The sequence below is a fragment of the Actinia tenebrosa genome, unplaced genomic scaffold, assembly GCF_029948245.1.
Source record: "Actinia tenebrosa isolate PJP-AT-01 unplaced genomic scaffold, QUT_ActTen_1.0 PGA_scaffold2__45_contigs__length_23673736, whole genome shotgun sequence".
NCBI lineage: Eukaryota > Metazoa > Cnidaria > Anthozoa > Actiniaria > Actiniidae > Actinia > Actinia tenebrosa.
Window position 1 is genome coordinate 9,924,238 of NW_028292579.1, and position 286,654 is coordinate 10,210,891.

The 286,654-nt window shown below is 39.0% G+C and overlaps 21 protein-coding genes, 3 long non-coding RNA genes and 2 other non-coding genes across 27 annotated transcripts; 16 read left to right on the forward strand and 10 right to left on the reverse strand.

Annotated features, from left to right (window-relative positions):
- Nucleotides 1-5,953: 5,953 nt before the first annotated feature.
- LOC116306165 (phosphorylase b kinase regulatory subunit beta) lies at nt 5,954-37,934 on the reverse strand. The gene is made up of 32 exons (XM_089034305.1): nt 37,798-37,934; nt 36,318-36,468; nt 35,559-35,658; nt 34,941-35,051; nt 34,680-34,739; nt 33,790-33,926; nt 32,862-32,925; nt 31,472-31,672; nt 29,797-29,889; nt 29,097-29,154; nt 27,907-28,134; nt 22,484-22,590; nt 21,470-21,522; nt 21,096-21,189; nt 20,568-20,651; nt 20,094-20,198; nt 19,565-19,647; nt 18,702-18,792; nt 18,198-18,259; nt 17,249-17,458; nt 16,857-17,067; nt 15,568-15,636; nt 15,204-15,263; nt 14,578-14,651; nt 13,578-13,629; nt 12,852-12,946; nt 12,425-12,492; nt 11,744-11,805; nt 10,704-10,811; nt 10,167-10,241; nt 7,245-7,307; nt 5,954-6,737 (listed from the first exon to the last, which is right to left on the reverse strand). The coding sequence occupies exons 1-32, from the start codon at nt 37,871-37,873 to the stop codon at nt 6,615-6,617; spliced, it is 3,228 nt and encodes a 1,075-aa protein (XP_088890431.1). The 5' UTR covers nt 37,874-37,934; the 3' UTR covers nt 5,954-6,614.
- Nucleotides 37,935-40,173: 2,239 nt separating this feature from the next.
- LOC116306166 (uncharacterized) lies at nt 40,174-84,582 on the reverse strand. Its single transcript, XM_089034390.1, has 3 exons — nt 84,319-84,582; nt 41,967-42,296; nt 40,174-41,174 (listed from the first exon to the last, which is right to left on the reverse strand). Exons 2-3 carry the CDS (start codon nt 42,285-42,287, stop codon nt 40,722-40,724), a joined length of 774 nt encoding a protein of 257 aa, XP_088890516.1. The 5' UTR covers nt 42,288-42,296; nt 84,319-84,582; the 3' UTR covers nt 40,174-40,721.
- Nucleotides 45,152-45,222, forward strand: Trnaw-cca (transfer RNA tryptophan (anticodon CCA)). Its single transcript has one exon. It is a non-coding gene; the product is annotated as a tRNA-Trp (tRNA).
- Nucleotides 84,583-86,821: 2,239 nt separating the features above from the next.
- On the reverse strand, nt 86,822-99,191 carry LOC116289863 (BBSome complex member BBS4). Its single transcript, XM_031696800.2, has 16 exons — nt 99,126-99,191; nt 98,795-99,050; nt 97,852-97,931; nt 97,034-97,097; nt 96,602-96,713; nt 95,048-95,120; nt 94,637-94,655; nt 93,782-93,816; nt 93,284-93,411; nt 92,941-92,995; nt 92,169-92,237; nt 91,413-91,565; nt 90,286-90,377; nt 89,611-89,760; nt 88,782-88,923; nt 86,822-88,066 (listed from the first exon to the last, which is right to left on the reverse strand). The coding sequence occupies exons 2-16, from the start codon at nt 99,012-99,014 to the stop codon at nt 87,881-87,883; spliced, it is 1,578 nt and encodes a 525-aa protein (XP_031552660.1). The 5' UTR covers nt 99,015-99,050; nt 99,126-99,191; the 3' UTR covers nt 86,822-87,880.
- Nucleotides 91,561-93,775, forward strand: LOC116289864 (uncharacterized). Its single transcript, XR_004196384.2, has 3 exons — nt 91,561-91,644; nt 92,619-92,800; nt 93,337-93,775. It is a non-coding gene; the product is annotated as an uncharacterized LOC116289864 (long non-coding RNA).
- Nucleotides 99,192-100,800: 1,609 nt separating the features above from the next.
- On the forward strand, nt 100,801-104,466 carry LOC116289858 (tauropine dehydrogenase-like). Its single transcript, XM_031696789.2, has 2 exons — nt 100,801-100,903; nt 103,028-104,466. Exon 2 carries the CDS (start codon nt 103,030-103,032, stop codon nt 104,239-104,241), a length of 1,212 nt encoding a protein of 403 aa, XP_031552649.1. The 5' UTR covers nt 100,801-100,903; nt 103,028-103,029; the 3' UTR covers nt 104,242-104,466.
- Nucleotides 104,467-104,928: 462 nt separating this feature from the next.
- LOC116289859 (tauropine dehydrogenase) lies at nt 104,929-115,333 on the forward strand. The gene is made up of 2 exons (XM_031696790.2): nt 104,929-105,027; nt 113,811-115,333. The coding sequence occupies exon 2, from the start codon at nt 113,818-113,820 to the stop codon at nt 115,021-115,023; it is 1,206 nt and encodes a 401-aa protein (XP_031552650.1). The 5' UTR covers nt 104,929-105,027; nt 113,811-113,817; the 3' UTR covers nt 115,024-115,333.
- Nucleotides 115,334-115,774: 441 nt separating this feature from the next.
- Nucleotides 115,775-118,274, forward strand: LOC116289849 (thiol S-methyltransferase TMT1B-like). Its single transcript, XM_089034300.1, has 3 exons — nt 115,775-116,406; nt 116,957-116,990; nt 117,660-118,274. Exons 1-3 carry the CDS (start codon nt 115,861-115,863, stop codon nt 117,899-117,901), a joined length of 822 nt encoding a protein of 273 aa, XP_088890426.1. The 5' UTR covers nt 115,775-115,860; the 3' UTR covers nt 117,902-118,274.
- Nucleotides 117,786-128,408, reverse strand: LOC116289851 (uncharacterized). Its single transcript, XM_089034299.1, has 12 exons — nt 128,276-128,408; nt 126,569-126,751; nt 125,808-125,895; nt 125,559-125,722; nt 124,451-124,691; nt 123,527-123,669; nt 121,549-122,586; nt 120,735-120,812; nt 120,452-120,586; nt 120,061-120,153; nt 119,572-119,647; nt 117,786-119,284 (listed from the first exon to the last, which is right to left on the reverse strand). Exons 2-12 carry the CDS (start codon nt 126,725-126,727, stop codon nt 119,169-119,171), a joined length of 2,331 nt encoding a protein of 776 aa, XP_088890425.1. The 5' UTR covers nt 126,728-126,751; nt 128,276-128,408; the 3' UTR covers nt 117,786-119,168.
- Nucleotides 128,270-132,190, forward strand: LOC116289871 (uncharacterized). Its single transcript, XM_031696809.2, has 3 exons — nt 128,270-128,409; nt 131,215-131,303; nt 131,759-132,190. The coding sequence occupies exons 1-3, from the start codon at nt 128,380-128,382 to the stop codon at nt 132,039-132,041; spliced, it is 402 nt and encodes a 133-aa protein (XP_031552669.1). The 5' UTR covers nt 128,270-128,379; the 3' UTR covers nt 132,042-132,190.
- Nucleotides 132,191-133,387: 1,197 nt separating this feature from the next.
- LOC116289868 (uncharacterized) lies at nt 133,388-138,544 on the forward strand. Of its 2 annotated transcripts, none has more exons than XM_031696804.1 (6): nt 133,388-133,459; nt 134,269-134,538; nt 136,288-136,440; nt 136,871-137,064; nt 137,262-137,445; nt 137,895-138,544. In XM_031696804.1, exons 2-6 carry the CDS (start codon nt 134,299-134,301, stop codon nt 138,165-138,167), a joined length of 1,044 nt encoding a protein of 347 aa, XP_031552664.1. In that variant the 5' UTR covers nt 133,388-133,459; nt 134,269-134,298; the 3' UTR covers nt 138,168-138,544. The 2 variants fall into 2 exon arrangements, with proteins under 2 accessions (XP_031552664.1, XP_031552665.1); XM_031696805.2 differs by having other exon boundaries at nt 133,390-133,459; nt 134,272-134,538.
- A 2,055-nt stretch (nt 138,545-140,599) lies between these two features.
- On the forward strand, nt 140,600-142,579 carry LOC148909219 (uncharacterized). Its single transcript, XM_089034573.1, has 3 exons — nt 140,600-141,153; nt 141,347-141,607; nt 141,896-142,579. Exons 1-3 carry the CDS (start codon nt 140,693-140,695, stop codon nt 142,068-142,070), a joined length of 897 nt encoding a protein of 298 aa, XP_088890699.1. The 5' UTR covers nt 140,600-140,692; the 3' UTR covers nt 142,071-142,579.
- On the reverse strand, nt 142,089-146,808 carry LOC148909220 (uncharacterized). The gene is made up of 12 exons (XM_089034572.1): nt 146,297-146,808; nt 146,011-146,226; nt 145,689-145,872; nt 145,334-145,547; nt 144,841-145,198; nt 144,493-144,690; nt 144,160-144,346; nt 143,373-143,621; nt 143,040-143,211; nt 142,624-142,769; nt 142,358-142,552; nt 142,089-142,287 (listed from the first exon to the last, which is right to left on the reverse strand). The coding sequence occupies exons 1-12, from the start codon at nt 146,657-146,659 to the stop codon at nt 142,160-142,162; spliced, it is 2,610 nt and encodes an 869-aa protein (XP_088890698.1). The 5' UTR covers nt 146,660-146,808; the 3' UTR covers nt 142,089-142,159.
- A 104-nt stretch (nt 146,809-146,912) lies between these two features.
- Nucleotides 146,913-150,370, reverse strand: LOC148909221 (thiol S-methyltransferase TMT1B-like). Its single transcript, XM_089034574.1, has 3 exons — nt 149,794-150,370; nt 148,153-148,186; nt 146,913-147,841 (listed from the first exon to the last, which is right to left on the reverse strand). The coding sequence occupies exons 1-3, from the start codon at nt 150,331-150,333 to the stop codon at nt 147,588-147,590; spliced, it is 828 nt and encodes a 275-aa protein (XP_088890700.1). The 5' UTR covers nt 150,334-150,370; the 3' UTR covers nt 146,913-147,587.
- A 1,107-nt stretch (nt 150,371-151,477) lies between these two features.
- LOC116289869 (uncharacterized) lies at nt 151,478-158,296 on the reverse strand. The gene is made up of 4 exons (XM_089033840.1): nt 157,667-158,296; nt 152,925-153,043; nt 152,388-152,421; nt 151,478-151,779 (listed from the first exon to the last, which is right to left on the reverse strand). Exons 1-4 carry the CDS (start codon nt 158,250-158,252, stop codon nt 151,541-151,543), a joined length of 978 nt encoding a protein of 325 aa, XP_088889966.1. The 5' UTR covers nt 158,253-158,296; the 3' UTR covers nt 151,478-151,540.
- Nucleotides 158,297-159,238: 942 nt separating this feature from the next.
- Nucleotides 159,239-162,361, forward strand: LOC116289850 (coactosin-like protein). Its single transcript, XM_031696781.2, has 4 exons — nt 159,239-159,315; nt 159,950-160,035; nt 161,275-161,432; nt 162,254-162,361. The coding sequence occupies exons 1-4, from the start codon at nt 159,239-159,241 to the stop codon at nt 162,359-162,361; spliced, it is 429 nt and encodes a 142-aa protein (XP_031552641.2).
- Nucleotides 162,362-163,431: 1,070 nt separating this feature from the next.
- Nucleotides 163,432-166,635, forward strand: LOC116289870 (coactosin-like protein). The gene is made up of 4 exons (XM_031696808.2): nt 163,432-163,610; nt 164,980-165,065; nt 165,495-165,652; nt 166,410-166,635. The coding sequence occupies exons 1-4, from the start codon at nt 163,537-163,539 to the stop codon at nt 166,518-166,520; spliced, it is 429 nt and encodes a 142-aa protein (XP_031552668.1). The 5' UTR covers nt 163,432-163,536; the 3' UTR covers nt 166,521-166,635.
- A 694-nt stretch (nt 166,636-167,329) lies between these two features.
- On the reverse strand, nt 167,330-189,399 carry LOC116289873 (uncharacterized). The gene is made up of 17 exons (XM_089033560.1): nt 189,151-189,399; nt 188,654-188,859; nt 188,182-188,243; nt 187,738-187,852; nt 187,007-187,041; nt 186,405-186,489; nt 186,263-186,327; nt 185,765-185,854; nt 184,617-184,710; nt 173,385-174,031; nt 172,831-172,890; nt 172,684-172,753; nt 171,792-171,950; nt 171,300-171,385; nt 170,018-170,087; nt 169,394-169,541; nt 167,330-168,918 (listed from the first exon to the last, which is right to left on the reverse strand). Exons 1-17 carry the CDS (start codon nt 189,152-189,154, stop codon nt 168,731-168,733), a joined length of 2,184 nt encoding a protein of 727 aa, XP_088889686.1. The 5' UTR covers nt 189,155-189,399; the 3' UTR covers nt 167,330-168,730.
- Nucleotides 189,400-193,679: 4,280 nt separating this feature from the next.
- On the forward strand, nt 193,680-196,177 carry LOC148909222 (uncharacterized). Its single transcript, XR_016120351.1, has 2 exons — nt 193,680-193,777; nt 194,964-196,177. It is a non-coding gene; the product is annotated as an uncharacterized LOC148909222 (long non-coding RNA).
- A 1,878-nt stretch (nt 196,178-198,055) lies between these two features.
- On the forward strand, nt 198,056-202,119 carry LOC116289856 (prefoldin subunit 4). Its single transcript, XM_031696788.2, has 4 exons — nt 198,056-198,088; nt 198,193-198,309; nt 198,417-198,487; nt 199,880-202,119. The coding sequence occupies exons 1-4, from the start codon at nt 198,068-198,070 to the stop codon at nt 200,079-200,081; spliced, it is 411 nt and encodes a 136-aa protein (XP_031552648.1). The 5' UTR covers nt 198,056-198,067; the 3' UTR covers nt 200,082-202,119.
- A 1,110-nt stretch (nt 202,120-203,229) lies between these two features.
- Nucleotides 203,230-211,447, forward strand: LOC116289854 (sodium-coupled neutral amino acid transporter 7). The gene is made up of 8 exons (XM_031696786.2): nt 203,230-203,767; nt 205,241-205,439; nt 206,551-206,677; nt 207,625-207,717; nt 208,148-208,208; nt 209,179-209,441; nt 210,073-210,272; nt 210,861-211,447. The coding sequence occupies exons 1-8, from the start codon at nt 203,483-203,485 to the stop codon at nt 211,022-211,024; spliced, it is 1,392 nt and encodes a 463-aa protein (XP_031552646.1). The 5' UTR covers nt 203,230-203,482; the 3' UTR covers nt 211,025-211,447.
- A 1,245-nt stretch (nt 211,448-212,692) lies between these two features.
- Nucleotides 212,693-218,010, reverse strand: LOC116289855 (ubiquinone biosynthesis protein COQ9, mitochondrial). Its single transcript, XM_031696787.2, has 9 exons — nt 217,797-218,010; nt 217,447-217,501; nt 216,593-216,892; nt 216,094-216,178; nt 215,638-215,742; nt 215,049-215,100; nt 214,495-214,598; nt 213,975-214,028; nt 212,693-213,285 (listed from the first exon to the last, which is right to left on the reverse strand). The coding sequence occupies exons 1-9, from the start codon at nt 217,861-217,863 to the stop codon at nt 213,247-213,249; spliced, it is 861 nt and encodes a 286-aa protein (XP_031552647.2). The 5' UTR covers nt 217,864-218,010; the 3' UTR covers nt 212,693-213,246.
- A 107-nt stretch (nt 218,011-218,117) lies between these two features.
- On the forward strand, nt 218,118-229,021 carry LOC116289853 (ATP-dependent RNA helicase DHX33). The gene is made up of 5 exons (XM_031696785.2): nt 218,118-219,002; nt 225,261-225,349; nt 225,757-225,939; nt 226,605-226,936; nt 227,891-229,021. The coding sequence occupies exons 1-5, from the start codon at nt 218,179-218,181 to the stop codon at nt 228,560-228,562; spliced, it is 2,100 nt and encodes a 699-aa protein (XP_031552645.2). The 5' UTR covers nt 218,118-218,178; the 3' UTR covers nt 228,563-229,021.
- On the reverse strand, nt 222,446-223,660 carry LOC116289857 (uncharacterized). The gene is made up of 2 exons (XR_004196383.2): nt 222,903-223,660; nt 222,446-222,783 (listed from the first exon to the last, which is right to left on the reverse strand). It is a non-coding gene; the product is annotated as an uncharacterized LOC116289857 (long non-coding RNA).
- On the forward strand, nt 222,818-222,871 carry LOC148909223 (U6 spliceosomal RNA). Its single transcript, XR_016120612.1, has one exon. It is a non-coding gene; the product is annotated as a U6 spliceosomal RNA (small nuclear RNA).
- A 48,887-nt stretch (nt 229,022-277,908) lies between the features above and the next one.
- On the forward strand, nt 277,909-286,181 carry LOC116289861 (uncharacterized). Its single transcript, XM_031696795.2, has 3 exons — nt 277,909-278,055; nt 279,124-279,183; nt 284,551-286,181. Exon 3 carries the CDS (start codon nt 284,591-284,593, stop codon nt 285,371-285,373), a length of 783 nt encoding a protein of 260 aa, XP_031552655.2. The 5' UTR covers nt 277,909-278,055; nt 279,124-279,183; nt 284,551-284,590; the 3' UTR covers nt 285,374-286,181.
- Nucleotides 286,182-286,654: the final 473 nt, after the last annotated feature.

Genomic DNA, 286,654 nt, shown 5'->3' on the forward strand with positions numbered 1-286,654 from the left:
TTAGTTGTCAACCAAGGAAAACTTTTCAACCAGACTGGATTAAATCTTCTAGTTCTGCTGCCTTCTTTTGACTTAGGAAATTGAAAATCGCTATTCGGTTTCCATACGTTAGTGATAACTTCATGTTTCCTTTGATCCGATAAACCATTAAGATCATCAAATAAGACTCCAAAATCATATGGAGAACATATCCTCCTTTCGAAAGGTTGGTTCTCCACGAGTAATATAAGCCATGCTTTATAATTCTGCGCATGCCTGTAAATATGACAATTCTTAGGAAGTTTTCTAATTACTCTTTGCCAAAGTAGTCTGCCTTCTAAAAATGTGCTGCGACATCTAAACTCTATATTAGCTAACACAAGGATATTAAATATTTTCATAACCATCTGTTCTAGATATTACAGGTAGTTGGGTAGGAAGTCTAATATCTGACCAAACGAAGGGGAAAATATACTAAGCAATTACATAAAAAGTAATGTATCATCTATTGTGGAGACGTATAATCACAGGGAGCCCAAGCTCGGCTTTTGTGGCAGTGTATTAATACAGTAAATATATGTGATAATAATAAAATTAATGGCGCTTTTTTCAAATAGTTTTGGGAAATCAATTCATACTTTTTATACTTTCCCTGATGATGTATCAGAGACCTTAAAGCTTGGGACAAATTAATTTTTTAACGTCATTATCCCAAAGTTCCCAGAGATGTGGAAGACCAAGTAGAGAACGAATGATGTGATACGAATAAATAACAGCAAGAAGAATGTCTGAAGTGGATGTTCCTTTTCACGGTGAATCTGGCAGCGAGGAAGATGATCAAAATATTGCCAAACACAGCAAAGCCACCCACTAAAAAAAGGCCATTATCTTTGCAGTTCGTACAAGATCTGAATCGTGTACACTGAAGCACGACAAACTGTTTTGCGTTAGGTTGTCCGAACCGTTCATGGTTTGAGGTGAACTGATAACGACTCTGTCCCTTCCACCTTCAATTTCCTACTAACTAACTCCTTACTCAACTCAAATATATTTGGCCTGCACAATAATTAACTCAAAACCAATTTACCCAGGAAAAAGTTTCCGACGGCGAGCTGTAGTCTTTAAAATCGTTATTAAAGTAAAGAAATTTAAAATTGATAAAGTTTTATCGTTCAATTTTTAATAGTCGACGATCGACTGCTCTTGTTTAAGATTTTGTCTTTGCTTTAGAAATTTCGGTCTCTTGATTTTCAATTTATTTTCGGGGGTTTCAGTACATCTTGAAAAAAATTCCTGGGATAAATTTGCCGACGCTTTATGTTATATCACCTATACGCCATTTCGATCTTTAAATTGCTTGCTGGCCCCCAGCCCCTTGGCTTGGATCTTTCTACGGAAATATTTCAAGATCTGTATGGAAGAGTTCGATGAATGTACGGAAAAGCTTCATGTTTTATAGAGGAACTCTATTTGTAGGGAAAAGCTCCATATTTGTACGGAAGAGCTCAACAATTGTAGGGAAAAGCTCAATATTTGTATGGAACAGATGTCCCTTGTGGGCCACCGTACATTTGTTACCTCGTTAGAACTAGTATGAATTTGTCTAGTAAGCTTACATGTTTTCAAAGATTTCAATGCTTTCAAGCTATAAGATTCGCGGACCGACCCGTTCCGAATAAGCTCTACATTTTTTAGTGCGGGCCTACCACGAATGGTGAGTGAGTTTGTATGTAGGATGATCGTATAAGAAATAGCACTTTCCAAACATTTCTTCGCGCAACATCTTTTATTATGATCCCACGAACCGAAGCAGAAGGAACGAAGGAAACAGGAGACTAGATTAGCATGCGGTTATGATTCTCATCCCCAGTTCCCAGGGACACAGCTAGGAACGTCTGGGACCATGACCAAATACTACGACAAAGAACGGTCTGCATTTTCAGACTCGGGCTACTCGGAAGCACGAGTAATGAATTATTTTGTGGAAGGCTTGGTTTCCGACAATTTTCGAAAACTTGTGAAGATGATAGTATTCGAATTTCATTATCTTTAAAATATGCTACGCAAACATTTCTTTCTTTTTGTTTTTAATCAGCGTGATTATTATTTTTTTGTATAATTAGAATTCTTAGAAAGTTTTCTAATTACTCTTTGCTAAACTGAGTAGTCTGCCTTCTAAAAATGTGCCGCGACATCTAAGCTCAATATTAGCTAAAACAAGGATATTAAATATTTTCATAACCATCTGTCCTAGATATTACAGGTGGTTGGGTAGGAGGTCTAATATCTGACCAAACGAAGGGGAAAATATACTAAGCAATTACATAAAAAGTAATGTATCATCTATTGTGGGGACGTATAATCACATGGAGTCCAAGCTCGGCTTTTGTGACAGTGTATTAATACAGTGAATATATAAGGTTAATAATAAAATTTATTATATGACCCGTATCTGCCCGGGCGCGAGCTCTTAGAAAGACCTTCGGAAAAATGGCTTGAGCAGGGCCGTACGGCTTTGACCGGGCAGGGCCGTACGAATCCGTACGGCCCTCCTCGAATCCGCGCGCTTTCTTTTTTAAATTATTTTTCTTTTCGTGAGGGTCATATGATAAAATGCTTATTGACTGAGTTAGGTCGGTTCGTACGGGAAAATATTTGGCTCTTGGTCATAGAATATAGAATGGCACTTTTTTCAAATAGTTTTGGGAAATCAATTTATACTTTTTATACTTTCCCTGATGATGTGTCAGAGATCGTAAAGCTTGGAACAAATTAAATTCTTAACGTTGTTATCTCAAAGTTCCCAGAGATATGGAAGAGCAAATAGATAAAAAATGCTGTCATACGAATATATAATAGCAATGAGAATATCTGAAACGGCCATGTTGATGATCAAATGATGGATGTTCCTTTCCACGGTGAATCTGGCAGCGAGGAAGATGATCAAAATATTGCCAAATGTTGCGGCGACATCGAAAGTCCATGTTATATTATACATGCTAAGGCAAGAACATTAAAAGATACTGTATGTGGCTATCGCCCGCTTTAAGTTTGGAAGATTTCTGGGGTAATTCAATGAATTGTTTTTCCATCTGCCCGTCTTTCTTTTGTGTCCTGTTCTTAGTTAGAGCCATGTTTAGTGCAATCTGAGCCTTTTTAACAATAATAGCGAGGAAGAAGTAAGAAATGTCATATTATTTGATTGATATTGATATGAAAGAATATCATAAAGAGCTCATTTCACGATTCGTATTTTTTATTTAATGCGAATAATATATAGTACAAGAATAAGTTATTTTCTAAAATAATAGTTCAGTGCTATTCATTGCTATTTTTTTATTTATCATTAGTGATACGTAGTTTATTTTACTTTACACTGTTTGTACATGGGAATGATATATAGTACAAGAATTGTTTTCCATCATAATAGACTACTAAGTTCAGTGCTGTTCATTACTACTGCAATAGTCTTTTAGCTGCTTGTCTGAATTCAGTTAGGAAAACAATATAAATACAAGGACTGAAGCAAGCGTTGACTAGAAAAAGAAAAGAAAGCATAAAATATAACATTTCCCAATCAAAAGTGCAACTGGAATATGGCTGAAATACTGAAAACACTTTGGTAGTTTCGAAAGCGTCAAGGAAATTATAGACAAAACCTGGAAAATAACAACAGGTGTAAAGAAGAAGCGAACACAACACCATTTTCACTACCTTAGCTGTTCGTTTTTCTCTAGTTCTATTCTGATCGTCAGTAAAATTGCCTTGCGCGAAGGTTCGACGTGATTTCCAAAGTCTGAATGAAGTCATGATATTAAATATCACAACTAAACACATCATAAGAACAACAAAGAGTTGGCCAAAACAAGAGAGAAACAAAAAAGTTCTTGAATAGTTTGGATAGCATGCACGGGTGTTGCTGTCCTGGTGAATTTGGTAATACCAAGGAACGTAGGCCGTAAGTCCCATAGGAAGCAGCCAAGAACAAGAGACTAGTGCCAGACGTTTTTTCATCGTGTATGGACGAACTCTGTGTACAGTTACCTTGGTTGATCTGAACCGTTCCACACTTATTATCAGTAGACTAGTCAAAGTCACAAACTTGGAAGCATGGCCGAAGGAGTAGTAAGCCGCCCTACATATGGTGTTGGCAAAAACGTTATTATCCCAAAGTTCCCAGAGATATGGAAGACGAAGTCGAGAACGAATGTTGTAATACGAATGCGTAATAGCAACGAGAATATCTGAAACGGCCATGTTGATGATCAAATGATGGATGTTCCTTTTCACGGTGAATCTGGCAGCGAGGAAGATGATCAAAATATTGCCAAACACAGCAAATCCACCCACTAACAAGATGGCCATTATCTTTACAGTTCGTACAAGATGTGAATCGGGTACACTGAAGCACGACAAACTGCTTTGCGTTAGGTTGTCCGAACCGTTCATGGTTTGAGCTGAACTGATAACGAGCCTGTCCCTTCCACCTTCGATCTCCTACTGACGAAATGACTCCTTACTGAACTCAAATATATTTGGCCTTCAAAATAATTAACTCGAAAACAATTTACCCAGGAAAAAGTTTCCGACTGTGAACGTCGACAGACTTTAAAATCGTTATCATAGCAAAGAAATTTAACATTAATAACTCGTGCAATTTTTACCAATACTCGACGACTGATCTTGTTTAAGCTTGCTGTCTTTGCTTTAGAAACTTAGGATTCTTGATAATGTTCATGTTATTTTAATTTCATTTTCGGGATCTAAGTACACGTTAATAATTCCCACTAAAGGAGGTCTTATTTGATTCAAAGCAAGACGATCGAACTTAATGCTTTTTTGAAGAAACTGTAAATTACAATTTAAAAAGTTTGAAAATACTTTTGGTCGCTCCAAAATCAAAACTCTATAATCGCTGAAAAATCTTACAAATTCTATTAACTAACCATCACCGTTTAAACTTCAACAGGGCGAAACCTTAGCAAGATACTCTATATTCTCCTTTCAATTTTCTAAAAGAACAGATGAAAAGTTTGAAAAGTAATCACTGTGCGGACACACTAACCAGGACCACTTGAATAACTGACCAATCAGATAACAGTAAACTAGACAGAGATTGAACTGATAACAGTGTTAGCCAATCAGATTATCACGTTGTCATGCTCTTCTAAATTATATCCATGCGCTATCTGAATGGCTGGTTAAAGGTATCGAACTTAATGTCGCAATATGATTGGTTAATAAGGCTAGTTTATCTAGTGTTGCCGAACATTAAATCAGTCTAAACACTAAGGCCGATGTTCTTGACGAGACTAAGAAGTTTCCAGCCATTCTTGGATCTCGGAATGACCTATCTCCTGTCGCTTTTCGCCTATTGCTCATCGTCTTTGGCAATGACAATGTATTTTTGAAATAGGTGTATCTAAAACAAAATGAACAGGAAAGTGCAATCGTCGAGCACGAGACTATCAAGGAGTCTACACAGGATCGGTCTATGATGTCCAGTGAAATGAGCAAATCCTGAATGAAAATGTTCTTACTTTTCACCACTCACTCTCGTGTAAAAAATGTCAGAATAAAAAAAATCGTCGAAAATAACCGAGTAATTCCCCCTCCCCCCCCCCCCCAATAATTCTATTGATTTCCTTGTTCTGATTTGTGTAGTACTCGGTTCCCATCATGCTTTGTGCTAGGGTTTCGTGCTCGTACACATTACCTATTACCATATCTGCCCTTGTGTTAGATAACTCTCTGGGTTAATTGTGTCACCCTCCTTAAATTAAGTTTATTGTATTGTATTGTATCTGCTTATCCTTTCTGGTTCATGTTTTAACCTTTATTTAAGAAACCTTCTTTCATCAATATCAATCTTTTTTTTTTTTTTTCGTATTTCGCGGCAATTTACAAATGATTTTATTAATAACTTATAAACAAACAGACAAAGAAACATAAACAAAAACAAATCATTTGTGGCTTCGGTTATACTTTTAGATATTTTGTATATAGAATATCTTTTCTATCATTTATAAACCTATTTTTCAATTGACCTCGGTATAGCTAACGTCTGCGCATGCTCGAACATTAAAACTAGGACACGCGACGCCTGTTTTCCCGCCAAAATTACAATGACACTTTGCCACAAAAAAAAAAACAAAACAAAAAAACAAAAAAAACAAAAAAAACAACAACAAAAAAACCAACAAAAACAAAAACAAAAACAAAAACAAACCAAATGGCAAAACCATGGGTTAAGGTTACAAGAATCAGTTGAATTACATTCATAATAACAGTAAAAGTACTTGGATATCGAGCATCTGTCTGCAGTAGACTTCTTTGTCAACTAAAGATCATTAGCTACGAAAAATATCATTTTGTTTATCATATTACGGATAATTCTTTTTATCTATAAATCTTATCGCTCCAATCTTAAATAGCAAAAGGACAAATGCTATTTTCTGAGCTAAAGACGATCTGTTTTGAGCATTCTTCCTTCTTGTTTCTGACTTAACTAAAAATAGTACTTGGCATTTATAAAGTTTTAGTACGCTGCTAGACTTAGAAGCATGTTTATAAGGGCCCTTATCAGGTAGGCAGTAGTCCCCTTTATTATTACCATACCTCATAAGGTCCCTGATTTAGCTAATAGTACAAGCAGACACATCCATGCCCTCTGCCAGAAGCCTGTTCACTATGGCCCTTGTCAGGTAGGTAGTAGTCCCTCCTTTCCCGTCGGGTGGTGTATTGTAGAAATTTTCGATCTGTTAGAAAATGAAAAAAATACAAATAAAGGATGAACAAAGATAATAATATTAATATAATAAAATAATTGAAATATAGTTTGAATTTTGGTAGAGTACAAACACTAAAAGTGTGCAACACTTTGCACTATTTAGTAGTAAATAGTGCTAATTAAACAATAGAAAACAATAGGATTAGCATAATTTAGCAGTATTTAGTGGTATTTATGTTACACACTTATAGTGTTTTTACTCTACTCTAAGCTTAAAAAAGCTTTCAATTTTTTATCAATGCTTCCTGTTTTTTGATTGTTAGGATGAACAGAAGGGTGTGAAGTCTACATTTATTCACATATTAACCCAAGGTCTCACTATAGATCTTTAAGACCACGTGCCATTCTCTTGAGAATAAGATTCTTTGTGTAAATTGCATCCATATTCATGTATCTTTTTATGACCAACCATTAAAACATTACGCCCAAGGTAAAGATGTCTATAACGTCTAAAAACAAAATCATGTCTACGTACCAGACCACGTTTCCCAAGTTTCTCTTGGTCGATGGTGTAGAGTCTGATAGCATCATGTAATACCTGGTACAACAAGAAAACAGATGGTTCGTAGGTGGATGCATACGCAAAGAAGGAGAGGAAAGGGAGAGAAGAGGAAAGGGAGAGAAGAGGAAAGGGAGAGTAGAGGAGAGGAGACGAGAGGAGAGGAAAGGAGAGAGGAGAGGAGAGGAGAGGAGAGGAGAGAGGAGAGGAGAGGAGAGGAGAGGAGAGGAGAGGAGAGGAGAGGAGAGGAGAGGAGAGGAGAGGAGAGGAGAGGAGAGGAGAGGAGAGGAGAGGAGAGGAGAGGAGAGGAGAGGAGAGGAGAGGAGAGGAGGGGAGAGGAGGGGAGAGGAGAGAGAGAGATGTCTTTTATTTAATCTCGGGAAATTTCATCAATGTACAAATTGGTTTTCATGAAAACCGAGTTCATAGGTAATATATATAAAAATTAATAATAACGTTAAGAATATATAGACAGAATTATGAAATAAATTCTCATCTACCCCCCAAAAATATTATAGTAATTAAAGTGTTAAGGACCAACAGACGAAAGATTCCTCTTAAAAGATTTTAAATTATTGGACAGTCTGACACTTTGGGGTAACGAGTTCCACACTTTTGCACCGTCATAAGAGAGAGCTCTTTTTAAAAACTCAGTGCTGGGTTTCGGTAACTTTAAGCACTTCTCTCTACCACGAAGATCGTAGGTATTTTCTTGAAAATAAAAGAGTTCCCTTACAGATTTTGGTGCAAGTGCATTTAAAGTCTTAAACATCATTATTGCTTTATGCTCCTTTCTTCTTCTTTGTAAGCTTTTCCAGCCTAAAGAAGTTAAAATATCACTAGATCTGACATCGTAGCTGCTTTTTGTTATTATTCTTGCAGCTCTATTTTGCATTTTTTGCAATCTTTCAGCAGACGTTACTGGTAAATTATCCCATACCACGTCACAATAGTCAAACCAAGGTAAAACGAGAGCCTCATATATGGTAATAGCTGTCTCCAAGGGGATGTAATCGCGGACTCGTCTTATGCCACTCAATCCAGAAGATATTTTTTTACAAATGTAATCAATATGAGCAGCCCAAGACACCCGTTCGTCAATCACAACACCCAGAGTTTTTGCTGTAGAGACTCTAGTAATTGGTTTGCTATTTAAATATATGTGTGGTTCGGAGGTAATTTTTTTCAATTTATCGTCAGAAGCAATAAACATGTGCTCTGTTTTAGCTGAATTTAAGCTAAGTTTGTTAGCTTTCAACCAGTTATGAATATTGGAAATATCAGCGTTCACTTCGTCAAATAGAGTCTTTTGTGATGTGCCACAAGTGGTGAGACTTGTGTCATCAGCATACATTCTAGCATTTGAAAATTTGACACTATTTGGCAGATCGTTTATGTAAATAATAAATAATAATGGCCCAAGGATTGAGCCTTGAGGGATGCCGCAATCGAGTGTTCTAGAGCTAGATAAGGTATGGTTTATGTAGCATCTCTGACTACGATCTGTGAGGTAAGATTTGAACCACTTTATCGACTCTTCTGCAATCCCATAATAGTATAGTTTTTGGAGAAGTATAGAGTGATTTACTGTGTCAAAAGCTTTTTTAAAATCTAGGAAAGTGACACAGTTCAATTTACCTTCATCCATATTGGTAAGTCACTCCGTTGTGGCTTCTAGGAGTGCAGTAGTAGTCGAATGAAGCGGTCTAAATCCCGACTGCTTTTGAGAAAGTAAATTATTTGAGTTTAGATACTCATATAACTGGTTAAAAACTATTCTCTCGAAAATCTTAGCAATAGTAGGTAAGACCGAAATGGGACGGTAATTATTCAAATCATCTTTGTCATTAGCTTTATGAATTGGCGTAACTTTCGCAAGTTTCAAGCCGTTAGGAAAAATCCCTTTATCAACTGATTGATTGAATAGCTTCACTAGTGATTGACTTATTACTGGTGAAGCAATCTTGATGAAATGAGATGGTATACCGTCAAGACCTGTCGCTTTTTTAACGTCAATAGAATTAATGATTTTCGTAAGTTCATCAACTGATGTGTGTCGTAAGGTGAATGTTGAGCCAATTCTAATTAAATAATCATTATAAGCAGTCGGTCCATCGGGAATTAAACAAGCTAATTTAGTCCCAATTTCAGAAAAATGACAATTGAATACCTCAGCTATTTTCTTCGAGTCACTCATCGATGTATCACCTGTTTTGATAGATGTTACATAAGAGCCAGATTTAGTCCTTCGTGAGAGGACTTCATTAATAGCTTTCCAGACCTCCTTTGAGTTTTTTGAATTTTGTGCAAAATGATTTTCATAATATGACTTCTTGGCTCTTTTTATCTCGTTGTTGACTGCGATTTCTAATAGACTTATAATCACTCCAGTCGTCCCTCGAATTCGTTTGAGTAGCTTTTTGTTTCATTTTATCTCTATCGTACATAGCTTTCCTCAAATCAGTTGTCATCCAGGGAGACTTCTTGTTTCTTATTCGTTTTGTTTTGATCGGAGCGTGCGAGTCAAGAACAGAGAGAAATAACTCTTTCCATCTGTCCCACATGTCATCCGGGCTTTCCTTATTATCCAAACAATCCCAAGGGAGTGTTGCTAAATCCCTAAGAAACTTGTCGGAGTCAAAGTTTTTAGCCGATCTAAATGAGATCTTACAGTGATTGTTGTTTGTCGGAGAGGAGAGGAAAGGAAAGAGGAGAGGAGAGGAGAGGAGAGGAGAGGAGAGGAGAGGAGAGGATAGGGGAACAGGGGGGAACAGAGCAGGGCAGAGAAGAGCAGCAAAGAAGAGAGAAGAGGACAGGCTTAATAGAACAAATCATAGTACCAACTGTGACCAAATGAAAAAAATCAAATAAAAAAAAAAATGTGTATGAAATACTCACGTTGTCCAAATCAACACAATCTTCGAAGCTGACCTCAGGGTTACGTTCAAGTATGGTGGCCAATACCATCAACAGCTGAAAACATAATCAAACATTGATTGAAATCATAGGCGAACTTTTTCGAGTCCCAAATTACCGCTGTGTTCCATGATTACGGACTCATTACTCAAGCTTAGCCTCGTATCAGAGTCTAAATATTCAGTGAAAACTCGGTGAATATTCTGCCGCTTAAATGAGGCTTAACTCAAAAACAAAACAAAAAAACGACAAAAAAAAACAAACAACAACAACAACAACAAAAAACAAAACAAAAAACAAACAAACAAACAAAAAACAGCAGTGATTGACTAATTCGAAAAGGGTCTATTTGGCGACCAGTTGTCATAGTCACGAAGGTCTTTTTTATTGCTGCAAATATAACGCTGACTACTAGGGCTGAGACCAACCTGTATTTCAAAATTCCCAAAGGGGTATAAGACCAGTAGGAAAGACAAGATAAGACAGCGACATTTAGCTGTGCGTGTGTGGCCTACTTACTTCTACTACTAACTGTCTGTACTCAGGGTTCGATATATCGTTCAGTAACTCCTCCACTTTGAGCTGGAAGTTGATCTCATTTCGAGTCATGTCAGAGATGGTAGGTAACTGGTGAGCGAAAACAAAAGTAATTCGGGATTAAGGGGGATTACTAGCAGTTCATCGTACATCAAACTACCGTGGAAGCCTACTATTGAACGTTCAATTTGAGCCCACGGTATGCGTGCGCACAAACTCTGCTCCAGACCGCTGAAAAACCATCAAATATGGTCTATGAGGCGTGACTACCGAATGATTGAAACAAGGGAGCATGGCAGAAATAAATTAGTTGATTGGTCTTCCTGTGGTCTGTAATTTAATTGACTGGTTTTCCTGTGGTATTGACGCGTATGCGGTTTTCTTAAAAGTCGCGGGGGCTCATAAGTAAATAAATATAGCGGTTGATACAAATACAAATAAATTTTATGAACGCCGCCATCTTTAATATTTATTTGAGTCCACACTATTTTCCGCGGAAAACCGTATTCGTCAGCAAACGTCAATACCACAGGAAGATCAATCCACTAATTTATTTCTGCCGTGCTCCCTTCATTGAAGGCAGCAAAATTGCAATGCGAATAAGCCTGAAGCGAGATGACGTTCTATCCCCGTCTCCAGACCATAATCCTTTTCACACTGCTTTTGTTCTTTAATTATGACTATTGTTCCTGTATTCTCTAAGGAATCAAAAATTTTAATATGAAAGAATTTAAAAAACTATTATGGTATAAAGTCGGGGGTAAAACGTCACCTCGCTTCAGGCTTATAGCCCACTTCTGAGATATGCTTTGCTTGTCACGCATAAAAGTTTCAGTAGTGGGTACGTGCTAAATTAAATTTATTCTTTTCTCATGTCACGAATCACTATGCATTATATATCACGTATGTGAAGCCTCGTAATGAAACCCTTTGTGCGTGACAAGCGAAGCATGTCTCGGAAGTGTGTTATTTGAACTGGCGCCAGCGCCGGCGTAGTTATGAACATGGTGTTAAATTCATACCTGAGGCAGCAAGTGGTTACTGACTTTGATTCCACCAGACGCACTGCACAGAATATTCCACACTATAATTAAACCAAGGCAAAGTAAAGATGTCTCTGACCCAGGATAACATGTGAATAGAGTTTGTGAGGACTCTCCTTTGATTTGAGGGTTGTCCTACAGTTTTACTACCTCTGTAAAACCTAACACTTCTGTGAGCCGTGCCCTGACATAGAACAGCCGAGAGGTTGTTTCAGGGTTCCATTTGTGATTTAGCCGTGCCCTGACTTAGATCAGCCCAGAGGTTGTTTCAGGGTTCCATCTGTGAGTTACCCGTGCCCTGACTTAGATCAGCCCAGAGGTTGTTTCAGGGTTCCATCTGTGAGTTAGCCGTGCCCTGACTTAGATCCGCCCAGAGGTTGGTTCAGGGTTCTATCTGTGAGTTAGCTGTGCCCTGACTTAGATCAGCCCAGAGGTTGTTTCAGGGTTCCATCTGTGAGTTAGCCATGCCCTGACTTAGATCAGCCCAGAGGTTGTTTCAGGGTTCTATCTGTGAGTTAGCCGTGCCCTGACATAGATCAGCCCAAAGCTTGTTTTAGGGTTCTATCTGTGAGTTAGCCATGCCTTGACTTAGATCAGCACAGAGGTCGTTTCAGGGTATCGATAAAATGAAAGAGAATAATTAGGAAGATCTTCACTCACCTTTGTCATAAAAGAGTGGAGGCGTTCGATGCACTGCACCATCCAACTGTCGTTTTTGCATGGGTGTCCTGTACCACATTGATATCATTTAAATAATAGTAAAAAATTCGATAGGATTACAAACAATGTAAAAAATGTTGTGACGTGTTGTATTAAAGATATGGGTTTGAGTGTTATAGAATGATGTAGTGTGTTGTTACTAGGGAGTAACGAGCAGGGGAAACAGTCAGATCATCCATCCATCCATCCATCCATCCGTCCGTCCATCCATCCATCCGTCCGTCCATCCATCCGTCCGTCCGTCCGTCCGTCCGTCCGTCCGTCCGTCCGTCCGTCCGTCCGTCCGTCCACATTCATTCACTTAGTAATTAATATTCATTCATTCATTAGTTCATTCTTTTATTTATTTGTTCATTTCCATTATTACCTTGGAGTCAAATCCTGGCCATGTAGTTTACCACGTGACCTGAGTACAATCTTGAGCAGTTTCTTGACAGCATAGGGTGGCTGAGCATAGACAGACTGCAATGAAACATGAAACACATAAGTCTGTAAAGTTTTCTCATTTCAGACCTTGTGTTATATTCTCTCGAGAATAAGATTCTTTGTTTGAGTTGTATCCATTTTATGTGTCTTCTCATGCACTGCCGTAAAACAAAGATATGATACACTAGGGAATGACACGCGGTCTGACATGGGAAAACATGCATTACACCGCTAAAGGGATCTATTCACTTTCGAAATTTCTCAAGCAGGTTGATCGTCAGTACCCAGCTCAACAGCAACCTTACACATTCTCTGGAAGATGCAACCCGACTCGAAACATTCTTAAAATGTTCGATCCCTTCCCATATTTCTACTACAAGGAGTTAGCAAGGACGAAAGACTCACTCCGAGGGTATCTCCATTCATTCATCTAAATTGGGATCCCTGTGCTGCGACCTGACTCGAAACGTAAACATTCCTAGAATGTTCGATCCCTTCCCATATATCTACTACAAGGAGATAGCAAGGACGAAGGACTCACTAAATGGGTGTCGCCATCTATTTTAATTGGGATCCCTGTGGTACGACCTTACTCGAAGCACTATAAGAATGTCCCGATCCTTCCCATATATCTACTACAAGGTGATAGCAAGGACGAAGGACTCACTCCAAGGGTGTATCCATAAGTCAAGAGATGCTTCATTGCTTGAATCATCCACCTAACAAAACGACAAAAAAGTGAAAATTACATGTCATCTCGCGTTCGAAATTTCAACACCATAACCTTATATGAATTATACTACAGTCTTCGTCAATCAAGGTGAGTGTAGGGTAGTGCACTCGCCTCTCACTTCTGGGTTCTCAGGTTTGATTCCTGGACATGGCATCACATGTGAGTAGAGTTCGTTAGGTTTCTCCCTTGATTTGAGGGTTTGTCTCAAGATTCTCCGATTTTCCTTCCTCTGCAAAACCTAACATGATAGTTTCCATTTCGATCTTTGGATTAGATCCTGATATGTGCACTGACTTTAGGGTGCCATCTGTGAGTTAGCCATGCCCTGACTTAGATCAGCCCAGAGGCTGTTTCGGGGTGCCATCTGTGAGTTAGCCATGCCCTGACTTAGATCAGCCCAGAGGTTGTTTCAGGGTGCCATCTGTGAGTTAGCCATGCCCTGACTTAGATCAGCCCAGAGGTTGTTTCAGGGTTCAATCTGTAAGTTAGTCATGCCCTGACTTAGATCAGCCCAGAGGTTGTTTCAGGGTGCCATCTGTGAGTTAGCCATGCCCTGACTTAGATCAGCCCAGAGGTTGTTTCAGGGTGCCATCTGTGAGTTAGCCATGCCCTGACTTAGATCAGCCCAGAGGTTGTTTCAGGGTGCCATCTGTGAGTTAGCCTTGCCCTGACTCTGATCAGCACAGAGGTTGTTTCAGGGTGCCATCTGTGAGTTAGCCTTGCCCTGACTCTGATCAGCACAGAGGTTGTTTCAGGGTTCCATCTGTAAGTTCGCTGATCAGCCCAGATACTGTTTCAGGATATCAACGTATGTTTCCGATAAGCCATCTAGTAGCTTTAGTAATTTCAGCCCAACGGTCCTAGGATTCGTCCTGTAAACTTTAATAAGGCAAACTGATGATTTAGTTGAACGGAAGATGAAGGAACCACTCACCCAATACGGATCTTGAGTATTCCTTCGAATGCTTCGGGAATCGTGGCGATGTAAGAAGCCATGTACAGTACCATCTAACAACAGAAACACCAAGACTTGAAGATAGATTAAAAATGATAGTCGCACAGCTTAAGCACGACCAAAACAAGTAACTAGAATATGGGATTTCTGGGTTTTGGTCTTCAGTCCATGATATTTCAAGCGGTTCGGGTAAGTATATTCTTGATGGATGAAAGCCAAAAACTTAGACATCTAAATGTAATAGACCAGTTTCGAATTCCAAATTACCGCTGTGTTCCTTGATTGCAGACTCATTAGCACAGGGTTAGCTTCGTATCAGTTTTTAAATATTCACAAATACCAACAGAAAAGTAAAGAATGCACAACTTCAACAATACAAACATTTTGAAACTCGACGGAACACGTGAATATTCTGCACAAACTCGAGGCTAACCCTGTGCAAATGAGTCTGTAATCAAGAAACACAGCGGTAATTTGGAATTCGAAACGGGTCTATTGATCGCTTAATTTTGAAAATAGGTGTTGTAAGTTTATGATCATCTAGTTATCTTCTAAAGAAATGAGCGACTCCTGCAAAAACAAAGTATCAGTCATACAATAGTTACCTCTTGTTGTAGAACAGCTTCTCTAACATCATGAGGGTAACAAAAGGTGTACAGGATATTCTACGCACAGACATAGATACACATGTGTTAGAAAGAGATCATGAGGGTAACAAAAGGTGTTCAGGATATTCTACACACAGACAGATAAATATGAGGTTAACCCCTCGATCGCCAGCACTGTCACTGTGGTGTGACTTTAATTAATTATTTGCACCATGCTTTGCAATAGGGTGACAGGGTGATACTACTAAGTCACGCAATGTCACCATGTTATTTTGTGTGTCACAAAACTGTTAGAGCAAATGGTAACTGGTTTTACTGGAATATGTCTTGAATGTCAAGAACGATTGCGTGACTCTCATACCTGAATAGTTGCTGGGGTCAGTGGTTCGTAAATAACCTTCTCCTCGTGACCGTAAATGCCAATAGTCACCTGAAAGTAACACAACGATTTTTGTCACGCAGTTAAACAAGATGGATAGAATATTTAGTAGTTTAGAGCTTCCTCATAAGCGAAAGTCAATCTTATTTTGGACGTCATTCGCTTTGAAAGAAAAGAATGGGGAACTGGGCACTAATCTTACGCTGGGAAACTAAGCAAAGCATTTGGGTACACTCCTGCACCAATGAAAAGCTCGAAAACACAATTCGACCAATCACACACGAAAAAAATCATGGCTTGCGCACGGATTTCAAATTAGTTATGCGCGGGCGATATATTTGTTCAATACATTAACCCCAAGAGCGAAGACGCTCATCTAGGGGATCTACGTACAACTTTTACTCAATAAATAATACAAGAAGTGAAAACGGGGGGAAAAAAAAAAAGTACAACATTAAAAAGAAGGAAAAAAAAAGGGCAATAAAATGCAATTCTTCTAAAATAGTCTCTGTTTGTATGAGATTTGATTCCAGTCACCGTTCTTGTCTCCCACAGTAAACCATGCTTCCAAGAATAACCTCTGATCGTTGTTTCGTTCTTTATCAACGATTTTATGACTACTGAAATCAAGCATGTGTTCGGTCTCATTAGCATCAGGTGTTGTGCTACTCTGATTGTGAAGAATCATAAACGTTCTCAAAGTTCTTCTTAGCTCTTTGCCAATACCCTGCGAGCAGAGATTCCCTTTTCTATCCCACTAGGGCGAGAGGAAAAAGGAACTTTTTCCTTTTTCCTCTCGTCCTAGCGGGATGGAAAACGCAATCTCTGCTCACAGGGTACTTTGCCAATCGCCTTTAAATTCATTCAAAAAGTCATCTTCCTCAGAAGCTACTCTCACGCTTTGGTTTTGTTTCTATGTTTAGCTAGTCAGTGTTGAGTAAATATATTTTTAATGAATTCATTTTTAGAGTGGTTTTCATTAACCCGTGAAACAAAGTGTACTAATTAGAGTGTAATTAGAGTGTAATTAGAGTGTCACAAAAAGACAATAGAAAACAAAAGAATTATCGTGAGGTAGTGCTTAATAAGCTAAAGCGTATTTCACGGGTAAAAACCACTCTAGTTGATGGTTGCAAGCATTCCCAAAAGAGTCAAAAGACAAAAACATGTCGGCCATTGTGGTGCCATTAACAATGGATGCTAATGAGAAATCCTTTGTTAAAGGGCACCAACATGCAATCGAAGAACACTTTCTTATAGCACTTTCTTACCACTTTACCGCAGACCAGTAGTGTAGTGATTCCAGGCGCAAGACTGTCCACCAGTTTCCTTAGCAGCCCAGCTCCTCTTCGCACCACTGACCAGTTCTTTTCGTAGCCAGCCTGTCGGTAGACCGCATCGATTCGCTCGTATAAAGTACCTTCCGGGGTCCGAAAATCTTTGCCTTCTCGTTTGAAAAGCTCTTCAAGGATAAGCATCTGCCTGTTTGAATTGAAATGGTGGTGTTAATTACGAAATTCCTGTTCCGTTAGTGCCTGATAAAAGAGCCTAATCGATGGTGATAATTTGGAACTCGAAACTGGTCTTTTGGGTCTCTCCCGTGACTCAAGGTCCGACTCCTGAAGCTTAAGGTTCCTGTTAACATGTTATAAGGAGACCCTACCTATCTAGGCTGCAATGTTCCCGGAGATCAGCCATTAAGGTCTCACGTGATTTAGTCACCAGGTCCCTACCATCTTCTTCTTCTACCATGTTTTCCTCAGAACGTTCTTCTGATATGGTCATTGATCGACTCAGTCGACTGAACCGGGACTTTTTTCTTGAATCTTCTTCTATACCCGGAGATTCCTGTTCTATTTCACCGGACAATGGACTGAACAAGAACACGAGGTGATACGATTAGTCTTCATTAGCAACGTAGCGATATAAGGAAGCGCACAAGTCTGGTTTTATTTCACTGCTCGATGGACTGAAGAAAAACACAGGAAAAGGCGAGGAAAAGGAGGAGGGAGAAGAGGACAGGAAGATAGGAGGAGGAGGAGGAGAGGTACGGAGGAGGAGGAGGAGAGGTATGGAGGAGAATGCAGAAGAGGAGGCAAAAGAGAAGGAAAGGAAGAGAGGAAGATGTATGAAAAGGAGGTGGAGTAGGAAGGGGAGGAGAGGTAAGGAGGAGAATGCAGGAAGAGGAGGCAAAAGAGAAGGAAAGGAAGAGAGGAAGAGGTAGGAAAAGGAGGTGGAGGAAGAGGGGGAGGAGAGGTACGGAGGAGAATGCAGGAAGAGGAGGCAAAAGAGAAGGAAAGGAAGAGAGGAAGAGGTAGGAAAAGGAGGTGGAGGAGGAAGGGGAGGAGAGGTACGGAGGAGAATGCAGGAAGAGGAGGCAAAAGAGAAGGAAAGGAAGAGAGGAAGAGGCAGGAAAAGGAGGTGGAGGAGGAAGGGGAGGAGAGGTACGGAGGAGAATGCAGAAGAGGAGGCAAACGAGAAGGAAAGGAAGAGAGGAGGAGGTAGGAAAAGGAAGAGCCGGGGATTGGCTCACCAAAATCAAATGCAAAAGGCAAACCAAAAACCATCCCTCTCTTCTGTATTTTTACAGATGTACTTGTAATAACACTCACTTCAACTCATCGTCTCCTTGCACGAAGTCCAAGTGTTCCACGCATCCGGTGGAGATAAGTGTCTGATCAAAATACATAACATGAACCAGTTGTAACTGCCAAAAAGTTCACAGGGGATAACTAGCATTTTTTCAAAAGTAAAGTACCATAGACGAACTCAACACTTCCTTTCTCTGTGATTATATAAAAACCTCTCAATGCTGCTGTTTGCGACATCTGTGGTGTATAGACCCCTCGTATATGACGTCAAAGCCATTTGGAGTACAAAACAAAAGAATTTCAATCTCAAGAGAATTGGAAACCTATCGTTTTGTCATCCAAATTGAGCTGCATTCCGACGTGCTGCATTGGATCTATACACAACAACAGGACCATCCTTGCCAGTAAAATGTAGGCATTAAGGAGCTCGTCTTTAAAGTGGATGGATAAGCACACAGGGAACCCAAGGGGAGAAGTTAAAATTGAAGTTAGAGGGGAATTCCGCTGACTATCTAGATCTCTTACCTGCAGTTTGCCAAGCCGTACTTTAGCATCACCACATTCACCGCTCTTGAAAGATGCCAGAAGATTCAACATTTCGTGGAAATGTTTACCTCTGAAGAGATAAACCACGAGATAAACAAAGATTCAAATTAATGGAATAAATAGAGTGAAATACGGCGTGACTGTTTGGCGTGAAGCCGAAATGATATTTCGTTATTTCGCTGTATTCGGTACTTCTGTGGTAAACATTACTACCATTTTCGTTGAAATGCGAACCGTGAAGTTCAATGTCTCGTTCGCTGACTAGCATTTTAGCGACCGTCAATAAAAGAGCAGCAATAAAAAAAGGAATTTCTTGAGGAAGATATTAGACTGCATTAAAGAATTTAATCCTCTTATCCTCTGAAAATTTTAATTCAGCGCGATATCTCAATCAAGATATTGGTTTTCTTATTGCTGTTCTTTGATTGACGGTCGTTGAAATACTAGTCGTCGAACGAGACATCGAACATCGCGGGTCGCACTTCAACTATTATGCAAGGTATATATTTACGTCGTATAAACAATATATAACAATTCTCGCGTGCTATGATCAGAGGCTAACTGCTCCAATCTTTAGCCAAGGCGAGTTCTACTAGAGATCCTTAGCACGACGTTTCTTGCTAGCCCCGCAAACATCGAACTTCAGTACGACGTCAGGCGTTTTCCGTCAAACTTTCGTCATTTAGCAAGGCGTCATAACGAAGTTGTTGCTGGAAGAGCCGCCATATTGAAATTCATTGATGCTAAGTGTTTCTCGGTGTTTACGGGCGTGTTTCTGGGCCTGATCCCTAGCAGTAAGCAGTAAACCTGATGCTAAAGGTCTCTGATGTGTTTGTTTGTACCTCAAGTTATTTTCTCGGAGTAAAAAACATACGGTAGGCCGCCCTCTCATGCTCCAGTTGCTACGCACGAATGAGATCACAGTCTAAAAACAGTTGACACTAAATCAGACACATTAAAGCTACCGATATGTTATCTTTTTTGCGCTACCAATTCAACTTTAGAGTGGCCTGAGCCGAGTTCGTGCTCCTGGTACACTAACGTAGCGCTACAAACAGCAAACTACAGCGTACATCCGTCACACCTTACTTTTCGACCGCTAATCAGTGATTGGTGGAATGGGCAAAGAGAGGAAAGGGGGAAGGTGGAAAGAGAAGGGGGGGGGGGGGGGGGGGCGAAAAGGGGGAAAGAGAAAGGTGGAAATGGGGGAAGGGGAAAGAGAACCGGCTGGTAGAAAAAGCGGGACTGCCTAGCAGTTGCGCGCTTTCCTAAATGTGCCCTTCAGGGAAACTTTCCCGATTTTAGTTTGAAATGCCATCATCCACGCAGAGAAAACTAGTTTGACTAAGAAGGCTAGTGGTAAAGTCTTACCTTGATCTGGTCAATAACGAGGAACATGTCCCAAGACATGTAGAAATCTAACTCGTCTAGTAGTTTAGGGTACGTTACTACTGTCTTGCCAAGGATCCGGTAAATCTTCACCATGAAAACATTGTGCACGTTAGTAAAATATGAATGAATGAATGAAGGAATTAAACAGGGTTATCATTTTAGGTTTTTGTCATGCTTATTCTCATGAATACAAAACACTTGGTTTAACCCGCATAACGGTTTATTCTCAAGCATTTGAATTCGAGGATAACGGAAGACATAGAGAAAAATTGTCTGTTTATCAGCGTGCAGAGATAGTAGCACGGCTAAAGATAGACAGACAGACACGTGAACGGACAGACAGACACGTGAACAGACAGATAGACAAGTGAAAAGACAGACAGACAGACACGTGAACAGACAGACAGACACGTGAACAGACAGACAGACACGTGAACAGACAGACAGACATACTTTACTGGTTCCCAGTGCTCCTATCGGTCTTGACGGTCTTCCCAGCAAACCAAGCTTACGGTTAACACCCAGTCTCTCGTATCCCTGAATGAAATAACGAAGTCAACCCAGGAAGAAGGGTTCGAAAACAAAGATGTGCATAATCAATCGCGAGGGAAATCTCGTGCAATGACAACAGCTATAAAGACTCCGACATGTGATGAAACTTTGCTCGTTACATTACTAGCGAGGGATGTCAAACGTAGCAACTTTTCTTGTAAAAAAACTACTTATAAATGTAAACGTAACTCAATTCCTGACAGTATTACAGGAAGAAGTCTTATCCATTTCATCGGCAGATAACGTCATTCAGGTCATGTTCACACTATGATCCTTATTGCGCTGAAAAGTAGACTATTGGTCGACATACGATGTCTCAACACACCGTTCCATTTTTGTGGTTGCACACGGCGCTGCGCGCAATAAGTTGCACCGAGTTTCCGGTCCTTAAATAATAATAATAATACATCAAAGCATTGCATGCAATACCAGAATGAGCTGAGACGGAGGCCAGATCTGAATAGGGTCTATCTGCTGTGGAGTTTGTGTCTCGATGCCAAATGTAGCAAGAATAGACTGCAAACTAGAGTGAAGAAAAGAATGGAGTTTAGTGAGTAATCAATAGCGAGATGAGTGGGTTGAGTGTGTTTTTTTTTGATCGACCGAGTGAGAGTATTCTTCAGAGAATTGAGAATCGTATGCATAGAATAAGTGTACTAATTAGAGTGTAATAGTCGGATAAATACGACATCTACATAAAATGCTTGTTTATGATTGGTCGATTGGCCGTGATTTTTTTCTTAATCCGTGCAATTAATTAATTTTCTGAAGTTGCTTATCAACGTAAACTTATTGATACTTACTTTCTACTCTCTGAGATGAGCGCTACTTGAACAACGAGATCCGTTTCTGCGACCTGGTGGAGAAAAAGGTAAAACAGAAAAAGTTAAAACATAAAAATTACAAAGACAACAACAACAACAAGGACAAAATCAACAAAAGTGTCATGCCACAAAAGGATTAAATCAAAGCTGTTATTACAGTTGAGCCGGTAATGAGATATTCTTTTGTTCAAAGAATCATACAAGTGAGGCTATCGGGTTGATACAATGCTTGTCGTATCATTAGCATCTCATTTGCATGCATCCATAATATCTGCTATAGAGGCTTTGCACCATCAGGTGATGGCAGCCATGACAGGAGGCACATCACGTGATGGTGCAAAGCCTCTATTGCAGCTAGTAGTATAGTTTCCATATGCAGTGCACCTCAGCCAAAATGAAATAAATGTTGGAGCATAAGAAAGCAGATGAAGCACATAGAAGCGAGAATTTGGTTTTCCCCATCGCCAGTCAACAACATGAAAGTTACCCATTGATTAGGTTTGATTGACGGCAGCAAAAATTTCAGCGTGTGGCTCTTAGGCATGAGTTCGCATGCTTATGAAAATTGCAGGGAAGCACGCAAGAGAAGTGTTACTGGAAAAGCAAGACACGTAGAGGAGTGCTTCTCAACACTTCTCGAGCGTTCTGCCTATTCCCAAGTGCATTATAACTGCATACAACACAGCAATCACGTTTCTTATCTTTTTTATGAAATACAAAATAGAATAGTTTTAATTTTGAATACGAAATAGAAATGGCTGTGTGCTCTCATAAACATTCGCCCTAACCAATCAGAACGCGATATTTATAACAGTTAGTTTTATAATGAAGTTTATATAGGCGACCAATTTGAATAACTGTTGTTCTAGACTGACTAGCCTCTCTTACACGTGAAAACGCTTTTGTGTTTCCACGTGAACGTGAGGCTAGTCAGTCCAGAACAATAGTTATTCAAACTGGTCGCCATATTTGGATTTGGCATATTGTACTCGCCGTAAAAGAGGAGTATCTGTCGCTGAAGTAACCGTATCTTCTTTTGTTGGACTGGAATAAATGTCTTCCTATGGGATCGATCTCATTCACGTCCAGTAGATTCTCAGCTAAAAATAGACATTATAATGTATTACCGCACTGACAGATTAAGTGATTTTCCCCCGCCAAAACCCTCTCCAAATCATCTTGAATATGAGACTAACGATAAAATACATTCAGTGCTGATCTCTGGGCTGATCTAGGTCAGGGCATGGCTAGCTCACAGATTGAACCCTGAAACAACCTCTGGGCTGATCTATGTCAGGGCATGGCTAACTCACAGATTGAACCCTGAAACAACCTCTGGGCTGATCAAAGTCAGGGCAAGGCTAACTCACAGATTGAACCTTGAAACAACCTCTGGGCTGATCAAAGTCAGGGCAAGGCTAACTCACAGATTGAACCTTGAAACAATCTCTGGGCTGATCAAAGTCAGGGCATGGCTAAATCACAGATTGAACCCTGAAACAACCTCTGGGCTGATCTAAGTCCGTGCACGGCTAACTCACAGAGAGCTAGAGAGCTAGGCTTTTTCGGACAGGAAAACAAGAGAAAAAGGAGAAAAGCACTGTGATGGTACGGTTCAACGTCAAACGCGAAACAATAGACCTGTTCTCTGAATATTGCCGGGTTTCACAACCAGTCCCTTCTGTTAACTATGTATTCGTACATTATTACTTCCCCGATATTCACTTCTTCTTCGCGAATAATTGTTTTAGTACTTTTAACAAAAGTGAATTTAATAAATAACAGAGGAAAAGGTTTGTTTTTATCGGCGAAAACGGCCCGTCGCCATTTTACAAAACTGCCTTCACTGCTAGGTGAATATAACAACATAAAACCTAAATTGTGACCAATGAGCGCGCCGGATTTGTTATATTCACTTGTGTAAAAATACTAAAATTGCCTAGCATTTTTTTCTTTCTTTCGTTTAGTTAGAAATTAGACTTCCTACCCAACCTGTAATATCTAGGACAGATGGTTATGAAAATATTTAATATCCTTGCGTTGGATCCCTTCTTAAATTTCCCAGAAATCTTCGAAACATGAAAGCGAGAGATTCGTTGTGAGCCACATACTTTTCCCGTAATACACTAAAACAGAACCAAGCTCTTCTGTCATCCATTCCCAACAATAGATATATCACAAGACAATTCTCTATATAATTGCTTAGTATTTTTGGTTTAGTCAGAGATTAGACCTCCTACCCAACCTGTAATATCTAGGACAGATGGTCGTCGAAGTATCTTTTAATATCCTTGCGTTCGATAATATAACAAATGTTTTTGGTGTCAGACTACTTTAATGAAGCGTTACTGAGAATGATTAGAAATTATTTACAGCGCTTCTCATTCACACGAGCAAACTCGTGAAAACAATTTTCGAGACATCATAGACTTTTGGTGGACGCCATGCAATCAAAGTGTTTACCAGCATTGTCGGAAAATACATTTACTGCAGTTTTCATAAACAAGCGAACTCTGTGTCTCTCAGTTGCACGCTGAAATATGGTTTTTCGCTGCCGTCAGTCAAAAATATGAAAGGTACCGACTGATTAGGTTTGATTGACGGCAGCAAAAAAACATATGTCAGCGTGCAGCTCGCAGACACAGAGTTCGCATGTCTATGAAAATCGCAGTAACGCTGCGCGGATTCAAAACAAAGGAAGAAAACAGTGTGACGAGCTTGTTTTTAAGATAATGAAATTTGAATATTACCATCTTGACAAGTTTTCGAAAGCAAATTGGCGGAAACCGAGCTTCTCACAAAATAAATACATAACTCGAAAACGTAAAAAAAAATATATATAAAAAAGATAGATATGAAGGTGTATATTGAAGTGGATACGCAGATACGCGGTGAAGAACACCACCCCTCCCCCTATAGATATGAAAGTGGATATTGCAGTGGATACGCGGATTTTTTCAAGATGTGAGATACCCGAAAATAAAATAAAGACGAAATGAACAGTGAGTTATTACAGTTTCTAAAGCAAACACAACAAACTTAATCAAGAGCAATCGTCGACTGCTAGCAAACATTGCCACAGAAAGAACTTTATTTATAGAATGGAAAATATTATCTATCGTGGAAATGGTAATGATGCTTTTTCATTTGCTTCAAGAATGACCCTGCAGTCGTGAGACAAATCAATAAGTACCACTGAATGTCCGATTACTATAATAACAGATTTCACATGCTTTTAACATTCGCAGCCGGAAGTTTTTCCTGGGTAAATTGGTTTTGAGTTAATTATTTTGAAGGCCAAATATATTCGAGTTCAGTAAGGAGTCATTTTGTCATTAGGAGATTGAAGGTGGAAGGGACAGGCTCGTTATCAGTTCAGCTCAAACCATGAACGGTTCGGACAACCTAACGCAAAGCAGTTTGTCGTGCTTCAGTGTACCCGATTCACATCTTGTACTAACCGTAAAGATAATGACCATCTTGTTAGTGGGTGGATTTGCTGTGTTTGGCAATATTTTGATCATCTTCCTCGCTGCCAGATTCACCTTGAAAAGGAACATCCATCATTTGATCATCAACATGGCCGCTTCAGATATTCTCGTTATCTTGTATTCGTATCACATCCACATTCGTTCTCTACTTCGTCTTCCCGATCACTGTGATCTTTGGGATAATGACGTTTTTGCCAACACCATATGTAGGGCGGCTTACTACTCCTTCGGCCATGCTTCCAAGTTTGTGACTTTGACTAGTCTACTGATAATAAGTGTGGAACGGTTCAGATCAACCAAGGTAACTGTACACAGAGTTCGTCCATACACGATGAAAAAACGTCTGGCACTAGTCTCTTGTTCTTGGCTGCTTCCCATGGGACTGTCTGCCCACATTGCTTGGTATTTCCAAATTGAACAGCAGAGCAAGACAGACTCAATAATATATTACGTTTTGTTTTGTTTTGTACAAGTTTGTGTTCTTCTTATGATGTGTTTAGTTGTGATATTTAATATCATGACTTCATTCAGACTTTGCAAATCACGTCGAACCTTCCGCGCAAGGCAATTTTACTGACGAACAGAATAGAACTAGAGAAAAACGAACAGCTAAGGCAGTGAAAATGGTGTTGTGTTCGCTTCTACTTTACACCTGTTGTTATCTTCCAAGTTTTCTCTATACCTTTTTTATAGCTTTCCACAATGCAGAAGTGTTTTCAGTATTACAGCCATATTCCAGTTGCACTATTGATTGGAACACGTTACGCTTTATTCTTGAATTTTTTTTTCTAGTCAACTCTTGCTTCAGTCCTTGTATTTACATTGTTTTCCTAACTGAATTCAGACAAGCAGCTAAAAGACTATTGCACTAGTAATAAATAGCACTGAACTTAGTAGTCTATTATGATAGAAAATAATTCTTGTACTATATACCATTCCCATGTACAAACAATGTAAAGTAAAATAAACTACGTATCACTAATGATAAATAAAAAAATAGCAATGAATAGCACTGAACTATTATGTTAGAAAATAACTTATTCTTGTACTATATATTATTCGCATGTACAAATAATGTAAAGTAAATAAACTACGTATCACTAATGATAAATACAAAATAGTAATGAATAGCACTGAACTTAGTAGTCTATTATGATGGAAAATAATTCTTGTATTATATATCATAACAAGAAAAAAATTCGAAATCGAAAAATTTTTTTTGGAATATTTATTTATATCATCTAGAGATGCCAAAACCGTAAAAAAATTCTAGACCTGATATACACTTTAAGAATTGAAGATCGCGCTCTTGCTAAGAACGGGGCACAAAGGAAAGACTGGTAGATTAAAAAAAGAAAATGTATTGTCTAAAAATATTCGAAAACCTACCCAACCTGTAATATCAGGAACAACCGGTTATAAAAATATTTTAATATATTCGCGTTAGACCCATGGTTGGGTCGTGACAAGAACTTTTGATGTTCTATTTTATTTCTCAAATAAAACATAAAACTGTTTTTAAAAAATCTCTCGTAATCGACTATTCTGGTAATAGACCACCTTCCTCAAGCGACCACTTTCTCAAATTTCTAATTTGTTCCTCATATAAAACTGTTTTTAGTCTTTCGTAAGCGACCACCTCTCTTAAGCGACCACCTTCTCAAATTTCTATTTTGTTTCTCATATAAAACTGTTTTTAGTCTTTCGTAAGCGACCACCTCTCTTAAGCGACCACCTTCTCAAATTTCTATTTTGTTTCTCATATAAAACTGTTTTTAGTCTTTCGTAAGCGACCACCTCTCTTAAGCGACCACCTTCTCAAATTTCTATTTTGTTTCTCATATAAAACTGTTTTTAGTCTTTCGTAAGCGACCACCTCTCTTAAGCGACCACGTTCTCAAATTCCTATTTTGTTTCTCATATAAAACTGTTTTTAGTCTTTCGTAAGCGACCACCTCTCTTAAGCGACCACCTTCTCAAATTCCTATTTTGTTTCTCATATAAAACTGTTTTTAGTCTTTCGTAAGCGACCACCTCTCTTAAGCGACCACTTCCCTTGAGCGACCATCTCAAATCCCTATTTTATTTCAGGGGAGGATTGAACCCTATCCGATCGCAAATTCACCGCTAGTTTAAAGTTTCAAAATGGCGTCCAAGCGTTCGCTTGTTTTGTTGATAAGAAAATAAGATAATTTTTACACATTCAAGAGCTTAATTACTATTTTTTCCAATAATAAAACATATGTAAAAGTTACTAAGTTTCTGAGAAATTTGGGACGTGTCAGCTGATTCGAAAATTACGAAATTTAAGTGTAGCGAAAATTTCATGTAATAAAGTAGCTCTTAGCCAATCTGAGAGGAAGAGGAAAATACTGGGTCGAGTTCGCATTACAGTGCATTTTGGGGCTGTTTTAAGTGACAAAATAGCCGCCATCTTGGAAATACGTTTCCTAAAACAGCCCCACAATGCACTGCAGTGCCAACTCGACCCAGTTTTTCTCTTCAACTCAGAGACTCTTTCTCAGAGAATATTCTTTTGTTTTGATATGCTTTGTTATCTGAAGTTAAGGTTGAATTAGAATGAAGTTATTCATTACGTCTATTTTCAAAATTACGCGACCTGTGTAGTTGGCACTTGAAAGGTATTTCTTGTGTTTTGGCTGCCGTCAATCAAACTTCGAGCGATTTGTTTTCATTCAAAAAAGCCCAAAATGATCTTAAAGTTTCAACCGTTTGAATATTACAGAAAGAAAGACAAGTTTACTTCGTTTCAGAATTTACAAAGCCAGGATTTCGCAAGAGCAAGCCGTTTTTTGTTTTGTTTTTGTTTTTGACGGCAGCCAAAACAAAGAAAACGAGACGAGTCGTGAGCAGCGCCGGTCGAGTAATTTTGAAAATAGGTGTAAATACTATTAAACGTCTTACCTAATAGTTCCATGATAATCAACAGAGACTGTCCCCACAAAAACAAATGATCGGAGTCGGAGGGAAGCCGGACTTGTGAGTGCGGTTTCCGTCGCTCAGCGTCGACGTATATCTTGGGAACAAAGTAGTATTTCGGAATGATATCGCCTGATTCGGTGCTTATCAATAGTCCATCTTGAAGCTTCCTCACGTAATACATGGCTGTTTCTTTGTCTTGTCTAAAGAGAGCTAAGCAAGGAAAGGGTACTGGTAAGATGGCGATTGATTTCCTAGACTAATTAATTGTTATGGGGGACAAAACCATGAGTTTTTGGCATAAGAAAAAATGATCTATATTTCTGTCCATAAGAACAATTCCTCTTGGAAATCAATGCAAGAGGTCTATTGTTAATAACTTTATTACAAAAGGTGTTTCAGTTGATTGCCGCTAATCAAGAGTGGTGTAGCGGTAGTGCACTCGCCTCTCAATTTTGGATCTCGGGTTAAAAACCAACCACGCCCTATTTCCAATGTTTGATGTCGGGTTTGAATTTCGATGGGAAACCTGTCCCGGGTTTTGAATTCAGCATTGATACTAACAGGGGAGAGCGGGAATGAATTCAAAACCTGGGACAGGTTTTCCATCGAAATTCAAACCCGACATCAAACAATAGAAATAGGGCGTGGTTGGTTTTTAAACCAGTTAAAACGCACGTGCTGGGGTTTGCATTGACCCTCGGTCTTGAATTTCAATGCAAACCCTCGCCCTAGTGTTTTAACCTTTATTTCGATTCCTGGACTTGGCATCACATGTTAGATCCTAGTTCTTTTCTCCTTTTTCTCCGGTTTTCCTCTCTCCGAAAAACCTAACTCTTTATTTTCCAACTGAACCTGTTAGTCAGCCATGCCCTGACTTTAAACACTCCGAGGTTGTTTCAGGGTCGTGTAATGGTATATAGTTCAATTGCCTTTCTGACTTAGATCAGCCCATAGGTTGTTTCAGGGCTGTATCTGTGAGTTAACCATGCCCTGACTTTGATCAGCCCAGAGGTTGTTTCAGGGTTCAATCTGTGAGTTAGCCTTGCCCTGACGTAGATCAGCCCAGAGGTTGTTTCACGATTCAATCTGTGAGTTAGCTGTGCCCTCATAAACGAGAACTCAGCCGCTGTTTCATCGTTATTTTTATTCTTGCCCCCAAGAATACAACTCACCATCCATCGCGAGATATACAAAGAAGATCGGCCATTCACATTCAATGCCATCGAATAACTGGGGAAAAAAGGGAAAATAGACTGTTAGAACAAAATCACAGAGCATACTAACTTCGTATGAGTGACGAAACTAACAACGAAGGCGTAGCCGAACAGAGGAGTTTTCGTATGACTGTGAAAAATTTGGTTTCGTATTTGTGATGATGAACGTGGTGTTTTCTAGAACTTTGATTGGCGCATTTTCTTCCGTGCAATTTGGTTGGTCTGTCAGTGCCGTGACATTGGCGTGACCGTGTCCACGCCAAGTTTATATCGTGTTTCGAGCAATTGATTGGATGAAAAGTAAATTCTCATGCAATGTGATTGGTCTAGCGTATCCCTTGCTTTGTCACGTCTGTGTTCGTACCGTGAACTTTTCCCGGTCATACGAAAACTGCTCTAACAGTACCGTAGCACAGACATCGTGCTATAACTGCATCCCATTCGAGTATTTTTATTGGATAAGCTGTAATCTTGGATTTGATTGGCTTGATTAATGCTTCTATTTCACACAGCTCGATAATGCACAGCCATTCCAACTCGATCCAGTTTTATTCTCAACCTCGGAATGGGTAGCGAAAGGTAATTATTCGGGAAGCGTTACAAATAAAGGGTGAGATGGTTTGGCGAATGGCACGTGATATTAGCATCACTGACGTACTTCTAATTCACGCTTCTCGTAATATCTTCTGTTCCTGTTTTCCAGTACGCATCGATATCCATCCCTCATGTAACGCTTCAAGCCATATTTACCCTGCAAAAAAAAGATGATTTTGGTAAGAGACACGTTAATGCCGAAAACAGAGACAACAGACCCCTTGATATTATTGGTAAGAGACACGTGAATGCCGAGAACAGAGACAACAGACCCCTTGATATTATTGGTAAGAGACACGTGAATGCCGAGAACAGAGACAACAGACCCCTTGATATTATTGGTAAGAGACACGTGAATGCCGAGAACAGAGACAACAGACCCCTTGATATTATTGGTAAGAGACACGTGAATGCCGAGAACAGAGACAACAGACCCCTTGATATTATTGGTAAGAGACACGTGAATGCCGAGAACGGAGACGACAGACCGCTTGCATGTGACGTCAAAGGAGCTCAATTTGGAGGACAAAACAAAAGTGAATTCCAATCTTCTGAGAATTGAAAACCTATTGTTTTGCCCTCCAAATTGAGCTGCATTTCTACGTACTACTAGGGGTATAGCCTCTATGATCAATATTCAATAATTAGGCCCGCAGCATAAACGGTTTACATATATATGTATGTATGTATGTATACCCATGTTTGGTAGCAGACCCAAGGAAGGTAGAGGAGCCTACAGTAAATACGGAGAACGTAGGCATTACTCCATATATAAGGTTGGTGAAGGTTTAGTGGCATGTTGCAGTTGTTTACCAAACTTGAAAAATATTATATTCATATGTAAATAGTGTCAGCAAAGAAGAAAATAAGCAAGAAAATAAAGTTGCAGAAAAAGTTTGGGAAACTGAATTCCATATCGTTGTGAACTGTCACTAATTGGATTCAAATCGCGCATAGTGTATTTTGGGCCTGGTAGTCAAGAAATGACATGTAACATTTGATCAACCGTTTTTTGAAATAGTTGTGTAAGCATGGTACAAGTTGTGTTGTAATGATAATAGGTAATAACTGATGATGACTGATGATGATGCTGTCTGATGACGATGATGAATTATGATGATGACTGATAATGATGATGGCTGATGATGATGACTGATAATGATGATGATGATGACTGAAGATGATGATGACTGACGATGATGATGATTGATAAAGATGATGATGACTGAAGATGATGATGACTGATGATGATGACTGATAATGATGACTGACGGTAATGATGATGATGACGCTGTCTGATGACTGATAATGATGATGACTGAGAATGATGCTGTCTGATAACTGATGATGATGACTGATAATGATGATGACTGATGATGATGCTGTCTGATGACCGATGCCGGATGATGATGACCGATGATGATGACTGATGATGACCGATGATGACGATGACTGGTGGTGATGATGACTGATGATGATGATGCTGTCTGATGACCGATGATGACGATGACTGGTGATGATGATGATGACTGATGATGATGTCTGAATATGATGATGACTGATGATGATGATTGATGATCATAAGGTGGAGGATAATGATATGACGATGATAATATGACGATAGTAATAATGATGATGATGACTGATGACGATGATGATGATCATAAGGATGGTTACAAAATTTAATGATGATAATAATGATATAGCAACCATGATCTAGATACTAGTATCTATATTACCTCCAGTTTTTCCTTGACTTGGGCCTGAGCCTTGAGCCGTAGTTCACTATCATCAACAGCAAAGCAAGGGAAACCAGTGATCATAAGCATGGAGGCATCTGTTACCCTAGATGACGAGGCTACAGGCAGCAGGGAGTGAAGAATAGTACTGTTCCTGTTATGTGCATCAGGGTCTACATAGATCACAGACGATGATGTACCCTATATTGGCAAAATTAAAAAATAGGGCAGTTTTTAACTCGTGGATACAAGAAGCATAGAAACGAGCTATTGTTAAGAATGGGAAACTTGTGGTCTTCAAATATTTGGTACAGTGTCGTAACGAGAGATGGAGGGAGCGACCCCGTCTTGGCGAGAACGTTTTTTTAAAGTTCGCTAAAACCATCGAAAGGATCATTTAGTCATTTATCTAGACAGAGAAAGATTCATTGGATTTATCATTTAATCATTGCATATAAGCATGGGCTGCTAAAGTGCCCCGCCTCACCGCTGTAGTCCTGGGTTCGAGTCCCAATCTTTTCTAATTTTCCCAATAGAGATTCTGCACCACCACGTGACTGCAGCCATGTTAGATGGCAGGAACAATCGTTTTACATAAGAATTCAATTCCCGAGAGCAAAGGGATTTTATTGTTCTGCCATCTAACCACAGGCAGCCCAAGCAATATTATCGGTCGGGCACGTGATGATGCAAATCCTCTATTCAGACCACGTGCCATTCCCTCGAGAATAAAATTATTCGTTTGAGTTGTATCCATATTAACGACTCTTGAAACTCCAGTGTATGCGGGCTTAGCCTTGAATCCAGGTGTTGCTTGTTTTGTTATTCTAATTTTTTTTTTACCGACCTCAGAAATGAAGCCAACATATGCTGCAGTTTTAAGAGTCGTCAATTTCATGTTGTCTCATGCACAACTGTTAAACAAAGAAATGATACTCAAGGGAATGACAAACATTACGCTCAAGGTAGAGGAGCAAATTACATATTTTATTAAAAAAAAAAACAATTAACAAAAAATTAAGAATAAAAGAACAATTTTGGATGCAGAGATAAAGCTTTGTTACTGTTGTAGAGAAATTCAATTATAAAATAACTGTTTTAAATCTCGCGTTCTGATCGCTTGGGAACGTGTGCTTTATGAGAGCACACGGCACACGCGTGCACTTTCAGTTGCGTCATTCCTGGAATTTGTATTTTATAAAAATTGGGATAGAGTGCATGAAACGCAACCGTGAAAAAGTTAACTAACATAACTGAACAAATTAGTACAACGTTTTGCAGGTCTACGGTTAACACTCGAGAAGTGTCGAGAAGCACTGCGCTATGCGTCGTGCTTTACAACTGCACACAGCAAGCGCGCGCGTTTTCTATTTCTTCAATATCGACTTACTGAGCTACCATAGAGATTAAAGCCATTGAGGGTCTCTAAAGCTGCTTTAGCCATCCCTATGGACCTGGAAAACAGAATAGAAGATATCTTAAAACTATACAATATATGCTCAGTCCTAAATAATGTTTCAGTGAGAATAGAGGCTTAGCACCATCACATGATGGAAACCATGACAGGAAGCAGGTAAGACTTGCACTAACAGGTCACGTGACTCTACCTCCCTTAAGACAAGCAGCTGTGTTAAAATGAACATCCGGAATGAAAAGAGCACCTCGATATTAGTAGAGTGGCGGAGTTTTAGCTTATGACAAGCGAGAAGGGGAAATGGCATTAAATATAAAATCAAATACTTTATAAGGATTTGTATGGGAAAATACGCTGAATGGCAAGAGGTTGCCAGCCAACGCTTTTCCCATACAAATCCTGATAAAGTGTTTGATTTTATATTTAATGGCATTTCTCCTATAGTCAATATTAGGAGCTGAAACTTCTCCCTCTTACTAATGTTGAGCTGCTCTTTTCATTTCTAAAGTTCGTTTTCACACAACTGCTCGTTTTTGAGGTAGGGTCACGTGACCTGTTAGTGCAAGTCGCCTATTGATTGGTCTAATCTGATTTACATGAGAAAGAATTCAGTTTCTTATGGCTGCCATCACGTGATGGTGCAAAGCCTCCATAGTAATAACATGTGAGAAGATGCATGCATGCGTACTAGTAAGAAGGTCATTTTGTGGAGTAAAAGATATTGGTATTCAACAAGAAATGGGCCTAAGTGGAAAAAGTACCCATTTCGGCAACATGCAAGAAATGATTTTTAAAATGTACCTTACCAACATGACCTTAGTGCAAACCTTACAATAAATGGCCCTATTGCAACAATGTACCACACACAAATGGCCCCAGGTCCAACAAATATTTGCATACTCACATCGCATTCAGTTCCTTGTGTCCTACATTTTCTTTACTCCCTCTTTCCCATGTTCCATAGTCTGGTGTTCTGTAGGCACGTTCAATGTAATACACAAGGTTTTGGATGAAGTTTACTTCATCACTGGTATAAATGATCTGTAAGAAGAAGGTCACAATGTATTACAGTGCGTTTCGCCAGGACAAACTTTTCCCTTGGTTTCACCTAACTTTTGACGAGATACCGATCCCGCATTCATTATTCTACCTCCCTAGTTACTGTTGCTATGTCTGACAAGCTAAAATTTGTTTTTGACATAAAGCATGGAACAGTAATTATTGCTGAAAATTGGAAAAATGTCTGTAGTAGAATCAATGCATTCTAAAGGTAACGCCTTACTCAATATTTTCAATATTGATTCTACATCAAGTGAATAGTTGAATGATAAAATAGTTTTACATGATTTGAGTGATGCATCTTGAAGATATCAAGGTATATACTTCATTGTAGTCATTATTAAATATACAAAACATTTCTGGGGCAGTAAAATATCCTGTATGAAACATCAATGTCTTGCTCAGGGTTTATAGAAAGGTTATTGCAAAATTGCTTTCTACCTAATAATACTCGGTGTTTCAATTTACAAATGAGAACAAATAAACTGAGATGCCTATAATGACGTCATGCCATTAACATATTTGAAGTACAAACCTTGATATCTTCAAGATGCATAACTCAAATCATGTTTCGAAATGACATTTTTGTATGAAAATGACATGTATTGAAATGACATGTATTGAAACAACATGTATTAAAAGCGATATGTATTGAAACAACCAGTTACCTTGCCCACTATTCATAAAGCATGGCTATTTTTAATACTTGCAATGAATGAACATTTTCTATTTTACCTGTAACCCAGATGCGATCATTTGTGCTAATGTTAATAAATATAGAGACACCACATCAATCTAAGGGAATAAAGAATTGAATATTTGAAATACAATTTGAGATACAGAACAGTTTTCTGTTTTAGATACTCTGGACTGATTTAACATGAGGGATACTGAGATGCTATGCTATCTTGCGTCCTCTCATCAACCCAAGTGTTTAGGTCAGAGTATCTACTGACAGTCAAATGGAAAACTGGGTTGTATTTCTTAGATATGTACCTGTAGGTGTGGGTATTCCACGTCAGCCTGGTATAAAGCATCTCCAGTGTTAATATCAAAGATAACATGCAGTGAGTTTTCACTTCTTTGATTCCGTTTGAAGAGCTCCAACTGTCAATTCAAAACACAAGATGTCCGAAATACCATGAGTTATCAGCTGAAATATTATGTGCATCTTCATATATATAGCCCCCCAACACCCTCCCCCCCCCCCACTATTAAGCCATGTAAAATATGTATTCATGTTTATATTATAAGTAATTGACTGCCAGCCAACACACATGAACACTGACAACTATTAATCCTTTTTTGTTGTTTGTTTTAATGGCATGATTATTAATAGTAAGACCATTTTACCGATACGGGGGCCAACTTGAATTCAATTGTTTCGATTTAAAGACATTATGGGATGCCGAGTGGGCAAATATTGGAAAATTTATAGACTACACAGCTGTCAGGATGTCTTTTATATACTGTAATCTTACGATTTTCAATAAGAAGCATATTTAAAAAGCGATTGAAGTTTGAACAATACTTTAGACAACAAGACTTCAATTTATTATTTGACTTCATAGTTATCAGCTGTAACAATATCAATCATTTGCGGTACTTGCTTACTTTGCTTGACTGTCTCATATAACAGAAGAGTATCCCTCGCATACATTTGACAGCACTCTGCTGTAGTTCATAGTTCCTTCCCTGGCTATCATCCATGTGCCTAAACATGTGTATATGAGAGAAACCGTGTTAGTATTAAGTCTAGTTATGGCAACAGGCTTACTTTGATTAACAACAATTAAGTTAACTTTTAAAATGTTTTTCATGTATCTCAAAGGTTTGCAAATTAACAAAAACATAGATCTTATTGAACCCTGAAACAATCTCTGGGCTGATCTAAGTTAGGGCAAGGCTAACTCACAGATTAAGCCCTGAAACAACCTCTGGGCTGATCTATGTACACAGGGCATGGCCAACTTACAAATGGAACCCTGAAACAGCCTCTGGGCTGACCTATGTTACGGCATGGCTATAATGAACAGATAGAACCTTGGAACAGCCTCTAAGCTGATCTAAGTCAGGGCATGACTAACTCAGAAATTTAACTCTTAAAACACAGGGAGCCTTTTTAGAATACAAAGAGTAAAAAAATCAATAAAAAATGCACTAGGACTGCACTCGTCTTTGTTTTCCTATTTAATTCCCCTTTTACAACTAGTATTCTTATAAAATACATTTCAGGTCCAGGAATACAACCTTAGACTGCAGAGGTGATAGATGAGTACACTACCACTACAACACCCTCGATTCTCAAGGGTGTTAATATATTATATGTACAATGAAACATTTCTTTAATTATTTTTTAATTATTTATTTTACCTAAATGCCAGTGCAAGTGCCCATATTGCCTTAGCACAGTATATGTTTTCCCTGACATGACTTTCCCTTGCTTTCTGCTTGTCATCTGTCTTGGGGTACAGTGGAAACAAACCAATGCTGCCGCTTTGATACTGAAGAATTTGATTTTTGACTGAAAGTTAAATTGAGATGTAATTGTTTGATTGGAAGGTTCAGGAAAATATAATTGCTGCACCAATAAAATAGAATATTAAACACATCAAGCTTTAATCAATTTTATTGAACCCTTAAATAACCTCCGGGATGATCTAAGTCAGGGTAGAGCAAACTTGCAGATTGAACCAGGCTGAAACAACCTCTGGACTGATTTAAGTCAGGAAACAGTTAACTCACAGATCAAATGCTGAAACAGTCTAAGGGGTGATCTAAGTAAAGGCATGGCTAACTCATAGATCGAACCCTAAAGCAACCTCAAGGATGATCTACAGTACATGTAAGTAAGGGCACAGCTAACTCACAGATCAAACCCTAAAACAACCTCTGGGCTGATATATGTACACAGGGCATGGCCAACTCACAAATGGAACCCTGAAACAGCCTCTGGGTTGATCTAAGTCAGGGCATGGGTAACTCACAGATGGAACCCTGAAACAGTCTCTGGGCTGATTAAAGTCAGGATGACTAACTCAAAGCTTAGACCCTGAGACAACCCTCTTGGCTGATCTAGGTCAGGGTAGAGCAAATTAAACTCCCAGATTGAACCGGGCTGAAACAACCTCTGAACTGATCTAAGTCAAGGCATTATAGCTATCTAACAGATCCAATTTAAAATTAATTGGTCATATTGGTTTTGAGGAGGTAAGAGAAAAAAATAACTAACATGGAGAAAGACTCCCAAATCATGAAAGATACCTATATTCAAGACCCCAGAGGTGAGAGGCAATACTCCATTTTACAGTTCTGTTCAGCGATCACAAATAATAGTTTCAAGCCTAGGTTGGAGTTGCCGCGCATGACATATAAAGTATAGTTTTGCTATGCGCGGAAACTCCAGCCCCGACTTGGAACTATTATTCTTAGTTACTGAACAGAACTGTAAAATGGAGTATTGCACTACCCCTACAGACATGACTGTCACTTGGGTACTTTCTACTCCCAGGGGGGGGGGGGGGGGTGGAACTTTCTTGAAAAGTGGGTAGGTGTGCTCGACGGACCTGTTAGGGTCGACAATGAGACCTCGCATACCTTTTATGTTCTCCGGCTATTAACTCCCGGCTGACTTTTAGGGTCAGATTTGTTCGTTTTGAAAGATATCAAGCGTAATACAAGAATAATATGGTTGGAAACGTAGTCATTTTAGATGTGGTCGTACCTTTTAGGGACTGAAATCAGCATCTCAGTTAATTTATGTCAGATTTTAGAGCTAAAATTCCAGCACCGAGACAGAGCTAGGAATTCGGAAAAAAAAATGCAAGATTTAAAGCTTTATTGTGGTAGATACCTCTGTAGTAGAATCTTTCAAGCAGTAGGTGTTTCTCCTGGTCTTCTACCCTCGTAGAACCGCCAACCCATTCCATTTTTTTCTTTAGTTTTATTTTTGAAATTCTACGACATTTTCACCTCATTTTCCGCCATCTTGTTTACCTTGATCTCCCGCGGTGTATTGTGGGTAGCCAAGATTTTTGCAGACGTGACGTATTTCCGCCGGAAGCTAGCCTCTCAGACTTCGACAGGCTCAAGAAGACTAAGACCCAAGAAATATTCGTTGCAATTTATTCAATTTCACCTTATATCTCTCTACTAATTCCCATAGATTCCCTTAAGCTTATACCACAGGTATGTGGGGGAAAAAATCCTAAAAACGGGCTAAATTCAAAAAATAAACACACAGAACGAAAGAAGTGCCATTTCTCAATGAAAAGGTAAAATGTCGAGGGTTTATTTCACGTTTCAATTATTTTATTGAAATTTTTGAAGAATTCCCATACGTTTCCTCATAACATGACACCACAGAAACCATGCTTGGGCTACCTGTGCTTTTACCGGAGGGCGAAGTTTCAGCTCGAAATGTTGATCACAGAAGAAACATGACATTAAGGTAGCTCCATATAGTTAAAAGGCTTTTGAGGTACATGTTACATATTGCTGTATTAAAAAAAAAAACAAAGTATGTTTTGACCCTTTTTTGCGCATTGTACTAATATTAGTAAATCAAGGTTTCAGTTTTTACAAAAAATATCACATGACGGGTCGCCATAGCAACGTAACGTTAGTCTTAATTGAGGCTTTTTTGTAATAAAAAAAATTAAAGCTCGAGTTTTTCGCGGTGAATTTTTTTTCTAAATTTGTTAAGTGAAATCATACTACTTATTTCATCATTTGACAGCGCGACTTAAGTATCCCAACGACAGAACCTTAGATTTAACGCAATTTCTGTCTTTTCACAATTAAAAACATTCTGTCGTTAGAACTCGCTAAATATTTTGCAAGCTAATTGCTTTTGATATCGAAAAAACACTGTAAAAATTTGAAGACATTTTACCGCCAAATTTCCGAGATTTTTAATTTCAAAAATCGCGCACAAAAATTAGTCAATTACGTCATCAAAATAAAATTTCTACAAGATCCGTATTTGCGCATGTGCGAAACTGAGCGAGCGAGGTAAACATTTGTGCCAGCCAATACAAACCCACCGACCATCCATGATATTGCTGAATTTCTCGCGGAATTACCACTCGCAGGCTCATCGATAATGCACGAAATATTAAAATTGAACTTGTTTTGAGCTTCACTTGAGTCGTTAAAAGGCACTGATGTAATTGTTTGGACATTTTTTTGGATTATTTGCAGTGTTCTTTTATTCCAGCATGTTTTGAAAAGTAATTTTACGACGTTTTTTGAAACTGCTTGGCGCACCGCCATCTTTATTTTGTTTTTCGTGGCTTTAAAAGCTCGCGCGCGCCATCATAAAACTCGTTCCCATTTCCCTTGCGGTAAAAATTAACTATATGGAGCTACCTTAAATATAAAATCAGATATTTTACAAGGATTTGTATGGGTTAAAGTGTTGGCTGGTAAGCTTTTGCCATCCAGCGCATTAATTTTACCATACAAATCCTTAAAAAACATTCAATTTTATACATATAATACCATTTCTCTTGCTAAGCGTCCACGTGTTCTATAAACTTTATAAACTTTATTGATGAATAAAAGAATACAAAAAAGAAAAACTATATAACCTGCATATAGCTAAAGCTAGTCTAGGCAGGTTAAATTCACAGAATATACACGTAGATTTACAAAGATGTCTTTATATGTTAATAATACTAAATAATCAGAGTACAAAGAGCTGAATAGAAAATGAAAAGTAGTTCACTGAGTAGAAAATGAAAAATAGCTCATTACAGATAGACTTACTTAAAAAGTTTGAAGATCTCAGTATCATAGCGATTAATATTAAGATCGTTTAATAAAACGGTTTTGATTTCCTTTTGGAAGTTTTTTTTTTTTTTGGATAAACTCCTAATGAAAGGTGTTCTGCCAACCCTCGCGGCCATGCGTGGCATTGGTTGGCGTATGAGTGGCATGGATGGCGTATGGGTGACATGGGTGGCGTATTGGTTTACTGCTTGCCTCTAGCTCACCACTGTGGTCCGGGTTCGAGCCCCGCTCAGACTCAGGATCATCAGGATCGTATCATGTGAGTTGATTTTGTTTGTTGTTCTCTCTCTTTCCACGAGGGTTTTCTCCGGGGTCTCCGGTTTCCTCCCTCCATAAAAAGCAACATGTGAGTTGAGTGTTGTATGTTGTAAATATAGGATGTATGGTAGTGCTTGTAGAGAGAGCATCACACGGAAAAGCCCCGCATGGGGAGTGGTTGTTGTAAAATATGAGTTTTATTTTGCATGGTGCCACTTAATTAACAAAAGATTTCTCATCAGCATCCATTGTAAACCGGCCTTCATATTATAGCCATATTGATATTTCTTTAGTTCATAATTGTGAGTGTATGTGAATGCCAAAAAAAAAAAAAAAAACTTTCCAGCCTTCTTAAAACGAAAACGTGCACAGAAAGAAAAAAGAGTACTGAGATTTCAGTGGCTTTGAAATAATAACGTAGAAAAGACGTCACTGCAAAACTGAGGCGTCATAGAGCTTGCGCAGTAAAAACCAGCGAACAAATAAAAACATGTTCGCCATTTAGAAATAAAGGCCACTATTACTAAGATGTCCACCATTGGAATAAAAATATATAACTCATTAGTTATAGTACCAAGGTACTTTATCAAGCGATTATTAGCAACGTAATTTTCATTTAGTTAATTGGTAGCCTGCAAATCCAGACTCTTACAATTTCAAGAGGAAAAATGTCACCTCAGTTTTGCAAATTTTCTCGATTCTGAAATGTGCTGATGGTTGGCAGGGCTATTTTTTTGTTACAGTCAAGGCTATATATTTATCAATGACCGTGATATTCTCATCCTCTTTTACTCCTGAAAATCTCTCATCTTCCAGTTCTTGAATGCTTTCTTCAATCTCATCGTCAGAAAATCGGTGCAGGAACGACCAGAAACGTCCACGAATCATAGAGTACCACCTACTCTTGGCGATCTGGAATGTAGACACCTCATTGCTCACCTCTGTAAATGCGTCATCGCGGTTTTTGAGGTATGGAATGATGTAGTCAAACATCTCTGGTAACTGCCTGTTGTATTGTAGATGAAACTTCGAAAACGGCAAATCTAATCCAGAACACGGTGGCTTTAGTACTAGGAGAACTCCATTCGGTGGCAGGCAAGTGATGATCTGGTCAAGACTTTTTAATTTGTCAGAAAAATGATGAATGGACATAACACTTAGGATCTTGTTGAATGGTATCTGTACGTAGATAATTAAGACAACAGAAGTGAATTATGTGTTATTGATTGGCTTTTGGAAACACTAGCATTGGCAGTATTAGCACTATTGGCATTGTCACTATTGGCATTGGCACTATTGGCATTGGCACTATTGGCATTGGCACTATTGGCATTGGCACTATTGGCATTGGCACTATTGGCATTGGCACTATTGGCATTAGCACTATTGGCATTAGTACTATTGGCATTAGCACTATTGGCATTGGCATTAGCACTATTGGCATTGGCACTATTGGCATTGGCATTGGCACTATTGGCATTAGCACTATTGGCATTAGCACTATTGGTATTGGCATTGGCACTATTGGCATTGGCATTGGCACTATTGGCATTGGCAATATTTGCATTGGCACTATTGGCATTGGCACTATTGGCATTGGCACTATTGGCATTGGCACTATTGGCATTGGCACTATTGGCATTGGCATTGGCACTATTGGCATTGGCACTATTGGCATTGGCACTATTGGCACTGGCATTGGCACTATTGGCATTGGCACTATTGGCATTGGCACTATTGGCATTGGCACTATTGGCATTGGCACTATTGGCATTGGCATTAAAGATTTTTACTTTTTACTCTATTTTCTAGATTGTATGTAAGCCTGGTCACTTACGACGAACGCTCAGTTTGCGCGATAACCTAAAGTGGAAATTGATTGCGAAAGATCTTTTTGTCAAAGATGTTTTTTCCGATAAAAACTGGCTTGATGAAACTTAATTCACATCTTTATTAAAATATCAGTATTACCATTTTCGACTCCCCCTTCATCACTTCAGCTTCATAATGACCATAGAACTGTTCTACCGTCTCTTGTTTAGAGATCACTCCATTAACTGTGCTTGCGATATCAGCCAATGCTTTGCAAGGTTCAAGGATCGTAACAGGATTCTTCAATCTGGCTTGCTTTCGTAATACTTGAGCTTGTCCGCCAGTTGCACCACCAATGTCGAGTAGCAGATCATTTTGCTTTAGTTTCAGCCTGTTGATTATAATCGACGCGTTTCCCTTGTGGAACGGCTCGTATAAATAATCGAACTGGTTGGAAATCTGAGTGTAATGTTCATCCATGTCTAAACACTGCCAATCAATCAAGAAAAGAAAGCATTTATTGACTGATAACATTTATAGTATTTATTGGTTCAACAAAGTAAACTTGAGAGGCCCCAGAGAGCCATTTTGGCTTTTTCAAAGTAGTGCTATTTTAGCCCAGGCTAGGGCCAAAATAGAACAATGCCATTTTGGCCCCACAGAAGACATTTTGATATGGGTCTATCAGTACTGTTTTGGAACTCTCAACTAGGTCAAATCAGGGGGAAAATCCATATAAGGGGCTAAAACCGTCCCAAAATCAGAGCTAAAAAAATGGCCCCTACCGGTAGTGCCAAAATAGCCATACTTAAGGAGGCCACTATAGGGGCAAAATTTTGGCCTCATTTTTGGGGCCAAAACCGCCCTATCCGATTTACTGTGAACTGAAGAGTAGATATGAAATGACAGTTCTACATCACTCAAGTGAGGTTCCATTGAGGTTCCATTGAGGTAAAATTTATTTCCGACCTCGCTGGGAATCGATGCTCTACCGGCTAAGCTAGAGGTCAGACTGAGAGCAGATATTCTCACTTTATATCTATTCTTAGTTTGCTGGATTGTATTTTAGTTCTCGCGGCACCTGCTTGGATATTGTCCTTTTTATTGTTGAACAAAACAACAACATCTTTTCCAAACAATCGATGCTCTTCTAACAAAATCCCTATTTTCCCCTAGAATGATCATTTATAAAATAGAGGACCTCTGAAGCCTAATCTTTGGCGCATAAATACATTTATGTTACAAAATTTCTCTCAGGGGCTGCTATAGCGCAGGCCGTAAATCGCGAAAATTCATCTAAAGATAATAAGTTCAAATCCTAATGTTAGGCAATTATCCAAGCTCAAGACTTAGGTAAATATTACATAGTTTAGAATAAGATAAATTAGATTAAGGCTAGCGCATACCGTCCTACGCTTCAAGAAGTCCCTTTTGCGAAATAACATAACTTTAATGTTTTTAGTTTTAGATCTCCGTCCTTGGATAAAGAAAACGCAAAGATTGGTTTATGAACTTTTTATTATCATAACTAAACAAATCTTATGTACAATGATGTTCAATACCAACACCTGCGGCTTCGAAAAAAGAAATGGTTTCTGTATTGATTAAGAAAACAACTCACCCAATTTTTAGAATACATTAACGATCCCACCAAACCAGTTTCCCGCCATTTTAATCTAGCTAACCATTCTCTTTCTGACTTCATTGTTTTCGGTCTTTCTTTGCTTAACGGCAACAATGATTGTCGCAAGACCAAAGAAATGCGGCTTATTCACCTATTGGGCACTCTTAGTCCCAACGGGATTAATGAACGCTTTATTTTCAACTAACCTTTTCTTTTGTCTTTTGACTGTTTGTTTTTGTTTCCTTGCCTACCTTGCTCTCATTGGTTTCTTTTGTCTTATTCTATCATATATACACTCCTTTCTACCACTTCTTTCTCTTTTACTCCGACGAAGGACTAGCGTCCGAAACGTCAGTAAGTTTTTTCATCTTTTCACGGTGTATAATTTACCTTTTCATCATTACAATTTTTAGAATCTTGATAACATAGACTCTTGCACTGTTGGCGGTTAAATAAAGTTATCAGCATTCACGTCTGTTCGTTTTTCTTAGGTGCAGTTTTGAAAGATAACTAAACTAACAAAAGCAGTTTCAAACAAAATGGTTTTGCATGTAGTTCAATTTTAATCTTTGTAAACAATAGAAGACTCAACAAACACAGTGTTTTGATTGATTTTCATAGTTCAGTCACTACAGCTAAACTCCGAACTAAACATTTTGCCAGTCGGGTATCGACTTGGCTATCGCTCTCAATTGTTTTTCTACTTTATGAAAAAGTTTTTACAATCATAGGAGGCCATCAGAGTCTGCGTCAGAAAAAAAATGAATCATTCGTCTTGCACTTCAGGATTTTGAGTCATAACAAGAGGTTTTAGCGTATTTGATTTTGAATAAAGTGTATGCATTAAATTACAGTCTTCGCAACGATAAAACATTTGTTTTGTATTTTTGGCACTGATAACAAAAGGGTGTATGCAAACGTCACACACGACTAATTCGTTTTGAGGACTGTGATACGCTTCGTGCCAACAACAATTCGAGTATTGTGCCACTGATATCTTGAAAAACGATTTGGGTTCTTGACAAGCAGGACACTCTCTTTCTTCTTCTTCTTCTTCGTCCTCACTCTCCGATTCCGAGTCCTCGCTGTCATGTTCCTCTTGGGATTTCTTCAGCATCATTGTCACTTTCAGTTTCACTATTGCTAACATCCGTATCATAGTTATCTTCTGGTTGCCTAGCAATCAGATCTGCCAATAGTATTTTGTTGCGAATAAGATTCTTGTCCAAATCAAGCTCTGCCAATCCACTGGTAAAAGTCTTGAGCCCTCTTGGGGTGTTAACTTCTGGGTTGTGAGGTAACAAAGCATACTCGATTAATTCTTTCATGTTGGCTAGTGGAATTCTACGTTCATGATGAGTCGGTTTTAATATGAGAAAAAAATAGAAAATCGTAAAATCGTACTTAATAGTTAAATAATGAAAGGAGTTGTAAGTTAACTGTATTTTTCTACTTTATATTTGAGAGTTTGATGAATAAATTTTTAAAAATTGAAATACGTGTTTAACGTTGTCAACTTCGTAGGACTCCGTAGGGTGAAACAAAAGCATAAAGTAAAAAGAGTCTAATCCTTTAACAATAGGCATTGTGAGAGAAAGACTATATTTTATGAATAATTAGAACATTGTATTAGGATTAATCTTTGACGTAAAATATAGGATGTGGTGCAATCCAGCAAACTAAAAAATAGATATAGCTGCTTAAAATTTCAATCATAGAAGACCTTATGGTGTAATGTTATCACATCTGACTCCAGATCAGAAGTTATGGGTTCGATTCCCATTGAGGTCCTCTATTTTATAATTGATCATTCTAAGGAAAAATACTTAGCCCAACAGTATTCAAAATAAGGATTTTGTTAGAAGAGCATCGATTGTTTGGAAAAGATGTTGTTGTTTTGTTCAACAATAAAAAGGACAATATCCAAATAGGTGCCGCGAGAACTAAAATACATGCAATCCAGCAAACTAAAAGCAGACATGACTAGAAACACGGGGTAGTAGGAATAGCCATGACGTCACCTCTGTAAAGACCCTGATGGGGGGGAGGGGGGGGGTACCTCACTGGAACCTCACTGGAACCTCACTGGAACCTCACTGGAATCTCACTTACTGAGTGATGTAGAACTGTCATTTCATATCTACTCTGAAGATTCAAAGTCATTGCCAAAAGTACTTGAGAAACCAACAAACCACAAGCACAAGGAAAAACATGCGAATAAAATGTAGAGCCAACTATAGCTTCCGCAAGCACCCCACAAGTTAAAGATCCCCATTCCCAAGGACCCCAACAACAACCAAGGCGTTATGATGGAACCCGATAATACTCCAAACATTGTGATTAGATCGCGGGTAGGGTTGTGAAGAAACCGATCCACTTAAATTGCACTCGATTAAACTATTGACTTGCCTTTTCTTGCCTGGATTGAAGACCTTTGATAGAGAAGTATAATGTAACTTTTTTTTTTCAAATAAGGTGTTGGATTTTTAAAAATGGCGGCTCAATTTACTTGATGACATCATATTCTCAATACTTGAGCATCCTAAGATTATAAGCCTATCTCAGAACATTCATTTAGTACCAATGACATTTGTTGTAGTTTGAACATTCGAGTGTTTCTTTTACACTTAAACCTGCTCATGCGTTCCTATCAAGGTTCAAAGATTTAGTGTTTTCATTATTCAGTCGAAGTTTGGCAGTTTCCATCTTGCTCTGAAGCAAAACTATACGAATCATTTTCGCAACGTTACAGTAGACGCAACTGAGGTCTGTTTTGATTATTTTGAATTCATTAATCTAATTTTAGGTTACTGACTAGCTGGCACAAGTTTTTGTGATAAAAAAATACTACCCAATGAAATCATAGTTAATTGGGGTAACAATGGAACCTTTACTAGCTATGGTGAAATATATAGGTCTGGATTTTCTTCAACAAAATGAAATAAAATCTTGGGGCAACTAGAACTATACGAATCATTTTCGCAATAGTTCCCTAAAACGACAAACATCAAACATCCGGAGCCAGAGCCTCTCGTTTCTCGGTACTGACCAAGAGGAACGTAGGCTCTGCAGGGTACGAGAATGTATCGCGCCTCACCGCTCCAAGATTGGTCCTCCCTTCTCGACGCAATCAGTGTTTTTTGTGCGTGTGTTTACTACATATTTCTTTTCTGAAAGAAGATGTTGCGCGACATTTGTTCGCAGATACAGTGCTTTTTCGATATTTTTGAAAAACATTATGCTGAGGATTTGATTTTGAGAAGTTCTAGAACAGTAGTGGTCAACATGTCAAAGATTGAATTATTGAAAAAATCATGAATGAGCATTGAAGATATGACGATATATATATATATATACACACACTTGATTGCAGAAAGGTTGTAGTATGCATTTATACAAATACCTAATTTATTCAGTATATTTAATGATATGCAAAACAGAAAACTCGCTTTATTTATTATTTGTTTCATTCAATGAACGTCAAAATATTCTATTCTTGTGTTTTATATCCTATAGATTATAAATCAATTGGTTTTATCAATTGAGGGTTAAAAAAGTAAAATTGCAATATGCATCTCATTAGGTATTTGTATAAATGTATAAATGTATACTACAACGTTTCTGCAACGTTTCTGCTCGTAGATCGTGTTTTATCAGGTATAAAAGCACTCGACTACGCCTCGTGCTTTTATACCTGATAAAACACTCCTACTCGTTTTTTAAACACTACATAAAGAAAATCAGAAAATTATACAGAAATGAATAAAGATTTCAAAATAAATGTTTGAATGTCTTGCATTCGCAAATTGAATTCTCTGCGCAAAACTTTCAAGGAATTTTATTTATTTGCATCGTAAATCTCATTCCTGTCACGGAGTCCGATTTCATTTGTTGAAACTCGCTCGTATCGCGCGGTCAACTGATTTTAGCACATGTAGATAGTAGCCCGGCAAACGGCAGGTCTAAAATGCAGACCAGTAGTATAGGGGATGGGGGTTCCAGCGCAACGACCACCGGAGGATTACCCGTCTAAAGTGAATTCCTCGATTCGTACCGCGATTACCCGCATCCCGTGTTTATGTAGTTAAATATGTTAGTCTATATATGGAGTGCGAAGATTGTAAGAGAACTTTTAAGAAAGAAGTGGACTTGAAGAAGCATTTGAAGATGAAGACGAAATGTATGAGCAGCTATGATTGTGGATGTGGTAAGAAGTTTGAGACTAAGGTTAAATTGTTTTGGAATTGTCAGGATTGTGAGTATGACTACGACGATCTGAAAAGGATCTGGAATTAGGTATAAGATATTTCCTATTATATAGATGGAATCCCAAAGCAATTTCGAAACGGTGTCAATACCCGGTAACGGTGAGATTGACGTTAGACAGTTTTGGCGTCAGTCAGAAAGGAAGGTCAAGAGAACGCTTCGAAAAGGTATAGAAGAATTAGGAGCCCTGAAAGCGAGTATAATGGTAGAAGTAAGTTTGTCAAAAGATGAGGTAACGACGACAGCAATGCTGCGATCAAAGTCACTGGTTATATTAGAGTCCACGAATCTGGATAGGTCACTCAGCGAAGCCTTAGAAGCAATAATGGAGTCGCTGTCTAACTACACGAAAGAAGGATCAGGTTGGACAGTGGAGGAGGTAGAAGGTATGGAGGTTAGCATGGCAAGGTACGTGCCAATACGAGGAGGAAGTTACGTGCCCCTACCAACGTGGGTAGAAAGGAAGAAAGCCATAGTCAACGTAAAAAATGATGACAACAGATGCTTTATGTGGGCAATACGATCCGCACTGTATCCAGTAGATAAGGATCCATGTAGACCAAGCAAGTACCCAACAGATGATTTGGAGTGGGATGGCGTAGAGTTCCCAATGCAGTTGATAGACATACCGATATTCGAGCAGGAAAATGACCTAGCCATTAACGTTTACGGAGTCAGAGACCAAACGATAGTGCCACTAGTGCTGTCAAAGAGTAAAGGAGAACGAATACACCTCTTCTACCACGGCGGACATTATTCGTGGGTTAAACATGTTAGCAGACTATTTTACAGACACACCAAACACAAAGGCAAGAAATACTTCTGCGATTGCTGCTTATTATCGTTTACCAGCGTTAAAGCTCTAAAGGATCACGACGAAATATGTCGCGGAGTCGAAGAAGTGGCGCAACGGATCCAGATGCCCACAGATAAGAACCTATCGTACTCAGACCATCAAAAGCAGATGCAGGTGCCTTACGTGATATATGCAGACTTTGAAGCGTTGGATAACTAAGGAAGAGCAGAAAAGTGGTGCCACGAATAAGGTGGGATTACACGAGATCTGCTCCTTTGGTTACATAGTAGTCACATCAGATGGTAAGGCCAACCCTCCTGTGATTTACCGAGGTAAGAACGCAGCTAATGAGTTTCTAGAAGCATTGCGAGAAGAGGAGGAAGAGATAAGAGAACAATTAAGACGCCCAAAGAAGATGGTATTTACCAAAGAGAACCAGGAGGCTTTTACCAAGGCAAAGAAATGCCACATTTGCCAACATACGCTTCTCCAGTTTGGAAGACGGGCCAAGAAAGCGTGGGACGAAGATGGAAAGTATCTAGGAGAAGCTCATTTCAAATGTGGCAGGTATGCAAGGAAGGGGGGAAAGCCCAACAAGCCTTCCACCCACTGCATTCATTGTCATAAAGCATTCGTTGAGGATTTCTATGTGGATAAGGTTAGAGATCACTGCCACATCACGGGTAAATACAGAGGTGCGGCTCATTGGAAATGCAATATAAACTTCAAAGTAGATCCAGAAATGGAAATACCCGTATTCTTTCACAATTTAAGGGGTTACGACAGTCACTTACTCTTACAAGGAACAGACGGCTCCGAAGTAAAGTGCATACCCAACAACAAAGAAAGGTACATGTCCGTAACTGTGGGCAAGCTGAAGTTCTTAGACTCGCAGCAGTTCATGGCGGACTCCTTAGCAAACTTGGTTAAATACAACACGGAGTTCCCCATTTCCAGCCAATACGGCGCGGAAAGGAAAGGAGTGTACCCATACGAATACATGGACTCCTGGGATCGATTCAAAGAACCCCTACCACCCAAAGAGAGATTCTACAGCACCCTAAACGAGTCCGGTATAAAGGACGAGGAGTACCAGCATGCGTTAGATGTGTGGGAAAAGTACTCCTGTGAGAATATGGGAGAATACCACGACATCTACCTACGTTCAGACGTAGTGCTGCTCGCAGATGTTTTCCAAAGCTTTCGAAAGATGGCAATGGAATACTACGGGTTGGATCCAGCGAACTTCTACACGGCTCCTGGGCTTAGTTGGAGTGCGCTGCTAAAGAAGACGAACGCGCAACTGGATCTCCTAACGGAATACGACATGTACCGCTTTATGGAAGACGGTATCCGCGGTGTTTGCGGACCCAGCAGACGATACGCAAAAGCAAACAATCCCACGGTGGAGTACGACCCGGAGAAGCCAACCACATACATCTTCTACTTAGACGCAAACAACCTCTACGGTTGGGCAATGTCGCAGTCCTTACCTGTACGCGACTTCGAATGGGACAACATAAAGCCCATAGAGGTTTACCTAAACGTAGGTAAAGAAGACGACAAAGGTTACGTGCTGGAGGTTGATTTGGAATACCCAGAGCACTTGCACGACGCGCACGATGAGTTCCCATTAGCACCAGAAGCAATAGAAATACCATTTAAGCAGCTGAGTCCGCTGCAGAGGGAAATGTGCCCTGGCTACAAACCGTACAGGAAGCTAACGATGAACCTAATGGACAAGAAGAAGTACGTGGTGCATTACCGCAACCTGCAATGTGCGCCACGGCTTACGCGTGAAGAAGATCCACCGCGTTTTGAAGTTCACGCAGGAACCATGGATGCGCTCCTACATTGACTTTAACACACAAAAGCGTACGCAGGCAAAGAATGACTTCGAAAAGAACCTGTTTAAACTAATGAACAATAGCGTATTTGGTAAGACAATGGAGAACATCCGCAAGCGCGTAAGCATAAAGATAGCCAGCACCAGAGAGGAAGCAGAAGCATACGTGTCACAGCCTGGATTCGTTAGATACGTAGAAATGTTAAACTTCTACGTGATTCACATGAAGAAAGCGAATCTATTCCTGAATAAACCCGTATACACGGGGTTTACAGTGTTAGACCTATCAAAGCTGCTCATGTATGAGTTTTACTACGACAAGCTAAAACCGAAATACGGTGATAAGTGCCGCCTCTTATACACCGACACCGATTCCTTGATACTAGAGGTGCAGACGGAAGACATTTACGAAGACTGTGTTCCCGACATCGATGAATACGACACCAGCGATTACCCACGCGACCACTTTCTTTACTCCCCTAAAAACAAGAAAGTAATCGGGAAAATGAAGGATGAGATGAAAGGAAAACCCATCGTGGAATACGTTGGCCTGAAACCCAAGATGTACAGCGTGCTAAAGCTGGACGGTGTAGAAAAGAAAGCTAAAGGCGTAAAAAAATACATGGTTAAGAAGGACATAACCCACGATTCCTACTTAAAGGTCCTGCGTACGCGTAAGGAACAGCGACATAAAATGAACAGCCTGCGCAGCTACGGACATCAAATACACAACGTTACGCAGGAGAAGGTGTCACTGTCAGCATTTGATGGTAAGAGATGGATGTGTGATGATGGTATTCATACGATAGCATTCGGACATCACACGATAAGCAGTTCTTCTTTGACGAACCCACGAGTGGGACCATCATGAAGATAATACAAGATGGGCTGGCCCTTCTTAGCTATCGCACTTCGGATCTGGTAAGTTTCCAAAGACCAATTAGGATCCGTAGCTCTTTTGGATCCTCCTTCTAATTCACCCGGCTCATAGAGATATCGAACCGTGACATCGCCTAATCTCTTTTCCTGGGGGAAGACCGCCCTCGAACTTCTGACGTAGGACTTGTGTTCCACGTGTTTCTTTTTTATGCATCCTTGGGTCTTATTCCCGTAGCCCTGGCCGCCTCGTTGTTCAAAGCCGCGACGACCTGGGGGAGCCTCTGAGTCCATTCCCTGTTGCGTTTGGAGGGATCTTCCAGCTCTTTCCAATACTGGTACCCAAAGAGACGCTCGGCCAGGGTCTTATTAAATCTTTCGATGATGCTCTGACCCCTGTGGTACTCAGCTTCGGCTCTCCTAATCTTGGTGCTGTGGTCTTTCAGGGTCTTGGTAACCACGCCCATGAACTCTGTCCCCGCATCCACTTGCAGCAGCTTAGGCCATTTCAAAACGCGCTTATAAATCCTACCTAGGGCTTCTGCGACTTCCCCAGAATCCTTGCTGGTTATGGGTTCGGCGTCCTTATATCTGCTTGCGATATCAACTACGGTCAAAGCGTATCTATAGGTCTTTCTTCTTACCTTGTCGTGCGGTAAGAAAAGCAAATCTGCCTGATGAACCTCGTTGGGGGCATTTACGGTGAAGCTGGGCCTGGGAATGTACTTGGGCACGGGAAGATAAACCTGCCAGAGGGTTTGTTTTTTCAACCAGTTCTTAGCCGTTTCTTCTGATACCCTGGCCGCGGTCGCGAGTTTCTTGATAGCCGACGCTCCTCTCCAATAGCCTTCGGGTCCATAGTAAATCCTCTTGAGTTTGTCCTCAGTTCGACCCATTATATGAATAGAATCGCGCTTCGCTTGATTCAAGTGAAGGATAGGACAAGATTGATCTTGCGTCCGTTGAAATCCACCGTCTTTCCGTCCACTTTAATGGTGATGTTTATGCTTTCTACCAAATTAGACAAGTCATAGCTCAAAGAAATGGGAGTGTATTCTACTGGGTCAAATGGATTACCTTTGGGCAGAAACTTGGACATAAGAGAAGACTTTTTTCCATTGTTGTAACTATGGACCAAGTCGCAATAGACTTCGTAAGAGGATGCGACTTTCCATTTCACAGGTATGGCCGTGTCGGTAATTGTTTTGCCCGGGGCACATAATAAAGATCCCAATGGGTCAAACTTTCCAAAAGTTACTGAATAGTTTGGCATATTATGTTTGAGGGTCATTTCGTGCGGTAATCCCGTGGTGAGAGTATAACCGCGCTTGGCGAGCTCCTTAGCAAGGGTGATTGGCGTGTAATGTCCATCGGGCAGCATTACGCCTTGATAATTGCCGGGCGCCTTAAGTACGGTGACCAAGGCATTGACTAAATTATACCAAGAATTATACAACGAGCAACTAACCAGCCGAACCTTATGAGCTTTGATGGGGGGATTCAAGTAAGTGGTAAAGTCATTCTTGTCGCTTTCCAAAAAGACGATCATTATATTCTAGGCGCCAAAGGCGCCACTAGAGGCTAAGCGTAGCTTAGACTAAGTACGCCAAAGCTACGCCTCCTGCCAGCCCTGCGACTCCTACAAAGACCAATTCATTGTCTTTTTGTTTCTTAGAAGGCTGATAGTAATTCTTAAACTGAGGCTTTCTCATTCTAAAGTCGGGGTGCGCTTGCGCATAAAGTTTAAAGGCGTAGTCTGTGTTTTCGAAGTTCTTATCCGCCTGCATCTTGTCTTGGTAGTTCTTGTCCAACCAATCCCTGTAAGCTTGTCTTTTTTCATTCCAAGCTGCCACGTCCCTTTGATACTTTTCCAGCGCTAAGTCGTGTCTCTTCCTTTCGGCTTCGAGACTACTTCCGCCAGTTACCGCTTTTTCTATGTACTTACCTGCGTAACTGGCGCCGGTGAATGCTAAAGCAGCAATTAATGCACCTCCTATCGCAGCCATCTATACATTAGGGATGTACTTTTCCTTTCGTAGGTAATCCTTTACCATGACAGCCCCGCCTACGGCAGCGGTCATCTTAGCAAAGTTAGCGAAGCTCTTGCTTGGGTCTTCAGTAAAGTCTTCTTTGAGCACTTTCTTACCTACCCAACCAATACCCGCAACAATGGAAGTAATAATAGCTGCTTCTTCAACAGTTTTCAATAACGCGGTCGACATTATATTACAGAGTGAGAAGGTTATTCCGCTATTCCATTACGGGTATTTTGCTTCTCTTAGGGGGCTCCTGCGTCACATGCACGGCCTCTAATTCTACCTTTGGCTTTGCTGCCTTCCATTGTAAGTAAAGGCTACCTGCTGCTATGATGACTCCCAACGCGCCGATGACGTACCCAGGATTAATAAAGGATTCGCCTTCGTCCTCCGCCTTTTCCTCTTTCTTTGCTTTGTTCTTCTTATTCATCTCCGCGAGCTTCTTTCCGGCAGCGACTCTGCCTGGAGATTTAGCCTTGGTAATCTTTTGCTCGGGTTCCTCCACCTTTGATTCAGCTTCACTCATTTATATCTAAGGACTTGAAGGACTTGATAAGTAACTTAATAGGACTTGACTAAGTACTTAAGGACGACTTGACTAAGTACTTGAGGCGACCTGGGTAATTCCTGAGGACGACTTGACTAAGTACCTGAGGCGACTTGATCAGGTACCTCAGCAAGTGCTGCCTGGAAGACCTTTTCGACTTCTCTGTCCTTCTTGAAGTCCTTTCAAGACGTCGTAAGTTCCTTCAAGTTGACATGCTGAGCTACGTGAAGTGCCGCAGAGGCGACTGCCATTAACTTACCACACTTCAACGACAACAACCCGCAGGTTATCTTAAGTTCTTGGGATATGACATAGTCATCTCTTATGTCCTTCTGTAGTTGCTCCACGTCGTCTATGGGCAGCGCAAGTCCAAGCAATTTAGTCGCAAGTCGGATGGCGGAATCTGCTACGGCGTCCGTGGTCTTACTTGCAAGGGCGGCGTCGTACCTCTTATGGAACTTCTTAACCTCCTCTTCCGACAACTTATTAACCTGCTCATGGGTAAGTTCCTTGCCTATCATTTCTTTGCACTTCCCAGAAGACACCAGGATGTTAAGTTGTTCCTTAAGGTTACTTTCATCTAACTGTGTGGGGACTTCTATCAACTGCTCAATCTCCATATATGTTAACATCATACGGAAACCTCAAAGAGAAGATCATCTTGGAATGTTGTTGCGTTTTTAAATGCCGCATGTATTCGTGTAACTGTTCCTTGGATATCTCGCTGCCGTAGTCGCTTAAGATGGTTTCCAGATCAGACTTGCTCGGAGTATAAAATACGACAAGTGAACCTATGTTTCCTCTGAAGGGCTTAGAGACGCTGGTAAACTGCTGCGAGAGCAACCAAACGCTAATATTGTCGTGTCTGCCGCTAAAGGCGAGTTTAACGAGCTCGGAAGTGCGTCTTTTTACGTCGTCCCCACAGGCAATGTCATCCAGTATGAGGAGGGTTTGCGTATCTTTAGGGAATTGTTTGTGCCAGAACTTAAGATGTCCAGATAACTCGTTAGGGTCTAAGATATCTACAAAGAAGTCGTCATCTTTCGCGCCTACGCCCGTCCAGGTGCGGTTATTCACGTAGGTGGGGCAGAGCAGCACTATGTAGTCGAAACGGTATCTAAAGGGTCCTAATAGCTGCTCCACGACGAATTGGGTCTTTCCGCAGCCGGTGGGTCCTACTATCAGAGTGTTACAAGGCATGTGATCTGGGTTCATTTATATCCCTTCTTTCGAAGGGAACTTGTTCCCTGATATATATGGAGCCCGTGGAAGCAGTAGAAAAGATGGTTAACATCGCCAAAAGGAAGTCAGACCTGGAGAGGACGGTCGAAATGCAAAGGGAGGAGATAGACCGGCTGAATGAACGCGTAAAGGAGCTTTATGAGGAAATGTGTGGTCTAAAGCGCGCAGAACGGTTTGGCGCGCTGATAACGATGGCAACGTGGGCAAAGGAGTCAGTCGTGGACTTCATGCGCTACCCAATCTAATGTTAAGAGCTCCTAGAAACCCCCTCAGAATGTTAAATGGAGGTTAAGATATCGTTAAGCTGGGTCCAAGACTCCCGTAAGAAATGCCTCAGAATGTTAAGATATGGTTAAGACTTTGTTAAGGAAGGTCGGAAACTATTTCAAAAGATGCCCCAGAATGTTAAATGGAGGTTAAAGTATTGTTAAGTATATATGGACTGCTTGAAATGTAAGAAGGTATTTAGTACCAAAGACTGCAATACCATGTTTGGCATGGAGTTTGCACAAAGGAGCCAATCAGTAAGGCCTGCAATGACTGTAACAGGGAGTTCAGTACCTTACAGAAACTACAGCAGCATGTTAAGAAGGGTGTTTGCCGTAGGACAACAGAATGTAGTTACTGTGCTAAGGTTCTTAGTAGCCGCCAACGTTTACAAACGCATAAGAAAAGACACGAAAGGACATACCGATACCTTTCAGAGAAGTACGATCTGGAAGGAGTGGATTGTTACCAATGCGGCGATCTGATGAATTGTGAACATAGAGATGATTACCTAAGGAATCGAATAGACTACTTTAGGAAGATAAGCAGGACATTGCCCCGCTTTGACGCGTTAGAAGGTGTCCCATGGACTAACAGGGAACATTGGAGGCAGCAGTGTGCGACCTGTGGATGCGTAAGAGAGGAGGAACACATATTCAACTGTCTCTTAACAATTTAACATTCTGAGGGGGTTTCTGAGATAGTTTCCGACCTTCCTTAACAAGAATTTAACCACACCTTAACATTCTGAGGGGGTTTCTGACAAGGATATATGATAGCCTACGCAGCAGCATTTCTTGGAGGATTCCTAATCGCCCTTTCAATATATGGACTGTATTACATGTGAACCCCCTGCAGACTGCATCGTTAAAAAAGAGTCGCCGAGCACTGCCGACGACCCTACTTTAAATGCGCCTAACTACATAGAGGCGAAGGAAGGACGCACTTTGCGACGTCAAACGCCCAGCGACCATCCTTCTTCCCATACGACCTCAGATGCGTAAACTCCTGCCCCTCTATCACGTATCGGACGCGATCCGGCGCCCACAGGCTGTACGTAACACCCTCATGCGCCAACAACAACCGTAGCCTTTCAATATCTTCAAAGGCTACATAATTTTTTATTTCATACGTAACGCCCTCCTTTAAAGTGTATATGACACGAAAACATTCCATCATTTAAAATGTATAGTTTGTTAGTAATAATAAATATATCGTAACAAAATTTGTTTCAAAAGCTTATTTCTTGAGATATTTGCGAAAGTTAATCCCAATTTGTGACGTCATTTTGTTGACACGTACTCTAGATTCAGTAGTAATGTACTAAATATAAATTGTAATTCATATGAATTAACAACAAAAGACATATTTTAGTCAGCTTCATTTGATAGCTTACGTAGTACTCTTCCAATGTTGGGAAACTGAAAAGTGTACTACTTGAAATTAAGATTCTATATTCAAACATATTTCATGTATTTGCAACAAAATCTGGAGACTTGTAAACAAAATGACGTCATAACTCGTGCTAAAATTTTTTGAATTTCTAGAGAAATGGGTTTTTGGAACAAATTTAACCGTGATATTCTTATTAATGCCAATAAACTACACATTCTTAACATTAAAATGTTTTCGTGTCATATACACTTTAAGTCTCTCCAGTGTATCTGCCTTACAGCCTCAAACTCCATATATTCTATGAAACATTTTAAGATGCGTCTTTAAAATGTCCGCGTTCTTAAAGCGCTTACAGCACCACCTACATGGTAAACGCATTCCTTGTGCATACTCCGTGATGGCTCTGCAGATGTCGTCGTAATCGTTGCTGATCATTACTTTATAACCATTTCTTTCGTATTCGTGCAACAGGCGACGTTGGTCCTCAGATAATACCCCATTGCCTTTAGGGGTCTTCAGCTCTACGCAGAAACCACGGTATCGCACGTGTGCATTAAGAATTAACAAGTCGGGTTGACCGCGTTGATATCCTTTCTGCCAGCACTTTATACGTTTGCCGTCCGAATCCTGCAGTTCACCTAGACCAGGGGTCACGAGCATTTGGGGGTAAAACCTGCGGATGTAGTCCACTACCTTTTTATGCAGGTCGAATTCATTTTCGATCTTAAATACCAACTTGTTAGGACTGTTAAAACGCCGCTCTATTTCATACTTGCCTGTCTTCCTTAATGCTGGCAAGACCTCCTCGAATACCCAATCTTGGAACTCTACGGCCTTGGGTAGTTTGGAGCTAAATATCAGCTGATACAGACCAGGCTCAGAAATGAACACGGAATGTGGTTGCGTAGTAGAGGGAGCGGTGATTTGGAGCCCCTTGCAGATCGACCCATCTTTTCTGGTATTTCTCAGATACGTGTGCTCTAATTGCATCTCTGGGGCGCTCATAGCCCAACGCCAAAGCCACTTCTTTCGCCTTAAAGTACAAAGTTTCGCCTTGCACTATGCATTGCAGTTTGGTGTCGTTATTTTCAAATACGCGTAACATGGTATATTAGACAAATATTTTAATAAGCAACGCTCTTTAGCTGATTCATTTCTACGCTTAGCTGCGCGTCAGACACCACGAAGACGTAGCAGTTTATCTTAGTCGAATCGCTGGCATGTTTGGTGCGTTTAATTTCCAATGTTATCCCATCCTGCGTATTCACTAGCCGCAGACCCTGACCGTGCATGGATTCATCGTTGGTAGTGCGCATGTCAATCCATAACGCATACTTATCCGTGAAGAACTCCTTTGGGGCAATTTGGTCACCAAACTTGCGCGCGACTTCCCGGTACATATCCGCGGGCTTTATCCCTTGGGAGTAGACCTTGTTAGGCACTCCGTTAATACTAACACCTACGTTGGTAATGTTAGGATTAAAGAATACCTCAGAGTCACGCAATCCTGCGGTGTATGTCTTTGCGAACAGCAACATTAACCCTGTAAGGCTGCGCCTGGGAAGGTTAATGCTTTGGTTGATAACCTCTTCGACGTTGTTCGTAAAGCTGAACGTCTTGTACATTACTACGTGATCGTAAAGAAAAGCCTTCCCTGCACTGTATTCCATGCCAGCGCTACGAGCCAGCTCTTCGCTGTATACCGTTTCGTACTGCAGCTCCAAGTTAGTAACGGAGTATGGGTGGACGGCTGCTGAACTTACGTTTTTTCCCTGCAGGATGTTCGTAGTATCTGCTAGGGTCACTTCGAACTGCAGTTCACTTAGCTGCCTTGGGTAGTATGCACCGTGGTTCGTGATAACTTCGAAGTCCAACGGGATAACATATTTAGTACCGTAGGCCGCCTTTATTTCGTCTTCTCCTGAGGCGCCAGAGGCTGCGCTCCTTACTTTACGTATGGCTGCGCTTGCTATTCCTTGTTCTATCCTTTGCGCGCGGTCGAAGGCCGTCAACCATAAGTCTTTGTACGTGGTGTACAGATCGTACCTGTTCAAGTCCAAAAGGGATTCCCCGGCGAACTTGATTCTCATCTTAGAAACGAGGTTTCTGCCTGCGTTATTGACGACATGACGCGCGTCTGCGGTATCTGGCTGCACCGTTAGGTCAAACCTTAAAGCCAAGGTGCCGGGTACCAATACTAGGTTATCCGTTAGGCGGGGTACGCCTACATACAAGGTTTCTCCTGGCTTTGCGCTAGAAGGTGTGAATGTAACCCGGTGAAAGGTGCGTTCCGCTTTCAGTCCGCCAACCTGCTTAGGTAGTACGTTGGGGTTTAACTTTGAGCTTATCATATATAATGGCGGCAGAAGGAACGACTTATGGTCCTCAAGAAGGAACGGATTTTGACCCCACCACCGAAGAAGGCCAAGTCGACATTAACGATGAAGAATATGATACGTTAATCCCAAATGACGACGTGTCCCGCGAGTATATTTGGGATAGGCTTCGAAATAGGTTCGGAAGTAGGGCCCGCGAGGCCTGGCGTTCCTTAAAGGACAAGTGGCAATCGAGGAACCCAGGAAGACCTATTCCAGAGTATTTGGAATTGCAAAACTTGGATTCCACGGACCTAAGAACCGAAATGCTAAGGGGGCTTTTAGACGACGTAAGGGAGAAATTTCCAAATGTGGACTTGGCCCGCCTTAATTTCCAAACCGGAGATAAGGGGCAAATTCAAATCCAGTACCAAGGAAGGGATAAGTGGTATAATCTCTACCAAAGGAGAGACTCCGACAGGCTCACCAGTAATCTCCCAAAAGAAATCAAAGACGCATTAGGAAGGCCTAATTTGGTGGAAAGACTAAGAGAAAACGATGAAAACACCAGCGAAGCCTTTGAAAAGTTCAAGACCCTAATGCAGCGGCAACAAAAAGGCATCGAAGCGATAAGGGAAGTCGAAGGACTAAAGGAGACAATGGAGGAAAGGGAAGCAGATTACATGAGACAAAACCGACTACTCCTCGATGCTCAAAAAAGAGAACTTGACGACAAAAACCAAAGAATGATAGAAATGAGAGAACAAACAGACAAAGCCCTGCGCGATAGGAACCAAGCCCAAAAAGCCTTCGAGCTCACCCTGCAAGACCTCAATGTGAATAAGGAAGAAGCTAAGGACTTGCGTACCATCATAACCGGCTCTTTGGAGGAACGCCGGCAGTTGGTTGCCGAAATTAACACCAAGGAAGAGCAAATCCGGCAAATGAGCCAGGCTATTGAAGACCTGGAGGGGCAAATAGAGCGGCAGCAAGAAGTAGTTGCGGACCAAACTCGTACCGAAGAGGAAAGGGAGGCTGCCCAAAAGGAAGTAGAAACCCTTCAGGAGAGAGTTGCGGAATTACGGGCGCAAAAGGAAAACCTGGAAAAGGAGTTGGGGCTTACCACCAAGGAAAAGGTAAAAAGAGCTCTGGTGAAGTATGGTATTCCGCTGGCGTTTGCGGTCGCTATTTCAAGCGTAGTAGGCGTGATCTTGTCCGCGCTTAAGGCTACAGGCGCGGGCGTAAAGAAATTAGGCAATGGGCTGACGGACTTGGGAAAAAAGATGGCAGCCGGTCTTCCTGGGCTGCTGGGTTCGGTTGTTTCCTTGGCACTTAGGGCCGGCGGCGAACTGTTGAAGTTCGTGGGCAACAACATTTGGATCTTGGTTGTCGCTATTGGAGTGGTACTCCTGAAGAAGATGAAGGGTTAATCTTATCCTTGTGTATTACTGGGGGCTTATCGTCGTCGGGTACCCGAGGTGTTCTCGACTGGGGATAAGTAAAGATAGTATTCGCGCCGCCTTGATAATGCGGAACTAGCGGCAGCACGCTCATGGTGCTAATGGGCTTATGATTCCAAGTAGCATCCGTCGAAGGGTTAACAGTCGGGGCGGCATTTATTCGTATGCGGCCGTTACCATCGCTGGGGCGAACTTGAAGCTTTGCATATTGACAATTAGCTATCATATGGAAAGTTACCGGCGTTATGTCTTCCGCTTGCGGAGGAACGGGCTCCGACGAAAAATGAGCTGGATGCCTGGTATTACTTTTTACCCTGTATGGCGGTAATGGGTGGTTATTCTCATCAACGATCCTAAAACCGGCATTGCATGAGTACCCCGCCGAAATACAAATAGTGCACATGATCAATCCCAGGCCTCCAACCTCCACCCACAATCCGGCGTCTTGCCACTTGTCGCCCACGTACTCCTTTTCCTCCAGGTAATGGAGAAACCAATCTTCCTTCGCGTGTGGATTCATATATTTCAGCAAATAAATTTGCTTCTAAAGGCTAAGCACCGTAAGAGTGCTAATGGTAGCGTGATTATAAGGTCGATCTCTTTGGTCATGTATGCTATTTATCGTTACTACGCCCGTGTCGTCTACTCTCATTTGCAGCTTTACCTTCCCGTGGCAATCAGCAACCATGTGGAAAGTCCAAACCGAGATGTTTTCGGCGCTGCCGGGGTTGGGCTCTACGGAGAAATGCGTAGGCTCCCTGTTGTTTGTCTTATTTCTCATAGGCTGCAGTATGCCATTGTCATCCAGGAACCTGAAGCCCACGTTGGCGTGACTGCTCGTGCCAATGCAAATACTACAAAGGATTAACTTCTTCCCTGAGTAGTTCAAGTCTACAGACATCCCCGTGACATCAACCCAAGATGCCTGGGTGTATTTTTTCTCGCCTGTGTAAGTCGTATAAACACAATCTACTCCAGCTACGTAGGGGTTATTCATCGCCATATATAATAGCTCAGACCAATGCTTGCGGTAGCCAAGCCGGCTTTTAGTAAGTTATGGTCATATTCCTCGGGTATCGTAGGCAGGACCTTCTTCTTGATTACGTTCTTTGGTTTCCCTGCAGGATTCTCTACGTGCTCCTTCTTTGGCTTCTCCACGAAATGGGGAATGTTCCTAAGAGTGTCAGAGTTCACGTCATTCACCCCAAACTTCATATCCTTAGTAGCTCGTTGAAGTTTGTTGTTGTAACCCAAGATGGAATCGGCGTTGATGACCAAATTACTTGGCATTAGCCAACAACCGGGCGACAAGGCGTAATCTAGCCGCACTTTAGATTGCTGCACCGCAAGTTGATATCTTTGAACTGACTTAGAAATCTCATTCTCGATAACAGCGCTTTCGAAGAGGACAAGGAATACTTGTTGCGTTTCCTGTGACGCACCACTGGCATCTACGATGGGGCTGCGAGTGCTAACCTGGGCCCCTAGAATGCAGTAAACAAAGGCTTCAATGCTGCGGTTAATCCTTGCTAGGTTTTTCAGTCCAATGCCCTTTGCGGCAAAGAAAGGCGCCCAAGGATATTTCTCTTTGCTCTGAATGAAGTAGATTAGATTACCCTTTGTTCCGCTGCCTCCTAAGTCCGAGAATTCGTAAGAGCTAGGATATCCCATGCCTGGAGTTTCTATGCTGGCACCGACGTAGGAGGCATACGTATATGTTTCTCCTAAACCATGGGCGGCGCCCTCCTTATTGCGGAAGTCGGGGTCGTGGAGATGGAACTCGTTCTTTAGACGCTCCCATGCTACTTTATCATATTTGTTATCCATTGCGTCGAATATCTCATCACCGGGCAGCGGCGCACCCAACTCCTTTAAAAGACGTCGCATGGTAAAGGCAAGCGTGAAATCGTAGGAAAGGAATATGGAACATATCCGCGGCTATACCACATCCTTTAGTAGCAGCCCAGACAGCAAAGTTTAACTGCTGCGGCCAATACCGCATGTTGGGGCCTGATAACCATTCTCTGGATTCTTTCCCTGAGGTATGTTTCATGGCAGTTTCTCTAAAGATGTCTCTGACTTTTGTTTCGAAAGTCGTAGGACCCACGGGAATCTCCAAAGAGGTAACCATCTTAGCAAAGTCTTCCGCATCTTTGTTGTCGTAAAATGGGTAATTCTGGGTGGTCACTAATAGATTCTTTGGGAAGTTTGGCTCCTTTTCTACCGTCTTAGGATGCTCGGCGGTCGCCTTTGGCTTCAAATCCTCATTGCTGTACATTCTTTCGCCGTTGAAGTAAATCCCATCGGGTCTCCTCTCGAACTTACTAGGGTCTGCATGCGGAAACATCTTCCTAAAGGCCCTCCAGTTGGCATAATCCCTGTTGCCATGATGTGGCTGCTCCTCAATATCATTCCCAAAAGCGTCGTACATTAGTATATATAATGGATGTTATACCATCAGCATCTCCACTTTATCCTGAACTTCCTAAGGAACCTAACGAATTAAACGCTGAAAACTTTCGTCTTAATAAGTCAAACTTAAAGTGCTACTACGACGAAAATCGCTCAACTTGGATTCAGCTGAAACTTCCTAAGAATACTCTTTAAAGGTCCAATAATCACTGTATGAAGTGTTTTCTCGATATTCAGGACGAAAGTATGATATTTTTACGATTATTTTTTGGAGTCTGTGACGTCATACACTCAACATCAAACATTGCTACATATATTTCTTTGTATATAAATCCTTAATTTATTTTATTCCTATGAAGCCCAAAGGGTGGCTAATGTGCTTATTTCACATTACTTGTGAATATAATTTATATTTTGGGGTGTTTGGGTATTTCTTTCTCCCTTTACTACTGATATTTTGATCATAAACTACAAAGAAATGTATGCAGCGATGTTCGATGTTGAGTGTATGACGTCACAGACTCCAAAAAATAATCGTAAAAATATCATACTTTCGTCCTGAATATCGAGAAAACACTTCATACAGTGATTATTGGACCTTTAAAGAGTATTCTTAGGAAGTTTCAGCTGAATCCAAGTTTGAGCGATTTTCGTCGTAGTAGCACTTTAATCCTGGCTTACTTGGAAGGGCAAACAAAACACTACGAAAAAGTCCGAAAAAAGTACGTCAGAGCCCGGAGTACGCTACATAAGATTTCGATAACTTCAGGATCCATATCCGTTGTGTTAACGGGCTCCGGCGTTGCTACTTCGCTTACTGTGCCGGGAATAATCGTTGGAGTTCCTTTGGCCGGCGTTGGGGCAGCCTGTGGTATTATTTCAGCCGTTGCTACGGGCATTATGAAACAGTTGTCAAGCAAAATATCCAAGCATGACACGACAATAGCTCTGTCAAGGGCTAAAGTAAATACAATTACCGATCTTGTCTCAAAGGCTTTGCGTGACAGAAAGGTAGACGACGTAGAATTCTCGCTTATTCTGGCCCAAGAAGACAAATACGAGAAATTAAAGTCGGACATAAGGAATAAAAAAACAGTCGTAAAAGATCTTTCCGAGGAATCTCGCAAAAAGATCTACCAGGAGGCAAAAGAAGAGCTTCAAAGAAAGCTTGCTCAGTAAACATCTGCTCTGAAAAAGGCGTGACAGGATTCTATTTACATATCGAACGTCAGTCTAGAAAATATGCAAATTAGAGTGTAAGACATAAATATAATAATTTTCACATACATAAGCGTCCAGATGTGTCTGGCGTTCGCTTGTGATCGTGGACTTTGGAGCTGGGGAGGCCTAAAGTCCCGAGTTCAAGCCTCGCTGTAGACGCATTTGGACCGGTTGCTGTGAGTGAAAAAAAAAAACCTCCCCCACTCACAGCAACCGTGGGGGGAGGAGGGGTGGAAAAGAAAAGATAGAAAGTGCGATTCAACCCCGCGATGGGGGGTTTCGCGAGGAAAAGTTGGAAAAGTCAGGGGGTGTCTCGGGACGCTGTCCGGAGTTCACCCTCTGGTGGGTCGTAAGAAATATATATGGGTATGTACTAGAGGGCCTCTGGCGCGGGATGAAATAAGCCCCGTAAGCCCAAAATGCAAAAAACCCCACTGGGGATAGCTTGGTGTTCTGCGCGATGCATTCCCCAGTGGGGTTTCTGGCAAAATAAACGCCAGTTTTGCATTTTTATTTTCTCGGAATCCATCCTAATAGGGGGTGGTTGGGGTCTATTTTATAAAATATTTCGTAAATTACGTCAGGGTAATAAGGAATATCCTTATCCAGCCGACAAAACATCCACTCGGCTCTGCTCATATCAGAAACCTCGGGAATAGACTTACCGGTAATTTCAGACAAAAGATAGGGAATAGCTTTGTAATATTTCCCTAGTTTTAATTTTTTCAGCGTTTTCCGTAGACTTTGTGGGGTTGGCTCTTCTAAGTGGTCTATGATTTTCTTCCTTACTTCGTTGTTTAAATATACCGGTCGATAACCTTGGATATGACTCATCCAGTCTCTAAAGTATTTTATTCTCTTATAAGGTGTTTTCTTACGACCTCCATTGGCGTAATATTGCTCTTTGGTAGCATTTGGTACGGCATTACGAATATTCTTACCACACTCGTAACACTGTGCTGACGTGTCGTCTTCTATTTGCATTTTCTTACCACAACAAATATACTTATTTGGCTTAGTAGGTACAAACTTGGGTTTCAAGCACTTTACACAGAAATCATAAGCAAACTCTTTACATTCTTCGCACTCCATATATAGACTAACATATTTAACTACATAAACACGGGATGCGGGTAATCGCGGTACGAATCGAGGAATTCACTTTAGACGGGTAATCCTCCGGTGGTCGTTGCGCTGGAACCCCCATCCCCTATACTACTAGACCAGAAACTGCAGACCGAAAACTGCAGACCTGCAGGTCTGTAGTTTTCGGTCTGCAGATTCCGGTCTGCAGATTCCGGTCTGCAGATTCCGGTCTTCAGTTTCCGGTGTGCAGTTTCTGGTCTGCAGTTTCGGGTCTGCAGTTTCGGGTCTGCAGTTTCTGGTCTGCGTTTTAGACCTGGCGGCCCGGCAAATATTTAGGCTTCAATGCTTATATTAACGGTGTATTCAAAATTATAATTTTGACTCGCGTTTGCCGTTACAGAAATCGATCAATTTAATTTTTTATGAAACTTTAGATTCCTGGTAAATAGATTGTCATAATTCTGACTGCCAAGTTTGGAGAATCTATCGATTGTATATTTTGCAATCAATAGATTTTGCTCATTTTCGGCCTGTAATTTGCCGCCTAATAACTACTTGCAATCAGTAGTTTCAAACCCCGAGTCACGTAGCTCAAGCGTGAGTAGTATAGGGAATGGGGGTTCCAGCGCAATCTCAACACGGGCAAGACCCGTGTCAAAAATCCACCTACGGAACAATCCCACTCCAAGTGTGGTTGGGGGCAACAGCGCAAATATGTTAGTCTATATATGGAGTGCGAAGAATGTAAGAGAACTTTTAAGAAAGAAGCGGATTTGAAAAAGCATTTGAAAATGAAGACGAAGTGTATGAGCAGTTATGATTGTGGATGTGGTAAGAAGTTTGAGACTAAGGTTAAATTGTTTTGGCATTGTCAGGACTGTGAGTACGACTACGACGACCTAAAAAGTGCTTGGTATTAGGTATAAAATATTTCCTATTATATAGATGGAATCCCAAAGCAACTTCAGCACGGTGTCAATACCCGGTAACGGTGAGATTGACGTTAGACAGTTTTGGCGTCAGTCAGAAAGGAAGGTTAAAAGGACTCTCCGAAAAGGTATAGAAGAATTAGGAGCCCTGAAAGCGAGCATAATGGTAGAAGTAAGTTTGTCAAAAGACGAGGTAATGACGACAGCAATGTTGCGATCAAAGTCGTTAGTGATATTAGAATCCACGAATCTGGATAGGTCACTCAGTGAAGCCTTAGAAGCAATAATGGAGTCGCTGTCTAACTACACGAAAGAAGGATCGGGTTGGACAGTAGAGGAGGTTGAAGGAATAGAGATAAGTATGGCCAGGTACGTACCCATACGAGGGGGGAGTTACGTACCGCTACCAACGTGGGTAGAAAGGAAGAAGGCTATTGTAAACGTGAAGAATGAAGACAATCGATGCTTTATGTGGGCAATCAGGTCTGCACTGTATCCAGCAGAGAAGGATCCCTGTAGGACAAGTAAGTATCCCACAGACGATTTAGAGTGGGATGGTGTGGAATTTCCCATGCAGTTGATAGACATCCCCATATTTGAGGAAATAAACGATCTAGCAATTAACGTTTACGGAGTCAGAGAGCAGACGATAGTACCGTTAGTTCTGTCAAAAAGTAAAGGAGAGCGCGTACATTTATTCTACCACGGCGGACACTACTCATGGGTTAAACACATTAGCAGACTATTCTACAGACATACTAAGCACAAAGGCAAAAAGTACTTCTGCGACTGCTGCTTGCTGTCATTTACATCCTTAAATGCCCTAAAGAAACACGATGAGATCTGCCGCGGAGTCGAAGAAGTGGCGCAACGGATCCAGATGCCCACCAACAAAGAGCTTTCATACGCAGACCATCAAAAGCAGATGCAAGTGCCTTACGTGATATATGCAGACTTTGAAGCGTTGATAACTAAGGAAGAGCAGAAAAGTGGTGCCACGAATAAGGTGGGATTACACGAGATCTGCTCCTTTGGTTACATAGTAGTCAGATCAGATGGTAAGGCCGACCCTCCTGTAATTTACCGAGGCAAGAACGCAGCTAATAAGTTCCTAGAAGCATTGCGAGAAGAGGAGGGAGAGATTAGAGAACAATTAAGATGTCCAAAGAAGATGGAATTTACCAAAGAGAACCAGGAGGCTTTTAACAAGGCAAAAAAATGCCACATTTGCCAACATACGCTTCTTCAGTTTGGAAGACGAGCCAAGAAAGCGTGGGATGAAGATGGAAAGTATCTAGGAGAAGCTCATTTTAAATGCGGGAAGTATGCTAAGAAAGGTGAGAAGCCGGGAAAGCCCTCCACGCACTGCATTCACTGCCACAAAGCATTTGTTGAGGATTTCTATGTGGATAAGGTTAGGGATCACTGCCACATCACGGGTAAATACAGAGGTGCGGCTCATTGGAAATGTAATATAAACTTCAAAGTAGACCCAGAAATGGAAATACCCGTATTCTTTCACAACCTCCGCGGCTACGACTCCCATTTGCTACTACAAGGAACAGACGGCTCCGACGTCAAATGCATACCCAACAACAAAGAGCGCTACATGTCCGTAACTGTGGGTAAGCTAAAGTTCTTAGATTCGCAGCAGTTTATGGCGGACTCCTTAGCAAACCTCGTAAAGTATAACACCAACTTTCCCATTTCCAGTCAATACGGCGCGGAAAGGAAAGGAGTCTACCCATACGAATACATGGACTCCTGGGATCGATTCAAAGAACCCCTACCACCCAAAGAGAGATTCTACAGCACCCTAAACGAGTCCGGCATAAAGGATGAGGAGTACCAGCATGCGTTAGACGTGTGGGAAAAGTACTCCTGTGAGAACATGGGGGACTACCACGACATCTACCTAAGGTCTGACGTAGTGCTGCTTGCAGATGTTTTCCAAAGCTTCAGAAAGATGGCTATGGAATATTACGGATTGGATCCCGCTAATTTCTACACGGCTCCTGGGCTCAGCTGGAGTGCTTTGTTAAAGAAGACAAATGCGCAGTTGGATCTCCTAACGGAGTACGACATGTATCGGTTTATGGAAGACGGTATTCGTGGCGGCGTATGCGGGCCCAGCCGACGTTACGCCCGCGCAAACAACCCCTTAGTAGAGCACGACCCAGAGAAACCAACCACATACATTTACTACCTGGATGCGAATAACCTTTATGGTTGGGCAATGTCACAGTACCTACCTGTGAGAGACTTCGAATGGGATCCAGTGAAGCCGATAGACTTCTACATGCAGGTAGGAAAGGAGGAAGACAAGGGTTACGTCTTAGAAGTGGATCTGGAGTACCCAGAGCGCCTGCACGACGAACACAATGAGTTCCCCTTAGCACCAGAAGCGATAGAGATACCATTTAAGCAGCTAAGTCCACTGCAAAAGCAAATGTGCCCTGGTTACAAACCGTACAGGAAACTAACTATGAACCTGATGGATAAGAAGAAGTATGTGGTACATTACCGCAACCTGCAGTTCTACGTGCGACACGGAATGCGCGTAGAGAAGATCCACAGAGTCCTAAAATTCACGCAGGAACCCTGGATGCGCCCCTACATTGACTTTAACACGCAAAAGCGTACCGCAGCGAAAAATGACTTCGAGAAAAACCTCTTCAAACTGATGAACAACAGCGTGTTCGGAAAGACAATGGAGAACATCCGCAAGCGCGTAAGCGTAAAAATAGTCAGCACCAAAGAGGAAGCAGAAGCATACGTGTCACAGCCAGGCTTCGTTAGATACGTAGAAATGCTGAACTTCTACGTGATTCACATGAAAAGGGCAAACCTCTTACTAAACAAGCCCGTTTACACAGGCTTTACGGTGCTGGATCTATCGAAGCTGCTTATGTACGAGTTCTACTACGATAAGCTTAAGCCAAAGTACGGAGACCGCTGTCGCCTCCTGTACACAGACACCGACTCCCTAATTCTAGAAGTGCAAACGGAAGACGTTTACAAAGACTGCCTCCCCGACATAGACGAGTACGACACCAGCGGTTACCCGAAGGAGCACTTCCTTTACTCTGCGAAGAATAAGAAGGTAATTGGGAAGATGAAAGACGAAATGTTAGGAAAACCCATCGTGGAATACGTGGGTCTGAAACCAAAGATGTACAGCGTGCTAAAGTTAGACGGCGTAGAAAAGAAAGCTAAAGGCGTAAAAAAGTATGTGGTTAAGAAGGACATTACGCACGAGTCCTACCTCAACGTATTACGAACACGCAAGGAACAGCGGCATAAGATGAACAGCCTGCGCAGCTATGGTCATCAGATACATAACGTCACGCAGGAGAAGGTGTCACTGTCTGCATTTGACGGTAAGCGATGGATGTGTGATGACGGAGTGCATACGATAGCATTCGGACATCACACGATAAGCAGTTCTTCTTTGACGAACCCACGCGTGGGACCATCATGAAGATAATACAAGATGGGCTGACCCTTCTTAGCTATCGCACTTCGGATCTGGTAAGTTTCCAAAGACCAATTAGGATCCGTAGCTCTTTTGGATCCTCCTTCTAATTCACCCGGCTCATAGAGATATCGAACCGTGACATTACCTAATCTTTTTTCCTGGGGGAAGACTGCCCTCGAACTTCTGACGAAGGACTTGTGTTCCACGTGTTTCTTTTTTATGGCATCCTTGGGTTTCATTCCCGTAGCCCTGGCCGCCTCGTTGTTCAAAGCCGCGACGACCTGGGGGAGCCTCTGAGTCCATTCTCTGTTGCGTTTGGATGGATCTTCCAGCTCTTTCCAATACTGGTATCCAAAGAGACGCTCGGCCAGGGTCTTATTGAATCTTTCGACAATGCTTTGACCCCTGTGGTACTCTGCTTCGGCTCTCCTAATCTTAGTGTCGTGGTCTTTCAGGGTCTTAGTAACCACGCCCATGAACTCCGTCCCCGCATCCACTTGCAGCAGCTTAGGCCATTTCAAGACGCGCTTATAAATCCTACCTAGGGCTTCTGCGACTTCCCCAGAATCCTTGCTGGTTATGGGTTCAGCGTCTTTGTATCTGCTTGCGATATCGACTACGGTCAAAGCGTACCTATAGGTCTTTTTTCTCACCTTATCGTGCGGTAAGAAAAGCAAATCCGCCTGATGAACTTCATTGGGGGTATTTACGGTAAAGCTGGGCCTGGGAATGTACTTGGGCACGGGAAGATAAACCTGCCAGAGGGTTTGTTTTCTTAGCCAGTTCTTAGCCGTTTCATCTGATACCCTGGCCGCGGTCGCGAGTTTCTTGATAGCTGACGCTCCTTTCCAATAGCCTTCAGGCCCATAGTAAATCCTTTTGAGTTTGTCCTCTACGCGGCCCATTATATGAATTCCAAAACAAGATTGATCTTTCGCCCGTTGAAATCCACCGTCTTTCCGTCCACTTTAATGGTGATGTTTATGCTTTCTACCAAATTAGACAAGTCATAGCTTAAAGAAATGGGAGTGTATTCTTCTGAGTCAAATGGATTACCTTTGGGCAGAAACTTGGACATAAGAGAAGACTTTTCTCCATTGCTGTAACTATTGACCAAGTCGCAATAGACTTCGTAAGAGGATGCGACTTTCCATTTTACGTCAAGTTGACCATTGATCGTGGTACTAGTAAGGCCCAGGAGTTCTACCAATGGACTGCCCTTTAAATTAGCGCTCCCATTATTTTTCTTAAATGTCATTTCATGGGGTAATCCTGTGGTAAGAGTATATCCGTGCTTTGCTAGCTCCTTAGTCAGTGTTATAGGGGTGTAATGGGAATCTGGTATTTTTGGTTTGGCGCCGGAAGTTCCGATGACAAAGCCATTAATTAAATTATACCAAGAATTGTACAAAGAGCAACTAACCAACCGAACCCTTTCCGCGCGGATGGGAGGATTCAAGTACGTAGTAAAGTTATTTTCATCGCTTTCCAAAAAGACGATCATTATATTAGATACGCCAAAGCTACGCCCCCCACCAGCCCTGCAACTCCTACGAAGACCAATTCATTGCCTTCTTGTTTCTTAGAAAGCTGGTAGTAATTTTTGAACTGAGGCTTTTTTGACTTCACCGATGTTGCGGGATGCGTTTGCGCATAAAGTTTGAAGGCGTAGTCTGTATTTTCGAAGTTCTTGTCTGCCTGCATTTTGTCTTGGTAGTTCTTGTCCAACCAATCCCTGTAAGCTTGTCTTTTTTCATTCCAAGCTGCGACGTCCCGCTGATATTTCTCCAGCGCTAAGTCGTGTCTCTTTTTTTCGGCGACCGAATCTCCAGTGCGATCGCCTCTAACTAGTCTATCCAAATACTGACCACCATAGTTAGCTCCAGTGAATGCTAGAGCCGCGATAATTCCACCTGCTACGACAGCCATCTATATTTCAGCAAACACAGTTTGCTTCTAGATTAGGTCGTAGGCAGGTACTTTTCCTTTCGTAGGTAATCCTTTAGCATGATAGCCCCGCCAACGGCAGCGGTCATCTTAGCAAAATTAGCGAAGCTCTTGCTTGGGTCTTCAGTAAAGTCTTCTTTGAGCACTTTCTTACCTACCCAACCAATACCCGCAACGATGGAAGTAATGATAGCTGCTTCTTCAACAGTTTTCAACAACGCGGTTGACATTATATTACAAAGCGAGAAGGTTATTACTCCATTTCAGGGACCTTACTCTTTTTCGTCTCTACAGGTGTGTGATATGTTGCGGCCTCCCACTTTACTTTTGGCTTCGTAGCCCGCCATTGTAAGTAGAGGCTGCCTGCTGCTATAGCGACTCCTAACGCGCCAATGACGTAGCCGGGATTCCAAAAGGATTCCTCTTCCTCCACCTTTTCTTCTTTTTTGGCTTTATTCTTTCTGTTCATCTCCGCTAGCTTCTTTCCAGCGGCAACTCTACCTGCAGATTTAGGTTTGGTAATCTTCTGCTCCTCCTGAGGTTGTTCTTCGGTGCCACTCATCTTATATCTAAGGACTTGAAGGACTTGACAAGTAACTTGATGACGACTTGACAACGACTTAAGCATGACTTGACAATGACTTAAGGACGACTTGACAACGACTTGACTAAGTACTTGAGGTGACTTGACAACGACTTGACTAAGTACTTGAGGCGACTTGACAACGACTTGACTAGGTACTTGGGGCGACTTGATCAGGTACCTCAGCAAGTGCTGCCTGGAAGACCTTTTCGACTTCTCTGTCCTTTTTGAAGTCCTTCCAAGACACCAGTACCTCCTTCAAGTCGACGTGCTGAGCTACGTGAAGTGCCGCAGAGGCGACTGCCATTAACTTACCGCACTTCAAAGACAACAACCCGCAGGTTATCTTAAGTTCTTGGGATATGACATAGTCCTCGCTTATGTCCTTCCGCAGTTGCTCCACGTCGTCTATGGGCAGCGCAAGTCCAAGCAATTTAGTCGCAAGTCGGATAGCGGAGTCTGCGACGGCGTCCGTGGTCTTACTTGCAAGGGCAGCCTCGTACCTCTTATGGAACTTCTTGACTTCCTCTTCCGACAACTTATTAACCTGCTCATGGGTAAGTTCCTTGCCTATCATTTCTTTACACTTCCCAGAAGACACAAGGATGTTGAGTTGTTCCTTGAGGTTACTTTCGTCTAACTGTGTGGGGACTTCATCTAAGAGCTGCTCAATCTCCATATACATTAACGTCATAAGGAAACCTCAAAGAAAAGATCATCTTGGAATGTTGATGCGTCTTTAAATGCCGCATGTATTCATGCAACTGTTCCTTGGATATCTCGCCTCCGTAGTCGCTTAAGATGGTTTCCAGGTCAGACTTACTTGGAGTATAAAATACGACCAGGGAGCCTATGTTTTCCCTGAAGGGTTTAGAGACACTGGTAAGCTGCTGGGAAAGCAACCAAACGCTGATATTGTCATGTCTGCCGCTGAAGGCGAGCTTCACTAATTCGGAGGTGCGCTTTTTTACGTCGTCCCCACAGGCAATGTCATCCAGTATGAGTAAAGTCTGCGTATCTTTAGGGAATTGCTTATGCCAGAACTTCAAATGGCCGGATAACTCGTTAGGGTCTAAGATATCTACGAAGAAGTCGTCATCTTTCACTCCTATGCCCGTCCAGGTGCGGTTGTTCACGTAGGTGGGACAAAGCAGCACTATGTAGTCAAAGCGGTATCTAAAGGGTCCTAATAGCTGCTCCACGACGAATTGAGTCTTTCCGCAGCCGGTGGGTCCTACTATCAAAGCGTTACAGGGCATATGATCTGGTTCCATTATATATATGAAGCCTTTGGAGGACATGACGAGAGAGGAACTAATTGCAGAACTACGCATGATGCATGGTCAGAATGAGGTACCTACGCCTTTAGAGGGCCTTACGAATGAAAGGTTGCTGCAGCAGGCATACATAACGTTTGGCAGAGTAGAAATCCTTTAAATATATGGAACCAGTGGAAGCAGTAAGGAGGATTACCGCCGACGCAAAGGATAAAAGAGACACCATAGAAATGCAAAGGGAGGAGATCGATCGGCTGAAAGAGCGCGTGCAGGAATTGTACGATGAAATGTGCGGTCTGAAGCGCACGGAGAGGCTTGCTGCGCTATGGACTATGGCGGGCTGGGCTAAGGAGTCCGTTAAGGACTTTATTCGATATCCCCCATGAATATATGGATTACGTTTGTATGGAGTGTGGACAAGCATTCGAAACCCAAAGTGAGTTAAACAATCACTTAGATTGGCTGTAAGACCTTCGATATATGGACTGTATTACATGTGAAATACCTACTGACTGCATTTTCCCCCCTAAGGAGCCTACTGCATCGTCCGACATAGTCACAACGTCATGTAAAGAATACGCCTGCCGCCATTGTAACAAGGTATTCGTTGAAGAATCCTTCGTTGGACATTGGTGTTACGCGGACCCCAAGGCTAAGAGGACCTTCGCCGATTCTACGAAGACTAAAAACATCCCTTAGAGGCTTGCAACGGGCTTCGAAATAGGGGTTTCAAATGTTGACAAAAATGTCAAAATATAAATGAGATATATGGACTGTCAAAGTTGTCTTAAGAGATTTAGCAGCAAGCGAAGGATGCAGCAACACGTAAACAGGCGTACTTGTATTACCTGTAAGAATTGTGGTAGGTCGTTTCCGCAGGGATTACATGAACATTTAAAGAGAGGCGTATGTATTAACGACCGCCAATGTAGTTTCTGCGATAAGATATTCAGTAGCATACAACGCCTTCAGACGCATAAAAGGAGGCACGAGATATCTTATAGACTCCTTTCGAGGGAATATAGATTGGGAGACATTGAATGTTGGAATTGCAGTGGTCCCTTAGACGAATGCGAACATAAAGAAGAATACCTAAAGAAATGCATAGATAGACATAAAGCATTGTTAAGGTTATTCCCTTCCTTCGAAAGAACTGAAGGAGTTCCATGGACCAACAGAGAATATTGGACTGACGTTTGTTACGGCTGTAAGTGTGTCAGGGAGTCTGAAGGACATATTTCATACTGTATTTGACATTTATGTCAACATTTCAGACCCCCTATTTGGGAGAGCCTTGCAATATTCAACTCATATACCATGTTACCTTACATCGCAGCATTCACAGGTGGAGCCCTGATATACACCTTTGCTACTCGAATGATTGAAAAAAAGAAGGCGGACACAGCAACTGAGTACTTATCCGCCCATGAAGAGGATTAATCACACAGTGGATTCTCCTCCGCGCGACGTTCGATGTCAAACTTCCATCGACCGTTAACCTTGCCATAGCTGCGTAGGTGTGTGTATTCTTCACCTTGCAGTACGTATCTAACGCAGTCGGGTGCCCAAAGGCTGTATTCCTGACCATCGCGTTCCAAGACTAACCTTAAACGGTCGATGTCTTCGAACACGACGTAATTTTTTATTCGGTATGCAACGCCTTGCAGCAATTCGCGCCAGTGTGTTTGTTCAAGAATCATTATACCTATGGAATATTTTAAGGTGCGTGCTTAAGGTGTTGGAGCCTTTGAAAGCCTTTACGCACCAAGGACAAGGGACACGTACGTCAGCCATGTACTCAGCTATCTCCCTGGTCAGCATATCGTAATCGTTGCTTACGATGGTCAGGTAACCATTCTCTTCGAATCTCTCCAGCATTACCTTTTGTTTCTCGGATAAGACACCGTTACCTTTGGGCGTTTTCAGTTCGATACACAGCCCATTGTATTTTTTATGACTGTTGAGAATCAGCAGATCGGGTTGCCCTGCCTGGTAACCCCTCTGCCAGCATTTAATACGCTTATTTGAGGTGTCTTGCAGTTCTCCTAAGCCGGGGACTATGATTGCATGTGGGTAGAACCTACGGACGTTGTATACGACCCGATTATGTAAGTCGGACTCAGTTTCTATCTTGAACTTCATCTTATTTGGACTATCGAAGCGCCTATCCAGTTCGTACTTACCTGTCTTCCTTAGCGTGGGCAGGACGTCACCCATTACCCATTTCCTGAACTTCTTTGCCTCCACCTTTTCAGAACCAAATACCAGCTCATACAGACCTTCCTCTGTTAGGTACACGGCATTTGGCTGTGCGTTAAGGGTGTCACTCAGACTTACACCCTTTATAGACCCCAGTTTTACCTTGTTTTCCTCTGATACGTGGTCGGAGGTTGCTTTTCGGGAATTTACATAACCCAACGTTAGCGCCACCTCCTTTGCTTTGAAATACAATTGATCGCCTTGCACTAGGCATTGCAGTTTGACGTTGTCGTTTTCAAATACGCGGAGCATCATATACGTAAGGAATATTTTAAACTAACGGCGCATCAAAAGGATTCCTAGGCCAAGGGCTATTAGCGCGTTTGCGATTGTTTGCCAACCTGCCATCGTACCTATTTCATCCAGTAGTTTCTGGTAGTCTTCTCTTGTGGTTGCGAGTTCCTCCAGTATTTCTTCTTTTGTCTTTTGTAATCCATCTGAGACGATAGCGAACTGTACCTCTATAGAATGCTTTCGTGGATCGGTCATATATCTAGTAGGCAACGCTCTTTAGCTGATTCATTTCTACGCTCAGTTGCGCGTCTGACACGACGAAGATATACGCGTTGATCTTAGTAGTGTCGCTGGCATGTTTGGTGCGCTTGATCTCCAACGTAATACCGTCCTGGGTATTTACCAGCCGCAATCCCTGACCATGTAGGTCTTCGTCGTTGGTGGTGCGCATGTCAATCCACAGCGCGTACTTATCCTTAAAGAATTCCTTTGGACTAATTTGATCGCCAAACTTACGCACGACTTCCAGGTACATGTCCTCGGGCTTTATCCCTTGTGAGTAAACCTTATTAGGTACTCCGTTAATGCTAATGCCTACGTTAGTGATGTTAGGATTAAAGAACGCCTCAGAGTCACGCAATCCTGCCGTGTATGTCTTTGCGAACAGCAACATTATCCCTGTAAGGCTGCGTCTGGGTAGGTTAATGCTTTGGTTGATGACCTCTTCGACGTTGTTCGTGAAGCTAAAGGTCTTGTACATCACGACGTGATCGTAAAGGAAAGCCTTCCCGGAGCTGTATTCCATGCCAGCGCTACGTGCTAAGTCTTCGCTGTATACCGTTTCATACTGCAGCTCCAAGTTCTTGATGAAATAAGGATCCACAGCTGCTGAACTTACGTCCTTTCCCTGCAGGATGTTCGTAGTGTCTGCTAGGGTCACTTCGAACTGCAGTTCGCTTAGCTGCCTTGGGTAGTATACACCGTGGTTCGTAATAACTTCAAAGTCCAAAGGAACGACATATTTAGTACCATAAGCCGTCTTTATTTCGTCTTCTCCCGAGGCGCTGTCGGTTGCGCTTCTTACCTTGCGTATGGCTTCACTGGCGATTCCCTGCCCTATCCTTTTCTCGCGGTCAAATGCAGTCAACCATAAGTCTTTGTACGTGGTATACAAATCATACCTGTTTAAGTCCAGCAAGGATTCCCCAGCAAACTTTACACGCATCTTGGAAACAAGGTTTCTACCCACGTTATTGACGACGTAACGCGCGTCTGCGGTATCTGGTTGCACCGCTAGGTTAAACCTTAGCGCCAGGGTGCCAGGAACCAATACTAGGTTATCTGTTAGTCGAGGCACGCCTACGTACAAGGTTTCCCCTGGCTTAGCGCTAGAAGGTGTGAATGTAACCCGGTGAAAGGTGCGTTCTGCTTTCAGTCCGCCAACCTGCTTAGGTAATATGTTGGGGCTTAACTTTGAGCTTATCATATATAATGGAAGTAGAAGGAACGGATTTCGATCCCACTACTGAAGAAGGTCAAGTCGATATCAACGATGATGAATACGACGCATGGACTAAAGGCGCGGATACCGAACCTCACATCTACGACATGGCCTTAATAAGTAGGTATGGTGATAGATGGAGAAGCTTCAAGGCCACCTTGAATCGCATGTGGCAATCGAGAAACCACGGCAGCCCCATCCCTGAGTACTTAGAGCTTCAAAACATAGGTGAGCAGGGGGCAACTGCGCGGGAGACTGTAGAGTGGGCAACTCGAGAGCTAGAGCAGCGCTACAGCAACTTCGATGCTGATGATGTAAAGCTCACGGAAAGGGGAAACAAAGTCCGCATAAGCGTTCAAGACATGAGATATCCCGACAAAAACCGCTGGACAACCCCACAAAACCTCTTCGATGAGGAGGGTAACGTTAGGGGTGACGTCTCGAGATTAAAAGGCTTTCAACTAGCTACCCGAAGCGCGTTAGAAAGGTTGGCAGCCTTGAACGACAGGGTTGCGTTAGAAAAACGCGCTGAGGGGTTGCAAGAAACGTTGGATGAAAGGGAGGAAGAATATATGAAGCAAAACCGACTACTTACTGATGCTCAAAAAAGACAACTTGACAGCAAGGACCAAACGATAGTGGAAATAATAGAACAAAGAAACGAGGCTCGACGCGAAAGAGACCAAGTCCAAAGAGCCTTCGATCTTGTCCTGCAAGACCTGGACATAAGCAATGAGGAAGGAAAAAACTTGCGTACCACCATATCCGGCTCTCTAGAGGAACAGCGGCAGTTAATTACACGAATAAAGACTATGGAAGAGCAAGTCAGACAAATGGACCAGGCTATTGAAGACCTGGAGGGACAAATAGAGCGGCAGCAAGAAGTAATCGAGAACCAAACTCGTACCGAGGAAGAAAGGGAAGCAGCTCAAAAGGAAGCAGAAGATCTAGAGGTGCGCCTTGCGGAATTACGGGCGCAAAAGGAAAACCTGGAAAAGAAGCTGGGGCTTACTACCAAGGAAAAAATAAAAAGGTTTCTGATGAAGTATGGCCTTCCGCTGGCATTCGCCGTCGCTATTTCGAGCGTAGTAGGAGTTATCCTATCCGCTCTTAAGGCTACAGGCGCGGGCGTAAAGAAATTAGGCAATGGACTAACGGACTTGGGAAAAAAGATGGCAGCCGGTCTTCCTGGGCTGCTGGGTTCAGTTGTTTCCTTGGCACTTAGGACCGGCGGCGAACTGTTGAAGTTTGTAGGGAATAACATCTGGATCTTGGTCGTCGCTATTGGGGTGGTCCTCCTGAAGAAGATGAAGGCTTGATCTTATCCTTCTCATCGGGCGGTGCCCTGCTTTGAGGATAATGAAAGACGGTATTAGCACCGCCCTGGTAATTTGGAACCAACGGCAACACACTCATGGTAGAAATGGGCTTATGACTCCAGGCTGCATTAGCAGGCCTGCGACCTATGCGATTTATCCCAAACTTGCCGTCATCAGAAGTGACTTGCAACTTAGCATATTTACAATTGGCTAGCATATGAAAAGTCACTGGCGTTAGGTCTTCAGAGGACCCTGTGTGTGGCTCCATCGAAAAATGGGTAACTTTCCTGGTGTTCGTTGAAGTTCGATAAGGAAGTAGGGGCTTATTATTTTCATCGATAAGCCTAAACCCCACATTCGCATGCGTATTTGCATTAATGCTAATAGTGCAAATGACCAATGCAGTGCCCCCAACCTCAACCCACAGTCCAACGTCATGCCAAGCGCCGTTGTCATATCCCTCTTCATCTAAGCGGTGGGTATAACGCGTTTCCCTCACGTATGGATTCATATATTACAGGGAACAAGTTCCCTTCTAGAGGCTCATTACCGTCAAAGTGCTGATGGTCATGTGGTTATAGACAGTATTCCTTTGATTTTCTATGCTATTTATGCAAACACTCCCGGTGTCATCTACTCTTATCTGCAGCTTTACCTTCCCGTGGCAATCAGCAACCATGTGGAAAGTCCAAACGGAAAGATTCTCAGAGCTATTCGTTGGCGGCTCTACTGAGAAATGCGTAGGCTCCCTGTTGTTTGTCTTCGCGCGCATGGGCTGTAATACTCCATTGTCGTCACAGAAACGAAATCCTACATTCGCACTGCTAACGGCCCCCAAAGAAATGCTGCATAATATCAACTTCTTTCCGGAGTAGTTCAAATACACGGACATGCCCGTGACATCAACCCAAGATGCTTGGGTGTATTTTTTCTCGCCTGTGTAAGTCGTATAGACACAATCTACTCCAGCTACGTAGGGGTTGTTCATCGCCATATATAATAGCTCAGACCAACACTTGCAGCTGCTAAGCCGGCCTTTAGTAAGTTATGGTCATATTCCTCAGGTATAACCTTCTTCGATTGCCTTTTAGGTTGGGGTTTTCCTACATGCACCTTCTTCGATGCTTTTTCTACCTCTTTTTTAGGTTTCTCTACGAAATGAGGAATACCCCTGGTCCTGTCGGAGTTAACGTCGTTCGCCCCAAACTTCATGTCTTTAGTCGCTCGCTGCAGCTTGTTGTTGTAACCCACGACGGAATCGGTGTTAATAACCAAATTACTTGGCATTAACCAACAGCCAGGCGACAAAGCGTAATCCAGTCGCGCTCTAGATTCCTGCAGCGCTAATTGATACCTTTGAACTGACTTGGATATGGTATTTTCTATTATTGCAGTCTCAAAATGCCTTAGGAATTCTTGCTGCGTTTCCTGTGAAATACCTTGAGATCCAACGATGGGACTGCGGGTCTTTACCTGCGATCCCAGGATGCAGTAAACGAAGGCTTCGATGCTGCGGTTAATCCTTGCTAGGTTTTTCAGTCCAATGCCCTTTGCGGCAAAGAAAGGCGCCCAAGAATATTTCTCTTTGCTTTCTATGAAGTAGATCAGATTCCCTTTCGTTCCGCTGCCTCCTAAGTCCGAGAATTCGTAAGAGCTAGGATACCCCATACCCGGCCTTTCTATGCTGGCCCCAACATACGAAGCATAGGTGTAAGTCTCTCCTAAACCATGGGCTGCACCCTCTTTGTTACGAAAATCAGGGTTGGCAAGCTTAAACTCATTCCTTAATCGCTCCCATGCGACTTTGTCGTATTTGTTATTCATTGCATTAAAAGCAATATCCTTGGGAAGCGACGTTCCTAGCTCAAACAATAGCCTACGAATAGTAAAAGCAACATGAAATCGCAGGAAAGGAATATGAAACATATCTGCGGCTATACCACATCCTTTAGTAGCAGCCCAGACAGCAAAGTTTAACTGCTGCGGCCAATACCGCATGTTGGGAGCTGATAACCATTCTCTGGATTCTTTCCCTGAGTTATGCTTTATTTTCGTCTCTCTAAAGATGTCTCTGACCTTTGTCTTGAAAGTCGTAGGACCCACGGGGATTTCTAAGGAGGTAACCATTTTAGCAAAGTCATCCGCTCCACCTTTGTCGTCGTAAAGCGAATATTTCTCCGTCGTCGGCATCAAATACTTTGGAAAATTAGGTGGGGGTGGGGTCTCATGAATAGGAGGCTTTGGTTCCAAATCCTCATTGCTGTACATTCTGGAGCCGTTATAGTAGATCCCATCGGATCTCCTTTCGAACTTACTAGGGTCTGCACGTGGAAACATCTTCCTAAATGCTCTCCAGTTGGCATAATCCCTGTCGTCGTGATGTGGCTGGTCCTGTATATCATTCCCAAAAGCGTCGTACATTAGTATATAATGGATGTTATACCATCAGCACCTCAATTGTACCCAGATGCCCCCAATTATCACGCTACCACTAAGGATACAGGTCCTAACGAACTAAACGCTGAAAACTTTCGTCTGAATAAAGCCAATCTAATCCTCGCTTACTTAGAGGGTCAAACGAAGCACTACGAGGAGGTTAGGAAAAAGTATGCTAGAGCCCGAAGTATACTACATAAAGTCGCAGTAACTTCCGGCTCCATGTCCGTGGCGTTAACGGGCACTGGCGTTGCTACTTCGCTTACCGGACCTGGAATAGTTGTTGGCGTTCCTTTGGCTAGCGTCGGCGCCGTCTGCGGTATCGTTTCCGCTGTTACAACAGGCATTATAAAGCAATTGTCCGGTAAGATATCCAAGCACGACACTCATATAGCCCTGGCAAGAGCAAAGGCTAACACCATCGCCGACTTGGTGTCTCAGGCTCTGCGGGACCGCCGCATAGACGACACGGAGTTTTCTTTGATCCTCGCGGAGGAAAAGAAATACGGGGAGCTAAAGTCGGGTAATAAAAAAACCATCGTGAAAGATCTTTCCGAGGAATCTCGCAAAAAAATCTACCAGGAGGCAAAAGAGGAGCTCCAAAGAAAACTCGCTCATTGAACATCAATTTCGAAAAGAATGTAGGGGGGTTTCACCTACATATCGAACGACAGTCTTGAAATTACACTATCTTCTTGGAATCCATCCTAACAATGGGTGGTTAGGGTCAATTTCATGAAATATTTCATAGATTACGTTGGGGTAATAAGGAATATCCTTATCCAGTCGACAGAATAACCACTCGGCTCTGCTCATATCAGAAACCTCGGGAATAGACTTACCGGTAATTTCAGACAAAAGGTAGGGAATAGCTTTGTAATATTTCCCTAGCTTTAATTTTTTTAGCGTTTTCCGTAGACTTTGTGGGGTTGGCTCTTTTAAGTGGTTTATGATTTTCTGCCTTACTTCATCGTCTAAATATACCGGTCGATAACCTTGGATATGACTCATCCAGTCCCTGAAGTATCTTATTCTTTTATATGGAGTCTTCTTACGACCTCCATTGGCGTAATATTGCTCTTTGGTAGCATTTGGTACGGCATTACGAATATTCTTACCACATTCGTAACACTGTGCTGACGTGTCGTCTTCTATTTGCATTTTCTTGTCACAACAAATATACTTATTTGGTTTAGTAGGTACAAACTTGGGTTTCAAGCACTTTACACAGAAATCATAAACAAACTCTTTACATTCTTCGCACTCCATATATAGACTAACATATTTGCGCTGTTGCCCCCAACCACACTTGGAGTGGGGATTGTCCGTAGGTGGATTTTTGACACGGGTCTTGCCCGTGTTGAGATTGCGCTGGAACCCCCATTCCCTATACTACTAGCGTGCGTACGTCAAGGCTGGAAGATTCCCTTCGATTTTGAAGTTTGATTCTTTTCAGAGATGAAAAGAAAACCAAAGAGCTATAGTAAAAGGAAAACGTCGGACACATGTTTTGTGATAAAAGAATACTATTCAGTGAAATATTCAAAATTAGATCTAACCCTATTTGGTTTTTGTGCGACGTCATACTGTCATAAGAGACAGTTATCGTAGATTGATAAGTTATACACCGTAGTGAAAATAGGAACTGACGTTTCGGACGTTAGTCCTTCGTCGGAGTCAAAGACATTGACTCCGACGAAGGACTAACGTCCGAAACGTCAGTTCCTATTTTCACTACGGTGTATAACTTATCAATCTACGATAACTGTTTCATTAGAAACACCGACGCAGTCCACGCTAGTGTTTACTAGCCATCTTCTGTCATAAGAGAGTCGACTATGATAATAGGGAAACCGGCATTTGAGTCATCTCCTCCCTTCTGCACGCAATCAGTATTTTTTGTGTGTGTATGTTTACTGCAGATATTATTTCTGAAAGAAGATGCTGGTGATATTTTTTTCACAGGTACAGTGCTTTCTCGATATTTTTGGGAATGTATATTGAGAAATTCAACTGTGAATAAATTTATTACCCATAGTGATTGTTTTGGTTTGTCCTCATTAGCATTTTTTTGAATTGCGGTATTATTTACAAAGAAATGTATGGTTACATTTCTTTGTAAATCATACCACTTTCAAAAAAATTTTACTCCCAAAATATTGAACATATTACTCTCAAATTTTCAGTATTTACTAAATAAGACATTCTTTTTCGATTTCTGGAGTCGGTTTTTAATGCTAATGAGGAAAACTGGTCAATGATCGAACTTAACTGAATATGCATGAACTTAGACCACTGATCCCATAAGTCGGGTCGCTCAACCAGAATTGACAGGAGAGCGAAGACACCGAATTATGGAATCAATCGAGTGTGAACTGAGACATGACAAAATAGGTAAAAAAATTTTTTAAAAACCCACAGAAAATTAACAGAAATAAATAAAAGTTTCAAAGTAAACGTTTGAATATCTTGCACTCGCTAATTGGATTTTATTTATTTGCATTCAAGTATACGCGGACTGATTTCTGATTTTAGGAATTATCTCAACCATTTAGGTTTCAAATGCTTATTAACGATGCATTCAAAATCATAATTTTGAGTCGCGTTTGCCGTTGATCCTGTTCGCTTGGAAATCGATCAATTTCATTGTGAAATTATGCTTGTCATAAATTCTGGCTGCCAAGTTTGGAGAATCTATCGATTGCATATTATTTTGCAATCGATATAGATTTTGCTCATTGTCGGCCTGTATTTTGTGGCCCATGAGTCATAGATAGATAGATAGATACTTTTATTTAAACAGGGTTATCCTATCAGTAAAATACAATAAATTTACTGTTATCAACAGGAGCCCTAAAGTCACGTAGCTCAAAGGTGCGTACATCAAGGCTAAACGATTGGTTTCGATTTTGAAATTTGATTATTTTCACAGACGAAAAGAAAACCAAAGCTAGTAAAAGAAAAACGAAAAGAAATAAGATCTTGGTTCAACTAAAACCGCTACGAATTTTCCCCCAACGCCAAATAAACGCAAGGGAGGTTTGTATTGTTATAAAACGTTGACGAGACGTTCAAGATGAGCTAGGAGCAGGCAAGGATCTCAACTGAATACCTCGATCCATATATCATAGACATCATTCATTTTACGTGAAATCTTACCTTCGAGGTCTTTTTCACAGCAAACAGTTACCAAAGTGAAGCTAGCGTCGGATTAGCAGCGTCGGATTGATATTCATTGAGATTCAGACTCATTTCCGGGGGAGGTCAAACAGGTCATTCTACTAAAATCCTCTCTTTCCCCTAACGGTGGCAAAATCTTAAACGAATTCCGATACTGTAAACTTTCTTCGACGAATTTACTGATTTGCTCAAGGGAGCACGTTAAAATTTTGATTGTGTTGGTTTATCTTTGATTTTATCGCACGTATTCTAAGATATAGCAGGCGTTCCTTGTAGTTCTTGTTTACGTGCGCGCGCTACACTTCATGGCAGGCGTTCCTTGCTTTACACTAGTTTTCACTAGTTTTCCACCTTGTTCCTTGCTTTAGTCGGGTTAGCGAATTTACTTCGAAAACCGACGAATATCTTGCGAGGAGCGGAGCTTACACGATCGTAAGCCATTTGGATCGGCCGAAACCAAAACACTACGAGGAACGCTTGTCAAGAGATGTATTGCGCGCGCTGGATAGATCAACCAAGAACAATGACTTTCCTTACACAAACAAAATTTTAATGTGCTCCCTTGATTTGCTCTCAGCCTCGGATAGGACGCGGATTACAAATCACGTTCAAAACATTCAACTGACAACAACAGACTGACGATTTAGTTTTTATCAAACGTTCAATTTATTCACTTCTAACCTCCATAGCGACTATAAAGCCATCCATGAACTGTAATTCGCAATTAAGGAGGCTAGAAAGTGTTTTGTGCCTTCACATTATGAGCTAAAAAACATTTTTATGGCTATGATATGACAGCAAGTAAACCTGGAAAGCCAAAGACTACAAACCAAAGATCACAATGAACATGAAAAAATGACGTAAGCAGGGCTGTCAACTCTCCCGGATAAACCGGGAGTCTCCAGATTTTGGACCGTATCTCCCGGTCTCCAGATTAGAGTCTCAAATCTCCCGGATAATCGCCGAAGCTGACCATTTCTTGTGAGACTCGACTTTCACAACCATAAAATTCCTATTATTTTGTGTTGTTTGTGTTATTTTAAATCGCTAACAAAATCAAAACGTTCCTCATAAACTGTTATTGCAAGCAGCCCATTGTAATATAAGCGATAATCTGATTGGTCAGAAATAAACCAATCACATCAAATGTTACAAAGTGAAAGACGTCTTTAATTTCGCGCGCTTTTTGACGCGCTGTGACGTCATGTCTATTCCCTATCAATTCTCCAGATTTGAATATCTTGGGGGTTGACAGCCCTGCGTAAGACATTGCTATGACAACATCAGAACCCTTGGTATGCCATCAAAAATGTTTATTTAAAGAATCATACTAACTCAGGAACCAAATGGTGAAATTTTTTTGCTGCTCATAGTTGGTTCGGGTTGTTGATTCAACACTTTGTTTGACTCTCCGGAATACTTGGTTATTACCTTCATGGTTGGAGGGGTTATTGCATTTATGGTGGGCTTTGATTACTACATTTATGGTTAAATTTTATTACATTTATGGTGTGTCTATTTTTACATTTATGGTTGACTGTCATTACATTTATGGTTGTTATTACATTTATGGTTGATTTTTATGACATCAATGGTGGGTATTACATTTATGGGTGTTATTACATTTAAGGGTAATGTCGCAATACCAAAGAAATGCGGCTTATTCACCTATTGGGCACTCTTTAGTCCCAACGGGATTAATGTATGAGTCAATTCCAAAGGTTCCCACCCCCCCCCCCCCCCGGGCATTTGACTTTTTGGGAAAAAAATAGTCAAATTCCCCACCATGCTAGTCTCCCCCACAGCCGCTTTCAGTGTCGTCACGCAACGCTTTCTCCTCTACTCAGGGGAGAAAGCGTTGCGTGACGACACTGAAAGCGGCTGTGGGGGAGACTACACCATAGGGGCCAACAAAATGATCAAATGCCCCACCGTTCAGGCTCCACTAAGTGGTCAAATGCCCACCCCTCCAATCCGGTGAATCTCTAATTTTGCCTAAAATGAAAAGTACAAAACTAATTTGCGTAAACATATTTATTGTTTTGGACTCCAAAAACTTATCTTCATCTTGTCGTTCTTTACTTCATCCACATTGGAAAGTTTTGTTTCTTTTCTTATTAATTCCAAGCTTTTCTTTCCCTGTTTTTCAAAGAAGCGACAAGTATAAGATTGTATTTTGAAACCAAATTTTTGTACAGTGGCGATTCAATTTAAATGGATCGTAATCAATTCGAAGTTCAACCTTTCTTTTGAAAAGCTTTTCTTACTTCTCTTGTGCCATCCCAGATTTTAAACAAAGGTATTTGGATGTTTTTAAAATTCACAGGCGAACCAGAGTCCTCTATAAGCACGATCCAAGCGTAAAATTTTGCAATACGCTAATTTATGCAAATTAGATAAGGGCCGCTGCATTTGAGTCGAAAGTCAATAATATATTCAGCGTCAAATAGTCCCTTTGCAGTTAACGGTCACGTGTCTGTACTGATGAGCAAATGTTTTTATTTTATTTTAAATTAAGAATTCTTTTTAGCTACTTGTAAAGAACTGAATGAAACGATATGTAACCAGTGTGTTACGAGATGCAGTTTTATTATATGATCTCGCGAAACAGGTTGTACGGAAATTGACTATGGTCAAATGCCCGGGGGGGGGGGGGGGTGGGAACCTTTGGAATTGACTCATACACTGCCTACCTTGTTCTCATCTTTTCACGGTGTATAATTTACCCTTTTATCATTACTGTTTCATTAGAAACACCGACGCAGCTCACACTAGATTTTAGCTAGAGTGATTTTCATATGATCGTGAAAGAATAGGCAAACTAATAGTTAGTAGTAGACTCTAAACCAATGATTTTTTTTTGTTCTTTATCAACTATTACAAACTAAATGGTCTATTTTCTTTCACGGTCATGTGAAAATCATTCTAGTTATCTCTTCTTTGTATCAAATACACACGAGTACATACATACAGTATTTTATGAGAAGGCGCGTTACGTATTTTGCAAGAGAGTACGCCGGAAGTAAGAAAATCATTATGCCCAAACACCCTATCGACGAATCATGAAGCCGATCAGTCTTACCGAAAGGAAATTTTTTGGCGCATGCGCAGTTTTCCGAAAGTGAAATATAATGAATGAAAATTATGCTTTCAAACCTGCTTTCAAACAGAGTTCTGTGTTTACTTTCGATCAAAATAAGAATTAGAAATGGGGAACATTTTATTTTTATTTTTGGCAAGTCTTTTAACGTATGCGCTCTTACCCGGAGTCCAAGAAATCCTGGTCTCAAAAAATGGATTATGCCAGAGCCCTCGTTCTTCGCCGCAGGCAAGAAGAAACGCAGGCTCTGGTTATGAGATTTGGTTTTTCACTTCAAACCTGCTCTAGATGAATAAAATGTGAGTAAGATCAATAAACCACAAATCAGTGGCTCCTAGTCGAGTTAGACTTCCAACCTCGACTTGTAGCCATCTTGGTAACTCAAGCGAATTCGGAAAAGATATATTTTACAAGAAAGTTCTAGCTATTTGTACAATATATTCAAACAAAGGAACCGTCCTCTGGAAGCGTAGCAGCACTACTGCTAGCTGACGTGGCAGGGGAAGAATTATTTTTGTCATTCTGTGCCTTGGATGATGGTATGCGAGTGGTTTTGGCTTCAGCATCCCACACCAGTTTCTCGCCGACTTGTAAAGCAGGACCAAGACGATTGCCTGTCTCCAGGATCTGTTGACAAGGGGTACTATGTTAAACTGAGGATCATTTGATTTTGATTTATGAATAGTGCAATATTTGCAGCTCAGTAATCACGTGCTGATTAATTCACTGAGAGCAAATGAATGAACATCTTGATTCCCATGGGTGAAATATACTGGTGAGCAAACAAACTTTCTACAACCTGTTTCGAGAGATCGTAATAAAACTGCATTTCGTAACAAATTGGTTACACATTGTTTCATTCAGTTCTTTACAAGTAGCTAAAAAGAATCACTAATTTAAAATAAAATAAAATAATTTTGCTCACCAGTACAGGGTTTTTCTCTAGGTTCTCCGGTTTTCCTCCCTCCCCAAAACCAACTTCTAAATCCCAATTGGATCATTGGGCTTTCACCTATATGGAGCCTAGCTCTGTTGTGATTCATTGTCCCACGCTGTGATACAACAGCCAAAGCTTAATAGATTAAGATTTAACAACAAAGCTACCGAAAAGGATTCTGGAAGTGTAGGTATAAAACGTCATCATGCTTGAGGCCATCCTCGGGAACCCAGGGGTAAAATCCTAAACTTTTTAAATTTGGTAGCGAGAAACGAGAGACAGAACTTTATCCCTGGGTTTCCTAGGATGGCTTGAGGCCTACTCTAAAACTAGAATCATGCCAGGTATTTTAGAATGCATAGGAAAGTGTCGTCGTGTTTTAGGATATTCCTGCGTAATACTTACCTCTCTTTCAATATCGCCCCCTTTAGTTTTCCTGAAGACTTCCATTTTTTTCTCGTAAGCAGCAAAGTGTCTTGACGCCTGTTTTCGGTCTTCCATGTTGTACAAGAAGATAGCATAGTTCAGACTTATTGCTGGATCATCACTGAAATAAAAAATAGAAACACAAAAAAATTCAGAGGTCCCGGTAAATAAAATTAGGATTCGGAATAATTTTTTTATTTTTTATTTTGCTGTCGGAGAAAAACCAGAGAGCTCGGAGAAAACTTTCAATTTTATCGAACCCTGAAACAACCTCTGGGCTGATCAAAGTCAGGGCATGGCTAACTCACAGATCAAACCCTAATACAACCTCCAGGCTGATATTGGTCAGGGCATGGCTAAATCACAGATTGAACCCTAATACAACCTCTGGGCTGATCTAAGTCAGGGCATGGATAACTCACAGATCGAACTAGAATTTAATCAAATAACAAGTAAACACTTAAGATGGTCGAGGGATCATAGTGGTAACAGGCAGCGCACTAAGAACGTGCAATAGTCAGTATGGAGAATTAAAGAAACTTCACAAGTACCAAGGTTCGCTTCACGCGCACTACCACTACATTCTAAATCTACAACATAAAACACTCAAATCGCACGATTTGATCCAGAAGAAAACCTTTTAGCAGGGAAGATAACCACACATCAAACGAACTCAACTCACATATGATCCAGTCTGAGCCGGCACTCGAACTCGGGCCACAGTGTTGAGAGGCGAGCGTTAAACCACTACGCCACCCATAATACCGATATTGATAAAAATAAACATAAATGATTGCTTAAGACTTACATGTCTAGCATAATGGCTTGTTCGTAGGCTTGTTTAGCATTGTCATGGTCATCGAGATGTGTCAATGCGATAGCCAGGAGCTGGAAGAGTTGTCCATGTTTAGGTTTTAGCGTAATAGCTGCACTCAGGAAATGAAATGCGGAAGCATATCTAGACAGTCATTAAGGAGACATGCGTAAAGTAATAAGAAGGTTTGATGGACAACATGTTTATAACAGACGTTTATTAGAAAAGATTCAAGTGTCTTGGGTCCTGCCACGGGACGATAGTCTAAGCACACTCGTTTCAAGGAGCAAGTGTGGCTTGGTTGGTAAGTGTGCTGCCTGCTAAGCAAGAGGTCCATAGTTTGATCCTCAGTGACCTCAAACACTTGTTTTAAGGAGCAAATGTGGCTAGGCTGGTTAGTGTGCTGTCTGCTAAGCAAGAGGTTCACAGCTTGATCTTCACTAACCTCACACACTTGTTTTAAGGTGCAAGTGTGGCTTGGCTGGTTAGTGTGCTGTCTGCTAAGCAAGAGGTCCATAGTTTGATCCTCAGTTACCTCACACACTTGTTTAAAGGAGCAAGTGTGGCTTGGTTGGTTAGTGTGCTACCAGCTAAGAAAGAGGTGCATAATTTGCTCCTCGGGAATCATAGGAGTGAAGCTGTGAAACTACAGTGTCAGTGTAAGGATACTGTTGCATTGTCAGGTGTATTAAACCCAAATTGTAGATAATGATCCATTCAAATGGTGCCATATAAGCAGCTCTTTTAAGGCAACTGATGGCCTAGAAAAAATGAAAGTAACAGTATAAACCAAAGAGAAATAGACATCTTATTTCGATCTTGTTGTTACAATAAACATGAAAATGAATAAAGTGATAAATAAAGGAAGCAAAATAGACAAACAAAGGGAATTAGGGAGGTAAGGACATGGATGGAAGGAATGAACCAAAGTAAGGGAGTGAGATAGATAGAGCAGGCATATTTAAATTGACAAGTGCGCGGCATTTCGGCCTTCAGAGCTAGAGGTCCAAGGTTCTCTCCTCAGGATCTCTACGTTTGTTTCAACTTCTCTCTGTTCTGTATAGCTTTAGCTTTAACCATAATATGGAGCACTGATAGACTGAGGGGGCAATGGGCGCACCTTCTAGCGCTTTATACATGACCCTCTGGCTCGGGAGAATTGAGTAACCATTCCCCGTGTTATCGAAGTATAATGGACTAATTCGAGGATACGGCGGCCATCTTGGATCGCAAGGCATTGTGGGGCGTGCAGGGGGCAAATAAAGGTTTGTTACAGTAATGATGTCGATTGATATTAACAGCTCACCGCAAGAGAATACAACAAAAGATGAATTAAGACATCACATCGATCGTCTTTACCCATAAAAGAAAGTCAAACACACGAAACTCTATACATTTTCAATCATCTTTGTTTTGTTTTACCCTTGCTGCCTGTCAAGATGGCCGCCGTATCGTTGAAGCAGTACAATACCTTTTCTTGTAGAGTAGAAAGGAATAGAGGGAGAGAGGGAAGGAAGAGAAGGAAACGAACAGAAAGTACGAATAGAATAAGGAAACAAATCGGAGAGAAATATTTGGAAGGAGGGAGGAAGGGAGGAAGAAAGGGGGGAAAGGACGAAGAAGGGAGGGAAGGGAGGAAGAAAGGAGGGAAGGGAGGAAGAAAGAAGGAAGGGAGGAAGAAAGGAGGGAAGGGAGGAAGAAAGGAGGGAAGGGAGGAAGAAAGGAGGGAAGGGAGGAAGAAAGGAGGGAAGGGAGGAGCCAAGGGTAGATCTATAGGACATAGCATAGTTACATACCGCAACATATTTTTTCTTGCCAAAGAAACACATTCCAATATTGTTCCACATGTGAGGTGATTCAGGTATCTTGGATGCAGCAATACGATATTTAGTGAGAGCAACATCAAAATCACCATGGGTTTGTATCATAGATCCTGCACCAAGTATTGCCTAAAAGAAAAAGAAAACATTTACCTTGTAACCTTTCCTTCCCAGGATTTGTAAGGATGCCCCCATGCAGAGAGACACTGTAAGTATTAGATTTGCCTGACAATACGAGTATGATGTCCAGCGCTTAAATACTTTGTTTTCAGGCCTCAAGTCCAGTACACAACCAGTAGGCAACCAAGTCTTCTTTAATGCAATAACCCACCGTTCAGAAATGTGCTTCACTTGTCATGCACAAATGTTTCAGTACGAGGCTATGGGCAAAATTAATTTAATTCTTTTCTCCTTTCACGAATCACCGAGCATTATGTACGAAGCCTCACACTGAAACCTTTGTGCATGACAAGCGAAGCTTATCTCTAGAGTAGGCTGTTGTCAATGAAAATCCTATTAGTACATCATACTGGTACAGTCATAGAGTGAGTCAAGTCATAAGGTACAGCCTCAAAGTGGCCAACCTCTATTTAACTGCCAGTTGGCTGAGAGTGGTACCCTGCGAGCAGAGTCTCCTCAACTCCTCTACGGGCGTATAGGAGTTAAAAGGAGACTCTGCTCGCAGGGTATGAGAGTGGTTGCTTAAGCTTGATTACAGAATGAGTAACTCACTTTGACATGACTTGGATCGTATGTCATTGCATTCCCTAGATATTCAAAAGCTCTTTGAGTCATTCCAATCTGTCAACATACAAACAATCCACAATCATCAAATGGAGCTTTTGAAGTAATTTTCATTCAATTCTGGTAGCTCCATAAATTTCTTTATTCAAGTGTCTAATCGTTCTAGTGCTTTCGCACTCATTGGGGACACTTTTCAATCACACACACTAACACTACGTTCAATGTTATACGCACATAATGCTCAACTCACGTGTGATGAGAGGGAGTAGAGAACAACACATGAAACAAATTCAGTGCAATTCACATGTGGCAACCACAGGGCTTGAACCACCAACCCAACCCCTTGGACTCACAGCAGTGAAAGCCACCATGCTACCCTTTAACATCTGAATGCATCTGAATGTACCTAGACTGGTAAACAGCCTCCTTTTTTTCTAGTATAAAGAACCCCGAGGGGTTGTTTGGATTGACATGGGATAAGGCTCATCTCCGATGGCTAAATTGACCACGACATAACAGCAATCAATGTACAGCCGAACAGTGTCCAAGGAAAAGTCAGGTTCTGCTTACAGCTAAGGGTCACCTTCTTTATGAGTGCTCCATTTTAAAGACATTTTTAGGTAAGTAAAATAGGACCTGAAGCATGTCCCGGGTTTATAGGGACAACTTCTTCCCATATAAATGCTCGGAATAGTTAAATCGCGTAGGAGGGTGTCCCTGCTACCAGGGACAAGTTTTCCCCATGGAAACAGCCCCTTACCTGGAGGTAAAGTAACCCAAGAGTGGTCATCAAGTCTGGGTTTTCTGGAGAAAATCTATTAATAAACATTAGATAATGAGATAAATAAATAGCATTAAAAGAGAGCATTAAAAAAGGAAAATGAAAAAAGAAAGGGTACTATAGACCCCTTACATGTGACATCAAAATAGCTTGTTCTGGGGGACAAAACAAAAGAATTCCAATCTCATGAGAATAGAAACCTATTGATTTGTCCCCCAGACTGAGCTGCATTCCAAAGTTCTGCAAGGGGTCTATAGAGCTTTTTCACTAATGTGACACGAGGCAACCATAGCCAACCATATTGGTGTACCAAACAACTTACTCAATGGCTTTCTTGTAAGTGTCAATAGCTGATTCAATGTCTCCCTCCATCAGGTAGATCTTGCCCAGCTGAAGGAAAGAGGCATCATGCCGATGGTATTGAATGGCATGCTTCAGACAATCCTTTGCCTAATACAGCAAAAAAGATGGTAAAAATCCACAGGGAACCCAATTAAGATGAATGTGAAAGATTTAAAAAATATTGTATTCAAATTTGTATTATATACAAAAATTGTTCACTCAGTGCAGTTATGAAAAAGGGGGATTGTTACAACACATGTGAAGCGTTGGGCTTATGTCAAAAGCTGAACTTCAAGGTGTCAACAAAGGTGCTGGCAGTCTTCTCAGCCGTGTAAGCCCATCGATATTTGTCTAATTTGTAGCAATTCTATTGTTTAGATTCTCACTTTTGATTGGCTAATTTGTAGAATATTTGTTGGGGTGGCCTTGGTTGGAGTAGGTTTACTGTAAATAAAAAGGAATATCCTTTCTTGCTTACCTTCTCAAAATCTTTTAAATAGAGATAACAAACCCCTAACAAATAAACAGTAAGCAATTAGAAATATATTAACTAAATCATGTTTTTGCAATTCAAACCATATGTTTTACTAAATCATTTCTTTATGCAGTGGTACTTGCATTAAGTAGACACCTTTATGAGAGGTGTCGTCTAAATACACGGTAGAGCTTGTGTTACTGTAAATTATACGGGGGGGGGGGGGGGGGGGCTGGTGAATGTGTAATCCCAGAAATGAATATTATCCATACCCCCCTCACAGACGAATTTTTTTTGGGACCCCCCCTCCCTACCCCCTGGAAATTCCAATTTTCTTCCATACAACTCTGTGATTTTTGTTCTTTCTCTGACCCCCCTACCCTTCACAAATTCAAAGTTCCTCTGTGGGGTGGGTATGAATAATTTTTGGAACTACACAATATTGGAACCCTTGCAACTGTACATTAAAAAGGGATCAGCTTTTTTTCAATAGAGGTATCACTGTCAGGTATATAATTTCCTTGCATTGACACATTTACAGTAACATAGATGAAACTGAAACAATATATTCATTTGCTCAATCTTGAGGAAAGAAGGCAATATGGTGTGAAATAAAAAAATATTACCCAACTTATAATTTGCACAAAACGTTCCATGAAACTTCTATTTTGAGATTTCAGAACAAAAAAAAAAATGCAATTTAAAATGTCAAGCAAAATAAGTTACACCCAAAGAAAAGAGATCTATTGAGGTGTCACTATTACAGTAGATACCTATCATAAGGCTTGCAAACTCGGACATTCAATCTATAATATTTAGTGTGTGTTAGACACTTTTTTATAACACTACTGACAGTACCTTGATTGTGGTAAATTTCCTGTTAAAAATAGACAAAAAAAAACATTAAAAAAACAATTTTTTTGTGAAAAAAAAAACTTTCAAAAAAATGTTGGTATTACAATAGGCTTTGTATTGCTGATTGCCACTCATTTGTCACTCATTCAAGACATGGCAGCCATCATTGGTTGATGAAACAAACCATTGTTAAATTCAAGTACATGTAAGATGGCTGAGCTATGAAAACCAGCAATAGACCAGTTTCAAGTTCCAAATTTTTCCCCAAAAAAATCTTCATTTTTGTACAGGATAATTAGAAGCAGTTTGGGGTCAAAAAGCAAATGTGTTCAACGAATTCTCTGATAGCATTATAAGATGCTTTATTACATTTTGATCAAATCTGTGGTCATGTGAGGTAGCTTATGTACTAACCCAATCCTTGGAGCTCAGTTTTGCTGCTTCATTATACACTTCCAAGGCAGCTTTGTGTCTTGCAAGAAGAAATCTACAATTGAAAAAAAAAATTAAGATTTTAAATGATAATTATAATTATAACAAAACAATGTCAGAGCTTTCTTTAATGATTAGAACCTTTGTGATTAGAATGGCCAAAATAACGAGTGCACTTGTAAGGTAATACACATTTTTGAATTTGTACAATATATTACGGCTGAGTTTCTGGATTACAAAGACATTTACTCAGGACTAGCCTCATTTCAGCATCAAAATATTCACAAATGCCAACGGTGAAGTAAAGAATGCACAACTTCAACAAAGCATTTAACACTTTGAAGTTCTATGGACCTTCACTTGATCAAGTGAATATTCTGCACAAAGTCAAGGCTAATCCTGAGCAACGGAGAGCTCCAAACTGAAGGAATATTTATATCCTGGTTCATCTTTGTAAGACATCTGTATATAGAGGCTTTATAGAAGATTTACATGGTGGATACAAATATACTTGGCATAGATAGGACAAACAAGCTTTAATTTCCAACATCCATAGACCACCTATGCATGCAATGATGTCCCGATAAAGTGGCTATGTCTCCTTGATGACATGCTGGGACAGACAAGACCCAGAGGTATTTGGGCCACTTTGAGATAAATATTTTATTATGAAACACTCAGGAGCACATTAGAAGCATCTTGGAATAAATAAGGCACCCTGAAGTAGCTTTGACAACCCAAGGCAGCTGGGGTACTTAGGAAGAGATGACACACCCAGGGACAGAGTGGCAACTTGTGAGAGATGGGATACCCTGAGGTATCTTTGACAACCCAGTGAAGCTGAGACACCCAGGGACAGATGGGACACCTTGAAATACCTCTGACAACCCAGTGCATCTAAGACACCCAGGGACAGATGGGACACCTTGAGATACCTCTGACAACCCAGTGCATCTAAGACACCCAGGGACAGATGGGACACCTTGAGATACCTCTGACAATTAACCCAGTGCATCTAAGACACCCAAGGATAGATGGGACACCTTGAGATACCTCTGACAATTAACCCAGTGCATCTAAGACACCCAAGGATGGATGGGACACCTTGAGATACCTCTGACAACCCAGTGCATCTAAGACACCCAGGGACAGATGGGACACCTTGAGATACCTCTGACAATTAACCCAGTGCATCTAAGACACCCAGGGACAGATGGGACACCTTGAGATACCTCTGACAATTAACCCAGTGCATCTAAGACACCCAGGGACAGATGGGACACCTTGAGATACCTCTGACAATTAACCCAGTGCATCTAAGACACCCAGGGACAGATGGAACACCCTGAGATACCTCTGACAATTAACCCAGTGCAGCTGAGACACCCAGGGACAGATAGGACATCCTTGGGTAGCTTAGACAAACTTGAAAAGATGGGTCACCCTGAGATACAAGTACATGGATGACCATTTTGAAGAATGGGTCACCCTGGAACAGCTGCTTGAATAAGGTTTTATAATAATAAGTGTACTTACAGAGATCTTGCCACTTGCTTAAGGTTATCAGCATTAAAGGGGTTAATTTTTACTGTTTGTTGGAACAAATCCAGTGATTCCTGGATTTTACCCTCTTGACGAAGAATCAAGGCTAAAAAATTAATATATATTTGAGCATTAAGATATCTAGACCAATGTTATTTATTAAATGCACTGTTGCACTTAAGAATGTCATTTATAATATACTGTAATTTTGCTGATAATAATTTTTCAAAATACATAATATAGGCAAAAGTAAAAGTTTATTACTACTCTTCCCAGTAGACCAAGGCAGTTGTGATTTTTTAATTGCCTTCGTAGCATCTGTTATGTTATCCAGAAATACATTTCAAATCGACCACGTGACACCAATGTAACTAAGATTAAGACACTTGAAAGATTAAGAATTTAAACTAATTAATATTATATTACCTTGAGCATACAAAGCATATTCACACATGTATTGTGTCTCAAAAAGCTGTTCCTTGATTAGAACCTAAAGAATATGGATTACTTTTATGAAGTATTTTGCAATTGATTGTATGATTGAAATAAAGGATAAAAAATAATTAAGTGAAGGTTTTTAATTGTTATTGTTATTGTTGTTATAGTGACTACACAGATAAATATATTCCTTAATAATTACTTACTTACTTATTATGATACAAATACTATACTGTTTTTACTAAGTTTGGTTATTTTTGAGGTCAGATAAGATAGCACAATACACAGTAATATATGTAATACCCTATCTTTTTGTCTACAGAGTAGTCACTATTATTTGGCAGTATTAGCACAAGCACAAGCATTTAAATCTGAGTGTACGTCCTATGGGGAGATTTAGTGACATAAGCACAAGCATTTAAGATGAATGAAATACTTTGCTGCTCATACTTAAGCAATTAGTGAGCAACTGTCTATTTGATCCCCAAAAATATAAAATAAAAAACTTATGCATAATGAATCACATTATTAGATATTGGAATGGAAGAAAATGTAGTCCCCCAATAGTCATCCATTCCCCAGTAGAAAAAAAAAGAACCTCGCTTAGCCTGAAATAAAATGAACTGTCTTAGAAAAATTTGATCAAAAAAAAAAGTAAAATAGAAAAATCGTCTATAATAAATCATATATTAGATATAAAATGGAATGGCAGAAAATTTAATTTCTCATCAATTCCTCAGTAGATAAAAATAATGAACCTCCCTTAGCCTGAAATACATTGGTTTCAAATTTAGAGTAAGACTTACCTTACACTTATCAAACTCCTTCCTCACATAATGCATATGGATTAACCAGTTTCGCCTCTCAAACACAGGGAGATCAGGAACTGAAAAACATAATTTAAATCATGGCATATACATTTATCAAACGATTAAAATTAAATTTGTAAACCAATTACTAATATTATCATTGAAGTGCAACCTGAAAACCTTGATGTCTTGTTTGCAGACTAGCATTTCTACATCATTTATCACAGAACTAAAATTTGAAAAAAAGGAGATCTTTCAAACAATTTTAATCCTCTAAATTCTTTAATTTGGCCTATGATATTTTTCATTATAGTTCTTTGATTGATGGCCATCAAATTTGCTAGCCGGCAAACAAGACGTACATCAAGATGCTGTGAGGTCACACTTCAACATGATAATAGTGGTATTACAAATATGGGCTTTATCTGGATAGGAGTGCTTGAATATAGCCTTATTATAGCAATATGATCTAATCTCTTTCTTGGTGTCAGCATACACAATAAGCTAAAATTGGGCTTTTTTAAAAAATTAAGTACTACTTGGAAAGCCTTCTAATTTCTGCAAAACCTCGGAAAACTGTAAAAAGCATCGAGACTCAGTAGTTATACGTTTTTTTCAAGAAATACATTATTATCATTATCAAATAAATGTATTAGGATTTGGCCTTCTTGTTCTCTATATATTGTTCTCTATATATTGGGCTATCACTGATAGGAATAGGAAGGCTAAATAAATAGTAAGTATATGAACTAGTTTCTTTGTATATACGAGTAAAATAAATTCAAATAAGCTTATAAACGTGTTACACCTTCAGTGTTAATAAGATATTTTCTCAGAATTTTTAGAACAATATTCCTCGCGTGTAAAGTGGGAAAGAAGAAAACGAAAAAGAATCCCATTGTGTACAAACATGTTCTAACTAAATTGTAAGCTTATTTACCTTTTCCTCTTCGCTTCGGCGCCTCGCTTCTTTTAGCTGGCGGTTGTTTTGAAGGAGCATCAGGGACAGCAGCACCATTCAGTGGTTTAGGAGAAGTTGGGGATTTTACAGAAGTTACAGAACCATCAGGACTAGAACCTGCAACAGATGGACTGTCGGTTCCTGTAGGCGACCTCACTGAATGGCTCCCTTCAGACTGTAAACTGCTTGTTGAAGCCATATGAACGCCCTATAGCTCTTTATAGTCACTAATGTACTGAGAAGGATATTTAAATTAACAATTTGTTCATAAAAAGGCTATTTTTGAGGACGTTTGTCACATCTTATTTACCGCCATTTTGTTTCCCTGGACGACGACAGATGCTAACGGTTGGAAAGACTAGTGCGAGTTAGTAATTCCAACACAGGAATCCCGAAAAACCAACTGCTTTTTTGCCCTCAAGAGTTCGAGTACGAGTTTTAAATTGGTCCTGTGCACGCGGTTAACAATAAATCGTAATCGATTTCCGATCTTTTACAATCTAAAGTTTCAATCCGCGGTACACTATTGGTACGTCAACCCCCCCGCCCCCCCGTCCGCTTAACACTATTCCTTTAAATGTTTGGATACGCGGATACGCAGTGAAAAAAGTAATCATAGGGGAGGGGGAGTGTTTTCAGTCTTCACTGCGTATCCACGTACCGTGTAGCCACTTCAACATATATCTTCATATCTATATGGGAGGGGTGGTCTTCTTTATAGGGCGTATCCGCGTATCCACTTCAACATATACTTTCATATCTATAGGGGGAGGGGTGGTGTTCTTCACTGCGTATCCGCGTATACACTCCAACATATGCCTCGTTCTTTTAAAGTTAATATTCCGCATATGCCTTCATATCTACGGGGGGAGGGGTGGTCTTCTTCACTGCATATCCACTTCAACATATGCCTCGTTCTTTAAAGGTTAATATTCCATTACTCTCCGTATCCGCGTATCCAATCAAACATAAATAGGACCGCTCATGAAGTGCGGTGTTTTCGATAGTTACTCCCGATGTATGTACACGATCACGACTACAAAAAGATTTAAAAAGCACAGTTTTCACGTTCGATTTATAGCCATTTAAAAAATAACGCTTTTCCTGGCTCATAATTATTGGGAAGAGGCCAGAAAAAGAGTACCCTCCTGCATCCTAGTCTCCTCAGCAGCCGACACTACTAAGAACGGCTGCATCCGGTCTTGTATGCGAATAGCAAAGCGCTGAAAGACTTTTCATCCTTGTCACTTAAAGATTGCGCTTGATAGAGTATCAACAACAAATGACTAGACAAGCATAACAATTAACTTGACACAGAACAAGTCATCGCAAACTACTTGATGTACTAATGTAGAACTTCATCGCACAAAAAAGTGTAACTTGAAGTTTTGTCACGTTTGGGCTAGCATACCTTGGGGTATGTTTTCTATTTAGAAATTTAGTCAAAGCCAGCCCAATTAATGTAGGTACATTTAGTTTTTCCGGGACCCTTAGTTGTTTGTGGGACAAGATTTTAATTCGCCGCGTGACTGGGAAAGGGAAACTCCTGGAAGCGGTTAGGACAGCAATAAAATACGTGCTGCTTCGCACGACTGCTGTAGGATCGCTATTTATTATAGCTATTTATTTGATTGACAATTGATAATCAATGTTTATCAATTGACTTACGTCGTGTCGGGGTATTTACACAACCTTGGTCAATAGCCTCCTACGCAGACATAGACGTCTTGGGAACAAAACATTAGATAATTGAGAGGGGTAAGGGGGGGGGGGGGGGAGCGGTCGCGTAAATCAAAAAAATCGAGCAAGCACTTTTCCAACGAAAAAAATATCGCGCAACCTCTCCTTCCCGAAAAGAAATATCGAGCAAACACACAAAAAAACATTGCGTGCAGGGGTTGTTGCAAAAAAATAGATATCCTGCAACATAAATTCTTGAAATCCCCACCCCCCCTCCCCCTCTATAGGTCTGTCACCCAACGTTGCGTGACAGACCTTTAGAACGTCTGCATACCCACTTGGAAGTTTTCTTTCGCCATTCGAATTACTTTGCTCTCTTTTCCGAATAAGACATACTCTTGACTTCAGGTAAGAACCAATAGATAGAGGATATTACATGGGTGCGCGGAGATACGAAATTTATCTTCGAGTGTTGAAAAGATTTCTCACAAGTGAGCGCAGCGAACGAGTGAGAGATTTTCAACACGAGAAGATAAATTTCGTATCTCCAAGCGCCCATGTAATATTTTGTTTATTACATAATTATCAATGAAAGTATGTTTTGGCTTTTTCAGGCAATTCTTTCCGTGTCAGTTTTTGAATAGCCATCGCAATGGTGTTATTTTCACACGTGAAAATAACATGTTATTTTCACGTGTGAAGATATCAATTTTTCGAAATAGAGAAAAATAGATATTTCATTGGTAATTATATAATAAATCGTTTTATTTATCCCTACACTCTAAATTAACAGAAATTATAAATGCGAGGCGTGAAGTCCGGTTTCGCGGACGAAATAGACTCACTCCAACCAACTTTAATTAAGCTTTTTTTTTTGCGTTCTGAAATACGAATTTGATTCGGAAACTTGAAGAACGAATATCCGAGTGATTTTTTCTTGAATTTTTTCCCTAAATGTTTTGTTTTTGAGGTAGGGGTTCTTTAAAATATGCAGTAACAATTTGCTGCCCGGCCTCGTGGACGACGACAAGGCAGATTTCATTTTTTACTCCATGGGACCAAACCTGCAAAAATATTTTCCAATGCGTTTTCTACTGGTTTCATAGATAAGTATTATAGTTCGCTAGATGAACTAGCTTAGCTCATTGCTTAAATGTGTCATTAAAAAGGGTATTACAGGAATGTAAAAAATAATTTTAGCTTCCCGAAATAAGCTAATAACAGGCGTCACCTTTTGATGTCACATTTCTGACATTATAATATTTTACGGATAATTACTCATGTTTAAGCGTAATTTTCATTAAACAACAAGCTTATTTTCCCCTCTATTCTCCTGGGGATCGTACCGAAAGAAGGAAGTGATCATTTTCTCAGATTCTCGGGACATATTCCATGCACGCCCTTATCAAATTAACCAGTGTCGCATTCCCGATCCTCTGGTGTAAAGGCGCGATTAATACACGGAGCAATACCGTATTTTCTCTGCAAATTGTCTCGCAATGTGACACAAGTTGCAAGAGCGTGTACACGGTGCAACGGAGACGTAATCGCTGCCAAAAGGAAAAAACGAATTCTACTTTCTGCAACGATTGCTGCAGGTTGTCTCGCAACATTTTTCCGATTGCGCTGTAGGTTACACGCGGTAATGCTAGTCCATGCAACTTGTGTCGCATCGCCGTTGCTCCAGTGTAATCGCGCCTTAATTCAACCAATTCATAACACATACGATGAATGCTGACTTTATTGCGATCGGAGCGACACGAAGCAGTGAAAACTACAAATTATTACATATTGGCTTAAATTGGGGAGAAGAATAATACAAAAACCTGAAGTAACCTATAATACAGTAACCTATTTTTATTTTACTGTACCTCCAGGCTAAAAAAACTCCAATTTAGACTGCAAGGTGACTAAGGTCACTACTAAAATACAAAGGCTAACTGAACGCGATTCTATGTTTATACACTCACAGGGCTGTCAACCCCCAAGATATTCAAATCTGGAGAAATGATAGGGAAGGGAAGTGACGTCACAGCGGAAAAAAGCGCGCGAAAAGACGTCTTTCGCTTTGTAACATTTGATATGATTGGTTTATTTCTGACCAATCAGATTATCGCTTATATTGCAATGGCCTGCTTGCAAGAACAGTTTATGGGGAACGTTTTGATTTTGTTAGCGATGTAAAATAACACAAACAACACAAAATGATTGGAATTTTAATTATGGTTGTGAAAGTCGAGTCTCACAAGAAATGGTCAGCTTCGGCGATTATCCGGGAGAATTGAGACTCTAATCTGGAGACCAGGAGATACGGTCCAAAATCTGGAGACAGCCCTGCACTCATTCTTAATTTATCACTAAACGCTAATTTATATGCGAGGAAACAAATGATAGATTTTATTTATTTTGTATTACTTTTCTTGTTGCTGAATAATTTTGAATTCATTTCTGTTTATTCTAGTATTGAAAGCGACCTGACTGTTTTTTAGTTTGTTTACTGTAAGCAATCCTTTGTTTTCTTTATTTACAAAGCAATGGCTAAACCAATCAAGCTGGTGCTTTGTGGGGGAGGCAATGCAGCTCATGCATGGGCTGGTATAGCTTCATCTCAACCAGACACTGATGTATGTGTTCTAACTTTGTTCCAAGATGAAGCAGAGAGATGGTCTAATTCTCTCAAGGAACATGACTTCACTGTAAACCTGTACAGTAAAGGAGAGTGCTACAAGAAACTGAAAACCAAACCAAGACTAGTTACTAAGAAACCAGAGGAGGTAGTTCCCGGATGTGATGTCATCGCCTTCGTGTTGCCAGCCTTTGCACATGAGCAGTACTTAAATGCGATCAAACCACACCTTGAACCAGGCATGATTCTTGTTGGTTTTCCTGGACAATCTGGGTTTGAGTTTCAGGAACGAGCCATTCTAGGAGATATTACAAAGCAGATTACTCTCATTAACTTTGAATCATTACCATGGGCAACAAGAATTATGGAATTTGGTAAAGATTGTGAAGTACTTGGTACTAAGGATGCCATGATGGGTTCTGCGCAGACTGGGTCAGTTACTCCAAGGAGAGATCCATTCACAGTTGTCCAGAAGCTGATTGGTGAAAAGCCAACCCTAATAACAAAAGGCCATCCTCTTACAGCCAATCTTATGTCTGTCAATGCATATCTGCACACTAGTCTGACGTACAACAAGTGGTTCACTTGGGATGGTACCCCTCTCAACAAACAACCATTGTTTTATCATGGTGTAACAGAGGGTACTGCAGCATTGTTAGGCAGTTTATCAGATGAAGTGGTTCAGATAGCAAAAGCTATCCAGGCTCAGAGCCCTGATACTGATATGTCAGAGGTAATTGACATGCACACTTACTATAAAGCCCGCTATCCTGATGACATTGAAGACAAAACCTCTCTGCTATCTCGTATCAGAACCAATGCAGCTTACAAGGGCTTGACACACCCAATGATAGAAACCAAGGAAGGGAAGTTTGTACCCAACTATACCAACTACCGTTTCCTGACTGAGGACATACCATTTGGGCTTGTAGTGATCAGAGGGATTGCAGAGGTAGTGGGTGTGGCCACACCAAATATTGATAAAGTGCTCACTTGGGGTCAGGAGCAGATGAACAAGGAATATCTTGTGGATGGGAAGATCAAAGGAAAAGATGTGAAAGATACAAGAGCACCTCAGAGATATGGATTCACTACTCTGAAAGACATTATTGGACACTAGTAGATAATGACATGAGCCATTAATGATACTGGGTCATTGTACTTGATATTTGGATTATATTAGTGTGAATCAATTTTGGGACGTTTGTATTCGAATTTTTGATCCCCCAACTTATATTGGGTGTATAGAAATGCCTCTATTGAACTTGAATTTTATTTTAGCCATGATGTCAATAGTTGCTATAGAAAAAGTATTTAATAAAAATTATGAGAATTATGATAAATATATGTTTGTAGTTTTATGGCCATGAAGTTAGTAGCTATTACAAGTCAGTAATAATGTTTATAAAATATTTGTTGGTGATGGGGTGGGCAGGGGGCAGTGCAAAGTTTAACCCTTCTTCCTGGAGTAAGTTTCTTCCTGGGCCAAGTTGTGACAAGGATGGATAGCACTATCCTATGGATAAATCTTGTCTGCTGGATATATTTATTGGATAACAGCACCACTTTTTCCACTGGATAAAGATTTATCCATTGAATAGCACCATCCACCCTTTGTACTACTGGGCCCTGATCAATAGCTGCAATAGTTTTACAAAGAATACGATACAAAATACAAAATTTTCTCACATTTCAGCAGTTATTAAATTCAAATTCCTCTAAATTTATGCAGTCTTTTGGAAGCGAAATGTACACAAGACTGTCAATGTCAAAATAAATAGAGTATACTTAATGACGTCACCAGCTCTTCAACTGACAGACTTTCTTCGAGGTCATTCGTAGTTGAAGTGAACAAAACGAAACAAAACAGCCGCAGCCTACAGGATAACCCGCTAGGATCTTTCAGGTAGGCTACAATTCTCACCTCTATAAAAACGCATGGTGAGATGACCTTTAAAAGTATATTCGGCGACTCTTCTTGGAAAATCAGACATTTGTATCGCGACAACAGGTTTTGATTTCAGTACTGTTCTCTAATAATAAGGCCAAGCTGTTGTGAAATACCAGGACTGTATAGTTGTCTACGACTCTTGATAGTCTAGAAAAAATACTAGTATCGTTACGGCTTCTGGATCGAGCATATCTCGGGGAATTAATAATGGGTAGAATTATAGCTGAAACTGATATGTGAAGAAGTCGTTTTGACTTAGTTCACTGTAGCTTGCTTCTTGTAGGCACTCGGCCTAGCTGCTAATCATGATGCAATCCATCAGTCAAATGTAAGTGTATTAATATGAAATCTCGTATCGAGTAAATAAGATGAATTTATCGGTCGAGATCAAGCCCGTCCATGAAAGTCGCGTCGATCAGTTGCTTCACGAACGTTCCAACCTTCCATATTTATGCCACAGGAAGCCCAAGCAGGGGCTGTTGAGTTATGCAACAAGCTTGAGCAATGATTTGCTCACTTGAAGGATGTTTTTTGTATTTGATTCTGCAAGTACAGCATTTTTAGTTTAGTAACCAAGGTTTTTTTGACCACAGAGATGTACTCATAGTTTCCGACTCATGTTTTGTGTGCCGCGTTCGACACTGCCTTTTCTGCAGCTGACTGCATCTTTCCTTGACACATTTCTTTTGAAAAAAATAAGGGAAAGCTATGTGAGAGTGTGAATAATAATGAAAATGTTTAAACATGAAGCTTTCAACATTGAGGTATATACAAAGAGAAATATTTGAAATAAATTACATGAAATAATAATAATAATAATAATAACAATAATAACAATTTATATGGCAAGGCAGTCTAAAACAAAGTGCAAAGCTTATGACGTTTAGACTATCTTTAATCATGTTAATGATTTACCAGTGATTATGCTCGTATCACATAACCGTAATCGGATAGTTTGATTTGGGGATAAGTTGATGTAGCGTGTCGAAGGAAAGTTAAACTAAGAAAGAAGCTCCTTAGAATATTAACTAATTTGCTATCCGGCCAAGTAGCACAGAGGTATGTAACTCATTATATTTAGTTCTCCTACAAGAAATTATCAATATTATTATTCAGCATAAACTTCGTATAGTTGGCTGAGCATTCATTTCTAAGTATCGCTAGACCACGTGTTGCATAATCATTCCCTAATCAAGCACATTTTTCTATTTGTAAGCGGTTTTAACTAATACAGATATACCTTATTGTATTTTACCCAGTCTTTACGTGATTCTAATAAATGCAGTGACTGAATGATGGAATCTCAGTAAGTGATTTGCTGTTCTAACACGGCCGACCCGGGGAAACTCGAAAGATTGCCCCAGCCGTAACAGTAAAGACTCTGTGGCTACAGTGCATCTGAAGGTATGTCAAATTTTGATTTAAACACCGAGGAAATCGATGAAAACACGCAAAGAGAAAAGAAAATGACAGAGAAGGGCACAGCCTTTAAATTGGACTTGCTAGATCGTGATCGAATTACGGCCCAAAGAAATTGGCGCAAACAGTTTAATATAGTGAATGGATTGCTAGCAGACTCAGAGGATGTCAACCGGCTTCTTAGTGAAAGGGGTCTGTTGGAAGCAAAAATGGAGATTCTCGCCGGCGCGAATGAAAGGCTAGAAGAGGCTTTAGACGTAACAGAAAGACGCGTAGCGAGCGAGAAATTTGAGACGATCGACCAACAGCACTCTGACCTCCTAAAAGAAGTAAACAAAAGGTTAAGCGATTTAAAAAGGCTAAATGAAGACGAAAGATCTTCGATCTCGGGCTCATCTCGCAGCTCGAGATCAACTCGCTCTAGTAAATCCAGCAATTCCGCGTTTGCAAGAAAGGCCGAGATGGCTGGCATGATCGCGAGACTCGGCGCAGAGTTAAAATTTCAAGACTTAGAAGCACAAAGAGCCGACGCGCTAAGAAAACAAGAGGCTGAGATGACGAAGTTTCGAATTGCTAAGAATCTAGCGCTTGCGAAGGCCGAAATGAACGCGATTGCCAAGGTACAAGAAGCAGAGCTAGGATTAGTCGACGGCGCATTTGATTTGCCTAAAGAAGATGACACAGAGAAAGATTTAAACAAATATTTGAGTATGCAACTTGACTCCGTCAAAGAAGCCCCGCAACACGATCCAGTCATGCAATCTACGCATCATGCAGCTAACATATCAGAATCCCATATCCATGCAAAAGAATCTAAGTCGACTAAGTCGGAAAACCTTGGTTTCGAATCCAAATCTAAGTCAGAAAATCTTGATTTCGAGTCCAAGTATAAGACAGATCCAGAGCTAAAAAATTATTCGAAACCTTCGAACTCGTCTGTAAATCCTTTCACCTCAACTCGCGTCCTAGGCACACCATTTGACAACTATCCGTCAACACATTTGAACACACGGAACCCATTTGATCCACCAACGAATTTATTTGACGATGTCGACGCATCGCAGTTCGTGTCTTACCGAGAAACAAACGTGCATAGTAGTACACCAAGCTCGAATAATGATAACGCCCTCTGCAGATTGGCAGATTTGTTGTCCGAAAGACGCAACGTAGATAGTCTTCCCCTTCCGGAACCGGAAATCTTCAGAGGCAGTATGTTCCATTATCCTAATTGGCTTAAATCCTTTGAGACTATAATAGAAAGCCGAATAGAAAGTCCAGCTCAACGGCTGTATTATCTTGGAAAATACACCGCGGGGGAAGCCAAAGAAGCGATTAGCGGTCTCCTATGTTTGGATAGCAAGGACGCGTACCTTCAGGCAAAGGGTATACTAGCATATCGGTACGGGAACCCCTTCCTTGTGGCTGACGCATACAGAAAGAAACTAAGTGATTGGCCGAAAATCCCTCCAAACGATGGAGTTAGTTTGCGGAAATTTTCCGATTTTTTATTCCATTGCTTGGCCGCAATGCAGAACGTTAAGTATCTAAAGGTGCTAAACGATCCGGAAGAAAACCAAAAAATGGCCAAGAAACTTCCAAGATACTTAGTAGATCGCTGGAGTCGAGAGGTAGATAGATGGATTAGCGGCGAACGAAGCGGCGTTTTGCTTCCCTTTGAAAGAGAGAATGAGATGGGATACCCACCATTCGCCGAGTTCTGCAATTTTATATCGCGCGAGGCAAGGATCGCATGCAATCCGGTAATCTCCAATAAAATCTTCAAAGAAGAAGAAAGTAAGAAAGAGGAAATAGCCAAACCTGTCAGAGTAGGAAGGATCTACAATCAGAGATCCCTCTTCACAGATTCCGCTGAAGTAAAGCGAGAAAATTCAGGATCCAAAAAGGACGACTCGAAGCAAGAAAGGTCAGTGCAGTGTGCGTCGTGCAAGGGACCACATAACCTAGACGACTGCAAGGCGTTCGTAAAGCTATCAGCTAAAGAGAGAGTAAGCTTCGTACGCGCGAAGGGACTCTGTCTCGGGTGCCTAAGATGGGGTCACATGCGAAAGGATTGCAGAAGGAGAGCAGTATGCAAGAGTTGCCACGGCTTCCATCCGACGTCCTTGCACGACGGTACGTTCGTTCCAAAGAAGGAATTGAAAGAGAACTCTGATCAAGAAATAGAGGTTAAGGAGGTTTCATCGAAATGTACGAAGATCAGTGACCAGAAACAAGACGACTGTGCCGCCCATTCCCTGATCGTTCCTGTATGGATACATCACAGCGACAATCCGTCCCAGGAAGTACTTGTATACGCTCTCTTAGACGACCAGTCAGACGGCTGTTTCATCAAGAATGACGTCGTTGAAAGAATGGCAGTGAAGGGAGTCCAAGTGAAGCTCAAATTGTCAACGGTACTTGCGGAACGTCTCATTGATTGTCAGAAGGTGAACGGTCTGGTGGTACGAGGCCTAAACGAAAGTGAGATCATCCCACTACCCGGAACGTATTCAAGAGAAATCATTCCAGCGAGAAGAGGACAGATTCCTCGACCAGAAACAGCTCGAAAGTGGCCACACCTGGAGCGTATAGCTGATCAACTGATGCCACACAGAAGCGACGTGGAAATCGGGTTGCTGATCGGTCTAAACTGCGCACGCGCAATCAAGCCAAGAGAAGTCATTCCGGGCAAGGACGATGAACCTTATGCGAAGAAGACTGCGCTAGGATGGGGAGTGATAGGCATAGTAGATCCTGACTGCAAGGATGTCCACGAGAAGTGCGGCTGCCATCGCATACTCGCCAGGGAGGTTGTAGGAGAGACCAAGAAACCACTTCACTTCTCCATGCGTACTCAAACAAAGGAAATAATGACACCATTTCAAGTTTCAAAGATGTTCGAACTTGACTTTGATGAATCACAAGACGAAGAGCGGACACTCTCTTACAATGACCGCAAGTTCATGCAAAGGATGAAAGATGGAATTAACCAAAGAGAGGATGGCCATTATGAAATTCCTCTACCCTTCAAAGATGATAGAATTAATCTGCCGAACAACAGAGAGTTAGCCGTAATCAGACTGATGAGGTTGAAAGGGAGGCTTGAAAAGGACGAAACCTACCGCAAGCATTACCAAGAATTCATGAAGGAGATGCTCAGTAAAGGTTATGCAGAAAAAGTTCCCCAGTCAAAGGAGAGCGGCGATGATGGTCAAGTGTGGTACATCCCGCATCACGGCGTCTATCACCCCCAGAAGAAGGATAAAATCAGAGTTGTCTTTGATGGCAGTGCGGAATACAAGGGCGAGTCACTCAACAGACATCTGCTTCAGGGACCGGACCTCACGAACAACCTCTCAGGAGTTCTGTGCCGATTCAGGAAAGAACCGGTAGCACTAATGTGTGACATCGAAGGAATGTTCCACCAAGTGAAGGTAAACGTCGAACATAGAAACTTTCTTAGGTTCCTTTGGTGGGAGGACGGTGATACGAACAATCCTTTGACAGAGTACAGGATGACAGTTCACCTTTTCGGAGCGGTCTCCTCACCTGGCTGTTCGAATTTTGCCTTGAAATCAACAGCCGACGACTACGAGATCGAGTTTGGCAAGGAAGCAGCAGAGTTCATTAGGAATGATTTCTATGTAGACGATGGGTTAAAGTCCGTTCCAACCATTGCGCAAGCCATCGCTCTTATTGAGAACACGAAGGCACTCTGCCAGAGGGGTGGCTTCAACCTGCACAAGTTCCTATCGAACAGTAAAGCAGTTATAGAATCAATCCCAATTGAGTCACGCGCGAAAGGTTTAAAGAATCTTGACATAACCAAGGACCTGTTGCCCATCGAGAGAGCCCTGGGAGTGCAATGGTGTATAGAGTCGGATCAGCTGCAGTTCAAGATCGAACTGAAGGACAGGCCATTGACGAGAAGAGGAATATTAGCAACGGTAAGCTCTATTTACGACCCCCTGGGCATGGTAGCTCCCTTTGTTCTTGTGGGCAAAAGGATACTCCAAGACCTTACCAGAGACAATGTTGGATGGGATGATAAAGTACCAGAGTCAATCAGACCTCGTTGGGAGAAGTGGAGGAGCGAGCTGCATCGCCTGGCCGAATTAAAGATTCCTAGATGCTACAAACCTGAAGGCTTTGGAGAGTGCAAGACCGTCGAGATACACAACTTCTCCGATGCAAGCACCAACGGCTATGGCCAGTGCTCCTACCTTAGAATGGTGAACGATCGTGACGAGATACATTGCGCCCTGGTAATGGCAAAGGCTAGAGTGACACCACTCAGACCTATAACAGTGCCTCGCCTAGAACTCACGGCAGCATTGGTATCCGCCAAGGTCAGCGGCTTTCTGAAGAAAGAGTTGAAATACGAAGAAATAGCAGAAGTGTTCTGGACGGACAGTAAAGTCGTTCTTGGTTATATATCCAACGATGCAAGGCGTTTTCACACGTTCGTGGCAAACCGCGTTCAGCAAATTCGTGAACGCGCCTCGCCTCACCAATGGAAGTACGTGGAAACAAGCATGAATCCGGCTGACGACGCTTCCAGAGGTCTTAGTGCTCAAGAGCTGATCGAGAGCAAACGATGGTGGAATGGCCCAAGCTTCCTTTGGCACCCAATCAAAGAGTCCCAGACTTTATCAGAAACCTTCACAGTTATCAACCACAGCGATCCAGAAGTGAAGAAAGTCACAGCCTTAGCAACGCACTCAAAAGAATACCCAACAATATTAGAGCGTGTCAAGTACTTTTCAGATTGGTATCGCGCCAAGAGAGCTATGGTGATATGCAAGAAATTTGTGCAGAAGCTAGCCTGGACGATAAACGCACGCAAGGAAAGGGTGGATCCCTATAAAAGTCGAAGAGACGGAACGTCAACAAGGGAAAGAGTTCAGTTCGATGTGCAAGACCTACAACAAGCGGAAACTCTGATCCTGAAGGCTGTCCAGAGCCAATCCTTTCCTGAAGAAATGAGAGCTCTAAAAGCCCTGGGACGTCCAGCAGAAAGGATTGTGAAATCTAGCTCTCTTCTCCGTCTGAGTCCGTTTCTTGACGAAAACCAGGTTCTCCGCGTTGGTGGCAGAATCGGATTGGCCGACCTTCCCTTCCAAGTGAAACATCCCGTTATCCTCCCAAAGAAATGTCACATGACAGGTCTAGTAATCCGCCACTATCATCAGAGAGCCCACCAAGGCAAGGCAAGAACACTAGCAGACATACGCGCTGCTGGCTTGTGGATTATTGATGGAAGCTCAGCAGTGGGACACTACATCTCCAAATGCGTCGCATGTCGAAGGCTGAGAGGCGCCACTCAGAAACAGAAAATGAGTGATCTTCCTAAAGACAGACTGGAAGAAGCTCCACCTTTCACATACAGTGCGGTGGACTACTTTGGCCCCTGGTACATAAAGGAAGGAAGACGTGAGCTGAAAAGGTACGGAGTCCTATTCACCTGCATGGCCTCACGTGCGGTTCACATAGAAACAGCAGCATCGCTGACAACAGATTCCTTCATCAACGCCTACCGAAGGTTTACCGGACGGCGTGGACCAGTGCGCCAATTAAGATCGGATCAAGGAACGAACTTTGTGGGTGCTAGAAATGAGCTTGACGCAGCCATGAAGGAAATGGACCAAGATGCCATAAAGAGAGAGCTGACAAAGACCAACTGCGATTGGATACAGTTTAAGATGAATGTCCCGCACGCAAGCCACATGGGCGGCGTGTGGGAAAGGCAGATTCGCAGCGTGAGAAGCGTGCTAACAGCTCTGCTACAGACTCATGGAAAGCAACTCGATGATGAATCCTTGAGGACACTGATGATCGAAGCAGAAGCGATAGTAAACAGCCGCCCCCTCACTACCAACGGTCTCACAGAACCAGATTCCTTAGATGCATTAACGCCGAGTCACTTGCTGACCATGAAGACTACGATAGTAATGCCTCCACCGGGAGATTTCCAGAGGGCGGACCTATACTCAAGAAAAAGATGGCGCAGAGTCCAACACCTAACCAATGAGTTCTGGCAACGTTGGAGAAGATGTTACTTACAGTCTCTGCAAGAACGACAAAAGTGGTTGCGCCCCCGAAAGAATCTGTCAGTGGATGACATCGTCATACTGAAGGATGCGGACAACCCGAGATCTAAGTGGCAGCTCGCACGCATTGTACAGCCATATAAAGACGAAGACGGCTACGTCCGCAAAGTCAAGATTGCTGTCTCCTCTCCTCACCTCGATTCCTCAGGAAGAAGAACCGGCTCCAAGATTACATACTTAGAAAGGCCGATCCACAAGCTTGTTCTGCTCCTGAGAAGCGATGACAACTAATAAATGAGAGACCAGGGAGTCCCAGCCAAGGAGCCATATAACGTGAATATCCGAGTTGAACACTGAATATTGAACATTTTCTAGTAATATATATATAGTTTGTTTTGTTTGGGGTAAATTGTAATCACAATTTAGGGGAGCCATGTTAATGATTTACCAGTGATTATGCTCGTATCACATAACCGTAATCGGATAGTTTGATTTGGGGATAAGTTGATGTAGCGTGTCGAAGGAAAGTTAAACTAAGAAAGAAGCTCCTTAGAATATTAACTAATTTGCTATCCGGCCAAGTAGCACAGAGGTATGTAACTCATTATATTTAGTTCTCCTACAAGAAATTATCAATATTATTATTCAGCATAAACTTCGTATAGTTGGCTGAGCATTCATTTCTAAGTATCGCTAGACCACGTGTTGCATAATCATTCCCTAATCAAGCACATTTTTCTATTTGTAAGCGGTTTTAACTAATACAGATATACCTTATTGTATTTTACCCAGTCTTTACGTGATTCTAATAAATGCAGTGACTGAATGATGGAATCTCAGTAAGTGATTTGCTGTTCTAACACGGCCGACCCGGGGAAACTCGAAAGATTGCCCCAGCCGTAACAAATCATATTATATATATTTATATAAACCTATGTGCAGGAACGTTGCCTTTGTAAGAAATTAATTATTTATAAAGCAATTAATTAATTTGAGTAATTATTTTGAAGGTACGACTGATATTACTGTGTTGTGACTATATACTAAAACAGTTATTTTCATCAATCTTGAATTGGGGATTTAAAGTAAATAAATAAGTCATTTCTAATTAATTCCTAATTGTTATTCTTTATTTTTATATATGGTGTATATTTATGTTATTATATAAATAAATCAAGGAAAGAAATATCAAAAGCAAATCCAGTAGCAGTATGTTTTCCTAAGTTCTAGATGCTTCTTCTAACATACTGTACATGCATTTATTGATAGACATCAGATGGCCAAACCAACCAAGCTGGTGATCTGTGGTGGAGGCAATGGTGCTCATGCCTGGGCTGGTATAGCTTCATCTCAACCAGACACTGATGTATGTGTTCTATCCTTGTTCCAAGATGAAGCAGAGAGATGGTCTAATTCTCTCAAGGAACACGACTTCACTGTCAGCTTGTACCGTAATGAGAAGGTCTACAACCAACTTAAAACCAAACCCAAGTTGGTTACCAAACAACCAGAGAAAGCTGTCCCCGGATGTGATGTCATTGCCCTTGTCTTGCCAGCATTTGCACATGAGCAGTACCTTGAGGCAATCCGGCCTTATATCGAGCCAGGAACGATAATTGTGGGTTTGCCAGGACAATCAGGCCTTGAATTCCAGATCTGTGGCATTGTAGGAGACATGGCTAGTAAATGTACTCTCATGAACGTCGAGTCGTTACCATGGGCAACACGAATCACAGAATTCGGAAAGTCCTGTGATGTACTGGGTACTAAAGAATCCCTGTTAGGTGCTGTACGAGTTGGTTCAGTTCCACCTAAGAAAGATCCCTACACAGTCATACAGAACCTTTTGGGTGAAAAGCCAGTTTTGAAGATCAAAGGAGACTTACTCGGTGTTACCTTGATGTGTGATGCGTACTTGCACCCCTGCATTCTAAATGACCGTTGGGCAAACTGGGATGGCAAACCATTAGACGAGCAGCCTTTATTCTACCAGGGACTTAGCGAACAAGGAGCTCAGTGGATGAGCACTATGTCCGATGAAGTGCTTGCTATAACCAAATCTATTGGCGAGCAAAGTCCCAAGACGGATATGAACCATGTTGGACACATATTTGATTGGTACAAACGATGTTATGCTAACGAGATCGAAGACAAGAGTACCTTGTATAAGGCCATCACGACCAACAAAGCGTACAAGGGCCTGACTCATCCAATGGTACAAGTAGACGGGGGAAAATGGGTGCCCAACTTCAAACACCGATACATGGTCGAAGACATGCCTTATGGTCTCATCGTAACACGTGGAATCGCCGAGGTGGTTGGCGTCAAGACCCCAAACATTGACAAGTTAATTTTGTGGGCTCAGAAGATAATGAACAAGGAATATCTTGTCGATGGGAAGATCCAAGGAAAAGATGTGAAGGAGACACGAGCACCTCAGAGATATGGATTCACTACTCTGAAAGAGTTGTTGGGACAATAAAGATTTTCCTCCCACCCCACCCCTTCTCTTCCTTTTGCAGTCCCCCCTCCCCTCCCCTTTCCCACACCCAGGGTAAAACTACTCAGTCTGCTAATGACTGTATGCTTCATATCAGACAAATCTAACTTATTTGATCATGAAAGTGCTTGTTCTACCGTGGAACTATAAACCCACACTAAACTTTATGTGTGATTTTATAAAGTTATATGATTATCAATATGTTATGAAATATGTTATATGTGTCTATACAGTGATGGAATTTGTTCTGTGATTGAGTGATATAATGATAAAAAAACTATAACAGGAGCTATATGACATTATAATGGTGATAACTTGTACATTATTTTCACACCAATGCCGAGTAGGTTTTGGTAGCTCATTTCTCTTGGGGGAAGGGTTTCCTATTTGTTTTAATAACATTGTTTTGGCCACAGCCGGTATAACACCCAGACATCGATGCATGACCGAGTTTGAAATTAGCAATTGCATCGTTAGTATCGACAGATTTTTCTTTTTCGTTCAAAATGTAATGGGTTTTTAAGTAGATAAACGCGATATAAGGGGATTATTTGCATTCTTGCTTCCTTATTGCGTCCGTCATTAAAAGTCATGCGCAGTAAGGAATATGAGCTTTGGGAATCAATAATAGTCTTTGTATTTTGGCTAGTATGCGATTTAGGCATGCGCAGTTAAAACTTCCGGTCGAGTTTCACGTTCCGGAAGTAAACTCGAAATCGCTGGCAGCCAGAGCCTCTCGAGGTCGCTTCTTCCATAAAATTTCGATGTGCATGTTTGTTCGAGCGCGCATGATCAAAGTTGTACATCCTGATCGTGACCATGGCTTTAGAACTACCCTTCCTGCCAAGGGCTGGAATAGCCCTTATCTCATTAGCTGTTGTTGTATTTTTCTTCGTCAAATCTCGCCTGATCTCAAAGCTGTTGGACAAAATATGCGCATCAAACTTCATGAAAAGTTGGTTTGCTGACCTAATGACTCATTCGTCAACCGTAAAAAAGCACCCTGGCATTTTCAGTATTCATGTGGATCATTACAAGGAGATCGGAGACAAAGTTATGGAAATTGGAGGAGACGTGTTGGAGATCGGAGCAGGAACGGGAAGGTATTTGGATCTCTTACGCCTTCCTGAAGAAAGTTCTTTGGTTGTGATGGATCTCAACCCGTTCATGGAGAAACATTTTCGCGAGAGTCTCGCAAAGACGCCTCAGGTCAAGCTGAAAGACTACCTGGTGCAAAGTGCTGCAGACATGAGTAACATACCAGATAACACCTTTGCTGTTGTTTACACTGAAGATATGATGTGCTCGCTGGAGATAGAGGATCTGAGGAAGATGCTGAAAGAAATCAAAAGAGTCTTGAAGCCGGTAAGGTTGATTCAAACGAACATAATTGAATTCAATCGAATGATTGACTTCGATATTGATTTTGATCGGTTTTCAAACTCGGAAAACACTGTGAAAACAGTCTAATTCGCATTCTATCTGTGGGGTCCCACAGTGCATGAAATTAGGACCGTTATTTATTATTTATTTTTCTCTCACAGCGGTGACTACTGAACTGAATAACTTATATTAGGTTTCTCATACTCAGATGACACGTTCACCTTGGAAATACGTCCATGATATTTCCCTAAAAGACCCTAACAAGATCTCGTCTCTTCAAATAGTCTCGACCTGTGCGCAGCCGCTATTAGTGTCGTCAAACAACGCTCACTCCCTATTGAGTAGCTAAGGGGAGTGACGACACTAATAGCTGCAAATTGATCATCAAATGGATCACCAACCACCACCATCATCTTCATCATCATCAAACACGATATATTTCACATGTAAAATTTTAACAAAATTCCAGTCTTAATTTTGATCAGTTTTTCAGACTGTTAAAAATTCTTCCTTTATCTGACTATCATAACAGGGTGGCTGCTTGTTCTTCATGGAACATGTCTTGGGTAAGTACTTTGGTAAAATAGGAAAATGAGAGTATCAAGTTACATAATTTTTGATACCTCTACCTATATATATTTCGCAGGACTCATCATTCCTAAAACCCAACCAAACTGTGACGATGCGCATCTGCAGTATCTTAGCTGATTTTGTGCTTGCATGTATCCATTGAAAAGCATTAACGATACAGCTGTAATACGTTTAAAGTGTTTCTTCTAAATAAAAACATATATATACTGTACATATAGTTAGCTTCTGTTTAGCTTCATCAGCTGCCAGCGCCGGAGCTACATCAGTTGCACATGCAGTCTTGGCCTATGCTATCCCGTCTCAGAAGAGAGGGTTCTGAAGGGGGGGGGGGGGGAATCCTAATCCATTTCTCAGCTCCCGTTTTGACCAAATCCAGTAGTCCCAGCTTTATGTTTTGCCCAAATCTCAATCGCATGTTTTCACTTTTTGTTGTAGTTTTGTTTGTGAATCCCATTCTCAGTGCATAAAATTCCATTTTCCCAGCCCAAAAAAGCGCATCCCAGCTCCCGTTTACCCCTTCATATCCCTCAAAAGGCTGTCTCCAAATCATCCAGGGATCCTCCTGGGCATCCTATTTAAGACCCTCGAAACTTGGCCAGCCAATGATCAAATATTTTCTCACTCAAAACACATTTTCCCTATAGATGTTCCAGGTACGTGGAGAAGAACCTTCCAGAAGTTTCTTACTTCACAGATTGGAATATGGCCTAGACTCTTGGGCAACTGTCACTGTGAGAGGGAGACATGGCGGTACATAAAGGAGGCAGAGCTTAGCAGTGTAAATCTACGCTATGTTTATTTACCAACGGATAACGTGCCAAGCCTCCTATCCAAGTTTATATTATACTTCATTAGGCGATTTATGATAGGTCATGCCAAGAAGTGATCGATTGTACAAATGTTGTTGTTTAACTAAGGTGCTTTGATATTGTAGCTGCAGTAGAAGCACAAGCAACCCAAGCTCACTACATTTATAAGAGAATGTATGGGGATTTAGAATATGCCGTATTTTATTTGGAAAAACGGAAATAATAGTTTGTCGTAGTCACTGTATGCAGTTTCTGCCAGTTGACGAGTTTTGATTTTCGTCGCGAGAAAGTTCCATTAAAAGTAGAACTGCTTTTTACTCGTTCAACCGAAGCGGCTTGTGTTGCGAATAAGTCTCGGGACGAAGAAATGCACAATGCTTTGCGCATAAAAGCATCGAATCTCTGCTGTTGAAACAAACTAAAATAAAGCCTCTCTTTTCCTGTTATCTATCATTTTTAATGTCTTTTTATATAGTAGTATATATAAGTAATATTTTTACTTTTAAAACTACAATGGGTAAACGTATGGGACACAGGGAGCCCACATTAGATAAAACTAGAATTATGTTTGATAGTCTCGAACGAACATCTCCTGCTCGAGATACAAAGAAAATATTTTATCCTGAAAAAATAGACACCTTATACGACCTAAGAATAGCATATTTTGTTGGTGGTGGGTGTGGAAAATAGAGAAAAACATGCTTGCATTTTGAAGCATATTTTGCAAATACTCAAAACTGTTTTAGAACGAAAACAATTGCTCGTCTTACGCAAGCATATAAAAAAATTCGATTGCATACCTTGGTGAGATTACTGTATCAATTATACAGCTTCTCATTAATCCCATTGAGGTAACTGCAATTATTTTCTTAATTGGACAGGTCTTGTTGGTATGGGATTAACTAGGCAGCTATATAATTAATAGGTAATGGGATTTCATGCTCCCCAATCAAGAAATAATTAGACTCGAAAAATTCCTCTGACTACCAAATTGGACTCGGCCTACGGCCTCATCCAATTTTGTCAGTCCTCGGAATTTTCTCGTCCAATTATTTCTTAATTGGACTGCATGGAGTCCTATTACATATACTAATAACGAAAATATAAAAGGATTATCCTTAAGTTTCAAAAACGAACTTTAAGTTTTAGCACTTTGTAACTGTCATTTTTGGCAAGTTGGAAAGCCCAATTTAGATATTCTTATTTAATATCGTAAAAAAAGATATTTTCGATCATTTTGGATATAGAATACGAACGAGAATTTCACCTCTCGTTTTGGAAAGAAGTAGAAATGGTCAGAGATTTTTCATATTGAGAATTGCATGGGTTGTTGGAAATCTGCCCTCAATCAATTAAACTCAAAAACTCTTCATAATACTCTCTAAACCCTTCTGGCATGAGTTCAAAACCCTCGGACTGTAGTTGCGTTTGCTGCTGTGCATTTTCTGGTGACTTGCCACCTGAAAAGAAAAAATGTTTAGTAGCCCGTCACTGATGTAAAAGTAGGTGCTTGAGGGGAAGAGAGAGATGGAGTATAGATCAGGTTTGGGCTCATTCATAAACGTAAATGCCCACAGTGTTCTGAGGGGAAGAGAGAGATGGTGTATAGATCAGGTTTGGGCTCATTCATAAACGTAAATGCCCACAGTGTTCTGAGGGGAAGAGAGAGATGGTGTATAGATCAGGTTTGGGCTCATTCATAAACGTAAATGCCCACAGTGTTCATGGTTAACTACATGTTATTTACCTGCTTTACACTGGGCTAACTGTTGCAACGCTATTATTGCATCGATTTCGTGTCTCTGACGGTTCAGAAGTTTGGTCTGCAGGAGAATTCCATATAAATAATCAGAATATTATGTAAATGGGTTAGAGCTGTTGCATCATGCATCCCGTGACCTGATGTAACGTGGAATTGGAAGATATTTGACGGGTAGGGAAACTAGTATGTGTGCATAGAAATGGAGAATGAATTTATCAGCGAGTCAATGGATGAAAGGAAGGAAGGGAGGAAGGATGAATGAGTGGATGGTTGGTGCATGGACGGATGGATGGGTGTGTGGAGGATGGATGGATGGGTGGGTGGGGATGGATGGATGGGCGGATGCGTGGGTGGGGGATGGATGGATGAATAAAAGGATGGATGGATGGATGTGTGAAATAGAAGAATGAAGGAAACCTTAAAAACACAATGAAGAAACAAAATGAAAAGAAAAGAAATCCTACATGGACATACCTTCAGTTTTTCAAACTTCTCTAGAATTTGTTCGACTTCAGCTTTGATAGACTGACCTGAAAGCTTGTCTACATTCTTTTTGGGTTTTGTATCCTAAAACAGGTAATCATAAAATGATTGCTTAACATTTAAACAAACAAACAAATAAACAACACTATACAGAAATTCTTCTAGACATTAAATGTCTTGCACCTTCAACTATTTTGGAGCTAATTCATTTTCCTATCCACACTAAATCTTGTTTGAAATTCCAATTTATCAAATATATTATATTATATACATATATATATATATATTTAGACCCTCCCTACCCCTCACTAATCTCCCAGTGGGATATCTTCACGACCTACATGTACATATTGTAACAAAGTGACAAGCTTAGTACACAAACCTCTCTGCCATGTGATTTCATTTGCTGTTGTATGATGGTACAAACACCAACTGGGGTATCTTTTTCTATGGCCCTACGAGCAAAACTACTAAATAGTCTAACAATTTCTTGCTCTAGACACAGTTGAAGCTTCTCCTAAAATAAAGAGAATGAATAAATAGAGGTTATTACACTGTTAGCTAAATTTCTCAAAAGAAGAAAATTAAGCTTAAATTTAGCCTAAATTTTAGCCGATGTAAACAAACCGTGATGCCATTATGAAATAAAGCAAATCAACACTCACTCTTTCTACTTGATGTGCTGTTTTTATTCTCGTTAGTTCAGTTTTTTCCAAATTTTCATTTTCTGAGGGAGGACATGACTGCAAATAATATAACAGAAATACAAGAATATTAGTGAAATCTAGTTATCATTTGGACTTGTTGGGGCTTCAGAGCATTAATAAACATTTGTTGAAGCTATGAAATAGATAAGAGACTAATAGACATTATAAATAAAATAACCGTTATAAATCTCACATTCTGATTGGTTGGGAGTGCATGCTTTATGAGAGCACACAGCATGCACGCGCCCTTTGCATTTTATAAAAGAAATAAAGATCAGCCCAATTTATGAGTTAGCTGTGCCCTGACTTAAATAAGCCCAGAGGTTGTTTCAGGGTTCAATTTATGAGTTAGCCGTGCTCCAACTTAAATAAGCCCAGAGGTTGTTTCAGGGTTTAATCTGTGAGTTAACTGTGCCCTGACTTAGATCAGCCCAGAAGTTGTTTCAGGGTTCAATCTGTGAGTTAGCCATGCCCTGACTTTGATCAGCCCAGAGGTTGTTTCAGGGTTCAATCTGTGAGTTAGCCATGCCCTGACTTAGATCAGCCCAGAGGTTGTTTCAGGGTTCAATCTGTGAGTTAGCCATGCCCTGACTTAGATCAGCCCAGAGGTTGTTTCAGGGTTCGATTTATGAGTTAGCCATGCCCTGACTTAGATAAGCCCAGAGGTTGTTTCAGGGTTCGATTTATGAGTTAGCCATGCCATCACTGAGATCAGCCAGAGTTTTTTATCTTAATCATGTTTATATTTTTTTAATGTTAGTTTTCTACTTACACCTATGGAATCTTGGGTGTGCAAAGTGTAGGACTTAGTACTCATCATGAACTTCTTATATCCAGGCACATAAAGTGGTAGACTTGAAGCGCTGTAATACTGCTTCTCTAATGCCTTCCTCCACGTTGGATTCTTAATGTGATCAAAACAGTCCTGTATCCCCTTCTTCACCTCACTAGAATTCCGTACATCTACTTTAGTATTACCAATATTTTCATTCAAAATATTTGTATTTTCTGACTGTAGTGTTATTTTCTGGGAAGGATGGTTCTCCTTGTTTGAATTGCCATCTTCAGTGATTGGATTTTTATAGATTAGTTGTTTCATTGCTTCATTCTCTTGCTGCCCAGAGCTTTTGACCATTTCCCGCTCTCCTAAATTTGAATTACTTTGTCCATTGTTTATAGAATTTTGCTTGTTTTCTACATTTTGTTGTTCACATAATTTTTTGTCTTCAAGACTTTTGGATCTTGAGGTTATCACAGTAGCTGAAGAATTCACAAGAACCGATTGGTTGCTCTTCGGAAAACTCTGATTCAAAAATTCGCAGGTATTTTCCTTGGGGTCTAGATATGAAGACATTTGTAACATGGCTTTGTCGAGGCATTCATTCAAGCGTTTTGGATCAATACTATCATCCACATCACTGATTTGGCTTGTACTTGAGCTGGAACTCCGTCTGGAGTATAAATAATTTTGTTCTAAATTACTGCTTCTTATGAAGGTGTACTTTTGGGGAGAGACTTGACTAACACCTTCTTGTGATGGGTCAGAATTGTAACCTTTCTCTGACGACAGATTTGTTGACTCGTTCTGCATCAAATTTATCTGATTTGATGCCTCATTAGAATCTAGGTTTTTCTCCGAGTTAATTGGAGAAAAATCTTTTGGTGGAGGAGCCATGATTGTTGTCGAAGAAGGCTGCACACTGTGAAGCAATTCCAAGATAGATGCCGATCTGGCAAGAGCTATTGCAGTGTAGCCTTGCATCGTTGTTTGTTCAGGGTCTGCCCCATATCTGAGGAGTAGTTCTACAACCTTGCGATGAAAAGAGAATGAAATCAATGTTAAATGCTTTAAATGCACCTCATATAGATCTATTTAAAACCTTTTTTTATTTGAAATAGCAAGGATAATAGAGTGAAATAAAAAATGTTAAACAACATGTAATAGTCAAATAGACACAAAAAAACAATGGAATTAGGGTCTACTAAATATGTATTAGTCTAGTTGTAATATCTTTTTCACAGGTTTAATGACTTCATTCTATATTGAATTGGCATGATATACTGTATCATCAGTTCCTCCATCTGTCCACCTCTCTATCCACCCATACCTCTAGCATAATCAGACAATCTTTTATATACTCTATATATATATATATACAGTAATGATGAAAAGGTAAATTATACACCGTGAAAAGATGAAAAAAACTTACTGACGTTTCGGACGCTAGTCCTTCGTCAGAGTAAAAATGTATCTATCCATCCACTTACTTACTTCTCTTTCTATATATCTTTCTATATATCTATTCATCCATTCATTCACATACCTACCTACCCATCAGTATCCACCTACTACTGTACTCACCCACTCATTCCTCCATCCACCCACCCATTCATCTATCTACCCATTCACCCATTCATACACCCACCCGCCCTGTTTCAATTATCATGTCATCTCATGTGTCGTTTTTTTTACGACCATAATAACCAGTTTCGGTCAATATGAAAGTAGAAACCCTGAATATGACAGGAAACTCAGGAAGAACTTGGAACTTGAGTGAAATTGCATACCCTGTTTATGACAAGAAGCTCGAAAAACCATACCCTGTTCAGCGGATCATCCCCGCATAGTCCATATATGGGAGTACCCCCCCCCCCCCCCGGGCCATCCAACCATACAGCAAGCCACCCCATCCATTCCACAACTCATAAACATTATCTATACTCATTCACCTATTCATCATTTGTCATACCTGCACATGGTTATTAATGACGGCGTCATGAAGGGGGCTGATATCTTCATACCCTGGAACATTCACATTAGCTCCAGCCTTGAGAAGTTCATCAACAATGTGAAGGTGTCCAAAGTTACATGCCTCATGTAATGGAGTCCAACCTAACATTAACAAAATAATAAAAAAATTAACCTTGGCAAAATAATAAAAAAATTTTGACTCCAATAATTTGGTTTAGAGGTCTTTAGCAATATGCCTTTTTATACTAAGAGGTCATGTGACTGACTCTATGCCACTCATATCGAGCAGTTGCATCAAAATCATCACCAGAAATGAAAAGAGCACCTTGGTATTAGTACCAGTAAGGAGGTGAAGTACCGCCACTATCAAAGCTCATAATGTTGAATGGAAGAGAAATGGTATTACACAATTTTGGTAGGGTTACCAGAATTACACAGGCCCTACTAGGCCCTTCTAGACTTGAATATGAATTTTGGAGTTTAATCTTGCAGAGGGAAAAAAACCTGGGGGCCTGGAGGAAACCTCAAAGCACAGGAGAAAAACCTGGGAGCCTGGAGGAAACCTCAAAGCACAGGAGAGAACCATCAAACAACTCTACTCACATATGACGCCAAGTCTAGGGATCAAACCCCAGTTTCATTGGAGAGGCAGGAGTTCTTACCGCTACACCACCCATGCTTTCCATTAGCATTGGAAATTGCATAGCCGTTATTAAAACAGTGTACATACAAATGTTTGAAAGTTATTTGTAAGCAACAGCCTTTATGTAATAAAGGACTAATTGTACTGCTCTCTGATACTAATCAGAATTGGGCTATTTTATTTAGTGTACTATAAGATATAAAATTGAATATTTTATAAGGATTTGTATGGAAAAATGTACTGGATGGCAAGCTGTGTAAAGGCCATACATTGTCTTACCAGCATAATCTTTGGCATTCACAGAGACTCCTCCTTTTATCAATGCTATAGTCTCTTCAGTATCTCCTTTTATTGCAGCGAGGTGAAGCAGTGTCTCTCCACGCTCATTTCTTTTACTCATGCGCATATTATTGACCTCCCTCTTTATCGCATCTTTCTTCTTCAACCTGGTAAACATCTGTCCCTGGTTTTGATTTTCTTCTGATTCCTGCGGCTCTGTCTGAGCTTCCTTGGCAGTGACCTAAAATCAAAAGCCAAATTTCCTCCAAGTTTAAGAGCTTGCACTTCTATCTCAATTTTTAAAAGAGAAGTAAAAACCTGGCTTTTTAAACAAGCTTTTCTTAATTAATTATAATCATATTATTTTAATAAAGTTTATATCAATTTATATCAGTTTATATTTGCAATTTGAATGCTTATAATATGTTGTGAAATGTTTAATATTATTGTTGAGTATGTTTATATCAGTGTTTTAAATAAATAAATAAATTTTTGCAATGTTTTTAAAATCATGTCTTTTTCAGAATATTTATGTATCTTTATATCTTATAGCATTAGGATAGCATCAAATTTTAAAATATTTTTGAGTCTTAAATGTTTGTAAAGCGCTGTTGAACTGAAGGAATTAGTGCTATATAAAATATAATTTATTATTATTGTTATGTTGGGTTTGATGAACTGTCAATAGAATTTGGACATCTTGCTTATCACTGGTGGCGACTTACTGGCTCATACCTATACCTGTAATTCTAATTAGGTGATCTAATAGATTTAAGCAGACGACACTTTTGATATTTGGCGGTTTTAAATCATACAATTCGGCAGGTTCAACTGCCATCATCAGTGATGGTAAAGTAAAGTGAGATTACAAAATATATAGCAGAAGAAAACAATGGGTGGTAGTACAATGGTAAGAAGACTAATATACTAATTTAAGATTAACATGATGTACTTGTTGGTTAAGTGTTGGCTTAAGCCATTGAATGTGTAATGCTTCCTTGATTTTTAGTACAGTACATGTATCTAGGTGATCGTTTAAAAGAAGCACTAAAACTACTGAGTTTATGCAATAATGAAACTTGTATTAAAAGGAGTTAGTTCCCCATACCTCAAGCAGATATTGCAGCTGTTGGCGTTCAGTAAGAGGGTAGGTTGGCCAAGCTCCTTCCTTCCCTGCCGAACCATTAGGAGATGTTTTCACTGTGGGAGAAGTAGCTACAGGAGTGGCCATCTTTTTTGGCTTTACCACAGGAATGCTTGACATCTTCTTAACTAAAAAACATGAATAATAGATGAGGGAATATTTCATGTTAATGTGTGTTTTTTTTTTAATTGATAAAGCAGAAAAAATCCAAACCTTTGCTTTGACCACCACTAGGCCCACTTTGAAGAAACAGCTTTCGTTTTGAACCAATGCGACTGCTTTTCTTCTTGCTGGTAGATTCCTTAAAGAAAAAAGAAAGAAAAAAAAGAAAAGTAAAAACAAAGATTAAGGGCGAAAAGCATTTTAATACCTCTAAATAATGAGTAAGCAGTGCACTGAATTCCTGAAAAATCTTCGAAGCAAAGAAGAGAACCAACATGCAATTTTTACTCACATACGACGAGGAAACTGTGAATCTAACCCAGGCTGCCTTGGTGAGAGGTGACAAGCTCTCACTTCTAGGCCACCTTAGCTTCCCATGGTCTTGTTACTTTTGTGACATTTAATTTGAAAAGTATTCCTCAAAGTCTTTGAATTTTTTGCCTTTTTTAATTTGCCATCTTTTAAGTTATAATTATTCACAAATAATTAATATATAGAGTATACATGTAAGTGGCCGTGTTGTATCCGATATACAAACTTTAGGTGTAGCCTCAAGTTTGTATATTGGATACAACATGGACACGAATACTATATATTACTTATCAAACGTCTAGGTTAGTTCCTTCGTGTTCCACTAAAATTTTCAAGATAAAAGTGAGTCTGCCCAAGAAAATCCAAGTTAAATTCAATGCAAATGAACACGATTCGGTATCTGATTTACAAAACTCTTCACGGTTGTGATAGCTGTTGTGTTTTCCTCATGAATTATTAATGAGCTTGATAATAATAATAAACGTTTGCCATTGCCTCACCTTCTGAGGAGTTCTGGGTTCATCTTCAACTTTTTCTCCTTCAGTCTCAGGTGTCGTATACAAGGATATTGGGCCCTCTAGTGCAGAAGTATTGATGGACTTATTACATGCTGGAGTAATAGGAGCATCAAGGCTCGTAGGTTCTAGTGTTGATACCATCGTTGCTAAAAGATTTATGCAGTCCTGCGAAATACAATACAATACGATACAACCTTTATTTACTCATAGGGAGAAGAATAATACATAAAAACAGTTAGTACTAGAAATCTATTACAATCATGCAGGATATATATACATATATTTACAAAGAAAACAAATGAAAGGAAATAGAACAATAATTGTTCTCAGAAATACAATGATGTAAAATCTAATGCACTATTAGTTGAACTATAATATCTTATTTATAAGATTGGTTTAATTCATTTTTTTCATCAATGTTATTCTTATTCTACTAAAAATTTAGTGTATTTTGAAGAGAATGTTAATTGTGATGGTCCTTTAGAGTGGGGGCATCTGGCCACCATTTGGACAGTGGTCTGGTTTAAATAGTTTTTTTTAAAGAAAATGGAAAACACTGGTTTTGACGGTAAAAAAGTGGTCTGGTTAAGACTGTACTGGTGGCTATGGTCCTAGGAACTCCCCTTGGGTCTTGGCCAAGGACTACCCATAATATTATTTACAATCATAAATTTAAGAATTTGTATTATGTTATTAGGTAGTTAAATATCATTTCTGCAGTTTTCGATATTCTGTGAACTCAGACATTTCAAAGGCTTGATATGAAATTGGTTTTTCACTGCCGCCAGTAAACAACATAACAGGTACCGACTGATTACTGTACTTTTTATAGATGGCAGCGAAAAACTAAACTTCAGCATTTTGTAACTACTGAGTTCGCAGAATATCGAAAATCCTAGTAAGTAAAGGGAAAAAAGATTATAATAATTATCATTGCTACAATTGCAAGTGTGAAAGATTTACCATGACTTTGGGAATACGCTCAGAATGACTTTGTGTTAACTAGACATGTAAAATATTGGACCCATGGCCTAATATCTTAACAGAGAAACTAAAAATAAGGAAAAATAAGGGGATTTTATAAATCTTGTCTATAGTACTATTGAATCAGACAATCACATGCGTAAACAGCCAGCCAAGGTATAAGCTACGTTGGCATAGCAACCTTAAATTTTAGGGAACATTTTACCCTTAATAAGTGAGCCGTAAACATTCAAGTATGCCTAGATTTAATAACATATGTAATTTTGTATTCCTTAGCCATTTGGTTTCGAATTTTGTGTGTCCTATAATATTGTTTTAGTTGTAGATCGATTAAACAGAAGCTAGATGGAAGTTTAAGCATTCAAAGGGAAGGGTTTGAATGACGTTTTTTGACGCTTTGTTCATTTGATTGCTTTGATATATTGAATTAATATTCGCTTAAATGAAAATTGAAGCTAAGAGATCAAGCGATACCTAAGCAGTGCTATCCTAACTCATAAAGAACGATTATATGGACTCTAGGTTCAGATATCCAATAAGTTTATGTTCGTGCAATCGCTATTTTAGCTTAACAATGATTCCAAAATGAAAGGACGCCATGAATTGTATAGCTAAAATTACTTGCATAGCTGAATAAATTTGAAGAAAACAAGCTTTCAGACAGACGTTGGTTAGTAAAACAGAGTCAACATTTTAAGATCTTACCTTTAGGGTCCTTGCTAACAGCTAGTGGTCGAGATCGGCTGATATTTGGACTATGTAAGGGCAAGCCCAAAATAGAAAATACTGAAACAGAATCTCAAGACGCCATGATATACAAAACAAACGGCCTTCAACAGGTTAGAAACCAATCAGGCGAAAATATGCCGAAATATTGCACGACCTCACCCCTGAATGCCAAGATAAGGCGATGAAACTTGAAAATAGAGAATTAAGCACTATTTAATTAGAGAGTGAAGGACTTTATGTGTTGTGTGCTGAAGAGTGAATGCGAACAAAGAATCGTGCTTCCCGCCAAAATGAAAGCGTCATCCGGGAACTTGGATGACGTGAGAAATCTGGAACGGAATATTGGAACGTCCGGATTGCTGGACTACCTGGAAAAGCGAATTTCCTAGTCACTTAGTTAATTGCCTGGCATCTACGTAATTTCTATTTGAAAAAAATCATGAAAAAATGGAATAAAAGGGAATTTACGGAAGCTTCTAGGGGACATGCGAGATGGGAGTTGATTTATAAATTAAATGCGAGATGCAACGTTAATTTTCTTTTTTTTTTTTCCTGGCTTCTTGGGAAAATCTATTGCTAGCTAGATTTTCTAAATTAACTGACGCATTAGTCTTTGAGTCGCATTAGAGTGAAGTCATTTAACCCGTGAAATAGCTATTAGACTAATACACATTAGTAGACCCTAATTCCATTGTCTTCTTTTGTGTCTATTTGACTATTTGACTTGTCCGAGAAGATCTGAAGGTCTAACCATTTACAGATATAATTTCAAAGGCAGCACCTTCTCCTCAGTTATTTTAAGACCCTGAGAGTTGATCCGGCCGAGGCTTGAACCACGACCTCCCGCACAACAGACCGACGCTCTTACCAACTGAGCTAACCGGGTGGCGGTGTGGTGGGGGAATCTTCAGTACCGAGACGCGAGTCTTAGAGCGGCGAGGTAAATATTCTCCGATATTCACTGCGGCTGAGGCAAATAATTGTTAATTAGTAGAAATACACAGGTGGTTCTTTCCGAAAAGAAAAAAAAGAAGATAAAAGACACATTTAAAATTAGGAAAAATTTTAATTGAAGTGACAAACGCAGCTTTCAATGACAACACAGGCGAACTCCGACTTTGCGAATCAAAACAGTTTGTTTAAGCCTACCTTGATTGTTTTAATCCTTTTTTTGCCTTTGAACAAAGTTAGTGCAAATTTGTTAGCCTCTTTATTCCTTTTGGGGACATCATTTTCTTTCATTATTTCTTATTTTTCTCCGGTAACAGCAACAAAGCGGCTGGTCGCCATTTTGGATTATCGCTGGATGTAATTATCGTGTGATAGTGTGAATTTCTCGACCAATCAGCGCGCGAGATTTTCAATAATCACTTGTGTATTTTTACTAAAATGTATTAAAATTGTGAAGAGTTGTTGAACTCCTGGAATTGACGCTATATAAAATATTATCATTATTATTACTATTACTATTATCATTATTATGTACATTTTTATTTAATCTGTAAGATAAGTTACACTTTACAACTTTGCGGGATAACCTAGGCTAAGCTGCTATTAGTGTCTTTCTTAATATCTTATTGTCATTCCTTATCATACTAACAATTACACAAGTTCTCTCTTCCATTGTTCATTCTTGCATAAGTGTTTTTAATAGCGATAAAATTGCTTTACGATTTTTACGATTATTATTATTATCATTATTATGGGGAACTTTATTGATAAAATCTCACTAAATGTATCAACATCATTACGAGCTTAGCCTAGGCAATGTGGACTAAGTATACTATATAGTATTTACATAATTATAAAAGTAATAAATAAAAAAATAAAATAAAATAAAATTTTCAATAATCTATAAAATGGGTATGCTACAAAACAGAAAAAAAATTAAAGCTAAAATATGCTAAAAGTTATCAATTGAGTATATAGTACATGAAGCTAAGATGAACTTTGAGTTCTTCAAAACTAAAATGAGTCTCTCTTAGAACTACAAACACATAAAACGTTTAACAAAATGTTTATTTCAACTTCAGACATTTTTGCTACGTGAATACAAAATATTGCGGGCATGAATAGTCTAAGCTAATATCTAATGTGTCGTAATAGATAATTTTATCACCGTAGGTACAAAAGATAGACTGACGTTTCGGACGTTAGTCCTTCGTTAGTGTTTGACTCCGACGAAGGACTAACGTCCGAAACGTCAGTCTACTATCTTTCTTACCTACGGTGATAAAATTATCTACTACGACATATTTGATTCAACTAAAAAACACCGACGCAGTCCAAACTAGTTCCAAAACTAGTCGTCATCTATATATAAGCAAATATCCTGCATGACTGATTTTAAAAAGATGTATACAAATTTAACAACTGTACAGACGTTTCACAATCTCACAGTTCTGTGAAATAACCCATTTCTGACACTTTCTTACAATTTCTAGTCCTTCAGTGAGGCCTACATCAGCCACTTATTTATTTTTTCCCCGTTTTTTTTTTTTTTTTTTACTTGTTTTCGTAATCGTTTTGTGTTGTCGTTTCACTTAGTGGCAAAGGATACCGGACCGCGCGCGCGCGGGCAGATACTGACAAAATACCGCCCGCTCAAACAGCCAATCAGAACGCACGATTTTTTAGGATACCGGACCGGAAAAAAATAATTGATATTATCATATAGGATTAATTAACAAATAATAACTATTTTAGAACGATTTCTTTTTAGGGAAAAAAGCTTATATATTCCCGAATACTGTGAACAAACGGAGCAACTTTTCAGTCTTTTATGAAGCCGAACAAATACCTAAAACAATAGGTTTCCGAACCATTCCGCTCCATTAACTATTGTAAGTCTGAAGTGAAGTGTTCAATAATGCATTATTCATCGTGTATTATTTCACATAAATCACAAACACAAGCCATCCAGCACTAGTTCGTTGCAAACCGTCTCCCAGTGTGGCACTACGAGAAGATCAAAGAAGTTGTTGAAAGAAAACCAAAGTCAAATGTAAGTTCAACTTAACCTTTATTAGTTTCATTCTTGAGTTCTCTTGGAGTTGTACAGTTAATTGAAAATCGTACTCCATCCAAAGAAAAAATATATATTGCTCTTTTTCTCCACCAAGAGACCATGGTCTCTTTTATCTCTATAATCATACCTACTGATTAATATTCTCGCAACAGACTTTAATTCTTGCTTGCCGTCAAAGATTTTCAGTAATTTTACAATATCGGTAAAAAACAGTTTTTTAATTTATGAAATGTGTTTTTGTCACTCGGTATGTTAAGTGTATGCTACATCGAGTGTATAAGCAGATTAAAAAATCTGCCTCAGTTGGGTTCTCGCGGGACTCGAACCACTGACCTCTCGTTTGCTAGATCTATCTCAACCGCTCGGCCACTGGGCTTTATATAGTTATATAAAAATATTATTAATTATGATTATTTTTTCTCGATCGACAGTCGAATCATGAAGGGCCTTGCTTTGCTGTTGGTTGTGCTAGCTGTGCTTGTGGTGGACGCGTATGAAGATGACCCATACGAAGATAAAATGATGGCTGAGGACCAAGAACTAGAGACTCGTGCATGCAAAGCATGGCATTCAGAGTGTAACAGCGCGAGCGAGTGCTGTAAGAAAAAGCCAGGCGCCCCTCAAGGACAACAGTACGAAATGAAATGTTTAAAACCCTGCACACCCGAGAAATGTTCTGCAAAGGGACAATGCTTGCCGACTAGAAGAAGCTGAACGTTTTAAATCTTCCAATTAAGTAATATGTAAAGTAAACTAGAACTTCACACGCTTTAGTAACTAATGTAGTATAGTTTGTCGTGTAAATGTCTTCAACTCAGTTTTTTCTCGCTCAAGTCAGTGTCATAATAAATATGTCAGTGCAAGTTCCAGGTTTTTGTTTTGCTGTTGTTTCGTACCCGGGGCAGCTTCAGGTTTATTAATTTGCAATGATTTTCAGCAGGGTATTACCGGCTCTAAAAGGTAATCAAAAATAAGTTAAAAACCCATGAAAAGTACGAGGAGTATCCCCCTCTCCCTGTCACACGCATACAAAGAACACTAACATGTCCATCTCGGGTCCAATTCATTTGTATGATCCACCTTTTTGTAAGTAGACGATAAACATTAGTACGATAAACATTAGTAATGAAAGTCAAGAAGATACCACGAGTAACACCTTCTTCTGTCTAGGATCTCCCATGCTTATCAATGTATGATCCACCCTTTAGTAAGTAGACGATAAACATTAGTACGCGATAAACATTAGTAATGAAGGTTAAGAAGATACCACGGGTAACACCTTCTTCTGTTTAGGATCTCCCATGCTTATCAATGTATGACCCACCCTTTAGTAAGTAGACAATAAACATTAGTAATGAAAGTCAAGAAGATACCACGAGTAACACCTTCTTCTGTCTAGGATCTCCCATGCTTATCAATGTATGATCCACCCTTTAGTAAGTAGACGATAAACATTAGTACGCGATAAACATTAGTAATGAAGGTTAAGAAGATACCACGGGTATCACCTTCTTCTGTTTAGGATCTCCCATGCTTATCAATGTATGATCCACCCTTTAGTAAGTAGACGATAAACATTAGTAATGAAGGTTAAGAAGATACCACGGGTAACACCTTCTTCTGTTTAGGATCTCCCATGCTTATCAATGTATGATCCACCCTTTAGTAAGTAGACAGTATCGCTCGTGTACAATATTCACTTGATCACGATTACAATAAACACGATCACGATCACAACAAACGGCGGAAAATCTTTAGATGTTTTATCTTTAGCTCACTCCGTGTGAACTGCTAGACTGTCGAAGTGCACACATAATCTTAAAGTAATATATACTGTATGAGTGGCCGTGTCGTATACCTTTGTGTTTCACTAAAATGTTAAAGATAAAAGTGAATCTGCCCAAGAAAATCAAAGTTAAAGTTTATGCAAATGAACATGATTCTGTATCAGAATTATAAACCTTTTCACGGTCATGATTTCATTGTGTTTTCCTCGTGAATTATTAATGAGTTTGTTAAAATCAATTAGCGAATTGTTTCAGTTATAAAGGAACGCACCCCTTATCTAGGTTCATTTCTTGCGAAACGTTAAGAGAGAAACAATTAAGTCTTCTCAAAAGAGTTACGTCGAGGTAAGGCTCGCCTCTGTACAACAAATCAGATAATATTTTTAATTTGATTTTTTTTTAAATTTTGTACAATCGTTTTCGAACTTTACGAATTTCTTATTGAATGCATCTGACAAGTGACCAGCAGGCTTCTAAGCCCTTAAAAGCTGTGAAAAACGCTTCAGAAATTCTTCCGGTTGGCTCTACACTATGGAAATATTTCTGCTAACCATGGTTGATAAAGATTTCATGATATGATTTTTTTCGATGGAAACGTGATAGCTATATTTGCATATGTGTATATTCCCGGCGTGTTCAATCGATAAATATCGATATTCATCGATAAGATTAGTTATTACGTCGGAAATTGATTAAAATCGATAAGCCCTTATTTTGCGAGTAATCGATAATTATCAATTTTTCAATCACGTTTATCGATTTTTCAATTGTATTTATATCGATTATTATTGATTGTTATATTGCGAAAACCTACACCACTGCCTCAGCTAATACATCAGCGTGTCTCAAAATTATAACGATATTATCAGTACAGCAGAGGCAGATCCAGGGGAGGGGTGCTAGGGTTGCGCAATCCTCCCTGGTTCGACTTTGTGCCCCTTCTTCGAAGATAACCAATACTATATTGGTTTTTCCTTTTGATTCTAAGGGGTACACCCCTCGCTGAGTTAACTTTGTGCGCAGCACCCAGGGGTGGATCTAGGATTTTTCTTGACTAGTTCAAACCTTTACAGTCAAATGACAACGTTGGTTAAATTTTGTGTTAGATGCTTAAATTTTGCATCTCATTAGATATTTTGCTTCTTTCTGTTCAGAAGAAACGTACACCCGAAGAACAAAGAACAATGATGTTCAAGAAGGTTTTGCTGTTGGTGTTGGTGTCCTCTGTCTTGCTGGTTTCCACTCGGGCATGGAAAGACATGAAGGACAGACTGAAGGGGAGAGTCATTCATTTTGAATCACGAGAAGAGCCTGGGAGATGGTTATGGCAGAATGATAATAGTGATACCCGAGGTGCAAAATACATGTTTGCTGATCGATTGCCAGAGAGAGATATATACTACAAACCACGCGTGCAATGGCAGGTAAATGATGCGTGTATCATTCGAATTCCGCCATGCATTAATTTTTTGAATAGTTTTTTGGAAAACAAAAATCCGTCTAGTAGTTGTAAATTTCTGAATTCCTACCGAAAAAAAATATAATTTAGATTATTAACGGTCATCACTTTTTCAAAAAATCAAAATTAAAAAATCAATTTGAAAAATCAATTTTCAATTTTTGATTTTTCGTGACATCAACTTCGTTCTAAAAAGGCTAATATTAATGCGTGTACCTATGGCCATTTGTGTTTTTGATAAAATTGAATTATCAATTTATTAAATTTGGCCCCAATTTTCGATATTTATATCAATTAAAATTAAACCTTGGATTCCATTTTTTCAATTTTAGAATTTTCGTTTAAATAGTTGAAGAAATTGACAGATACAGAGATCAAAATCCCACACCTTATGGCCATTTAAGGTTTTAGCAAATTAAATTGTTAATTTTGTAGTTTTTGAATTCAAAGTTTAATTTTAATTGATAAAAATATCGAAAATTGGGGCCAAATTTAATAAATCGATAATTCAATCATTTTAAAAAGACGAATGGCCATAAGGTACACGCATTAAATAAAATTCTTCAAGCTATTTGATTACTAAAAAAAATAAAATTAGAAGTTTGAATTATACTTCTTTCAATCCTGAACTTTGACCTTGTCAACCCCTACCCCGCCTAACAAATAATAAATAAATAAATAATGGGATTTAACAGTGGATTCCACAGAGTGGCTCTTCTTCCACTGGATTCCCGCGATTGGAATTTAGAAGTTGATTTTTATGGAGGGAGGAAAGCCGAGGGTGTGCCGAAAACCTGGACCTAGGCCATGGCCCTACCTATGGCCCTATCTATGGCCTACCTTTTCCCCCCTTAATTTCATCTAAATATTAATCTTTTTCACAGTTGAATTTGATTTTAAACAAAACTGATAAACAAACTGATAAACAAATAAATCCTGAACATCAACATACATGTACACGTACCGTTGACTGGCAGATAATTTTCGAGCATGTGTCAATGCAATTAAAAGTCTTGTGTAAGAGTGAATAATCAAACAAATCCACCAGCATGCAAACTTGTATGTAGACTCTTTACTAAAAAAGAGATCAATATCAAATCACTTTAACTGCAGTTTATCCCGAAAGAGAAATGAAAACAATGAAATATAAACATATGAACTCACCTCGTGCTCGAAAAGTCAAGAAAGACAAATCTGCTGACTCATCAAAACAACTGGCTCAAATGAATGCACAGGAAGCCCAATATTAGTTACAATAAAAGTTTGGGCTCCTGTCGTACTAACAAGATAGCTGTCGGGCTGCCATTGTCAGCTAAGATTCTTTCAAAGGATTTCTGGCAATAAATACTGCGAAAAAGATTGATATTTCGGAGAATTTATGAGAAATAAAGGTAGGCCATAGATAGGGCCATAGGTAGGGCCATGGCCTAGGTCCAGGTTTTCGGCACACCCGAAAGCCGATGAACCCGGAGAAAAACCCTAGAAGCTAGCACAGGAGAGTATCAACAAACAACTCTACTCACATACAATTTGCTACTTAGCATGTACCCCCGGAATATTATTTACTTTTTATGAGTTGCCTTACACACTCTAACAAATTTCTTGTAGATGGATAGTTTAACCTTATAACTGCGATAGATATATCAAGTAAATTCCAAATGAAAAGTAATATATTGCCACGTGACTGTAATTTTACTTATTGTTTTAATCTTAGGTGAAAGTCTGTGGTGGTAATTATCTGTGCCTGACACCACTTTCTCTCACTCAATATCCCCACTATCTGACTGCTGGACATCCACCAAGTTCTGACAAGTTTACTGCCAAGTTGGAAAGGGTCGATTCATCCCTTCTATTAGATGATAATAAGGTAAATAAATCTAACATTCTGACTTTGTTTCCTTTGTTTTAATCTCTGTATGAGCATTTGACAGGGCCGTAGACACCGGTACGGTTAGTCCGGTCTTAACCGGACCAACTTTCGGGGAACAAATATGAGAAGAAAAAAAAAATGCAAGAAAAAATTAATTTTAAAAAAGATACAAAAAATTGAAAAATAATGATTAGAAAAAATGTAACTATAGCTTTTAAACACACGTCACGTGATATTGATGTCATTGTGGCGGGAAATGTGTGTGAGCCGGGGTTTGTCGAAAACCGGACCAATCAGAAATTTGTGGCTACGGCCCATTTATTGTTAAAGTACCTGGCAAATTGGTAGGAATGGATAATTCATTAAACATAGAAAGCCATTATGATAATCACTGGCTACTATATGATAGATGTTTTGAATTTTTTAGAGATATCATTGGAGAATTTTCTGCGAGGATGACTCTTTGTTCAAATGTAAAGCGGTTCCAGAACTTTTCGAGGGTTACGTTTTGAGAAAAGAGCCGACCATGAGCAATGGACATAGTCATGTATCCTTGGCAAAGGAAGGACCCACCTCAGGACTATGGAAAATTCATGCTGCAATACCAACTGATGCCTACGTGTAAGAGCATTCAATTGTAATTATTGTATTGTACTACTGTGGATTTTCCTCCCCACCACAGCTCCATCGATAACCAACCAGCCAGCCAGCCAGCCAACCAACATTCATTCATCCATTCATTCTTTTTAATGTTATTATTATTATCCTCTAATAATTCTTTTGTTAGTGTTCACAATCTTTCAATTATTTTCCTTCAGCCAAATCTTCCAAACTACAAATAAAGGAAGTACTGAACAAGCTGCAGAGTACAAGACAACTGTTGGAATATCAAAGTCAGAATCGTCTTCTCACACAATCACTCACTCCGTATCGTTTGAGATATCGTCCTCTTTTAAAGCTGTTGATTTTTCTGCTTCTACTTCACTCGAAAACTCTTGGGAGGTAAGTATAAATGCCTGTAGCCATGAAAATGTGGGGTTACCCCAGAGTCTACTACTGGAGCTTACTGCAAGCTGCTCGATAACGAGTAGTTTACCGGTTAAGGGTTAAGGGTTTGGGGGAAAAGGTAATCAAATTGGAGGAGTTTCTGGGCCAAATTCAAAAAATAAAGCTTTTTCTTATATAATTTCTCAAAAATTTCGACATTTCTAATCTAAAAAGGATAGGTCTAGCCGCTCACCACATTGTAGTATACTTTTAGTGGGATGCAAAAACTTTGACCCTTTTGTACATACATACAAGTACAGTATCAAAAGTATATCAGAAATTATGTGATATCATTCCTAATATTTTTTTTCCAGTTGTCTATTACGAGGGCTCTCTGAAATAGAATAAGTCTCCCTGCTCACCACATTGTAATATATTTTATAGCTTTTCTTCTTCTTTTGTAGAACACGAAATCTTCGACTTTTGAAACAGCTAAGGAGGTTACCCATTCCTTAAAAATCCCCCCCAAAACAAAGATCACTTTGTACCAGCTGATTGGGAACTACGCTGGGAAATTTAATATAGGAGCTGATAACTATGCCATCGAAGAAGAAAAATTAGAAGGTGCAAAGCGTAAGCGATACTACAAGATGCGCTTCGACGGGGAGCCATTACAAGGCGCCATGCGTAAGCAATACTTCAAGAAGCGCTTTAAAGAATATTTCCAAAGAAAATAAGACGTCGGCGTTGCGTCATCTGATCTTGATTTTTTCAGCACTGGTAATCTTGCACATTATCCTTGTAATTTTTGAAAGCGTAGGCCATTTTTTTGTGTAACTGTGAAAAAGTACAGCATAGTGCTGTGGTGTCAAGACTGTGATGGTACTGTGTATCAGCATTCTGATTGGACGAGCAGTCATCTGGTTGGTGTGTAAAATGTTCTCATTTCCATGACAGTACATGCAGTGATTTTTTCACAGTCATACGAAATCTGTTTTAGTGTAGTAGTAAATTATAAAGGGCTATAGAGTGATTTTACTTGGCCCGTGAAACGATCGAAGTTGTAGTAGTCACTGACAGTCCAAGTAAAACGAAAGAAAACAATGCCTTGGAATTTGTGTCTACTTCTATTACGCGTTGACTATAGTCCCTTTCACAGTTCCCTGCGCCATCTTGAAAGGTAGCCGAGCCTTTGCATCGAAGCGAGACGAACGGTGAGCTTGCAATGATAGACACCTCTTTTTAACACCTTGGATAATTATTCACAGGTCCCATCATTGCAAGCTCATCGTTCGTCTCGCTTCGATTCAAAGGCACTGCTACCTTTCAAGATGGCGCAGGGATCTTGACAACGTTGACTATTCTTTCATGGGCAAAGTAAAATCACTCTAAACTGACATAAATATTATGCAGACTAGCTAGTCATATTTGGCAACCGAAAAACGTCTGGATAAATCTATAATTGTTTGATTATGACCTCTTCTTTACAAATTTTGATATTGCTTTTTGTAGTGGCTTTGGAGGATTTTTGTCGTGTAAGCTAATATTTTCTGACGAATAGAGTCTTTCAACAATCCTAGACCTTTCTTCTGAGTAATAAGGACATGATAACAAGAAATGTATGATAAATTTTCAAATGCCAGCCCCCCCCCCCCCCCCCCACTTTTCAATATGCTCCGCGGTCCCTGAGCTATTAATATGTCTGAACAAACACAACACTGAATTTGATTGACTTTATAAAAGTGGTTCTGGTTAGCTTATATATCCGCACTGTAATGATGAATAATAAAAATATCACAGTAACAACTAATGATGAAAAATCTGGTTTTGTTTTAAGTGTACGAGAAAGTAACATAGTAGCACACTGAATTCCAATTGGAAGTCACAAGTTGATTTTTGCGGACGGAGGAAAATCGGAGAAAAACCCTCAAAGCACAGGCAGTAGAGAACCAACGAACAACCAACCGAGTCCGGACATAAAACCCGGATCGCTATGTCACGGTATAACTTGTTTTTACGGGTATGTGCTGCTGCAAAAGGTATACCTACCTTAAGAGAAGAAGTGGAGAGGAGGGGTTACTGTTATAACTCATGTCACGGTGTGTACGTAGGGGTATGTGCTGCTGGATAGGGTATGATACCTATCCTGAGGGAAGGGAGTGGAGGGGTGCTTCTGGATGGGGTATGAGTGAATTTTATTAAAATCCAAGGTAAGAATATTGGGCTAAAAGCATGTGCTGACTGCAGAAATTGTCTCGGGGTTCGGTGGCACGGAATTGGTGCCGAGCACGGGATCCGGCATAGCGTGGCAAGCTTAGCATATAAAACAAATCATGGACATAAGACTAATGAGAAATTCATTAATCATAGCTTTATTTGTATTTTATTATTCCCGTGGATGTTGGACCGGACTGACGTTTTTATCATATTGGGATCCCTGTGGTGGAAACGACTGCGGCCTCATTTGTCCGGACAGTTCGACACTCATGTCGCTAGGTCGCGGGGCAAAACGTTTTTGACTCGGACTTTTCAATATTTTCCGTTTAAGGAACGGGCTAAAAAACAGGTTCGTACTCAAAGCCATTCAAAAACCTCATTAATTAATGGGGATCAAAATCAAAGAATCCAAGAAATTCATGCAACCTGGAATCCCATACAATCCGGATTGGAGGTAAGAAATTTGTACAAAATATTAGAATCGATGCCCATTTGGTTAGGAAACCTGAGGATCCTAAGGTTTACGAAATCGAATTAAAATATTTGAATTTCGGAACTAAAATGTGTAGAATCTGGCATTTTTTAAATCGGGATTTTTCCGGAACTAGGGAGATTCTGTTGAACTGGGAATTAAGTGATGGAATGTGGAGGTCATGAAATTCGGATTCTGAAATTCACTAAATTTGGACCGGTCTTGAGACCTGGAATTCAAACTGTGGATTGAGGGATCAAACAGACTTCCCCCGAACGAACTCCTACTGACTACACCAGACTGTGGTATGGTCATGGTTCTATATCTTAAGAGACTGGTCATGAAGTAAAGACTCCTACTGACTACACCAGACTGTGGTATGGTCATGGTTCTATATCTTAAGAGACTGGTCATAAGGTAAAAACTCCTACTGACTACACCAGACTGTGGTATGGTCATGGTTCTATATCTTAAAGTGCACCTACACCCTATTTTTTTAATATTCTTAACTGTTTGTACGGAACTTTTTAAAATGTTTTGTGGTATTTCGGTCACATTTGAAAAAAAAATTGAATGCGAAAAATTGTTTTAAAAATACGAAATGCGTGGTCCATTACCGCAGAATCAAAGCGGGAGTCTGGGTCCGAGTGTGACGTCACCCCAGGCCATGACTTGTTGCTTGGTGCACGAAAGTTAGTAAACAGATCGAGTACTTTTGAAACACAAGAGATTTTTGAAGACAAATTCGTGAAGATGGACTCTGATAACTCTGATCTAGAGACATCTTTTGACTTACAAGATGAATACGATGTTGAGGACGAATGTTTTGACTGTTCTGAGCAGTCCGATTCAGGAGAATATTTGTCAGTCGAAGGAAATGATGATACCTCTGAGTGGTACGAAGGGCATCATTCAGGAGAACCTCTGGCAGACGAAGAATGGACGAGACAGTATGAAAATACTGAACGAGAAAATGCCAAGATTGAGGAAATGCTTCACAAACGATTGACTGCCGTTAGCGTAGTAAGCGAATGGTGAGTTTTCTGTGCTATTGAAACATAAAAGCGCCCCGTGAATTTATAATGCGAGAGCGGTTTCGCCAAACCGTAAACAATGTTTTTGAATGAGCTCGAGGATGACACTAACCAAGATGGCGACTTTTGTAAGCTTTACAGTTTCTTGTTACGTGTACATTGAACATTCGTGTTTTTACTGTTTGTTTTGAAGGTGCAAGTGTGGCAATTGCTCTACTGAGATGCTAGTAAATATAAGCGAATGCTATTGCTGCAAAGAACTCGACGGATGCGACGAAGCTCTCCATTCTCAAGAAGTCCTTCAAGACCTTGATGAAAATGCCGAGCTGAACTGCATAACCGAACATCCTGGCTTCTCAGCAGTATGTCTCCAAAAATGGAGTCTTAAGCTAGCAGCTGATAAGTACAAAACCAGAGATCGGAAAAGATATCAACAATCAGGATCAGAGGAAAGGTAAGCTGAATTTGTGGCTTCTTTATGTACACATTATACTTTAACCAAAGAAATTATGAAAAAACCTTATCAATAAAAAGTTAAATATGCCAAAAATATTTTTATAAAGCAGTTTGTCCTTCTCGACATTAATTCCAAGGATTGCATGGGATATGATAATTTTTGCAGTGAACCAACCCCCAAACTCATGAAATTACCTTAATAAATCAAACTATTTTATATTCATTAGTTATTGATCATAATTTTGTTGTAATCACACACTAAACTGATTCATTATTGACATTCCAGCTTCCTTCGTAGCATTGCATATAGGGAGTTCACAAGACTAGTGCATGGGTATTTGGGATACAAGAGACGAATTCCACTACCAGCCTGTGCTTACACACGCATCAGAGAATGTTTCAGAATTTCTGAAGATGAACTACACAGTGGGTTTGAAATGGATCTTGAGCCTTTAGTTTGACTGCACAATGACAAGATATAAAAATAAAAAGTATTTAATACAAATTTTGTAGATGAAACAATTTAGTGTTTTAATAGTCGATGTTTTTTTTAATTTCTTTGGTTTTTTGGACAGTCAATGACATTCTTGTGTCCTTTCATAGGATTTTTGCATAGGCTGCAATGTGGGGCTCTCTTGGCATGTTCTCTACTTGTTAGTTGGTTTTGTTCAGGGACATCTAAAGAAAAAATATTAAAAATGTATAAGTAATATAAAATTTATAAATTTAGCTAAGATGTAAAAAGTACCTGCACAAGTAGGAGGAACATCCTCAACCACAATGCTTTTCCTGTGCAAGTGCTTTTGAAGAGCCTCCTCTCTTGGCTGCTTCTCCAGCATTGAATTCATTGGTGCTGGGGTCATCTGTCTTAATTCATCTTGTGCAGCAGTCAAGTCTTCTTTTGATGAATTCATGAACGTCTGGAAAATTTCTTCCACGTAACCTATAATAAAAATTGAGTTTAAAATTATGAGTGACAAAAATGTAACCCTTGAAGCACAACACATAGCCTACCATAGTCTGGTTTTACTCTGACATCCCTTATCGTGGCTTCTCCATTTTTGAACTTGGGATAAACCACCTTTTGTCTGTTGTTGCCTCCCGTTGTTTCTACCTCTCTCCGAAGATTAAGGTTGAAATGCATAGCAGCAAGAATGTGTCTGAAAAGAAAATATCCAAATTTTAAACATATGCAGTTGGATTTGACAGGGTTTTACCTTTGGGGTTCATTGGACTCCCAAGTTATCTAAAATTGAATCCTATGGCATATATGTTTTTCAAACTCTCTTTATTTCAAAGATATTTTTGTGTCTCTAGAAAGCAATCTATTTTTGTTTGGGCGTCCTATTCATATTTTTTTTACATATATAACCCAAATTTGGTGATCTTATTTATCAATCAGGTTTCTCGCTAAAATTCTAAATACAAACCGGCAATACATTCCAACATATGAATATGCAATCATTTTGGGAGCAAACTGATTGATGAGGGAATGGAATCCTTCCAAGCAACTGGTCTGCGCCCAAGGGGAAGCTTGCTGGATACCCTTTTTCAGAGAATCTTTTGTCAAGGCTTTACAAATTTTTTCATACACCTCTGACCCTAAAGAAAAAAAGGTAGCTTAGAAAGTGTTTTAAATTTTGAGATTAATAATCTTACACTCCTGCTTACTTCTTGGGTGAGAACTTTACACAAGATGACAATAGTTTAGTTTGGACTTTATGAAACTTAAAGCCAAATAGAATACATTATGCAAAATGTACCTTTAGATAACCAACGTCTGGGTTGAAGTATCCCATGATTGCACTTGTTAAAAATTGGATCATCTAGGCTATTGTGAACATTCACTATGTGACTGAGAAAAGATTTAAACTTTGCCCAGATCACAGTACCAGAACCATTTGAAGTAGATGTGGCACTCCAGTACAGATGCCTCTCACAGGGCTTTATCCACTCCTTTACTTCTTCATAATGCTTTTCTTTAGAAATTTTTGTGAGGACTTTCCTGATTTCTGAAATGCATAAAATTAATCTACATGTAGTGGTAGTGCACATGTATTCAAATCTAATAAGCCTAAAGCGAGATGATATTTTACCCCCGACTCTATGCCATAATAGTTTTTAAAATTCTTTCACATCAAAACTTTTGATTCCTTAGAGAATACAGGAACAATAGTCATAGTGAACATAAACAAAGTGAAAAGGACTATAGTCTAGTAACGGGTGGTAAAAAATCATCTTGCTTCAGGATTATATATAAACTTTTCATGCGTCGGGGCAAGTATGCTCTATATCTACTCATTGCAATAACGGTTTCATAATAATAAATCACTGACAGGTTTAATATTACAGTGCGGCTAATGAAACCGTGGCCAATTGTATAAAATTGACCGGTAAGAATTTCGAACTTAATGCTACCATATGATTGGCTAATAATTCTAGTTTATCAAGTTACCCTGGATATAGTAATCACACTAACTATTCTGCATATACTGTATATTGGTCATTTGCATACAAATCAAAGCAATAATGAAGTCACTCATAACTCACTTTTCTTAAGGTGCCATAAATCAAAGTAGTGGACAATGTTTGTCAACACCTTCTTCATGTGACAAGCAATACCAGTGTGTCGGTCAGATATAAATGTTAAGATCACAATCCCATATCCTATTAGGTAATCCATGCATTGTTTGAAGCCTTCAAACTCCATTGCAGGACTATTTCCCACTTGGTTCCTCTGCGGGCAATGAAATAAAAAATATTTGTTTGCTGAAACAAAATTTGTGGTTCATGAAAAATAAAGATGGCAGTAATTGATATTAACTGCTATTTTTATTATAGATGGTTCAAAAGAGAGTCCTACTGATAAAGTTCATGTCTCACCTGAATTAATGCAAAATGTATAATCATGGGGACAGTGCAACAAAACATGGTATATGCACCATATTTTGCACTGTGCCCCATGCTGTCATGCCGTCCATCACCTGCTAGTACAACACCACTGCCCATGGACTTTATGTTGTCAAGCATCTTCTTCTGGTAGCTTTTCCAGTACATATGTATTGCAGGGAACAGCTTGGTCTGCAAATAAAATACAAAATCCATATAATGCTATTTCTTCTCCATCTTCGATCAGAAGATGCATTTGTTTGTTTATCTTAACTGATTGTACCATTATCATTATAAACTACCTATGACAAACATAGTACAATATATAATACCAACACTCACTCTTTGATGTTTAAAGAACGTAGTCATCGACACACAACCAAGACCCATGTGTGCAAAGATTTTTGATATTTTGGAGATTGATCCCCCAGCCAAAAGGATTGCCATGCAAAGGAGAAAGTTCCCTGCTGGTACACCCCAACCTGGTATCACTGGTTGACTGTGCCAGACATTTTCCCTCTTTAGACACTTTGGGTTGCTGCAGGCAGTTTTTATTACAACTTCTGTCCCAACTTGGCTCACTTCTACCAGGGGGTTATCACTTTTGCAACAGTGACAAAACTTGAACAGCAATAACAGCTGGGACAGAAAAACAATGAACTTTGGCTCTGATCGCAGATTGGTGTCATTCAATTGAACCCTGAAATAAGTATATGTGATATGTGTTAAAAATATTAAATGGGTATATTAGCAGTATCATGAAGTGCAGCTACATTATGTTGTACATGGCATTAGTAAACATGAACATTATAAAGTAGAGAGGGGAAAAACACACCTGTGAGCTGAATTTTCTATATCATCCTCAGATTCATTTGCTGACTCCTCTGACTGTGTTTCATAGCTGTCATCTGGTTCTTCTTCTGTTACTTCCTCCTCGCTTTGGTCATCACTGTCGTAATCCCACTCTGAATCAGTTACACTTTCTTCTTGAGGAACTGAGTCACCCACTGTCTGAGTTGCCTTGTTTTTCGTTTTGTTATTCTTAAGGCCTGATAATAATAATATTTATAAAGATTTCAAGTATTAGGTTCACAAATACATATTAGTATAATATATCCTTCTAGGAACCCTAAGAATGTTTGTCACTTATAAAATCACACATACTTATAAGGACTAGCTACATTACTTACGTCTTGTAAGCCTTCTGCATTCAAGCTTCCTTTTCCTCAGGTGTGATTTCAGGGATATTACTTGGTTTCTCAGCAGTCTCCTTTCTTTTTGCCATTTGGCTTCACCAGTCGTAGGGTCTCTAGTACTCGATGTCTCCTCCGTTTCCATGAAATCGACATTTTCGTCCTCCCTGTTCTCGGCACTCTGGTGAAAGAAAATCGATAGTCGATTGAGCTACACTGTATTATGTAAACAATCATCCTTACTCTACCATAAACAATGACTCGTGTTCAAAACATATGAGTAATAAAGCCCATAAGACTAAGTTGTAATAATAATCACCGTAATATCTTCAGTATTAGAGACAGGAGCAACTTCTAAAACCTCTTCTCTTTGTGCCACAGGCAAGAGCATAGGCTCAGGCTCGCTGACTGGTTCAGTTGTACCAGGGTCTTCGACAGTGGCGTCATCATGATGATCTTGATGTGCAGTACTACTGGGGACGCTTTTAGAAGCAGCAGTCGACACGGTGGCATTTTTTAATGATTCTCTTAAAGTCTATCACGAAAAATACACTTTATTAGTTTCATAAGAAGGTTGCAGTAAATGTTTTAGCTGAGTTTTTTACCTTTCTTCGATTGCGATATGTTTGCTGTTTCTTTGGCGAGTCTAGTTGACCAGCATGTAGCGTGGGGTAAACATTCACTCCAAAACTGTCTCGTTTCAGTCGAGGGATGGCCGGTTTTCCCAAGGTAGCAAGAGTTGTAAATCTTCGCTCAAATGATTCTACTCTAAAATGCACAGAACATATGCACGAGTTCCTTGTAGGCTCCCACTTTGCACGCTTCACCTTTACAAACTTTATCCATCTAGTCCTTCGCTTCTTGGCCTCGGGTCTTTCATCATTAAAATACGGAATACTATGAAGGGCAATCCCTTCAGGAATATTTGGAACGTTGCTACATCCCCAAACTACACATTTGTTGGGCATTTTAGCGTTTGGAAATAAAACGTATTTAAGAAATTTGATAAAAGCAAGCGAATAGTCTAGAAAAATCTGTATAGAATCTGTGGTAATCTTTGGTTGTGTTGGCCTGTGGTGACGTCACACACCGCTCGCCCCAATCTCCTCTGTAATTACGGCCATGGTTCACTTACTTCGGCTAAAATGGTCAATTTTTCAATCTTTGACAGAGCACCAAAAATTCCCGTTTTGATGGATCTAAAAAATTTTTCCACAAATCTGCTTTTTGTGCCTTAAAGTTTTACTCCAGATCAGAAAAAAATAGGGTGTAGGTGCACTTTAAGAGACTGGTCATGAAGTAAAGAGTCCTACTGACTACACCAGACTGTGGTATGGTCATGGTTCTATATCTTAAGAGACTGGTCATAAAGTAAAGACTCCTACTGACTACACTAGACTGTGGTATGGTCATGGTTCTATATCTTAAGAGACTGCCAGGTCATGAAGTAAAGAAGGGAATGGGGTAAGGAGGGTAAAACAAGAGTGAAGGAGTTCCTTTTTTGCTTGCCTAGTGTATAAAATGAGATTGAAAAAAATGATGCCCCCCAAAGTTTCGAATTCCATGCAGGAAGTGAAAAACGACCCTCCCCTAATGTACAGTTTCATAGAAAGCCCACCTATTTTAAGGAGTTCAAAAATGCGTGACCCACCCCCTGTTTTTACCGTCCACCCTTTACTTTATGACCAGTCCCTAAGAAACGTTTTATTCCTCATTTTCCATACATTTGTTCACTGGTCAAACCAAAGCGATCAAGCGAGGCGCCAAGATACTTTCAAAGGATTATTCAAATTTGAACCTTGCAACCTCGACTGAATTAATGCTTTGTGTTTGACCAGTGAACCGATGTATGGAAAATGGTGAATAGTCAGTCTGTTTTGGGGAAAAAAAGTTAAACTATTTTTTCGCATGTCCTGTCATGAAACAGTTGGGCAAATAGAAAACCATCCGTGTTAACTGGTTCACGACAGGATTCGTATGCTTTAGAGGGGGCAAATGGGAGTAGTTGAGGGTTACTTCGTCAAACCCTGTTTCCTGGATGTACTTCCCAGTCTCCCGATCCAAGTGACACCCATCAAATAGGCGAGGCCATATGCCTGTTTGTGACGAGAAGAACTTCTGCAGCTTTCTCCTCAACGTACCTGGCTCATCTAGAGGGAAAGTAGTTTTGAACAGAGGTTTTGCACTATCACGTAATGGCAGCCATGACTGGAACAATGATTGAGTCTGATCTAATCTGATTTACGTGAGAAATATTTCAGTTTCCAAGGGGGAAAGGACTGTGTTGTTGTTCCTTCTACAATGGCTGCCATCACGTGATGGTGCAAAGCTTAAGGTTTTATTATTAATATTATCAATGATGACGATGATGGTGGTGATGCTGATGCTGATGATGCTGATAATGGTGACCCAAGTCCATAACTAGACTGACGGTGATGATGATGACACATTGATGACTTACCTAATACATGCTCGAAGAAATAAAAGCAGCCGTCCTAAAAACAGACAAAAATACATGAGTTTTTTTCAATTACCTTTGTGTGAAAGTTTTCTTTTTGATTTTCTCTCCATCTCTAGATCTTTTAAAAAACCGACACAGGAATGTTCCTTTACTTTTTAAGAGTCCCCCGTTGTTTCTTGCATATGCATTTCTACATTTTTTCATTATCTCGGGTCTCTCTCTCCGTCCTTCTTGAATTTTTTGTTGCCCTTTTTCTTTCTTTTTCTTTATCACGAGCAAACAATAACAGAATGTTAGACTGATAAATTGAACGAAAACCCTTTCTTTTTACCAATTCTTCTTAAGTGCCACGCACTCAAGGGCGTATCCAGGATTTGTAATTGGGGGGGGGGGGGGGGTCCTTACATACCAAATTGTCAATATGACGTCATATGACGTCAATATGACATCATAGCAATCTATTGTTTTGACGAAAAAGAATCATGGTCGATAGAGGGGAACAGAACAGACTCCGAGAAGCGCGAAAACTGATTTTCTTAACTGCTTAAGTTAAGTCTAAACAAATCTTCTCACGGCCGGTTAGATTTTCTTGGCTTTGAAAAGGGGGGTCACGGCACCCCCCCCCCCCGGATACGCCCCTGGCACTACAAACAAAATTGGTCTTATCATCACGGTCATTTTCATGAATTACACGACTCTCCCAATTGCTGACAATAATTCGTGACATTAGATTCCGTCAATTAAATTTCCAGCGGTCTGAGGCTTATAGTATATATGGCAACTGAACTATGCATTACTGAAGAAGATAACAGAGGTTCCTGAAAGGGTAAAATCAGAGTTGGGATTCGCGTTTTTTGGGTTGGGGAAATGGCATCTTATGCACTGGGAATTATGAGATTCACAAACAAAACGAAACAAAAACAAAACAAAACGAAGAAATATATAAACAAAAAACAAAACGAAACAAAACAAAACGAAACAAAAAAAACAACAAAAAAAAACCAAAATATTAAGAAAAAAAACCAAACAAACAAACAAAAAAAAAACAAAAAATAAATACACACACACACACACACACACACACACACACCACACACACACACACACACACACACACACACACACACACACACACACACACACACACACCCAACACCAAACGCAGACCAAAAAAAAAAAAAAAAAGAAAAAAAGAAAAACCCTCAATAAATGGGAATGGGATTAAGACTTGAGCAAAACATAGGCTGGGAAATGGGATTGGGTTCCTCGATCCCTCCAGGACCCTCAAAACAGGTTAAAAATAATGTTATAGATGCGCAACATGATTTTTCCCCTGTGTTTACACAACCGATGTTGACGATACATGACGAAGGGCAGAAAATAAGCCTGATTTCCACTACGGCGCAAGTATAAGCATAAGCACAAGCATGAGACTCCATACAAACATAAAAAATAAATTAATTCTTATATAGCGCATGAACCATAGGCGCTTTACAATATAAACTAGATGTTGCTACTTTACAATGATCATATATATGAATAGTACAGATGAAATATAACTGAGAAATCCAAGCACAAGCAGAAGAATCAAACTATTTTCACCCTTTCCTTGTGCTTGTTTTTTCTTATTAAAGTACTTACTGGTTTTAACACCCTCTTTATTTCCTTCAGCATTTGCCTTAACACTTCTTCTTCTAAGGAACACATCACGTCTATCAAAAACACAGCAGAAAAGGTGTTATCTTGTATGTTACTCATGTCTGCAGCACTTTGCACCAGGTAGTCTTTCAGCTTGACCTGAGGCGCCTTTGCGAGACTCTCGCGAAAATGTTTTTCCATGAACAGGTTGTAGTCCATCGCAACCAAAGAACTTTCTTCAGGAAGGCGTAAATAAGGAAGAGATCGGCCAGCTCCTGATCCAATCTCCAATACGTCTCCTCCAATTTCAATGGCTTTATTTTCAATCTGCTTCAGCATGGACTTCAATATCTCCAAAAAAGCAGCAAAAGACTTGGTTTTCTCCGTTTCTATCTTTATTACAAGAGCAAACCACCTCTTGTACAGTCGGCACTCACAGATAACATTAAAAATCTTCGAGATTAACCCTGTTTTGTACACCACCAGCGTAGACAGAAGTATTGCGAGCGAAAAGATTATTCCAGTCAAAGAAATACCTTCCATGATGGACGTCTTTGCTCAAAAGGGTGAAACAATAGGTTGTTTGTCTGGCTAGATGGCGTGATTATGAATAAAGTAATTAATTCATTTTCTTATCAACTCCTTTAGTCTGATTGATTGATCAATACATTTTTAAGTCATTCAAATCCATTTATTTTTACAATTGTATTAGATATTTAAGATCTCTGCATTATCTATTTTTACTTTCTCCTAAATTTGATGTAATATTTCAAAGCCTCCAATATCGGACTGGACGGGATTTCAAGTCAAAGCAATTAGTTCCAGTCCGAGGCGCAGACGAGGACTGGAACTAATTGCTTTGACTTGAAATCCCGTCCAGTCCGATACTGGAGGTTTTGAAATGACTTCTCATCTCATTAATTATTCGACTTGGAGTAACTGGAACAAAATTAATTCAGAAGACTGAATGCATTCCTTTCACAGCACTTTACCAGGTTTCAAGTAACATGATGTGACCCAAAAATAGCCCATTGATTGGCTGGTTTACTCATGAATTATTAATGAGTAAGAGAAGTAAATATTACCATTGTTGACATTATACAGATAATAGGAAAATAGTTAGTTTTGTTTTCCCGATGGACCAGACATTAGGGACTGTGCAATAATTATCGCAAGAGGGGGGGGGGGCCTAAAATTAATAGGTGGGGGGGGGGGGGGAATTTAAAAGTTAAATTGGAGTGTAGGGTGGGGGGGGGGGGGAGGTTAGAAGCTAATTGGTTTAAGTATGGAGAGTGGAGGTCATAAGCCAATTTGGGATTTTGTTCACTATAAAATTGAAAAGATACATATAAACATTCATTGTTATAGTTTTTACTGTATAAAGGACACAACTTGTCACAGGTGCAACCTCATAACCATATGTGTTGAAATATAATGTATAAACTGAGTTTCCTTTGTAATAAGAACAGTACAAAAAACAGTAACAAGTCACATATTTTTTATACCATACTGTGGTAAAGTTATGCCACATTGATTGACTGCATATCATACAACTGACTACTATTATACTACTATTCTATATTTTTATTTGCAGCAATCCAATGTAAATATTTTTATACGGAGTCCATAAAATATGTTGTCTTGTTTTGTATATGAGATCTGCTGGCTGCTTGGGGGGGGGGGGGGGGGGGGGAAGAAGCTGTGATTTTACTTTACAAGATATTCAAAAAAAAGAAAACTATTTATCCAATTACTTTTTTGCATGACCTATCAAAAATCGTCTAATAACGAACAATATGACCTTTACTAAACATGGCAAATTATCCAAAGGTAGATAAACATAGCCTAGATCTACACTATTAAACCCTGCATCCTGTATGTATCGCCATGTCTCCCTGTCACAGTGACAATTGCAAAAGAGTCGAGGCCATATTCCAAAGTGTGAAGTAAGAAACTTCTGGAAGGTTCTTCTCCACGTACCTGGTACATCTATAGGGGAAATGTGTTTTGAGTGAGCAAATATTTGATTGGTTGGTTTCTGTGTTCTTAATAGAGGACACTAATGCAAGATTATTATAAGTAACTGTAGGTCTCCATGCTGTCCAGTTAAGAAATCATAATTGGATGAGAAAATTTTGGAGGACTGCCAAAATGCGACAAGGCTGTAGCTAGCCAAGTCCAATTTTGCAGTCAGAGAAATTTTGCGAGTCTTCTTATTTCTTAATTGGACTGCATGGAAGCCTATAACCTGTGCTTGTTTTTATGAGGGTAGCACCTTTGGCCCTCGTTCCAAGTTTTAATTGGAATTTAGGAAGAAGAACGTGAGAAACCCAGAGAAAATATGACCCGGGTCACATTGATGAGAGGCAAGCGCTCTCACCCCTACGCCACCTAAAATATGCTTCCTAACATATTACCTAATAATTATATAGTTACCTATTTATCCATATATACAGTAGGTAAATGCCAGATTATTCTTTAATTTTCAAGAAAATAATCGGACAGTTACCTATATGGTATTTATAGGTAGCTATGCCATTAATTATGATATAAGAGCTAGCAGCTAGGTCACATAAAAGGAACAAAGGAGTACTTACCCAAGACATGTTCCATGAAGAACAAACAACCATCCTGTTATGAGATGTAAAAAATTATTTCTCTCATAAAAGTAGAGTGCTTTTGGTCTCACTGTTGAATAGTTAGATAAATTTATCTAACTTAGATAACTATTTAGTTGACGTCACCTAAAATAGTAAAAGCGCGCCAAATAACGGTCATGCTAATCCGTTGGGTTGTTTTACAAGAGAATGAGTGAATAGACATTCATTTGTATCATCGTTTCTCCCCTTGATCTCAGTAGCTGTTTACTCGTAGTTTCAAATTTAGGTGATGTCACCTAAAATAGTAAATAACTTATCTAATTTAGTTGACGTCACCTATTTACAGTGAGACTAAAAGCACTCTAATAGTAAATTTATGTCTAAATAAAGCAGGACGTTTTGCAATATACACAGACCAGAGATGGGATTCATTTTATTATGGCCATCTTTTTACACTCCTCGTATTCTCCTTTACCCTTTAGGGGTTCGAGAGTCGAATCTCAGTAATTTAAGAATCTTCCATATCAACCTTACCGGCTTCAACACTCTCTTTATTTCTTTTAGCATCTTCCTCAGATCCTCTATCTCCAGCGAGCACATCACATCTATAGTGTGAACAGCAGCAAAGGTGTTATCTGGTATGTTACTCATGTCTGCAGTGTTGCATTATGTAATCTTATATGTACACATATGACGTATGCATATATCCGGTTATCAATGTAACCTTAGTTAGTCATTACTGAGTCTTGATTAAAAAAGCTCGTGTACTGCTATACACATGTGTGATTACTCCTGCTAGAAGTAACCAACCAACACGATATTGGAACATGGTGGCAGCCTAAGGAAAAGAACATGGGAAAAGACGATCAACCTTCGACTTCTTCGACATCAAGTCTGCCTGGAATACCGAATATTCATGGCATTCACCCGCCAGCACAATTAGACACAAAGCAAAACATCGCCGAGAACTGGAAGACGTTTAAACAATCATGGGAGAACTACTCAGTGATAATGAACATCGACAAGCAGCCTGAAGCTTACAAAGTCGCTCTGTTCCTCCACTGCATTGGAACAGAAGCAGTGAAGATCTATAATGGCCTACCGTTCGAGACTCCGGAAGAGAAGGGTACGTTAACTAATATTATTGCGAAGTTCAACCAGTTCACGATCGGAGAGATGAACGAAACATACGAACGCTATGTATTTAATAGTCGAAATCAAAAGCCTGATGAATCGATCGACGCGTACGTAACGCATCTACGCACATTAGCTCAGTCATGTAACTTCTGCGAATGCATGAGAGACACGCTGATACGCGACCGCATCGTGTTCGGCGTAAACAACACAGCAACGAGAAAAAAGCTCCTTCAGCAACGAAAGTTAACTTTGAACGCTTGCATAGACATATGTCGCAGCACAGAGTCAACTTCTACGCGACTTAAAGCTATGGCAGATAGAAAAGTAGAAGAAGTTCATGTTTTGAGTCACAAATCCAAGCCAAGGCAACGTGCTGTGCGGAAACCAAAGAATGATCGGAATGTCCCTACCCAACATGTACTAACATCAAAATGTAAATTCTGCGCTGGAAATCATCCATTACAGAAGGAGAAGTGTCCGGCCTGGGGACAGAACTGCCGAAAATGCGGAGGTCGAAACCACTACGCAAAATGCTGTAAAAAGACAGAGAAAGTCAACAGCGTAAACAACCATAGCGACTCAGATAGCGAGATCGAGATGATCGGAAATGTGTGTGTAAATATTTGTACAGTGGATGACACAGAATACCCACGAGAGATCCACGCTAAAATGATGGTCAACAAGAAACCGGTAAAGTTTCAGATAGACTGTGGTGCGTCGATTAATATTCTACCCGAAATATTTATTGACGGCCATGAAGTGAAGCCATCTAACAAGACCCTGGTTATGTGGAACAAAACCGAGGTAAAACCGCGTGGAACTGCGAGAGTCGTCATAAAGAATCCAAAGACCGGAAAGAAGTTTTCAGTAGAGTTCATCATAGTGCGAGAAAACCTCACTCCACTGCTAGGCGCTAAAGCAGCACAACAAATGCGCCTGATAACTATCAACAAGGAAAACTTTGAACCGACCACACGTCAGTCAACACCTGGTGAAAGCATCAATCAGCTTCTGACAGTTGAGAGGATTGTGGAAGATTTCCCTAAAGTCTTCAAAACGGAACTTGGAAGTTTTCCCGGCGAAGTACACCTAGAAGTAGACGAAAACTTCACGCCAGTGGTAGCTCCTACAAGAAGAATACCAGTAGCACTCAAAGAGAAGTTCAAAGAGGAACTCGACCGACTCGAGAATCTTGGAGTGATAGCGAAAGTCGACGAGCCAACACCATGGGTCAGCAGCGTTGTCGTGGCTACAAAGAAATCCGGAGCATTGAGAATATGCATCGACCCAAAACCACTGAATGAAGCGCTCAAGAGAGAACGATATCAGCTACCTGTGCTTGATGATCTACTACCAGAACTCTCGAAAGCGAAGGTTTTCTCGACTGTAGACTTCCGTTCAGGATACTGGCACTGTATTCTAGACGAACAGTCCAGCCTGCTGACGACGTTCTCTACCCCACACGGAAGATACCGGTGGCGCAGACTTCCCTTTGGCCTTACTGTCTCGTCGGAGATATTCCAGAAGCGCGTTGACCAAGTCCTTGACCGACTAGACGGAATCCTCGACATCACAGACGACGTACTCATATACGGCGTAGGAACAACCGACAAAGAGGCAAACGAGGACCACGACCGTAAACTGTTAAACCTGCTGAACAGATGTAAAAAGTACGGCGTTGCACTCAACCCAGACAAAGTAAAGCTGAGGCGAGATGAAGTGAAGTACATGGGACATGTATTCTCCAACGAAGGGTTAAAGATCGACCCAGACAAAGTAACCGCAGTACAAGAAATGCCGAGACCTACCGACGTCGAGGCTGTACAGCGTCTGAATGGCTTTGTCAACTACCTGGCAAAGTTTCTACCAAAGATTGCCGACTGCATGGAGCCCATCCGTAAGCTAACCCGTAGCGACACGCCGTGGGAGTGGACTCAACAACAGGAGAACGCCTTTCAAGAGGTAAAGCGACTAGTGACTGTTGCACCTGTATTGAGCTACTACAACCCGGAAGATGAGCTTGAGGTGCAATGTGATGCAAGCAACAAAGGCTTAGGAGCAGCTCTACTACAGAAAGGAAAGCCCATAGCGTACGCAAGTCGAGCCCTAACAGAGACGGAACAACGCTATGCTACGATAGAGAAGGAGATGCTCGCAGTCATCTTTGCATTAGAAAAGTTTAACCATTACACCTACGGTCGACACGTCACAGTACGCAGCGACCACAAGCCCCTGGAAAGCATCCTTAAAAAGTCCATAACCTGTGCATCACCACGACTACAACGTATGATGATGAGACTGCAGAAGTATGACTTTGAAGTCAACTACAAGCAAGGAAAATACATGTACCTTGCAGACACTCTCTCCCGAGCCTATTTAGCCTCGACAGAACACCCATCTGGTACAGAGTTTGAGGTAGTAAACAACGCGAGTTGGCTACCGATGTCCAGCGAAAGGATTCAGGAAATCCGAACAGCCACAGAGAGAGACGAAACCCTGCAGATCCTAAAACAAGTTGTTTTACAAGGGTGGCCAGAAGAAAGAAAGGACCTCCCTGAACAAGCTAAGCCGTTTTTTAGCACTCGAGATGAACTAACGGTACAAGATGGTCTTATATTCAGAGGACAGAGAGTTGTCATTCCACAAAGCTTACGACAAGATATGAAGCAAAAAATACACTCCTCGCACCTAGGTATTGGATCTTGTCTGCGCAGAGCCCGTGAAGCCTTGTTCTGGCCTGGCATGTCTGCAGAGATAAAGGAACTGATTACCTCATGCGAAATCTGTCGAAACTACGAAACGACACCACAGAAAGAAACACTCATGTCACACGAAGTGACGACGAGACCATGGGAGCAAGTTTGTGCAGACCTATTCACGATAGATGGAAAAGAGTACTTAGTAACCTCAGACTACTATAGTAACTTTTTCGAAATCGATCGGCTTCCAAACAGTCGAGCTTCAACGGTCATTCTAAAGCTAAAAAACCACTTCGCGCGATATGGATGTCCTGAACGGGTGATTAGCGACAACGGACCTCAGTTCTACTCTGAGGAGTTTGCAGACTTTGCAAAACAGTGGGACTTTGTCCACAGGACAAGCAGTCCGGGCAACAGCAAAGCAAACGGAAAAGCAGAATCAGGCGTTAAGACCGCAAAGAAGCTTCTGCGTAAAGCAATCGACGCTAAATCTGATCCCTACCTTGCGTTTCTTGACTACAGAAACACTCCGACCCAAGGGATGGAATCAAGTCCAGCGCAAAGACTCTTAAACAGACGGACGAGGACATTGCTGCCTATGACTAAGCAACTACTCCAACCACGAGTGATATTTCCAGAAGCCGAAATCAAAGATCTGAAGCGACGCCAACAACAACAGGCCAAATATTATAACCGAAACGCGAAAGATTTGCAACCACTGGAAGAAGGTGATACGGTGAGGATGAAACCTTTCCAACTCGGTAAAAAGACTTGGAAAAAGGCAACAGTAAAGGAACGGCTGGATGAGCGTTCATACACTTTGGAGACACCAGAAGGAGATACCTACCGCAGAAACAGGTGTCACCTGAAGAAAACAGCGGAGAAAGAAACACCGCATCCAGCGATGACAGGGAGGCCAATTGAGATACCGTCAACACGCCCTGCAGATATCACACCTGCACCACAGACAGACCCTGTCAACCCACCTACCGCGCCCAATGATGAGCCCATAATACCCTCGCGCCCGCAAAGAGCAAGAAAACCACCCACATATTTAAAGGACTATATCCAATAAACATTAAAATGATTCAATACAGATTATCAATCAATTATGAACTGAACAATGATTACATGTTCATCAGAAAACAGATGATGATTTTTTATATTTTTTGATTATCATATATTATTAGGTACCATTAGACATTTGAAGAAATATTTTAGTTTTGTTTAGTGTCCCTGTAACCTTTCACTGTATATAAAAAAAAGGGGGGATGTTGCATTATGTAATCTTATATGTACACATATGACGTATGCATATATCCGGTTATCAATGTAACCTTAGTTAGTCATTACTGAGTCTTGATTAAAAAAGCTCGTGTACTGCTATACACATGTGTGATTACTCCTGCTAGAAGTAACCAACCAACACGATATTGGAACATGCAGCACTTTGCACCAGGTAGTCTTTCAGCTTGACCTGAGGCGCCTTTGCGAGACTCTCGCGAAAATGTTTCTCCATGAACGGGTTGAGATCCATCACAACCAAAGAACTTTCTTCAGGAAGGCGTAAGAGATCCAAATACCTTCCCGTTCCTGCTCCGATCTCCATCACGTCTCCTCCAATTTCCATAACTTTATCTCTGATCTTCTTGTGATGTTCCTCATGAAGATTCATAATACTAGGTTTTATTTTGTCCTTAGATGGTGTATTCTTCTTCAACAAGTAAGCAAACCATATTTTGTACGCGTTTGATGAAAAAACTTTGTCCAAAAGCTTCGAGATCAGGCGAGATTTGACGAGGAAAAATACAACAGTAGCTAATGAGATAAGGATTATTTCAACCCTTGGCAAGGCTAATGGTAGTTCTAAAGCCATGATCAGTACTTTTGCTTCAAGCACTCGATCGTTAACAACGACAAGGACGACATGAAAACATGCTGGTGAGCCCGCCGCTGACTCTGTTTTAAAAGCTCCATACACCACAGGCAGCCCAAGCAATGTATTTGTGACGTATGATGATAGCATTTATAGTAGAATTACTTAATGTATAGTATGGGGATGAAAAATATGTCATTTTCAAAAATAAATTTGGACATAATTTGCTCCTGTGTTGATGCTAATGGTATTTTTAAATAAAACGTCATTCTGAGTGGGTTTGGCTGTTTTAGAAAAGTGCTTCAAAAAATAGCTTTACTGGTGGGCTAAAACTACTCAGAATGGCCGTACTTGGCGCAAAGATTTCGCAACACATTATTGTTCAAAAAAATAAAATAACAGACGGAGGAAACCGATTTCTTTTGTGTGTGTGTGTTAAATGTAGAGCAAACAGGGAGTCAGCGAAGAAAAGACGCGTCAATTATAGCCATCAAATATTCTTTAACATTTTTGAATTTAAACTCGACGTACTCAATCGATAAAAATGGATACCAATTTTGCCAATCGATCAATCAGTAACAATCGATGTACTTGATTGATTTGGATCAATCCGTTCGATGCATTCAAAGAGGTGGTCATGGATTTCTTCCATGTCAATCATTATCTCGAAATATTCACATATCCTGGAGATTTTGGTAGCATCTTAATTTTACGTCAAAGAAAATGGTGTCACCAACTTTGTTTTAGAGGTACAAGAGTTCGAAGAAGTGGAAAATTTATTTTCCTTAATATTTAGCTTATCAAACATTCGAATGACGCCATCACGATATAAACGCGCGCACTAAAATCATGCGTAAAAAGTCATGCCCGCAAACGTAAAATGCAAAATACAAAATGTAAAATGAATGCAATGTAACGCATAATGATTAATCTAGGCCCTGCAAAAGAGACTGATAGAAAGCCGGCTTTTGTAGGCTTTTTTGTGCCTGCAATAATAATTATTAAGGTTCACATCGTATTCAACCCCCCGATAGGAATTTCAAACTTAATAAGATGTGACGTCATTTAATTGTGACGCAATTGAGTGCGTGCGTGCGTGCGCGGCGTAAAATAGAAGCCTAAAGAAACAAGCAGAAATGCCTCACAACGTTGACAAACACGGGGTTGAAGAAGCGTACGAGAATATACGAAACGATCATACTGATGAGATTTGGTGAGTCTATTGCAGTTGGCTTTACTTGAAGTCATGTCTATCTTATTCCGTGCGGAATATATAATGATCTGCTGAATCGCAAGTTTGCGATCATAGCCGGAATTCTTTCTGACTGAGAGTTAACAAATAGACATCAGTTTTCTATATGTCTCCTCTTATTGACAGTAAATTGAGTCTTCAGTCAAAGTAGTGTGGATCCACATACTACTTTGACAATTTGATGACGAAATTTATCGTCAATAAAAGGACAGACACATAAGAAACTGTTATGGCATGTTGTATCAAGTACGTGCTATACGCATATAATAATTCCTTCTCGTATATTTTAACTCAAATGAAAACCGCTCTAAGCCATCCAACCTTTCTACAATGAGCTACAGATAGCCATTAGCCGATATCAACTAACTGTTCCTGTCTGTACTCTGAACTTTCATCGAGAGGGTCCGTTTAGGCCACTTAGGCTTTCAAACTCTTCCTTTCCGCTTGGGATACTGGCAGAATTGTGGAATTTGTTTGCGTCTTCTGAAAATTTCGCATGCAATTCAAGTGGTCAATAAAACTATCTGTCTTATCTTGCGTTGCTTAATGTTATTCAACTTGAAACATAAAGTTTGAAAGCGTTAATATTTTTTAGGGCTTCATTTGGCTATGATGACAACGAGAAAATTGTCCACCTCAAATCTGGAAAGAATTACGATCATTTTTTAGAAGAATTGGATGGTAAGTTGAAGAGGAAAAGAAAAGAGAAATGTGGGAGCCATATGCGCACAAAATATCCCCATTATGAGCTAGTGCAATGACTAATAAACTGAAGCAAATATTGACCTTGCAATTTCAGCTGATATTAGTTGGGTGCGATTGGATGAGTTAATGTTGGTCTAAAGGGCGGGAGGACGTACTATGTTAGTAAACGTGTGCGGAAAGATATCGAAAGACAAACAGTTTCTAGGTGGGAACTAAGGAGCTGCACTCAGTCATGTTCAAAATTTTCTTGAATTCTTAGAAATAAGCAATGTGCAAGCATTTTTTCTGAAAACTTGGAAAAAACGTTTGCGCATGCGTGCATTTATAGTGAGAAAAAAGTTTGTTTTCTTCAAATTGATATGCAAAAATATCATTCTTTCGTGAGACCTTTAGCCTTAAGTTTCAAGAACTGACTTTTGATTTGGCATTTTGAAAAGACCATTTGTCAGACAAGTTTGAAAGTTAAATTTGCACGATTTCAAGACTGAATGCAATCTCGGACCCAGGGCCTACGGCGAAGAACGAGGGCTCTGGCATAATCCATTTTTTTTGAGACCAGGATTTCTTGGACTTCCGGTATAAGAGGGCATATGATAAAAGTCTTGCCAATTAAAAAAAAAAATCTTCCAGAGAAAACACAGAACTCTGTTTGAAAGCATGATTTTCATTTATTATACTTCACTTCCGGAAAACTGCGCATGCGTCAAATATAAATTGGAATGAAAAACATACAATCTCGTACCCAGAGCCCTTATTTCTTACTGCGCATGCTCGACGAAATAGTTGGGCTCTGGAAAACTCCAAACCGGAAGACCCAGATTCTGGGTTTCTCGCACATGCGCATTATGACAGACTAGGTAAATTCAAAATGGCGGACGATGTTCAACGAGCATGTGAATTTGAAGATGGTTTTCAGTTAAATTAACTCCAAAAATATCTATTGGATGGACATCAATACAATTTCCATTACAAAACCGGCAAAACTTTGAAAAATCCGGCCCTACAGGCTTTTTTGGTGTACTTAATTCGAGACGCCATCTTGTTTATTTTCTCTAGTACTGTAATTTTTACTTCCGGTATCTTCCTTTGTTCTCGAGAACCAATCGAGAACCCTAATGACAGTGTTCCTCACATCGGGCGTTACGTCTTCAGATGGAAAAAAAACCCGTTTGGTGACTGCCCTTAGTTATTTTTCATTTTGTCTTGTTTTCTAAGACGACAGGCGACTGTATGCTTTCGTAAGAGTGGAGACTGGTGACGAGTTAAGCAAGAGAGCCAAGTTTGTGTTTATAACGTGGATCGGAGAAAATGTGTCACCGCTGAAGAAAGCTAAAGTCAGCACTGACAAGGGCAACGTTAAGATGGTCATCACGGTAACTTAGACAATAATGATTACAGGCTGTTTTATGCTCAGTAACTGCAGTACAGATGGTCAGGGGAGAGGGGAGGGGAGAGGAGGGGGAGAGGATCAGAAGCGAGAGCCTGTCTTTTCCCTTTCCTCTCTCCCCACTCCCCTCCCCCTCTCCCACCCCATTTCCCCTCCCTCTCCCCCCTCCCTAGGGCCGAGCTACACAGGCTCCTGACAGTTATGATTGTGTGCTGATAATCTTGCTCGCAGCCCGAACAAAAATCAACCGTCAATAGACCCGTTTCGAATTCCAAATTACCGCTGTGTTTCTTGATTACAGACTCATTTGCACAGGGTTAGCCTCGAGTTTGTGCAGAATATTCACGTGTTCCAGTCAAGGTCCGTCAAGTTTCAAATCGTTCGTATTGTTGAAGTTGTGCATTCTTTACTTTACCGTTGGTATTTGTGAATATTTAAACACTGATACGAGGCTAACCCAGTGCTAATGAGTCTGTAATCAAGGAACACAGCGGTAATTTGGAACTCGAAACTGGTCTATTTCATCAAATCGCCTGAAATAACTTCTGCAATGGCAACGTACCTCTGATTTAAATCAGGGCACGACTAACTCACAGATCGAGCCCGAAAACCTGAACACCTCTGAGCTGATCTAAATCAGGGCACAGCTTATTTCAAACTCTGAAACATAGAGAGTAGCAACCACTAGTGAGGGGGAAGCCAATGGGGATCACTAATTTTTATGTATGTCGCAACAATCCCTACCCCACCCCTACCCGGCTAACATCCAAGGCCATGTCGACTCATAATGATTTCATTTTCTTTCAGAATTTTGCCGTGGAAATTTTATGCAGTGATAAGAATGAACTTCTTTATGACAAGGTGAAGTGCCAGGTTCAAAAAGCTGGAGGAGCTCACTATGGAACAGGAAAATAATATTATGTTGAAATGTTGAAATATAAGGAAGATTTGTAAACAGGGTTCTACGGTTCTACTTGGTTTATGTCACTTTGATATGTCAATATTTATTCTACTGCTGAAAAAGAAACTGTGATCTTTTTAATTGTAATTTTCTATTTTAGGAACGGAGGGTTGTTGTTGTAACTGATTACCCCTCCCCCACCCACCCCACAAGAGACACTATTTATTTTTATGTCCCCCCTCACTAGTGGTTGCTAACTGGTGATGACTTTCTCATTATCGTTGAGTGATTCCACCTTTTATTTTTATGAATGTATACTTAGCCTGCGTAATCCAGTCCCCTTAATTGAGGGTACAGGCAGCCCAAACAAGGTTCCCTTTGTGTGGTTTATAAGGGAATGTATGGGAGTTATGATAAAGTATGACAATAAACTGTTTCACTCAACAATCAAACCCACTAAACGGCCTCAAATCGCGCTGAAACGTCGCCAGAAGACTGAACAAAGTAAAAGCAACAACTGCAGCAAGTTTTGAGGTAAATTGTTGAGTGAAACATTTTATTGTCGTAACTTTATCATATCTCCCATACATTCTCGTATAAACCATACACAGGAAACTCGTTTGGGTTGCCTGTGTTAAGGGCCGCTACGCAGTGTATTACCGGAGCCTATGGATTTTGTAGCCTGTTCCGGACAAATTTTAGCCTCTTGGATCTCCATTGTTTATTATAATTATTAAAAATGGCCTACCTTGTTTCCATATGATAGTGTAAAAGTCCTGTGCGACTCCGAATAGCGCTACTCAGGGGAGAAAGCGTTGCGTGACGACACTGAAAGCGGCTGTGAGGGAGACTAATAAGCCGCAGGCTTTTCGCTTTTACAAAGTTACAATAATGTAAGAGAAATTTCGATCAAATTTAAAATTGAGGAAGAAAGAAAGATACTTCATACAGTTGTGTCCAAATGAGTGTCAAAGAAATATGATAAAGCTCTTAAAAAGAAAATTATCGCAAAATTAATTTAATATTTTATACCGTTTCTAGTTTATCATTAACCAAATAAATAACGTCATAGAACCGGCCGGTAATCCGCTCTCTCGATTCTTGAAACGCCCCCTTCACATTGCATTGCACAGCATCATCTCCACTCCTTTGATCCACATCTTACATCTCTTGTCTTCCTTGTTCAAAAATGGTTGCTGTTGATAAAGAAGGCTTGAATGCTGCTTATGAGAACGTACGGGACGACAAAAGCGACGAAACATGGTAAGATAGAAGTGTTTTATTTCTGGAAGCTTATTGGGTTCATTTCGACACCCGGCTTGTACGATTTGCTATCGGAAACAACACAAGTTCACCGCTCTTTAACTTATCTGTACCCCACTCTTTACTTATTTCTTGTTCAGACTTGTAGTATTTAGATTACGTTTGGCTTTTCTAGTGTTTATTCTTATTCTTATTCTAGCTAATATATTCTAACAATCTCATAACTTTCCAAAGAGTTTAGTTAGATATTCATTAGAGCTTCTTAACCTCTTGCTGACACTTGGGCTAATATTTGATTAGATTGTTTAAACAAGGTTAAGTATAAGAGCTCTAAAAGTATAATGAATTTATTGCTTTAAATTGCACTAAATCTATCGCTCTAGATTCAGAACTGTTCAAAATTCTGTATAAGAGATTTTTTCGTGGGTTGAGACTAAGCGGAAACGAATCGCCTTTCATTTATTGATGACCCAAACACAACCTTTCTGAACGAGTCGAGGCGTGAATCCCACAAGAGAATGCCCTTATTTCCTGCTTATTTGAAGTCTTTGTATTATGTTCTATCATCCATAGTTTTCCTATCGGATAACGGGCTTTGTCAGTGAAGATATTTGTGTATGTCTGCGGGGGGATAGTCTCCCACACAGCCGCTTTCAGTGTCGTCACGCAACGCTTTCTCCCCTAAGTAGCTACTCAGGGGAGAAAGCGTTGCGTGACGACACTGAAAGCGGCTGTGTGGGAGACTAGCAGGGGGAGGGCTGATCCGTAGTTCGTACTTCCGGTATCATGTAAGATTTGGCAGAATAAATGGACGTTTATATTATATTGTATTTCCGGTCTCAAGGAGGAATTTTAACAGCTGATATGGTGCAATTATATGAAGTTTGCGATAGACTGCATTAAGAAGGCGAGGGAAGGGGAGGGGAGTCAGAGTCAGAGACAATTGCTACCTCTAATATAAGAAATAAGGGCATCTAATATTTAAAAACTTTTTTCTACTGAATTTTAGATTTTATGACTGAGTTTGGACATTACTAGGTATTTTCTTCTTTATAATGATTATTAGTAGTATTAGTTTAAATGTAAAGCGCTTTTGAGCTTTAAGTAAAAAGTGCTATAATAAATGACTGATTCACTAACAATTATTATATTTTCTTGTACCCCCCCCCCCCTCCCGTTCCCCCACGACCTACCCCATTTCTCCTGTTCCAGGAGCAGTCCTCTCCTTGTTAACCATTCACCTTCTATTCCTCAACCCTGCCCTTTGGCTTAACATTGGACTCCCCCCCTCCACCACTTTTAGGGTGCTACATGGCCCCCAGGGTATATGGTGTATAGTGATTAATAAATTAATGTTTGTTTGAAAAAGGGCAACGTTTGGTTATGATGACAGCAACCAGGTAGTACACTTGAAGTCTGGAGTAAACTATGACGAATTCTTGGAAGAGTTAAAAGGTATGCTTAAAAAGTGAAGGAAAAAAAAAATGAATATCATAGGGAGGGTAGAAGAAATGAAATGGAAAGTATTTGAAAAAATTGAAACGCAGAAGGAAAGAGGGAGAGGATAAATGGTTAAAAGAAAAGGAAACAAGATTAAAATTTAAGGAATTAAGAAAAGAGACATCAAAATAAGGGGAGAGAAAAGAAACTATGAAAGGGTATAGTGAACAAAAACAAAAAAAAAAAAAAAAAAAAAAAAAAAGAGAAACAAAATAAGAAAACAGAAAAGGAAAGTGAAAGTAGTGGAAAAATTTTTTTGAGTGTTTTGAGGAGGGGTGGGGGGACTTTGGTCGACTTACTTTGAGTATCACCTCAATCCCCATTGGACAAAACATTTTGACACGAAGCGGTCCATAACTGCGAGTGTTCCTTTGTTTTTAACAGATGACGAGAGGTTGTATGGTTTTGTTAGAATCGAATCTGGAGATGAGTTGAGCAAACGAGCCAAGTTCGTCCTGGTGGCCTGGGTAGGAGAGAATTTATCGGCCATGAAGAAAGCTAAAGTAGGCACTGATAAAAGCTCTGTTAAAGCTGTTCTCAAGGTAAATCAAGAGTTTGTTCTATATAGACTTCTTTCAACCTAAATTTTTGGAATATATAAAATTGCTGGGTTTAAATTTATATATGTCATTTCCGTGTCTCATGCGGAGTGTTCGAATTCGGTCAGCTGAATCACAAGTGTTCAATAGAATTCTTTCTGGTTGACAGCACATACATGGTGGTCAGTGTTTGACACATTTGGAGCTTATAACGAAATCTCAAGAGTTTTGTCGGTTGCTTGAAATATGGCATTTAATATACATCACTGCACTCGTTCTGGAATACAGTATTTTAAAAGCATCATCCTTTTACTCGTGACTCACGTAAAGGTTCTTACAAATTTGTTTTTAAAAAATGTCCAGCGTTCAATATTAAAAGTTGCCACAAAATAACTCAAATCCCCTATGTTACGTCATAGTCATTAAGATATTGGAAATATAAACCTTCGTATCTCAAAGACCCGACTTTCAAATGACGAATTATTTTCACAATCAACTATTGGCACTATTTAAAGAATCAGTTCTGAAAGTATTGAGTAAAGGCTTATAAGCACTTTAAACAATCATCTATTGAAATTGAAATTCCACATGAATTCGATCTGTGCGGTTATTCCCTGACTTTGATCAGCGCGGCCAGAGGTTTTCCCAAGTTTTGTTAAAATCAAAGAGGCAAAAAATATTTACAAGAACGAAGTTGTTTCCCATGTATCCCTTCGAAAATCTTATTTAGTGCTCAATATTCTTTTTGTTGTTGTTGTAGAACTTCGCTGTAGAGATTTTAACCGGCGAAAAAGACGAGTTGGAACTCGAACACGTGAAGAAGGTTGTGCAGAAAGCCGGTGGCGCTAATTATGGTACAGGACAACATTGATATCGCGACAGTGATACCCTTTATAATGTTTGCCTCTCATGATCACTGGAATCTTTTTTATACACTTATAATTTTGTTGTTGATTTTTTTAACAATAAAATAAGATAATAAATGATTAGACTGACTCTTATTGGATGATTTACCGAAGCAGATTTTTTGACACAGTGTAGTGGATTGAAGGCAGTTCGGGAGTAGGAATTATTGGGTATTGTTTATTTTTTGTATCATCCCAGAACTGTTTCCACAAACGTTTTAAAAACTTTTACTTCTGGGAAATAGTTGATTTCGGCACACCGGATTTTCCACGTTTCAATTGTTTATTTTTATTGGTTTGGACTTGCGTCGAAATCAGAATTCTAATAGGAGTCTGCTTATGACGCAGTGGAAATCAGAAAACGAAGTGGCTGATGAGCAATCTTTTCTTGAGTAAGGGCCAAACTTCGGAGTTAGGAACCTGTGAATGGCATCACAATTGCTCTCTCCCAAAAAGCTCGTATTGAAACTAAACATAAGCACACCAATTAAGCACACCAATAGGTCGTTACACCGAGGTAGATCGCATGTCAAGCAGTAAAACCATGAAATAAAGACCAGAATTTGATGACACAAAAGACGCAAATGGTCTCTTGTACATTTGTCTTTGTATGATGAATGTTCTGTTCGAGTAATAGCAAGTATCAGTCACTAAATAGTACTATTTTGTCACTATCAACTTTGTTTTTATTTCATGGTTTTACTGCATGCGCTCTAAACCGTGCGTCAACGTCTTTGCAGAAACTTAACATTAAAACAACGATTTCAAAACACCCTTGAAGACAACATTGTTCTTTCGAGCTGTCAGTGCAACAATGCGGGATTTTATTTTAGTATGACTCGAATCTCTTTACCTTGCGTATGTTTTCCCATATCAGACCACGCGTCATTCCCTAGAGTATCATTTCTTTGTTTAATGGATGTGCATGAGAAGACACATGGATATGGAATGCAACTCAAACAAAGAATCTTATTCTCAAGGGAATGACATGTGGCCTGAAATGGGAAATCATTACGCCCAAGGTATGAATAGGTATATAGGGAAAAGAATTACTTTTAAATTAATGTTTTTTTAAAAAATTGTTCCATAAAAAATATATTAGAAAGATAACATTTTTTTTTGTTGATTGAAAATAAAGATTTCAGGGTAAGTATATAAAATCAAGGTATAAATTAATTTGATATAAAAATATATTGTGCATAATTTCTGAAATATTACTAGTTTGCTATAGCCGCTTGAATGTTCTACCACCGAGAAGGGCATAAAAGAGCGGGGCTATACGCGGTTGACATATTAAACTTTCATTGGAGACCGGTCATTATCTTTAGCCTCTGAATGATTTTCCCTTAGGGTTAGGGTTAGCTGTAATTACCCTATTTCACTATGACGTCACATCAAAACAATCTATTGTCTAAACGCAAAGGATCATGGTCGTCGGCGGGGGTCAAATCAACGCAAATTCACCGAAAATTGTTCTAAAACCCGTATCAATCCACGAAGAGAAGTAGAATAGCCAGCAAACACTCAGAATATTTTTAGTACATATTTACACATATTATATCTGAAAACCAGGCCGTTTTAGATTAAACTGTTTCGCTAGGAGCCAATTTTGTTGAATTTTCTATTGGATTTTGGCGATTCTATCCCCCACATAAACAAGCAATGACGTCATAGTGAAATAGGGCAATTAAACCGTACCGTAGTCTTACCGTAACCGTATCGGCGTCGTGATTGGAGGAATCACTGTAAACGATGGGAAGCTATTTCGATGTTACGGCACTTTGTACCGTGTGCGTGCTCTAAGTTAGTACCGTACGTTTCCCACTCATACGAAAACCCCTCTATTAGTAGACGTAGTTACTATTGAGTGATCCCCCTTCGAGATGATACTTGCTGAGTTTTAGCTGATTCCTCCCCAGTTTTCTAAACACCATGTGATTTCCCCTTAAATCCTAGCTAGGACCTCCCCCATCCACCCAACCCAGCCCAGCCAATAAATAATTAACAGTCATATATTGCGCAATATTATCTGAAATGTTCCGTATGCTATAGCCGCTGGCCTCCGTAGTGTTGGAATAAAAACAGCGGGTTTGTAACATCGTATACTTCGCGCATAGCCACATGCTTATTTTTCTCTTCCCAACAGGAAAATATGCGCCTATGCGTGCAGTTACGTCTAATAAGCTTCCCAACTTTTCGGTTCTTTTTTGTTCGATTTCTTGGGTTTAAAGGTCAGTTCTTTTTGCTTAACGCGATCTCTTGCCTTCTCGATCTCAGCGATGGATAGCGGTTTGGACATGATGGTCTTGAGGAGCTTCGCGAAGAAAGGAATGTACGACATGAAGCCAATAAAGTCGATATAACCTGGAGGGGAAATGGGGAAAAGTTTGAAAAATACGGAAAATTATTATTCTTTTGTATTCCTTTCTATATTTAGCAAGGAGAATAGAAGTGACAAAACCCATTTGCGTGCACTATACACGAAGAAACAGAAAACCCACACACGTGAAATTGCCAAGTACGCGGTAAAAGTACTGAAACCTTTGTGCGTGACAAGCAAAGCACATCTCGGAAGTGGACTAATCTCATGAGATTGAAATTCTTTTGTTATCTCCCCCAAATTGAGCTCCTTTGACGTCACATGCAAAGGGTATTTTGCTTTTTAATAAAATTACAAACCATTTTTTACAAGGGAAAAAAAGAGAAAAAAAGAGGTTATTGCATAGAAAGTTGTGAAATATGCAGGATATTCGTGGCGCTTGCCTGCAGTCGTATCAGTGTGAGCGGAATAAACCAATAACAAAGTAACAAATCGTGCAGGACAGTAAAAACAATTTACCAAATTCATCTCGAGCTGCATCGAGTACTCTTCTTGCCACTTCCAGGTCGGCGCCCATCTCGGTTTCCATGGCAGCAGATACCATTATGAGGACTTCGTTAGCATCCAGACGATTGTCGTCATCCTCGTCCATTGTCTTGTACATTTCCTATCAAGAATACCATATAAGGTCAAAGAAGTTGCATTTCCGGTAAAATACTGGTCATATAAGGATAAAAAGGTGCATTTCCGGTAAAATATCATACTATATAAGGGTAAAAACATGCATTCCAGTTAAAATCCCATTAAAAGGTAAACAAATAACAGACCAGTAGTATTTTTTACGCGACTTGAAGTTGTGAAAGGCTTGTATAGCACTCTTCTTCAGTCGTTTCATCTAAGGCTCGTAATTTACCTATTACGCATGTTCTTTTTTGATATCCGAGCCCATCCCAAACGGCTTAGTGCCTCATCTATCTAGACCAGTAGTTAGTAGTTTTTTCGACACGACGAAGTAATATTCAGTAATACACTCTCAAGAGCTGCCCACTTCTAACCCCTTCTGAAGCACGTGCGTGAACTATCTGGTTAAAATAGACTGTACTAGCTTGCTCAGTATTTGGCACGAAGACCAAGAGTAATTACCTTGAAGATAACGATGTGTTGTGCTAGCTTCTCCAGCTCGAGTGCAATAGAACCATCTGCTGTCTCAGTCCTGACAAACACAATAATAACGTATAATAAGAAAAGTTTTTGCATGACTCGTAGTGTGTGCGAGTGAAGTGTTCCCAATAGACCTCCTCGCCACGTGTCATTCCATTGAGAATAAGATTCTTTGTTTGTTTTGTATCCAAATTGAGGTGTCTTCTCATGTGCAACCGTTAAACAAAGAAATGATACTCTAGGAAATGACACGTGGTCTGAAATTGGAAACCATTACACCCGGAGGGGGGGTACTCCCATATATGAAATATACGGGGATGATCCGCTGAACAGGGTATGGTTTCTCAAGCTTCTTGTCATAAACAGGGTATGCAATTTCACTCAAGGTCCAAATTCTTCCTGAGGTTCTTGTCATATTCAGGATTTCTACTTTCATATTGACTGAAACTGGTTACCATGGTCGTAAAAAAAACGATACGCGAGATGACATGATAATTGAAACAGGAACTCAGTGCAATTAATTATATCTTTTGTCATAAACAGGGTCTACAAATACGATTTTTTTTGTCATAAACAGGGTACCCCTTTCAGAATCCCAGCGGAACACCCCTACCCAAATTCTGGCGGAGTAACCCCCCCCCCCCCGGGCCATTACAGCCCGAGCCAAGGAGGTCAATTAGTGCGAAAGCGCTAGAATGACTAGACACTTCAATAAAAGTAACTTTTTAAATTGTTTAACGGGAGTGGGGATATCAGTGATGGGGGAAGGAATATGCAGTAACCTTTTGAAAAAACATTGTTAGCGTCCCTAGTCCTGAGTTGACAAATTCCTGTCAGTCCCCAGAAGAAATATCAAGAAATATTGAAAACAAAAGATCACAAAAATTGGTGATCTTTTGGTAATGGCTATACACAGTCGTATGATGTTGGTAAATTAAGCAGTATGTCTTATTGTCCCTTTGTTGACGCAAAGTCACCATACTATTCGCCGCCCCGGTGCCTCTATTCTTTGGGTGCATGTTACGTCATATCCACCATGTTGGTTGACTATACATATCATTCCTTATTACACTTCTCTTGTTAGATCAACCAACATGGCGGCTGTTTCATTGTTATTTATATCTCAAGACATTTTCGGTCCCGCGGTTGCACTCGAAGAATAGAGGATACATAAATAGACATTAATAGCAGCAGTTTAAAACCTCTGGTTTTAGGAACACCAAGAGATTTGAGTTGACTTTCAATGTATCATTTGAATACCGACCTGGTACCAGCGAGTCTGTCATTCAGAGAACAGATGGCTGTAAACTCTCGACTGTCAACTGTTTTGTCTTTGTTTAAATCGAAAACCTAACAGAAAAGAGAAAAGTTTACTAAGAGAAGAACACGAAACTCCTTCACTGCCCGCCTAGTGGGGGGCATGGGGGTGGGCACACTCCATCTGTACTACATGTATGATATAAACACAAAAGGTGCTGCAGAGCACAAGAGAAGCAAGCCTAGGAACACGAGGCGTAGCCTGGTATCCCTTGCTTTAAGAGTGCTCTACAGCTCCCAGAGTGTTTTCATAACAGCACAAAGTCATAAGCAGCTTTTAGTGTATTGCTCTTATGAAATATTTGTGAACGATCCTGATATAAACACGGTGGCCAGCCAATCAGCGCGCGCGATATATATTCCTAATATTAATAATAACCAATAAAGAGTTATACGATCACTTCCGCCTTTCACGATAAAAAGGATGTGTATTCTACACCTGTACAAAGTGTTTGATGTCGTCTCTTGATACTGCAGGCATCATCTTTAGTTTTAGCTCTTCCAGGGTCACCGAGCCGTTCTTGTCCTTGTCCACCTCGTCAAACATTGTTTTGAAGGTTTCTTTCTGTTTGGTGTTGATAATACCGAACTTGGATTCCTAAGTTAACATCAAGTGAACTAGTATCAAACCAAATGACCCCTCAATTAGTCAGCGTCGTCACGCAACGCTTTCAGGAAAAAAGGCGTTGCGTGACGACACTGAAAGCGGCGGGCGGCGGTAGGGTAGACTACCCCTCAATACAACCAAGATCCACAAGATAATAGGCCATTTGCAGGAAATAATCACATGGGTGTTACTGGATGGCAAAAATTCAGACTTTCTCGTTTATTTAAAGAAAATAACTGTATTACTAATGTCATATCCAAAACCTTTCTAAAATTACTTTTTTTCCTTATAAGATACTTTCGATTTCAAGATACGAAGCAGTTTAAAGTTTGTTTGCCATCCAGCAGAGCCTTCCTCAAGGGACCTTTGGCTGAATTGTTCGTTATCAGCACGTGAACGTTTGTTGCAAAAGGCCTATTCGAATAACGATAACTTTTCAATGAACGGACCTTATCCACCTTGGCATAATGTTTTCCCAATTTCGGACCACGCGTCATTCTCTTGAGAATAAGATTCTGTGTTTGAGTTGCATCCATATTCATGTGTCTTCTCATGTGCAACCGTTAAATAAAGAAATAATACTCTAGGAAACGATGCGTGGTATGAAATGGGAAAAACATTACGCCCAAGGTCAGTAAAAAGGACCATTACGCTTATCATGGACTATATCTGTATTTTAAATCGTGCATTCTGATTGGCTAAGCCAAGTGTCACGTGGACTTACAGGAGGATTTGTATCATTGTCCAAATTCACTTGATTTTCTTGCAGAGCGATTGTCTCGGTTAAGAACATTCTAAAAAAATGAAATAAAAAAGTATTAAAGCCCAATTCAATGTAAAAACGTCAATAACAACGGTGCCAATTACTTACTCGGAAAACTTCGTAACTTCTGCTTTTTTAGATTTTGGAATTTGAGCAGAGATAAAAATTCTGCGGAAAAGAAAAGAAAATTATTCATATTAACAGCTTAAAATAGACATCTGTTTCCACACACGGGTGGCGTAGCGGTGAGTGAGCGAAAAACTTAACTCGCTGGTTAAATTCCAATTCGATATAGTGCAGTTTTCGTATGACTGTGAAAAGCTCAGTGCTGTAAGAGTGACGAGCCGTGACCGTGATACTTACTAGAATTTTAATTGGCTGATATTTTTCACGCGCAATATGATTGGTCTAAAAGTGCCGTGATCTTGGCGTGACCGTGTCCGCGCCGTGTTCTGGGTTTTTGATTGGATGGAGAGTAAATTCTCGTGCAATGTGATTTGTCTGGCGTATCCCTTGCCGTGTCACTACCGTGTTCGTGTCGTGAGCTTTTCACAGTCATACGAAAACTGCACTATACTAAATTAGCCGTGCCCTGGCTTAGATCAGCCCAGAAATTTTTTCAGGCTTCGATAAAAATTGAATCGTTTTCGATCTTAAAATACCTGCTTGGAGGTGGCTTTCCTGGCTTGTATCGTCCATCAACTTCCTTTTTCTTCTTTCCTAACCATTCATCGAGGTAAGGATTAACATGGTCACTCTTTTCTTCCTGATCCGCCTCACCAGATTTACCATCCTTATCTTTCGTCTTGTCAACTTTATTCGAAATTTTCGCATTTATTTCGTCTTTAAATCTTATACTTTTCACTTTTTTACGTGGTTTTGCCGAAGATGGTTTGTTTATTTGGTCTTTAGTGATATGACTCTCTGACGGATTTTCTGAATTATTTACTGTCATTTCGCCTAAGCCGCCTTCGCCTGGGTTTTTGATTCTTTCTCCATCCTCGGTTTCTTTACTCTCTCTTATGTCTGATGAATTTTCGACCAACTTTTCATTGAATTTCTCGCTCTCTTTATTATCATTTATTTGCTGCTTGTCCAAGGAACCTTCGCCAAGTTCGTCTTCTGTCTTTCCATCTTCGAAGTCAACAGAAGTAACACCATTTTGCAATGAGCTTTTTGGTAATTTTATTTTACGACCTCTCATTGAAATGCTGTCGAACTCGTCAATGGAGCTCGTCTCTGATTTACTGTCTTCTGCCCACTTTCCCTCCGTTTCTCCTGGAGCTCGGGCTTGCTCGGGGCTCAAACCCTAAAAAGACAGATTTAGGGCGATGTAAGTCAGTAAAACTTTACAACCGTTCTCATTAGCACCGGCAGAATCGTACCATTTGCCGTGGCATGCAAGAAAATAAAGTTTTGGTGGACTTCAGTCAAAGTGTTTCCATGACACTGTCGGAAAACACAAAGTTTTCAAGAGCACGTGCCTATGGAATGTCATGGAAACGCCTATGTGACGACAGAGAATTTTAGCCGAGTTAATGATTAGCTCAACCGTTCAATATTTAATTCAATTTAGTCAATAAGTCAAATTCAAGCCCAGTTGGTCATAATAGCAGGATAAAAGTTATAGTAACTTTAGGAAGTCTTTTCTTACTACAAAGAATAACGAGTTAATCCGCAGCAATAGATTGTGCATGGCTGAAACAATACGCTAACAAATCGGTTCCGATTATAACGATCTCACGGGAATATTCGGGTTAGTTCGCGTATTGTTTAGCCATGTGCTCATTAGCGCTAAATCTTCATTAACCTACGATCTCTTTAGAAATTAGTTTAGTTTTGTTGGATACGCGGTTGCCACAGACGCTTAAATCTGGGTTGTCCTTAAATATCATTTTAATATTTTAGCTTAGTTTATGACTTGTTTACGATATTTTCTGTTTACCATTTCGGAAATTCTAACCAAGTTATTCCCGTACCAAATTGAGTTAAAGTTTGATTTCTTTTCATAAGATGGTAAACAAAGAGTTAGTCTTTTTAGGAGTATGTACGTTTTTATGTACTTCATTACGAAGTGGTAAGAAAACTAAGATTTCTCACTGCATAGTTACCAACTAGGCTAAGTAAGGGGGGTGCACGACATACTGGTTGTTAAGATAAAACTGAGCTAGACTGGCAGCTGTCCTTCAAGATCCTTGGACTATAAAAGGAGAGTTACCACGCTAGTTTGGTGTGTTAGTCGGGAACCCGAATGCTACAACAACTTGGTACGCTTCCAACAACTTTATAAGGTATGAGTGCACCTCTTCTCTTGTTACCGAGTGTGGAGTGTAACCAAAATAGTGAGTTAATTTAGAAGTGTGATATCCTATATTTAATCGCTTAGTATGTGTGATTGGTATTGGTTACTTAGTGATATTTATTTTCCTAGCGTGTGATATTTACGATTTCAAGTTGTATTAGTTAAAATTATTCAGTCGTGCGATTCAATAAATTGTTTTGTAAAGTTACTCTCCGTTCTCATTCCTTTGCGTTAACTCAACGAACTCGCGCTGTCGCGGCATTTGAAATATAGTGCCGTCACAAATTGGTGCCCCGTGTGAGGAAATGAGTTTTTAGTTTTAAATTTCGCGAGGGGAGAGTATTAGTCATTTCCTCTCTAAATGTATTTGTTGCGTTTCACTTGTCCTGGTAATTCGGTTATGCGTAATGAAAGCACGGATCGTTACAAATTTTTTTCGAGAGACTTTGAGTGCTATCGTTTAAGTAGTATTGTGTTATTAACAGTTGGGTCTCGACTGATAATCTAGGGAAACGGTGTAATTTCTAGTGGGTCTTGCTCTTTTATTTGTGTTGTACGGCAACAAACAAAGTACCATTACAACCAACCATTTTAACAAAATTTATTCCATATCACGGGTTAATTGGTTTTGTTCGGCAAGTTATTGTATGACAACGCTAGAAGCTACAATAATCTAGAAGTATTGCTGGGGACCCAACTAGGTAGTGTATATTTTGTGAAAATTGAATGAGTAAGGTCACTGAAACGACTTCTAAGAACGAGAATTCCAAGGACCAGCAGCAGTACTGCGACGGGACCTGCAGCCTTACATTGAACTTGAGGTCCCGGAGTAAAGCGAAAACCATAAAGTCCGCGGACCAGCCGAAGGCCAAACAGAAACCCACTAACAGAAAAGGAACAGAAACTAGTAAAAGCCTACCACCAGAACACGAGAATCCACCAGAAGACAGTCACCCACCAGAACACGAGAATCCACCAGAAGACAGTCACCCACCAGAACACGAGAATCCGCCAGAAGACAGTTATCAAACGGAACAGGTTGAAGCACCGCCAGACCAAGTGAACCAAGGGAACATGGAAGAAGCCGGAGCCCAAGAGCCAGGGATGGTCCCCGAGCTAGCCGCCCAAATTGCCCAGTCTTTGGCCGACATGCAGCAACAACAGCAGCAGGACAAATCCCTGAATGGTCTACCACAGCTCCGAACCTTCACGGGCCATCCAGACGAGGATGTCAGAGATTTTATCGTACAGTTCGAAAGCATGGCTGGACTACGAAAATGGCCTGCTGACCAGAGAAGCCATATCATCGGCTTTTACCTGGCTGGCCATGCCAGGGAATGGTATTCTTCGCTCCCAGCTGACGTAAAGGCCAACTATGCCCAGCTGATCGACGGACTGAAAGCTCACTACGATGGGCAGACATACCTACGCCGCCAAGAGTTGAATAATAGAAAGCAAAGGCCCGAGGAATCAGTGAATGACTATGCCCAGGATATCTCTCGGCGTGCACGCAGTCTTGGTCTGTCCGAACACGACAAGATCCACAAGTTTGTTCAAGGCCTACTGCCCCAACTACAAGAACACGTAGTTATGGCCCGACCCACTACATACAAAGACGCAGTGGAACTCGCCACTATCAAGGCAAGTTTCCTCCAACCGAAACCAGTCTGCGGAGTTGCTGTCCAGTCATCAGCAGAAATCCAAGTACTGCAGGCTCAACTGAACGACTTGAAGGAAGAACTGCGGTACCTGGGAAAGCCACAACAGAGAAGCGAAAATGACGACCTGCCACGACAGATGGCTGCCATGGCTAATGCCATAAAGACGCTCTCGACTAAATTGAACCAACCGACCTTGGCAGCGATACCACAGGGAAGGAACCAACCAAGCAGAATGCCGCCTAATCATCAGTACGACACGGGGGGACAGCGAAGTAACCATGGTTATAACCAACGTGGAGGTAGAGGTCAACGGACCACGGAAGGGGATGTTATTTGCTACCATTGTAGACGGGTTGGACACTACAGACGAAGCTGTCCTGATCTCCAAGAGTATTCAAGGCAGTCGAGATACCAGCAACAAAGCCAAGCCTTCCCACCAAGACCGATAGAAGCCATGTCCGACCCACACCAAAATTACCAGCGCCCGCCGTCAAACTAAACAGGGCTTCTATTCGAGGAGTTCGTGTTAGCCAAAGGATAGGAGCCCGAGGAAATGTAAATAACAACACCTTCAGGCCATTTGAAATACAAAATGCACCGTATATACCCACGTCAAAGAAGTTTAACGAACCGTATAACCCCACAAGTAACACTAATTATTATGCACGAAGGAGTACACAAATTAATGGACCGTGTAACCAGCCCACAAGAAGCACGGAACAATACGCACGAAAAAGTACAACACCAATTAACCTGCAGCATGAAAGCCCAATAGTCCCCGGAAAAAGTAGCCAAACAAGGAAGGAAGGCAGAAAAATGCCCAATAAAGGAATGATTGGGACGATATTAACCACCAGCCACCAGAATGATTATCAAGAAACAGACAATCAAGCCTACCTACACGCGACCGTTCATCCAAGTCAACCAAGTGGTAAGAAACAGAACCATGGAGCCGAGACAGATAAACAACCTCAAAGTCCCCGCCAAATGAAGACTCATCGTGCGAACGAACAACCTGTTGCTGAACGCGGAACCGTTTCCGACCGGCCAATCGGAAACTATTCCGGCAGAGAACTCGCCAGATCGTTTCCTGTACAACAATCAAGTTTTAATCAAGAAGTTACCCAAGAGACAAAAAGACATGAATTTACAAGGAAAATTGAAGAGACAAACGTAAATCAAGAAGTTGCAGACCACGGCAAAGGAAGTGCCGAACAAATTAATATGGAACCAGTTGCAGAATACGAGAAGACTAAGAATACCAAAGATAAAGACGTCGTTAATCAACAGGAACCTGAAACAGTGGAGGTCCTGACCAATGAGCCCAAGGCTGAGCTTCAAAAGCGCTGTCCAAGACAGAACTACAACCGCGAGGAAGGTGTAGTACCAGAAAGTTCGAAAAGAGACGAACTGACAATTAGTATTGATAACGATGCAACTGACGAAATTAACGATGATGAAATTAAAGGAAATAAGATGTTAAAAGTGGCGCCACAAGAATCCGAGAATACCAGTACAGGAAAAGACATGGCAAGTCTGGCAGCAAGCAGCAACTACGAGACCGCGGAAATTAACAACAGAATAGCCAAAGAAACAAGGGACAATTACTACCAGGTATCAGTTACGGCCAACGAGATGCCGACAGACGGAGAATCCACAGTTTATGGGGAAATAGCAGATACCAAAGTAAGGATATTGATAGACTCTGGTGCCGCCATATCGGCAGTTAGTGAAAAACTGTTCGAAGAAATACCGCTTCTCCGAAGCAGCGAACTAAACCAAATTCACAATGTACAAGTCCAGTCCGTGAACGGTCAACCACTCAAGATACTTGGACAGATTACCGTTGAAGTAGGAATCGGAGGGCAAAGCTACGAGTTACAAGCCCACATTATCAAGGACTTACACTACAATGTTGTACTTGGCCGAGATTTCTTAAAGGAACACGAAGCCCAAATTGACTTTGCAAAAGAAACAGTACGATTGGCAAGGTTGACTGAGCAAAGCAGCACTTTCCCAAAGAATACCGCCAGAACAGACCCGCAGCTTGGCCCATCCACAGTCGTTGCTGCTGCAACTTACGTAGTTCCACCGCTTACAGAGACCGTCTTCCCTGTAAGGATTACTGGAGACCTAGCAGTCGGAGTTCAAGGCTATGTTGACCCTGACGAGCGACTGGTATCCCGCTTTCAAGTCTTTGGAACCACAGTCCTCGCGAATGTCAGCCAAGAGAAAACAGTTCCATTTCGAGTCATAAACCCGACAGATACACCAGTAACGATCTATCGCAACACCAACTTGGGGTCCTTTTACCCAAGCCTTGGCGTCATGGCTGCGGTCGAGCTGGATGAGCCTAACAACCATGTGAGTTCTACACCTGAAAATCTAAGTGAATCTAAAGACACAACCGAACAAGTCCCTATACAATGGGACGACGCAAGCATGACGACGGAACAACAGTCTGCACTTCGAAGACTCGTTAATGAACATAGAGATGTATTTGCATTGAAACCGGACGAGCTTGGCTGTACATCATTGGTGGAACATCATATCGACACTGGGAATACCCCACCAATCCGGCGCCCTCCATACAGAACGTCGCCAGAGCAGAGACAGCGGATCGACACGCACGTACAAGAAATGCTGGAAAGAGGAATAATTGAACCATCAAGTTCCGCTTGGAGTGCTCCTGTAGTACTAGTGAAGAAGCGTGATGGCACCGACCGGTTCTGCGTGGACTACAGAAAGTTAAATGCTGTAACTCGTAAGGACAGCTATCCCCTTCCAAGAACTGATGACGTCCTAGATGCCCTGCACGAAACACAGTACTTCAGCTCTTTGGACCTGATGGCGGGCTACTGGCAAGTGAAGATGGACGAAAACTCACGAGATAAAACTGCTTTTGTCACTCACTCTGGACTATTTCACTTTTTAAAGATGCCATTTGGGCTCTGTAATTCGCCTAGTACCTTCCAGAGACTCATGGAATGTATGCTGAGGGGACTAACCTGGAAGATCTGCCTGCTGTACTTGGACGACATCATCATCTTCAGTAAAACCTTTCAAGAACATCTGGAACACCTGAAGCTAGTATTTGGACGACTACGAGCGGCTAAGGTAAAGTTGAAGCCATCAAAGTGTTACTTCGCCAGTCACAAAGTCGAATTTCTGGGCCATGTAGTAAGCAGGGAAGGAGTCCAACCTAATGAAGACAAGATCAACGCAGTCAAGAATTATCCAAGACCACGAAACGTCACTGATGTCCGAGCATTCTTAGGACTGTGCAACTACTACCGTCGATTTGTCCAAGGGTTCGCCAAGATGGCAGCGCCGCTTAACCAATTAACACGGAAGGCCGCACGTTTCCTATGGAGCGAAGATCACCAAATCGCCTTCGACAAGCTGAAAACTGCACTGACAACTACCCCCATTTTGGCGTTTCCTGACTTCAGAGAAGAATTTCATCTATTCGTAGACGCCAGTCAAGATGCTATTGGAATCACACTAGGCCAAATTCAACATGGTAAAGAACGAGTAATTGCATATGGAGGACGTAATTTATCAGAGACTGAACGCAAGTACAGCACTACAGAAAGAGAAGCACTCGCAGTCGTCTTCGGCATCAAGAAATGCAGACCATACCTATACGGACGAAAGTTCACAGTCCACACCGACCATCACTCACTTCGCTGGCTGATGAATACCAGACACGAGACTGGCCGACTGGCTCGCTGGGCGCTCACACTACAAGAATACGATTTTGAAATTATTCACAGACCCGGTTCTTCCAATGGAAATGCAGACGCCTTATCCCGACGGCAGTACCACGACAATATTGCAGGAATTGTCTCGCAAGAACCAACACTACCGCTGACCAGAACCCTAGAGCAAGTTAAACAGTTGCAGAGGAGGGATCCTGACCTAGGCGACCTTATTACGTACATTGAAACAGACAAGCTTCCAGCCCAAAATAACAAAGCACGACCACTTATGCTAATAGAAGACCAGTTCTACTTGGATGACAATGGCCTATTGTTCCACATCTGGATGCCCAGTCAACCGGCTCGTCACGCTATCTGCTACCAACTAGTCATTCCACAAGCCCTCAGATTTGAAGTATTACTGTGGGGTCACGACGACGTTACAGCAGGACATCTTGGAGTAAACAAGACTTATGCCAAACTTCGACAGCGCTACTACTGGAAAGGAATGTTCCGGGACATCGAACACTGGTGTAGATCCTGTATCGACTGTGCTATGCGAAAACAACCCAAGAACAGAGCAAAGGCACCTTTACTTCCCATCCCAGTAGAAGGCGCGTTCGACCGAGTAGCAGTGGACTGTTTGGGACCATTCCCACCAACGCACTCTGGTAATCGTTATATCGTGGTCTTCTCGGATTACCTTACTCGCTGGCCTGAGGCTTTCGCAGTGCCAACCATCGATGCGCCAGTTATTGCACGGCTATTTGTTGAAGAGATAGTTACTCGTCATGGAGCGCCTCGTACCTTACTGTCTGACAGAGGAACGAACTTCCTTTCTTCTCTTTTGAGGGAAATCTGCCAGATCATGAACACTAAGAAGGTCCAGACTACGGCCTACCACCCACAGTGCGACGGAGTTGTCGAACGTTTTAATGGGACGATCGCTCAGTCGCTTTCCATGTACGTTGCCGCTGACCAGAAAGACTGGGATACCTATCTGACTTCCATTCTTTTTGCATACCGTGTCTCTCCACAAGCCTCGACCTTAGACAGTCCGTTTTATCTGCTGTATGGCCGGGAACCAAGGCTACCGATGGATGTGAGTTTACTAGCTCCCTCGAAGCTATCCAACTCAGTAGAAGAGCATCGTAGAAGAATAATCAACCAGATTAATGAAGCCCAGAACCTCGCTCGTATGAACATACAAAAGGCTCAGCAGAAAATGAAAGCACTTCACGACCGAAACACCAAACCTGTTACCTTTGACATTGGTGATAGAGTCTGGGTTTACACTCCAAAACCAAGAAAAGGTTTATCCAAGAAATTGCGTCACTTCTGGTTTGGTCCATACCGTATAACAAAAAAAATGTCACCCGTGCACTTCGAACTTACGACCTGTGACAACAGAAAAGTGAGCACTTCAATCCACGCCAACCGCATGAAACCATATATTGATCCTAATGACCGGCCAATTGCACCACCTGCTGAAGACAATGATGAGCCTTACCTGTGTCATGAAGATCTACCGCCCAATAGCTATGAAGAACCCGAGAATGAGGCAACAGCCGACAGTGCGCAACCGGCAGAACCCGAGGAACCCATAGCCGACAGTGCGCAACCAATCGATTCTCAGCTCGACTCAGTACAAGAACAAACTACCCGAACAGGCAATGACGTTTACCAGGCAGAGCGCATCGTTAAGGAAAAGAAAAAGAAAGGAAAATCCTACTACCTCATAAAATGGAAAGACTACGAGGATAAGGACAACACCTGGGAACCTGAGGAAAACATATTGGACAACGCGCTTATCGAAAATTTTAAACGACAGAAGCTCAATAACCGCGTCGCTGCCGCCATTCAGCGTTTTATCAGTTGGCACCGCTGACCCAAACCTCATGCCAGCTAAAGAACCCAGGAGCCAAGACATCCTACGCTCCACTGATACCATCCTGTCCTCTTCGTTTTAGATGATGACGATGATATTCCTGTTCCTACTCTATATGACCTTGGTCCACGCCCAAGACCCGCACTCTCATGGCTTTGAGGCAATTGGAAGAAAGGTGACCTACTACCCTCAATCCATGATGCTGACAACGAATCCACGTACTTTGGTGTTTTTCAAGGGAACGAAGCTGATAAATATCGTAACAAAATTCCCTACCAGACGCAGCCGCCCTGCTCCAGTTATCAATAATACATGTTCCGGACAGGCGAAACCATTTCTTGACCAAATACTAGCATCTGTCCACTCTGTGCAGCGAATCACTCGTCGCCTGGTCACGCTTCCTGACCAACCTTGTGGAATGCGATTCCTATCTACGAAGATACTACCATTATGCAACTGGCTTTAGTTCATATATGCGATGCCCACGAATGTACAAGAAATCCCTGACAGCATGTAAAGCATGGGCTTTGGAAACGTGTAAAGGAATCTCTGTGCATGAAAGAACCTGGCTACGACACCGTTCCCGTTAACGATATCCTGACGTACATTGCATTTTCGCTTGGTGTTTTAAACCTTCTGCTACCTTGCCTTATCTTCGTTTCGGGACGACACTTATATCACAGTCACCGCATTCGCAAGCCGGAAGAAATACACCTCCGCCACAAGGAACAAGTTACTACGGAAGATCCACGCTGCACAGGCTGTAACCACCTCTTACAAGTAACAGATCATGAAGACCCTGACAATGGTACAATTGAACTGAACTCTTAGTTAAACTTAATGGTAATGTTGTACAGTAGTGTACACGTTTTACACAATAGCTGCCACGGGTTAGCAGCTCCGTCTGCAGATTTCATTGTGTTCGCATATTTAATCCAATTTCAAAACCATCGTATTTACTCAACGTTTCATTTGCTATAGTGTGGCCATGTTTTCACGTTTTGTCGTTACCTTTCTATTTAACCTCCTTAATATTGGTTAATTCTTTCAACACATTTCAGGAGAAATGTTAATGTAAGGAGAGGGGTATGTGACGACAGAGAATTTTAGCCGAGTTAATGATTAGCTCAACCGTTCAATATTTAATTCAATTTAGTCAATAAGTCAAATTCAAGCCCAGTTGGTCATAATAGCAGGATAAAAGTTATAGTAACTTTAGGAAGTCTTTTCTTACTACAAAGAATAACGAGTTAATCCGCAGCAATAGATTGTGCATGGCTGAAACAATACGCTAACAAATCGGTTCCGATTATAACGATCTCACGGGAATATTCGGGTTAGTTCGCGTATTGTTTAGCCATGTGCTCATTAGCGCTAAATCTTCATTAACCTACGATCTCTTTAGAAATTAGTTTAGTTTTGTTGGATACGCGGTTGCCACAGACGCTTAAATCTGGGTTGTCCTTAAATATCATTTTAATATTTTAGCTTAGTTTATGACTTGTTTACGATATTTTCTGTTTACCATTTCGGAAATTCTAACCAAGTTATTCCCGTACCAAATTGAGTTAAAGTTTGATTTCTTTTCATAAGATGGTAAACAAAGAGTTAGTCTTTTTAGGAGTATGTACGTTTTTATGTACTTCATTACGAAGTGGTAAGAAAACTAAGATTTCTCACTGCATAGTTACCAACTAGGCTAAGTAAGGGGGGTGCACGACATACTGGTTGTTAAGATAAAACTGAGCTAGACTGGCAGCTGTCCTTCAAGATCCTTGGACTATAAAAGGAGAGTTACCACGCTAGTTTGGTGTGTTAGTCGGGAACCCGAATGCTACAACAACTTGGTACGCTTCCAACAACTTTATAAGGTATGAGTGCACCTCTTCTCTTGTTACCGAGTGTGGAGTGTAACCAAAATAGTGAGTTAATTTAGAAGTGTGATATCCTATATTTAATCGCTTAGTATGTGTGATTGGTATTGGTTACTTAGTGATATTTATTTTCCTAGCGTGTGATATTTACGATTTCAAGTTGTATTAGTTAAAATTATTCAGTCGTGCGATTCAATAAATTGTTTTGTAAAGTTACTCTCCGTTCTCATTCCTTTGCGTTAACTCAACGAACTCGCGCTGTCGCGGCATTTGAAATATAGTGCCGTCACACCTAGCTTGACGTCCATCAAAATCTATTTCTTCGATGGCTTCACGAGAAACGTTTCATTATAGAGCTACTTTACATAGCGAAAGTCCTTACTTCACTTGTCTCGCGACAACGTTTTTGTAAAGGTGCGCGAAACCCGGGAATAACCCCATTTGTAAAACACTCAAAGTTCAACTGACCCGTGGTTGATCTGATCCATTCTGTTTTCCAGTGCTTGGTGTTGGTGTACTGACTTGTCCTCCTGGACTTTCCCGAGATGCTTGAAGCTCATTTCTATAGGAATAAAGAAATAATGTTAAAATCATCAAAAGATTCGCAACAAACCTCTTGGGCGTAGTGATGTCTTTCCCATTTCAAACGTTTCCTTTATTTGAGTATCATTATTTTCTTCATTTCTTTTTTTTAACGGTTGCACATGAGAATACACATGAATATGGATAGAAATCAAGAAAAATGAACTAAGAGAAGGAATTCCCCCTATATAGCCTTGCAACCATCATGTGCACGGTTTGATGCTATTTTTAAACCATTTGTTTTTCTGCACGCGCATTTACTGCGCGCGCTCTTCGCTGTTTGCTTACGTTTTGGGGGTGTTTCTGTTATTTCCACTCTGCCCTGGATATGAATGTGCACGTCGAAAGCTTGGCAAATACGACAGGAAATTGAAGTAGTAATTTGTTTATCTTTCTGGAGTATTTTTACATTTATTATCCAAAGCTTTCGACCTACATCGTCATCTTGTGGGCAGATTTGAACATTTAAACATAAGAAAATCACAAGAAAACGTTTAGCAAACAGCGTAGAGCGCGCGCGTACTATGCGCGTGCAGAAAATCAAACGATCAAATAAAAATGATATCATTGCATGATATTTTTAGAATAGATTCTAAAAATAGCATCAAAGTGTGCACATGATGGGGCACGGGGATTCCTTCTCTTAGTTCATATTCTCTTGATAGAAATCAAATGAAGAATCTTATTCGTGCGCCGTGTTCGTGCCGTGTTCCGGGTATTTGATTGTTTGGAATACATTCTCACGCAATGTGATTGGACTGGTGTATGCCTTGCCGTGTCACGACCGCGTTCGTACCGTGAGCTTTTATTCTACAGTCATACGAAAACTGCTCCATTTTGTCGCGACTGTAAATTTTATGATTGCGCACGTGTTATTGAGAAGCACTTTAATAGGAAATAAAGCCTGATAGTATTGTAGTACATAGTATAAAGATATAATAAGGGAAAAGAGCAGTGCTCAAAATCCTTTGATGATTTTTTTAACATCAATTAAATACTGTTGGCAAAAGTATAGTTTTGTTCACTTTACTTACTGTAGACTTTTCATGTCCTTGTAGTTTGCAAGCTGTTTATGATGAGCTAGTAGTTTCAACCTCAATAAATCATTGGTATCAACATCCCATCTTAGTGGAAAAATACAAAGATAAGTTCAACTGAAAGTTTCTGTTTAACTTGAAATAAAATAAGGAGAATTCGAAACATTCTTTGTACAAGAAACGTAAAAATATTTCGAGCCTCGAGGTCACCATAATCACTGAGCCTGAGGGAAATAATTGTTTTAGTATGATTTTAGACTTGAATATCAGAGAGAAGTCGAAATTCAGGATAAAAAATCTTTTAGTATTACTTCCACTCTGTCAAAACTTTGGAAAACCTCATATAATCACCGCTTGAGCAGTGATTTATCGTCTCAGAGTCACTGGACTCTCGACCAAACACAGCGCGACGAGTTTCTATTATTCCCTGTTTCAACATCCTTTTTGAGACAAGTCTTTTTCCAAGGTAAATGTTATTGAATAAAATGATCTAACCTGCTTTTCACTGGTATTCTAATTCCACTCATGTAGTATTGCTTGTCAATTCTGTGAGAAATTATCTAACGATAGAAAGGAGAGGAAAAGATATTCAATCCTTTAATTCCAATTTTTCAATGGATTTCTCCTAGTGTTTTACCTCTGATTTTCTTTTGAGTCTTCTACAATCACTTTTTGCAATTTCTTCAGCACTTTTTCTTTGTTGTTGAGTGGTGAACAGTGGCCTAAGAAGTGATAACAATTTAAAAATTATTTACGTTGTTGCGATGCCATCTCTGTGCTACTGTAAGTACCACGGCTGTGCCTAGTATATTGAAGAAAAAGAAAACGCACGTGCTCACTGTGTGCAGTTATAAAATGGGGGGATTGGCAGAACACGATTGGCAGAACTGCTACGCGATGTGCTTCTCCTCACAAGTGTCAAGTATTCTTCCAAATTACCAAGACAGTGCTTTATAACTCTACGCAGCACAGTCAGCAAGGTTTTTGATGCTAATTGTAACTGTACAAAATGCAACAACATTTTAGCTAATTAGTTAAGATTGGGGTAAATTGAGCTAGTTGGAGACAATAATTATAATACCATATCTTTTTATCTTTGATATTTGTATTGAATTTGTCTCAATAATCTCTCAAGCCCATGAGCTTTCATCTTTCCATCCCTGCAGCACCCACCCTCCCTCTACACTGCAAACGCTGGCACAAGAGTATATGTCTGTTTTAAAATAGCATGTGACTTACTTTTCATTTGGCCACTTTTCAGGAAGAGATAAAGCCTGATAAATACAAAAACAGAAAAAAATATGCACAATGATAAATCTTTGCTGTTTGCTTCATGAATACATAACTAATTTTGACCACTGTTGACAATTTCATATCTTGGTAAATAAGAGAACATACACTGATAAAACATTGTGAATTCGTTTTTATTATATAGATATCAATGAAATACCAGGTTTTCTCTAGTGTCGAAAACGTGATATCTTTCACCAGTGGAAGATACCATATCTTTCACACGTGAAGATATCGCTCTTGACATAGTAACATATTTTAATAAAGAATTTTTGAGCTTTTGTTTTATTTAAGTTTCATTGATATCTTCATAATAAACAGAACATTACATGGCCGCTTGGAGATACGAATTTTATCTTCTCGTGTTCAAGTTAGATATCTCACTCGTTCGCTGCGCTCACTCGTGAGATATCAATTGAACACTCAAAGATAAAATTCGTATCTCCACGCCCCCATGTAATATCCTCTATTTATTACAAAAAAAAAAAAAAAAAGGAAAAAAAGTTTGAAAGAAAAACAGTTTAAAGTGCGCACTAGCTCTGTGCATGAGCGATTCATAAATTCGTTGACATAATTTGTTGGCATGTCCTATTATTTACCACAGCTCTCAACTAATCAAAAAGCAAAAAAAAAATTTACATTTGTGGTGAAATTTATGATATTACTTTGGTATAACTTACAGAATGCCGAGTGACTGACAGCGGTATAGTTCTAGTGCTACCAGGGGCTGTATGGGCATATTTCTTGGTAAGCGGCATGGCAGGTAAAGATGTGGTCTTGAAACGAGTAGTTTGACTAACAAGAAATAAAATTTAAAAAATTTGTTTATACACGGTAGGCTTTCAAGTTATGAACTTGTGGGGCCGTGTATCTTTTATACGTACTACTAATTATTACTATATTCAAATATTCTTTTCGCACAACTCTCAACTCACATGTTGATTTTTATGGAGGGAGGAAAACCGGAGAACCTGTAGAAAAACCCTAGTGGCATTGGGAGAGAACAACACATCAAACAAACTCAATTCACATGTAACTTATTAATTATTGGCCAATGGGCAAATATTATCAGAACCAGTAGACACAGTCGTATAACTGTTCTTTTTTTTTCTAAACCAACTTACTGGAAATTATAGTGTCCGTCTTGCTCAATACTATTGTCATAGCAACCATATGTTACAGATGACTGTTGACAAAGCAAAAACAAAAAACAGTGATCGAACTCATACATTTCTACTGCTTGTTGTGAAATTGATTTTTCGTTGCCGCCAGTCAAATGATTATTTTTGATTGACGGCAATACTACTGAGTTTGCAGAAAACCACAATAAAGCCAGGTAAAATATATATAAAATAAATATAACATATTTATAGATATAAATAAGATGAAAATACTTAACATAAAAATCTAATACTACTTGTTTAGTTTGAAATTACTTAGAGAGCTACAAGTCCTAAAACTTGATGAGTAAGATAGGCTTCACTTTGGGTAGAGGGCCTTTTGAGTTTGTGGTGTGGGGGGAGGGGAGAGGGGCATTTTTGTCGAATGATACTCTATATATATATATATATGATTATATAACCTACATCCACTTACTTTTAAAGCTAATTCTCGCGATTCCACTCTTCCTGGAGCAGAATAAGTACTTCTAGCAGGGCTGGGAACAATAATTCTCCTAGGAGAAACAGGCGATCTTCCACGAACGTGTCGTGTATGTATAGTCTCCTTTCTGAGTTCATCAGCCTTGAACTTCATGGAAGGAGAGACGACTTTACGGTAGAGATTCGTGACACTCAAATCCCCTGATATTATATATAAAGAAATAAAACTGTGAGTATTCACTCAGAAGCCTGTGCTAACTTCTAACACGTAGCGGCTAATAACGTGAAGTAATTAAGAACCACTTGAAAAGCCATAAACTCAAAACTGTCTCCATGGTGAGGTCGGAGAGGGAAGAAATTTTCCCCCCTTAGTTTTGTCGCTCCGTTAAAATGGAGAGCAAAAAGATATTTAAAGAAACTTTATACATCGATAAATAGAAACAAGAAGGATACTAGGAGACTCATGAGATTACGGAAGATAATCAAACTTACCCATGTTTAGTTACAATAGGAAGCCATTAAAGAACAAAAGAACATTCGACTGACTACATTCCTTGACAGAATCCTCCAACACAAAATAAACCCCAAAAAACTTTCTAAAACTCCAAGATTCGAGAGTCAACGCTTAAAGTTCAATGCCGGTAGAGTCTTAAAAGATTTTAGCTTAGATCGAAGCCTGTGATATCTCTTGATCCGCCGTATGTCGTATTTTTGAGGCGAATTTTAATTACTGTAAATAAACGAACTTGATATGCATAATTAGCGGTCTTAGTTACGCACGGTTCATTTGCATATCAGGCAAGGATGAGCCTGCGAAATGAAATCGACAGCGGATACACACACTTTTTCATTTCATGTTCATGCATTTTGATTTCGTTTTGGGAGGGGAGTGGGGAGGGGAGGGGGGGGAGGGAGGTGATGGGCGGGGGGGGATGGGAGGGGAGGGTAGGGGAGTGGAGGGAGGGGGGGGGATGGGCTGTTCTTTTCCTGTCTTCTTCCTTATGTTTTTTCCTTCATGTCGTTTTTTCAGTCTTTTTTCTTTCCTTTCCTTTCTTTCCTTTCCTTCCTTTCCTTTCTTTTCCTTTCTTTTCCTTCCTTTCCTTTCCTTTCTTTTCTTTTCAGTCTTTTCTTTTCAGAGACAGAGACGGTTTTTATGACGTTTTCTACATATAATTTATTTAATTATTGAATGAAGTATAAATTTACACCAAACATTCAACTGTTTATTAAGCTGTTCGAGCAAGTATGATTATAAAAATGAGCTTAAATTTGTGTTGTTGAGAGATGTTATTGTGTAGACCTAGACTTTCACAGTTTAAAAAGCTAAAAAAATATTCAAAAACATTTACAACATTTACGCCAATTTATACTGACGAGAAATTCATCATTTTGTATTTTGCATTTCCTTTTGCATTATTGGTTATTTTGTCTCAGTTGTTCTTGTTCTTGTTTAACTGAATTTAAACTTCGTCCCGTTCTGTAAAAGACGTAATTAAGTAAGCTTATTTTCTGCTCACCTTAATCCTAAATCCAGGGCCGTAGCCACCGGTACGGTTGGTCAACTTTCGGGGGAAAAAAAGAGAAAAATAATAAAAATAAAATAAAAATAATAAAAAACTGAAAACACTCGAATCCGGACCAATCAGAAATTTGTGGCTACGGATTATTGTATTGGATTATCTGTAGTTATCTTTCGTTTTTTTTTTAAAGTAAAAGAGATTCAAAGCCTAAAACTGTCGGCCTTAGAAAACTTTGTCGAAGAATCTTCCAATAGAACAAACTAGCCCCTGGGGGAGGTGGTGAGTTGTGTACAAAATTCCTAAGTGGGAGAGTATACTCGTGCAAGAAAAAGAAAAACAACAGCGAAAAACAAACAATGTAGTGGATTTCGATTCTATTTCACTGCATGGTTTTTATTATGGGAGAAATTATCTTCATCTCGAATAGAAAAAATAATTGAAGATTTTTCCCCGATCTTATTTTTACCTTTTAGTTTCATTCAAATTGTTCTCCCTGTGACTTTCGTATCGGGAGCTCCGCCTTTGGGCAGTGCCTAATTATATATGTTTTATCATAAACAGGGTATGCAATTTCACTCAAGTTCCAAGTCCTTCCTGAGTTTCCTGTCATATTCAGGGTTTCTACTTTCGTATTGACCGAAACTGGTTATTATGGTCGTAAAAAAAAAAAAAAAAAAACGATACGCGAGATGACATGATAATTGAAACAGGAATTCAGTGCAATAAATTATATCTTGTCATAAACAGGGTCCACAAATTTGATTTGGTAGGCGTGCTGAAATATTTTATCTATATTTTTATATAGCTAATTGATCATATCATTCTTTGTCTTGTTTTCATAAGATAAGTAATGGTAATTAGAAAACTGATGTCTTGCTTAGTCTCAGGTAAAAGCATTCATTTTCTCTCTCATAACACAAGTTTAAATACGAAATTGAAAGTTAACTAAATAATTTTGAGCTTAAAGATATTTCAAAAAATTAAATATATTTTTTACACTTTTAAATATTTAAGCCATGATTTAGATATTTTATTCGTGGATTAATCATATTTTATTTGTGTATTAAATATTGCTACCATTGGCTTGCCATAATCACCTGTGGAATGCACTGAGTTATTAACATCTCGGGCTCTCGCATTTCTCCTTCACAAAATGCTCGTAATATTGGTGTGATTTTTGATGAAGTCCTTTCATTTTGATGACCACATACTCTCTGTATGCAAAACATGTTTCTTTTCCGTATCCATAATCTTTGGGAAATTCGAAGGTACTTTAGTCAAAATGCTTGTATAACTCTTGTTCAATGCTTCATTACTTCAAAGCAATTGATTTTTGTAATTCTTTGTTATATGGACTTCCCAAGGGCTTTCTCAAAAAGCTACAGCATGGCCCAAAATGCTGCTGCAAGACTTGTAACCTTTTCTCAGAAGCAAGATCATATTACCCCAATCTTGCACAATCTACGCTGGCTGCCAGTGGAACAACTACGTCGAATTGCTTTTAAGGCCTTACATTTACAGACCTTAGCGCCCATATATCTATGTGACTTGGTTGAACCCTATGTTCCCTCTCGCTCCTTAAGATCATCCTCTTGAAATCTTTTTAACAAGACCATCTTATAAGCTCAAATCCTAATGGCAAAATAAAGAAATAGAAAACGCGCGCGCGTGCAGTCATAAAGCACGCGGGGGTTGGCAGAACACGGGAGAATTAAGTGTTAGGAGACTTTTGTCTGGACACTTCTCGAGTGTTCTGCCAATCCCCAAGTGCATTACACAGTACAGCAAGCAAGTTTTTTTATTTCTTTTATAAAATACAAATTACAATAACCGTTATTTTAGATAGGAATGACGCAACGGAAAGTGCGCGGCGCGCGTGCAATGTGCTCTCATAAAGCACGCGCTCCAAAGCAGTCAGAACGCGACATTCATAACAGTTATTTTATAACGACTGTTGGTATTTTACTGGGCCCGGTTGTACGAAGCCTGGATAGCGCTATCCGGCGGATAAATCCTTATCCAGTGGATGCTGTTTTCCAATACATTTATCCACTGGATAAGATTTATCTGTTGGATAGCGCTATCCAGGCTTCGTGCGACCGCCGGGCCCAGAAGTCTTAGAATCATAAACTTTTTCTACATACCAATTCGTTGTGGTGGTTGTGGTGCAATGTTTTCCAATTACAGCCGACCGTGTGTCGACATTCCCTTGAGAATAAGTTTATTATTATTAATTATTTTTCTATGTGTATCTAGTTTAGATCATTTTAAACATAATTAAGCTTATAGGATTAACAGCGTTTTCTTTTACTTTTTCTTTTCTGTTATCATTATTTTGCACATATTATTTAATTATTTATTTATCATTTATTTTATATATCTTGAAGAAATAGAAAACGCGCGCTTGCTGTGCGCTGCATAAAGCACGCGGGGGTTGGCAGAACACGAGAGAAGTGTTAGGAGAAGCACGACGCGTAGCGGAGTGGTTCTGGACACTTCTCGAGTGTTCTGCCAATCCCAAGTGCTTTATGACTGCACACAGCACAGCAAGAAAGTTTTTTTATTTCCGTGGAATTTCAAACGGTATTTGTATTGTGCATTCTTTAGTTTACCGTGGGTATCTGTGAATATGAGGGTAACCCTGCATTAGTCATCGAGTCTAAATCTCTAGAGAGCGTGGCCGCTTTTGTCCAACCGGCCGGCTCTTTGAGAAACACTTATTCACTTCACCAAGGCAAAAATTACACTCCCCTAGCTAGTCCAGCTTCAGAGATACTGCTATGTAAGTCGTGCAGTTATTAGATAGTGATATCTCGTATTCACTGGTGCAGTTCTGGTGAGTTAAAGGCACCCTGTAGAGACCATATGAAAAAAGAGGGGAAGACTGGGAACGAGTACCACAAACAATTAATGATTTCAAAAATATAATTTCATAACGAGAAAGATCTAGACCATGTCTAAATTAGTAATTTCAGAGAGTTATGTCGTAATAAATTAAAAACCTGCAGAGTTATAAGCATTTTAAATGTACCAAAAACAAAATAGCGAGGCTAGTAGGCCCTTGGTTGTTGTTTCCATAGGCACCTTTCTTATTTCAAAGTAGCTGTAGCTTTTTATAAAAATTATAAGAGATACGATGAGCATACTCGGTACTTTTACCCCCGGTATCCGTCCCACCCTCCGTCCCCCTCCCTCCCCCCTCACCCTCGGACTAGCTTTACGGAACATAAAGGTGTCGTATACGTAAAGATGCTAAAGGAATAATAGCTTGAGGTTTGAATACTTTAAATACGAACTATCGCCCTGTTTTACTTCTCCTAAAGAAGCCTCATTTTCCCAAACAAGTTCAAATCGGTTGTGTGTTACCATAACTTCGAAGAAAGGTGCGAAACATGTTTCGTGACTTGAGCGTCGATCATGTATGCACCAAGGAATATTGAATGTGCAATGAATATTAACAAAACGTCTAAGCTGAGCCGTGCAAGGGTACAAAAGAAGAATCTATAGCCTCGTTTTATGCATTTGAAGTCGAGAAGGCGAGAACAGCACCTGATTAGTGAACGGCAAGCCACACGATTCCTGTTTTCTACGAGTTAAAGGTGAGTAAACTTTGTCTTATTAAGACTTAAACCAGTTTTCTACTTATATGCTACTACTTGCTTTTATAAGTTTCTTTAATCAATTTAACGAAAATGGTCTAGCTAGGGCAGGGCACGCTTATTAAAAGCACAGATCGCCGAATTGGATCGTATCGTCAGCTTTCTCAATCCAAAATGACGGACGCTTTGCATCTTGGCAAAACGCTCGGAGTTATTTTCCACAGTAAACGACTCGTATTTATTTTTTTAAAAACTTCTTTTTAACCCTTTTTCATTGTTTTCTGTAAAAACTTTGCCGAAATAGACGTTACCTTTTTACCCGATAATTCGAACTTAGAGATCTGCTTACAGTGCGTTGGACTACACCGAGCAAGGCATGCAAGTACCGCAAGACCGGGTTTTAAATACGAATTAGGCAATGTATTAATGCATGTGATAGAATCTCCACAATTGTTCACATTTCTCCCATTAATGCATATTTTTTTACTTTTTTATTTTTTTTATTAGGGTAAAAATCAGCGATATGGTATCTTTTAGGATGTTAAAATTAAAATTTAGGATTTAGAATTCCAGCATATCTTGGTATCTCTTATGGTAAAAAAATCCTCCAACCGCGCCCGTTTTTGAGAGACTTTAATATGCTCGATTTATGCTGTTCACGCGTGACCTCATGCCGAATGATAGCGAAAGCTAAGGGAGTAGCTTGGGGACGAGGCCAGAATTTTGCAGTTAGGTTTAGCAGAAGGAGGATATCTTTCGCTTTTGCCTTTTTTCATTCGATTTCTTGGTTTTACGGTCTTTTACGGCTTCAGAGGTTCCATTTCACTGCCATTGGCTGCATAACAAGCGAGCAGCGAACGCGATATATATAGAAGGAGCTACCGCAAACGCCAGGCTAGAGAGAGCCAACCTTTAGACCCCAGGGTAGAGCGATATATAACATTTTATTTGTTTACTTTTTTTCGTAGGAAAAACCGTTACGTTTCTAATGCAAGCTGCTAGTCTTCGTCGAGCGATAATGTACGTGTACACTTGATTGATAAAGACTCTACCAGTTTGCAGTCGAAACGTCGCGGTCCGTTCTACAAATGCATGACCCTCAATTAAGACAAGTATCTTTTTTTTTTTACATTTCCAAGCTGAATAATTATATTTTTTATTCAAATTTCTTTTTCATTTTCAACAGAAACAAAGATGAAGTCTGCCATGTTGTTCGTGTTCTTTGTCACATTGATCCTCGTCGTCCAGGGAAGAAGAATGATCGATGAACTTCAGGAAAAGAGAAATTTCTTAGAAGTGCCAGCACTCACGACATGCCCAGGCAAATGTGAAAAGCGTAATAAATTAGGAGTGTGTCAGAAGTATTTTTCATTGAAATTTGGCGATCCTTGTGGCCCTACTAAATTACCATGCCCTGACAAATGCCAAGTCGTTTTCCCCGACGGGATCCGAAGGTGTGCCAAGACTCCATCCTGCAGTTAGCCTTAGTTCAGCAGTTTGGTTCAAATGCAGTCCATAATTAGGTTGTCTTGAGTAAATTCGATGGCACATTAAAATGAGATAAGAGGTTGTAAACTATCAGTCTTCATTTGACGAACATATGTTCCTTGTAAAGTCACATGAAACTGTTCCATGATTCTTTTACAGCCATTCTCAATCACACGCACCCTCTAGCGATTTTTTCTGTCGCGACGAAGAAGGTTTTGGTGGACGTCAATCACAAGGCGTTTCCATAACATTCATTTAGACTTGTCAAATTATCTGAGCGTTTATAATCCTCCCAAACGTACATGGAGAGCAGATAAGGGACCACTTCATAACTTTTTGAAATTTAAGACTGAGACCTTTGCTTCGTACTTCAATCGTGTGGTTCTCTTATGGAATGATCCGCCGGCTGAGCTCAGGCAAGCTATCTCTGCACCGTCCTTTAAGCGCTTACTTGTTAGTCATTATTATGACAAATTTTTGTCTTCCTTTGAGACCAATAATACCTGTTCTTGGGTGACGAAATGCCGCTGCTCCAACTGTAGGGCTTAGCCATTCATTTATTAGTTACCTGTTTGATCTCTTTTTTTCCTTCTTAATTTTAGTTGGAGACTATCCTATAGGTTGAATGTCACCTGTCTAGTTCTCCGCAACAGTTTAGTTGTTGGAAGCTTAATAAATAAAATAAATAAATTCCAAAACACGAAGCTATAAGGGCACGTGCCTATATATAGAATGTCATGCATGGAAACACCTTGATTGACGTCCACCAAAAGCTTTTTCGTCGCGACAGAAACAATCGTTAGAGCGGCGCGTGTGATTGAGAATGGCTGTAAGGATGTACTAACTGTTAACTTATTAACACTAGTAGTGTTTCTGGTAAAGTGAATTAAAGAGACTGCAGTTATCGGTGAAGACTTTTGTCCTTTCAGTTTTTACTAAATGAAAGCAAGGGAGTTTTATTTTTCTTCGAGTACACCGCTAGAGAGCTAGATTGACAGTTGCGGGAATTCAGTTAGCCCTGTGGTGTGCTGGGTTGCCTTCGTGCTTCTTTCCGAAATTCCGGATCCCTCTCTTCGCTTCTCTCTTTTCATCTAGGCCCTTTCTAGATCGAATCAGAACTGAGAAGTTGATTTTTGTAGAGGGAGGAAGACCGGAAATGTACACCCGGGATAAAACCCCTTGAAGCACAGGAGAGAGCCATCAAACAACTCTACTCACAAATAACAAGTGCGAAAATCGAACCTGGGTCGCATTGGTGAGAGGCGAGCGCTCTTACCACTATATGTCACCCATTAGTCCTATAACAAAGGTTATAGGTAGTCCTCTAGTGATTAGATCAAACATTATAGGACCTACACCGATACTACTTAGTTTGTGAAGTAGCTAGAACCTTTATGAAGTAGACCCTTCTTGAAATGTAAAAATAACTTATTTCAATTTGGTTTTCAAGTCAAAGGTCATGAGGCGTGCCCCCTAAGACTGCCTTATTCGATTCGTTATTGGATTTTTCAATTCATTCCCCCTTTTGAATCTTGCGTGAATGTATTCAAAAATAAATTCGAAACTCTATGGTGTGTTTGAGAAGGTCGTTTAAAAAAGCCCATTTTTGCGTTGCCTGTGGCTTCAAAGCTTTTAGATAAAGAGCTAAACGTTTTCCCAAACTTTATTGCTTTCTAAGTAAGCACCAAATAGTACTGAGCCCATGACAATGGCCTTAGCTACCGGAATCATCATTCAACTGAATCAGCAGCCATATCAGGACGTTTGATGGGAGCTGCTTTTGTAGTGGACCATGAACCCCAGCACTGAAGCTGGAAACCTTAGGCATTGCTGATAATAAGCTTAAGTGATTCCAGGAATATCTGAGCAATCGCAAGCAAGCTGTTGCTGTGGTAAATGATCGGTATGACTCATCTTATATATGAACTGGAGTTCCTCAAGGGCCAATCCTTGGACCGCTACAGTCTTTGTACTGCCGATAAATGACTTGCCTTTTCGTCTTAATTGATGCAATAGGTTGATCTATGCAGTATGTACATGTATGTAACATTGAAAGCTAAAAAGAGGTTTAACAAAGGAGCTTGGAATAGCGAGCACCTGCCTGACAGAACAATCTATTTCTTAAAACTGCACCCCCGGCACGAAACGTCTTAAACGGATACCACAACACTGCACGTGTCCCAAATGGCACGAGCAAATCTCTGGCCACAAGTCTAGGTTTCACAAATAAATATATACGTTCGAGAAATCTTATTTTATTCATATTTCGTAGCTGGATGCTCTAGTTTGGATAAACAAGTTATGCAGCGGAGCACCATATACCGAAAGAAAAATTCGGGTAATCCATCGAGTTGATTTTGATGGCTTGACTACTACGTCAATTTCGGTTCTGTCATTTTGACTACAAAATTAAGCTTACTAGTACCGACCGCTTTAGAGTAGTGCATTATATGATATGATATAATATTTGTTCTTTATACATTTTTTCTGAAGTCTTAAGCTTTACATATTTTATCGTGTTTTTCTAAACTATGTAAGGGGTCGAATTTCAATTGGGATAACGCCCTGTTTTCTTCTCCAGTCACCTTTTATCAATGTTGTATTATTATTATTATTATTATTATTATCATTATTATTAATATTTTTTTCAGTTTTCTTTCTTGCATTTGATGTGAACTACTGTACTATGCGACGAATTTCAATAAACTAAACTAAACTAAACAATCATAAGGGAGCTGAGCCTGCAATAACAACGAACAGCGGAAATCCACTAGAAATTTTGTTACTATCACGAAAACCAAGATGGCGGCGCCCAAAGCGAAGGTGAGGTCTTTGAACATTTTGCTTTTTAAATCTTGATTTTTCAATACTTCGTTCGGTTTTTAGGGCACGTTTAATATTGTAGATAATTTTTTCTTCCTGAAAAGATTTCATCAAAGGTAGAAGACACGAATGTAACATATGAAGACCAGCAAAGCATCAACACCTTTGCACGTAAAAACACTAGACTTCAAGACCTAAAGGCTGATATTCAAGCTAAAAAGGTACGATAATTTGCCTTTATGGGTCATTTTATTCTCTTATAGCTGTTATGCTCTCATTCGAGAGAAAAAGTAATGAATTGGACTTTTTCTTTGTTTTTTTTTTTCAGAAAGAACTTCAAAACCTGGAAGATGCTGGTGATGAGCTGTTGATGTTAGATGATGAAAATGCTCTTATACCGTATCCTTTTACACTTCAAACCACCATCCAGTTATCTCCAACCCATGATTAACTATTATCAAGGGTGTTGTAGTAGCAGTTGCACTCTCCTCTCACCTCTAGTCTCGGGTTAGATTCCTGGACTCTGCATCACATATGAGTAAACTTTGGGTAGCATCGTGGTGTACAGGTTAACCAAGTGTGTCATAGGTTTCTGAAAACACACGAGTGGGACTTTTTTGAGGATATTTGTTCTTGTCACAATGTGAAAAAAAGACGAGATTCGAACCTAGCACCCTCGGCGTCAATAATGATATTACAATGCCTATCCCGACCTAAACCTAACCACTCAACCACCAAGATTTCACTCGGTTGCTTTCCAATTTTCGTCATATTTAAAACAATGCTTCGTTATTGTATGCACAAAAATATTTATAATAGTATAATATATGCTATCGTAGGACATGACTACTAGCCAAATGAATTTGCATACCAGAATTTGAATTTGACTAGAATCCCTCTTACTATTCCTCTACAACACTATACTATCTGAGTTTTTTGTGATAGATCCTCATTGATGAAATTGGAGTTTAGTTTGCTGGGAATTATAAATGTAGGAAAACTGTAGAACCCTAGAAAAAATAGAGCCAAGAAACTGTGATCACATGCAGGGGCAGATCCAGGGGAGGGGTAAACACCCCTCCCTGGTTCCACCTTGTGCCACTACTTCGAAGGCAACCAATACTGTTTTTCCCTTTCATCCTAAGGGGTACACCCCTCCCTGGGTTAACTTTGTGCACAGCACCCCTCCCTGAACAAAATCCTGGATCCGTCCCTGACATGACATTGTGATGTAGAATCCAGGAATACAGCCAGAGACCCAGAGATGTGAGAGATGAAGGTACTATTGTCACATCACTCTTGAAAGCACTTAGAGCACAGTACACAGCTCTAAAGTGTGGATTATGTAGTATATACACCTGGGCCAGGTTGTAGGGAGGGTGGATGATGCTATCTAATAGATAAATCCTTATCCAGTGGATTTAGTTGATGCTGTTATCAATTAGATTTATCTACTGGATAAGATTTATCTGCCAGACTGCGCTATCCTCCCTTTGTACAACCGGGCCCTGTAGCATTATATGGATATAGTAATACTCTAGGCTATATAATGAACATATGGGCCATTTCTAGGTCAAGGGAAAACCTGGGGCCAAAATGCATAGCAGTGCATTGTGGGATTGTCCTGGGGGCAAAATAGATGCCACTTTAAAATAATTGTCCCCGAAAATAGTTTCACAATGCACTCTATACCACTCTATACCACAATAAATAAGGTCTATTTGCAGATTTATTGCCATTGCTTTCTTGTCCTTTATCGCTCTTTCATTTTGTTTCTTTAACTTTTCGAAGATACAAAATTGGTGAGGTATTTGTTAATTTATCATCAGAAGAAGTACAAGATTATTTAGAAAAATCTAAGTTAAAATTACAAGGAGAAATGAAGATCAGCGAGGAACAGGCAGTTGAAATCCAAGGAATACTCAATGAGCTAAAAGTCAAACTTTATGCAAAGTTTGGAAAAAATATTAATCTTGATGCTGAAGATGAATAACTTTGTTGGTAGGGAGTAGGTATTAATGGGGACTATTATCTTGTGTGGTTTCTTTATTCATCTGCTATCAATTTACTCCATCCAGTAAAAAAAGTTAACCAGCTGTGATTCAAGTATTCATTGTTTACAAATGCAATCAATCCCAATAGAGTCAAGAGACAAAGACATGGTAGCGATCTTGGTGGTATTAGAGACCTTTAGATCCGACGACGAGTACGAGAACGAGTATGAGTACGAGTGTTTAACTTTTAAAGAGAGGCACTTATCTTTTTGTAGTTGTGACCGTGTACGTAGATTGAAACTTTAGATTGTAAAAAATCGGAAATCGACTACGACTTAGTGTTAACCACGTGCACAGGACCAATTTTAAAACTTGTACTCATACTCGATCTCATACTCAATCTTGTACTCGTCGTCATATCTAAAGGTCACTATTAATTAAGGATGCTAATGAGAAATCAATTGTTTAATACCACCAACATTGCACTAATGATGTAACATGCAAACGAATTTTGTAACTCTAAATAGTCTTTATAGTATTTGTTTTTTGAAAATCCAGTTGAGGACTTCAGGTAAAAGAATCAAGGATAATCGTGGGGTTCCCAACAAATATTTATACCTCTCCCATAAACAGATATGGTAAAAGGCCAAAATGCATGTTGGAATTGCAGGAGGCAACCTATAGTTTGTTACAAAAAATGTTGCTGTGTGTGTGATACTCCTTTAAATTTTTTACCAGAAATTAACAATTATTCGTCTAAATTGAAGTGATTGTCAGGGAATATTTACTGAGACGCAAGCGAGCGGCGAGGTAAATATTTCCTGATATTCACTTCGCTTTCAGCAAATAATTATCTTAGTATTCTTAACACAAGTGAATTTAATAAATAGTGAAGAGAGAGGTTTTTGTGGTTCAAATTCTATTTGTCTCTGCAAGCAGCACAGATTGAACAACGAGTGTGCGCGTGCACACATTACATTCACCTGTAGGTGAATATAGCAGCAGAAGAAGTGATTTGTGACCAATGAGTGTGCAGGATTTGTTATATTCATTTGTGTCAAAATACTTAAGATGCATATTATGATGTTTACTCAGTCAGACTGCGAGCCTTGCTTTCCACCCTATACTCAATATTCCAGTTTTGAATGGTCCCCTTCATGGTTCCTTGCGCCATCTTGAAAGGTGGCCGTGCCTTTGCATCGAAGCGAGACAAACGGTGAGCTTGCAATGATAGAGACCTAATTTTTTAACAGCTTGGACAATTATTCACAGGTCTCTATCACTGCAACCTCACCGTTCGTCTCGCTTTGATGCAAAGGCACGGCTACCTTTCAAGATGGCGCAGGGAACTGTGAAGGGGACTATTATCTGTCGCTCAGCCTTATCCTTGATGGCATGTGAAGTATTTGTGTTCTTGACCTGTGGGATTGTGATATTTTCAAAGTGTTTGTATGGTTTAAGTTATGCATTCTTTATTTTTTTTAATGCTTGTGTATATTTTGACACCTAATTGAGGCTAACTCTGAGTGAATAAGTATGTAATCAAAGAACATGACAGTATTTTATGAACTCAAAAATGGTTAATTCTATGAAGAATACAGGGGTGGATCCAGGGGAGGGGTGCAAGGGGTGCACACCCCTCCCTGGTTCCACTTTGTGCCCCTACTTCGAAGATAACCAATACTGTTTTTTCCCTTTGATTCTAAGGGTGCACCCCTCGCGGGGTTAACTTTGTGCGCAGCACCCCTCCCTGAACAAAATCCTGGATCCGCCCCTGGAATAAATAACTGCTAAGATATCTCTCCTCACCCTATTTCTTAGAAATTTTAGCCTCTGATAAACAAGGTGCTACTACAGTATTATTGATTTTTGTACAATTTTTGTTATGTAGATAAATATTTTTTTCCAGATTTTAATGTAGTGAAGTGAATAGGGAAGTGATACAAAATAAACTAGGAAATTGTCATGAGTTTTATTTCTTTTTTTAGGCACTAAACAAAAAGATGTATTTCTTGTGAATAAAGATTCTTTGCTTGACACATGGTCTGAAATGAAAAATACGTTATGCCAAAGCTATTACATATTCATGGTTTTCAACCATTCCCATGAGAATTAAATAGCAAAAGACATGGCGGCCATGTTGGAGGACATAACAAAAGAATTCATTGACAATTCTTTTATTAAGTTCCTCCAACATGGCCGCCATGAAAACCATCAATTTTCGTCAGCTAGATTCACTTTGTCTTGTTTACGCTTTTTTCAAAACTCAAAACGTTGGATTTTCCATTGTTTGGTTTCTGTAGCTTCCTGGACAAATCTTGAGCCAGAGTCTTCCGGCTTTTTGGTCAGCAGGCTTGCACTGGGTAAGACTGTTACACACTGACCCAGGAAAGCGCTGGAGGACTATGGAATGTGGTACAAGATTGCTCATGGACATGACAGAGAAAAGACTGGATGTATGTAGGCTAGGTTTCTTCTGAGCATGAAAAAATTTGAAATGTCTTTTTTTTCTCTTACTACTGATAGGCTAGCAAAGAGGAAAAAAATATATATGAGCTGATGAGGAAAAAAAAAAGCCTAAGGCTGCGGTCATAATGTATGGCAGAAAAATGACAAAAAAAATTATTAAAACCCCCCCCTTGAAGTCCCCCAAAAAATAACTATCCCCCCAGGCAATCTCTCGTAGCTTCTTCTGAAAATTTTGCATTCCCCCCCCCAACTCTCTGAAAAAAATTTTCAAACCCCCCCCCCCCCCCCCATCATTTACTGGTAACAATTTTTCCGATCCCCCTTAAATTTCACCTGCCCCCTCTCTGCCATACATTATGAACGCAGCCTAAGAACTATGTTAAAATCCAGCAAAATGAAGATACTTTATAAATTCCCAATCTTACATGACATATGAAACTCTCCAGTCCAGACAAAAATGCTAAGCAAAGGAATCACCTCACTGATATACCACACCTTCATATACCTCTCCTCCCCTGGTTATTTATCACAACTTCTTTCATTTAAAAACTCAGGCGACTAAAAATCACTGTAACCTTGGCACCATACAAAATGAATCATGTATAATGTCCCACTCCGTTTAAAATAGTTCGTGTATTACGTCACATACACATACCTCGTGACTGAACCAGTTATAGCAAGAAGTCACGTCTTGTTGTCACGTGAACTAACAGCCCAGACCGGTTAAAATAGCTAGACTTTTCTTTCGCAAGAAATTGTTCAAGATAGCCGTAATAGAAGCTAACAGCATTATAAATCATAGCAGAAATACTTAACCAAGAGATACATGCTGTTGATTCAAATTTCGTTCGGTTTTGAAGCTAAATCGTGGCGATAGCTTTCATTGCTGATTTCGCCTGTTGAAGACTGTTTTTCTACCCGGTTTTCTATTATGACCGACAGTGTTAATATGTCCGAAACTGAAGCCCTCCTAAAAGGGCAAGTTAGACCAGTGTATAGTGGATCTCTTAATCCAGTAGCACAAGATCCATCGAGATCGATAGCTGAGTCTGAATACTTGGTGCGGAAGTCCAAAGAGGACTTCGATCAGCCAGGTATTCCTGTCTTTAGGGCAATATTTGTAGTGATGAATGCGGCGATGGGAGCTGGGATTTTGAATTTTCCACAAGCATTTGCTAAAGCTGGAGGTGTTCAGAGTGGAATGTTAATACAATTGGTGAGTTCACATTGTTAATTTGCTGACATTTTTATCTCTTTCCTGGGCCTTCAGCAAGGCATGGCCGATAAGCTGACACTAGGTTTCTGGATTTATCTGTAGTTTGGAAACTGTTGAATTTAACTTTTCAATTATAGAATTTCACAATTCATAATCCAATATAATTGAATATGTTTTATGAGCTTTCGTTTTCATTGAGGCTGAGTTTTATTTAGTTAAACGCTTAGCAATCGGACGATCAAAGTCATTCAGCTTTATAAACTTTCGTTTTCATTGACGCTGAGTTTTATTTAGTTAATCGTCTAGCAATCAGACGATCAAAGTCATTCAGCTTTATGCATTCCAGTCACTCTATACATTATACAACACAACATTTTTATTGATTTGGTTCTTAATACTGTAGAAAGTTGAATGGCCCTATGTGACGAGGCGCGAGGAGGAACTGGTATTAACTATAGAAACTACATGGATGATAATCCAAATAAACTAATCCTTAGCTAAAACTATACTTATGATTTTGGTTTCTCTTGTCAGCATGCATTGATAGATGTCACTAACACGGGGGGGGGGGCATGTGACCCCTGAAAAGCTTGCTTCCTGCATTGTCAGCAGCCTGGTTCCGCCACAGATGGGTTGTCACCCTCTATGGCATGCTGTTCCAAGCAACTTGGACAAAATTTATAATCCCTATAATCAAGACCTTGCTATGCCCCTGATAGATGTAATCTGTCAGGGACTGGTCATAAAGTCATAAAGTGCCATAAAGGGGGGCATCCGGTGGGTGGTAAATGTGAGGAAGAAGGGGAAAAAGAGGGGGTGGCTCACACATTTTTGAACCTCTTTAAGAGAGGTCCAGGCTGCCTATAAAACTGTAAATTAAATAGAACTGGGACCTTGCTATGCCCCTGATAGATGTAATCTGTCAGGGACTGGTCATAAAGTCATAAAGTGCCATAAAGGGGGGCATCCGGTGGGTGGTAAATGTGAGGAAGAAGGGGAAAAAGAGGGGGTGGCTCACACATTTTTGAACCTCTTTAAGAGAGGTCCAGGCTGCCTATAAAACTGTAAATTAAATAGTTTTAAACCTTCGGCATAATGATTTCCCATTTCGGACCATCTGTCATTCCCTAGATCATCATTTCTTTGTTTATCGGTTGCACTTGAGAAGATACGCAAATACCAGTGTGATCATGTATTCTGAAATTAGAAAACGTTACGCCAAAAGTAAAGGTTTTATCTTACTCAACTGCTTACTGGTCTATTCCAGTAAGTACAGTAGTTGAGACCTGAAATGAAAATCTAATTTGACTTGGCATGTGGGCACATGCTTGTGCATAGAGCTCATAGATCCAGTTAAATTATTAATTATTATTTTTTTTGGTTATTGATTTATCTGTTCCTCATTCATCCATCATCCTCTTTCTTGTCATACCATAAGATGCACAAGGCCTTAACTTTCTTTTTTCCCCTTAGGTAATGTTATCCTTTATAATCGGATCATTTGTAATACTGGCTTACTGTGCTGATAAAAGTGGAGCCCAAAACTACCAAGACATAGTGCGAGATATCCTTGGTGTGAAGTTCTACTTCTTGACCCAGATATGTGTGTTGCTTTACATGATTGGTACTGGGATTGCATACTTGATTCTTATAGCTGATCAGCTAGAGAAAGGTGAGTTAGTATATGCATATATATATGTGTGTCCTGGAGATCGATAGGGCTTCTAATAATGACCAATCAGTCAACACTAGTCATGATCTCAGGCCAAATTAGTTTTTGCTCAGTTATACCTCACGTCCTCGTGTCTGGCTAAACATTACTGGACAAAATGACCAGCAAGGCAAAGATTTGACCAGAAAAGTCCCAGTTCTTTCCGGGCATTCTTCAATGTTCTGCCATTATTTTAAGCCTTTTGGAGAAAGGGTGAATTATTAAAGAAGATTTGGCATAATTGTCAATATGTGGTCGATTGCAATCTTTAGCTTGTCATTTACGGTTGCCTTCACAAAACTAATTTAGCTGCTCAGATGCCAAAGTTTGTTTCCTAATTCTCATGTTGACATCAACTTGCGGTCTTCATTGTGAACTTGGTTCAATGAACTGACTTTTTTTTTTTTTTCCGACGAAGGACTAGCGTCCGAAACGTCAGGAAGTTTTTTCATCTTTTCACGGTGTATAATTTACCTTTTCATCATTACTGTTTCATTAGAAACACCGACGCAGCTCACACTAGTTTCTAGCTAGTTATATCTTTTTTTGACTTATTTATAATAATTTCATCTCTAAACCAAATACTTTTCTAAAATTATATTCCAGACAAAGTTAAATTCTTTTTGTTGTGACAAAACTCAATTTGAAAATTCACCTTGAACTTTAGATTTGATGATTTTTTGAAGCAACAGTATTATCAGTTTGCAGGGCCCTAGCCGTTATGAGGCAAACAATGCAGTTGCCTTGGTAAGATGTCACAAATGTCCCTCAAAATGCTGGAAATTGCTTTTCCAATGGTCTGAATTTCAATTTTTTTTGGGGGATGATGCCCAAACCCCCCTAGCTAGTCAATTGCCTTGGTAAATGTTTCAGTCTGGCACGGCCCTGGTTTGAAAGATCTCTAACCAATTCCACTTTGAAGTCCCAAAGTTCATACCAAGTTGTGAAACAATAATGTAAGTTCCTAGGGAGCCTCTCCTCAGATTGTTTTGTGCTTGATCACTAGATCAGAATATCATGTGTTGGCTTGGCCTACATATTATATTAAAACTCATGTTTTGTTGTGTCATAGTTGGTGAAGCGATATCATCAGAGCACCATTGGTATCTGGACAGAAAGTTCTTGCTGTCATTCGTAGCAGTTGTATTCATTCTTCCACTTTGCCTTCCAAAACATCTTGGAATCCTTAGCTACACTAGGTAAGCTGTTATGAGACCAGGACATACCTCTGGAAGCTCACATTTGTGGTGTTGAGGTTGTATTCAAGATTGATTGGGAAAGCAAAAGAAAGAAAACTATTTCCTCTTCATTAGACTTTTTTTTCACCCATCAAAAATCCATTATGAATGAGTATACGTGCAGCCACAAAGTTGATTTAATTTTTGATTAGTTTAATACATGTCTATATGCCCAGCTAAAGCCGAATACAAATTTTAAACTTCACATGAGCTACACATAATGGCATTAAATTCCTACAAATATTGTTGAAGTGCAACCTGAGAAGCTTGATTTCTTGTATTCTTACTAGAATTTTGATGGCTGTCAATCAAATAACTGTAATAAAAACCCGGCTGCCAAATGCTGTAGTTGGCAAAGCTACGAGACATCAAGCTTTGTGACAGGTTGCACTTCAACGATAGTACAGTAGTAGTAAGAAGACTTACTCGGCTCATGTGAAGTTCAATGTTTGACTAGGATTTTATATGGTAAGAGTAAAATGTTTCAATCCAGGGCCCTGCAGTTGTACGAAACCTGGATAGCGCTATTCGGTGGATAAGTCAATGCTGTTATCCTGGCAATAAATTCATTCACTGGATAAGATTTATCTGTCGTATAGCGCTATTCAGGCTTCGTACAACCGGGCCCAGGTGTTGAAGTTTGTTATGAAAGGATTTTATTACCGCAATTTCAAGGACTGTGGGGTGGGGATTGGGTGACTAGTCAGATCACCTTTTGGAGTTGAAAAAAAAAAAAAAATACAGTACGTTTATAAAGTAAGACCTATAATGCTAAAAAAAAGGATGCTTTGATCAATATCTTTTTAAAAAAAAGAGACAACCCGTTCAAATCCTTCTGAATCTGCCACTGAATTTATTATCACCTGATATATGATTCATAAAAAATTATATTCTTTTCATTTTCACAGCACATTGGGCAGCTTAGGTGTTGCTTATATTTGTTTTGTTGCTATTTTTAAATATTTTCGTGGAACATACCGAGCAACTGAATTCCAGGAACAGTAAGTAAAGAGTTTCACCTTTAGCTTGTCAATTTTAAAATAATATTATACAGTCTGTAGTCAATTTTGAAACTAAAATTGCTACCAATTCACCCGGGGGGCAGGGGGGGGGGGGGGTACTCTTGCCCTTTTAGGGTAGGGATGTGCTGCTGAACCCACTGAACCCTGACCCTGTTCCAGAGTAAAATCGCTTAAATTCATACCCTGTTCCAGAGCAAGATCGCTGAAAATCATACCCTGTTCCGGTATTCCGTGTGCTAGAGTGAGCGCATTTTATTTACCCTGTTCCAGTCAGTAGAATTGCTGAAAACCATACCCTGTTTGGTGGCACATACCTGTATAGCAAATATAGGGGATTACCCCCCTCCCCCTCCCTCGGGCAATTCACCTAAGTTTAGAATGACTGATTAATCTTTTCTTAATATTCTAGTGTTGAAAGACCTTGGACTCAGCTATTTACTGTTATTCCAACTATTTGCTTTGGTTATCAGGTAATTTATCCTTTTTTACTTGAAAAAGTCTAGCTGCTCACTTGTTAACAAACCTCTTTTCATGAGCAAGGTGATTGGTCTAGCAGGGCTGTGACCTTGGTGTGATCACATGTCTGCACTGTGTACATCCCAGGTGGTGTACTCGGGTGGGTAACATGACGGGGGGGGGGGGGGGGGGGGTCCGATGGAGCTTCATATTGCAACCCCCAAAAATACTCAAACCTGAAATTTTACACCCAAAAAAATGCATGGCATCCAAGTTTCTGACCCAAAAAAATACAAGACTTAAATACTTCAAAACTGATTTATTGAATTTGACAGGCTCTTCAAATAATTTTCTGATACAAAAATTGAACTCGGAGATGTAACGACCCAAAAAAATACAGGTTTCATTTTGAGACCTAAAAAAATACTTGGCTGGTCTCTTGACCCAAAAAATTACCAGGAACGAAAATTGTCAACCCAAAAAAATATGTCGGACCTCCCCGTCATGTTACCCACCCGAGTACACCCCCTGGGGTGTACATGCCATGTTTTGCCTCTTTGTTTGGACAAGTGAATAATTGCAATGCAATTGCTCCAGTGTATGCATGACTGCATTCGTGCCACAACCTTTTTACAATTGTATATGTAAAAACTAGTCTAATGTAGCCAACTCAAGCATCTGGAAAATGCTCCTGGTATAGTGCTCAAGTGATGGCATAAAAATTAATTTGATTTTTGTCATATTTTTAGTTTCCAATTTCTTGAGACAATCAAAAAAGAGGTGTCTACACCAAATTTGACAAGAATTGGTCAAATATCAGCTGAGCTATAGCCATTTCCCCCTACGAATCACTGTATTTTCGGCTCTTTTCTAAAGGTTTGAAATTTTTCTGACGTCACACTTGAGTACTCTATTTCATTCTTTGTATCCCCTTGTATCCCTGAAGGCTTTCCACGTAACTCGATCCTTCCTTTATTCCTCTAGGTGCATGTCCAAGCAGTATCAGTATATGCAGAATTAAGACGACCTACTCTGCCTCGTTTTACTATTGTCTGTTTCATGGCAATGATGTTGTGTTGTACATCATATTCTCTTACTGCATGCTTTGCCTACTTAACATTTGGACAGAAGGTCAAGGGAGACATATTATTGAACTATGATCCCAATGATACTTTAGCAAATGTTGCGAGAGTTGCATTGGCGCTGGTTATATTTTCATCTTATGCAACTGTTTGCTTTTGTGGAAGGTAAAGTTTTCAATAATAACACACACACACACACACACACACACACACACACACACACACACACACACACACACACACACACACACACACACACACACACACACACAAAAAATTAAATAAAAATGTTTTTCAAAATAGCTTTTATTTAACAATTATTCACTGAAGGCGAAGTGATTATTGGGGAATATTTACCGAGACTGCGAGTCTTCGAGCAGTGAGGTAAATGTTCCCCAATGATCGCTGAGCCTGAGGCAAATAATTGTTTTAGTATAAATACACAGGTGATTCTTTCAAAAAAAGAAAAAAAAAAACAAGATAAAAGGTAATTTTTTTTTCGGTAACAGCAACAAAGCGGCTGGCCGCCATTTTGGATTATTGCTGGAGGTGATTGATAGTGTGAGTTTCTTGACCAATCAGCGCGGGAGATTTTCTGTAATCACCTGCGTATTTTTACTAAAATATATTATTATTTTGTAAGTGATAAATTGGAAAGTGCCTGCTTTGGTGTTGTCTGTTTGCATAAAGTAGTGTGTACACTACTCACAACCAACCATGTGATAGGCAAGATGTAATTATATAAGTTAAATAAGAGTAACTGATTATTTATAAATATTTTGTTATTTGTCTTCAGAGCTTCCTTAGATGGTCTTTGGTTATCATGTTGGCGAATGTCTCTACGTGATGCTGAGCAGCATGCAAAACATAGGAGAATAATTATAACAGTAGCATGGGTCTTGGGTACCCTCCTCCTTGCACTGTTTGTCTCGGCAATAGACTATGTTATTTCAATTATTGGAGGCTTAGCTGCAGTGTTCATACTGTTGTTGCCAGGTACTGTATGTAAAAGTGGTGCATTTTATTATGGAAAAGTGCAGGCAGGCAGGCAGGCAGGTGGGCACGCATGCAGGCAGGCCTGGAACCTAGGAGGGAAGGAGATTGCTGGATAGAGGAAAGTGGATGGGATGGAAGGGATGTAGGAATTGGAAGGTGGAAAGAAAGAGGGGAGGGAGGAAGGGAAAAGGGAAAGGAAGGAGCAAGGAAGGGGTGGGGGAGGAGAGATGCACTTGGTGAAAGGAGGGAAAAAGGAAAAGGAAGTAAGGGAGGGAGGGAAGGAATTGAAGGAGGGAGAGGAGGAGGAATGAATAAATGGACTGGGAGAAAGAGAATAAGGAAGCAGGAATTGGTGGCTGCAGCAAATTATGTCGATGGTTGTGTGTTAGATCTCTTCTTTGCTTCAAGGGTTTTTTCTGGATGGTCTGGTTTCTCTATTTCTTACAATACTTTTCACATTTATTTCGATTTTTTCTGAATGAGGATATATAGATGCTAAAAAAATTGATAACCTCGAATTAATATTGCATGTGCATCAGGAAGCTACTAATGTACGATCCATCTAATGATATTATTTTTTACTTTTAGGATTGTGCCTTGTTGTGGAAGTATTACGTTATCATCACTTGACATCATTCAAGTGGATTCAGCTGATCATTGGATTAATATTCGTATTTGTAGGAACCTTTTTGTTTGGGGAATCGGAAGTATTAGCCATCATGGAAGACCTGACTCGTAAAAACTTATATTGATGATGATACTGTAAATGCAAATCATTTATTTTATTAGGAAAGGATGCAGAGACATTAAATTTAGAGAGCAACAAATCAAGTGCAAGGACATGCAGTCTATTTATCAAACTAAACTATTGGTACCTTAAGGTTGATTGCGTCAGAATATTGGAGTTGGAATTGGAGTCATTAAGCAAGCTTATGATGAAGTGAAAACCTGAAAACAGAGTCGGAGTCATAAGCCCCTCAGAATTGGAATTTGAAGGATCAGAAGGTTTCCATTTTCTTTCTATTTCTATTCCGACTCCAATCTTTACCACAAGTGAAAACTAGAATATTAGACAACTAGAATATTGGAAGAAGAATCAGAATCACAGCATCTTTGTAAATCAGTCATTATTGAGGGATTTCTGTGTCAAATAAAGTTTATTATTAAGCAGACAACCAATCACAATGCTCTTCTCCAGGCTCTCGTTAGATAAAGTACATATTACATCAAATCGGGGCTTCTGCTTCCAAAGCTCATTCCGCTTATGACTATCAATTTTCTCTTGCATTAATTGCTTATGACTCTGATTCTGAATCCTACTCCGGTTCTGGCGCAAGTGAAGAGCAATTTTCATAAAAAGAACTCAAGCTTAGTAACTGTGCAGTGTGCATGCTAAAGAGCCAGAACACAACATCCCGGGAAAATGTACTTGATTTCTCGCTTGGTGCACTGGCTGACCAACGGTCTACCATTAAGCTACCAACTAATGTACGACACTTCACAACTTCACAACACCCCTAAGCTTTGTAAAGCCAAGAGTTTCTAAAGAAAAGATACTACCTAACGATTAAAAGATGGCTGAAATCGGTTAACAGGGGATCTGGGGAGCTGATCTTGTTTTACCTGTATTCAGACTGGATGTTTGAATTTTCCTTTTTTTGGGTTATGTTGATTTTTTTATTACTATTCAACCACTCTGAGGTGGAGAGAAAGCCTTACAGATCTAGCACCCAATTACATTGGCAACCAATAGATCAAATTAGAATTTGAAAAAATGATTTTTGTGGAGGGGGAAAAACCTGCAAACAACTCTACTCGCATATGTACATTGCCAAATCTGGTGGGGCTCGAACATGGGTCGCACTGGTGAGAGGCAAGCTTGAGCTTACTGCTACGTCAACTGTGCTTCCCAAGAAATAACAAATGCTGAGAGGCTAATGCTAGTTTGGAATAATATTTAGATAAAGACTCCCAAGGGTTGATTTGGAAATTACACAGAAAGCACAGCTGGCATGTGCTGCTACGTGCTTCGCCTCTCACCATAGGGCCCAGGCTCGAGTCCTGCCATTCTTGGTGTCGTATGTGAATAGAGTTGTTTTTTGGTTCTCTCCTGTGCTTCGAGGGTTTTTCTCTAGGTTCTCCAGTTTTCCTCCCTCCTCAAAAATCAACTTCTAAATTCTAATTCAATCTTTGGGCTTTCACCTAGTTGGAGCCTAGCTCTGTTGTGATTGTCCCAAGCTCTGATACAACAGCCAATAAGTCTAATAGATTTTAGATTTAGTTTTGTTTTTAGACACAAATGATAGTTTTGAATAGTATGAAGGAAAAAAAAAGTTATATTTTATAATTTTAAAAAGGGGAAAAGTAAAGGGTAAAGCACCAGGGACTTGTGAAAATATGAATGAAATAAAAGACACAAGTCTGTGGGAGAATGCTTTTATTGAAACATTTGAAAAAGAATTTATGTTAAAGAGGCAAATATACTGTATACTTTTTCCTTGCACTGGGAACACATTTTTAGATCGTATAATTTATATATTTCTTACACATAACTCGTATAACTTTTGCATGTAAAAATTGAAGATGGAGTAAGCAGTAATGCACCTAGCTATTTGCCTCTCCTGAGATTCCAAGAGAAGGTTACTGTCTCTCCTCGGCCCTCCTCCAGCACTTGATATGAATGTGACTGTATTGCAGTTTATTATACACTTAGGGTCGATACCTGTGTGATAAGGCTGTGAATAAAAATGATATCACTTTACTGATATGGTTTTTATTCATGGCTTTATCACAAGGATATCGACCCTAAATGTCTTATAAAACAAATTTACATGTCAAAAGCCTGATTTTTTTTATTCATTTGTTTTCCATATTTCATATCATGGACTCGCTCATTCATGAAATGATATGGAAAGGATATGAATAATGACAACATTAAGCTCTGATGTGATAATCTCCATATATATGTTAAATTTTATCGAGATCTTTTGTTGAAGCCTGCCATATTTCTTACCTAAAAATCAAAAATTCAGTCCTCAGTCTATGGCATGAAGTAGTTTACTTACAGTATGCTATAAATTTATAAAGATGAAAAAGCAGGGCTAGAAATGGTGGCCTGTCAGTGGGTGAATAACAGGCCAAATTTTAGGTTTACCAGGCTAAAATAAACTAAAGATTAAATGCATGAAAAATACTTGTATGCCATGTGAAAACTAGAGAAGATGAATGTAAAGAATTATATTTACAGAAAACGACATGCATATATTGAAGGTCACATGCACTTGGTTTGAGAACCAAACTAAATTCTATTCTAAATTAAAAAATAAATACATCATTGATATATTATAAAGCAATATTATTGAACAATTAGTTTTTGGATATAATAAAATCTTGATAACTTTGGCCATTGAACATAACAGACCTAGCCAAGCAACTCCAAAACCTCCCAGCTAGGGCTCCTATGACACCTGACTGTTTAGGGGTCTAATCAGCATAGGTAGTCAAAGGGTGTAGGATTAGAGCCACCCACTCAAGGATGTCCCCCCCCCCCCCCCGTTAGGTTAGTTTTATATATTCCCTATTGCATTTCGCTTTGATTACTTTCAGCCCCTCTTCCTACTTTTCATTTCTCTCTATTGCCACTGAACAGACCTTGGCCTTGATAATCTATGATATACTCAACTTGTTTATTAACAAACTTACTGTTGTCAAAGCTGAATTGAGTATCTGTGCTGAGTCTGCACCTGTTTTCTCTAGCTGCAGGAGGTAGAATAAAAGCATTTTGTTATAAGCTTAGATAGTTCTCAGCCTCCGATAGGTCAAGAAGTGTGCTTTAGTGAATAGATACAGAAAAAGGTCCCCCTGGAATTTCAAGTTTTCTTCTATAAAATTTGTTTTTTTCTCTGACCCCCCACTCCCTGGGGATTTCCAATCTCCCCCACGGTGGGATATGGATATTTTCTGGAACCACATTGTCCAGGAAGGGAGAGGGGATACAGGGATGTCCATGGATACACCAATGTATCTGTTGTACACTAGTCTTACAGATTCCTTCATCTTGGCCAGTTGTTTTACTTGGTCTAGTCTATTATCCAGGAAGAGAGAAGGGGTGGGGTGGGGGAAGGATACAGGGACCACTAGTCTAGTAGTCTATTGTCCAGGAAGGGGGAGGGGGTGATACAGAGACCAAATTAATCGGCCCTTGTATCAATTGTAAACTTACAGATTCCTTTATCTTTGCTAGTTGTTTAACTTGTTCTAGTCTATTGTCCAGGAAGGTCCAGGTGTTTTCAAAGTCTTCAGATCGATCTTGCACCATGTAAAGTTCTAAGTTATTTAAAAAATATATGAGACCTACCAGAAACTATGGCCACATCATTAATAAATAACCTAATAACTTCCCCCACATATTCCTCACTTTTTCAATCTTTGCTTGGGATCCCTGTGTCAGGTATATCAATTCAACACAGGTAGCCCATCGAAGGTAAAATGATGATTGATGATGATAATCACTAGCCTCCTCTGCTGCAGGCAACTCTAACTCTATTCTCTATTGTGCATAACTCTCTACTGGGATCCCTTTGCTAACTGAATGCAAGAGTACTGGGTACAAGCAATCTTCATTCCCAGATTCCTATATATAGAGAGAAAGAGAGAGAGGTGCCTACGGAGGAGGCTAGACAATACCAATAGTATGATAACAACAACAAAAACAACAACAATAATAATAAACAAAGTCATGTGATATATATCTGACTGTACAGAATGCTTACATACCTGTGGCTCCATAAATAGCTGCTAGAGTAGCACGCTTGGAGTACCAGTTGATCTAGAGAAATAGAAAGAAAAATAATGCAGGATAAAATTACATATTTTAAAGTATCTCCATTATTGCTCTCCAACTTATCAGGGACCAAGGATTGTGTTGTGGGTGACAATCAAATGTTAGGAAGCTGTTGTCCAAACTTCATAACGATTGCAAGATTATGATGATTATATCTATATAGCACTCTTTTCCATATGGATATGTTTAAAGGTGCTTTACAATGAGTTATGAATGAGATGTGGTTAGAATGAAGTGTAGGCACTGAGGGTGGTCACTGCCAGTGTTTTTTTACGTCCTCAGTGGATCTTTTACATTCCTCCGATGTTGGTTAATAATGATAACGTGTGGAAAGAAGGGACGAAGGTGTCAGCATTTGCAGGTGTAATTACAAAGGCAGCACCTTCTCCTCAGTTATTTTAAGACCCCTGAGTGTTGGTCTGGCTTGAACCACGACCTCCCGCACAACAGACTGACGCTCTTATCAACTGAGCTAACTGGGAGGCGGTCAATGACAAGGACATGTCAATTGTAGAGACTTACATCAGTTGATGTGTCACCTGCATGGTACCATATATCGTCAACCATATATGCCACACTCTTTAGAGCATCTGGGGCATTCTGAGGCATAGCCATCAATCTCATCACCTATAATAAGAGATTTTAGTTAATGTGTAGTTCCAGAAATCATCCATACCCACCCCACAGAGGAATTTGGAATTTCCTAAAGAGTAGGGGGGTCAGAAAAAAACAAAAATTACAGAGTTTGTATGGAAGAAAATTGGAATTTCTGGGGGGTAGGGGGGTGTCTTAAAAAAATTCCTCTGTGAGGGGGGTATGGATAATTTTTGGAACTACACAATAAGGATTAATTTTAGAGATTGAAAGGTTTATAAAGTACTTCTGACCACTTATGATCAGGAAAAAAATCTCTCATACACTCCATAAACGACTATTTCTCTGGTTGTGGGATTTCTTTAATTTTCTACATTATTCTACCTGCGTCCAGTTGTCTATGAATGGGATTATCATTCTTAGTCGCACTTCTACAGCATCTCTAACAATCACACTAGGTCTTCTTCTCCTGAAAAAATCACATAATATAAATTTTAATTTTAAAATCAAGTTTTTCCAGTAAACTTGGAATTATTGTTTTTTAAATTATAGTAAAATAAATAAATAAATTAATTAATAAATAGATTAAATAAATGAATGAATGAAAAAATGAATAAACAAACAAACAAATTGATGAATGGATGAAGAAAGAAAGAAAGAAAGAAAGAAAGAAAGAAAGAAAAAAAAAGAAAGGAAGAAAAAACCCCTACTTACAATTATGGTAATGATAGGTTTACTTAGTAAATAAATACACAAGTCCCAAAGTCTTCTAAAGGCTAGCCTCACACTAATCATTTGTCAACTCTATCATTGAAAGTTACTTTGAAGAATACAATGAATAAAAGTAAAAATAAAAATAAAAAAGAGAGGCAGAACAACTTACAGAGCATCTTTATCCTCTTGTTCTTTCATGGAATTTTCCACTAAATAATCTGCTAATCTAATGTTACAGTCTTCAATAAAGAACAAAGCCAAGTCTCCACCACCTCGAGGGAACATTTCTTTGACCATGGACGATAACCCAAGCGTCTCTGCACCAGCTGAAATACTAGTTGAATTCCAGCCAAACTCAGGAACGAAGTTCAGCGAAGTTCTGAGGATTTGACTCTCTACATCTTCACCATCTGTGTCTTCTGTTTGGGAATCTTCATGCTCTACTTGGTCGGTTTCTGTTTCAGATGAACTGAAGGTACAGTAGACAACAGATCCTTCTTGTTTTTAAATTGATCAAGGAATGTAAAATGTGTGTGCATGTTTCTGTACTGTGACAGAGACTGGGAGCTGTAGAGTATGAGAGATCAGGCTTAGGAACATGTTGTGTTGCCTAGTGTTTGTCTTCCTTTTCGAGTGCTCTACAGCTCCCAGAGTGTTTGTATCACAATGCAGACATGAACAGCCATTTCATATTGCTTTTGTAAAATATTTTAAAATGACTGTACATGAGTGTGTCTGTCCTCAAATATAAACACAGCCTGGTGCAAAGCCAGTCAGTACATGCGTTATATCTCAAATACGTTATCCAGCCAAACAGTGTGCACTTTAAATTAAATTTCAAATATTTAATAATTCGAAAATAAATGCATAACTTAGATTAATGATAAACAAGTGAGCGAACAGCAAAAATGGCTAGGTTGGTTCTTAGTGTGGTGTCTGCTATATGAGCAAGAGATCCATAGTTTGAACTTCAGTGACTCCACGCAATATTTGTTCCACAATGACATGCACAAAACATAATACCTGGCATCATTGCCAAACTTATCATCTGTGTGAATTCTTTGCAATCTCGATAAACCTGAAAAAAACAAAACAAAACAAAACTCAAGTCTGTTCGCTTTTATGAACACATTGCGCTTTTGTGGCTGTATTTGTCAAAACAATAGAGCTGTCATGTAAACTAAACAGAAATAATCTTTTATCTTTAAATGATGGGTTACATAATAAGATGTACACTGAAGGGACTGAACGATAAGTAGCCTCTTGCAAACAGAAGTGAACACTATATGCAAGTATTTTCATCTGATTACAATAATATATTTTACAGTTATTAAATCTAGGCTATTTTAATTAATTGGAAATCAAAAACATACCGAAAAGTCCCACACGAAGAGCGTTAAGTTGTTTTGAGAACACAGATCGAACCAAACAAACCGCCATTTTGGATGTTTCTTTGCCTTTACCCACAAGACACCTGTATGTACCACAGGCAACCCAATTTCTTTATTTAAAATCATATTTTCATATATAAAAAAATCCTAAAAACTGAATTAAAAAATCATAAAACCGGCTTAAGATTTATAATAACGCATAAACTATATAATATTTTATTTATTTTGATTGTTTGGATGTCTAATTTTTTGAAATAATATACTCCACAGGGATCCCGATGAGCGAGTTTTTAAAAACACGTGTGAGAAAGAAAACATGGCGGAAAGTTAAGCGCAAACTCTGTATTTTTTTTCTTTTGAAATCATGTCTTTTTTCAAGAAGATGGTAATTCCTGGCGTAAAGCGTTCTAATTCAGAGTCTGGCACCTTTGTCACAGCAAAGAGAGCTGTTTCTCGTTCAGTGTCTGTGACCAATGGCGCGAAAACAAATGGCCATCACCACGTACAACAACCTAAAAACAACCTCGCACAAGAAAGGCTAAAACTTCCTATTTACACCGCAAGGAGAGCTTTAATAACCGAAATACGAAACAATGATAATGTCGTAGTCGTTGGAGAAACGGGCAGTGGAAAAACAACTCAAATACCTCAGTATTTATACGAAGCAAAACTCGCTAGACATGGAATGATATGTTGTACTCAGCCGAGACGAGTCGCTGCTATTAGTATTGCTCAGAGAGTTGCTAAAGAAATGGGTGTCCAAGTTGGAGAAGAGGTTGGCTATAATGTTAGGTTTCAAGACGTTACTTCAGCTAAAACTAGAGTAAAGTATATGACTGATGGTATGCTGCTTAGAGAGTCAATAGGAGACCCTTTATTAAAGAAGTATTCTGTGGTTATATTAGATGAAGCACATGAAAGGACTGTCCATACTGATGTACTGTTTGGAATTGTTAAGAATGCACAGAAGAAAAGGAAAGAGCAAGAAATGTATCCCCTGAAGATTGTGGTGATGTCTGCAACTCTGGAAGCTGAGCATTTTTCATGCTATTTTAGTAATGCAAAGGTGTTGTACATCGAAGGGAGGCAGCATCCTGTAGCTGTTATGTACACTGTAGGGCCACAACTGGACTATATTCATGCTGCTCTTGTGTCGATAATGCAGTTGCATCAGGAACAACCACCAGGGTAAGTACCTACAGTATACTTCTCTCACTCGGTGTGCACTCTTCTTTCCCTGCCCTAGGGCAGCACTACCCTACCCCTACCCCCTACCCCCTACTGTGCTTAGTACAAGTCTGAATTGTACAGTAGATCCCATTTTTGTATTGGTCATGTAGTTGCCCAGAAAAGAGTAGGGAATTAGGGCATGCTGTTTGGGCATTGGACACATTCCACTTCAAAACCCTACAATTTGGCTAATAAGTAGGGATGGGGTGGACTAAGAAATAACAGAAAAAACAGTTTCTATGTAAAGACAATGTCCTTGGAGCAAAATTACCGACATAAAATTTGAATTGGCTATAAAAATCATCTGAGAGATACCAATGGTGGAATTCATCTAGCTTGGAAGAAGAGTTCCAGATGTTGGCATTCGCTAGCTTGGAAAAAGGTGGAAGTTTGTCTCATCAAAGAGGTCAAGCCAGAAGTAAAAGGCTCTTTCCCAACCAAAGGCTTCATGTAACAGTCTTAATGGACTTCCTTATAGCATTTGGCCCTACATGGTTTCTTGTATGAAAGTAAAATGACAGTTGTCAACTACCAAACCTTTGATCATAGGTTCTAATATATCCTTCACCTGAGGCCATGTTATAACTGCAATAATAACTATGACTGCTATAATCATGTATAAAGCAAGACATCAGTCAATCAATCAATCAATGAACTTTATTTCAACATGGTAAACAGCTCAAGGGTTTTCAGACTTGCAGTGCAGAAAGAACACATTAAATTGTCAAGTTACAGATATTGCCTTCCAAGAAGAAAACATCTAATATTTATGTTACATCATCTTAAGAAGGAATTGGGTAGTGCAAACAGCCTTTTTTGGATGTTCAGGCACAATATTGATTGGGTACATGCTATGACCCTGTTGATGCTATTTGTTCTGTCTTGAGAAGTTTTGCAAAGTTAGGGACAAACAAGAGGCAAGTAATGGAATGTGCCAAAAATAAAAATAAAAGATGATGTGATGTCCTTTTCAGGTATGGAATTCTAAAATCAGGAGTATGCGAAGAAAAAAAAGTTTTTTTTTATACCTGCCCATGATGTAACAGCACTACACCAGAGAGGAAAAAAATTATGCCAAGTTATATAACATTCTTATGGAAGTGAAAAGGTATCAAATAAAGCTAAAGAGATAGAAAACTTAACGCCCAAATAATGTGCTTATCTCTCTATATGAACTATAAGGTAGACAAGCTTCTTGTACTTTGCAGTTTCTTCCTTAGAAAATTGGGCTTTGTGTCTTTAAAAATGCTGGCATTGTTAAGACAGTCCCTACAAAGGGATTCCTACAGAGGTCAGTTCATGTTGGATTAAAAAAAACCCTGATAGCCAAGTCCTCATCTCCTTGCTGAAGGTACAGTTGAGAAATCATCTCTTCATGGGAATAGGCCAGTAATTCATGTTGGATTAAAAAACCCTTGTCTGCTAAGACCTCATCGCCTTGCTGAAGGTAGTTGAGAAATCATCTCTTCATGGGAATGGGTCATTCCAACCAAAACCATCTTGCAGTCCTTGATTTGTAGGAGGTATAGCAAACTGACCGATTATGTAAGCCAGAGGTTCTTTCCATCTAAGTCTCTGTGCAATCAATTATAATTGCAGTTTTTGGATAAAATTAAATTCCAACAAGGATGACATGTATACTGAGGCTGTATTAAACATCCCTTGTTAATTGGATCAGTACTTCCAGTTCACTTCTTAAAAACCTGACCCATGTCCTTAAAACCTCGGCAAGTGGGAGAAATCTTAAAGCCATAATCTAAGTATTTGTTAAAAAGCCGAAGCCTCAGTTTCAAAGGATCATTATAACCTCTCGAAATATGGATAAGTTTATTGGCCTTCTGGGCTTCCTTGTAGAATCATGTGATCCAAGTTCTCTGCAGATTCCCTTAGGATATCGAAACACAGCATAAGTGTTTCATATTCTGAAAAACCCGAAAAAATGCAATAATATGGGTTTATAAACTGTTCAATATCGAAACGAACATCTTCCATTGTCCTTTTTGACAGCAACAAGTTTTACGGTCAACTTACGTATTTCAGCCTCCATGTTGGAAATTTGATCTTTGCAAGAATTTAAAACTTCAAAGGTTCTTCTGAAAATGTTTCTGTTTGGATACGAACAGTACTGTAAGATTTGTCAGCAGATTGAGCTATTTGCAAGTAAATATACGTTCCTCCTTTTTGGGAGTTGATCTTTGCTCATCTGCTGGTCATGATGATCAGGGTCTTCACTCGCTTCACTCGGTGGCAATTGTTCCACTCGCCTTTTTTGAATATCATCATTGCTCTTATTTCCATGTTCTTGATCAATACATAATCCTCTTAAGTTCCTTCGTTTTGGCTTTGCAGTTACCCAGGGAAACAGAGCCGGGTACAAACGGCCCCAAAATCAGGATGAAATCATCATTCAATATCATCCTTTTTCGGATTGTATGATCACGATTTGCGAATCCCATCTGGAGCCCAGATTTTTCTTAGTTCATATTTCATATGGTTTAAGAAATAACTTTTTTTCATGGATTGGTGTTCTCTTTTCTATCTTTTACGGTAACACGTGTCCTTTTTTGTTTTTCTTTTAAGATGCAGGTATTTGTCTTGTAAAATCCTTAAAACCATCCATGTAAAATTCGGCGTGACACAGGATTTTTTTCGTGACTATGACTGGACACTTTTTAACCGCGGGCTCAAAAACGTTGAACTTGCGTTTCTTATTTCCGTTTCTGATCATTTTCTTATGCGAGAAAGCGAATCATGTAGAAAAGATGTTTACCTTTGTCACGCTTCAGCACGTGTATGTATTATATTTTTTTTCAGCGTAGAGTGCATACCATATTTCCGTGAAAATCTCTGTAATAAATATCACAAATTTGTATGAATTAGTGAGTTCAATAGACCTCAGTAGAATGTAGACCTACAAAACTTTGCACTAATTTGTACAGTGTATTTAGTTAACTTTTTCACAGATACAAGGTATGCACTCTAGCGATATTTCATGTTTACTAGCAAGACCATTGTGATGTTAATATGCTAACCATTTTCACAAAAGCTAGTCGCAAGTTGCTTTGTTTCACCAGCCAACCGATCTCTGGTTAAAACATGAATAACACACAGGTTTATGTCACTTGAGGTATGGCTATATGCAAAAAAAACAAAACAAAAAAAACAAAAAAAAAACAAAAAAAAAAAAAAACAAAAAAAAAACAAACAAAAAACCAGCCTGGGTGTTAGACAGGTATAATCAAGACTGATTATAAAGACTTTCTTTTAAAAATACTAAACAGTTTTTACAGGTTGCCCTGAAAAACCAGTAGAGTTTTGCGGAGAGAAAACTTAACAAAAAATTCTGTATAAATATGAAAGATACCAGATAACAGAGTCAAAATTAGATGTACTACCAGACGTTTCGGAAGAGATCACTCTCCCTTTATTCTCTTCCTTCCCAAAAATTCTGTGCTGGCAAGAACATTGAAATATGTATTTGAAACTTTCCCTCCGTCAATAACAGCCATGTAGGGATGAAGCCATTGGATTAATCCTTGAGTACGCATGCCATAATTTAGTTGAACTTCGCAGTAGGGACATGAAGTAACAAACACATCCATCAAAGTCAGGTCATGCGCCGTCGTTAACGGATGTTTTATGACGTCAACAGGTTCACTGCACATGCAAAACAAAAGGCTTAAGCGCCTCTTTGTCAAGCTCCATTTGGTTCCCACATGCTTAGACAAGGGCTCGTTTCCTAGTATAAATAGGGTGAACACACTATGTAGGTTGTGCTCGCTTCGGCAGCACATATACTAAAATTGGAACGATACAGAGAAGATTAGAAATAAAAGAAATAAAAGACGTTTGATTTACCTCAATTGGAGGCAGGCATTTCTCTGTTGGCTTATCCTTGCTCTTGTTCCTCACCTCTCGAGCCTTCTCCGTGCACTTCAGGATCAAAGTTCCGTCCTTGAATGTTTTAAATCTCGGCATACGGGCCATCTTACCTGAAAAATCACAAACAAAAAGAAAAAAGAGCAAGAAAGCAAGCAAGAAATATAATCTAATTCAAGCAAAGACACCAACCTTCGAATACCGCGAGGCTGGCCTTTGTTCGATGGAATTTCGCCGTCAAAAACCGTTTCGAAAGAACCCTAGTAGCTCGAAATGTCGTTCTGATTGATTATTCTTCTGTGAAATGGTACAAACTGAGAATAATTCACTCAAATTTCGCTTTTTTCAACAGCAAATAAATCTATTTGTTCTTCGATCGAGAAACGATCTTAGATGTGGAATGAAATCGGATACCCTCTATTTATACTGGTTGCTCTTGGTTACCGATGTTGGAAAATGCAATTGTCGTGATTGGACGAAATGTTGGCAAAATGAAATGACGTGATTGGTTCATTTGGGTTCGAAGATTAGCGTGGTCCGAGCGCAAAAATTCGTGAAGCGTTCCAAATTTTTTTTTAATTTTCTTGCCCCGTCTTACTTCGAGAAGACCGTTCTTTGGCTATTTTTGCTGTAAAATTGCAGTAAAGTACATCCGCCGCAGGAACATGTTAAAGATAGAGAAGACTTCATGCTCTCTGTCTTTTTTACTTAGAAATTTATTTCCTTACGTTTTGTGATACCAGTAAGAGAAGAAGAAAAAAAGGGTAAAGCAAATGTATACATAAGTCTATAATCAAGAAAACCAAAAGCGCATAAAGTGATTGATCTAAATAAAAAATATAAATAATCCCCCCCTACGGGATTTTTTTTTGTGTGACTGAAAGTGTACACTTTTGAATAATATAAATGAGAGTACCTTTTGAAAACTTTTCGAAAGCTTGAATTTTCAAGTAATTGAACGTGATTTTACATTCAGGCTGCACATTTTTTTTTATCTAGTCAAGTAATTTGGATTTTCATACGATTAAACATTGCGTCTTCCTCCTACGCTTCTGTCTTTTCTGTGGGAAAAAATATTCTTATAATATGAATAGGAATATCTTCCTAAACTTTGTGAAAAAGACATACAAGCTCTAGTTTAGTAGCTCGAATTCGCTTGGAGAGCAAGTGAAGCATGGTTCGTCACGCAATTTTAGTTTTTGCGTTTTTCTGTTATTTTGTTCTCTATGGTTCGTTTTTTCTTATCAGTTTTTTTTGACAGAAACATATATGTCTTTTTTAAACTCGGCTGGACTGTCATGTTCACAGTGAGAAAACACATACCTAGATTTTGAACAATTTATTGACGTTGTTCCTTGGCTCAGTTTGCTTCGTGGTTGTGGCATTTGCATTTTGAGCAGGTCTTGATACAACAGAATTTCCGCAACATAACAATGTACCGAAGTCAACATAACCTTTGCAAAAGATCAAAAGGAACGAAAGTAATAACTTTATGCTATTCCAACAGCACTGCAACTATCCAAATATTACTTTGCTCTGGCCATTTCCAGACAAATTCTGGACCTTTTCCCACCAAGCAGGGGAAAGTTTCCAGAACTTAGACTAAGGTCAAACGTCGAACTTAACATGAGCCGAACCTAATGGCATCAAAGGCGACCCCCTTGTTTATTCATTGTTTCGATTAGGTTCGGCTCATTTGAAGTTCGACGTTTGACCTGAGCCTAAATCACGTGGACATACTCAGTCTGAAATCAATTGAAAAAAATTTGTTCGGTATAACCAAAAGCGCTTTCTTTGTCTCTTGTCTTTCTTTGTCTCTTGTTCTCTATAATGCACGATGCGTTTTTGCGTAAAGCAAAGACCATCTATTTGACTGGGCGCAAGCAATTCGTTCAGATTGATACCAATGTACTCCAAAAGATAGACTTTACTTTTGGCGTTCCCCAAGCTCAATACTGGGTCCCCGGCATTTTGTCCAATCTTTATGTCAGCGACCTCTCATATAAGCTTGGCTCGTTATTATTTTATGTAGTTCGTATTTAAAAATAAAAATGGTATATTTCCCAATAAAACTCTAGTGTCTATATCATACAATTACATATCATTTAGTCCCTTAAGGGCCTGTCTTTTTCATATACACACACATACACACACACACACACACACATACACACACACACACACACACACACACACACACACACAAACACACAAACACACACACACAGATACATATATATATATATCAACCTCAGGTTCGATGAATATGGGGAATATTTACCTCGCCGCTCCACTCAAATCAATGTTAAACATTTTTTTTCCATTTCTACCCAACAGAGGAGACATATTAGTGTTTCTAACAGGACAAGATGAAATCGAATCGCTGGCAAAACTAGTGGCTGACTGCGCACAACACTGCCCACCAGGTACAGTATGATACTCAGCCCTAGGTATTGTTATTTATAACACGTAAAAAATAATGTATGGGGGTAGCGCTCTCGCCTGGGACAAGCCCAAACCCTAGCGCGTGAACGACATTCTGAATTCAAACCCTTCTTCATCCAGGGTGGGTGGGTGGGTCGCTTTGCCTTTTTGACGGCGACTACAGCCAAGCGCATTGGGAAGGGAAACGTGTTCCTTTATACATTTATTCATTAATCCCTAGGGCTATAATTTCTAAATCGAATGGACTTTGAATAGGGTTAATATTTAAAAAATTAGTCTTAAAAAACATGATGAATGTCAAGGGAGAGAACAACACATCAAACGCAATCCTATTTACTTGTGATGTCCATGTAAACTGAAACGCTCATCATTTTATCGTTATTCATAGATTGCCCCAAGTTAGTGGTGTGCCCTATGTTTGCAGCACTGCCATCGGGTCAACAAATGAAAGTGTTTCAACCAGCTATGCCTTGGACTCGTAAGGTTATTCTATCTACTAACATTGCTGAGACATCTATTACGATACCAGGAGTTAAGTATGTCATTGATACAGGATACGTGAAAGCTAAAGGTAGATTTTAAATTTTATTTCAATGTACTTGCGTTTCTTGTATTCAGTCTTATATCTTACTTGAAAACAAATCCCTGATGAAGTGGTTTGGGTTGCCTTTGTTGGGTTAGCCGAGATTTTCAGGGAGGGGAGGTAGGGGGACTGATTTGGACCGTATGAACACTGAAGTCTTAAACTGTCTTTTTTTTGGTTGTTGTCTGTCTGTGTGTATGCTTGTCTGTATAAAATATTTACTCGAGTCTGGTTTTGCTTTCTTTTCTTTATGCTTTTTGTTTTTGTTTTGTGTTTGTGTTTGTGTTTTGAGAGTTTTTCAATGGGATTGGAATGAGACTAAAATAGGTTTACTTCCAGCCTAGGTCTGTCTCATAGATGGGCTCCATGTTTGTTCTTTATCCTATCTATCAGCTTGTTTGCCTAGTGTTTCAATGTGTTGTATCTTTTCTTTGAATTGGGAAAGAAGTTCCTCTTTATATTGACCATATTGGTTCAGTCTGTCTATATGTCTGTCTGTCTCATGAGTAGATTGTACCGTTCTAGTGATTCCTTTTTGATGGGGTTGGTGGAAGAGGAGACATATCTATCATGTTGGTTGGTTTCTATTTCATTCTCTTTGTTGGCCTCTTAGCGTTGTCGTTTTTTCAATGCCATAGCAATTTCTCTTCCAGGTTTCCATCCAAAGACAGGACTAGACATGCTCAAAGTCCAGCCAGTCTCCAAGGCACAAGCGCGTCAAAGACTGGGCCGTGCTGGGAGAGAATCCAGTGGCTTTTGTTATCGCTTGTACACCGAAGAACAATTCGAGGAACTTCAAGAAATGACGATACCTGAAATCCAGAGATGTAGCCTCTCTTCTGTTGTGCTGCAGCTGATTGCTCTGGGAATAAATGATATTCTGAAATTTGATTTTATGGACAAGCCTACTGACGGAGCTATCGAAAAGGCGTTGAATGAGCTTGAAATACTTGAAGCGGTAGAGAAAAGAGACGGACAATATAAGGTACGATGGCTTATTACTCAGACCTAACTGCTCCTAGATTAGATAGTTTCATTACAGAGGGATTCTAGTAGTTTAGCATAATGTTCTTGCTTATTGTTGCGCAAGTAGTATTCCAAAGGGGTGTGGTATTTTTTTTAACGATGTGGTTTAGAAAGTGTAATAATGATAGAGATGGTCTTGGTAATGATGATACTGGTGGTGTCGTGGTCATTTATTAACGTCTAGAGCAGTTTTCGTATGACTGTGAAAAGCTCTGTGCCGTATGCTTGTCTTGCAGTGACCGTGATGTTTTCTAGAATCTTAATTGGTTTGATTGCTTTGTCGAGCAATATTATTGGTCTGGCAGTGCTGTGCCTTTGGCGTGACAGTTTCCGCACCGTGATCGTGCTGTGCTTCGGGCATTTGATTGGATGCAGAGCAAATTCTCGTTCAATGTGATTGGTGTAGCGTATGCCTTGCCGTGTCACGACCGTCTTGTGCCGCGAGCTTTTCACAGTAATACGAAAACTGCTCTAATGGCCTTGGTGTCGAGGATACACGATAATGCATGGAGATGATAAGTAATAATGTGGACCTAAAAGGATGTATGATGATTGTTTTGGTATGGAGGTATGTTGATGTGTGAAGATGGCACTCAAGAAGTGTGAGAAGCACCCTGCCTAAGGCACGTGTTTCTCCTTACACTTCTTTCGTGCTTACGTCGCTTCCTGCACGCTTTATTACTGAACGGATCACGGAAAAAGCTGTTTTATTTGTTAATGACAGTGGTGATGAGGATGATAATGCATGGAGATGAAGATGGAAGTGATAATATTGACGTAAAAGGATCAGTGTATGACGATTGTTTTGTTGTGGAGTTATGTTTTTTTATGAAGATGGTTCGTATGTTTATCTATTATGTTAGTGATGATGATAATTCTTAACCACATTCTCTTCTGTCTTTGTACTCCCCAGCTTACTCATGTTGGATATAAAATGGCAGCATTTCCCCTTGAACCCAAGCTATCCAAAGTCATTTTAGAATCAGAAAACCTCAACTGTACAGAAGAGATCCTTACTATTGTAGCACTTCTCTCAGCGGATGCAATCACATATACACCCCACAATCAACGAGACCGAGCGAACGCAGTGCGGAAAAAGTTCCTTTCCTCTGAAGGCGATCAAGTTACCCTGCTTAACATCTACCGGGCTTACAAATCATCCGGGATGAATAAAAACTGGTGTTATGATCATTTCATCAACATGAAAGTCATGAAGATGGTCATTGATGTTCGCAAGCAGCTGAAAGAGATTTGTACACGTTTGGATATCAAGATACAATCATGTGGTAAAGACACTGGTTGTATTCGGCAGTGTTTAGCACGTGGTTTGTTCATGAATTCAGCAGAACTGCAGCTTGATGGTACGTATCGGACTGTCACTCATCATGAGGTGGTAGGGATCCATCCATCATCTTCGCTGTTCATGACTAAAGCTCCATATGTCGTCTACAATGAACTCATTCATACGTCCAAGTGCTACATGAGGGATGTGTCTGTGGTCTCACATGATTGGCTGCTTGAGGCGGCGCCGAAGTTTTTCCAGGAACACCGAATCAAACCACCACCTACAGCTATCACATCGTAACCATGGTAATAAACTGGTACCATAACGACTTAATTGATTGACTGGTTGAGGCGGCGCCGAAGTTTTTCCAGGAACACCGAATAAAACCACCATCTTCGGTTATCACATCGTAACCATGGCAATAAACCGTTACCATAGTGACTAAATTCTGGTACAGGAGCCACAGTTTTCAAGTTGACATTTTTTTGAAATCAGTGTATTGTAACCATGGAGATATGATTCCACTAAATACAGCAGGTAACCAAGGTGATCGAAGCCTTCCAAGTACATTTGCCCGTTCAAGGAAGGGGTAGGTAGCGTTACACGTGACCTATAAGTATAAATGGACCACTGGAACCAACTTTCCATTCAATTGTATCACTTTTCCTACGAATTATGCTTTACAATACTTGCTACGTCTGATTGCCTTTTTTGTTTTCATTTCCTGATTTTTGCAACAAAGTTTTTCTTTACAGCAAATTATTATGTTGATATGCTTGAAATTAGACTTGTCCCAAATCGACCTCTCCGTTTTCCCGCGAAAGTTTTTTATTCGAGCGAAACGAGAATTTGTTGAGCGCAGCGAGCATACCCGTATAAATACCGCAGAGGACGGCAGTCTTTGCGAAAATCTAGCTTGAAATTCGAATTTGTTCTGGCGTCGAAAGCTGAGTAATTACTCCCTGCGTAACGATGGAGTGATTGGACGTAATCTATATTAACATTACACTACATATTGATTGCTTCCGAATAAGGAAGAATTGATTCGAATTACAAGGAGTTTCAGTGCAATATTTGATATACAGTCAATTCAAAAAACGTTGTCGTCGACCAACTCAAGCCTACGCGACTGGACCGAAAGGAACTCTGGGTAGTAATCATTGAAGCCGAGTTGACTCCATAATTTTATCTGACTAATTATGCCTGGTTTACAGCACGAACCTTCGTAGGCGTGCGGGAAGTGTTGAAGAAGACGTTTTTTTAATGCCTTCATATTTTCGGAATTGTGAACTGAATCATAACTACTTTATTTTTCTTTCCCTAAACCCGAAGACATGCATTTGACGGATTGAATTGTTTCTCGCCATTATTATCTTTATTACTAGCGGGAACAATTAATTCAGAACGAATATTTAACCGCTTCAGTGCATTTTACCCATATTTCTTTCGGTCCAGTCGCGTTGGCTTGAGCCGGTCGACGACAACGTTTTTTGAATTGACTGTATATCGACCACTTCCGACCAACGACCAGTCGATTCGGATTACGAGGAGTTCATGCGCGAATATCTGAATACCTTTCGAACGCTCCCGAACAATGATCAATCGGTTCGGATTAGCGATGAGATCATATGATATCTAGATACTTATGGTCGACCACTTCCGAACAACGACCAGTCGGTTCGGATTACGAGAGGTTTAAACATTTAGTAGGTATTAATTAATAGTACAACAAGGAGGGAAAAACACACACAAGAATGGGAAATAGTAAGACAAATACCTTAATTCTTGAGTAATCTTTTGAATATTATATTAGCAAGTGCGGTTCAAATCACTAAAGTAGATAGTGTTCAATCGAATAACATTCCTTTCTTGTGGCTGCGTGCGTGGGGTCACAACTATTTGAGTCTCCATAAGGGAAAACAACTATTTGAGTACCCTTAAGGGGAAAACCGAGTAGTAATATTTGAGTCGACCCTCTTAGGGAAAACAAATATCCGAGTCCCCATAAGGGTGAAAACAGTCATTTAAGTATTGTAGTACTTGGTGAAATGTTGACGCTATTTTTGTCACGCATCTATCTAACAGGAAACTAATAAACTTCTTAGTGATCGCGGCGTGATTGGTTGCTTTAATCAAATCGGAATATGCCAGCTTTTTGATCCTCGCGGGCCAGATTTTTATCTCAGTTTTACATTCGCGATTAGGCGCATTCATACTTCAGGGCATTGATGAAATATGACTAGATGTCAGTATAGCTCTTGATATTTATTGAATATCACGTACTGCACTTTATGAATTAAAAACAAGTCTTTTCTTTGAGATGTGCGAAATATCATCTTTATTGAGGACACTTAACACTGATACCAAAGAATTAATATTTGTTTATTAAGGCTTTGACATAAGCAACTGAGCGGTAAATACCAGGTTATATAAATAGTTTCAAGCGAGATATGATGTGCGAAGATTATTTTTGAGATTGTTCGTTTAGAGTTGTTTGTCGGATTCCGTACTGTGCATTAAGTCCACCTTCAGTTTTACTCATCTTATTGGGGGAAAAGGACAAAAAGACGGCAACAACAACAAAAACAATAAATAAGTAATATAAAGAAAGTAAAACAAAGACAAACAACAGTCATGGACTATATTGTTTTGAGTTTATATGTACGTGCCCATCACTGCAGATGTAAAAAAAGATATACAGAGGATATTACATGGGCGCGCGGAGATACGAATTTTATCTTCGAGTGTTCAATTGATATCTCATACGAGTGAGTGCAACGAACCCGGTATTTCATCGATATCTATATAATAAACGAAAATAATACATAATAAAACAATGATCAACAAAAAATGGGAAATCATTATCATCACCATCTTGAAGAAGAAGAAGATGATGATAATGATAAGAACGATGATGATGATACGATGAAAACGGTTCCGAGTAGGGAGAACATCGTTATAAATCCAAATTTTGGACCAAAGACGACGAGATGTAGAACTACAATATTGATGATGATGATGTCGATGATGATATGATGATGATGATGTTGATGATGATGATGATAAAAACTCTGTGATAGCATTTTTCCTAAAAATCGTAAACCTCGCTACTTTCAAGTAACTTACGACAGAACAAAGCAATACAAACATTTACTCAAAAGCAACAGAGTTTAGGTGTGAACCCGCTTATTGTATGTAAAGAATAAAATAATAAATGAATGAAAGATAAAAATGGCATAAATTAATAATTTATGTATTTACATAGAATATTTAAACTAAAAAAATGTTAGTATATTTTAACCTGTTTATTTATTTATTATTTAAAAATTTATTTATTTATCTATCTATCTATTTATTTATCTACTTATTTATTTATCTATTTATCTATTTGTTTGTTTGTTTGTTTATTTGTTCTTGTACAATCAAGTACGAGCAAACATGTTTGTCATCACGTATTGGTGACGTTTTCGTAACAGTTCCTCGGCGATGGGATCTGATAAGCTAGAGGCTCTGTGTCATTTGTCGTGTTTTTAGTCAAGCAATAGATACAACTGTGACCTTCTTGAAGAAGTTCGTGAAGTGGACTTAGAACTACTGACAGTAGTGACCACGTACTTGACGTGATTGAATACGTTCTACCAACTTAGCGCATTACAAAATGCAAAAGAAAGACACTTTATTTTAGTTCATTTTTGGATAGTTCAAGGGGAAAGACATGTGTTTTTGTATTAAACTTCATTATGTTATTATTTCGATCGAAATTAATAAAATTCCAAAGCTTTTTTCGCGAAGGAAAAAATTAAGCTATGATACAGTCGGGATAAAAGTCAGTGCCTTAGCTTTTGCTCTTGCTCACCATGGACTTCAACTGAAATAAATAGTATCTTATATTTTATAACATTACTGCAAGGCACCTACCAGTGCCATTTTGAGGTAATGGTCTTAAAAAAATAGATGAATAACAATCAAACAAAATTGCATTGAATTTAGTAGAAAGCATACCATATACCCTTGAAAAACTTTTTAAGAAATTGCACAAATTAGTAAGTTCAGTAGACCTCAGTAGACCGTAGATCTACAAAACTTTGCCGCACTCTAACATTGCTATGTTTGTTTATCGCAACGAAAAAAGGAATAATGAAGAAAAAAGGTCGAAAGAAGATGAAATGATGCTTTTGTGAAGTATATTGCCACACATTTTTATTTAGTGCTTTAGTGATATATTAGATATGTATGAGATATATATTCTATAAAATCATAGAAGTTCTAAATTTTCGCCATCATATTAGTGCTGTTTGTCTTCGGCACCTTTTTTTTACACGAAAACTAATATCGATTTAATTTGTCGTTTTTATTTTTAATGTTTATGGAAAATTCCTTCCACAATATTTCTTTGCTAAGCAGCGCCCCAGCAAAGAGCCGCTTCGTCCATCGTTGCAAGCACAATACGATCTATTTTCGAGCTATTCGTATCACTAGCCGTTGCTAAGAGACGGTCTCATTCGTAGCGAGTCGTAATTTCCTATTCAAATTCCCCGAATTTATTTCCTCATCCATAAGTAAAAAGTAATGACTTTTATGTCTTTTCTTTTGACTGTATTTTTCAACTTTAACCTTTTTAGAACCAAAGGTATTCAGATGTTTTGACGGAGTGGCAGATTATATTTTCAAAATAGACCAAATCTACCTATTTATATCCAAGGCAACAGATATCAATATATTTATATATACGTACCTTTGTGTATGGTTTACAAATACAATAGATATATATTATACGCAATCCAAGGCCAAATGTTCAGAATTGTTGACCTTAACAATAACTTAGCATAAATATTTCTTTATTTCTGGCCGTGAAAGATAATTAAGCAATTGTAATTAAGATAACTGTGAAAGCCCCGCGTCTTAGTCGTGGTTTCCTGCGATGAAAATAGAAATTAGAAATAACTTAAAAACCAATTACCTTTCCCTATCAAAATCAAGAATTTGTAGGTGGGAGGCGCGGCTTAATTCCTCGAAACATCTTACGTGTTTGTCATGTTTTTAGGAAACCTTTAAGTGCTTGAAAATACCATTTTGGTTTGATTTTTAAAATGTGTTGCTTTTGTCACCTTTCCTTTAAGACGAACTTTTCAGGAAAAAAAATTGGTATGGTGATTTTTTAAATTTTTGCTTATTATTTTAACTATTTATTCAACACTTCTAAAGACAAAGCGAAAATTTGTGATAAAATCCTTTTGACTATTAATTCTGTTCTCGTTTTTTTTTATATTTCTACTTCAGTGTTTTATGGTGATTGTAGTTTGTACTATGTAATTTCAACCGTAGTATATTTTTGTTGTATGTAGGGATTTTTTAGAGTATTCTTATAGTCGCTTATTTGCTAATTATTTATCGTAGAACCGAATTAAAGTCGAAAGGAAATGAAAAGTGGAAACAAATGAAAATTATTCAAAAATTATGTAAAGAAATTATCAGCCCTTGAGAATGGCTATAGGCAAAGTCAGTTATATTTAGAAATGGTCATCCTGTGGCTTGTCTTTGATGTTGTCAGACACTGCGCGATTATATTCTATTACAGTCGTTTTCCCTCTGATATCATAATGGTACTTGGTATTTGATGTTTGGATAAGATGACAGATTTGCCTACCTTCAACGTAGAAATTTACTTCATACGTGACAACCACTTCTAAAATTAATGCACGAGCTAAAAATAAAATTGCAAATTTCTTTCTGGGAAAACATTTCAACAGCTCAACGTCAAAAGTGACAAATGATGTGCTTAAAATTCACCGTTAAGAATTATTTTTTCCTTGCGTATTAATCAAACCAACCCTACCTCAAAATAATCCGACGAGAACGCTATATTTAAGGTTTTTTATTTATTTATATGTTTCCTAAAAATTGTATTTCCTTACAGAAGGGTTCGAAGTTTTTCTTATTAAATATTAGTACACTACGTAATATTAAGCTTAGAACTCTTAGAAGTCCGAGTTCTTTTAAGTATTTAATTTAGAACCGAGAATTGTTATTAGTATCCCACAGTAGTGTAACGTTACCTCAATCTCTTTACAATCTTTATACAAATATATCTCCGGCTCTCAGCATCCCGATATTAGTGAAAGAACTTGTAATTTCTTATTCGACAATGTTGACTTATCGCTTCGTCGTGGGCAAATAAAATGAGGAAACTGCTGAGCGAATTTTTCACTATTAAAATATTTTCACTTCTTAAAATATTTTCTACTTCTTAAAATAAAAAACAGCATTTTGTACTGTTCTATCTATAATTGTATAATTGTATTATCTCTGCTTGTCTCGATTTAAGTCAATGCCGAATCAGCTATAAATCTGTAGCCATGATCCCGCTATAAGTTTCGTTTCACTGTCACCGAGTTCACGATCTATTTTGTCAATCGAGTCCTGCTTTAAGAGTTTTGCGCGATGCTTTTGTTTGCTTTCCTTTAGCGACATCAAGATATCATCTTCTTCGTTGTCTTTTTCTGTCGTGATAGGCGAGGGAAAATAGTCGGGAAAAAGCCCTGTGATGTCTTGCCCAATACCTCCGAATTTGGACCTCTTTAGAAGCCCCATTCGCCATCTTCTCTGGGCTCTTAACCTCGCAGCCGTGGCCTTGTCTTGTTCCTCAGTATTTCCCTTCTTGGCGGCGCCACAGTCTTGACATTCAGTTTTGTTTTGTTCCATTTTTCCCACGCTTTCTTCAGTCACTTTTGAGCTTTTGTTCTCTACTTGTTTTACGACCGTTATATTGTTATTGTTTTCTTCGTGCGTTGCGTGGCTCGTGGTAGCTTTGTCTCCGACCGGGTCACTCCTCGATGAAACTATTTTACACGAATTTGTGGACAACTGAATTTTGACTTTTGAAGGCATTTTATCTTCTTCTTGATTCTTCATTTCAGCACATTCTTTTATACCGCAAACTTTCTTCCCCTTTTTATCAATAGAATATTTTTCAGCCCCTCTCGTGTTGGCCATCGTATTGTCTTCGAATTCTGGAATCTTAATTTAACCTCTCTTCAAAATCCAATCTATTTCGGTCAAGATCCTTGATGTCGTTCCAGCACGCAAAATAAGAACTACGCTGTCAATTCCCGCTGTGATTTCTTCAAGCTCAAGAAAACCCCAAGTAAACCAAGCTGTTAATTGATCAAGGATGGCAAGCGAGGTCGATTTATATATTTTATTTACAATGACGTCATTGGTGTCATTTAGCGAGATAGCCCAACGTTACAGGGCTGCCACCTTCGTGTTGTATTACACCTATCGCATCGATCTCCCCAATGCACGTCAATTCTTTTCTGCTTCCTATTTACCTGTTGTGATCGGCTTTATTTTTCAAACATGTAACTCTCTGCATTTAACACGTACTTTCTTGTATATATTCTAAAAATAGATTATTTATGTATATGTCGTTTCCGTGGGATTTCCACTGTTCAAAACAAATTGAAGTTCCTGTTAAATGAAATTACGGATGAATGCATAGTCTCGGAAATTCGAGAAGGATGGCTAACATTACATTACATTCATTCAGTTCGTCTACCATTTTGTATAAACATACGACTCAGCATCGACAAAAATGGATAATCCAAAACTTATTGTTATTTAATTATAATTCCTGCTTTTTCTTGTCATTTTAATAAAATTTTCCCGGAATAATTCCCCACACGAAGCTCTCTGCGATTGGTTGATATATGTATTCATGTTGATATGAATTGATTACATCTCTTTCTTCGGTGCATGGTCTAAAAGATAGGTCTGGCATCGACATACTTTCTATAACCAAACAACTTTCATTTTGAATATTATATTGTAGTAATGACTTTACAAGTATTTTGTTTTTACGGGTGATATAATACTAAATTACAGGTCTTGAAGATTTTTTCCCCCTAATCCCAGTAATAAAGCCTTCTTGCCAAATGGAAAATCTAACTGTATTTCTTTCCGAAGTGGAGTTCTAAGGGATTAAGATCCGCTCTTATTCACTAAGTACCTGGCTAAAAGGATTGGTTGTTGACTGGCTGATCAACAAGTACTGTTCCAAATCGATCTAAGTACTGAGTGAGTGTATCGCTATAAAGGCGTTCACGTCAGTCGCTTCATACAAATCAGCGGCTGCTGAAACCAGATGCTCTTAATTTTCACACTTCCACGAGGATTTGTGAATATTTTTTTATCGAAAGAGTGCAATGCATCAAGACCTGCAATTTCCATGTCAGAATTTCTCATGATTACTATTACTTTTAGCAGGAATTATCTACATTAGAGTGTGAGCAGAATATCATCATGAATGAAAAGCTTTCCGGAAAAGATAAAAAATGCAAAAATAAGAAATTTTTCTTAAAGCTTAGCCGAGTTAAATGGGGAGGCTTTTGTTGAATTGTAAATATTAGATCTTTTTTTCTCTGGAGCAATTCCAAGATGGTCTATCAGGTTTTCCTTTTTATTGTCCAAGTTATTATACTGCAACAGAAATTAAAGAAATGGAACGGAGAAAGATCCTTCCCTTGAAACAAAAGCAAGTGTTTTAACCATTTTTTTACTAAAGCGGTTCTAAAATGGTTTGCACTTCAAGAAAAAGAAACTTTTTAAGTTGCCGTTTAATTAATGAGTCGAGTAGACAATTGAGAACTTTGCTCTTTCGTTGGTTGTCTTGAAATAATATTTGCGTTTAAAATTAAAAGCAACAAGAGGCTGCTACCTTTAGACCAACCGTTTTAGGTTTCTCGTGCACGTAAAAGTAATTAATTTTTTCATTGTATATTTTCTATCTTATGACTTTCACTTAAGACTTGCTTTCTTTTATGATTCTTTTCACAAGAGAATATAAAGTGAATTGGAGAGGCAACGAAAAGATTGAATCAGTACACCTATCAGTTGCCCATGGTGTTGCCATAGTAGCGCGCAATGAGATCCTGAGAAACAATAACAAAAGTTATTACACTTACAATAAAAATAAAAATATTGTCATTTGTTATTTGTCATCATATTATCTTAACTGCATTGAAAATTATCATTACAAGAATAATATATCAAGACAAGCCTAATTCTATATATATTTTAAATATATATTTAAAATTAAGGGATGAAAATTGTGGTAATGATGATGGCGATACATGATAAAAATGATGATGTTGGTATGATTAAATTGGTGATAATAATTATAATATTGTTATAATACGAAAACAAGTTTTGCACTTGGCTATAGATCGAAATTTCTTGTAGATCGTAAGCCGGCATGGACTCCTCTATTTCGATCTCCAATTAAGTAATTATATAATTTTCATTCAACTCAACTGATTCAATAAACATCTGGAAAAATCCGGCCATTCGTAAAGGTTTTTATTTTTATTAGGTAATTATTTATATTTCATTTTTTCATTAACAATAATCCTAAGATAGTTCTGGAATTTTTTAACCGAGAAAGCTACGAAAAATATATCCAATTATTCTCAATATTTATTAATATTGAAAAATGCCTGGCTGATCGTAACCCAATGGATAGCACTTCGTTGTTATTTGTCAGATGATCTTCGAGTACCCGTAAAAGCAATACTCTAGTATGTTTTGAATGATCGAAATCTCTGCCTTAACCATTTCCTTACAACAAGTTGAGGGATGAAAATTGTGGTAATGATGATGGCGATACATGATAAAAATGATGATCTTCATATGATTAAATTGGTGATAATAATTATAATATTGTTATAGTACGAAAACAAGTTTTGCACTTGGCTATAGATCGAACTTTCTTGTAGATCGTAAGCCGGCATGGACTCCTCTATTTCGATCTCCAATTAAGTAATTATATAATTTTCATTCAACTCAACTGATTCAATAAACATCTGGAAAATTCTGGCCATTCGTAAAGGTTTTTATTTTTATTAGGTAATTATTTATATTTTATTTTTTCAATAACAATAATCCCAAAGATAGTTCTGGAAATTTTTAACCGAGAAAGCTACGAAAAATATATCCAATTAACCTCTATATTTTTTAATATTGAAAAATGCCTAAGCTGATCGTAACCCAATGGATAGCACTTCGTTGTTATTTGTCAGATGGTCTTTGAGTACCTGTAAAAGCAATACTCTAGTATGTTTTGAATGATCGAAATCTCTGCCTTAACCATTTCCTTACAGCAAGAGTTTTCTGTTACTGCGTCTTGTTTGTTTATCTCCAGCTAACTACTGAAATTTGAGTTCTAAATTCACATTTAGTAATTCAAGCGAGAAAATTCGAGCATGAGTAATTGATATAATTTTGTCTCGTTCAATTACAAATTTATTGGCAAGAAAACGATTTTTTTCCCTAGATCTCTAATAACCGTAATTAACTTTGTTTTCATGTCTTTGAAAGTCTTGTGTAGATATAGTTTACGGGTAATAAGTGAAATTCAAACGACAACATTCGAGCATAAGTATGGATATAAAATTGTCTCAGTTCAATTTCAAATTTATAGGCAACAAAACAAACTTTCTTAATCGTTGACGTTTAGTTAAAAACCTACTGCGCATGATCGGAAAATTGGAGGGAAAATGGCCGCGGACGCGTACAAAAGCAAAAGTTTTGTAGGAATTACAAAAGCAAAACCTTTTCCCCTATTTATTAATTTCCCCGTTTTATATTCTTGAACTGATTTACTTTACTGTTAATTTTCTTTCTTTCGATCGAGAATGAATATTTTCCCGAGCATGTCATGCGCAATGCATTTGTTTTTCACCTATGTCCTCCGGCAATAAATAATAATGCATAATGATAATCGACACATGACTCGATTCTTAAAATACGAATGATCTATTAATAGTTGTTTACTACTTACATCGCATGGATTTTAGTAGACTTGCTTTGAAGCACATACAGATATACTGGATCTTAGTTTGACTGAAGGCCAAAAAAATGGGTAAAAGTCACAAAATCACCTTATATCTCATATAAACTATTAAAGATAATCAGGTAAATTTATCATTCTTGGTACGATTCGAGAACTTTACCGATGGGCATGCATGAATGATCTAGACAATATTTTCTAGACTTATGCCTTCATAACGGTTCTTAACCAATAGGGGAGACTGTTAATAGGTTTTAATTGAATTGGGGGGGAAATGAATATGCAGGAGTAGTATTTTTAGCTTTTTTCTGCCATAACCTGCATTGCTCGTCTTTTCCCCCTCGATTCAAGCTACACTGAATGAAAACAACACCACACAACACAACAATACACACATAACATCACGCTGCATTACATTACACTACCCTACACTGCGCCTTGAACACGTGCACCACACAACACTACACAATAACACGCGACAAGACGCTACACTACACTACGCTTTTGCCATCAAATATTAATTTAGGTCTTATAAGTAAATTTAAAGTATGCTGTAAACACTACACTACGCTCTTTCCAACAACTATTAATTTAGGATTTATAAGTACATTTAAAGTATACTGTAAACACGTCGAGTCTTGATGTTCACGTTATGATTAATTTAGATAAACGACAGGAACAAACCAACTCGCAGCTTGTAATATTTGAAACACTGCTACAACAGTTTTTGAATTTGGGTATGCATAGCTGATTAGGCCTGGGCTTACTGTCTTCAGTTAATCAAAACAAATGAATCCTTAACTATACCTGATGGAAAAAAGTCAATTCAGAACGTGATAAAAGTGTCAAGATCCACTTGACGTTCTTTGTAATTTTATCTTCAAAAGAAAGACTTACCGAAAACAGGTGTAACGATAACACTCGAACAATACGTGCGAAAAAATACACCATTAAAATGAAATGATTAGATGGAAACCGCACTACACAGAAAAAAAGCAGTCAAATACGAAAAACATTATGGCGAGAATGAAGTCATTTTATCAGTTAAATTTTTCACATTTGTATATTCTATTTAACCTGAAAAAATCTTAGCTTAAAGATGACTGTGCACTGACAATATATGATTACAAATGGGTCTTTTTTGCCTTGATATGATGTTGGCTTAAACATCTTATTTTGTGTCGGTGATTCTTTATATTAGTTTCAAACTCAGGACTTGGCAAAAAAACTTATATCCTTGATATTATTTTGGCTTTCGATTCGTGTATCAAATGTTTTTTTTTTAATCAAGTGTTTTGCAAAATAAATGTTTTTGGCTCCCTAAAATGTTGGCGTTTTCAATTGCGTGTTAACTTGAAAATCAAGGTTTTACACAAAATACTTAATCCTAAAATTAATCATTAAAACATCGCGTTTCGTGTTTGAAATGTTTTCAGAATTTTCAAGTGTTTTCCAAAATGTTTTCTAATAATTGTTTATTAGATCATCCGCTTTTCTTATTCTTATAGCTTCAAAATCAGTATTTTAAAAAATCGTTTTCTAAAACAACTAATCGATATTATTTACTCTTTAACGGTGATAGATATACCCAAAAAAATCAAAGCTTAAATAATGGTGTTACAGCTGAATATGTTGGCTTCATTGTGTTTCAAGAAATGAACGTGACATAAGCTAGATTTTTGTGTCATAACAAACAAACCCATGTTTTCTAAAATAATTGATATTAATATTTAGACGTTTTGTAAATCCTCTAAACAACATAGACTTGAAAACAATTTTGGAAAGAATTGTTGAATTATCAAGGTTTTATAAGAAACAAAGCATAGGAAAATAGTTAGCATATTTCAGTTAAGATTGTTGATTTATGTTAATTTTTTTCCAAAAAAAGCAGCTTTCGAAAAGATAACATGATATAAATAAAGCTTTTTAGTTAGTTATTATAACTTAAGCGGTATCAAATTCAAAGTATTTACAAAACCATTCAAGAGTATATTTCGAAATCCAAAAAAAAAAGCAAAAGACGAACGAAGAACAAATGATCTTGCGATGGAGCGTTCTTCAATGGTCAGCGGTAATCTCTTCTTCGCGTGTGTTCTTAAACGCCACGGACATTGATTGCGTGCGAATCCCGAGGGCTGTGAGTGTCAGCTTAGAGACGTGATTGACGAATTAGCAAGGATTCCAAGAGTTATATTCAAAATACAAAATCTGTATAAAACTGCCCAACGCCCTAAATTCCAGATTCAGATGTTTATTCATTTACACCACTTGTATTATTTACATGAATAAATAAGATGAAGAAAACAGAAATTAAAAGAAATTGGTGGTGTTAGCCATGCCCTGACTTTGACTAGCCAAGATATTTCTTCAGGGGTTGATCTGTGAGTTTGCCATGCCCTGACTTTGATCAGCCCTGAAGTTGTTTCAGGGTTTAATCTGTGTGTTAGCCATGCCCTGACTTTGATCAGCCCAGAGGTTATTTCAGGGTTCAATCTGTGAGTTAGCCATGCCCTGACTTTGATCAGCCCTGAAGTTGTTTCAGGGTTCAATCTGTGAGTTAGCCATGCCCTGACTTTGATCAGCCCTGAAGTTGTTTCAGGGTTCAATCTGTGAGTTAGCCGTGCCCTGACTTTGACTAGCCAAGATATTTCTTCAGTGTTTGATCTGTGAGTTTGCCATACCCTGACTTTGATCTGCCCAAAGGTTGTTACAAGACAACTTCCACGACCACGAACAAGTTACTGCCCGGGTTGTTATCATACTGAAACTAATCCCTCATGCATGCTAGCTGACCAGCAGTATTTTACTCGACTCGTTTTAAAATCAGTGTTCTTATCACGCCTCCTCAATAAGCACTTCAAGTATGTTGAGTTGAGTGTCAAAAATTATGCAAAACGCTCTTTAAAAATTCGAACGAAAACAAGATTGAGGGATCGCTTCATGCGAGACTATACCCAGGAAAAATTTATCGTAAAATATAATTCCAGCTACCATTGACATCGTAGCTAGAATCAAGTTAAGGCGCTGTTCAATCGATAGATCGTGTGCAAGATTTCAGATGAATATCGGATCACAGTACCACCTGTGATCAATATCGGATCGATGTTGTTAGCACAAAATCTTGGCTTTTCTCCTGCTATACAGCAAACACCGTTAACATATTTATTTATATAAAGCGTAGGTTTTCATTAGAACGCGCGGGATTTTCATTGTCATAAAATAGCTTTTGGTACCCTGGTCCCAGAGGTTTCTCGTAGTTTTTTTTACCAGGGTAAGGTTTTGGTGCGGGAAGTCAATCAAATGAGGTTTTTCATGGGCCTGTACAATTAATATCATCTGTAATCCAATGTTTTTCCCATTCAGACCACTTGTCATCCCCCTAAAGTATCCTTTCTATTTTTATCGGTTGCACATGAGAAGACACATGAATATAATAAGACTTAAACGAAGAATCTAATTCTCAAGAGAATAACACGTGGTCTGAAATGGGGAAAACATTACAACCAAATGGATTTGGTCCATTATGGCCCAGCTAGATTTAATATAACACGCGCTATCATTGGTGGACGTACTGACTTAATGCGTGTAGTCGAAACATAAAGGGCGCAAGTAGACTTACTTAGGGATTGTCATAACCTACAGACAGATAAGCAGGTTGGATCATATTTCAAATTACTATCTGTTAGTGGAAAAACAATATGGGGTGTGAGGGCCAGGAAAAATCAAGGCCCAGGAATTATCGACCGCGAAGTCTGGAGAGACTGGGACGCACAGTGAAAAACACTGAATATTTTATATTATGATATTGAAATCGAGAAAAATTTAATTAATTTTAATTTTAATCTTTAATTTTTCTTTTATTGTTAGAAAAAAAAAACTTTATTGGAAAAACTATTACTGAAAAGTTATTATATTATATATGCTGAAATATTACTAAAGTTAATAGAGATAAAAGTTTGAAAACCCATGTGATGGGTGATAAATATTTAAATAACTATTCGATTCTATTAAGATTATTTACAATTTTACCAACTGAGGCAGATTTTTTAATCTGCTTATGCACTCGATGTAGTATACACTTTACATATAGATCTGTACCGAGTGACAAAAACACATTTGATAAATTTGAGCATTGTCTATATCATGGTTCAACTTTTTTACTATTCTAGTTCCTCTCAGTATGCACAACACTGCTGACCTAATTAGATTTATAGATAGTATAATTAATGTTTACCATAACTGAATGGAAAAATGTTATGCAAATGGATGGTAAAGGATGCATAGTGGGGCAGTGTTTGCCCTTTAGTGTACGGATGTGACATACAACATCGCGCAGCTTGAAAAGTTGGAAAATGAAACAATAAACACACAATACAAAATTACATATCAATTGTTAGATTGCTAAGAAGCATATATTAAATTCCATTTTATATGTAGTGTTGTTGATTATGCCAAGGACATTGACCCCTTTGAAACTACAACATCATCATCTTAAGTGTGACGTCATTGCTTACTAAGAAAACCTATATATGACTTTACCCAATGCTTTTAATCCTTTCCCATTTTAGATTTAACTTGCTTCCCTTTATTTTCTATTTCAGAAAATAAACGAGGAAGTAAATAATTAAACCGTCATTTAAAAGTCATTTTATGTCGCAATGAATCCTAATATGGACGCAATAGTTTCAGTTACATTCACAATCTCTTGGTGAATACTGATTAAACCAGTTCTTTGTAGGCGTCAGTTAAATGCATATCCAGATATATTAACTTCTAACGTCACTGATTAGACAATAACTTGACAATAAACAAGGAAGTACCAGGTGTACTGAAGTAGAACATAAATAAAGTCTTAAGTATGCGAGTTTATATAAATAACTCACCTTTAAAATTCAAACATGACAAAACAAGCCTCTTCTAATGCGACGCCCACACGAGCGTCGGCGTTCAAAATCATATCCTAAAATAGCTATGCATGTCAAAACTAAAGCCTTTCAATGATTTCACAAGTGTTTACAACTCTTTAGTATTAAAATCCAAACGCGGAGGAACTCTGATGATTCATTGATTCGTTAATCAATCGCGTGATGGTGAACAAGGACAACAAAAAAACCAAGCAAAAAACAAAAACAAAACCCAGAAGAAATTCGGATTGGATTTTTTAAAGAAACAACTGTGTTGTGGAAACAGAAAAGAAACCATCTTTACCAAATTTATCATGATTGATCGGACGAACACTATGATTTAAAACTATAAAACGTCTGCTGGCAAAAACTAAGTAGTATATATTGTCTAAAAGAATTCACAGCTACAAATGACATGCACAGGCTTGCTTTTAGTTTTCGATGTGTTGATATTTATGAGATAAAAAACACGTTTCCACCTCCGATAAGACATGGATTTTTTGAAGACAAAACACATTAAACTCTGACAAATACTCGACTCCCACCATGAATTACTTACCGGAAATGCATGGAATAAGGTGGCGGGGATTTGAGCTGTGCGGGTAAACAAGTCTTTAATATATAAGCACGTTGGACGTAATAGGATGTGATTGACAGATGATGTATTAAGCGATTGCTTGCACCTCAGCAGAAAAAATAAAAAAAATTAAAAAATGAAGAATTAGATAAATTTTTATATTGTTTTCCGTTGTGTTGACGGAAGAAACTCCATTAGCCCCCCCCCCCCCCCCCCCCCTAAGATTTTGGCTGGATCCGTGAGGATGGTCGGTGATGATTGAGTGGATCAATGCTTCAATAATTGATGGATGAGTGAACGAACGAACGAACGAACGAACGAACGAACGAACGAACGAACGAACGAACGAACGAACGAACGAACGAACGAACGAACGAACGAACGAACGAACGAACGAACGAACGAACGAACAAACGAATGAATGTGAATGAATAAATGAAGGAATAAATAAATAAAACAGCAAACAGCGTAGAGCGCGTGCGTACTATGCGCGTGCAGAAAATCAAACAATCAAACAGATTATATCATTGGATGATATTTTTAGAATAGATTCTAAAAATAGCATCAAAGTGTGCACATGATGGGGCACAGGGATTCCTTCTCTTAGTTCATATTCTCTTGGTAATTAGCCTATGAGGCTGAAGACTGAATGGGCTATTGATTCATAGGCCATGAGGGTGAGAGTACTAATTGTTTTAGTCAAATCCAACTAGTCGGTTAATAACTGTTCATGTCGTTTTCAATTTATTTTCGGGGATCTCAGTACATCTGAAAAAAATTCCCAGGATGAATTTGCCGACGCTTTATGTGATATCACCCAGTGATCAGACAACAGGTGTGAAGCAATCTTTTGTCCAAATTAAAAAACGAAATTATTTTAACTTCGAGAAAAAAAAGTGTTTTTTTGCGGGTTGTTATCATTTGAGAACAATTTTCTTTTCATCAAGCGAAAAAAATATTTATTATTTATTATTATTCACGAAAACTCCGCTAAATATTTTTAGCTAATTCTCGAAAATAAATTTCAGAGTAGATTCTCTCACAAAATTATTTTCATAGCTTTTTTTTTTTTTTTTGTTTTACGTTTTCAAGTAATGAATTATTTTGTGGAAAGCTTGGTTTCCGCCATGCAATTTTAAAAAACTTGTGAAGATTGTAGTATTCGAATTTCATTATCTTTAAAACCGAGCTCGGCACACATTCTTTTCCTTTTGTTTTTAATCAGCGTTTTTTTTTTTTCTTTTTCCAAAATGATAATTTGAATGATAATCTTTGCTAAAGTAGACTGCCTTCTGAAAATGTACCGCGACATCTAAACTCTATATTAGCTAACACAAGACATTAAGATATTTTCATAACCATCTGTCCAATATATTACAGGTAGTACATAAATATATATATATTAGTGCATTTTTTTTTTTTTCTAATTTAGTTTTACTTTACATTATCTATATCATGGGAAAAAAATGCTTTACATTCAAGGAAATGACTAGAGGATAAAGGAACCGTAAGGTTTTCAAAGTTAGACCCTAGGCAATTTAAGTTATAATCTTATTCAGGCAGTAACACAAAAACAATAGCAGCACAAAGGCGGAGGTGGCAGATGTCCACGGCAAAGCGACAAAACGCAAGAACGAGAAATAAAGAGGAAGACGAATATTGAAAGCGAAATAATTTAGTTTTTTCCACAGGACGAATTTTGTTTGGTTAAAAGATATTGTTTGACCCTTTTTTTTAAACAGTATGTAGACATTTGTTTGAATTCAGGGGATAGATCTTGCCAAAAAATCGTTGCTATTGAAAGAGAAGTTTGTCTGTCGGTGTTAGTACGAAAACAAGGCTTATGGAAATTATCTTTTCAAGCGTATCGTTTATTGTATTTGTGTATATTTTTTGTATATTGAAAAGAATGTTTGAAAGTTGGGAGTTGGGAGTTTTTGATTGTGCCAATAAAAGGTAAGTTTTAAGACTTGTAGTTTGTAAATATTTTCAACTGTTAAGATTTCAAGAAGATTTAATAATGGTAATGGACTATCTGTATTTTTCCCATATAATGTCGAGAAAAAGATAATTCTAGCAATATGGTTTTGTTTAGTTTGGAGTATTTTGATATTTGTTTTACATTTACTGCCCCATGCAGTAATGCTATAATAGAAGTATGGGTACATAAGACTGTTATAAGTTTGTCGAAGTTGAATTGGTTCGAAACTAGTGTCGAACTTTAAAGAAGATACTAGTATTTCTTGAAATTTTTGAGCAGATAAAAGCAATGTGGTTTTTCAAGTTTAACTTATCATCAATCATGACACCTAGGTAATTGATATGGTCTTTTTGTTCAAGGGGGTGGTAAGTGTCACCCGAGGAAAATACAATATTCATAGACTTTTTTTAATTTTTGGTTCATGATTGATTCAAGCTCTTGCTGGTCTTTAGAAGAAGCAAACAAATTGGTATCGACAGCAAAACGTCTAAAGGAAAGTTTGTCGGAGGAGTAAACAATGTCAATAATATAAAGAAGGAATAGTAAAGGTCCCAGCGTACTTCCATGTGGTGTTCCACAAATTACATGAAGAGTAATCTGAATGTATCATCTATTGTGGGGACGTATGATTACAGGGTGCCCAAGCTCGGCTGTTGTGACAGTGTATTAATACAGTAAATATATAAGGTTAATAATAAAATTAATGGCAATCTTTCGAATAGTCTTTATATATTTATGCTTTCCCTGATGATGTGTCAGAGACCCTAAAGCTTGGAACAAGATTAAATTTTTAACTTTATTATCCCGGCCAAAGTTCCCAGAGATGTTGAAGACCAAGTAGAGAACGAATGATGTGATACAAATAAGTATCAGCAAGGAGAATGTCTGAAACGGCCATGTTGATGATCAAATGATGGATGTTCCTTTTCACGGTGAATCTGGCAGCAAAGAATTATGATCAAAATATTGCCAAATGTTGCGGCGACATCAAAAGTCCATGTTATATTATACATGCTAAGTTTAGTGCTATTCATTACTATTTTTATTTATCAATCATTAGTGATACGTAGCTTATTTTACTTTACATTGTTTCCACATGGGAATGATACATAGTACAAGAATTATTTCCTATCATAATAGACTACTAAGTTCAGTGCTATTCATTACTATTTTTTATTTATCATTAGTGATACGTAGTTTATTTTACTTTACATTGTTTGTACATGTGAATGATATATAGTACAAGAATTATTTTCCATCATAATAGACTACTAAGTTCAGTGCTATTCATTACTAGTGCAATAGTCTTTTAGCTGCTTGTCTGAATTCAGTTAGGAAAACAATATAAATGCAAGGACTGAAGCAAGAGTTGACTAGAAAAAGAAAAGGAAGCATAAAAAATAACGTTTCCCAATCAATAGTGCAACTGGAATATGGCTGTAATACTGAGAACACTTTAGTAGTTTCAAAAGCGTCAAGGAAATAGTAGACAAAACCTGGAAGATAACAACAGGTGTAAAGAAGAAGCGAACACAACACCATTTTCACTGCCTTAGCTGTTCGTTTTTCTCTAGTTCTATTCTGTTCGTCAGTAAAATTGCCTTGCCTGAAGGTTCGACGTGATTTCCAAAGTCTGAATGAAGTCATGATATTAAATATCACAACTAAACACACCATAAGGAGAACAAAGAGTTGGCCAAAAGAATTGAGAAAATAAAAAGTTCTCGAATAGTTTGTATCGCATTCACGGGTATTGCTGTCCTGGTGAATTTGGTAATACCAAGGAACGTAGGCCGTAAGTCCCATAGGAAGCAGCCAAGAACAAGAGACTAGTGCCAGACGTTTTTTCAACGTGTATGGACGAACTCTGTGTACAGTTACCTTGGTTGATCTGAACCGTTCCACACTTATTATCAATAGACTAGTCAAAGTCACATACTTGGAAGCGTAACCGAAGAAGTAGTAAGTCTTACATGAGATGTTGCCAAAAACGTCATTATCCCAAAGTTCCCAGAGATATGGAAGACGAAGTAGAGAACGAATGTTGTGATACGAATGAATAATAGCAACGAGAATATCTGAAACGGCCATGTTGATGATCAAATGATGGATGTTCCTTTTCAAGGTGAATCTGGAAGCGAGGAAGATGATCAAAATATTGCCAAACACAGCAAAGCCACCCACTAACAAGATGGCCATTATCTTTACAGTTGGTACAAGCTCTGAATCAAGTACACTGAAGCACGACATATTGCTTTGCGTTATGTTGTCCGAACCGTTCATGGTTTGAGCTGAACTTATAACGAGCCTGTCCCTTCCACCTTCAATCTCTTACTGACGAAATGACTCCTTACTGAACTCAAATATACTTCGCCTTCAAAATAATTAACTCGAAACCAATTTACCCAGGAAAAAGTTTCCGACTGTGAACGTTGATAGTCTTTAAAATCGTTATTTTGGTGATCAGACAAGCTGCTGTACTTTTTGATTTTATTGAATTTTTGAACAATTTACTAGTATCATTTGAAAGGGTTTTTCTTGAGCGCGCGCGCTCTAGGGCCGATGACGTAGGCATTGCAATTGAACTTGAAAAGGAAAATTTTGTCCTCAAAAATTTGAACAATATTCAAACTGAAAAAACTCAAAAAGTGTGTGATGAAATTTCTTTAAATTTTTCATATGGATTTGGTTTATACTTTCGAGAACTTAAGGAAAACATTAAAAAATCTGTAAGAGGGAATAGCAATTATTCACATGTCTTTATCATTGCAAGCTCACCGTTCGTCTCGCTTCGATGCAAAGGCACAGGTACTTTTGAAGATGGCGCAGAGAACTGTGAAGAGGACTATTCCCTCTTACAGAATTTTGTCCTTTTTTGTCAAATAGAAGATTACGATACAAAGTTTAAATATCCCGGTTTTTAAAAAAACTCACCGTTTGGTTCCTGAGTTAATATGTATATTTAGCTGCCTAAAAGCGGAGCTCTCGAATGTGAATGAAACTGAAAGGTAAAAATAAGACCGGGGAAAAAAATCTTCAATTGATTTCTTATTCGAGATGAAGATAATTTCTCCCATAATAAAAACCATGCAGTGAAATCGAATCGAAATGCCCTACATTGTTTTTCGTTTTTTGTTTTTTTTTGTTTTTTGTTTTTTGTTTTTTGTTTTTTTTGTTTTTTTTTTGTTTTTTGTTTGTTTGTTTTTTGTTGTTTTTTTTTTGTTTTTTGCGTGAGTATACTCTACCACTTAGGAATTTGGTACACAACTCACTACCACCCCAGGGGCTAGTTTTGTTCTTAGAAGATTCTTCGACAAAGTTTTCCAAGGGCGACATTTTTAGGCTTTGAATCTCTTTTACTTAAAAAAAAAACGAAAGATAACTACAGATAATCCAATACAATATCAAGTTTAGTGAAATTTACCTCGGATGTCTTTCATGGGAATCGAAAATCTGGAGATTTATGGCAAATCAAGACCAAAAAACAGACTTGAAAACTGGCGGTTAAAGTGTATATGACACGAAAAAATTTTAATGTTAAGAATGTGTAGTTTATTGGCATTAATAAGAATATCACGGTTAAATTTGTTCCAAAAACGTATTTCTCTAGAAATTCAAAAAATTTTAGCACGAGTTGTGACGTCATTTTGTTTACAAGTCTCCAGATTTAGTTGCAAATACACGAAATATGTTTGAATGTAGAATCTTAATTTCAAGTAGTACACTTTTCAATTTCCCAACATTGGAAGAGTACTACGTAAGCTATCAAATGGAGCTGACTAAAATATGTCTTTTGTTGTTAATTTATATGAATTACAATTTATATTTAGTACATTACTACTGAATCTAGAGTACGTGTCAACAAAATGACGTCACAAATTGGGATTAACTTTCGCAAATATCTCAAGAAATAAGCTTTTGAAACAAATTTTGTTACGATATATTTATTATTACTAACAAACTATACATTTTAAATGATGGAATGTTTTCGTGTCATATACACTTTAAGGTGAGCAAAAAATAAGGTTTACTTAATTAGGTCTTTTACAGTTTTCCAAAAAAAGGCTTACATTCATTTAAACTTGACAAGAACAACTGAGACAAAATAGAAAATATTGCAAAAGGCAATGCAAAATACAAAATGACTAATTTCTTTGTAAGTGAATTGGTGTTTGTAAATGTTTTTGAATGTTTTTTAGCTTTTTTATTTCTTTAAAAAGTGAAAGTCTAGGTCTTTACACAATAACATCTCTCAACAACACAAATTTAAGCTCATTTTTATAATCATACTTGCTCGAACAGCTTAATAAACAGTTGAATATTTGGTAAAAATTTATATTTCATTCAAAAATAAATAAATTATTGGTAGAAAGATATAAAATTATTGAATGAAAGTCTTTTTTGTTTTGCCCATGGTACCCCGCGTTAGGAGGCGAGCAAAGCTGCATTTTTTTGAACGAAAAACATACGATAGTTGGTTAAAAACAACCGAATTGTTAAAGTTTTACAAAGCTAAATAAAGGACGAATATTTGTAGTCGTAATATGCTCTCCGTGTTATATTTCCTCCAACATTAAAATAAATTAAGCTTATCTATAGGAATATAAAAAGTTTTGAAAGAAAGTCTTTGATTTGTCGATTCGTCGAGAAAATTGCTTGTCAAAAATAATAATAATATACGATTGTTTGCTAAAAAAACACACTTGAATTCTTGAAGAACACTTCTTGATTCATCTTTGACTACATGAAAGTGCTTTTGTAATTGTTTTTGGTCTATAACTTGTCCTAGAGCGATTTTTTCTGTGCATTTGAGAGCCGCATTTGTGAGTAGTTTTGCTTTGACATCAAGCGGGATTCCTGTGTTGTGTACACGGACAGACGGACGGACGGACGTTCGTACGTACGTACGTACGTACGGAAGTGACGTCAGCCAAGCCATGAAAAATCAACTCGATGGTTTACCATTTTTTCTTAAGTATGGTGCTCCACTCGCGCCGGGCCGAAATTCCCTTAGTTGTAGTGTTGTTGATCATGCCAAGACTCTTTATTCCTTTGAAACCCCTTTGAAACAACCACATCGTCATCAGAAGTGTGACGTCATTGTTAATTAAAAAACTTTACCCAATGCTTTTAATTCTTTCCCATTTTAGATTTAACTTGCTTCTCTTTATTTTTCTATTTCAGAAAATAAACGAGGAAGTAAATGATTAAACCGTCATTTTAAAAGCATTTTACGTCGCAATGAATCCTAATATGGACGCAATAGTTTCAGTCACATTCACAATCTCTTGGTGAATAACATTCTTTGTAGGCGTCAGTTAAATGCATATCCGATATATTAACTTCTAACGTCACTGATTAGACAATAACTTGACAATAAACAAGGAAGTACCAGGTGTACTGAAGTAGAAAAACATTAAGTCTTAAGTATGCGAGTCTATATAAATAACTCACCTTTAAAATTCAAACATGACAAAACAAGCCTCTTCTAATGCGACGCCCACACGAGCGTCGGCGTTCAAAATTATATCCTAAAATAGCTATGCATGTCAAAACTAAAGCCTTTCAATGATTTCACAAGTGTTTACAACTCTTTAGTATTAAAATCCAAACGCGGAGGATTCTGATGATTCATTGATTCGTTAATCTATCGCGTGATGGTGAACAAGGACGCCTTCGCAGTTCGATGAAACGACAACTAAGCACGTTGTTCAGATGGTAAGCTGATGTTCATCTTTAATAATAGAAAAAATAATTGAACCTTTGACTCTTACCAGCAAAACTTGAAGTTCTGTCATCGGGTTTGAATTCTCTGTTGCTTTCAGGAGCTCTCTCTTTTAATACAATTAAAAAACGTAACACTGACAGAGATAGCAAGTGAAGCCACATCGAGACTGACTAATAAGACAATGTTCATTTTCCAGAATTAGAATATATTTTTACTTGTTTGCTAATTGTAAAATTATATTTAAATAAAAAAAACAATACAAAAAACGACAAAAACAAGCAAACAAACAAACAAACAAACAAACAAAAAAAAAAAAAAACAAAAGCAAAAAAAAAAAAAAACAAAAACAAAAAAACAAAAAAAAAAATTAGCAAAAAACAAAAACAAAAACAAAACCCAGAAGAAACTCGAATTGGATTTTTTAAAGAAACAGTTGTTGAGGAAACAGAAGAGAAACCATCTTTACCAAATTTACCAAATTTATCACCATTGATAGACGAAGACTGATTTAAAACTATAAAACGTCTGTTGGCAAAAACTAAGTAGTATATATTTGTCTAAAAGACTTCATAGCTACGAATGACATGCACAGGCTTGCTTTTAGTTTCCGATGTGTTGATGTTTATGAGATAAAAAACACATTTCCACCTCCGATATGACATGGATTTTGAAGAGCAAAACACATTACTGACAAATACTCCCACCATAAATTACTTACCGGAAATGCATGGAATAAGATGGCGGGGATTTGAGCTGTGCTGGTAAACAAGTCTTTAATATATAAGCACTTTGGACGTAATAGAATATGTGATTAACAACAGATGATGTATCAAGCGATTGCTTTTTGCTTAAGAATCATTGGCTTGATAATCATTTGGTGGCTAGATTTGTTTTAGGAAGATTGGTTTTTGCTTGAGAATCAGAGGTTTTTATTAGTAATCATTTGGTGTCTAGATTTGGTGTCTTGCTTTAGTATTCGCGAATTACATAGATAGATTAAGGCTTTCACTCGAGAGTAAATATAAACGAATGAATAGATGGATGGATGGTCGGTGAATGATTGAGTGGATTGATGCTTCGATAATTGGTGAATGAGTGAATGAATGAATGAATGAATGTCATTGTGAGCGTACGTATACCGTTCAGCTAGGTAGGTTCTTAATAGTACTTTCCCATATATTTCATTTCATTGTCCTTTTCTCACAAACATGATTCAACTTCTCTGTTATCATAGCGTTCGCCTATAAAAAACCCTTAAAACAATTAAAGTACTAGTGGAGGAAAGGGATAACAAGTTAAATAAGTTGAACTTGGGTTACAGGCCAAGGGTTACAGTCAAACTAAGGCCTAGGGCAAACGTCGAACTTTCCATGCACCGAACTTAATCACATCAAAGAATGCCGCCTCATCATCACGTGATATCCATTGTTTTTAATGAGTTCGGTGCATAGAAAGTTCGACTGTTTGCCCTAGGCCTAAGAAAACTGTGAACACCTAAAATATGTGACTAAATATGTGACTAAAATATCTGACCATTCGCATGCGGAAATGAATTCATATTTCTAATTAACTGTCGCATGCGATTGGTCAGAACACGTTTAACATTCCAGACATATTCTAGGTGCTCATGGTTTTCTCAAGTTTGGCTGTAAGTAATGAATGAATTACATTTGAAGTTAGGAATCTACCTTGGAAATAAAGCTTATTTCCCCTCAAGTCGTCAGTAACCTACCAAACCCGATAAAAACAGTCACACACGAATTAGATCTGACGTCATTGACACTTAGCACTAGACGTTTGAACAAGCATATTGATAACGGCTCTGTTATCACTATTAATCTCTGTTCTCTCGGACAGGAACGACCGAAATAACTAATACACTTTTTTCTGACTTAGTGACCAGTTATAAATAATATCTTATTACATTATGATAGCTAATTATTACAACAGCTAAATAGAAAAAAATTGATGACGTCAATCCATTGTTTATTGACTTGCTATATATTGTCTACAGCTCCAGGGGGTCAAATAGAGTTAGGAATAGCCCAGTAGAGTTGTGCAAAAATATTTATTAGGTAAAGAAACTAATTGCATATCTTGTTACATTATGTTAGCTAATTACAACAGCTAACACTAGTGACATCAATTCATTGTATATTAACTTGCTATATATTGTCTACAACCCGGGGGTACTGAAATTGAATTAGAAATAGCCAAGTAGAGGTGTACTTAAATAGGCACCCATTGAAATATTTATCAGGTAAAGAAACTAATTGCAATCAGAACTAAACAGTTACTACTGATGACGTCAATCCATTGTATATTTATATTTATATTATTAACTCGCCGTATTTTCAAGAGCCAGGGGGTAAATTATCGAAACAGAAATATAGCCCAGTAGATATGTGCGGCTAAAATAGCTCTCATTAAAATAGTTAAGATTATCGTGCAATAAAACGATCTTTGTCGTCTTTCGTCTTCCGCCATGATTTATGTCCGTGATATTTCTTCACGTTTTTGAAATTTCGTCAGTACTGGTCAGCTTTCATGGTGTTATAAGTAACGTACGAATCCACTATCAGATATGTGATTTTACGAATCGGCTTACCAAAATCAGACTTTCACTAAAAGATTTTCAAGACAGTCAGAAAAATAGGAAACACTAAGCTGATGGGTTTTTAATAGGGTGACATTTCAAGTCTTTTTTTCTTTCCTTTTTTTTTTTTTTTTTACTTTTTCACCATTCACTTTAATCTAAATTGTGCTCCCTGTGTTTTTTGTTTTTTTTTGTGACATTTCCAAGTCGTTTTTCTGCATCCGCTGAAGTGACTCTTTGTACCTAGTAGGCTTCGAAAATAAGTCATGGGCTTATATTTCCTGAATATACCTTTTGGGTGGGCTTATTTTCAGGGAGGTTGTTTTTAGAGGGTAGTAAGGAAAGATGTTCTATTTCAAAACCTGACATATCTCTTAACCACAAGCTTTATTGCATGTGGCATGATTATATATAGCCTCCTTCACAGACATCTCTCATTTGGGATCGTCTAGCTTTCTGTAGAGAAGAGTGGAAAAAATGGAGTAGGAAGGGATAGAGGAGGGAAGAAAAATGAAGAGAAAATTTTATTCTTCGAAGCACGGGAGACAGTTCTCACACATAACCTCAAGAGTTCAATTTTAAAATCAATCGAAGACAGGCATAGGTCCTTTTACTTTGGGCGTAATGTTTTCCTGTCATTTCAGACCAGGCGTTATTATATTGACAATAATTCCATATATTCCAGAGGTTTAAAAAAGGGACTGGCATTCAGTAATAGATTAGATGTGTCTCAAATGGCCTCACTTAGAAGTAAACTAATTCAGCTAATTAGTCCTCGAGCCTCGAATGGGCTATTAGTAATTAGCCTATGCCGGAGGCCAAAGACTGAATGGGCCATTGATTCATAGGCCGTGATGGTGTAGAGGACTAATTGTTTTAGTTAAATTTAAAAATTTGTTTTTCAAGGGCGGCACTTCTTGCTCACAGACTAGTAGGCTATGACTCATAGCCTAGTAGTACCTCATCCAATCAGAACGCAGCATTGATGATAGACTACTTGTTGGATTTGACAAATAGACCTTATTCGTCTTGGTGCAAGGTTTTTCTGTTCAGACCAACGTGTCATTCTCTTGAGAATAGCATTCTTTGTTTAAGTCGTATCCATATATTCGTGTGTCTTCTTACAAGCAACCGTTAAACAAAGAAATGATGGTCTGTATTGGTCTGTATTGGTCTGTATTGGTCTGTATTGTCTGTAGTTTTTGATTTTTTAATTCAAGGCAGAACACTTAGTCGAGAAGAAGGTTTTGATTTATTTTGAACAAGTATCATTTTTTTCTATACCAATTATTCTCAGGCGAAACTTTAAACCCTGTGTTTTATTAGTCGAAAAGTCTGGTAAGCAGTTGTTTCCATGGTAATCGTAAAAACACTTCCTCTTGGATTACTTCACATGCGCAGCAGAGAACATGTGTGAGGACACTAGTAAAAAACGACTGCGCGTACGGTCGTAGTGTCGTCAGCGGTTGTTTCCATGGTAATCGTAAAATACTTCCTCTTTGGACTACTTCACATGCGCAGCAGAGAATATGTGTGAGGAGACTAGTAAAAAACGATTGCGCATGGTCGTAGCCTGGTCAGCGGTTGTTTCCATGGTAATCGTAAAATGCATCCTCTGGCCAAAACGTCTTCTTGCTATCGTAAAAATATTCAAATTTGAGAGGGGGACTTTTAATTTACAAATTGAGGGGGTTATGAAATATCCGGCAAGATGAAAGGGGAGGGGGGTAAGACAATTGTCGCCTCTAACATTGAGTTTTTTGGGGGGGAGCGGGGGGCATGTTATGTAAGCTTTCCATGTGATTTTGCTGCATGACTCCCCCGCCCTTGCGCTAATAAATGAAAGCCCCCTAAACCGTTAGTACGACACACGGTACGATACTATGCGGTAAAATTAAAATGGCTTCCGATTGTCTTCCAATAATTCGAACCATCAATCACAGCGCGTAGTGTTACGGTTACGGTAAGATGCGTTACGGCAACCGTACGGCTATGAATGTGCCATATCGTTTCCCACTCTAAGTGTAATCAAAATACAAGGGGATATTACCTTTTTACATATTTTTACTATGAGAAAAACTGGCCAGAGACTACAGAGGCGGAATATATTTTATCCAGCGGCTAGTCTCATTGATCAATTTCATCTGTTCGCCCTTTTGTTAATTTGTAGTTATTGCTTCCTTAAGAACGGATGCACTTTTAACGAATACAATTATAAAAGGCGCACGTTTTGTGTTCCTTGCATGTAATTGTTATTCTAATGCTTCCTGCAGAAATTAGTTCTCTTAATGACTTCCTGCGACCAACTTCAGAGAAAACACATTGGACTAGAGTACGCTCTTTGGGCTTTTGTGAGTTCAGGTCAGCTGCATTTATATTTGGAATTTACGACGCAATATGACGTTGAAAAGGATTTGCACTTTGCAACACACAGCTAATCGCCTCAGCATTTTTAACGGTTACTAAAAATAGATATCGCAAAGCCTTGTGGGATGAAAATGGAGACAAACATTGCGAATAAAGGCTTCGGTTGATTGGTAAAGAAGAAGAATATCGAAAAACCATACTTCTTCCATGAATTGAAAACAATAAGACAAAAAAATCATTATTGCAAAATATTAGCATGTACGCTGGGATTAATGGCTTGGCTTGATGCACAACTGTGACGCCATCCATGGAAAGCGAAGTGAGTCCAAGGTGCCTTTAAGAAATACTCTGTTGAGCGGACCAAATCCTCTTAGCCGTGAGATGTTTTCACATTTCAGACCACTTGTCATTTTCTTGAGTATTATTTCTTTGTTTAATGGTTGCGCATGCCGAGAAGATGACACCCGAATATGGATATTCTCAAGGGAATGACACGTAGTTTTCAATATATTTTCCCGGCTTTTCACTTGTCAAGTGGTTGTAGGCTAAAAAAAACTTATTTCTTGGCAAAGAAGCTAGTACGTCATATTGTGCGCACTGGTCTGGTCTCCCAGTCATCCAGTTATCAGTACTAATTTAAAGTTTTATACAAGCTATAAACGTAGTACACTTATTTTTTATCTTTTAATTTGACTTAAAAGTATTGATTTAACGAATGAATGGGTTAATATGTCCTTTAATGAGCGAATATCTAGCAAATATTGTCACGGCGCCATCTATAGCTTTTCTTATTTTAATCTAAGCAATCTTCCATCATACGCGGCGCCATGTCCATTGCTGTTTTGCTGTATATGGCAGCCTTAAGACTCGTGTGCGAGCCATAATAGACCTCCTTATCTCGGGCGTAATGTGTTCCCACTTCAGATCACGTATCATTCCCTTCAGTATCATTCCTTCGTTGATCTAAATACTGATGGGTTGCAAGCATTCCCAAGAGAGTTAAAAGACAAAAACATGGCGGCCATTGTGGTACCGTTAACAATGGATGCTATGAGAAATCTTTTGTTAAATGGCACCAATATGGCCGCGATGACGTAACGTGCAAACGATGAATAGGCTGTACGTAGTTCTTCAAAATCGCACTTGAACTTGAACTTGGCTTTCCTACAACACTGAAGTGAACCTAGGAGAGATGAACGCTAAAGGGGCACGTCGTATAACGGGTGATAACACACACACCGCCCTATGCACTTGTGAAATCAACACGTACATATATATAATTAACGCCAAGGTCGCAAGCCGTAGGTGATTTTGACAACAATATATAACATTAAGTACTATTTTAGTTGAGCTATGAATTTAAAATAGCATCGTTTTGGTTTCAAGGTCTTGTCGAGACTAAACTTTTAAAATTTGTTTTAAAAAAACGGCTTTATTGTGTATTTGTTTGGTTGCTTTTTACGCACTTGTTAAAGTGTTTAGCTGGCCTGATGCAAAACACGCTGAAATGTTTAGAAAATAATACTGACCTTTTTTCTACGTATTGACAAAACTACTGTTCGTATAACAACCAATGATATTTTAAAATTCAATATCAAAAATTAGACACTACATTGCAAATCAACTCCAAACCTATTTCAAAAAAGGTTATTTTATAATGAAAGTTGCCGGAATATTACAATAGTGAATGGCTAGTTTTCACATCACGTCAATTTTCTTTATCGACAGCCTGAAACAACCGCTTTGCATAGGCTGATCAAAAGTCTGGGCACGGCTAACTCACAGATCGAATTAGAATCTAGCGTGTTAGGTGTTAGGACCCGCAAATAGACCCTGGAATAAGGAGAGACGTCTATCAGTACTGCATTGTGAATGGCTAGGCTATCATTCCAGGTCGAACCTTTTGATACGCGAATGCCAGGAAAGTGTTATTGAGTGAAATATGGGAATATACATTCAAACTTTATTATCGTCAACATAGAGCGATTAATTGCTCTTGGTGGAAAAATAATAAGAATGATACATAGTTGCAAACACTGATTTCATTGCTTTTCTTTTGCTTTACTTGGACTGTTATAGTCACTAATTGTACAACTTTGTTTCAAGGAATCATTATCACAACAGTTTAGTGAGTTTGCGAGTTCTTAAAAATGTTAACTGTCATCTTGATTTAATAAGCCCAGTGTGTCAATCAGTTATTTTCCCCTTCGTTTCTTCTCATAATCACGTAGAATGAGCTATATTTATCAATTCATTTAGAAAAAATGACGAATAAAGATATCTCAGCTGAAAAGACTATATTAAACTTAGTAAAATTGTGAAGTTTGAAGAAAACAAGTTCAAAACTCGCGAAGACATGATTGTTTCGTAAGAAAGCCTTTGCTGCTAGGCAACTGTAACTACTCTTGCCTACCAACGAAGGTTTTCCTGCAAAATTTCGATTTTTGAAAATTCATATCTTTGCGAGTTTTGAACTTACTCCCTTGAAATTTCACAGTTTTACTGATTTGAGCATTTATTTTCTAGCTATGTAACTACTTCTGTCCCATGAGCTTTAGAGACCTTTTGAATCACATGATAAAGTGAAAACTCTTACTAAGATGTAAAAATAGAATGAGATCATCTCACTGGTGGGCCCTTAATGATAAACATGTTTGAAAAAACGTTTAACGTCACCATGCAACAATATAATCATCACAGTTCACTGATAAGATCCGATCTACACATGACGTCCAATATATATTCTAAATTGAAAAAAAAAAAAAAAAAAAAAAGCTAAAATTTTCTAACTCAAAAAGAAGCGAAATATTTCGCTTGTACTTTTATAGTAATGATAACTATTGTTTATTTTATATCCATTTTCAACTTGCGTGATTATTAATCGTAGTTAATCTCACTGTAATCGCCTCGTTTCGTACTGGTTATTCAAATGAGACAAAAGATAACTTTTTTGTTTAATTGCTGTATTTGCTTTTTGCATAAGACAATTGAAGTAGAATGCGCCAAATGTCTGGGAAAACGTCCGGATATTATGGGGTTTGCTTGGCTGGGAAATATGAATTAAGAGGGATTAGAATAGCGAGGGAAGGAAGGAAGGAAAGAAGAAAGAAAGACCGAATGAATAATAAATAAATAAAGCGAAGCAAGAAATGATAAAATAGTATGTATTTTGAAAATATTACATCAAGTAAAATTGGTTATGACGGTCGGTTGGGGGCATCTCAATTTAAATAAATACGATTCTTTTTTTTTATTATTTGAGTATTTCATTCAGCACGCTACTTGGTTTATCGATCTGATATTCACAGATCCCCAGGCACTCTTTGTACCAGACTCTTCTAATGATTTGTGATGATGAATTCAGGATATGATGGCTTGAAACAAGAGAGATCACCACAGGGAGAAATCAAAAGACAAAGAAAAGAGATGCATTTAAGAGAAGAAGAAGAAGAAGAAGAAAAAAAAAAAAAAAAAAAAAAAAAAAAAAAAAAAAAAAACCGAGTCATACGTCATTACGGTAAAGCTCTATTACTTTTTTTATATTTCCTGTTTTTTTTTTCTCTCTTTTTTTTTTTCTTCTCTTTTCTCAGTTTCCTGTTCTTAATTTAATTGGATAAAAAAGACGGAAAGAAACGTACTTTAATTAATAACGAAGTAATGAAAATGATTTGGAAAGACCAGATTGGATTTAATGAACAAATGAATGAGCAAATTATTGAAAATGTATGAAAAATGAATGAATGAATAAGTGACATGGATGGATGGATGGATGGATGGATGGATGCAACAATGGGTAAATCCATGCATTCATTCATTGGTAAAAGGAATGAATGTATAGAATTAATTTTAAAAGATGCCATTCAAACACACTTCTCTCAGTACAGTTGTGAAGTCCTCAAGTCCTCCTCGTCACATCTCGCCAAGCAAATAATGACAACTAAATATAAAACAATTACCCACACCAGTCAAGGTGAGAACCACTCTTCAAGTTAATAAAAGAAAATTCCTCCATCACCTGAGGCAAGTAATCTAGTTCTTTTTCATTACGTAATTAATCCAACAGACACAGTTTCGTTTTACACCTTGCTCAGTCTTCATGGAATTCACACACAAGTCTGCAGGCACTTCAGCACTTAAAACTAAGGCCATCTTACTTCAAGCACGTTCATCAACCTGTTGAACTAAAAATGTATTCCTTGATGAATTCTTTTAACACTGCTAAACACCATTGTATCTTTCAATACATATTTTTCCGCCACAGAAACTTCTCGTTGTGCGAGAGGCGATGCCAATGTTTTTTTTTCTTGCTCCTTGGAGCGTTTTTGACGAGACATCATTGTGCTCAATGATATTTATGGTCGAATAATAAATCAAGCGCGGGTTGTAAATCAAAAGATTTCAAGTTGAAGAATGTCACCTTTGGATTTTATTCTGAAGCGCTTTTGTTACATTTTATGAGTATTTCTCTCTATTTGAAAGATGTTGAAAAAGGCGTCCTTTAGTCTCTTTCCTTTTTCCTTCGAATTTCTCTCGCTAATTATCATATTTAAAGTGGTATTGTCAGTTGTGAATCTATTAACTTTGCTAGAAAACATTAGACTTGAGGAAAATTCCTTCCTTATGAAATATATGCTTTAATTTTATAAATGTAACGATCCAAAGATACAAAAGATATTTCTACAGTGTACTAGTCTGTCACACTCACAACACCTTTCTTCAATTAATCCATCTGTGTGACCACAGCAATGCGTAAATTCAGCTCAATCTGTTCGTACACAGCTTTTTTTCTGAATTCTAAGTATTGAGGTCGCGAATTTGAAGAAAAAGGAAAAAAAGCTATCTACAAGTGGAATTCCATATTAAATGTATTGCTGAAAGTAGTGACTCAGTAGTCCTGAACGTGACAACTCTATCTATGGTAAATCTAGAAATATATAAATTATTAAGAGACTAGTAAACCTAGTTTTTAAAACAACAGCCTATATAGATACTTATCCATCTTTAACAGAATTAACATGGCCAAAAAATTGCATCCACGAATTAACAATCTCTTTATCGCTGTTTTGATTTTTGCTTCCTTTTTTCATCATCTTCCCAAGAATAGTTTTTGATCGCTTGTTTTGCAAGACCAATCTCTCTAGTAGGACTAACCGCTCTCCAAGTGGCTTCGAAGCTAAGTTTTGTAGCGGCGTCGTTTTTGGGGAAAAAGTCTGGGAATAGACTAGCGCCATCATCGAACTCAACGTTCCACCCAGACGTACTTTTTAAATTTCGCATCGTAAATCTTGAACTGGCCGAACGAAAAAAATCATCGCCATCCATGTCTTGAGGAAACTTTGCTTTGAAGAACTCAGACGCGTCGATGTGGTGGTGAGAAGATGTTGGAAGCTCGATTCTTTTTTCGATTTCATTGCGTTTGTCATGATCCCCTTCTGTCTGAGCATCAGCTGTCATTTCAGCCGAACTTTTCGCAGTAGTTAAGCGAGTGATATTATGTTTAGAAGAGATTTTCTTGACACTTTTAGCTGTCGATTTAGTAGAAGCACTTTTCGAAGATATGGACGTCGTCTTCGTCGTACTGTACGCAGTTCGTGTCGAAGAGCTCGCGGAATAAAATGACGAGCGTCCAAATTTTCCTTTCGTCATAAAACTACTGCTAGTAGTATTATTCCAGGCTCTGTCCGCTGCTTCCTGGACTTCAGAGATACGAGAGAAGGCATCTTTATCGAATATGCTCGTTTGTTTCGTTAGTGTTCTCCCAAGGGTTTGTCTGAAGAAGACGACGCCATCTTGCATTGGACCGAGCGGCATGAACTGTTTATAACTATATTTTTCTTCCTTTCTTTAAACAGACTTCAGAAAAATTTTCATCTGTGCTCTCGCATTTAAGCATATTGATTTTGACTTGAATATCAATTTGCTTCATATTAATAGTATTTGCCTCGATACCATGTCATCACCTGGTTACCAAGTGACCAGAAAATGGCCAGTATCAAAAGCTGCACCAAGTCTTTATTTTTTTCCCCCAAATTTATCAGCTTATCTGTGTTTGTTTTGACCAGAAGTAGAAAGAATTTCGGTCATTTTTGCGCCTAAAAAAATGAATCCAAAGCTCCGGTCACAGTTAACTTGAACAAACGAGCTGTTGATGAATTGAGAGCTGCTTCTACGTTAGGTTCAGTCACCGTAACAACAAAGGTGTTTACATTTTGTCATGTTTAGGTCTATTAATCTCAAGAAGTTAAAAGCCTGCTTTTGATAATAAAATATCAACCTGTGACTTCATACCTATTAATGTCCTTTGCCATTAACCTGAATTAGCCTTGGGTAGTTCTTAGTGGTCAGCGCTAATGATTACGGTTATTTTACGAACTAAGTTTTTCCTTAAACGAAACGAGACGAGGAAGCTTTTCGAATGAATGACGTAAAATACTACGTAATTGAAAACTGTTTTTAAAATTTCAAATAGGTTGAAGACTAAACTATAGCCCTAGTGAAAATATTTTCAGAAGCGGGTTTGATTATGATTTGAGGATGGTTATGGTATATTGTAGTAAACACGTGGGTTAATTGCATTATGGAAGTAAATAATTATCATTGATACCATCCATCCATCCATCCGTCCGTCCGTCCGTCCGTCCGTCCGTCCGTCGTCCATCCATCCATCCATACATGAGACGAGAACCTTAGGACCCATCCTAGATGCGCCCCTGAACATTTAGTCTACATTTAGTCGGTAAAATGGTTAGAATATATGGAACGTGGTCATTGATATAACTGCTCTGCAGTAGACGTAATGTGGGTACATAATAAATTAAGTTCCTAATTTACTTGGGAGATATCACGTGCATTGAATTACTCCATTTAGTCCATTAGCTGGGAGGTTGATGTGTTACGTGGGCGAATGGTTAACCCAATTATTGTCCACGTGTTTTAGCCATCAAATTTATAGTTGCCATGTTTCGAGTAAAGCTCTACCAAGATCCTAAATATCATCCTTCAAAGTAGTTCCATTAAATTTGATGAATGAAATTGAAAAATTGAAAAAGAAAAATCTTAAAAACCCATAATTTCCAATCTCGTTCCCAAATTCTGCGGTGTTCAGCTCCCGAGAAAGGGGGCTGGACATTGGGTGCGACTTGTCCCCAGCCCCTTTGAAGTATTTTTTAGCTTCTCATTCCCACGTGTGCCCTTACATGCATCAAGAGTTCCGCGCTACTGCTCTAAGCGCACGCTCAAGGGGTAAATAAAAGGTGGGATCATGGATTGTAAAAATAGCCATATTTAATTGATTTTATCATCAAACATAATTTTCATTGAATGTATATTCAAAAGCAAATAGCGTGAGCGTTAAGCTAATTTTAAATAGAATATAACAAAACATAGCAGTTTTTACATCTTGCACATACGCTTAGAGTAGTAGTGCGAAACTCTTGTTAAAAGTTTGTTAATTGTCACCCTTGCTGTCATCCCTGTATCCTGTCCTATCCCTTTACCGTGGTTTTGGTCTCACACGAGCGCCGGCAATCATGATCAAGCAATATCTGGCTGATATATTTTTTGCTGCACCGCTAACTCACAGATCGAGTTGCAATTTAGCGTGTTAGATTTTGCGGATGGAGGGTGGAAAACCAGAGAACCCTGCAAACCGAGAGACCTAACAAACTCTACTCACACGTAGAGGTGAGAGGTGAGAGGCGAGTGGACGTCGACTACCACTACACCATGCACTCTCAGCTCTTGATTCCCATCTTGTCATTCACCATTTATAGTGTCTCTGTATCCTATGGTTCATCAGAAAGAATTTTTTTATTTGGCCCTTCACGTGTATATTGAAGAAGTAGAAAACGCGCTCGCGTGCTGTGTGCAGTTATAAAGCACGCGGAGTTGGCAGAACACGAGAGAAGTGTTAGGAGAAGCACGAAGCGTAGCAGATTGCTTCTAGACACTTCCCGGATGTTCTGCCACTCCCCAAGTGCTTTATAACTGCACACAGCACAGCAAGCAAGTTTTTTATTTCTTTTATAAAATACAATTTTCAGCAACCGTTATTTTGGATAGGAATGATACCAATGAAAATGCACGCGCGTGCTTTGTACTCTCATAAAGCAAGCACTCCCAACCAATCAGAATGCGAGATTGATAACAGTTATTTTATAATGAGAGATGGTATCCGGCATCTTTTATCTTGACTCTTTTTCCTGACCCATGCTGCGGTCAATACCACAACAGCTACGTACCGAAACTCACGTAGTTCCAAATATTACAGACTCTTTTTATTACGACTGGCATAAATCTAGAAATATTGAGGCATAATCTAAAAATATTGGCAAACAAATATCCAGGAACGTGCAGTCATGGCATTTTGTAAAATATCTCACGCGCCAATGCTTAGCCAAATTATTTTACTATTTTTTAAATTGTGTCAAAAGAAACGTGTAAACTGTCATAAGCCCTGGATGATGGGCGCCTGGGAAGCAGTTGCTATATTTAGATCGATCACGTTAATTACTGTTGCAGGGATCCAAGTTGTTTTATGGTTTCAGTTCAGAAATCGATTTAAATTTATACGTCGAAACAGAAAACGTATTTTTTTATGTTCTTTGATATAGATTATGATGGTGATGGTGTCAAAAATGCTGTTGCTTCTGATAATGGTCATGTTGATGCTCACGCGATGATTGTGTTATAGATGGCTTTGTAGATGTTGGTATAGATGATGATGATCGTGGCGGTCATGATGGTGGTGGTAGTGGTTGTAGTGGTAATGATGATAATGATGACGATGCGTTGTTGTTTGTTCCGTCTTGCTTGCTTCTTTATTTTTTTGTTTTGGATGATAATTTGAACATGACTATTTCGGTTGTTTTATAGATGGTGATGATGATGATGATGATGATGATGATGATGATGATGACGACGACGACGATGATGATGATGATGATGAAGAAGAAGAAGATGATGATAAGGTGTAGCTTTTGTTGATGGTGATAATGATGACGAGATGGACCTTGTTGATGCTGTTCTTGTTGTTGATGGCAGTGATGATGATGATGATGATAAGGTGTAGCTTTTGTTGATGGTGATAATGATGACGAGATGGACAGTTGTTGATGCTGTTCTTGTTGTTGATGGCAGCGATGATGATGATGATGATAAGGTGTAGCTTTTGTTGATGGTGATAATGATGACGAGATGGACCTTGTTGATGCTGTTCTTGTTGCTGATGGCAGTGATGATGATGATGATGATAAGGTGTAGCTTTTGTTGATGGTGATAATGATGACGAGATGGACAGTTGTTGATGCTGTTCTTGTTGTTGATGGCAGCGATGATGATGATGATGATAAGGTGTAGCTTTTGTTGATGGTGATAATGATGACGAGATGGACAGTTGTTGGTACTGCTCTCGTTGTTGATGGCAGTGATGATGCATTTCTTGTTGTCTTTGTTTCGGTTCTGGAGGATAATTACGATGATGGCTATGTGGTTTGTAGTTGTGTAGATGATGATCACGAAATGTTATTTTTGTTCATGATGACAGTAATGATTTTGTTGCTTTTTTCTCAAGTAAAAACATTTACACCAATGAACATCTCTCTCTTTTAACCAACGAGCAAGATTTCATTCCACTCATCAAAAATATTTTAACGTCTTCATCTCATCGTTATCGTTCCCCACACTACAAGCAGCGGCCACAAGACTTGTTTGTCATCCGTTCGTCATGCAATTTTTTAACAAACCGTGTTGAATCGAGATACTATCTACCTCGATCGGTAGGTCCAGTTCCGGACTTTGTTTCCAACGACCCGTGCCATGGCAGCCCATATCTTCAATAACATCATTCAACAAAGAAATTCAAACTGAGCAAAGCTATGACTAATTATTTTGAGTGATATTTATTCGCTGGTCGGGAAATGTATTTACATTCGCCTGCAACCTTATTTTTGTTTCCAGTGGCACCCGCAAACCTTATTATTTATCCCTCGTTTAACCATATTAACCATACGTATTGATCGAGGTTTTAAGCACAAGTGAATTTGTTATGAAATCACCCGATCTTCAAATCCGCAAATGTGACCGCAAGACCAGATGGGTAAAACAAGTTATGACTAAGAATAGGCATTGCGCATGCTAATTGCACGACTCAGTGGCTTATACAGAGCTTTGAGCCGGGGTTTTCCTGTGCGAGAATAACATCAAACCAGGTGTTAGTTTTGACACTCTTGAGTATCAGTTCAAAATCCCTTACACCGAGAGAGCAAGTTAAAAAATCTTTGGAAGAAAACATTTCATAGGATTACCTGGTAATTCAAAGTTTGATGTTCTTTTATTATTCTAATTTTATCAATGTAATGATTCCGAAGTAACTCCCCCGCTGCTGTAGCTCCACACACTGCCTCCACTCACCGCTACAACTCTTCCATTTCGACGAAGCGCTTTCTCAGGAACAAGACTTTCGCTCAAGCCCTGGATTTGCCAAGCGTATGTGACTCTTGTAAACATCTTCGACGCTAAAAAAGTTAGTATATATGTATGTAATACCTTACAATTGAAGTGAATTTAAATTATTTTATAGTTTGTTTATAGACGTGGTAGCGGGGAATTGTTCTGTGAATTTCCTTTATTTAAGACTATTTTGAAAATCGATAGCAACATCTGCTTGCAATTCTGTTTCTTTTTCAAAACAGCTCGAAAACAAAGGAATAAATGGGAGTGAGGAAAAAAAAAGATTTCCCCCGAAAACTTTTATTGAATTAAGAAAATTATCATCGCGTGAATCACATTTCATGAAATTTTAATGAAACGATATAAGAAACAGATCCCTTTATTTTTGACAATTCTACTTCACTTTGATTCTATGTTTTTATTTTCAAGAATGTGGTTTGGTTCAGGGAACCAGCGATTTTCATCGGCCCTATTTTTAGTGTTGTTTGTTTCGTTTGCAGACAATTCGACTACATTATAATACCAGAAAAAATAATTAATAGACAACTAGTTAATTTTTGGCATTTCTTAAATTTCCATCTGATAAATTGGACATCAGAGTAGCCGTCGTAAAGTGTTTCGATCATCTATTTATATAAATAACTTGTTGTTTTTTTCATGCCGGCTTGGTTAGTTTTAAAACAATGAAGGTCTCTTACGTTGGAGGCAAATTTATATGCAAAGTTTTTGTCGGCTTCTTGCATTGTCATCGATCACTCAAACAAAAGGAAAAGTAATAAAGTAAATGTTTTTGTAAAAAAATTAGTCATTTGTATAGTAATGTTTTATCAATTCGTATTTGTTAGATCAAGTGTATTGATAAACCTGAAGAGAAAAGAGAGAGAGGGAGAGAACGAATGAATCACATATATTTTACCACGGTAATAACATCAATGTACAGTGACATTGCTTTTCACGAAAGCCGTGAAATAAAAGTCGAACTATAATTATAAAAAATTAAAATTCATAAATGTATATATACAGTCAATGTCATTAACGTTGTCCACCGAAAAAAGACATTTACACATTTACACATTTAGACTAAAGATATATCACGTGTTTCATTATGTAGTCTTTGCCTCGTGTGCGTCAGCCTGAACTTTAAATGTAAAATTCAGCTCGTGAATCGAAAATCCAGAATGCCCCGACCATTTAGTGAGGATTTAAGATGGAGAATGGTATTTCAGCATTTGTTTTATGCCAGAACCTTCGAGGAAACATGTGATATTTCTTTTAGTCTAAATGTGTAAATGTCTTTTTTTGGTGGACAACATTAATGACATTGACTGTATAATATAAAAACTCATTATTCGTAATAACTTTTCGAAATAAATTACTGATATAGATTAAAATGAAAGTCCTTTATCTTGCTTTTAATTCATGTAATGATTTGGATTCGGCTTTGATGTAAGACCCTTGCAAAACGAGGAAACATGTTTCCAGAAACATATTTACCGCGCGCATGTTTCCTCGATGTTTCCCAGTTTAGCTACATGCGAAACATTGCTGCGTGCAACAAATTTTGCTTCCAAGACGCAAAAAATGTGTTTGCTGTGCGACAGAAACATTTCATGTTTTTAAGACGCATGGAAACATTGTTTCCCGATGTTTCCTGACAGTTTTGCCACCTTAGGAAACATTTAAGGAAACATGTTTCCTCGTTTAGCCAGGGTCTAAGACGGCAAGCATGCGCAGTTCCAATTTTTTGCACCAACATATCGGAAGCTTCGTTTTAGTGAGTCTGTGTTTGGCTTAGGAAGTGTTAATTTATGATCCAAACCTCTTAGATTATAATGTGTAGTATCACTCGCTAAATTGTAATCAGTTATTAGATATGAAGGTGCTTTATTATTCATGATATTATACATCATACAAGCCGTATGCTTTGCCCACCACGAAGTCTCCATCAATTATAAAACTGCTTTACATGAAAGTTGTGTAATAATAAATATTATAAACCTCATGAATAATTAATGAGGAAAACACAATAGAAATCATTGTCCCTGGAGGAGATTGTATATCTGATACAAAATCGTCCTGATTTGCATAAACTTTAACTCCAATTTTCTTAGCCAAATTCAATTTTATCTTTAAAATTATAGTAGAACATGAATGTATACACCTAGACGTTTCATAAGTAATATACGATATTCGTGTCCGTGTTGTATCAGATATACAATCACTCGCCTTCGGCTCGGGGTTGTATATCTGATACAACACGGCCACTCATCTTGTATATATTACTTATAATACTAACTACTATAGGAAAATAGTCTATACATGTACATATACTATTACGAATACTATACAATATGAATTTGCATAAATAATAGTTACGATATAAAAGAACATTTAATATAGAAATTTATATTTTGAGTATACCGATCACTAGCTTTCATTGAGACGTATCGAGAGAGAGACAGACAGACAGACACACTTTTATTTGAAAACGATAGTTCCATAAGTATAAAACTTCTTTACATGGAAGTCGTTATTGATTAATAAAATATAAATATATAATCCTAAAAAGTTGAAAAATATTAGAAATGATTTAAATAACGAAGAGAAAAATCCTACTGGGAACTGACAGCACGCCATCTCATCAGACGTTTTTTAAATTCATTCTTTGTTGGAGCAGATTTAATTTCAGAGGGGAGAGAGTTCCACATCTTAGCCCCTCTGTAATAAAAGCTACTCCTGAAAAAGTCTGTTTTTGGGATGTATGGTATTTCAATTTGATCGTTCCCTCTTAATTTAGATTTATAGGTGCTCGAATCCGAGGACCTCATATTAAATAAATTGCTTAAATACGATGGGCAATTTTCATGGAGAACGTCAAACATGAATGAACACAGTCTTTCCTCTCGTCTTTCTTTCAATTTGTCCCAGTTTAACTGTTGCAAAATGTCAGCAGACTTCACATCATAACCCTGATAGGTTATGATGCGAGCAGCTCTGTTTTGAAGCTTTTGAAGACGTTCTGCTTGACCCTTGTTCAAATTGCTCCAAACAAGGTCGCAGTAGTCAAACGTGGGCTGTATTAATGCTTTATACATTGTAATAAGGGTAGAAATTGGAACAAAATCTCGAATTTGTTTTAAACCGTAGATCGACTTGCCAACCTTCTTACAAATTTGTTCAATATGTGTATTCCAATTTAGGTTTTGGTCAATATAGACCCCAAGATGTTTAAGTGAACTAACTTTCTTGATGCCTGAACCATTAATCTCTATAGGTGCAAAACTGCCAAGACTCGAAATTTTAAATCTAGAGCCTATCAACATGTATTCAGATTTTACCACATTCAGACTAAGTTTGTTAGCCAATAACCAGACACTGATCTTCCTTAAATCAGAGTTAACCTTTCTTTGAAGTTCAGTGACTGACTTTGCTGCAAAACTTACCAACGTGTCATCTGCATACAAGCGAGGTTTGGTATAGTCGAGGCAACATGGAATGTCATTTATGTATATTATAAACAGTAATGGTCCTAATATTAAACCTTGTGGAACGCCACAAGAAATGGATCTTGGTTTAGAAATTGAGTTTTCAACTACACAACTTGGCATTCTATCGTGTAAATATGATTTGAAAAATTCTAGACTTATCCCATTAATTCCATAGTATTGAAGTTTGGATATTAAGATTTGATGTGATACGGAATCAAAGGCTTTAGCTAGATCTAAGGCTAGATCTAAGAGAGAGAGAGAGAGAGAGAGAGAGAGAGAGAGAGAGAGAAGAGAAAAGACAACAGAAAAAAAAAGTAAAGGGAAAAGACGGGGAAAAGACAAAGAAATAATAATTAATATCTGCGAGTTTACTCCTCTTTTCCATTAAATGAAATTTATCGCACTTTAATATTTCTAGCTAAGCTAAGCTAATTATAATATATATATTATAAAAGCTCAATGAAGCCATATTGTTTATGGCCCAAAAATGTTATCCAATAATCAAAGGCTTCGCATAGTTCCTTTAAGAAGGCTTCAACATTTGATTAAGACCACTCATTAGATTTACCTATGTACATAGTGCCTTGCGTACATGTTTCATGTTTCTACTTGTAATTCAGTCCCGCCTTTTTTTCCCTTATGTATTATCACATAACTTGATATTTTTTGCATTAAAAGCGGGTTTGGGGATTTTATCCTGTAGTCACTTATCCCCAAGACATGTGTGTTTATTTACACTCCGGCCCAGTAAACGAGGTCAATTAACACTGTAGCATAATAATTTAGGATTAGAAGCTTGGAAGCATATAGAGTACAGAATCAATATGTATGAGCCTCGCTCTTTTTATTAAAAAAATGAACATATATAATTATTATTTCAAAGTTTTAAATATTGTTTCAAAGAAATTATAGGAAAATTTCGCTTGGTTATTTTTAAGCTTTCTTTGTACACTAATATTTTTTAATACATAATTTCTTGAATTCTTATTTTTCGCTTTGTTCCTTTTTTCTTTTCTTTTTCCAAAAATTATCTTTTGAAAAAGGGTAGTATCTAAGAGTGTTTTTCAAACTATTTATATTTATTTATTACTAATAATCAGTTACATATTATTTTTAGTAGCGGCAAATTTCATATACCTATATATACATCTGCTTTTTTTTTCTTTCTATTTTAGGCGGAGATATTTTGCTTTCTTTTCAAGTTACAAAACGAAGCGATATTCAGTGTTCTTTTGAAACTTGCCCGGCAGTATGGCTAGAAACAGTGATCAATATCTTTGATATCTAGATTACAATCTCAATCGTTCGAATAGCAACTTTCCCTGCCTAAAAGCTCTTTTTGAAGATAAGAAAAGAAAAAAAAATCGGGTTCTGTTGGTTAGTTTGAGAGGTAATGTGATCGTTCTGTTATCGTAAATCATTTACTGCTCGTTGTAAAATTCTGGAAGAAAGATTTATAGCAAAGCGAAGATGTAAACATGGTCTGTGATTGATGTTTATGTCACAACAGACACTTGGTCAATGTTCAACCTCTCGACTAAGCTTTGCGTGAGTTAAAAAAATGATTTCTGACAAGTAAGTTATGTATGTATTCATATTATTACAGTGCGACGCCTCTAACCGTGGCCACCCTTCTTTATTTTTTACTAGTTAGCCAATCAGACAGCGAGAATTCGTGCATTTGCACGTGAAATCACTTAGCGTGACAAATATTTAAAATTATTCCTTATGCTCCTTGCAATAAAACTCTTAAATATGGCTAGGAATATGCCTCGATGATATCTATTTTGGTTCCTTTGCTGGCTAAAACTGGACACTTTCCTAAAAAAAAGTCTTTTGACTAGATGAAAACACTTGGCGGGAAAAGATTCAACGGTATTGGTAAAAAAATAAGTTGGGTTAGCCACAACATATGTAGATATTTATTGATAAACACATCTACAAAAGCTAAAGTTTTGACAAACGAGAAAGAAGGTAAAAATAGATTTAATACGGAAACCAGAAAGAGACAGGTAAATTTGCTGTTTTTTGTCATTGATATTTCCTTGAATTCCGATTCAAGATGTCCATAGATTTTGCAAAATAACTGTATTTACAGCGTTGATTACTGCTTCGAAAGCGAACCAAGTCTTAATATAAGAAATCAGGCAGTCTTTTCCTGTTACAGAGATTAATTTCGTTAACTTTATCTGTAACTGAAAGCTAACACTATCAAGAACTTCCTCGTTTTCATTACGCATGCGCTAAGGTGCCATCATTGTCAAGACCATTAATTAACGCCACTAATCGACCTTCCCTCTTGATTGACTCGGAGATTCAGCGTCGTTTTATATCGATGATCGCGAAGCGAAGACTGCGTCAATAAAGGTAATATAAATAGGTTGTAAAAATCCGTAAAAATGCATCTTTTTGTGTTTTAGTCTAAAAGCCAGTAGACAGTTAAAGTATTGGATTCGTACACATATCTTTTATAAATAGATGCAAAAATGAATAGAGTACGTAGTACCTGAAGAGGTGACACAGAAGCTGATTTACTATATTGAGCATATAAGTCAAATGATTTTTAAAAAAAAAATGTTCTTGAACAAAAAGGGAAAAACAGTTCTCTCTGTAGACAATTACTTCGAGTGTAATGAGAAACGGCCTGAAGCGATGATCACAAAATGAAAAAAATAATTGATGATGAAATAAAAGGTTAATAACAACGACTTATGTCGATTTGAGGATTTGCAATTGCCAAACGGTTTTAAGCATTTAAATTATGAACATTTAAAGAATAATGGAATTATCTAAATGGAATTATCTCAAGATTAAAAGAAATGTTATGTATGAAAACTGGGTGTGTTAACCTGGTCGAAAATGGAAAAAAAAAATATATATATATATATATTGACTCGACACTTAAATATTCATCATAACCACAACGTTTCTCTCGAATTCCGTCATTTTGATAGTGCCACTTGCACTTGAACATACTGCGAAGCTTTCAAAGCAACAGATATTGGATCTAGTTTTGGCATTGCAAATAATATATTGTCCACTAATTCTTTTTCGGTAAAAATGTATATGGTTTGGGCCTTGGCGAATAAAAGTCAAAGCAAACTAAATGACCAGACTGAAGCTATTTTCTATTTTCGTGAACGATAATTAAAGAGCTAGCATTTTATATATATATGTATAAATTCTTTACTGTTGCCTGGCAATATATAGATATAAATCAGTTGCAATATATGTTTATATGCATGGCCTATTAAGAAATACACTTAGTATAAATAGTAATGGACTAAGATTTTATAATGAAGAATATCTATAATTCAATGAAAGAATTACAAAAACCTCTAAGTATAAGATGAGAAAGTTTGAAGGAAAAGTGAGATGCAGGGCCGAACGACGGAAACGTGCTTTTTGCGAGAAGAAAAAACTTGATTTTTTAACTGTCTGATATCACAATCAGGCACCCTGCAAGGCTACAGTGCGGAATGTTATGACGCCATCATCTAAACAGAGAACTGGCCGTCACACACGATGATGGAAAGAAGGAAAGGAAGAAAGAAAGAAAGAAAGAAAGAAAGAAAGAGAGAGAGAGAGAGAAACGTACCACAACAAGAATACGGCAAGTCCGCACTTTACGATTGTTGTCCACCCTCAAAAATAGAATTTGAAATATACGAGGACTGCATTTCCCGGCTTTTACCGACTGTTTAAAGCATTTCACTATATTGCACTTCTGCTTTGCGATTGGCTTGTACTTTTCTTAACATCCTTGATGATGACGTCATAGGTGCTTTGTGTTGAAGTTGGTTACGTTATTGAAATAGATGGATATAGGATTTGGTGATGTTTTGACGCGAGATGTGAAAACACTCTTAAATAAACATTTTGAATTAACTTCAGCTGGCCTCTCTCGCCTGATTTTCTGAAATCTATTCTAGTTACTTACGGAATATTGCCGCAAGGCTATATTTTTGAAATAAGGAATAAGGAAATAAATAAATAAACGAACGAACGAACGAACGAACGAACGAACGAACGAACGAACGAACGAACGAACGAACGAACGAACGAACGAACGAATGAACGAACGAACGACTACTGTTCGCACTTTCCTTTTCGAATTTGTTCATCTTTCCCTCATTCTATGAGACGCGAAGCCTATGTATGTATTAAAAAAACTTGTTGACCAAATATTATTTCGGAAGGTATAAAATGTTTAACTATCTAACTTAAGTGGTAGCGTTATTACCTTTTTAAATGGGCCCGCGGTATATGATTGCACCTCGTAAATTAATTGAAATTCGTAAATATAAAGGATTGTCATATACATACTGGGCGGGCCGTGGGTTGCGAATGCATTAAAGCTGAAAATAGCCTAATGCAAATGAATACCAGGACAATCTAACGTGTTTAGCATCATTGCACATGGCAAAATGTTCGGGACATTTGCTTTTAATTTTTAAAACTCGCTCCCACAGACCCCCAATTAACCCTAAGTCATATCGTATGTCATTTACGTAAATTTTTCGTTAGTTAAATAGGATATGAAGTTTATCGGTCGGCATAAACTCGATGGCATAGTGTCTACTGCTTATTAATATGCGCGAGACACATAAACCAATTCAAACTACAGAAATTCTCTCGCTTTGCAGGCAGCACACTAACCAACCAAGCCATACCTGCTCCTTAAAACAAGTGAGTGTGAGGTCACTGAGGATCAAACTATGGACCTCTTGCTTAGCAGGCAGCACACTAACCAACCAAGCCACACTTGGTCCTTAAAACAAGTGTGTGAGGTCACTGAGGATCAAACTATGGACCTCTTGCTTAGCAAGCAGCACACAAACCAACCAATTAAGCCATACTTGCTCCTTTAAACAAGTGTGTGAGGTAACTGAGGATCAAACTATGGACCTCTTGCTTAGCAGACAGCACACTAACCAAGGCACACTAGCTCCTTAAAACAAGTGTGTGAGGTCACTGAGGATCAAACTATGGACCTCTTGCTTAGCAGGCAGCACACTAACCAATTAAGCCACACTTGCTCCTTTAAACAAGTGTGTGAGGTCACTGAGGATCAAACTATGGTCCTCTTGCTTAGCAGGCAGCACACTAACCAACCAAGCCACACTTGCTCCTTAAAACAAGTGTGTGAGGTCACTGAGGATCAAACTATGGACCTCTTGCTTAGCAGGCAGCACACAAACCAACCAATTAAGCCACACTTGCTCCTTTAAACAAGTGTGTGAGGTCACTGAGGATCAAACTATGGACCTCTTGCTTAGCAGTCAGCACACTAACCAACCAAGCCACACTTGCTCCTTAAAACAAGTGTGTGAGGTCACTGAGGATCAAACTATGGACCTCTTGCTTAGCAGGCAGCACACTAACCAACCAAGACACACTTGAAGTATACTAAGTTTAATTTAGCCGATGGATGTTTAGTAGCCAAAACTTTGAATTTGGGTTTCAGAACTTTTTGGTTTTAGGTATTTTTTCCTAATTTTTCCTCTAACTTCAACATGACAATGTGCTATTTACTATACGCAGCATTAAATACTGAGTAAAAAATGGCTCTCTCAAAGTGCCATAAATTTCAATTAATGGAAAAGAGAAGTAAACTCGCAGATATTAATCATTATTATTCTGTCTTTTCCCCGTCTTTTCCCTTTTCTTTTCTTTTCTTTTCTGTTGTCTCTCTCTCTCTCTCTCTCTATCTCTCTCTCTCTCTCTCTCTCTCAGGAAAATCATTAAGAATGACAATATGATCCATCAAATCTAGAATTCAGAAGTGATATTTTAATCTCATTTATAAGCTTACTTATATCCGCTTAAGTTTCTGCACAAATCGATTAGAGCCCGTCTGACATATGGCAATCCTTTAGTTTGCGACAGGTTTCAAAGTAAGACGATTTGCGGCCTCGATCGTGGCAGCTTAATTGACTCAGCTAAATCTGTCGTCATTTGTCGGAAAACGTTGCTGGAATAACTGGCAGTCTCTAACCCTTAATTAGACATCTTTACTTGATGAAATTTCTCTAAAGTGAGCTCCTACACTCTTCAGTAGAAATAAATATTAAGTAGATATAATTGCAAGAAATTGGGAGTGCCTGCAGAACACTGTCAGGAACTCGTTACAGAACCAAAAATGAAAAACATATTTGCACTAAGTGAATCGAGTTTTTGGGGATTTTTAAAATCTTATTTCTATCGTATATGTTAGTGATTGGAGATTATCTGTACAAACTGCTTCGTGTCATGAGGATTAACGCGTGATAAAATCTTTTAAAAAACAAGTCTCTTGAAAAATGGTTTTAAAACGATTTATTCTACCTCCTTTCCTAGTCATCACATATCGTTAATTCTTGAGTCATTGACCGCCATAGCGTGGCAATATACAAAGATAATGAATGATAATCAACCATTACACATCATAAGCCATTGTTCCCAACCATGTCCGTCCTGCCTGTTGGTCCATGGTGTAATGATATTACCATGGTAACCAGATCATTAACATCACGTGCAAAGCAAGAACATTCTAAAACATTGAAAATATGAATCATGTGTGATATCTTGAAAACAACACACGAATTCACTAGAACGTTCTTTCTTGGCTTTTGCCGACGTAAACGTGTTTTTATTGCGCGTGTCTATTGGCTTTAGTTAAGTGTCAGCATATGCGGCGCACCCAGGCCTCACGAGCATTTCTTTCTACCTCAAAGCAACTCGAAAGAACTGACTGGTGTAGCATCCGTTTGTTCGCTCGGCAGGTCTCGGACAATATCAGATTTCAATTCTACTGAGCTAGTTTATATTTTCTATTCTCTGTCGGCGAGAAAGGCAGGTTGGACATTTAGGCCACGGTGAGTAAGGACAATCGTTTATATCTTTTTCCCGGTTCTTATAGACGTGAGTTAGTATCGCCATCCAGTGAACGTCACTGCGTTCCGTGAATTGTTTTGAATTCGTTTTCCGGTTTTCTATATTTAAATCTCAGTTCTTTAAATTTCACCTAAACGGCTGTTCGTCGCCCATTTCTCTATTTAGCACAAACATGCATTTACAAATGATTAGCCTTTTCAGAAGAAAGAAAACAAGCAAAACATACCCACGCCTTTAATTCTTCCACCAGGCATGTAGGCTATTTAAGTTTAGTCATGATAACTCTAACACTGCAACGAAGGCATGATATTTTGGGTTGTTGACAACGGTCTCAAAACAGCGTTTTCAAGGGATAATATTGATCATGTCAGGTTTCCTAAAAAATTCTATTTTTAGATGTCATGATACAAAATTTGCAAGGGATCACTTTAACTGAAAGTTAGCAATTCCTGCTTCAACAAGCGTGTTTTTCTACGGGATTAAGATAATCTCTAAAAATATCCGGATTATAATTGGAGAAAAAGACAATTATGGTTGTAAATTTACTGGAATGGACTACCTGTCAAGCAGATTGCTTCACATTGACTCGCGCCACCGAACTAATATAATATCATTTCAGTTCAAATTCATTAAACTTTTTTCTATTCTTGACATTTTGATAAGAAATGCATCGAAGATTATCACTCTGTAGTTTCACACGTCGGGTTTTTTATACCAATATTAAGTTTTTTTTATAACTTTCATGAAGTGTGACTTATAAGAAAAGGAAACGTGTAGACTCAGCGTGATACGATCGACAATTTTTGAAGTCATTTCGACGGTTCGCAAAAGAAATGAAAATGAGTTACGGTTAGAGCATGATAGAACAGGTGGAATACGAGTTTACATCCAAATATTACTTACGTATAGGAAATAGCTGAAATAATAATTCGGGGAGTAAGTTTGAAAGCGAAACTGCAAAATACGAAAACAAAAAATTATAATGTTTTCATGATAGATAGTTTGCAGACGGCCATAAAATTCAGATTGTTTTTGCTTTGCAATTACAGAAGAGGACGAAAAGAAAAAAGAAAGAAAATAGAGAAAACTGAAAAGGAAGATAAGAAAAGGTATGCATATCGGCATTTCTGAAAAAATAATATTGTTAATTTTTCTTGGTATAATGAAAACGGAAGGCATTATTTAGTTGTTTAGTTGTCTAGGTAACCCAGCAGCTGGCCAAAAGAATCGATGTCACTTTTGAATTGATCTTTCGGTGTTTCTCGATAAAAAAATAAAATAAATAAAATAAAAAAAAGAAAGAAATTTCATCGGAAATACGCCGAAAATTTCAAAAGTGACATCACCGTTACAGCAGTTTTCTCAGTGGAATTAAAATCTTGTCCCACAACAACTACACAGTATCTGTTTTAAAGAGTACTACAAGGATTACAAGGAAATTTTCTATTCTTTTCGCATGACATGAAACAATTGAAGAAATTTACGATTTATTTTCCGCGATCAGAGTTTTAAATTTTGAGATATTCTGAGATATTCAAGATAGTTTGTTAAGCCTGGGGGACATAGCAGCGGTAACTAAGGGGAGTCGGAAAAAGAAATAGCTGCTGAGGAATGTTTTGTTATGACGTTACATGCACCCTCAAGAGGGGGGAATGAATTAAACAAAAGTTTTTTCTCTTGTGGTCTATTTATTGTCGTTATACAGTGGCGTAACGAGCTAGTTGGGTTGATATTCCCACAAAAACCACTTGGCTTGCGCAACCCAAGAGGAGTCCATTTCTATCACACAACACAGAGCATAATTAACTCCTTTCCTCACCTCTTTCTCTTTTACTCCGACGAAGGACCCCTAGCGTCCGAAACGTCGAAAAGTTTTTTCATCTTTTCACGGTGTATAATTTACCCTTTTATCATTACCTTTCCTCAAGGGGAGGGCACAAATGTCCCTCGCCCTCTTCTCTCCACAACAATGTTCTCAGAATACATGAATGGTTCTGAGCAAATAGCTCGGGAAGACCACCAAATGAAAAATCCCGACCACTAGAACCTGTTTTGGTCAGCAAAGTTCACCTAGGTTCCTTCGTTTCTTAACGGTGTGATCAATTCCGAGCGTTTACTCAAGAACGAGAACGCGGTCGAGTTGTTTGTTTTCTGTAAAGAGTTGAAGAACATCGGCGAACCTAACCTACATAGCACTCAACTGATGTAATTTATTCAGAAATGTTATTGCGTATTTTATTTTTGTTCTATCTATTGTATTAGGTGCATGATTCATTGTATTTACGAAAACATTACGTTAACTGCTTTTTACGTAGGCTCTGCCTGTAAAACACAGAGACAAAACATTACTACCATTATCATAAAAATGCGAACTCGGTAGCTGTGCGAGCTGCACGCTGAAATTCGATTTTCGCTGCCGCAAGTCAAAAATACAAAAGTTACGGTAGCGAAAAACCAAATTTCAGCTTACAGCCGGCTGAAAACTACAGAGTTCGCATGTTATGAAACTAGCAGTTAGATCTTAACCGCTGATTGAATATTGTCGCGGATTCTCAGAGGATTGACTATAAAGATATGGATTCTGACAGCTAACACGTAAAACAGGTGGCGATGTTAACTTATCTCTAAGTTTATGTTATTCAAATTATTGTTGATAATTTTAGCGGAGACTTTATTACAAAGGGCGTTTAATCAAAACGTGGCGAAGTTTGACTTAGACTTGATTTGGTAGCGGAGGCAGGGTTCCAGACATAATGGATTAGCGGAGAGACAACTCATTCTTGGATAATAAATCTTAGGGAGATTTAATATGAAGGCTTCTATTGGATTAGTGAGAGACAATCTGAGGATTGATTTTTGACAAGCTGTTATTTTTACTCAGTATAAAAATAGAATGCCTGAAGTCGAAGAAATTGAAGTAAAAAAGATCAGAACAGTGACGATAGTATGAAATGTGACCGGATCTGCTCAAGACAGGGGAATTATTGACGCTACAAGTTATCGAATATAGGAGGTATTTGCAAATTGACAGAGATAAAAATGATAACGAAAAGAGATATGAGCAACCCATTGGTGGGAGATTATTATGGAGATATCGGAATCGACGTCCGGCTGTATACCGGCTATGTTGACTGCCGTAAACAATAAGTTTTTACCAAAATTGTCACGTCTCGTTTTTTGATTGTATTGGACGATCGAGAGCCGTGATAATACCATAACATTACGTTAACGAATTATATGCGCATAAGCACTTGAAACCGTTTTCCTTTCGAAAGTTTTCCGCGTTTTTATATAAAAAAAAAAACAAGTTTCCGATGGTTTACATGGTAATGGTAATATAGCTTGATATGTTATGTTATTTGCTACGATAGGACGTCGACAGTTGGGAGGGGGGAAGGGGAAAAATTTATATTATTTTTTTCGGTCCGGTATCCTAAACATCTTGCGTTGTGGTTGGCTGTGCGTGCAAGCAGGCATCTCTACCTCCGGTCCGTGTCCTGACATAAGGCGTACCTCATCCTGACGTAAAGCCATGCATGAGAAAAGTGAAAAAGGAAAGGAAAGTAAATTGAAAATGTAAATTAGGCGACACTGATTAAAAACGTACAGCGCATAAGGAGATCGATCATGATTTGAAGTTTTTTTCATGATGGCAGTGATAACCATTGATGGTCCTGACCACGATAACGACATTGATGCTATGGTGATAATGATGATGATGATGATGATGATATATAATGATGATTATATTGATAATGATGATGATGATGACTATGGTGATGACTGATGATGATGACGATGATGATGACGACGAAATGAAGATGACGATGATAATGATGCTTGACGCACTTATTTTCTCAGTAGACTGAAACGACAAAAGCAAATTACGTGGGCGCCGCCATTTTGGTCCTTATAACAATCAAGACCAACGAAACAACTTTTTTTTAAATTGTGCAACATGGCGGCTATAAAATCCAGTACTAGAAATCATCAAATCTATAACTCCCTGTAATGGTTGCGCCGAAAGATAAGCCTTCGATTAATATGAAAACTCCGTGTGTCTTGATGATCAGACATGTGCCACTCTACATCTCTACTATCCGCATACGTTGAAAACTACTGACAATTTCACTCCGGGCACTCGGTGACAACTGTCGACCAAAATTCAAAGATTTATTGAACTATTCAAATTTCTACTGGAATCGTGCGAGTCTTTCCATTTGACAAAAGAATCTTTCAGCAGTATGTTAGCACTAAAGTGAATCATCATGAAAGTAAACTGTTTAAGTGTGTGAATTCTGCAGAATGGCATGATATGATTGTCCGTGGATTTATTTCGACTGTTTCCGGACGACACAGCGTTGAAGTGAAAACCTGGTGTTTTTATGTAAAGCATCAAAATGAAATGGATGTGGATGTACTTTTAACAGAGTAAGAAGTTCGTACTTTGAACCTAAACTAGCTCCGTTATCTCACACTTTTGTTTCAACTAGTCTCTCTAATGCGTGTAACTATAGCTTTTATTTCCTTAAAACGGAGTATTGGGGCATAAATGACCTGGGAAAAGTGGGCACCGAGGGATCTATATGTCACTAGGAATAAACTGTCACTAGGAAGCTTAGGAAACTGTTAGCTTAGAATACATATTTATTGCTTTCATACTCTGGAAAAATTAAAAGCCGCGGAACATTGAGGTATTATTCATGCTGCTAAGAAACTGTGGGTTCATATTGTTTTGTCTAGCCAACATTAAAAAAAATAAAATAAAAAACGACTTACTTCTTTTCCATTCTAAAACAATTACGTACATTAGGAGTCTTTGTGCAACCGCTGCGCACGCCCTCCCCCGTCAGTAGGAAATTGTAGCCCGCTGATAAGATCGGATCAATGGTAGTATAGAGATATTAAAGTAGAACACTTAAGATGTTTTAGTTACGCTGGTTTATTTACGAAGCATGATGAAAGTGAAAATGTTGTTATGACGTTTGGGGTGTTGGGCCTTCATTGGATTCAAGAAAAATACACAGCGCAACACGACAACAGCAGCATCAACGAAAAAGACAACAGCAGCAAAAACACCTACGACAACTGAAAAAACAAAAACAACATAAAGACAACAACAACAAAAACACCACCACCAACAACAACAGCGAGAGCAGCAGCAGCAACAGCAAAACAACGACATCGGGAAAAAACAACCAGAACATCGACAACATCATTTAAAAAAAACAAAAAAACAAAAAAACCAAAAACAAAAACAAAAAAACAACAAAAACTCACAGTATCAGAAGGTTCAATAATCTCATAAACTAGCCGTCGACTATTCAATATATATGCAGATATATTTTTGCCTTCTAGTTAGGATTTGTCCCAGCTAATTTAATGTCTAAGTGCTATCACTGCTGCTATCAACTCCGTATACACCTTTTTACGTTGTCATAGGAATATCATTTACACGAAGGAGATCCTTTGTTTATCATTGTCTATTGGACACAGGTTTTACCTTTCCTCTCATATATTATGCATGAGGTAATTATTTCGGGAAGTGACTCTCTTATATTTTAAAAACCATTTGTGATATTCCATTAGTAATGTTTTGTATTTACGTTAGGGATTTTAAGATAATTTTTTTGAGGTTACATGGTATATATAAATGAATGGAGAAATCTAAAGACAGCAGAGTTTAACGAGTACATATGGGGAAAAACGTGTAGACAAAAATAGCCCGGCTATTCAGTTTCGGGTTTACACAAGTCGTAACCTGTGACAACACCATGCTTGTTCATCCTACACTATTTACACTGTAACAAATGAACTTTACTTTTTATTCTAAAGCCATTTAGCCGAAATATTCTATTCCAGTAAATCTTGGTTTTAGTGAGTTGTAGCCGCTAATTTATTATGGAGATTTAGTCACTTTAATATTCCCCCGCTAACGATATTAATTACCCACGAAGCGATCGAAACTTGTGGTCGATATTCTAAAGGTTTTTTAAAAAGATCTTAATTTACTCTCCATCACTCCATCAATATACTTGCTCATCCGAGTTTGTTTTGGTCACCTGGATGTGGAGCATGCGCATTATAATCCACACACAGCGAAGTGGCCTTCGTTTTTGATCATCAACAAAACACGTATTCACTTTACGCCAGGCAGTACGTTGTCCTCGACGGAATTTACAACTGAGATTCTCATTTTTAGATGATGTACATTTGCTGGCGAGTTACGGATAATCAGCCTTAGTATTCGGCGGTAGGTACCCATCTGAGAATCGTAGGACGATTACAGCGAACCTAGAGTAAGTGTAGTCATTTTTTACCCAAAGGCTGATGTTGTTGGCGTTATCACTTTTCATTTGGCTAGGAGTTATAAAAAGGGGCATCTCAGACAAGCCGGCAGCGAAAGTCCAAGGTGTTTTCTTAAAAGATTCTTATCTAAAATTACTGATTGAAACTGCTATTGTTATTTTTTGCAGTTCCAAAAATGCACAACGCAGTGTGGCTACCACTCCAACTATGAAGAAGCTTGTGACACAAAAAAATGGAGAAAAAGAGGCAACTACTGTTTCGAAAACTATATCATCGTCTACGAAGAACGTTACATCGTCTAAAGTAGTTACGAAGACTACATCAATAACTAAAACATCAGGAAAAAAAGTGCAGCAGTTCAAAACATCAGAATCTTCAAAATTGTTTTCAGACGAATCATGGTCTTCAGCAATCCACGAAGGAACATTTGGATCTACGCTACAGCAACAGAAAACTCTTAAATTTGAAAGCTCATCCGAAAAGCAAGAACTCACAGATTTTAAAAAGAGTGATATTCATTTCGATGATCAGCGCGCGCTGCATTTAAAGCAGGGAGCACGACCTAAAACCACATCATCAAGTCTAATGCGTTCACCAGGGATTAATACTAAATTAGAGTCAAGCTTTGAGCTTCACCCAGATATTCATATCCCGACTTCCCTACGACATCCATCGCCAACAGCGTTTAAAATCAAGGAGCCCGTCTGGCAAGAGGGCTTCTCCTTATTTCCGGAATATTTCCCAGATGTATGTTCAGCGCAGAGTATGAGAGAAAGGTTTCAACGGTCAGTAAACGACGCCGTCCCTGTTCCTGTCAAAGAAACGAAACTACTTTCTTGTTCCACGAAACAATATTCATGGGAAAAATTAGACGGAGATGAGGAATCCGAGGCACAAAAGATTGCTAATTCTTGGCTGCAAATCTTTGGGGAAAATGAGCCTCGGAAAGCGAACAAGGACATTGATAGAAAGGCAATCAAGAATTCATAGGAATCAGGGAATATCTTCTTAATTTACTTGTAAATGTGCGGGAAAAAGTTAACTGGAATAGAAAATGGAATTGAATTTTAATGCGGCATTTAAAGAATAACTTCGTGGTAAAATGGGAGTCATCAGACGACGATAGCGCAGTCTTCACGACGGGGTATTTTTGGCGGTCTATAAACGTGAAATGCAACATGCTGCGGGTACATCATTCGTGCAATAACCCACACCAATTTTCTACAAAATATTGACACAAATGCGTTGAGAGAGAATGTCTAGATGTAAATACGTTCGCTAATAATACGGACTGAAGGTTTTTATTGTGATTTAATCAGAGTAAAACAAAAACTTTATTGGAGTCGTTACGCTGACTTCCTACTTAGGAAAGACTCATTTATCACAAACCAAACCCCGAATAATTATTTTAGAGAGTAATTTTCATCCTCGATTCATTTTTTTCTTGATCCTAATTCTCCGTCATGAAGTCTACAGAACGCAAACTGTCTTTGTCTTACTAATAAATCTTACTAATCCTATACAAGCTTGAGCGATCACATCTTCGCTTAGCATTCATATCATAGTGATAACGTTTAAACCGAAATCAAAAAGCAAAAAATAGGCTTTCATTTCTGGGCGCTTAATTGTATTTTTCCCCCCCGATAACTTAACCGTAATTAAACACGGCTACTAAATCTGTAGTCGGCAAATAAGTAACTAAAATAGTGTATTCTATTCTCTTCGGATCTGAAATGGATGTTTTGTAAAAGCGTTTTTCTTTCCTTCTTTTCTTATTTAATAAATCGAGCAAACGGAAGCGATGCTGTACTGGATTATAAATCACACAAAGCTATTTTTTTGGCTGTGCCTTAGAAACGCTGCCCAATTAATTTGGAAGAGGAAAAACGATAAAATCACTGATTTTATCCGGGACAAATGATTTTTTATGATCCTAAATTGACAGCAAATAGAACTTCGAAGAAGTGGCGGGAATTCTTGACCAATACTTAATTAAAACAACATTTCCACTTCTACTACGTTTATAAAATGGCGATTTTTTCTCTATTTATTGAGCGATGTACTGAAGTTTTTATAAATACTCAATTCAGGTATTTTTTCCAGTATCAACTTCAAGTCATAAGATAAATATGATTTTAGACCAAAGAGAATTCAATAAAAAACCGACTTAGGAAATAATATCTCTAATATCTCTGACACACTCGGTAGTATACTAAAGCTATAAATGTCAGCTCTTTATAGATTTGATGAGAGTCGGTACGTTCCGTTTTA

Coding starts and splice junctions, on each gene's coding strand:
- LOC116306166 (XM_089034390.1), bottom strand. CDS start 42,287: ATGGATGAACATTACACTCAGATTTCCAACCAGTTCGATTATTTATAC. Junction 41,175..41,966: donor TGAAGGGGGAGTCGAAAATG/GTAATACTGATA, acceptor ATCTACGTACAG/ATACCATTCAACAAGATCCT.
- LOC148909219 (XM_089034573.1), top strand. CDS start 140,693: ATGCGAAAAATTGTTTTAAAAATACGAAATGCGTGGTCCATTACCGCA. Junction 141,154..141,346: donor GTTAGCGTAGTAAGCGAATG/GTGAGTTTTCTG, acceptor TTTGTTTTGAAG/GTGCAAGTGTGGCAATTGCT. Junction 141,608..141,895: donor CAATCAGGATCAGAGGAAAG/GTAAGCTGAATT, acceptor TTGACATTCCAG/CTTCCTTCGTAGCATTGCAT.
- LOC116289858 (XM_031696789.2), top strand. CDS start 103,030: ATGGCTAAACCAATCAAGCTGGTGCTTTGTGGGGGAGGCAATGCAGCT.
- LOC116289871 (XM_031696809.2), top strand. CDS start 128,380: ATGATATACAAAACAAACGGCCTTCAACAG. Junction 128,410..131,214: donor AAACAAACGGCCTTCAACAG/GTTAGAAACCAA, acceptor CACAAACACAAG/CCATCCAGCACTAGTTCGTT. Junction 131,304..131,758: donor AAAGAAAACCAAAGTCAAAT/GTAAGTTCAACT, acceptor CTCGATCGACAG/TCGAATCATGAAGGGCCTTG.
- LOC148909220 (XM_089034572.1), bottom strand. CDS start 146,659: ATGCCCAACAAATGTGTAGTTTGGGGATGTAGCAACGTTCCAAATATT. Junction 146,227..146,296: donor CATATCGCAATCGAAGAAAG/GTAAAAAACTCA, acceptor TTTTCGTGATAG/ACTTTAAGAGAATCATTAAA. Junction 143,212..143,372: donor CAGACGTTGGTTATCTAAAG/GTACATTTTGCA, acceptor TTTTTTCTTTAG/GGTCAGAGGTGTATGAAAAA.
- LOC116289868 (XM_031696804.1), top strand. CDS start 134,299: ATGATGTTCAAGAAGGTTTTGCTGTTGGTGTTGGTGTCCTCTGTCTTG. Junction 134,539..136,287: donor AACCACGCGTGCAATGGCAG/GTAAATGATGCG, acceptor TTTTAATCTTAG/GTGAAAGTCTGTGGTGGTAA. Junction 137,065..137,261: donor ATACCAACTGATGCCTACGT/GTAAGAGCATTC, acceptor ATTTTCCTTCAG/CCAAATCTTCCAAACTACAA.
- LOC116289861 (XM_031696795.2), top strand. CDS start 284,591: ATGAAGAAGCTTGTGACACAAAAAAATGGAGAAAAAGAGGCAACTACT.
- LOC116289856 (XM_031696788.2), top strand. CDS start 198,068: ATGGCGGCGCCCAAAGCGAAG. Junction 198,089..198,192: donor TGGCGGCGCCCAAAGCGAAG/GTGAGGTCTTTG, acceptor CTTCCTGAAAAG/ATTTCATCAAAGGTAGAAGA. Junction 198,310..198,416: donor CTGATATTCAAGCTAAAAAG/GTACGATAATTT, acceptor TTTTTTTTTCAG/AAAGAACTTCAAAACCTGGA.
- LOC148909221 (XM_089034574.1), bottom strand. CDS start 150,333: ATGGAAGGTATTTCTTTGACTGGAATAATCTTTTCGCTCGCAATACTT. Junction 148,187..149,793: donor TAAAGAGGGTGTTAAAACCA/GTAAGTACTTTA, acceptor GTCTGTTTTTAG/GACGGCTGCTTTTATTTCTT. Junction 147,842..148,152: donor TTTCTTCGAGCATGTATTAG/GTAAGTCATCAA, acceptor CTTTCCCTCTAG/ATGAGCCAGGTACGTTGAGG.
- LOC116289863 (XM_031696800.2), bottom strand. CDS start 99,014: ATGGCTTCAACAAGCAGTTTACAGTCTGAAGGGAGCCATTCAGTGAGG. Junction 95,121..96,601: donor AAGCAAGTGGCAAGATCTCT/GTAAGTACACTT, acceptor TTTCAATTGTAG/ATTTCTTCTTGCAAGACACA. Junction 89,761..90,285: donor ATACACCTGACAATGCAACA/GTATCCTTACAC, acceptor ATGACTGTCTAG/ATATGCTTCCGCATTTCATT.
- LOC116289869 (XM_089033840.1), bottom strand. CDS start 158,252: ATGCTATCATCATACGTCACAAATACATTGCTTGGGCTGCCTGTGGTG. Junction 153,044..157,666: donor CCTGGTGCAAAGTGCTGCAT/GTTCCAATATCG, acceptor GCAACACTGCAG/ACATGAGTAACATACCAGAT. Junction 151,780..152,387: donor CTTCATGGAACATGTCTTGG/GTAAGTACTCCT, acceptor TTTCCCCTATAG/ATGTACCAGGTACGTGGAGA.
- LOC116306165 (XM_089034305.1), bottom strand. CDS start 37,873: ATGGAATGGGTTGGCGGTTCTACGAGGGTAGAAGACCAGGAGAAACAC. Junction 19,648..20,093: donor TCGTTATTGACCAGATCAAG/GTAAGACTTTAC, acceptor AACTGTTTTTAG/ACTGTGATCTCATTCGTGCG. Junction 17,068..17,248: donor GAACATTGCAGCCTAGATAG/GTAGGGTCTCCT, acceptor CAATTCAAACAG/GCAGATGCTTATCCTTGAAG.
- LOC116289855 (XM_031696787.2), bottom strand. CDS start 217,863: ATGGCGGTTTGTTTGGTTCGATCTGTGTTCTCAAAACAACTTAACGCT. Junction 214,029..214,494: donor TAGCAAAGATAAAGGAATCT/GTAAGTTTACAA, acceptor TACCTCCTGCAG/CTAGAGAAAACAGGTGCAGA. Junction 213,286..213,974: donor TCAATTCAGCTTTGACAACA/GTAAGTTTGTTA, acceptor TTTGATTTTTAG/GTAAGAAATATGGCAGGCTT.
- LOC116289850 (XM_031696781.2), top strand. CDS start 159,239: ATGCCTCACAACGTTGACAAACACGGGGTTGAAGAAGCGTACGAGAAT. Junction 159,316..159,949: donor GATCATACTGATGAGATTTG/GTGAGTCTATTG, acceptor AATATTTTTTAG/GGCTTCATTTGGCTATGATG. Junction 161,433..162,253: donor ACGTTAAGATGGTCATCACG/GTAACTTAGACA, acceptor ATTTTCTTTCAG/AATTTTGCCGTGGAAATTTT.
- LOC116289873 (XM_089033560.1), bottom strand. Junction 174,032..184,616: donor ATGGATCAGATCAACCACGG/GTCAGTTGAACT, acceptor CTGTCTTTTTAG/GGTTTGAGCCCCGAGCAAGC. Junction 172,754..172,830: donor GAAGTTACGAAGTTTTCCGA/GTAAGTAATTGG, acceptor TCATTTTTTTAG/AATGTTCTTAACCGAGACAA.
- LOC116289859 (XM_031696790.2), top strand. CDS start 113,818: ATGGCCAAACCAACCAAGCTGGTGATCTGTGGTGGAGGCAATGGTGCT.
- LOC116289854 (XM_031696786.2), top strand. CDS start 203,483: ATGACCGACAGTGTTAATATGTCCGAAACTGAAGCCCTCCTAAAAGGG. Junction 203,768..205,240: donor GTGGAATGTTAATACAATTG/GTGAGTTCACAT, acceptor TTTTCCCCTTAG/GTAATGTTATCCTTTATAAT. Junction 209,442..210,072: donor ACTGTTTGCTTTTGTGGAAG/GTAAAGTTTTCA, acceptor ATTTGTCTTCAG/AGCTTCCTTAGATGGTCTTT.
- LOC116289849 (XM_089034300.1), top strand. CDS start 115,861: ATGGCTTTAGAACTACCCTTCCTGCCAAGGGCTGGAATAGCCCTTATC. Junction 116,407..116,956: donor TCAAAAGAGTCTTGAAGCCG/GTAAGGTTGATT, acceptor CTATCATAACAG/GGTGGCTGCTTGTTCTTCAT. Junction 116,991..117,659: donor CTTCATGGAACATGTCTTGG/GTAAGTACTTTG, acceptor TTTTCCCTATAG/ATGTTCCAGGTACGTGGAGA.
- LOC116289870 (XM_031696808.2), top strand. CDS start 163,537: ATGGTTGCTGTTGATAAAGAAGGCTTGAATGCTGCTTATGAGAACGTA. Junction 163,611..164,979: donor GACAAAAGCGACGAAACATG/GTAAGATAGAAG, acceptor TGTTTGAAAAAG/GGCAACGTTTGGTTATGATG. Junction 165,653..166,409: donor CTGTTAAAGCTGTTCTCAAG/GTAAATCAAGAG, acceptor TTGTTGTTGTAG/AACTTCGCTGTAGAGATTTT.
- LOC116289853 (XM_031696785.2), top strand. CDS start 218,179: ATGTCTTTTTTCAAGAAGATGGTAATTCCTGGCGTAAAGCGTTCTAAT. Junction 225,350..225,756: donor CGCACAACACTGCCCACCAG/GTACAGTATGAT, acceptor CGTTATTCATAG/ATTGCCCCAAGTTAGTGGTG. Junction 225,940..226,604: donor AGGATACGTGAAAGCTAAAG/GTAGATTTTAAA, acceptor TTTCTCTTCCAG/GTTTCCATCCAAAGACAGGA.
- LOC116289851 (XM_089034299.1), bottom strand. CDS start 126,727: ATGGTATCAACACTAGAACCTACGAGCCTTGATGCTCCTATTACTCCA. Junction 124,692..125,558: donor AGCTGCAATATCTGCTTGAG/GTATGGGGAACT, acceptor TTTTGATTTTAG/GTCACTGCCAAGGAAGCTCA. Junction 123,670..124,450: donor GAATGCCAAAGATTATGCTG/GTAAGACAATGT, acceptor TGTTAATGTTAG/GTTGGACTCCATTACATGAG.